The 288,358-nt window shown below is 40.2% G+C and overlaps 7 protein-coding genes and 1 non-coding gene across 13 annotated transcripts; 4 read left to right on the forward strand and 4 right to left on the reverse strand.

Annotated features, from left to right (window-relative positions):
- Nucleotides 1–8,753: 8,753 nt before the first annotated feature.
- Nucleotides 8,754–31,232, forward strand: dpt (dermatopontin). The gene is made up of 4 exons (XM_007891581.2): nucleotides 8,754–9,074; nucleotides 16,565–16,690; nucleotides 27,573–27,680; nucleotides 28,669–31,232. Exons 1-4 carry the CDS (start codon nucleotides 8,800–8,802, stop codon nucleotides 28,733–28,735), a joined length of 576 nt encoding a protein of 191 aa, XP_007889772.1. The 5' UTR covers nucleotides 8,754–8,799; the 3' UTR covers nucleotides 28,736–31,232.
- A 37,849-nt stretch (nucleotides 31,233–69,081) lies between these two features.
- LOC103177442 (sodium/potassium-transporting ATPase subunit beta-1) lies at nucleotides 69,082–82,963 on the forward strand. Its single transcript, XM_042333912.1, has 6 exons — nucleotides 69,082–70,023; nucleotides 72,839–72,967; nucleotides 74,248–74,403; nucleotides 77,093–77,277; nucleotides 79,542–79,625; nucleotides 81,735–82,963. Exons 1-6 carry the CDS (start codon nucleotides 69,924–69,926, stop codon nucleotides 81,996–81,998), a joined length of 918 nt encoding a protein of 305 aa, XP_042189846.1. The 5' UTR covers nucleotides 69,082–69,923; the 3' UTR covers nucleotides 81,999–82,963.
- Nucleotides 82,782–156,364, reverse strand: nme7 (NME/NM23 family member 7). Of its 3 annotated transcripts, none has more exons than XM_042333911.1 (12): nucleotides 156,174–156,364; nucleotides 146,934–146,939; nucleotides 136,689–136,796; nucleotides 131,588–131,754; nucleotides 129,097–129,207; nucleotides 126,595–126,802; nucleotides 126,115–126,220; nucleotides 109,676–109,740; nucleotides 103,614–103,682; nucleotides 101,328–101,432; nucleotides 84,521–84,628; nucleotides 82,782–83,070 (listed from the first exon to the last, which is right to left on the reverse strand). In XM_042333911.1, the coding sequence occupies exons 1-12, from the start codon at nucleotides 156,174–156,176 to the stop codon at nucleotides 83,038–83,040; spliced, it is 1,089 nt and encodes a 362-aa protein (XP_042189845.1). In that variant the 5' UTR covers nucleotides 156,177–156,364; the 3' UTR covers nucleotides 82,782–83,037. The 3 variants fall into 3 exon arrangements, with proteins under 3 accessions (XP_042189845.1, XP_007889773.1, XP_007889774.1); XM_007891582.2 differs by lacking the exon at nucleotides 156,174–156,364 and adding an exon at nucleotides 151,146–151,180; XM_007891583.2 differs by lacking the exons at nucleotides 82,782–83,070; nucleotides 84,521–84,628; nucleotides 156,174–156,364 and adding exons at nucleotides 91,063–91,337; nucleotides 151,146–151,180.
- A 436-nt stretch (nucleotides 156,365–156,800) lies between these two features.
- Nucleotides 156,801–165,683, forward strand: blzf1 (basic leucine zipper nuclear factor 1). Its single transcript, XM_007891587.2, has 7 exons — nucleotides 156,801–156,895; nucleotides 159,897–159,970; nucleotides 160,091–160,530; nucleotides 161,702–161,901; nucleotides 163,178–163,306; nucleotides 163,895–164,114; nucleotides 164,917–165,683. The coding sequence occupies exons 2-7, from the start codon at nucleotides 159,898–159,900 to the stop codon at nucleotides 165,100–165,102; spliced, it is 1,248 nt and encodes a 415-aa protein (XP_007889778.1). The 5' UTR covers nucleotides 156,801–156,895; nucleotide 159,897; the 3' UTR covers nucleotides 165,103–165,683.
- Nucleotides 165,684–166,287: 604 nt separating this feature from the next.
- ccdc181 (coiled-coil domain containing 181) lies at nucleotides 166,288–191,601 on the reverse strand. Of its 4 annotated transcripts, none has more exons than XM_042334268.1 (8): nucleotides 191,577–191,601; nucleotides 179,771–179,894; nucleotides 176,419–177,363; nucleotides 175,360–175,509; nucleotides 173,838–173,885; nucleotides 173,038–173,192; nucleotides 172,591–172,722; nucleotides 166,288–167,463 (listed from the first exon to the last, which is right to left on the reverse strand). In XM_042334268.1, exons 2-8 carry the CDS (start codon nucleotides 179,876–179,878, stop codon nucleotides 167,454–167,456), a joined length of 1,548 nt encoding a protein of 515 aa, XP_042190202.1. In that variant the 5' UTR covers nucleotides 179,879–179,894; nucleotides 191,577–191,601; the 3' UTR covers nucleotides 166,288–167,453. The 4 variants fall into 4 exon arrangements, with proteins under 4 accessions (XP_042190202.1, XP_042190203.1, XP_042190201.1 ...); XM_042334269.1 differs by lacking the exon at nucleotides 166,288–167,463 and adding an exon at nucleotides 168,382–168,412; XM_042334267.1 differs by lacking the exon at nucleotides 166,288–167,463 and having other exon boundaries at nucleotides 172,453–172,722.
- On the reverse strand, nucleotides 184,668–184,771 carry LOC121848966. The gene has a single exon (XR_006085102.1). It is a non-coding gene; the product is annotated as a U6 spliceosomal RNA (small nuclear RNA).
- Nucleotides 191,602–205,690: 14,089 nt separating the features above from the next.
- casq2 (calsequestrin 2) lies at nucleotides 205,691–225,617 on the forward strand. The gene is made up of 11 exons (XM_007891592.2): nucleotides 205,691–206,080; nucleotides 206,574–206,658; nucleotides 215,842–215,942; nucleotides 216,284–216,395; nucleotides 220,074–220,147; nucleotides 220,435–220,565; nucleotides 220,961–221,006; nucleotides 221,719–221,773; nucleotides 223,734–223,834; nucleotides 223,925–223,999; nucleotides 225,226–225,617. The coding sequence occupies exons 1-11, from the start codon at nucleotides 205,841–205,843 to the stop codon at nucleotides 225,454–225,456; spliced, it is 1,251 nt and encodes a 416-aa protein (XP_007889783.2). The 5' UTR covers nucleotides 205,691–205,840; the 3' UTR covers nucleotides 225,457–225,617.
- Nucleotides 225,618–235,051: 9,434 nt separating this feature from the next.
- On the reverse strand, nucleotides 235,052–257,472 carry LOC103177446 (vang-like protein 1). Its single transcript, XM_042334304.1, has 9 exons — nucleotides 257,408–257,472; nucleotides 255,382–255,428; nucleotides 247,409–247,679; nucleotides 245,350–245,482; nucleotides 243,624–244,228; nucleotides 239,207–239,340; nucleotides 237,697–237,829; nucleotides 236,590–236,824; nucleotides 235,052–235,665 (listed from the first exon to the last, which is right to left on the reverse strand). The coding sequence occupies exons 3-9, from the start codon at nucleotides 247,477–247,479 to the stop codon at nucleotides 235,405–235,407; spliced, it is 1,572 nt and encodes a 523-aa protein (XP_042190238.1). The 5' UTR covers nucleotides 247,480–247,679; nucleotides 255,382–255,428; nucleotides 257,408–257,472; the 3' UTR covers nucleotides 235,052–235,404.
- Between the last annotated feature and the right edge of the window lie 30,886 nt (nucleotides 257,473–288,358).

Consider the following 288,358-nt stretch of genomic DNA (forward strand, 5'->3'; position numbering starts at 1 on the left):
TTCCCTCCATAATAGCATCAAGCTGTTTCTAAAATGAGTGCACTGCCCTTTACTACCCTTACTTGTAGCCTTCTAATCTAGGGGGATTGATTGTTTTCAGGACAATTTAGACCAACTCAAGCAGATTCACAAAAGAATAGTTATGTCCTTTATATAATAATAATATTATTATTTAATACGACCAATACAAGGTTATGACCATTGGAATAAGAAACATGTTTACACAATGAACTGGTGTCCATTAATTAAAAGGAAATGGATTTGAAGATAGCTATGAATTGTTCACTGAAAGTAACTTCAGTAAATCAATATGAAGCTGTTATTAGTAAATCTGATGAAGAACAACTGGAAAGCATCTCAAGTGCTCTTGATTGTACATCAGAACAGGTTCAATTAACCCTGTCTACTTTAGTAGCAAGATTGGATTTAAAATAGATTATCAAATTTTGAGAAATCATTACCTTCAAATGGGATTAATGCATTGGTAAGATTTCCGTCAAGATTCACAAGGCTGATTCAGGGACAGGATTCTAAGAAAAAACGATAAATCAGGTTATACACATCACTCAACTATCTATAGTTTACCTCAGTATCGAGAGGATATGGACTCAAATAATAATTCTTGCATTTGATATAGCACCTTATCACGTCATTTGGACATCTCAAAGTGCTTCACAGAATATACCGTAAAGTGAATTGACTATGTATTTTGTGGGTGAAATGCAGCAGCTAATTGTGCACAGCAATTTCCCACATACAGCCATGCAGTGAGTTACCAATTTTTATTTGGGATATTGTTGGCCAGATCATTGGGAGAAGTAGGAACCCGGTTGTAAGTCGATTGGTGGATTTCTTTTCCAGCGGTAATAATTCCTTCAAAAAAAAATAACAAATCAGTCACTTCAATCCACGACTGTTTGTGGCAGACTGCTTTGTGCAATTGGCTGTTGCGTTTTCCCCACAAAATATACACAAAATATACTCTAGAGTATATTCTGGGAAGCACTTTGAGACGTCTCGAAGAAGTGATAAGGTACTATATCAAATGCAAGGATTATTATCATCATTAAACAGGCAGACAGGACCTCAGAAGATACGCTTGAGACAACACAGAATTAATTAATGTGCACACTTTGTGGTGATTATGTAAATAGACTAGCCAGCAAAGCCAATGCAGCTATGGTGGGTCAACAAATTCAACCGGGGTTCAAAGAGCTATTTGGCGAATAAATCAATTGAAATGTATGAGATGTAGAATGGTGTAGGATTATTTGTTTAGTTAACTTTGGAACTGGCATTATGATCTTTTCCAGCTTTGTGTCTTCAGAGCTCAATTCCATCCAGATCACATTCAACGTTTACTAACGCTTGAAAATGGATTCATGTCTGAAGTTCTGGAGGAGCAAAATGCCTGGGTATATTTTCTGATCTAGGAGATCACTGTTCTAGCATCCTTATACATAAATGAGCAGGTCTCAGCAACTGCTTAAGTAATTAAAGAGGTCCATTGGCTGGATTACTGTCTCATATATTATCAAAGAAACCAAGAAGCTTGTAATGAAAGAAGAAATCAACATCATGGTACTCTCCGGTACTCGAAACTGGAGATCAAAATCTACAAACCTATTCTCCTTTACAGTTGAACAAGTGTGTAGCAAAAACTGAAACGTAAAGTCATTTGAGAATTGATTTGCTGCATTTATGAAAAAAGGGACCTCTGAAGCTCACAATTTGCCATGGCTTTAGCTGTAAAATTTAAGATCTTGCAGAATTAAAAAAAATTCAATTGAAGCCGTTTTTCCAAAGTTGCTTATATTTTTATCTGAGGAACCACTATAGTTCCTTAAATTGCACGTGAAGAAAATGTTTAGGAATACTGGCACTAAATGCAGCCATTTTCTGCAAGGTTGACAAATGGGGCATGAAAAACCATTGTTAATATTGGCAACAGCAAATCGGTCTGTTCCCCATATCTCACTGAAATTCAATCCGCTGCGATACGCAAGTACAAAAATTAGTACCGTATCTCATTTTCAACCAATCCCACAGCCCTAATTCACATGCTGCTAAAAAAGGGATTTGATTGATGTTTGCTTTGTTGGACCTTTACATTCCATCAAGTACACCATGCCCTGCTTTGTACTGTACACGGAACACTGGAGAGTTTGCAACTGGCGTCCCACCAACAGGAAATTATTTCCATGAGCGCCCTAGCTGATGTATAGCACATGTTGCAGCATCATTGCAAGTCAGCAGCATCTGAACATCAATGCTTTCCAAAATACACTTTTGCAGACAAATGAGGAAACGCAAGATACTCCCAGCGGCATAACATGCTGTACAAAACAGAAAGTGTGGCCATTTTATAGAGGAGATTACAAGATAACATGTTTAGGCAGTGGCTACAATTTCATATTCATTGCTTAATCCCTTTTTTTAGGATAAATACAATGTGTTACTGTCTATGCATGTGCTGTTTAATGTATTCTGCAAATCTCCAACACTGAAGCTGCCATATTTTCATAGACTCAAATACATGAGCTGCACAGAGTTGGAGCTTTGCTCTCTTCTGCACTGGAGTTGGTCAGTGGAAAACTGAATGTTGGGAAATGGAACATGTAAGCTTTGGACAGGAAAATAAATGGTCACGAAAGATATGGTAAAAGTCGCATAAGTCTGCTCTGTATAAATCGTATAATCACCTAAGTCGCACATCTGCCCAAGACCTGTTGAATTTCTTATTTACTCATAACTCATACTTTGCAAAAGTCATATTAAATGTATGGTCCCATCTGATATGATTTATGCGAGATTTACTATATCTGAGCTAGAGCTCTGTTTTCCACAAGGTCCAACACAGAAATCTCACTTTCACACAGGCTTTTCACGATGTGCCGAATGGCCTCCTTCTGTGCTGTATAATTCTATGATTCTATGATTCTATCATATGTGAGCTGCAACACATGAAGCAGCACAAATGATTTCTTGGATCTCTGAAATAGTGATTGCGGACACCATTTTTTTTATTGTGTGTCTAAGTGTTTTTTCTTTAATTTAAGCCTTGTGGCTGCTGGGTCGCACACATGTCAAAGACTTGATATTTTTGTTGGTGGGCAGTAATGTGTTATCATTGGCATCAAAACCTCCACTCTGCTTAGAATTCAACAACAACAACAATTTGCACTTATATAGCGCCCTCCATGCAGGGTAGAGTCTCAGAGCGCTTAACCGTGGCGGAGCCTGACTCCAAGCCGGGGGGAGGTGGGAGGTGGCCGTAAGCACGGTCGAACAGGAAAGTCTTCAGGCAGGACTTGAAAGGAGAGAGAGGGTGTAAGGCAGAGGGATTGAGGAAGAGTGTTCCAGAGTATTGGGGTGCAGTGGCTGAAAAAGTTCATTGTAGCAATTTACAGCTTAAGGTATTCAAATGACAATTTAGTGGTGTCCTGTTGTTGTGCTAAGAAGCATGTCCACTCCCGAGGGTGATCAGAGGCTGGAAAGTCAGATCAGTTGACTGGGTTGTGGCTTTGTAAATTCATTTTGCACTTCCCACTTTACTCCCTTCCTCCCTCGCTCACAATACTTGAATTCACTGCATAGTTGAGAGTATTATCGTAAACAAGCACAAGAGATCATTCAACGTACGAGAACCTAAGCCAACTTTAACTCTACTTACATTGAAAAATGTGAAATGAATAATTCTGCACCCCACCCTTAACTACCCTATTCTAATCCAAATCAAAAGACAATCTGCATGCTATATAAATGTTAATTATTTGTTGCTGTTGGTTTGAAATCCTGAGATGAGTAGAAAGTGTTAACACTCAGGGTTTGATCTTGAGTGACTCCACTCGTTGGTAAACATACTGACCTTGGTGCTGTGAATTTATAAATGGGAAATTCTTATTATAAATTCCCTTTGCCAAATTTAGCAAGCGAGTAATTTTTGCAAGAGACTGTTTGAACGCAGAATGAATAGATAATTAACAAACTCAAGCAAGATTTGAGATTAAGATTCTCATTTTTTTTCAAGTCTTTTATTCAAGAATTGAAACAAGGATTCTTTCAATGCAAGCAAAGGGATTAGTTGATGTGGATGCGTGGAATAGACTCTCCGCCAAATGTTATGCCAATTAATTGATTTAAAAAAGAGTTGGATGAATATCAGAAATTAATTGAGGATTAGAAGGATCAGTACAAATAGAGATGATCAAATGGTGTCTGGAACAAATGGTGTCTTGCTCCCTCCCTTGCCTCCTTCAAGGCATGACTCAAGACCCTCCTTTTCAACTGTGTCTTCAGCCGCCCTCCTCCCTCTCTGCCCTCCCTCATCCCATCCCTGCCTCTCTCCACGCTAGGGTCCTGATTCCTGACTGTTCGGGACCCTGGAATGTCCTCCCGACGTGAAAGGTGCTTTACAAATGTAATTTTGTTGTTGTAATAGCTTTTGAACTGCTGGAATCACAGAGGTTCTTTATCAAGTGTGGCAGCCAGTCATGGATGTAGGTCAAAAAGACATTCCAGAATTTTGCTCCATTTACCTTGGGAGCAGGCGGCTGCGAGAATCTGCAAGGAACTATTGCTCAGGGGTTTAATAATCCTTCCATTATTTAGGTTTAATTTGCTGTGTTTCCTTCTTAATGAAAAGAAACCCATTAAAATTCTTGGGTGATGTGTTAATTAGCAAAACCATTGGAAAACAATAACTACAACAAATTACATTTGTAGAAGGCCTTTCACATTAGGAGGATGTCCCAAGACTGGCCATAGGGTATACTGGCCATACCACCACACCACCCCACATCCATACTTTTGTGAAAGACCCACGGCAGCCAGCTGCTCTTCTCTAACTTTTTTTGTTGAGTGAAATTAATATCTCTCTATGCCACACCTAAAACTATTGGCCTTCAGTGCAAATGACTCTGCTTTGTGCCAAACCATTTCAACAAAGGGGGTGGGGGGGGAAGGAATAACAAGTTCACACAGTTCTTGTCATTGATTGGCCTCATTTACCACTTTTATCAAGAACATAAAGAATGTCACCGGTGATAGTTAATATGTCACACCTAGCAATGTTTGCATAATTACGCACACACACACTAACAATTTCATGCACATATACATATTCCCAGCTCCTTTTTTGAAATGGATTACTTGAAAAAAANTTGCAGTGCATTTCTTCCCCTGTTTAATCTTTCCCTTAAGTGTACTTTGTTCCCCTTTCGCACAAAATAATCGCAGCAGAACGAAACACTTCCAACAGGCTTGCCCATGGAGATGGTAGAGCTGACAGGCACACACCTACATCCACAAAGGTACAGAAATGCTTAAATGCGAGCAAAGGAATTAGGAACTGGAAGAATGAACACTCCAGATTGTTATGTAAATCGTGCACACAAAGCTTCCCAGGCAACCTGAAATGAGCTGAAATTCACATCTTTACCGAAGAAAAGATTATATGAACCATCTGTTACTCCTATTGACACATTTTCTACAATAAACCGATTTACGGACAAAGAGAACAGAAAGAGTAGAGATGTCAAATCATTGCTTCTTATGCCTTATTATCAAGTCTATTTCCTTCCATTATTGCAATTTACCTCAATTCTTGCTGCACCCTGCCAGTAACATTATCATTCTTTTCATGTGTCCAATTAATTGAGATCAGTTCAGCCACTAGTAATAAGGTTGCCAAGACAGATTGGTTTTGTTAAATTGCAGGAAATTGACAGAAAGGTCATGGTGTGTGTAAAAAAACACAGTAACAGTAGCATTGGCATTCAGGATTTCTCCCTCTTTGTTCCCAAATCAGCTACTTGACATTTCACTGAAAAAAAACATTGATAGGTATCGGAAAGCAACTAACAATAATAATCCTTGCATTTGATATAGTACCTTATCACATTGTTTAGACGTCTCAAAGCACATCACAGAATATATTGCAAAGTGGATTGACTGTGTAATTTGTGGGTGAAACTACTCAAGATTGAACAAAAAACAACTTGGATTTATATAGCGCCCTCCACACCGGACGGCGTCTCAGAGCGCTTCACAGTAACAGATCCCGGGGCCAAGCCAGGGAGGAGGGGGAGGAAGGTGACCAAAGGCGTGGTCGAAAAGAAAGGTCTTCAGCTGAGACCTGAAAATAGGAAGAGAGGGAACGAGGCGAAGGGAGTGAGGAAGGGAGTTCCAAAGCCTCGGGGCATAGAGGCTGAAGGCATGGCTACTGAGGGTAGAGCAGAGAACTCAGGGGATGAGGAGGAGGCCATACAACAACAACAACAACAACAAGATTCCACTTATAGAGCGCCTTTCACGTCAGGAGGACGTCCCAAGGCGCTGCACAGTTGGGTCATGACCCGAGCAGGGGGGAAATGGTCAGGGTGAGGGGAGGGAAGGGAGGGAGAGAGGAGGGGGAAATGGTCAGGGTGAGGGGAGGGAAGGGAGGGAGCGAGGAGGAGGAAGAGAGTCGAGAGGGGAGCTGAAGGCACGGTCAAAGAGAAAGGTTTTGAGACCGGCCTTGAAGGAGGAAAGGGAGGAAGCAAGGCGAAGGCACTGGGGATGGAGTTCCAGAGCCTGGGGGCTGAGAGGCTGAAGGCCCGACCACCGATAGTAGGGCGGTTGGGGCGGGGGACGTGGAGCAGACCGGAGCCAGAGGAACGGAGGGTACGGGCAGGTAGGTAGGGGGATAGTAGGTTGGAGAGGTAGGAGGGAGCAAGGCCGTGAATGGCCTTGTAGGTGAGGATGAGGATCTTGAAATCAATCCTCTGGGGATGGGGAGCCAGTGGAGGCGAGCGAGGGTGGGAGTGATGTGATCGCGAAGCCTGGTGCGGGACAGTACACGAGCTGCAGAGTTCTGAATGACCTGCAGCTTGTGGAGGGAGGTGGCGGGAAGGCCGGCGAGGAAGAGAGTTCCCATAGTCCAGCCTTGAGGTGACAAAGGCGTGAACCAGGGTTTCAGCAGCGTGAGGGGTGAGGTAGTGCCGTAGTCTGGCGATGTTCCGGAGGTGATGGAAGGCGGTGCCAGTTGTGGTGCGGATGTGAGGGAGAAAGGACAGCTCAGGGTCGAACAAAACGCCGAGGTTCCTGACTGGCTTTGAGAGGTGGAGAGTGCAGCCTTGGATGCTGATGGTGTCAGCGCCTGAGGTGCGGAGGCGCTGACGTGAGCCAATCAGGAGGGCCTCGTACCTGGTGGAACGGAGGCAACGGGCACCGTTTTGAGGAGAGAGGAGGTCAGAGAGGTAGGGGGGTGCAGAGGAGTGGAGGGATTTGCAGACAAGAATGAGGATCTTGAAGTCGATCCTCTCTGGGACAGGCAGCCAGTGAAGTCTGGCAAGGATTGGGGTAATCGGGGAGCGGAGTTTGGTGCGGGTAAGAATGCGGGCGGCAGAGTTTTGCATGAGTTGAATTTTATGGATGGTAGTGGAGGGGAGACCGACGAGTAGGATATTTGAATAGTCCAGCCGAGAGGTAACAAAGGCATGGACCAGATTTCAGCGGCCATGGTCCAACAAGCAAAAGAAAAGGGAAACTGGGGAGGAGACATGTGGCTGTACCTTAAAAAGGATTTATAGAAAAACAGCTTTAAAATGAAAGACTATTTAGGCCATAATCTGCACACTCTGAAAATGTACGTTAATACGGTATATCTAGAACCAGGTAGGATTTCTAGGCACGTATCTTACTCTCCTGCTTCCTCCTTGTACCCTTTAATGTCTCTAGTTTTCAAGCATTTATCTAATTCCCTTTTAAATAGAATTGATGGTCTCTGCCTCTCAATGGTTTGGACAGAGATGTCAACATTTCAACCAAAATGGTGAACATTTCCTGAAATCTGCTTTAAGTGTGGGAGCCCAAGGTTCCAGGTCCTGATGAACTGTGGCCCACTTTGTCTGGGGGTTTAAGATCGCACAGAATGGGAAGCACCCTTGTTAAGTGTGTTTTAAGGAAGTGTGGATGTGGATCAGAGTACATCAGCACCATTAACATGCTTTGTAAATTCTAGAAAATTAACATTTTTTCATCAGAAGTAATACAATGCTTTTTTTATTATTGATATTGGCCTTAACCTGGGTCACAAGATTTGGGGTTCAAACCTCTCATTGGGTCTTGAGCTCATAGTTCAGACTAACATTTTGAGGCATTTCCGAAGGTACTGATCTTTGGATGAGGTGTTAAACTGAGGTTTCTCCCTGCCTGATCGTCAGGTAATTGTTGAAGATCCCATGACATTTTTGGAAAGAAAGGGAAAGCTTCTTTTTAATATATTGGCCTTTATCTGTGGTCCCTCTTTGCTGGCATTACATGGAATGCTCTGGAATGTCTCCAAGCTCATCTGTCACTGGTCTATTCTAGACAGGGTCTGTTTTCACGAAGGCCTCAGGGTAGAGGTAAAATGTATTGGTTATGATCAAACTTTCGCCTAAGAATATACAGTAAAAGTTATTTGAAGAGCCTTGTGATGTTTCGACTTTGTGATAAGGTGCTATATTGAATGCACGGACTATTTATTATTATTAAAAATGCTGCATTGAAGCTCTGGCTTTTCAATTGTATGTGAAAGTATGATTTATTTTCCTATATAGTATTTCAAGTGAAGCACCAATTCCACCTTAAAAAGAACACAACCAGTTTCACAATCTGGATATTGAGTTTGAGTTTTTTGGAAGCTTGTGCATTAGATCATAAAAGTCCTTGGATCCAGTTGTGGAGTCATGGAAACATCTGTTTGCCAAATGTTGCATCCCATATAAAATAGTGGACACAGCAAAACCTCTCAGAGAGTGTATCCAGGCTGCAGAAATGATTCTCAAACATGCCTATTTGCTTGTATTCCTGATTGCTGTAGTTTGTTGTCAAAATTATCCCCCGGATGATGTGCATTGGATCAATCTATACAGGCAGGGGTTCAATTTCCAGTGCCCTCCAGGGGAGGCTGTGGTAGCATTGAGGAGTTACTTCAACAAAGAGGAAGGTTCTGACAGACTTTGGAGCTTCGAATGCATGCCGACACCACTGAGTATGGGAGAGGCGACAGAATGCTGGTGGGATGAACTTAACCGAGCTGGTCTTGAATGGTAAGCCAAAGACCACATTAATTTGACCCCTCCGCTCCCCCTCCAAGTGAGCTAGATGTAGTCCTTACGGATGTATTTCTTACATATTGTTTCTTTTTAAAAATCAAGTGATCATTTTCAAATGACCATAATTGATAAGCAACCCCAGGGAAGCTATTCTAATGAGTGGAGCTATTGACCCGTCAATTGAACTTTGCCTTTGAACGTTGCGGGCAGCCACGAACGCTCCAGAAAACCTCAAACCAAGAGATGTTTATGCAGGAAGTGGTTCTACTCCAATCTCACGTTTACTGGCAGGTTTCCTCCTGTTTTGTGATCAGGAATTATACATGTGGAATGAGCATGACTTACATAACACATGGAAACCAGCCAGCACCGGAAGGGTTAGAACACATTATTTTTTTCTGACCTTGACATTTCAAGAATTTTTATTTTCTTTATTGAGAATTTCCACTTCTCTTTGAGGGCTTCAAGGTTAACTACTCTTAAGTGCAGTGTACGTGGAATCCTGTAGCTCAGTGGTCAGAGCACTAACCTTGCAAGCGAGATACCTGGGTTCAATTCCAGGCAGGGCGAAGCCTTGGGCAAGTTTCATTACTCCACACACCTAATAATAATCCCTCCAAAACAAAACAATAATAAATTGGTCATTTTCAATCCATGACTATTTGTGGGACACTGCTGTGCGCAATTGGCTGCCGCGTTTCGCCCACAAATATACAGTCAATTCATTCTACAGTCTATTCTGTGAAGAGCTTTGAGATGTCGAGAAGACGACATTATTATTATAATCCTGTAGCTCAGTGATAAGAGCACTCACCTTGCAAATGAGAGGACTTGTGTTCGATTCCAGACAGGGCGTAAGGACAGTTTCCTTACTCCCCATGCCTCTGTTTACCTAGCAGTAAATAAGAGTCCAGTTATTAGTCAATTGGCAGATCACTTTTCTAGAGATAATAATTCCTTCAAAATAAAAAAATAAAAATAATAATCTGGTCACTCAATCCACGACTGTTTGTGGGACACTGCTGTGCGCAATTGCCTGTATCGCCCACAAAAATATACAGTCAGTTGACTTTACAGTATATTCTGCGAAGCGCTGTGAGATGTCTCGAAGATGTGATTAGACACTGTATCAAATGCAAGGATTATTATTATTATGATGATACATTTTGCGTGTCCTTTTTTTGTTCCCTTTTGGCTTTCTTTCCTTTCTTCCCTCTTCTAAAGACTGCAATTGTTGCTGCTCTCAGCTACCTCAACCGTTCCTCCTGTGTAATCCTAGACTCTTCATGTATACTTTTATTTCTGGCAAGCTTGTACAGGATTATGTCCTGTACAACAATGTGCTGAAAATCTCAAAAGGGAGAAGATGGCTGCCAAAATTAAGGAATGCCGGTATCTTGGGAGATTGTGGTTCGCTTTGTGTGCAAGTCTTGCCGATTGCCGAAATACAAAAATAATAATAATTTGGACATGCAATCTGTAACTCTTTGTGGGACACTGCTCTGCACAATTGACTGGGCATTTTGCCCACAAAATATACAATCAATTCACTTAACAGTATATTCTATGAAGCGCTTTGAGATGTCTCGAAGATGTGATAAGGAGCTATATCACATGTAAGGATTATTATTACTATTGGCAGGGAGAAAGCCAGTCAGTAAGAAAGTAGGGGAAAGGAAAAAAATAGAAATAGAGAGTGAGAAAGAGAGGGAGAGTAAGAGACAAATAATTATACACACACACACTAAGCTGACAGGGCAGTCAAGATACAAGCCACAGAGGCAGAGATACAAAGATGCACTGACAGACCAAAAGAGAGTAAGAAAGACAACAACAACTTGGATTTATATAGCTCCCTCCATGCCGGACGGCGTCTCAGAGCGCTTCACAGTAACAAATCCCAGGGCTGAGCCAGGGGGAGGGGGAGGAAGGTGACCAAAGGCGCGGTTGAAAAGAAAGGTCTTCAGCCGAGACCTGAAAGTAGGAAGAGAGGGGGCGAGGCGAAGGGAATGAGGAAGGGAGTTCCAGAGCCTCGGGGCGTAGTGGCTGAAGGCCCGGCCGCCGATGGTGGAGCGGACAAGGAGGAGGCAGACCCAGTGGAGCGAAGGCAACGGCACTGTTGTAAGGAGAGAGGAGGTCAGAGAGATAGGGGGGTGCAGAGGAGTGGAGGGATTTGAAGACAAGAGTGAGGATCTTGAAGTCGATCCTCTCGGGGACAGGCAGCCAGTGCAGTCTGGCAAGGAATGGGGTAATCGGGGAGCGGAGTTTGGTGCGGGTAAGAATGCGGGCGGTAGAGTTTTGTAATACCTGGATTTTATGAAATGTTGTGGAGGGGAGACCAGCAAGGAGAGCATTTGAATAGACCAGCCGAGAGGTGACAAAGGCATGGACCAGGGTTTCAGCGGCTCTTGGAGTGAGGTATTGGCAGAGACGGGCGATGCATCGGAGGTGGAAGAAAGCGCTGCTGGTGAGGGACCAGATGTGGAGGAGAAAGAATAATTGGGGGTCGAACCTGACGCCTAGGTTGCATATGGGTTTGGAGAGTTTTTAGGGGGAGATCGGGTAGTGGAGGAGGTGAGAACCATGTGATTTTAGATGTTGATGAGAGCTAAAGAGTATGGCTTCCGTCTTGTCAACATTTAGCTGAAGGAAATTCACTCTCATCCAGTTCTTGATGTCTGACAGGCAGGATGACAGAACATCAGGGGACTGGGGGTCGCAAAGTGAGGTCGAAAAATAGAGTTGGGTGTTGTCCGTATACATGTGGAAGTGTACCCCATATCTGCGGATGACATCCCCAAGAGGGAGCATATAGATTAGGAAGAGGAGGGGGCCAAGGATGGATCCTTGGGATACCACACAGGTAACCAGGTGAGAGCAGGAGGAAAAGCCATTTGTGCAGATGTACTGCTGGCAGTTTGTGATATAGAGATCTCTCCACAGGGAGAATTAAAAAAAAGACTTGCAGAGACAGCAGCTCAATCAGAGAGATCCGGAGAGAGAGTGAATGAGAGCAAAATCAGAGGAGAATGAGATGAGCGTCAGAACACAGCACCTAGAACATACTGTGCAATCTTATAAATCCTTGGTAAGTTTGGGCTGTTGGAAAAGTGTTAAAAAGAGCATTTATATGATTAGAAAGAAAGTATAATTTATACATAATTGAAAACTTTTTTTAATCAAATACAAATGTAAAATGGAAGAGATGACTGGTATACTATAGATTTCATTTCACTGTAAGTTTTTCACTGGCACATGTAATTGAAATGGATTGAATGCCTCTTATTGAGAAATTAATTGCATTGGTGGCTTGACAGTGTTTTTTTAAAGGAGCCAGGATTGTCCTGTGGAATGTTTTGCAATACATCTATGGAGCCTGGAGAGTGAGGCTAAAGTGCAGATATCTGACAAACCTGGTTGTGCTCTCTGTACCTCCATTTACTTTGGGTCTGTGTCCATTCTCTGCAAAATTCCTATTGTAGGGATCTAGATTTACTCCATTATGTAGCATTTTAGAGCACCCATAATTTGGCAAATGATTAAATAAAGCCTTCATTTTGAAGCTGGTATTACAGAACTACAGAAGCTAAGGCTTAATTCAACAATTTGCCATAAACAGAATAAATCTCGAGCCTGGTGGTATTTCACCTAGTCATGCCCAACTTTGTCAAACATGGGATAACATCACACCTGACATAATTGCACTTGTGATTTCATTGTGCTTCCATACACATTGCAATCATGGGACATTACCTAATGAAGGCTGCAGGAAACTCCAGCAGTCTCTTATGCGCTATGTGTAAACTATGTGTAAACCTAGGTATGTTATGTATTATGTGTATTATGCACCATATTTTAATATTTTAATAGAGGTAATTACAGGTGCCCTTAATTAATTAACAATAATAATTAATAATAATAATTAATACATAATTTTCAATCAATGTTCAACATTGTACACACATGTTTAAACGTGGCATAATACTGCACTGTTTACACATAGTTTACACATGGTGTATAATGGGCCCCCAATGTTACAAAAACAAACAGTGCCATTGCCAGAAGCATAATTGGAATTCTCCTGTAATTGGATGCAGTGCTAAACGTTCATGAAAATGACACCACCATGTGTGGGAATCAACGCTTTGAATAATTTTTTCCAAAAGAGACATTGTAAATCGAATTTTGTGGTTTTCTCAGTAAAGCTTTCCAACTAGATTAAAATGTCAGAAAGTGGTGAATCATAGAGGTCAACAAATTTTCTCTTCAACCGTGCCTTCACCTTCCCTCTCGACTCTCTACCCCCTCCTCGCTCCCTCCCTTCCCTCCCCTCACCCTGACCATTTCCCCCCTGCTCGGGTCCCGACCCAACTGTTCAGCACCTTGGGACGTCCTCCCAATGTGAAAGACGCTCTATAAATGCAATCTTGTTGTTGTTGTTAAATTAAATCAAATATTGCCATTAATAGTTCATATATTAATCATTATCAGGTTGGCTCAGTAGTTACCTCACCTCTGAGTCAGGTTGTGAGTTCAAGCCCCACATTGGGACTCGGAATCAAAGTCTAAGCTGACACTCCAATGCAGCTCAGGGGAAGGTGCCCTCCTTCGGATGAGATGTTACACCGAGGTCCCGTCTGCCTGTTCAGGTGGACGTTAAAGATCCCATGGCACTATTTGAAAAAAGAAGGCACTTTCTCCCAATGTCCTGACCAACAATCCCCCCAAATAAAATTGGTCACTCACTCCAGGGCTGTTTGTGGGACATTGCTGTGCGCAAACCAGCTGCTGCATTTTGCCTACAAAATACACAGTGAATCCTCTTTACAGTATAACCTGTGAATCGCTTTGAGACGTTTCAATGATGTGATAAGGTTCTATATCAAATACAAGGATCATTCATATATTATTATTTCCTGCCACTGCTGACACACTGAGCCTTATGTCTTTGTATCACTTCATTGACTGAAAAGATTAATGTTGTAGCCAGCTTCCAGCCAAACCTAGAATTTATTTCCTCATCCAAAATGGATAGCAAGAAACAAAAATTCTTCTGATTCTAAAATTTTCAGAGCAGGCAAATTTGAGCCATTCAGAAATTCAGTCCCAATTTTTAAACCAGTTTTCCAGCTGGTTCTTAAGAACTACAGAAAACCCACTCCCAAATTAATACTGAATTTAACAATATGTGAACATTTACACGGCTCTGAAATATTAAGAAAATAGCATAAGGTTTGAGGCAGGCAGAATTTCTATCCCCAGGAAATGTATTAGAATCCATATGGCAGGTACATCTGGGTAAAACAAAATACTGAGTTAATTTGTGAAAGTAAGACAAGTAATACTCTAATTGGTAATGGAAATAAAGTTTTGTGTTTTTATTTTGTTTACTTTTAAACTATTTTAACTGAACATATTTAATGTTTAAACTGATGGTGAGGCTACAGAAAATCAAGCAGGGTTCCTACTCCTGGAGTAAGAGCGGGGGAGTTGGAGTAAGAGTGGGGGAGTGGGACGAGTTGGTAGCTCTTTCAAAGAGCTGGCGTGGGTACCATGGGCCAAATGCTGTAAAATTTAATGATTCTACAGTTACTATGTTATGACCATAGCTGGGGAATGCATTGAGTGGGTGTGAATGTCAGGTCTCAACAGAATTGGGCATGCTTGTGATGCCAAGTTATATCAATTTGATTCCTTTTTGCAGAAAGTATGTTATAGTCAGTCTGACTTGGTTTGGTAGCACTCTATGCTCTGTGGCAAAGGAGTGGGCTCAAGCCCCTACCAGTCTGATACTCCAATGCAGGACTCAGGCAGTTCGACACTGCTGGAAGTGCCATCCTTCAGATGAGACACTTAACCAAGGTCTGGCTGTCCGTTCAAGAATCGTGACACAACATGAAAGAGAAGGGAGTTTCGAACAGTGCCCTAACCAACAATCCTGTGGATAAATTGATCATTCACCCCCTGACTGTTTGTGGGATATTGCCCACATTGTGAGATCTGCGCAAATTGGCTGCTGTGTTCATGTACAAATACAGTCACTGTAAAACACTTTGAGACATTTCAGTGTTACAGATGGTATAATCAAATGCAAGGTCTATTATTATTATTGGAAGTGTTCTTTTTCCTTCAAATTACAACATAGTAATTATAGCCAGCACCTTGGGATGTCCTCCCGACCTGAAAGGCGCTATACAAATGTAATTTTGTACTGTAAAGTCTGTGACGAATAACCCGGAACTGCACAACTAAATTGGGTGAAAATCAAATGTCCGGATGAAGCAGCAACAGTATAAATTTGAATTAATGAATAGACAGAAGAATAAGTCAAATGTGCAGAATAAACCGAATAGATAATACACACTGATCTGTGGTGGCATCCTTAAGGCATAACTGAGGATGTTCCTAACTGAACACGCACACACATGATGTCGCACAGTATAGCACAAGTTTCCCTGACAAAGACAGCACTCATGATGTGCTAAGACCTTTGCTTAACAAATGTTGTGCTGGATACACAAGACACTTGTCAAGCCAGTGCAAACTGACAGACATGTGGAAATAACTGAAGCTGAGCTGTGGACGTGGGGCTCCTCTCAGCTGTTCATCTAACTTCTCATCTGTTCTGCATAATTCAGTGATCAACACACATGTATTCAGTGCCAAGATAGCTCTTGTATCAGTGTTATCCTCCAAACTAAACTGAACATCGGAGAAAATCGACAGCTCCCCTAACATATCAATTTAACAGTGGGAACCTCACTGTTTACACCTCACTGATCCTATTGGGGATATTGGGAGTTTTGTTCACCAGATTGTGAAATGTGAATTTTTCAGATCTGTAACTGGATTTTCACAGGTCTTTTACTTGGATGTTGTGTTGGTCAGAGTCACGTTCAGTATTGTGTAGTTCACAACGTTTAGCTTTTATATACTAGAAATTATGCAATAGGAGGAGAATTTCTCCCAACATTGTATTTGAGTGTTTACATCTGATTGATTCCATTGACACTCCAAAGCAGTGCTCGGGGTGGGGGTTGCAATGTCAGAGGTGCCCTCCTCCGAATGAGATGTTACATCGAAGTTCCATCTGCCTGTTCAGGTGGACGTTAAAAATCCCATGGCACTGTTCAAAAAGAGAAGGGAGTTTCTCACGGTGTCCTGGCCAACAATCCCCCAAATAAAAATTGGTCACTCCCTCCAAGGCTGTTTGTGGGATTTTGCTGTGCGCAATTGGATACTGCGTTTCACTGACAAAATATACAGTCAATCCACTTTTCATTATATCCTGTGAAGCGCTTTGAGACTTATCGCTGATGTGATAAGGTGCTATATCAAATATCATTATTATGAACATTAATAGTATATTACGGTATCTGTTAAAGCCTATCGGAAGTGTTCTTAACTTTATGCTGCCAAGAGATGCACAACATACCAAATGCTTTTAAGTGTTAATATCTGATCATTTTTATGTGTGCTTTCAGGTATCACACTTGTTCTGACAACGGCATTGTAGTGGGAATACAAAGTCAATATTTTGAGGCAGTTCTGGATCGAGAATGGCGGTTCTACTGCTGCAAATACGGCCGGAGATGTCCATATTCATGCTGGTTAGTACAAGTCGTTCCTTTCTAAACTATGCAAACCCTAGGTAGGTTCTTAACATCTGTATTTTCCCTCCTCCCACCCACAACATTCTTCTCAATGGGGAAATTGAAGAAATAGGGACTGTGGGATTGGACTTCCAGTTCACAGATCATGGCCTTTAGCTAGCCAGATATCAACTGTTACAGAAGACAAAAAAACTATATAAAAAAAAATGGCTCCACAAATCCGCATGATCTTAAATTTTAAGGCAAAAGACCCCACTCCACAGTCTGGAAAAGTTCAATTTCAAAAGTTCAAAACCCTAGAAACTACCTAGGGTTTACACAATGTTGTGGACCTGTGTCATCATTGAGAGTGGTTGGGAGGTGGGAGAGGGTCTGGGCTCAATCAATGTGATAAAAGGACCACATTAAGCTCAGCTCCATTGTTTCAATTTGCCTTGAAAGTTAAGGAATTCACAGCGAGATGTATATGGAACCTACAGAAATGAATGTGTCAAGAGGTGGCATGATTGTTCTTGAGGGGGAAGAGTACAAAACAATCATGTTTCACTACTGAATACTCCTCTATTGAAAAACACCAACATCTAGCCTCCAAGAGCCTAGGTATCTCATTACACTTGGACTTGGCAGATTTCACTTTTAGAATTCCTGGGGCTTGGAACTAGTCAAGTTTTAATGGCTATGTTCCTGTTTTGCTGGGAAGCAGGAAATTGCTGTTAATAAACTTTCACAACATGCTGACTTTGCTGCCAATAGACGAACCATATTCATTCAAAATAAATGTGTTGATTTTGTTTCTCCCTTGAGAATTTCCTCTTCCAATTTTCTCCCCTTTTACATTTTTCTGGGCTCTGATTTCACAAGCTCCTGTTGCCTCAGGTGTCCATTCTTCATGTGTGAACCTTGACAGTGAGTGTTGACAAGCTATCGTCCATGGAGTGTATCTCAGCCTTGTCCTCCATTGGGGACAACTGGATGAGAGAACTCTTCTTAACCCAGGAAAACTGTGATTAATCCTCGCTACTGGTCCATCTGAGAAAATTAGTGATTTTACCCCTCGGTGTTGTTTTAGAAGGACTGTATTTGCAGTTGATTGTGTTCAACCACAAAATGCACAATCACTACACTTTACAGTATATTCTGTGAAGCACTCTGGGATATTCTTCTGACATGAAAAGCGCTGTACCAAATGTAAGTATCATTATTATTATTATTATCATTGTCACACTCTCCTTCCACTTTGGGCTTTGAACTTTGAATCCAGCACAGATGGATGGGACAAAAGTCTTATCTCTGTCAGAGTTTGAGAGATTCTTCAGAGAATCTCAAACAGATAGTTGATCTCAGACATTGTATCCTCGACCTTCCAGTGACTGCTTCATTGGATGGTGTTACTAGATATCTGATCGTTCTCCTCTTACATGCTAGGCTTTGCTACCATACCTCGGCGCTGACAGCATCTCCCTCCATGGATGCACTCTACATCTCACGGAGCCAATACAGAACCTCCCCTCCCCGATCCCGACTCCTAGCTCAGGTCCGAAACATTGATTTTCCAGTACCTTGCGATGTCCTTCCGACATGAAAAGCACTCTACAAATGTAATTTTGTTGTTGTTGTTGCTTGCCCAAAAGAGAATGGTAAAGTCAACTGAGATCCCAGTGCTGACACTGTAAAGCAATGCTTCTTTGCACTTGGTTTGCCCATCACAGGGTGGTGACCAAATGGGTTACCTTTAACAGCAGCAGTTTTACAACATTGCAGCCAAAGACTGTTTATCAGCAAGAACTGGAAGAAAGAAACTCCTGACAGCACAACGCCTTAGAGAAGATTTATAAGTGTTACAAGTGTTCCAGGTGCCCCAGGGCAGGCAGGCAACTTGTCAGCACACAATGGAGCTGCAGTGGGGGTAGTTTGCGGTTGCTTCAGGTCACAGCCCTTAAGGATTCCTAAACTCACTATTATTATTACAGCATTAAGTAAAGAAAACCGTGGTCTAACCTTTCAGATTGTCACATCTGCATTAAATCAGTGTTCAGCAAACCAGGAAGTGCATAATAATATAGTTGGCAATAATATAGGGGCTGTTGTTGAAAGGACAATCTTGTGTAGGCTGAACTCCAACTCTCAGACATCGCATCCTACCTTATTCTGGACCACAACCCCACTACTGAACACCAAGCTATCATTGCCCAGACTGTCACTGACCTCATCTCCTCTGGAGATCTTCCCTCCACAGCCTCCAACTCATAGACTCCCAACCTCGCATAGCCCGCCTCTCCCTCATCCCCAAGATTCACAAACAGGACTGTCCGGGTAGACCTATCATTTCAGGCTGCTCCTGCCCCATGGAACATATTTCCTCTTATTTTTCCCCCTTATCCAGTCCCTACCAGCCTACATCCACGACTCTTCAGATGCTCTCCGCCACTTCAATCAATTCCAGTTTCCTAGCCCTAACCATATCCTTTTAAGATGGATATTCAGTACCTCTACATCTCCATTCCCCACCAGGATGGCCTGTGGACCCTCCACTTCTTCCTGGAATAGAGCCCAACCAGTTTCATCCACCAGCACCCTCCTCCACCTGGCTGAACTTGTTCTCACATTGAACAACTTTTCCTTAACTCCACTCACTTCCTCCAAATAAAAGATGTCGCTTTGGGAACCCAAATGGTTCCGAGCTATGCCTGGCTTTTTGTAGGATACATTGAACAATCTTTGTTCCAGTCCTATTCAGTTCCCCTCCCTGAACTATTTTTCCAGTACATTGATGACTGTGTTGGAGTTGCTTTCTTCTCTCGCCCTGAGCGAAAAAATCATTCATTTTGCTTCCAAATTCCTCCTTCCACCCCACCAGCATCCACGTTCAACAGATAATCCTCTGTCATTTCTGCCATCTTCAGCGTGATCCCACTACCAACACATTTTTCCATCCCCTCCACTCTCAGCCTTCTGAAGAGGCCGCTCCCTCCGTGACTCCCTGGTCCACTTGTCCATCACACTAACACCTGCTCTCCCTCCCCTGGCACCTACCCATGCCAGTGCAGGAGATGCAACACCTCCCTGTTCACCTCCTCCCATACCACTATCCAGAGCCCCAAACAGTGCTTCCTGGTGAGACAGTGATTTACATATACGTCCGCTATCCTAGTATACTGTATTCGTTGCTCACAATGTGGTCTCCTCTGTATTGCGGAGATCAAATACAGATTGGGTGATCCCTTTGTCGAATACCTCCATTCTGTCCGGAATTGCAACCCTGAGCTTCTGGTCGCTTGTCACTTTAATTCTCCTTCTCACTTCTCCTTCTGACCTCACTGCTCATGCAAAACGCAAACTTGAGGAACAGCACTTCATCTACCTCCTAGGCATGTTACAGCCCTCTGGCCTCAACATTGAGTTTAACCACTTCAGACCTTAACGCAGCTCCCAGCTTCCCTCAGCTGTGCCTCCTCTCATCCCCTCTTCTATAACCATTCACACATCCTTTGAGTCTCAGAAACATCTTTTCTTTCTATAATCTCCCACTATTGCCTTCTTTTGTCTTGCACCATCAACATCTCCCATCTCATCATCTACTGTCCTCCACCTTTGTCTTTCTTTCTCTACTTCTTCTCTGTTTGTCCTTATAAACTGCTCCCTTTCAGCATCCCCCAGTTCTGATGAAAGATCATCAATCTGAAACGTTAACTCATTTTCCTCTCTCCATAGATGCTGCCTGACCTGCTGAGTTTTTGCAGTTGGTATTTTAGTTGACAATATTAACAATTGTGACAAATGTTTGAAGAGGAACGCATTGGCTTTAGATAAATGAAACCCCAGCCAAACTCATTTATTTCTTGCATTGATGTTTCTATGCCCAAGCAGGATTCAGTTCTATGCCCAGTCATGCTAACACTACAATTTGTGACAGTAATTACTTGTGAAGGGATTTGAGAATTTTGACATGTTAACACACTACAATTATCAAAGCTTGTTCTTTAAATGTCTACAGGTTCAATGAGGGAGAGACACAGAGGAAGTTAGGCAGTTCTACAATACTGTGGTATTACTGTAGTGTCCACAATACTGTACTGATAGGATGAGGCAGAGAAAGCAAATATGGGAAGAGGGTGAGAGATATGTTTGTAATTAATAAATTTTCTGCTTCAATAGTTTCATGATATATTTTATGGTGCATATCATTTCATTACAGCAACAGCAATAACCAGCATTTATGTACAGAAACTCAGAACCATAGAAACAGGAACAAAACACAAAGTATTGCAGATGCTGGAAATCTGAAAGAAAAACAGAGCGAGCTGGGAAAACTGAGTTTTTCCAGCTCTCTCTATTTTTGCATGACCATAGAAACAGGAGTAGGTCATTCAACCCCTTGAGCATGTTCCTCCATTCGATAAGATCATGGCTGATCTGTACCTTAAGTCCAATTACCGTAGGATAATGTCTCCGAGTTCTTTACAGAGACAGTGTCAGATACTGAGCAAGAGTTCTGTAGTAGAATTCCTTTTATAACATGACCATTACATTAATTTCACTTTACAAACTGTTGCAGCAGAAAATATTATGTTACACTTTTCAATGGACAATTTCCATTCGAATGTATGCACATAAAGATAATCTTGCTCATTTGTTAACCATCATAACTACTGAATGCAGTTCAGTTAGATCCCCAGATCCTGTGGATCTAAACTCCTCAACCTCCAGGGCTCTCCCTCAGACTCATCGAACCAATGTACAATCTAGGCGTCTGGTTCGACCCCCAACTGTCCTTCCTCCCCCACATCTGGTCCCTGACCAGGCAGCCTTCTTCCACCTCCGCCACATTGCCCACCTCTGATGGTACCTTACTCCAAATGTAGCCAAAACCCTCGTGCATGCATTTGTTCCCTCCCGCTTGGATTACTCAAACACACTTCTCGCCGGTCTCCCCAGCTTCACTATTCAAAAGATCCAGCTCATTCAGACCTCTGCTGCCCACATACTGACCCAGATCAAACTCCATACCCACATCTCACCAGTTCTGGCCAGGCTCCACTGGCTCCCCATCACCAAACAGATCAACTTCAAGATCCTCACACTCGCGTTCAAATACCTTCACTCTCTGACTCCTCCCTAACTCTCCGACCTCCTCATTCCCCACTCCACCACCCGGTGCCTCCGCTTGACTAGAACCGGCCTTCTGCTTGTCCCTCGCACCCTCCGCCCCACCATCGGAGGTTGTGCTTTCAGCCACTATGCCCCGAAACTCTAGATCACTCTCCCTCAATCCCATGGCTTTGCCCCCTCTCTACCCTTTTTTAAGTCCCACCTAAAGAACTTCCTCTTTGACCGTGCTTACGGCCACCCCTTCCCACACCACCCCCCCAGCTTGGAGTCAGGCTCTGCCACAGTTAAGCGCTCTGAGCCACTACCCTGCATGGAGGGCGCTGTATAAGTGCAAGTTGTTGTTGTTCCATGTGACTCCGATGATGTGTTACTGAAGGCAGAAAGCCAAAAGATCCCTCTCACTGCCCCTGGCAGCGTTGCCCACCAAGTAGTTTCATGAGTACTGACTTCACAGAAGTGATCAGTGGATTTTACTCTGTTTGCAAGTTCAGAACGTAATGCAAACGTAAGTCACATCACAATTTACATTACAGCAACAACTTTAACAACAACAATTTGCATTTATAGAGCACCCTTCACTCGGGGCAGCATGGCAGAGCATTAGTTTAAGGTAGCACTGGTTAACAAACTGCTGTATCTGAAAATGGACCTGGAAATTCTCTACATAAATTATTTGATTAGTCTCAGCAGTCACCCGAAATAAATATAACTGTATATGTAAGCCTGTGTTGCATTCAGGAGTACTGATTGCAGGCTTGGTGGCACGGAGCAGAGCTATGCTGGATTCTCGCCCACACAGATGTGATGAAGGGTCTCCTCTCTAATGATTGTTTTGTCCCTGGTGAAGCTGTGTTCCTATGTTAGCAGTCCCTGCCTTAAGAGGTCCCACTGATACGACAGCACATTTCCTCATGTCTGTCTTCAATGTCTCCAACAAGTCTGGTACGATTTTACAATACAACGTGTGACAGAGTTTTAGCAGTGAAGACCATTGTGCATTTGCTGAAGCTGATTGCATCTGTCCCTCTGTGAAATTAGTTTGCAAGGTTTCAATTCAATTTCTGGTTGTGGATATGAATCCTCAACACAGAATTGCTGTCTTATTCAGCTTGAAACACCATGAATAGTGTACCATGCTCAAGAAGAATAGAGAGCGTGGGAAATGGAAGTGACACACTGAGTAGCTAATGTCACTTTTAGATTGCAGGGCTGAAGGCCAAATGAGTGGGAGGCACTGCCTCTAGAAGAACAGAGCGCTGTGTCAAGAGGTGGGTTCATCCCCAGCCTCTGGAAGGCACTGTTGCTGAAGGCAGAAAGCTAAAAGATCCCTCTCACAGCCCCTGGTAGAGTTGCCCACCAAGTAGTTTCATCAGTACTGGCTCTATCCTTGCAGAAGTGATCAATGCACTTTACTCTGTATGCAATTTCACAACGTAACGCAAACTTGAATCATATCAAAATGCATGGTTACATCATTTGGCCAAATACCCTTCCCATGAATGTCGATGTTCCTTCATATTGCATGGTTTCCCTTTCACTGAAGATGATTAGATCGGCTCAGGTTCCTTTGTCCAATGTAATTATCTTTACTGGAAGGTAAGCAATGACTGGAACAGGTTACGTGGAAAAGCCGGTTGAGGCCAGAGAACAGTCAGTCTTAAAAGCAGTCGCCGGTCTTAATTAGGAAGCTGATTTTCTACAGTTCATTTTTACGAACAGTTTTCAAATTTCAAGATAATGATCTAAAGCTTGAGAAACTGAGAATTTTAGGCTTGGCATCCAAATATGTCAATTAGAGCCTGTTGGCAAGAAGTGGAGAGAGAAGGTCAAGACTGAATGGTCGATCCTGTCTGTCTCTTCTGGCTGTTCCCATTCCCCTAAAAACTGCCATCATCACTCTCACTTTGAAAAAACCCTCCCTTGATGCGTCGCAGCTGTCAAGCTACCGGCCCATCTCCAACCTTCCCTTCCTGTCCAAGGTCCTTGAAAGAGTTGTCGTCTCCCAGCTGCGCTCTTTCTTCTCCAACCATTCATTATTCGAACCCCTTCAGTCGGGTTTCCGTGCTGCCCATAGCACAGAAACTGCCCTGGTCAAGGTCACCAATGACATCTTGACCATCTACGACCAGGGCTCCCTCTGCTTCCTCGTCCTCCACGACCTATCGGCAACATTCGATACGGTCGACCACGCTATCCTCCTCCACCGCTTGTCCTCCCACCTCAACCTTCAAGGCCCTGTCCTTGAGTGGTTTAGGTCGTACATCTCCCACCGTCTTCATTTTGTTTCCACAAACGGCTTTTCCTCCAGCCCCTGCACTGTCTCGTGCGGTGTCCCTCAGGGCTCTGTCCTCGGTCCCCTCCTCTTCACCCTCTATATGCTCCCCCTTGGTGACATCATCCGCAGACATGGGGTTAACTTCCACATGTATGCGGATGACACCCAACTCTACCTTTCCTCCTCTACCCTCAACTCCACGACCACCGATGTCCTGACAGCCTGTCTGTCCGACATCGAGTCCTGGACGAGAGACAACTTTCTTCAGCTCAACGTGCGAAAAACCGAGGCCCTCCTGATTGGCTCACGTCAGCGCCTCCGCACCTCAGGCGCTGACACCATCAGCATCCAAGGCTGCACTCTCCACCTCTCAAAGCCAGTCAGGAACCTCGGCGTTCTGTTCGACCCTGAGCTGTCCTTTCTTCCTCATATCCGCGCCACAACTGGCACCGCCTTCCATCACCTCCGGAACATCGCCAGACTACGGCACTACCTCACCCCTCACGCTGCTGAAACTCTGGTCCACGCCTTTATCACCTCAAGGCTGGACTATGGGAACTCTCTCCTCGCCGGCCTTCCCGGCACCTCCCTCCACAAGCTGCAGGTCATTCAGAACTCTGCAGCTCGTGTACTGTCCCGCACCAGGCTTCGGGACCACATCACTCCCACCCTCGCTCGCCTCCACTGGCTCCCCATCCCCCAGAGGATCGAATTCAAGATCCTCATCCTCACCTACAAGGCCATTCATGGCCTTGCTCCCTCCTACCTCTCCGACCTACTATCCCCCTACCTACCTGCCCGTACCCTCTGTTCCTCTGGCTCCAGTCTGCTCCACATCCCCGCCTCAACCGCCCTACCATCGGTGGCCGGGCCTTCAGCCTCTCAGCCCCTAGGCTCTGGAACTCCATCCCCCAGTGCCTTCGCCTTGCTTCCCCTCTTTCCTCCTTCAAGGCCGGTCTCAAGACCTTTCTCTTTGACCGTGCCTTCAGCTCCCCTCTCGACTCTCTACCCCCTCCTCGCTCCCTCCCTTCCCTCCCCTCACCCTGACCATTTCCCCCCTGCTCGGGTCCTGACCCAACTGTTCCACGCCTTTGGACCTCCTCCCGACGTGAAAGGCGCTCTATAAATGTAATCTTGTTGTTGTTGTTGCCCAGGTTTGAAACTACAAGAGTTGAAAACAAAGATAATTCCCTGCAGTTGTTTGATGCAATCCTCGGATACGCCCAAACACGAAGACCATTTTGACGTGTGTTTTATCAGTTTCACTGCTTTCTTCCTAATCTCTAGAGCAAGGGTTCCCAAACTTTCTGGGCTCAAGCTGCCCCCATGACATTAGCCATCCTGACTAAAGATCCCACACGATAAACCCATACAAATTGAGTACCTCACTTTAATTGCAAACAACATTTCAAAAGAATTAAAGAATATAAATATAAAGTAATGCTTACAATGCTAATGTGAATGCACTCCAGACCTTTTGCCTCATGCACTCAACAACAATTTCACGTGGGGCAGTGTCTTGAATACCTAGTGCACCTTGTAACCCCCCACCCACCCACCCCCCACCCCACCCCCAAAACCATCTCGTGGACCCCTAGGGATCCGTGGACCCAGTTTGGGAACCAATACCATAGTGAATGTCAAGATATTTTTAAGGGTTAAACTGAGTAGAACAATGCTCATTTTACCACATCCTCTTTGCCTTTCAGTTTATGATTATCTGTGTATTGAAGCAGCTATTAGTGTTGGTGATAGTAAAGAGCACTTATCAGTGAGCTGTATAGTCTGTGTCTGAGTTTGTTTCTTTGCTCACAAGGTCAGACAAGCTGGTCTTTGAGATTTTGTATTTTTGGAGAACAAAATACAATGGTCATCCATACACGCTGCTCTACCTGATGGCTCAGTGGTTAATTTCAGCCCCGCATGGCAAATTTAGCCACACATGATGCAAGCCCAGTTCCAGTCGGTTTCCGTGAGCACAAAGGTTGACAGTGGACCCCCACACAACGCTGGCCTATCACCAACTCTGGGTCTAAAACTCCACCTTGTCTCAGCCCCCAAACACTATTTTATCTTAAAGTTAACCACAGAGCAGAATTGTGGAAGATTCTCAAATCTAGCCTTAAATCTTTCTTTTGTAAGAACTGGAAAACCGGCTTCAAAACTAAACCTGAATTTAAAGAATTTTTGTGTGATTGGTAATTTTAATTCAAAATGGTCATATAGGCAAACGATGATAATAACAATAATAATTTACCTTGTATTTGATAGAACGCCTCTCTCATTGGGAGGGAATGTCTCAAAATGCTTCACAGCCTAAATTGTAAAGCATAGTGACTGTGTTTTGTGGGCGACTAAGTGGAAATTTCAGATCTTATGTCTCAATTCATACATTTGAAGAATGGTCACTTCAATGAATCTAAGAGGACTGCCCCAGCTGATTTGAACTCAGCCCAAATCAATGTCTTCAGTCAAAAATTGGAGAGAATTTTTTTTGTATTACTTTATAGTAACCTATTATATTATTTATGATATTGTGACTGCATTACTTTCTTGGGAGGAGACACATTTTGTGTTCACCAGGGCAAGATATGTTACGTTTTTTGGGTGTCCAACATGTGCAAAAAATTAACATCACCTTGCTTAAGAGTATCCAAACCAGACCTTTGTTCCCCTTAGAGAATGGAACTCATTGCAATTTCAGTAGCCCCAGTGTTGGCATCAAGCACTCCCAGTTCAATTATAGGCATAGAGTAAAGCTTGCTCGATTTACCCCTTCAATGTTTCACACACAAAATATACAGTCAAATCACTTTACAGTATATTCTGTGAAGTGCTTTGAGATGTCTCGAAGACGTGATAAAGCGCTATATCAAATACAAGGATTATTATTACAATGTGTCTTTGATTTACCTGGCTCGATTTACCTTAATTGTGTCTTCATAGCGATACCCTTTCCCACAACAGCCATCGTATGACTTCTGTAAGTGAATTGACAATTTGTGTCAATTTAACAGTAACTTTATACTGTGGGTTCAACCCACATTACGAATTGACAGTAACAAGCGTAGAATCAGATGCATTTACTGGTCAAGCTTGATAAAGTTACAGAAAACTATCCCTAGTACTGTACATACAATGGTTTGATGTATCAGCTGTGCTGCCAAGCCTAATACTGTAAATGCACTCCCAATGGTGTGTGTGTGTTATATATCTAATACAATGTATTTCTGTCTGGGCTCATATTGGAAGAATAGCTGCAGTTTGGGGGCGGGGTATCAGAGGACAGCAGACAGGAACTGGGAGAGGGAACAATCTTCTCTGTTCAGAATGGGATTAGATTTCACGTTCCTGGCTCAGCAGCGATTATACCTTATCGTTAACCCGAGGCTATTTGCTTATTTCCTGGTTACTCCAGCTCAAACTTTCCTTGACCACTTGTTTGTAATTGTTACGATCCACTAAACCTTTTCTCTTCTTCCCGTGGGAGTGAAGGATGACAAACGAGGTGCCTGAGCATTACAAAGAAGAGGGAGAACTGACGATTTACAATTACGGCTACTTCATCAGAGGAGCAAGTACCACCTTCAGCGGTGTTGATAGGTTGGTTTAGTCTCAGCAGATATTCCTGTTCATTCACTTTTTCTTCCCGACGTCTTCATCACATGCTAACGTTTTTAAAACAGATCAGTTTTCAATTTCCCCCCAAATAAAATGATAGTAAATAATTTAAAAAATCAATCACTCAATCCAGGACTGTTTGTGGGACGCTCCTGTGCGCAATTGGCTGCCACACTTTGCACACAAAATATACAGTCAATCCACTTTACAGTATATTCTGTGAAGTACTTTAAGACGTCTTTATGACATGATAATGCGCTATATCAAATGCAAGGATTATTATATAATAGAAGCTTAGAATGATAGAATGTTTCATCACAGGAGAAGACCTTCCTCTGGCACTTTGCAAGTTCTATCTTTCATACATTTTATTATATATTTTTTGAGATATTTGTCGTTTCCCTTTTAAAAGCTGTTGTGGATTCTCCTGCAATACAATACTATATATATATATATACATACATAAATATAAACTAGAGCTTGTTGGAGAACTGGGAAACTGGAGTTAGTGCATGTACATCAGGACCACAGTAAAGCCCTAGTTACTTTGAATTGCTCTGTAACCAATACAAGTTGACAAGATCGGACACTGTTAGATTCCAACACCAGCATAACATGCCCGGTATCAGTACCAGCCCAAACTTACAAACTTACCTTGTTGTGAGTTGGCTATTTTTCTCAACTCTGTATTGAGCAATTTCCTTAATCACTCTGAACTTACACATTTTGCTTGAAATCAAACTGTTGGCAGCATTGCTGAAGTTGACTAAATTAGTCAAGACCCTGCTGTTTAATTAAAAAGAATTGACTCTCAAAGCAACTGTTTACCTATTGATCTTGAGATAAATGTTTTTGCGATCTTACTTCCTCTTTTGTTCCACTCCGACATGTTTCACCCCTGTATGAGGGTGGCGACATTGAACCGCACAGACATCCCATTTCTAATACACTCTTTATGTGTTATTTCTAGGGACCGCCAGTGGAAATACATAATCTGCAGGATGACTGAATTTGACTGTGACTTCACCAATTTGTAGGAGCCATCACAACTTGAAATTGATCCAAAACAAAGACATGTTTAGCAAAACCATCTCCTGTTAAAAATTACTCCTTCTAACTCTCTATTCTATACGCAGTTTCTTTGGGGAATTTCTTTTTAATATGTGTGAGATGAGCCATTGCAGACTACTACCTATCTTCTAACACAAACATGTTTTTCATATTATCGTTGTTATTACTGTACACATATTGTAAGGAACAGCATGATATAATACAGCTAGAAGTCATAGGTATTCATTCCTTTGCTGAGTTTAAAGATCGAAATATTTTGGCATAATAGGCTTCTGTCATCAGAAATTTCTTGTTTCCAAGCCAGAAATTCATTTATAAACACATCACTCTGCGTGGAATATTTGATGACAAACTCACTACCTGTTCACTGTGAACCCTTCAACTAATGTGATCTTTCCAGAGTTTAAACAGTGTGATCTGCGTTTAGGATCTTCCATTATCAAGACCACACTATTTGAATTCTTCACAAATAGCATCACTGAAATGTATTATTGCTATTTGTAATAGTTTAGAACAGATTACGATTGCTCACCACCTTACTGAGATAAACATGATCTTTTAACGTCAGGCCAATCTCCCCAGCACATAATTGTTAAATCAACTGCAATGTGCAGGGATCTGAGCCATATGGAAGTTTGCAGGTTTGCAAGTTTTTACTGGGGTAGCAATTGGGGCACTATAGTTAACCCGATGCGATTTGGAATGGATGGAGTGTGAGCATGCAGGATTGGGTGAGGACAGGATTGGGCACAGCTGTGGTGCCCTCCACATTTTTCCAATGATCTGCTAACACTCTACACTCAGACATGAAGATTGATCACTTGGGGATTCAGCAAGGTGGCTGGCACTTGCAGAACTGTCCTCCAGGAGACATCAATGCCTTCAGGTGCAATGGGGAAAATAACAAATATAAAGATTTTCACAGTGTAGGCAAAGAGGGTTTTGATCAAAAAATGGCTATTTTTAAAGAAGATCTTAATTCTGACAGGAAGCTTAACCCTATCATCATTACTTATTTGTGTCTCATTGTGCAATTTGCTTTCGAAACATTTTCTCTGGACTTTTTCAAAGCACTTCCTCTATACTTTAGTTGATCTGTTCCCAACTACAAATCAAAATTGCACAATAGGTTTTCATTGTAAGGCTTGAAAGCGTTCGGGGTAATGCTTAACTCTTGTGAAAGGACACTTTGCTTTTCAGACTACTTGAAGTCTTGCAGCTTGACCTTTTAAAATCTTAGTAGTGCCCCTGATTGGAAAACAGGTTCCTACTTTGCATCTCATTATTACAGCTGAAGAAGCAGTCACTAGGCTGCATCCCAGCATATATTATTGTGCTTCTTTTATCAGGAACATTGCACTGTTGGATACAAACAGAGCTGACAACAGTGGTGTTTCAAAGTACCCATAATAATAAGGGACCCAATCACTTTATACATTAAAATGTATCTTTTGTAAACAAATCCGTAGGATAAGGTAAAAGAAAAACATATTTTTTAAATAGTTTTCTGTTTATTTGACAAATTAACTAAAAGAAAAGAAACTAATAATCAAGGCAATATTAATTATATAGCACATGGCAAAGTACAATGCTGTATGCATTCTGCCAAAAGATTAGAACATGAGGGAAATTAAGGGCACTAATCACTGATTATATTGTATCCAATTAATCTGCATCTCATAAGTATTTTCCTTTCATTAAATCTAAGATCGTTTCATCTTTTACTGAATTCCCAGTGTGATGTTCAAAACTGAACTTCTGTTGGCCACTCATAAATTAGGATTCTATGATAGTCTTACCATGATTTATTTTACTTTGTTTCAAATGCAAATTGTAGTCTGTATTGATGGGGTGAAACAAATGCAATGTTTCATAACAGATCCTGTAACACATACTATACATGCGGATTCTGTTATGAATCATCGCATTTTACACTGAATGTTCATTTCTTGGGATTAAATTGAATGTCAAAGAGTCTTAACAACTTGAGTAATCCAGACAGAAACCCAAATTTCAGTGTGGAAGAGAAGAGATTTCTGATAGCAATGGCATTTGTAATCATTTGTTGGCTAATTTAGTTCACAGTTTGACAAGCACAGAATGGAATTCATTCGAAGAATTTGGGTAATTGGCTAAAGCCATCTTAAACCCTGCTTACTAAACATAACAGATTTCAGATTCTGAATTATTAGTATTCACAGCATGAATTTACCACCTTACTCCATCTACACTGCAGTTCTGAACCTATGCATTCTCCCAGCTGATGCAAAAATCTATATATAATAGTTAGTCATGCAATATACTCATACATTTAGTTAAGCAAATGTTTGAACCAAGCAAGAAGATTTCAACGGTGTCAAAAGCTATTTTGTTTGACTGAGGTATGATAGCTTCTTACGTATATACCCTATAGATCTGTAAAATTTGCTTAATTCTGCTTAATTAAAACAAAATGAAATGGTATTCCATGCTCAGTGTGTACTTACTTTTTCTCGGAAAGCAAGACTAATTATAGTACATTGTACCAACTCCCATTCTCGCAGCCCATTCATTATCACATTCCGGCTGTGTTTTAGTTTTCAGGCCTGTGACTAAAGGGGAGGGAGAGGATTACTACCAGAGGGTAGTTTCATTCCAAAATTAAAGCCTTGAATTTGTTTTTATTTTCTCACGCCATTGTGTCCATATACTTGATGGGGGAAACCAGTGACTTGCCTCACTCCCTATGAACAGGTTATTTTTTAACACCTAGAAATGAAATGTTTCCTTGCTTTGTGGTTGCCATGGTAAACAATGGGGTATGGACTCCAAGGGCAATGTGATAACAAGACGTTTAATGAACATAACATTTTAATACTCCAGCACAACAGGACAAGAGCACACAGGTTCAATATTTGTTTAGATACAATGCAGTCAACAGTTGGAACAGATGATAGAAGCATTTACTTATTTAAGAAATAGCAGAATGAAATGCTGCATTGGGAAGATGGTGGGCTGGATATTCTGAGATCCATGAGTGGAAGGGCATTCTTTGCCCAGGTCTCTTTGAGATGAAATCTACAATTTGTGTCCCAATAATGGAGCTGGAATCAGCAGAACTAAACAGTAAAAGATGACCGCTTGGAACTTGATTGCACTTGTCTCTTGATCAAAAGGTTGTGTGTTCAAGATTTAGGCTGGGACTACGGTCGGTAACCTAGTCTGATGTACGACTGGGTGAGTGCTGCATTGTTGGAAGTACTGTCCTTCAGATGAGACATTAAAAAACAAGTTTCTGCTCAAAAAGAGAAGAGTTTCTCTTGGTATCCTGTCCAACTGCCTTCAGATAAATTGATCATTCATTTCATGATTGTTTGTGGGATCTTGCTGTGTGCAGCACTGTGTAATTTTTTTTCCCCCAGTGTTAATTTTCCGTAGTCCTTAAAAATATGGTTCCGACGTGGATTAACATCAATGGTCCTTCAAGGGTTAACACCATTTCCTACACCAGCTATCTTAAGCAAACAAGCAAGCAAACAAGGTCAGCCAGTGTCTCTGGTGCATGATATGAACAGGATAATTGCATGGGATGCAAGTGACCACCCAGAATCTGACAGCACCCACTCAGAACTGGGAGTGTTTGAAACTCGTTCAGTGTTAGGATCCTTCCAGCTGACTTCTTAGTGACCTCCCCACCTGGACTAAAAGGATAGCATTCATGCTCACCATAGTATCAAACCTGCAATAGTATCGTCATGCGGAAAAAGTTACAAGTGTTTTTCCCAAAAATGTTTTCACAAACTCTCATGAATTACAGAGAGCCAAAGAAAATAAATGAGGTAAAAGGAAATTGAAGAGCATGAAGCCACCCCGTCTGGGCTTCTACGTTTTTGTCTACATCTCCAAGGTGCAACTACAGCTTTGTAGCTTCTGTGTGCTTACACTAGGTTTGCGGGATTGATAGCATACGCTGCCTTCTTCTATACAGAATACACTTGACAGTGCTATAGGTTTAAGACCGAAGTTCGTCAGTACATGCCTCTTATTTAGTAGAATAAACCAAGAACAACAACTTGCATTTATACAGCCCTTCATTCATTTTATTATCTCAGAGCATTGTACAGTGGTGGGTTTGAATATCAAGCAAGGGAGAACGGGAGGTGGCCATGGGCACTGTTGAAGAGATACGTCTTACTGTGGCATTTAAAGATGGAACAAAGAATAGAGCGAGGCAAAGGGATTGAGTCTGGGATTTCAGAGGTTAGATACAACCACCAATAGAGGCATAGAGGAGTTGGGGGACGAACAGCAGGCCTGTGCCAGCTGAGTGAAGGGGGTGGGCAGAGGATTTTTATGGGTATGATCAGATCAGAAAAAAAAGCATTATCATAGGGCATTTTTTCCACATTGTTAAATGTGTCATATCTTAGACACTAAACTATGAGAGATGCAATCATGCATCCATGCGGGAAGAATCCTATAATCAATTGGGCAGATCAGGATTATTCACAAGAGTACTGTGTTCAACTTGTGGTCTAGATTCTATGTGAACTAGACAGGAAGAGTTAAATTTAACTTGGTGATGTTTTTAAACTGATGCCCATTATTTCTGGGTGAGGTACTATTTACCAAAAGGCCTGGTAGCTCAAGTAAAAGCAATAAATAAATCCAATGCACCATATCCAGTGGTTAAATGCATAATCACAGTTATTTAGGTTTAGAGGATTTTAACTCTGCTCCACATCCTACGTTGGTCGTTGTCCAAGAGTATCTCTTGAACTCTACAAGTTATTTAAGGTCTTATTTTACTCGTACTTTGAGCTGGTATAATGTCTATACACAAATGATGGGTGATTTATATATGGTCTCTGATTTATATTCGGTCTCCTTTTCTGGCACTTCTTATTTAACATGGAAAATGCTGTTGTGTTAATAACAGAAAGCACTCAAATGTGTCCATGTGCTTCACCCCCATACACGCCCATCAAAGGTGAAAGGAAGAGCCAAAAAAAACGACACAAGGCAGTGTTTTCACAATGCAGATGCTTCCTTACTGATCATAAAAGCTTGCAGGAGCAAGGGTGGTCTGTTTGCTATTAGCAGCAAAGACTCCAACCTTGTAGGCTATGAAAATACAGTGAAGGAAATTGCTGATGAGATGAGTGCCAGGTGTAAAGAGGTCACCACGTAAGTTGTTTTTAATGGTTTTCGAAAATGCCATCAACACTAAGCCAAGCATCAGATTTAGACAATATTAGAACCATAGAATTTTACAGCGTGAAAGAAAGCCATTTGGCCCATTGTATCTGTGTTAGCTCTTTTAAAGAGCAATCCTTGTTTTTTCCCCAACCACTTGCCCCTTTCCCGTGATGTTTACTTTAATTTCTACCTCATCTACCACACCATATTTTTAAAAATCCTTCCCTACAGTAGTAGTAATTCTCCCAACAGGGAGATTGGTCCCAGCCCTGCTCAGGTGTAGTCAGTCCATCCTATGGCATTTTCCACGGCATTGGTTCCCACAGTGGGGGAGGGGAAGGAGGTGGATGGGGTTAGTTTTGCTTGGAAACTTGGAACTCCATGATGCTGACCGGCAGGAAGACCTACCAACTCAATCTATACCCCGAATCAAATTCCCCCGCGTCAGACTGATAGGCATGATTTACTTCCAGTTACCAAACAAGTCTGTACATAATGCAACACTGACCACTTTTATTTGTAGACGGAAGGAGGAAACATTTTTGCAACGGATTGTGGAATTGTAAGAAACATATTATTTTGCCTTGTCTTCCATAATGTTTTTCGTTACTGTTTTACAGTCAGTTTTAAGACTAGAGCTATAAAAACAACATTCGTGCACATGATTTTAATTTCAAATTGCAGTTTCTTTTTTATTTCAACAGAACAGGTTGTCCTTGGAACATCCTCCCGACGTGAAAGACGCTATACAAATGTAATTTTGTTGTTGTTGTTGAAGTTCAGGGAACTCGGCACAATGGCAAATTAAGTCATTTCTGCAATGTGTCCTATTATAACTCATCCAAATGTACTGCAATGCTCCAATTGGGAGTTATGTAAGCTCAACATTCCTGTGAAGAATATAACAGAAGAAATTCTATTATGTGTTTCTCTAAGAATCAGGGGCCCATAAACAATGCTTGTTTTATTAATGGGCTTAGCATCAGGATGAGGGATTCAAACTGTAGTGCAGCAGTCATGCTTATAAACATTAATGTTCACAATGCTCTACCACAATGTTTATAAGTATTTTCTACTGTCATTTAAAATCAGAGACTTGCTTCATCAATGACAAGTTGCACCTGAAAACTGAAATTGTATGAATTCAACTAGCTTCGTCCTTAGTTGTGGATTGTGGGTTCAAGCTACACTTTGGGGCCTAAGCTAATGGTACAGGTTGATGCTCCAGTGCATTACTGGGGGAGCCATGCATAGTATTGATTTTTGGAACAGATGTTAAACCAAGGTCCTGTCCATCTCTTCAGGTGGCTGTTATAACAAAACAACAACAACTTGGATTTATATAGCGCCCTCCATGCCGGACGGCGTCTCAGAGCGCTTCACAGTTTAGGATCCCAGGACCGAGCCAGGGGGAGGGGTGGGAAGGTGACCAAAGGTGCGGTCGAAAAGAAAGGTCTTCAGCAGAGACCTGAAAATGGGAATGGAGGGAGCAAGACGAAGGGAGTGAGGAAGGCAGTTCCAGAGCCTCGGGGCATAGTGGCTGAAGGCATGGCTGCCGAGGGTGAAGCGGAGGACTTGGGGGACAAGGAGGAGGCCAGACCCGGAGGAATGAAGGCAACGGGTACTGTGCTGAGGAGAGAGGAGGTCAGAGAGGTAGGGGAGTGCAGAGGAGTGCAGGGATTTGAATATGAGGGTGAGGATCTTGAAATCGATCCTCTCTGGGATAGGCAGCCAGTGCAGTCTGGCAAGGACTGGGGTGATCGGGGAGCGGAGTTTCGTACGGGTGAGAATGCAGGCGGCAGAGTTCTGAATGAGTTAGATTTTATGGATGGTAGTGGATGGGAGACCAGCGAGGAGGGCATTTGAATAGTCCAGCTGGGAGGTGACAAAGGCATGGACCAGGGTTTCAGTGGCTTTTGGGGAGAGGTATTGGCGGCTGTAGGTAATTGTTATGCCACCACCAGTACCCTGACGAAGATCAATTAGTTCAGACCAGACCAGGGGATAATCCTTCCAAATTGTACATCTAGGCACCATGTCACACAGAGAAGTTACCCACTGGGCCATTAGTGGAGAAGCAATGATTTGTATTTCATGTGCACATCAAAATTAAGAAAGGAAATTTGAAGCAAACAATTATCCCTCTGCTTAAAATGATTTTAATTGTAAATAATGTACACGAATAACAAAAAGACTTGTTTTACAATTTAAAATATATCTGAAATACTGCTACCTAACAGCACTATGATTTCGGACAGAATATCAATGATAACTAGTGTAAAAAGCCATGTAAAAAAAATACTTTAAAACTCACTCCAGAGGTTAATGTACTTTGACGTTGCTGTGATCTTTGACAGTTTAAATCCTGGTGTGATATTTTTGTACGTGCACAAATGCTTTGAATTCGGGATACTGTTTCCAAGCAACCTACTGTATAATGTAAATGAGCCGATTTAAAGTTAATCCGGCTGGGATCTGGAGCAAATTCAAAAGCTTTTGGTCTAAACTGGCCCATATGGTGGGATTAATAGTATTTCCAGAACAACGAATCCCCTGATTTTCTCTCAATAATCCTCTCTCTCTTGAAATAAAACCTAATCCATTTAACTGGCTACTGATTGTAAATACGATACAATTACCAACAACTTTCTTAGCTGGTCATGATGTTGAATTGTGTACAATTCATTGCAAACTGTGGCACAATGATTATTAGGAAATATCTCATTTTCTCGGGTCTCGTTTCTGTCACTGCTGTTTACTGTTTTCCAAAATTATCTTTATTTCCAAATTCAAAACTCGTGGTTTCACAAATTAAAAAAAAATAACTTTAGCAAGATTATAGGACAAGGTGAACGATGTCTTTAACCTCCTGTATAATGTCCATTTTCGTCCACAAAATATGCAGTCAATTCAGTTTACAGTATGTTCTGTGAAACGTATTGAGATGTCTCGAAGACGTGATAAGGCACTATATAAAATGCAAGGATTGTTAAGATTATTATTATTATTTGTTTGCAACTACAGTGGATCTAAGACCTTTTATATCAGGATTTCCCCAATATTCAGTGGAAGATAATATGTTTGGGGATTTAATGAATTGGGCAGAACATAGGGTCTGTAATTTCATCTGCCTATCATTTTAATAGGAAGGGGATTAATCACACAGAAAACAAGGATTTTCATACTATAGATGACTGTCAGAGGGTACTGGGAGTAACAGTTTGCTTTGCTGATGAACTATGTGTATCTCCTTCGTTATCAGTGTGGCTCACTAGGTAACATTCTCACCTCTGAGTCACAGGGTTGTGAGTTCAAGCCGTGCTTCTGGGATTGAACTCGCACTGTCGAGGCTGATACTCACATTTCACCCACAAAATACAGTTACAACGCTTACAGTATATCCTGTGAAGCTCTTTGAGATGTCTCAACATAGTAATAAGGCACTAAATTAAATGCATTCCTGGGGGTTGAGATGCATTGGTACCATTATTTAGGCTGTGGGATCGGGGGATGGGGGGGAATGGTAAAGCTGTTGTGAGTGCTTTATATGTGAAGGCAAGTCTCTTCCCTGCCACTTTGGCATTGCTCATAGTGCAGTTGCAGGCACAATATAATACTACTAATAATAATAATACTTGCATTTGGGATAGTGCCTTTCGCACTGGGAAGACGTCCCAAAGCATTTTACAGAATATATTGTGATGTGGTGACTGCGTATTTGTGATGAATGTGACCAATTGCACACAGTAATATCCCATAAGTAGCCATGTAGTAAATGACCAAGTTTATTTGGGGATTGTTGGCCAGTACACCAGGAGAAACTCCTTTCTCTTTTCAAGGAGGTGTCATGGGGTCTTTAACGTCCACTTAAACGGGCAGCCATCCGAAGGACAGTACCTCCAACAAATGCAACAGACCTCCAGAACTTAATTGGAACATTACCTTAAACTATGAGAGTTCAAGTTCGACATGGGGTTTGAAGCCATAACCTTCTGACTAAGAGGCTGCAGCAAAGTTGTTACCAACTGATCCAGGCTGAGGACACAATATATACAATAATAGACACAAAAAAAACTCCAGCTAGGTGCAAATACAGTAACATGAAGCTAATATTTTAACAGTCCCAAACATTTACGCAATTGAATTTGCTTAGATTATAAATGACCATGTGACTAACAGTATGCACAGTCCCATGAGAACATTAACATGTGAACAGTATTGACTCCAATAATCCTTTAATCCTGTCTCGTGTTTTTGTTTTGTTAGTTCCATAACACTCTCTTTCTTATTTCATTTTACCTTCTTACCGTATGTATGCCCTTCCTTTTGTTGCTATGTTAACTGTAGCTTAAAGTTGCACACCATTATAACACTAGGATTAGAGCACCAGCCATTTGTCTGACAAATTGGATATTAGGGTGTTGCTGTGCCAATGTGCCCTCTGCATTGATTAACTACTGGTTATCGTTTTTATTGCCATTACACTGCCATAGAAAATCAAGCATTTCTTATTCAACTCTGTTAGCTGAACAATTTACCTACAAGTTAGCGAGCAAAAAGGTAATGTGACCCAAACAGAAAAGCAGGCACCTGTAAAATAAAGATCTATCTTTCTGAAGCTGACTGACCCCACTCTGTGTGCATCTCTAATGTTTTCTGGCTTTCTTTTCAGATTTCTGTTATTTGCTGCTTTACCTTTGAAAAATATTGCAAATTAATTCTGAATGATTTACTTTTTAAAGAAATCTACTCCGTTTTCGAGAAAAAAAAACCTTGCCAAATCAATCTACACAACCAGAGGTAATGATTAAAAATAACCATTTTAGTGTATAAAAAAATAAGTGTTCAAAATGAAAATCTAGATTGAGGGAAGCTGCCATCAACATTAAAGTTCTAACTGGGGATTAGCTCATAGTACAAGAAAGAGAAAAGTAATTATCAACTTACTTATTTACTCATGCATAAAGTCCTCATTATAAACCGATTAAGAGCTTCAGGCTTGAGCACAGTGCTGCTATTTGTGCAGCGCCTTATTAGTCAGTGAACTATATAATTTATCACCAAATGTAGGTTACAAGTTTGAAATACAATATTTCTTTGTGGTTTTGAGTGTAGGAAAAACCTAATCCAATGGACATGTTTCTGTATTCACACAAAGTCAATCTTTTAATGCAAACTTTTTTCTCTTTATTTTTCTTTTTCCTAGCAGTATAAATAATATACAGCAAGGCCAACAACTGGAGTTGGTAAGGACTGTGGATACAGCACACTTCAGTGTTTTCGGTTCTGAATGATAGTGTTCTTCTGGTTAATTGAATCTTATGTAGTCACAACAAGTGGTTCAGTTAAGCTTCCTCATCTTCACTTTTCATCCATTATCTCATCAGAAGAAAGAGTTTTGTCAATCAACCTTTCTCTCTGGAGAATATTTAAGAGTTCAGAGCCCCATATGGGCCCCATTTCCATTCCAGTTATGAAATTCTGTTCCATCTCAGTAGAAGGGTGTTGTTGTGAGGCTGTTGAAACCCTGATGATTTCTTTAAACCTACTTCCTGTTTGAGCCAGTTTGCAGAACAACAACAATAATAATAATCTTATGTTGTTCAGACGTCTCGAGTGCTTCACAGAAAGTGAAGCACTGTAAAGTGTAAATACTTTAAATACTGTAAAGTGAATGGACTGTATATTTTGTGGGCGAAACCCTACAGGCAATTAAGCACACAACACTCGTGGATTCAGTGACTAAATTATTACTATTTATTAATATATTCTTTGAAGGGATTATTATCCCAGGAAAGTGATCCGCCAGTGAATTAACAGCTGGTTTCCTACTTACTGCTAGGTAAACAGAGGTTTGTTGAGTAAGGAAACTTGCCTAGGATTTTGCCCTGCACAGAAATTAAACCTGGGTCCTCTCGCTTGCGAGGCGACTATGAAATATGCTACAGAACTCCACAATGAACTGCAGTACAGTATATTCACTGAAAGCTGGTTGATAAATATGTAGTTTTCCAATCATTCCAAAATCTTTCTTTCACAAAGACGAGTTCCTATCCAATTTGTTCTTTACCTTTGCTAAAGTCTCAAGAAATAACAAATAATATGAAATAATATAAATTCCACCTGATCTTATCCTGTCAGATCACTTTGTATTAACATTTAAGATGTGCAGAATTATTGAAAATTCTTAAGTCTAGCTTTAACGTGGAAGCCGTTTCTTTTCAAAATCTGCGGAAAATTGGCTACTAATTTAAGATTGAATTTAAGAATTTTCCACCATTCTGCCTCATCTTAAATTTTAAGGCAAAATTGCCTCACAGGCGAAAATTAGGTAAGATTTCATAATATTGTAAAATATTATTATTTTTTAGATACCGTGTTAAATCAATGGTAATTCAATGATAGTTTAGAGTAACCTCCGACTACATGCCCTTCTTATTCCAAATATTAGTGTCAGGTTAAATGGTCAATTATTTAGTTAATTGAACACTTCCAAGTTTGGTCTTTTACCAATAAATGACAACATTGTAACCATAATGTCTTCTCACATGTTCTTCCTCCTTAAATAATCTTCTGTTCAATTTTGACCTGATATCTTATTCATATTTGATTACTTTAATTTCTTCATAGTAATTTATATGCTGATCACTGGGATCAGGAAAATACATTAATCTTTTCTTGTTCATACTGATGATGATAATTCATTTGAATTCCAATAAGCAGTTAATTCTATGAATTGCTAGATTTGCCAATGATTTGGAAGTGAATAATGGAATGAGTCCTTTCTCTCTCTCTCTCTCTCTCTATCTCGCTCGCTCTCCCTTTCTCTCTCTGCAATGAACAGCTCACCTTCTCTCTCCCCCTCTTCTGTGACCATTATCATCTGGGTCCCAGACACACCTTTTCTCTCTCTGGTCTGCCTGTTTTGTTTCAATGCCTCCCCACCACCCCCACTTTGTTTTGCATTATTAACATCTCTATTCCCCCATTTTGTTGCAATCCCCCCTCTGTTTTGGATCGTTAACACCCCTTTAACCCATTATCCCCTATCCTCTACCCCATTTTCTCCTTTGTCTTCCTTGCCCTGCCTCTCCCCTCTCTGTTCGCCCTTAAAAGCCTCTCCCTCCAAACATGCCCCATTTCTAACGAAGGATCGTGGACTCGAAACGTTGACTCACTTTCCTTTCTTCATAGATGCTACCTGACCTGCTGAGTGGAACCAGCAACTTCTGTTTTTGATTCAGATTTCCAGCATCTGAGATATTTTGTGTTTTGTTTCAGGAAATTCTATTATCAGTCTCGAGATATTCTATCCAGCCTTTTACTGATGACTGAGCAAGTTATATTATTCAGTTGAAGTGTAAAGCTCCCCTGATATTCACCCGGCTAGAGCTGTTTGCTAACTTAAAAGCATGAGCCAAATTGCAGGAAAGGAAGAGTAATCAGTTTTCTCTAACATCTTATCAATTACTTTTCTTATATTCTTTCTCATTGGGTCTACTGTGCAATGCCTTCTCCCACTTCTATAAGTCCTGTAGCTGAGTGATTAGAGCACTCGCCTCGCAAGCCAGAGACCTGGGTTGGATTCCCGGCAGGGCAAAACCTTGGGCAAGTTTTCTTACTCCACATGCCTGATAATAATCCCTCAAGAAAAAAATAAAATAATAATTTGGTCACTCAATCCACGACTGTTTGTGGGACACTGCTGTGCATAATTGGCTGACGCGTTTCACCTACAAATATACAGTCAATTCACTTTACAGTGTGTTCTGTGAAGCGCTTTGGGACGTCCTCCTGACGTGAAAAGCGCTATATCAAATGCAAGGATTATTATTATTATTATTTGTGAAGTGCTTTGAGACGTCTAGAAGACATGAAAAGCGCTATATCAAATGCAAGGATTATTATAAATATATTAATATATATTATATATTAATTATTATCAATTATTTATATATTATATTGTATACATTATATTATTATTATAAAATAATAACCCTTATTATTCAGCTGTGTAGCCTTCAATGCACAACTGTATTCAAGGCTTCTCAATGTTCAGAGTTGGGATGGAGAGGGAAATATTTAGCAGTTGAGATAAAGCACCTTCAACCCTAATTATTAAATACACCTCTATATTTTGGTTTAAAATGGGAACAGTCATGTTCACAATGACTTCTGAATTAAATTCTCATCAATATAAAAAACAGCTTGCATTTTTGAATGAGAAAATGAACTTGCACATCAAAACGGCTCAAAGCAGTCAACACTGTCAAGCATAATGACTACTGTCGCAGTAAGGGCCCACTAACATCTATGAAGTGAATTATCACAATAGGAGGGGTGGGGAATTGAGTGGAGCGTAAACACTGGCATGGACTAGTTATTGTTCTAAGTAACCAATTTTTCTGGAGGGCAATAGGGTAGGACACTGGGAGAAATTCCAGTTATATAATTGACAGCTTACAATTCTTGAAGACAATATCATATTGAAATATTCTGGTCATGATAGCAATTTACATCCTACATCTTGAATAATGACTCATTTTGCATCTATTATAAATACAATTCACAAGATCACAAGGGAGGTTTGGATGAAAAAAGCCCTTTGCCCCATTTGAAATCTCATCCTTCCAGCACACCTTTCTGTCCGTCCCAGTTGATCCCTCAAATTGAGCATTACTTCTTTTTAAAAAAAAGGTTTTAACTCTAATGTACTCAGTTACTTTAGGTGTGCAGATCCGCTCAGTAATCACATTACACCTGAAAATTTAAAGTATGTAACCTTCAGACTTACCGAAAGTTATCTGATGTCTGTGAGGTTGATGGGTTTGACACTCAATCCGCTATCTTGGAATAGTAATACGTTTTCATATCAAAGCTTAACTAGAGTAGTTACTGCACATTTTTTGTATTATAAGATGCAAACACTGTGCAACATTACAACATTACCAGCATGCTGTAAGCTGAAATAAAACTTGAACTCGTATTTATATGAAGATAGACTCAGTGCTTAACTGTGAGTGGTATTTTTGTTTGTGAAGTGGATCAATTTATATTGGTAGCCAGTATTACTAAATTATAGTATTACTTGTTCTCCTTCTAAAAAATACTGAATTGTTCTGCTGGTCATGAGTTGCATGGTGAGTCAATAAACAGTGTATGTCAAGCAATGAGCGATACTCAATGGACAAGCACCAGGAATTTTGGGAGCAAGGAATGAATGCGCTCAGAAGGAATGTGTTGAGCATTCAGGGAATGATTTCCATTGCCAGTTGATATTGGCAGTTGTCCACATGTCCAAATTGGCACTGGGAGAGACCCAACACCAGATGAAGGTCACATTTCAGCCAGCATGAAACTGTGCAATGTACAACTATAAGATCAATATGGGTATTTTCACTCTTTGGTGAAATCAGGTGAAAATGCTTTCACATTTGGCATGAGTCCAGACTTAGGACAAACAATAGTTCTGTTGAAGTAGTTCAATCTGACGTCACGGTGTACAGTTTGTTCTGGATTTAATTTCAAAGGGGAAGTGCCTGGCTGGCTTCATGTGTAATCATAGACCTAAAAGAGCATCATGCTGTCATTAAGTTATTGATGCAGTTCCAATGGACAAAATGTAAGCCATCAATGAGTTTTGTATTTATAGTATATGGTATTGAACGGCGGGTCACATATTCGGTACTGCACAGGAATCCTGATAACATGCTGCACATTTCATCTGTGCAAAGAAAGTTGCTTTTTATAGCATCCATTAAATATCTGATTCAACGAGGGGATTATGTGTTATGTGTTGTTGCCTGAAATACGCTTCCTTTTAATAATGTATTGGACTCAAAAAGAGTCTACAAGACATATACTCCAGAATGCATTTACTATTAACTGTGAGTTCCACAAAAATGAGTTTTCTCACAAAAACGTATAAATTATGAAAAGTTACAACCCAAAAAAAGACCGTTCAGTTCATCGATTTTGCACCAGCTCTCAGAACAAACTGTACTTTCAATCCCAAGACCCTGCCTATTCCCATGCTGACTTGTTTTCATCAGGAATGTATGCTTTAGGGGAAAAATTCCACCTGGACTAGACTTAATCTATTTTCTTACCATTTCAGAGCATCTAGAATTCAATGAATTCACACTTAACTTTGACACAAGTTTCCAGTAGCTCTTAAAAGAACTTGCAGAAAAAATGGTTTCTGCATTAAGGCTGTGTTTAAGAAATTAAATGCTAAGAAAATAGAGTAAATCTAAAGTAAACCTTTCATTAAATAATATACAGTGTATTTCGGTTAGATTAAAAGTCCTGGATGAGAGCTAACTTTCTTCAGTTGAACGTCAACAAGACCAAAGCACTCCTGATTGACTCCCGTCAGTGCCTCCACACTTCAGGTGCTGACAGCATCACATCCAAGGATGCACACGCCACCTCACTGAGCCACTCCGGAAACTTGGCATCTTGTTTGACCCACAACTATCCTTTATACGTCACATTTGTGCCATGACCCGCTCTGCCATCCCCGACCTCCGCAACATCATCTGTCTCTGCCACTCTCTCAAATCGAAGGCCAACGAGACCCTCATACATGCATTCTCAACATGCAGGCTTGACAATGCAATCTCCATGCTTGTCTGCCTCCCCAACTCTTCCCTCTGTAGGCTGCAGATCATCCAGAACTCTGCAGCCCATGTCTACTCCCACACCAGGCTCCATGACCCTATCACCCCCATCCTCGCTCAACTCCACTGGCTTTCTAACACACAGAGTATACAGTTCAAGATCTTGGTCCTCACCTTCAAAGCCCTCCATGACCTTGCTCGCCCCTACTTCTGCAACCTCCTAACCCCCTACCAAGTTGCGTGTTCCCTCCACTCAGCGGGCTCCAGCTTGCTTCACGTCCCCCACCTCACCCGCACCACCATTGGTGGGTGGGTCTTCAGCCACTCTGCCGCCACCATCTGGAACTCCATCCCACAGTCCCTCTGTCTCACCCCCTCCCTTGCCTCCTTTAAGACCCATCTCAAGACCCTCTTCTTCGACTGTGCCTTTGATTACCCTCCTTCTCCTCCTGCCCTCCACCCTCCCCGATCTCAAACTCCAGCTCGGGGCCAAAACACTAATTGACCAGCATCTTCCGACGTCCTCCCGACTTAAAAGGAGCTATACAAATGTGATTTGCTTTTTTTTGGCAAAAGCGAAACATTTTGAAACCAGATTGTAAATTAAAATGATTTTGTTAAGAGTGAATGCTTTCTCCTCCACCTGCTAAAGGAGTATTGGTGACCTGTGAAACAGCTGAAATTCCTGAATACCTTGAAAGCTGCTTCGGGGAGAGGTTTTGCTCAAGGCCTTAAAGAGGAGAGCCCCATCAACATAACAAGGACATTATAGGACGCTATCTGCTTTTGTCAGAGCCCAGATCCTGTTAGACCTGGTGCTGGGGTGATGATATCTCTCCAGTGCAGAATCAACAACCATCCCTGTCCTTAAACTAGTTGTCTCTAAATTCACTAAAACCGCTTCAAACTAACTCAGGATAAGGCCTATGTCTTTTGCTTGAAAATTCAAACAACGTGATAATTTCAGGCATGACTAGTAATAGGAGGAAAATCGGAGCTTCAACAGTTGAGAAATTTTTGCAGATTAAAAATTGAAGTTGTAAATTTCCTCTTGGTTTAAGATGGATTATGAAGCAACAATGAGTCTATTATATGTCATGTGTAAACTCCGTATCAAAAGGGTTTAAAACTGGAGTGGGGGGGGATGAAGAGAGAGAGGGTAGATTCTTAAACCTGTGAGGCTAAGAAGCCATGTTTAAAAATTGCATGTTTTGTAAATGTTTCTTCTTTTCTGGGTTTATTTGAATAATTTCCAAAAGAAAACACTTATTGGCATCCAGTTTTTAGTCTGTCGGTGATATTTTAGAGTTCTGCTTTCTTTTCAGTTGCAACATAATGATATGTCATGCACAGCCTTGCCTTGGACAGCCTTCAGGACAGGCACATTTGCGGATAATTCATAATTTCTCTTAGTATTAATCCTGGAGCCTTTTCACTGGAGATGAAGGAACATTGAAGTTCTGCCCAAGGAACATAGGAGTTGAGTGTTCTCAAAACAGGTCAGCATGAGTGGCAACGCTCTTATATGGTTTAATCCTTTTTATATTGTTGACCTCAAAGGTGGGGTGGGGTGTATGTTTCAAGCTTGGGGGGAGAGCGGTTAACAGTGAGTTTTGATTTAACCATTTTATGTAGAATTTGGTGAATTTTGTAAAACAATTGACTGGGATGGCAGTAGGGCCAAATAATATTCACTAATTCAAACGAGAACTATAAATATGAACAATGGTGAGGAGGAAGCAATTGGAGGTGTGAGAAATGGTGTTTAGTATATGGGACAAGCCAGGTGGATCTTAATGGTCTTTTTGTCTTGCAAGTTCCTTTGTTCCTGGAAGAGACACCATCAAGGTACCAAAAAAGCAACATGAACATCTTCACTGCAATTAATGTGCAGTGTAGTTTCCCCATACACTCATTTAAAATGAGCCATTTTCCACTTTAAAAACTAGCAAAAAGTTTTGAAAGCAGCTATGGTATTAACCGCCGGGGTTTGCAAAACTAGCTGTGACTAAAGGGAAGGGTTTACCCTCCCATTTGAGATTCAAAACAGTAGAGATCTATTTCGAAACTGATAAATGAAGAGATGATAATGAATGGGATCTAGTGTATTTTCAGCATGGCTTTTGAAGGCTCAAATGATTTGGTAGCTAGTGATTGGATTGAATGACTCTATGCTCCTCCCTATTGTGTAGCTGCTGGGTGATGGATGATTGTTCATCTGTAATAATCTTTGCATTTGATATAGTGCCTTATCATGTTTCAGAGATGTCTCAAAGTGCTTCACAGAATATACAGTCTATTATGTATATTTTGTGGGAGAAACGCGGCAGCCAATTGCACACAGCAGTGTCCACAAACAGTCGTGGATTGAGTTAATAATTTCTTTTTTTAAGGAATTATTGCCCCCAGAAAAGCAATTCGCCAATCGACTAATGACCAGGTTCCTATCAGGTTCTCAGAGAGACCCTGAAATGCAAGGCTGTGATTGGCTGCGCCACTTCCCACTTGCTGCAAGTTTCTAAGTAAGATTTCCTTCTCCGTGGAATATTTTTGTGCTACTAAATCACAAACTGACATGAGCTCTTTCAGCCTTTAGTTCCTGGAATTTCAGGCTCCAGATCTATATGTTCCACTTTCATTCTAGGCAGTATCTTTACCAACTGAGTCGCCACTAAAGTTGAGTTTGATTTTTAAAACGACAACTTGCATTTCTACGGCACCCTTCACATTGGATAGTGTCTCAGATCACTGAATCTTTAGGAATCAGCAAGTCTCCTGGGCACGGGGACATTTCCTTTTATCGTAGGGGGCACAACTCAAAAAAAGCATTTTGAAGATGTTGGAATCTGAAACTCTGTAAGATCTGCTTTACAATATTATTCTTCCTGCCCCAGGGAACATCAGAAGACATTTTTGTGCTTCTGAGCCGTTTCAAATTTAAAAATGACTACTTATCTTATTTTTTTAATTTGCTAAGTAGGTCCAGTTGAACAGAAACTTCTCATTGGTTAGTTTCTCAGTCATTTTCCAGAACATTTCAACTACTTCTTATGCGGTAATGGAAATGATGCATTTCTTGCAGACTTCTGATACCCATTCAGTATTTAAATGAATTTCTCAAATGTTGCAAAAGCTGCAAGTGATCTGACAACATTGAAATATTGAAACAGTTGTGTGCATATTGCAGAAACCCCTCACAAAAAATGTACGTGTGGGTCATGGTTGCACTTGGAAAGTTTTAAAATCAGGTCACATATTCCTGTGTGTTTTCTCAAGTTAGTTTCTCAGGTTAGTTTGTACGGTATTCTGGAGATTCAAGATGTGACAGATAATGGTATTTGACAATTGTTGTCAGCAAGCATTGCCATGCCCAATGACATGAGTGTCAGTAAAAAGAGCTGGAGCAATAAGTATTGTTTGAACTGATTCAGTGGTATTTAATTGGAATGATCGCTGGTTGATTTCTGGACCCAACTCAAACCCGTGGCACATACATAATTGTAAGGGGTAGAAAATATTTGTCTTAAGATCATAAGATTAGTTTGCATGAAGAAGGCCCTTTGACCCATTTGACCTTTCAGAATACGCAGCTTCTTTCCTCCCATCACAGAAATAAAGGAAGCAAACCATTACTGTACAGATTTAAAAATAGAGGAACAGCATAAGTTCCTGTCCTCCTCACACAGTGTCCTGACCTAGACATACATCGGTGTTGCTTTATCAGCAGTGCATCAAAATCCTGGAACTCCATACCTAACGGCATTGTGTGTCAGCCTGACTCAGTTGGTAGCACTCTCGCCTCCGAGTCAGAAGGTTTCGGGTTCAAGTCCCATGTCAGAACTTGGAAGTCATATCGTCTAAGCTGATATTCCAATGCAGTGCTTGGGGTTATCTGCATTGCTGGAGGTTCTGTCCTTCAGATGAGACTTTAAACCATGGCATAGTCTGCCTGGTCAGGTGGACATTAAAGATCCCATAGCACTATTCGGAAAGAGAAGGGAGTTTCTCCTGGTGACCTGGCCAACATATACCCCAAATAAAGGAGCTCATTCACTTCATGGCTGTTTGTGATTGGGTGCAAATTGTCTGCCGCATTTACCACAGAACACACAGTCACAGTAAAACTCACTTGAAGCACTTTAGGACGTCTTCCTGACTCAAAGTGCTTTGCAGGATATTTCTGTAAATTGTAGTGCCCTGCACAAATCAACCCTAATCAAAATGAGAACAAATTTCTGAATCATTTGAACATGGCCATTCGCTTTGCACGCAGGTTCTATCAAAGCTGATTTTTAAAAAAATGCTTTGTATACTGAGTGGATACAGCACAGCAGTCTTTTTCCTGGTCCCAGCAGGCTTTTGTCTCCAACATGAAGTCTAGTAACTATGGTAATTGCAGTTCCTAATCATTCCTCATGAGAGGGGTTAGTTTCAGACCTCTGTTGGTTAATTTTGGTGTTTCCTCCTTCGTGTATGATTATGATAAATGAGTTTTAAAAGCTGGGATTGTTTTATATAAAGACCCGCTTTAAAGTGTTTAGGTGTTTAGGCAGGTCAGCCAGGAAAAATGTCACTCCTTTATGCAAGGTGATAAAGTCACTTGATGCACATTAGCTTGGTGCACCCCATAATGAAAATAGCCTGTAAGAGTGGAAGAACATGAAACCTATTCAAGAGTGAAGTTGTCTGACTTCCAACAGCAACTGTCAGCCTTCGCTATTATTATTTTGTTGTAGTCATTTCATTACAGGCATCATCAAGTTTTGGTGCGTACACGGGTAGCATGTTGTCAATGGGTTAAATAAACACAACAATAATAATCCTAATAATCCTTGCATTTGATATAGCGCTTTTCACGTCTTCTAGACAACAACACAACAACAAAATTACATTTGTATAGTGCCTTTCACGTTGGGAGGACATCCCAAGGAGCTGGACAATCAATGTTTCAGACCCGAGCTGGGGGTTGGGATCGGGGAGGGTGAAGCGCAGGGAGGGAACGAGGGTGTCCGAAGGCACGGTCAAAGAAGAGGGTCTTCAGACGGATCTTGAAGAAGGCAAGGGAGGAGGCGAGGTGGAGGGACTGCGGGATGGAGTTCTAGAGGGTGAGTGCAGGATGGCAGAAGGTTCACCCGCCAATAGTGGGCAGACGAGGTGGGTGACGTAAAGCAGGCCAAAGCCAGATTGTAACATATTTATATATAAACAATGATATAACTGGCTCTGCAGAACCCAGGCTACCTTTTCGCTTGTAAAACTTGGGAGTTGCGCAAGAAGCTGTCTGTCTGTCAACTTCTTCTCTGTGCAAGCCACAGAGACACTTTAAACCCACAACAAGCTGCCTGCTTCCCTGCTGAATAGACACTTATTGGGATTTGGAAGATCCAGTTAAAAAGCTTGTGGAGGTTCAGCACAATGGCACAACTCGAAAGTTGCTCCCAGTGTCCTCATCAATAATCCCTCAGATAAAATTGGTCATTCACTTCATGACTGCTTGTGGAACATTGCTGTTGCATTCACCTACAAAATACAGTCATTACTTTTTACAGTAAATCCTGTGAAGCGATTTGAAACGTCCTCTTGAAAACTGTAGAATTGACCTATTTATTTCTGCAACAGCTTCCATGTTTCCAGATCAATACCATTGATTTTTGAAGCATTACAGCAACTCAAAGATGCGTAGACATGCTCAACCTTGATGCCAATTATTCTGACTTCAGTGTTTTATTAGGAGCTAACTGACACCTTACATCAAAACTACTTTGAGTTAATATTTCATTTATGTGTCTTTTGACACTGTTCAATGTTCCCTGCCAAGCAATGCCTTAAAAGGCACCATTTTATTCAACAGGATAGAATCGCATTTCCTATTACCTATAAATATTAATAAGTCAATGCAAAACTATTTCCTGCTTTTAGATTGATGCACAGGAACATTGTTAGAGTGCAAATTTTTCATATAGCACATTATTTCAGGATTGAAATGGTAAATTTATTTAGTTTGTGTCTTAATGAAAATACATTTGCATTTTGCTTTGCTGTGAAGTTTTGTTTTGCTGCCACACAAAGCGAAAATTGTACCCACTACATTATAGAGTGATTTGAGTATAGAGTTAGCCCTGACATTTAATGCACTTTTAAGATAAAACCCCACGGAGGGTTGCTTTGAGCCTAGCCAAAGCACTATACGGTTTGAATTTGACCTTAAGAATATAAGAACAGAAGAATTAGCTAGGCAAAAGAAGACCAAGGTCCATCTAGCTCATGTGCATAATCTATACATTGCGACTTCCTCATTAGATCCTACAATCATGCGAGATGCTTCCACTGTCTACGTGTCTTTGTTGTATGTAGTGAGAGAAAGTGAAAGGAACCATCACCTTGGACTACTCTTATTCATCTTCAGTGGCTAGAGATAAAATGACATTAATAGACTGGACTGGATTAATAGACTGGATTAATAGACATTTTTCTCTATGTCTAACTCAAATTATTTCCTGACGCGATTCTTTAACAAGAAATTAGAGTTGCAGAAATGAGAAATCCTTTTGAAGACTGGAAATACATGATGATGATCTGCAGAAACAGGGCTCCAAGGATATCAAAATGTGATCCTTCAGACACCACAGGTTACAATTTGAGATGTTGCTTAACCCATTCCTTGTGTTAATTAGAGACACAATTAACACAAGGACTGGGTTAAACAACATTAATCCATTAATGTTAAGGAATAGCCACAAATGTATTCCTTAACTAATATTGGCATAGAGTCTCTCTCACTTATCTCTGTAATTATTATGCTGCTCTTAGCTTTTGATCCCATGCATCCACTCCTACAGACCAGTTATTGGCAACGGGATCAGGTGCAAGCAGCTTGGTGGGGACAAACAACACCGGAAAATCACTATAGAGAGGAATCTCAATGTTTATACTCCTTATCTGGAGTGAAAATTGGCATTCCAACTGCCTAGACCAGAAAAAATTGTTTATACTTGGTTTCCTGTGATTTCCTTCGCTGAGGCTGGTGGCTGATGTCAATGAATGGTTACATGGGATTAAAGGCTGGGTGTAGCACACTAGGCACTGAGATGAGCGAGGGAACAAATCTGTGGGTATTCCTTAATGTGTTTCTTGTGCTAAATAACACAGGAATGGATTAAGTGGTGCTGCAGATTTTATCCGAATAGATCCGGCAGTTGTATGTTATGATCCATAAACCACCAAACGGAAAATCATACGTATATGTCAGATGGCAATGGTACTCCATGAATGCAGAGTTGGCTGTACAAATTTACACACATTGTATAAATGTACTTACTGTTAAAACAAACAAAGTCCACAGTAAAAATGTGTGCATTGTTAAATGTACGCACACTGTAAAAATGTACATAAAATGTACTATAAAAATGTGCACAATCAATTTCAAGGTCAATCCACATAGTGAAGAACAACACAAAATAAATATATTAAACCTAGAACTTTGCCACTAAAAGTATTTAATATTTGGCTCCTGTGCATTTTTGTGTGGTCAGTTTTATATGGAAGAAAAAAAAAAAATCCACGCAGTAGATGTGTACAAATAGTTACAAGAACATTATTTAAGGTGAAATCTTTTTAGGGGCATTTGATAACAATAGTAATAATAATCCTTGCATTTAGTAGAACACTAAATTACATTGTAGAAACATTTCAAAGCGCTTCACAGCATTTACTGTTAAGTGTAATGATTGTGCAATTGTAGGCAAATGTGACAGCAAATTTGTGTAATGTCCCACAAACAGCCATGAAGTGAATGACCAGTTTTATCTGGGGGATGGTTGGCCAGGGAGAAATTCCCTTCACCTTTCAAATAGTGTCATAGGATCTTTAACACCTGCCTAAACAGACAGACAGGACTTCATTTTAATGTATCGTCCAAAGAATGGCACCTTGCCATTGGCTTGAACCCATAATCTTTGGCTCAGTGGGGCATGTTACCAACTGGGCCAAGCTGTCACATATGCAGGTGGCTATTGAATGGTCAGACATGATCTTGTGCCAGAAACTTTCCACCTACCGAGACAGCAGTCAGGTTCTACAATCGACTTATGCATCTCTGGGCTTGGGAGAAGCAAAATCAGTTAAATTTCCTACACGGTCGCTATCCAATGACCCTGCTGATCCCAGTGATCCGGTATTTGTGGACAACAGATGAGCTTAGGATCAGGCTCATCTGTGATACACCACAGTTGAATTGGCAGCTAACCCTTGAACACTGCTCAGTCAGTCAGTGCCTCAGGGAAAAAAGGAGAGAAAAATAGTTTTAAACAAAGTTGTTTAAAAATTAGTACATTTGATACAGATATCACCTATAATATCAAAATGTCTCAGAAACCCTTCACCGGTTGTCAAGTACAATGACTGTGCACAGTATTTGTATGCACATATAGTAGCCATATGATGCAGCCATGAAGTGCAGCTGCAGTCCTGTAGTTCAGTGGTTAGAGCACTCGCTTCGCAGGTAAGAGGATCTGGGTAAAACGTTGTTCCTTACTCCACAAATGCCTCTGTTTACCTAGCAGTAAGTAGGAACTCGGTTGGTAGTCGATCGGCTGGTCACTTTTCCGGAGGTAATAATTCCTTCAAAATAAATAATTTAGTCACTCAATCCACAACTTGTTTGTGGGACACTGCTGTGCGCAATTGGCGCCACATTTGGCCCACAAAATATACAGTCAATTCACTCTACAGTATAATCTATGAAGTGCTTTGAGATGTCTCGAAGATGTGATATGGCGCTACATCAAATGCAAGGATTATTATTATCGGTAAGATTGTTGGCCTGGTTATTTTTAAACCTGGACTATGAGGTCAGGTTATGACACAAAACCCACATCCTTCTGACCGGCTCGGAACATTGCTACCAAACTGTGTAAAACTTGTTCCTCCTGAAGGTCGTGTCAGCAGCAAAACTCTGTATCTGTGACCATTCTTCATTTGGGAGCCTGGCCAGTGAACTTCAGCGAGCCATCTGACCATACAGCCATCAGTGCACAGTCTGCTCCTGTACTAACCTGACATACAAGCACTTTCCACCAGAAGTCTCTGGGAGTGATCAGGAAGAGAATCTTCCAGTCTGTTTTTACTCTGTCTTGCAATGAAGAAAGTGAGGTCAATTGTGGTGTAATTCACATGACTCAGCACAGGCAAGGATGAAACTAGACGTTCTTGGTCTTTATGCTTCAACTTATCTTTGTTTTTCTTAAAACATCCTTCCCTCTATTAGGTCCTCCTTCTCCTGTGCAAACCACCATTCCTCAGTTGAGAGCAGTGACAGCTTGCTCTCGGCCCTTTTACCAATGTGATTCTGTAATTGGTCTCTAGGAGGAGCATGAGAGAGCCCAGAAGATATAATTTTTTCCCTTCATTTTTGTAAGAAAATGTCTCTCGCTAGGTTGACATCTTTCTTCCCCTCTTAGGCTATTCAAGTTCAAACTTAGGGGAATTGTAAACAAAAAAACTGTATACAGTATGCTGTTCCATGTTGCAGTACATCAGTATTTCAGTTAGCATTTATAATGGATAGATCTGATTTTCAACTTCTCTATTGAAAGTCACACATAGGCACAATTGACACAATGAGAAATTTGTAGAGTCACAGCTTTCCACCTCACTGCCTCACTTGAAGGAGCTGTAAATTAATTGGTATATTAATGATTTAAATGCAGTAGGTTCTTTCAATCAACACAGTCACAGGTGAAGAGAAATAATAATTATTGAATTTGGTATAATATCTCAAAGTGCTTCAAAGTATTTACTGTAAAGTGTAGTAACTGTATTTTTGTAGACAGCTAATTTTCACACAGTAATGTCCCATTAACAGCCATGAAATAAATGACCAATTTTAATTTGGGGATCATTGGCCAGGACACTAGGAGGAACTACCTTCTTTTTTGGAATAACGCCACAGTATCTTTAGCGTCCACCTGAACAGGAAGACAGGACCTCAGTTTCACGTCTCCTCTGAAAGGTGTTAGCTCTGACAATGCAGCACCTCCCCAGCACTGCACAAGAGTGTGAGCCTAGACTCTGAGTTCAAAGTCCCAACATAGAACTTGAATCCACAAGCTTCTGACTCAGAAGCAAGAGTGCTACCAAACTGAGCTGGGTTGACACCACCTGAGATGGGTCAACAAGTTGTGAAAGTCATAGCATCTCCCCTATTTTTGATAAAGAGTCGATACAAGACTACAAAGAGAAATGAAAATAATGGGATTTGTTGATTCCCTGGCCCATGTTCCGCTAATCGTCTATAACTCCTCAGCAAGACAGTTTGCAAAATCTTGCCTGACTGATTTGCAAAATAAACAATGCAAGGTACAAATGACCTTCTGCAATTAGACAGTCTTTTAAAAAAATTGGCATCTTTTTGTTTATTCATTAATTTGGCCCTAGATTTGAGGAAGCAGCTCCACTGACCTGTTGCTTTGATAAGGTTCAAATGGCCACATTAGCAGATAAGTGCTTTATGAAGATGATGGAACATGTGGCTGGTAAATAAAGATAACCATCAGCACAGGAATCTGTAATACTTCTCAGTCCAAAACTCTGCTGTGTTAGTAAGTTTCTTTATTAGAAACTGACAGAACTCCCATCCACTAATTACAACTACATCAACTTGTCCTATCCTAGTGTCATCTTGTACTTAATATTTGTACTTCCTATCTTTATTTTACTGGCTCTTCTTAATTACCTTTTACTTATTAAAGGGACATCCTGCAGTCTATTTATATGTAAATGCCCTTCAAAAGGCAGCTAATTTAGAAATGTGTTACATTATGGGGGAAACTGTGGTAAATATTTAGTGAACTGTGCATGCTTAGCATTGAGGTGCAAGAATACTATTATTAAAAGGAGCTACGCTTTCAACTGGCCTGCATCTCACCTGGATTTGATGGTAACACTGGATATGAAAAATAGAAAGCAAACTGCTCCAGTCCCGAGTATTGACATCCTTCATTCTGAGGAGCCCAAAAGCCAAAAAAGTTAATGTCTGTCATTTTTATCAGCTCGTTAAATAATGATAATAATAATCCTTGCATTTGATATAGCGCCTTATTACATTTTCGAGGCATCTTAAAGCGCTTCACAGAATATATTGTAAAGTGAATTGACTGTATATTTTGTGGGTGAAACAGGGCTTCCAATTGCTAAATATCACATTTGCAATTTTATTTATTTCATTAAAATCGTATAATCATAGAATCGTACAGCACAAAAAGAGGCCATTTGGCCCATCGAGTCTGTGCCAATACTGCAATACAAACCTATTTACATTCATATATTAATCTGAGAGACTATAATCTGGGACAGAATAAATCTTCACTTAGAAGAATATGGAGCGTTTAATATGGTTAATTAGGGACAGCCGGCATGCATTTGTTAAAGGCAAATCTTGTCTAACAAATCTAATAGAATTTTTCGATGAGGTAAGGGAGAGAGTGGATAAAGGTAGTGCAGTTGATGTAGTTTATATGGACTTTCAAAAGGCATTTAACAAAGTGCCACATGAAAGACTTGGAGTCCTGTAGCTCAGTGGTTAGAGCGCTCGCTTTGCAAGTGAGAGACCTGAGTTCAATTCCAGGCAGGGCGAAACCTTGGGCAAGTTTCCTTACTCCACACGACTAATAATAATCCCTTCCAAAAACAAAACAATAAATTGGTCATCTTCAATCCATGACTGTTTGTGGGACACTGCTGTGAGCAATTGGCTGCAGCGTTCGCCCACAGATATACAGTCAATTCACTTTACAGTATATTCTGTGAAGCGTTTTGGGATGTCTAGAAGACGTGAAAAGCGCTATATCAAATGCAAGGATTATTATTATTATTATTACTGCACTTCTGGTAACTGTGGGTCGAGAAAAGACCCATGTTTTAAGTAAAATTATGCTCCAAGTTTTAACGAAGCACTTCTCAAAGGGGTTTAACCCGTATTAAAGCCTGCAACAAATGTGATTTACAAAAATTAAGAATGTTTAGTCTGTTTATTTTGAGTCAAATTGTAAAATAAATGCTTGATTAGTGTTTGGGTCATCATTACACTGGTCCGTTACAACTTAAATACATAAAATTACATAAAATTACAAATTACATGTGTGATATTTCATGTCTAGTTGGAATTCTTGCCAACCCACAAGAACTTCTCTTCGGAAATAGATTGCATCAGAACTGTTGGGCTTACTTCTGGTTAACAACAGGAGTCCATATTTGAATGACTGATTGCTCATTGAGGAATTCTGTTAATACTGGAAATTTAGACTTGATTGCTATAAGAGTTGGGTAATCTTCTGTAGCAATGCACCACTCTCTGTGTTCTACAGCAATACCAATCGAAGGACAAACCCAACAGGAATTTGCCACAATGAGTTCTTTTAATTCGCTCACAAATAAGGCACAGCTACTGGCAATGCAATCACATACAATAATAGGGTGAACACTATTAGAATCTCCATAGCTCCTATATCATTTAGACATGCCACAGTTGTCCGAGGAAATACTGTAAAGCAATAGAAAACTGGAGAAACTGAACAAGACTAACCTCACTCTAAAAGGATGTGTACTTTCAGAATATTATTCTCCTACTCTCACTCCTCCCCCTGGTTCACCACCCACCTCCGCTCACTGAAAAGCCAGGTGCGGGCCGCTGAACGCACCTGCGTCAAATCTGGCCTAACGGTCCACAGACAAATCTGGCTGGACCTCCTTAAAATCTACTGCTCCACTCTAGCCTCGGCCAAGTCGTCCTTCCACTCCAGGATAACCCTGGAGTCGAAGAACAACCCCAGGCTACTGTTTTCTACCACATCCTGACTCCTCCGTCCCCCCCGCCACCCCGCGCAGGTCATCTCCTCCAACCTTCACTGCGAGGAGATGCTGGATTGCCTTGAATCCAAAATCAAGGGAATTCGCTCCGCGGTCACTTCCCCTCCAACATCCACCAAACCCCCACCCTACAACCCATCCTCCCCTACACACTTTCGTACCCTTTTCCCCACCCTCTGTCACCAAACTCATCCTATCCCTGAAACCCACCACCTGCTCCCTTGACCCCATCCCCACTCCACTCCTTATCTCCCAGCTCCACCTCCTTGGCCCACATATCACAGACATCGTCAACCTGTCCCTCTCCTCTGGCTCCGTTCCCATTCCCTTAAAAACTGCCACCATCACTCCCACCTTGAAAAAACCCTCCCTTGATGCGTCGCAGCTATCAAGCTACCGGCCCATCTCCAACCTCCCCTTTCTGTCCAAGGTCCTGGAACGAGTTGTCGCCTCCCAGCTGCGCTCTTTCCTCTCCACCCATTCACTATTTGAACCCCTTCAGTCGGGTTTCCGTGCTGCCCATAGCACAGAAACTGCCCTGGTCAAGGTCACCAATGACATCCTGACCATCTGTGACCAGGGCTCCCTCTGCCTCCTCGACCTATCGGCAGCATTCGATACGGTCGACCATGCTATCCTCCTCCACCGCTTGTCCTCTCACCTCAACCTTCAAGGCACTGTCCTTGAGTGGGTTAGGTCGTACCTCTCCCACCGTCTTCACTGTGTTTCCACGAATGGCTTTTCCTCCAGCCCCTGCACTGTCTCGTGCGGTGTCCCTTAGGGCTCTGTCCTCGGTCCCCTCCTCTTCACCCTCTATATGCTCCCCCTTGGTGACATCATCCGCAGACATGGGTTTAACTTCCACATGTATGCGGATGACACCCAACTCTACCTTTCCTCCTCTACCCTCAACTCCACGACCACCGATGTCCTGACAGCCTGCCTGTCCGACATCGAGTCCTGGACGAGAGACAACTTTCTTCAGCTCAACGTGCGAAAAACCGAGGCCCTCCTGATTGGCTCACGTCAGCGCCTCCGCACCTCAGGCGCTGACAGCATCAGCATCCAAGGCTGCACTCTCCACCTCTCAAAGCCAGTCAGGAACCTCGGTGTTCTGTTCGACCCTGAGCTGTCCTTTCTTCCTCATATCCGCGCCACAACTGGCACCGCCTTCCATCACCTCCGGAATATCGCCAGACTACGGCACTACCTCACCCCTCACGCTGCTGAAACCCTGGTCCACGCCTTTATCACCTCAAGGCTGGACTATGGGAACTCTCTCCTCGCCGGCCTTCCCGCCACCTCCCTCCACAAGCTGCAGGTCATTCAGAACTCTGCAGCTCGTGTACTGTCCCGCACCAGGCTTCGGGACCACATCACTCCCACCCTCGCTCGCCTCCACTGGCTCCCCATCCCCCAGAGGATAGATTTCAAGATCCTCATCCTCACCTACAAGGCCATTCACGGCCTTGCTCCCTCCTACCTCTCCAACCTACTATCCCCCTACCTACCTGCCCGTACCCTCCGTTCCTCTGGCTCCGGTCTGCTCCACGTCCCCCGCCCCAACCGCACTACCATCGGTGGTCGGGCCTTCAGCCTCTCAGCCCCCAGGCTCTGGAACTCTATCCCCCAGTGCCTTCGCCGCCTCCTCCCTTTCCTCCTTCAAGGCCAGTCTCAAGACCTTTCTCTTTGACCGAGCCTTCAGCTCCCCTCTCGACTCTCTTCCCCCTCCTCGCTCCCTCCCTTCCCTTCCCTCACCATTTCCCCCCTGCTCGGGTCCTGACCCAACTGTACAGTGCCTTGGGACGTCCTCCTGACGTGAAAGGCGCTCGCTAAATGGAATCTTGTTGTTGTTGTTGTTGTTGGAACAAAGCAAATTTCACTTCCAGCAAGTTCAGGTGACTACGAACAGGAAGCCTAATTTATACTGGCACAGGTCTGTCAAGGGGTTTGCAAGTCCCCAACGAAGCTCGTGGACAAGGCACCACCACAGATAAGTTTTGCCAATTGCTGTTATGTTATTAAAATCCACTGTGCAACTGTTTCTTTAATAATTTTTAAAATTCACAAGCAGTGATAACTCTCACCCATAATTTATTCTCTACGTTACTCACTATGATAGTGAGATAATTAATATATATCAGGATTCTAAGCATGTCATCTTAGCTAACTATGGTAGCTTTAACCTTTTCACATCACCCGCATAATCCTTGATATAGATTTGGGCAAGTTGCCTCTTGGACAGTAGAAGTCGATACTTACGTTTGAGCTGCTATTTTTAATTTTCATCAAATCAATAACACTTTACAACTGTGTGTCAATGTTTGAAACCAGAAAGCTTGGAGCAATTATTATGATAAAAGATTGACAAATGTGAAACCAGATTTGATTCTGTAATAACTTTTATATCAAACAGAATAGATTAATAACTCTTTCCACTGTTTGTACAGAGGGCAGATTAACTGCAAATATCCCTGTGACCTTTTCTGTTGAGAGATCTGCATCTCTTAGACACTGCCAAAGTCAATTAATCAATTGATCAAAACATTTTAAATGAAAATTAGGCGAATCCAATGACAACATTAGGTCAAATGTTTCTGGGTCAGCTTCCCTTACAATTTTACACATAAACTTGTTTTAATTTATTAAATCCCTGTGGAACTATGGTACTGAATTAGAATTCCCGAATGTAATGCTATATTCCTATTACAATTACTGCTCTGCCAGTATTAGCGTGCCCACTAAGAATTTTCTAATATACTGCAGTGTGTATGGAGGCCATTTATATCCATAATTCTTCAGGGAATGCTGATTCAGATCAAGATAAAGTAGCCCTTTCAAAGTCGCCTATGAGAGTCATACCAGTTTACACAGTAGCACAATAGGGCATCCATCTGTTTGCTGACAGTTTTCATTCAGGGAAGAGGAGGGTGAGGTTTATTTTCTTAAAGATCTTCCATCAGTCACGAGTAAAAATTGTGATTTTGTTTGCTCCCTTTGCAAGTGTTCTCTGTTTTATTTTTCACAAATGCTAGTTGCACATATTAGAAAATGCTAATTATTCACGAATTACGCACCAGTACCCAGCTTCTGAATTTTGTTGAGATCATTAGAACGAGTTAATTAATATTATCATTTTTGCATGTCCTGAAAATAAGTCAGTATTCCTCTACAAACTACCTAGTAACTTCCTAACTTTTAATTTCACTGCTTTATGTAGAGTTGAATTCCAGGAGTTTCATTGAATTATATAGATTGTACAGCTCCAAAACAGACCATTAAACCTAACTAGTTTATACTCCACATGAGGCTTAACTCCTAATCCCCTTTCCCTAACCCATACCCTTCTACATCATTCATGCATTGATTTTCCACTTAAATAAATTGGTGGTTTCTGCTTCAACCAACGGCTTGTCTCGTATTTTTGCTACTGATCTACCATAAGCATATGGCTCATTTTGCAGTGAACTCATCCATAAGGCTTTTATTACTATTATTATTAATGCTTATGTGTTCATCAAATGCCGCAACTGGATTGGAGCTCGGCTGCCCTAACTCTAAAAGATCACGCTAACCTGGGTTTTCATCCTGCCTCCAGATAACAACAAACAAGTAATGGGAGTGTAAACAATCCCTCCTACTGTATCCAACAGTATATAAGATTCAGATTGGCAAACTTACTTCTGTATTACTGCAGACACTGTGCATTCACATACTGTACACAGGACCAACAGCTTCACAGTTCTGCAGAGTTAATTATGTCTAATCTGCAGAATAAACATGGCAAAAAATAGCATATCAATACTTGGGATTAATCCTAATCTCCACTTTCACTTTCAGAGTATTCACTACCTTTTATTTTCCAATTTTCTTCTTTTTCTGAAGGTAAAGTGATTCAAGACAGAGATATGGTCTGTCAATCAGTCATTCTTCATGTGTGAACCCCAAATTGATTGTGGCATCATCATGGGAAGCATCCTATCTTTTCACAGCCACCAACCAACATTTTCCAGGAAGTGCCGCTGGATACCAGTCAGTATGAATTTTGGGATAATTTGACCCTCCTTAGCTCAGAGGCTATAGTGCTATGGTTGCTCTTGGATTCCATAAACTAAAACAAATGATAGCGTCTTCACCACTCCTCTGGCTGAGATAAACTAACTCAGCAAAGAGAAAGGATCAAATATGAACTTTCGTGATTTGAAACTATGTGGTATTGAGGGGGAACAAACATTTATTTTAAATGTCCCTGCGCTAATTTGTTGTCCTTAAATTAATACATTTTAATTAATTCCGGTGATTCATCTCTTAACAGTTTTTCATAAATCACTGCTGTGAAAGGTTGATCTTAATATGACTTAATCTAAGTTGATTTTAAGAAAATATACTCAACATTTTACAAGGTTAGAGTGAATATTGGGAAAAACATTGGAGTCAATCTGTAGCAATATTATGATATACTGTACTTGCACCGACAGGTTAGCAGATTATGTAATCAATCTGTAGAAAGCATGCTGAAGCATAACAAAAATAATTTATTTTTCAGCATTATGGATACTTTAAAGATTGTGCTATTCATGAAATTGTCAGCAATGTGCATGATTGACAGGCAGCTTTTAAAATCAGCCTGTGAAGGTAGGCTTTCTGATTTTAAATACATAAAACTGACCTGAATTGATGTGAACCAGCAGATTATTTGAAAAGGGAATCCTGCAGTTAATAGGATATCTTCACCTTGTAAAACAGATCTGTGTCAGTGGTCCTTAAAGGCTTTTCCCATGATTAACAAAATGATGTAAAGCTACAGTGAAATTAGGAACACCCCTCTCCTCCACGTCATACTGCAGAAAGATGGTGATCTTGTTCACACTGAATTCCACTGGAAGACCTCTTTGTCTTTGAAATGCAGTAAGCAAAAGACACAGACAAATTTAGCACAGCATATCTCATGCAACAATTGATAGATTGATCAGTCAGAAAAATACATGCGTTTTTCTAAAACACTGTTTATTGAACAATCTAGGATATAACTCACAATATATTTTATTTAGTGGACTGCAAGCTCTCACCTCGAATATAAAATACATATATTACCACTGCGCTGACACCTGTCTGGAATAAGAAATTAAATGTAGATTTCCTGGAAGAATTGTTTTTGTTTAATGTATTCCTTTTTTTTCCTCTCCTGAAACATTCATCTTCATTTGAACCGAAATTGAACTGGCTGTTTTCCCCACTATAACTTGGGGTGCTCAGGCAAATTATAACATTATTAGTGCCATCCAGGTTGACGTCGGAGACATTTCTCCAATAGACTTTGTGATACAAAGATTTTACTTCTTCGATTAAACATCCTACAAAAAANCAGCAGTCTACATCCTAATGGGGGGTAGAAGATAATAATAATCCTTGCATTTGAAAAAGTATCTCATCATGTTGTTGAGTTGTCCCCAAGTACTTCACAGAATATACAATAAAGTGGTGTGAGTGTGTGACACTGGGAGTAACTTCTTTCGAATGGTTCTAATGGGAGTAATTGTTGCTATTCTAACAATTTGATATTGGATTCACATTGAAGTCATGTGAATTTGGTATCTAATTCTAGCATAAGGACAAATCGTAAAAATGACAGAAATGAATCTTTACCGAAGGCTTATTATGTAATGAGACTCAATTAGCTAGATTAATATGTAATTATCTTGTAGATTTTCTATGAGGTGTCAGACAATTATGGAGAATTGTTTAAGTTATGCTCTTAGGAAACCTGGTGGCTTTATGATATGTGCTTATTTTATTGTACGACTACAATGGCATCTTGCTGGAAATATACATCTGTTCTATGATTGAAGCCTGCAACTATCAGGTTAGGCAATAGGTATTCCTTTAAAGAATTTGCCATTTTAAGAAAATGAGTGATTATATCTATGTGGAATTCATACAATAAATTAAGGTCAGCTTCGAACCCAACAAAAATAATTTAAAGAATTAAAAGAAAAGAACAGAATCATCATCATCTATCTAGCCCTTCTTCTCATTTTTTACATGAAATGAAAACCATTCTGTATTTTATAACCATTCGGTATTTTTTGAAGTTTCCAAAGTAACATCAAAGGCTGGAAATGTAAATGTAAATATTCCTTACATTTGATATAGATTATCATGTGTTCGAGAGGTCTCAAAGTGTTTCACAGAATATAATGCAGTGAATTAATTGTATATTTTGTGGGCGAATGCCTAGTCATAGCCATTTATTCTTAAAATGTAAGATCACAGAGAATTATGGGAAATTCTTCAATTCAATCTTAATTTAGAACGTGGTTTAGATCGGAGTCTTTAATGTTTTCCATGTTAGGACCAATCTAGTGGGTAATACCTGTGAAACTTGCCAGAATTCGCTCACCACCTGGGTGCTGCAGAATATCGTAGTTGAAAGTGGGAACAGATGTGAAAAGGACAGTCATGACCTCAGGGCCTGCAGAAGTATAGGATGGCCCTCTGGTTGACTTTGAAGATGGCATTAGGTTATTTCAGTTCATTTCACTCCCTGAAAAAGATACATAATTACGATTCAAATTCCATATTGATATATCCTATTTGACATGATATTTATAGAGGAGTTATATGGAGTATCATTTAACCATACTTATTTAGTTATCAACACAAGAAAACAAAACAAATAAGAAACAAGAAACTGAATAGGTACAACCCATATTTTCCATTTGTATAAAAACAAAACCATATTAATCTGTATATGCTAGATATGTTTATTTATCTTTGCCCTTTGGTATATGCTTATGTCAAAATGTAAGTGGCCTTTTTTGTTCACCAATTTTGTCTCTCGATGTTAGCTTTAAAGATTAATTTATCTTAAGATGAAATTAATACTTGTAGAGTGTCAATAGTTATATGGGTTTTAAGCCTGATAAAAATGTTGCCTGATGACCATTCAAGAACACCTTCTTCTCCAGGTTTCCACAATCAGTTTTTTTTTAGCACCTGCTCATGTCCATAAATAACTCCCATTTTAGGACATATTGCATGTATATGTTAGATCAGAGCCTGTTTCTACCACTCAGATTTACCTTATGCCAAAATGGTTGCAGGTGTGCTAAAACCACAATAAACACATACTCGTAAGTTTGTTATGGCCATTATACTGCAGAAGTGTGAAGACTCACCTGTGGCAGTCCAAATTTGAACACGTGCTCAGCTAACGTTTTGCCCTTGTCTATCCATTATGGGTACGTTTCAGTGGTACTAGTCATGCAAGGGTATTAAAAGAAATACTGTAGTGGCTACAATACAACATTACATTTGTATAGCGCCTTTCATGTCGCCTGGTTCTAGTCCAAGTTGTTCGCATACAAATACATAGTCAATACTCTACACTTTACAGACAAAACTCTATGAACAGCTTTGAGACATTTCTGATGGGTTCCCACCCACTGAACTCCCCGTCCCCTCACTGTTCACGAAACATCAACTGTTTGGTGATTCCTATTCCCACCCCTATAGAGACAGAATGTGTGTACGTGGAGAATGCTATATATGAAGAATAAAATTGTAGTCTTTTGTTTCTTCATTCAGCATCCTTCACACATTGCAGAGACTGATGAGGAAATAGTAGCTACAAATTGGAAAAGGGATGGTCCTTCCTTACAAAAAGGGAGGCGCAGTACCTGACCCAACTAACAATATCCCATCTACCAAAGATGACATTGTTGCCTTTTGTCAATTTGTTTCCAACGTTTCAACTTTCGGCTACCTTCGCTTCTTTGCTTTTTTTGCTTCTTGATACTGTACCTTTTAGGTATTAAGGGAAGCTAAAATGAGACACCTATGTACAGATTCCACAGCAAACCTGTGAGAAGAAGGTCATGGGAGATTGCATTGCCTCCACATTTACAAAAATAGAAGTTAACCTGAGTCACAAGTTGACCAGATGTTGAAGGTACAACAATATAAATTTACATCTAAATAGCTCCTTTCATATCAGGAGGATGTCCCAAGGTGCAGGTAAGTCAATAAAAATCATACCCTTCAAAAAAGAAATCTTCCGAGATGAAACTTTTACCCTAAGATGTTATGCTTTTTGTTTGTTGAAGGTTAATATTCAATTAATGTGTTTACTACAGCCAGCAGCAGATCTTTGTATTAAGACTCAATAACTTTCAGACGTTGTACAGTTAAGTGGACAGTTGATGGTTCTGAATAAATAATTTAACATCTGCACTGATGTGGTCACTGGTACAATATCTATGAGCCTCAGCTATTAAGGTATTGCTGGAACCTGTAAACAATACGACCTGACCAACAAGGAGTGTTTTTCCCTTTGGGTGCTGAACTAAAGATATCCTTGAACGTCTTTTGGTGGCACTTGAAGTCTTCTGACTTTCACATGCTCACAAAATAGTCAAGGATATTTCTTATGGCTTCTATTGCAATTCTGAAGGTGATGCCAAGTGGTACAACAGAGAAAGCTGATGAAGCAGAATTTTCCAGGGCAATATACATTGGTACTACTCCAAAGTTATGCATCATTGCTTCAGTGAAGTAATCTGTAAAATCTCCTACAGCTAAAGCAGAGATTCCTCCCTTATTGGAGCGAGCCACAGTTAAAATATCAGTATGCTGGTAGGAGAATCCTTCTCAGTAAATTTAGTGAGAATATTTTATCTATGTTAATCGCTGTCAGACAACAAACAGGTCATTCCAATTCAAATATTGATATAATTCGAGCTATCTGTGGACAATTATCTGCGGAAAAAAGTTATCTAAGTTTGCTTTAATTCTTCCAGAAGTCTCTTCAATGTAAACCCCCTAGATACTGAGTTACCAACAGCGAGATTCATCTTTTGCCATTTAACCAATTAAAACGAAAACCTTTCAGAATTTTGAAGGCCTTTACTAAATTCCCACTTAAGTTTCTTTGCCCTAGTCAAAATAGCCTCAATGTTTCAAGCCTATTATTGTAACTATAACTCCTCTTCCCTGGTATTATCCTTGCGAACCTATTTTGTACTCTTTCCGTGGCTCTAATGTAATGTTTATAATGGAACACTCAGTACTCCAACAGTGACCTAGCTAACATCTTGTATAAATTCAAACTATTTTCATATTTTGGAGTACAATAAACACACACACACAAACAGTTTCAATAAAACTCAGATCCCCATTTGCGTTTTTTTTTATGGCCTTTTCTACATGAATTCCCACCTTCAAAGATCTATATTTGCACCTCGATTTGACATCATTTATCAAGAACATACTCTTTCTCTCTGCAACCAGGGTCCCCTCTACCCAATACCCTCCAGAATCTGGTTAGCAGGGTATGCCCCTCCAGGAAGGGAGTGCACATTGCATTCAAGACACAGGTGTAGGTGGCATACATATGCAGCACTCTCAGTCTGGTTTCGATACTCTTAATGCATTGTGATGGGTTTCTGCATGTGACAGGCGCCTCTAGCTGACCTACAGCGAGAAAACATGAATGATATCCCCGATATTCTGACTTCAAGAAAACACCACTCTTGCCCACAAAATATACAGTCAATTAACTTGGCAGAATATTCTGTGAAGCGCTTTGAGGCGTCTCGAAGACGCGATAGGGCGCTAAGTCAAACGCAAGGATTATTATTATTATTATTATTATAAAATTACCTACTGGTACCAGAATCCAGGGATGTTTGGACGATTCTGAATGAAGCACCATGTTGTGGTTTCACCTCCAGAAAGAAAATCAGTCAAGAGTTTCTGCTGCACCATTGCAGTACCACCCCTGTTGGCCAATACAGCATTTTACCTCCACCACTGTCAGCTGCAGAAACGTCTGTACCAGACTGTGCTTATTATCTCAGTGTGAAGGTGGAAATGTTATAAAACGGAGGTATAAATGAATAAATCTTAAACGCTCAATGTTTTAAAGCCACATCGGAAATTCCAACATGTGCAGTCGGTGCCGCATCGCATTGAAACGAGCGAAAAGGCGACGTTGAACCGACCCACACTTAATATTAACCGTTTGGTGGAACCCGGGAGCAGAGCACAGATAGGATCCGACAGGGACAGTAATTCGCTTTGGGTGGGATTTTTTTTTATTCCTGGAGGCAGCGTCTGATCACGTGCTTTGTGGGTCTGTACTTTCTTGAAGGGCAAACACGAAAGGGCAAGAAATCCGCAGACAGAACTGCACCACCGCACGCAACGCGAGCGTCTCCCCTTCCCCTTCTCACGCGAGACGCTCACCTTTATCTCTGAAAGAATAATTCGAGAGCCGCAAAGAGAGCTGCACTGAGAGCGATGAAGCGCTGACACGGACGGCTGTCGTGGAAGGTCCCGGGCACCTGAGCAAATGTGTTGAGTTTCGTTTTTTGTTTTTTTTTAAAAAAAAAGAGCCGCACGTTACTGCCTTCCTGTCTTGCACCGCTCTTTTTCGTTTCAAATAATAGGACGTCCAAAGCGTGTGCCGGCGCACAGTGAACCAGGAGGGGGAAACGATCTGGGTTTGCAATTTAGACGTAAGCTTAAAATAATTAGACGGAATAATCTAGACCAGCATTTGCGTGGCTTTTAATAAGAATCTACGGTACCTGTACTCACTAGCAACCTGTCCACCCCCCCCCCCCCCCCCACACACACACACCCACCCCCCCCAACATGAAAAGCGTTTTTTTTAAAAAAAACATTTGCATGACACGTTTGTGCAACTGGAAATAAAAGAGACCTCAGCATCCGAGTAACTGGGATATTGTAAGATCGAAATACAGTCCTGACATGCACAGTGCTGCGGCACGGCTTACTACAGCCATGTTTAAAATACATGTGTACAGTACATACAATGCTCGTGTGTGTGTGCCGACACGTTAAAAATGGACTCGGGTGGTTTTTGCAGTCACCAAATGACCCTTTCGACCCCTTCTCGTCGAGTTTTGGAAAAAAAAAATCACCCGAGTTTAAAAATGCGAAACGGGTTCTCTCGGGTCACCCCCACCAACCCCACCACCACCAAAAGTCATCGCGTGAAAAGGGTATGTGTGGCGGTGGGGGCGGTGGGGGGGGGGAGGAAAGTACAGAGAGAGAGAGTGTGAGAGAGGAAGAGAGGAGTGGGTGGTGAGGGGGTGAGGGGTGGGGGGGGGAATGCAGTAAATCAGCACTATGTCGAAATGTCACCGCTGCTGAGTTAACGCAATCACGAGCGGCTGCGGCTTACACCGCGCCATCCTCCCTCCCTCCCTCTCGACCCTCCCTCCCTTCCTCCCTCTCGACCCTCCCTCCCTTCCTCGGTGCCCCCAGCGAGCGAGCGAGCGAGCGAGGGTGGAAGATGTGTGTGTGTGTGTGTGTGTAGGTGTGTGTGTGGGTGCGGTTTGCTGGTGAGGGTTATGGGTGGTGGGAGGAATCGGGAGTCAAGAGGAGGTGTCACTCATTGGTGCTAAGGGCGGCCCTGAGTGCTTCCCCTCCTCTCCTCTCCTTCCCTCCCTCCTCCTCCTCCTCCCTCCCTCCCTCCCCTCCCTCTCACGTCAGGCGCTCGGCTGCCACTCGCTCATTGGGCCGGCGCGGCGCCTCCCACTCCGAGCGGCCGGTTAACGAGCAGAGGCGGGGTTCGAGCCGATAAAATCCCGAGCCGGTAAAAACCTTATCTTTTTTACAGTGCCTGCCGGACGCCGGCAGCGAGTCGCTGTGCTCTCTCTCTCTCTCTCTCTCTCTGTTAGTGTGTGTGTGTGTGTCTCTCTTTTCCCCCCTCTTCAAGACGCCACACACCTGCTCCTCCTGCGGACCAGCGGTGCCTTTTTTTTTTCTCCCCTCCTCCCCCTCTGCTTCTTCCCTCCTCTTCCTCTCACGCTTTTTTTTCTCTCTGCCCCCCCCGTCCCCGTCCCCGTCCTCCCTCTTTTATCCCTCCTCCTCTTCCTTTTTAACCCTCCTTTCTCACCCCCTCCCCACCTCCCAACAGAGGAATAAAGGGGTGGAAAGTGAGTAGGAAAGAGTTCTCTCTCTCTCTCTCTCCCTCCCTCTCTCTCTCTCTCTCTCTCTCTCCCGCTCTCTCGCTCTGCTGTGGTGCGAGAGGAGCCCTCACCTCCCGCCTCACCCCGACCAACGGTCCCCGCTCCACGCGCCAACGTCCGCGCAGCTCGCGAGCGGCTTTTTAAACCGTCGACGAATTAACCGACGCCCAAGAAGAGCAGAGAGCGCGAGCCCGGAGGGCAGACCAGCCCCGACCGGACCAGAGACCAGACCCGATCCGACCCGACCCGAAGTGCTGCTCGCAAACCGCCAGGAAAACCACCCATCCTTCTTCCTACACTTTTCCTTTAATTTTTGTGAAAAAAGTCAGCGGATTCCTCCCCCCCCACCCACCCACCCAATCGTTTACATTCCTCCCCCACCCCACACACCCCACCCCACCACCACCTCTCTCTCTCTCTCTCTTTCTCTCTCTTCCCCCCTCTCCCTCCATCTTCTATTCATCCACCCACCCACCCACCCACACTAAACCATGGCACGAGGCAAGTCCAAGGATGGCGAGGGAGGCTGGAAGAAATTCATCTGGAATTCGGAGAAAGGGGAGGTTTTGGGCAGGACCGGGAGCAGCTGGTGTAAGTGATCGTGTCTTTTATATATATATTTTCTCTCTCTCTCTCTCTCTGTATGCATGTGTGTGTACATGTTTTTTTTTAAACCCCCCCCCCCCCCCCCCCTTCTTCCCTCTTTGTAAACCCGGCGATTCGTGTGTCTTTCTCTCTTCTCCCTCTCTCTCTCTCTCTCTCTCTCCCCTCTCTCTCCCTCTCCCCTCTCCACCACCTCTTCTCAGCGGTGTGTGTATGTGTCGTGTATTTCAGTAGAAGATGCTGTACTTTCCCTGAGTGTGTATTTTAATGCGAGAATAAACCAACACACACTCGCAGAGCTGGGGATCGGATATTCTCTCTCTCACTCCCCCCCTCCCCACCGAGAGCCGACGATCTGATATGCTTTTGGACTGATGGTTTGTGTGTGGGGTGTGTGTGTGTGTGGGTGGGGTGTGGGGGGTTGTTTTTTTTTAAAAAAAGAGGTATATTTCGATCAGGAAGGCTTGATTGTTTTTTTTTAAAAAAAGGAAGGGGAGAGAGAGAGAGAGACCCTTTTTTAACGCCAGTGAAAAAGAAACTTGTTCCTAAAATGGTGCACGGAGGAGAGCGATCGTGAGGAGCGGCGGATAAATGGCACCACTGGGGCTTCCGCCTTCCTGTAAAAATGTGCTCGAGTTTGATGGAGCCGCTCCTCTCGCCAATAGGTTTTTTCCCCCCCCCCACCCTTCCCCTTTCCACACATCCGCCTCATAAATAGTGTAAATAATTGAAAGGTCACGGTGAAGGACGCCGTTATCGTGCTGTGTCGGGGGTTGGATATATTGCCATTGCTTTTTCCTTTGCCTGAGGGTGGGGGGGGAGTGTGTGTGTGGGTGGGGGGGGGGGGAGAGTGTGTGTGTGTGGGTGGGGGGGGGGGGGGGGGGGGGGGGGGGGGTGGGGGTGGTGTGTGGTGGTGGGGGGGGGTTGTGTTTTTTTAAAACCAATCTCGGGTGTGAGTGTGTGTGTACACACATTTTTGTTCAAACAGTCCTCGGTAACTCGTGAGTGAGTTGAGAAAGAGTAGAGAGAAAGAGAGAGAGAGATGGCCCTGAAATGGATGTGGTAATAGAAAAAGAGAGAGAGAGAGAGAGGAGCAAAACGGGCGGGGTTGGGTTGGTTGGGTTGGTTGGTTGGTGTTGGTGGGGGATGGGGAATGGAGAGGTTTTTGAACGCATAATTTCCGCAGTGCCAAGGTTATTCAAGGTGGTCCGATATGTGGCGTGCGGCATCGTCCATCACCCGGACCCACTTTTGTCATCGCTTTGCGTGGCAGAGAATGGCAGCGGGTGGTTTTTCTTTTTATTTAAATGTGAGGTTTTAATACGACCTTTGTATACGAATGTGAGTAGGATGGAAGGGGGTCGGGGGGTGGGGGGTGGACTTGAGGAAGGAACTGGTTGCAGAGGTTTTTTAAATTCTTTTATTATTTTTTTAAAAAAAAAGAAAAACCAAAGGAAGGGGAAGCAGAGAAAGCTGTTTTGTTTTAATATCGGCGACGGAGAGAAAGGGAGCGAGTGGCAGGCAGCCAGAGCAAAGGAAAAGGGTTGCTTGCATCTCATTCAAGTCGAATAAAACGGTGCTGTCGTGTATGGTGCCCACAGAGAGCTCAGCTTCACATTTTGCATTTGTGCTCAGGGTTAGATCTTATGGGCTTCACTCAGCCATTGGAATATTTGAAATCAAATCCATCAATTACCCAGGCATATATTTTTTTCGAGGATGTGGTTATTAAAAGTACCCGATTGGGGTGTGTGTGTGTGTGTGTGTGTGTGGTGTGGTGTGGGGTGGGGTGTCGCATTCTATGTGCATGTTGTTTGCTTTTATCGCCAGCTCCAGCGCTCTCTTCTTAAAACAGTATTCTGCAAAAGCTCGGCACACGCCCGCCCCACTGGGTTTTCGCCTTGCAGTGAGCTATTTTTTCTCTCCCCCCCCCCCCCCGCCCCCCCCACCCGCTTTACAAAAGACATTGCATAACCTGTCGCAAGAGAGTAGTTTATTACGTATCTTTGTTCCTCGAGTGAACACTCCCTCTTCCCTGTCGTTGGAACGGAATTTTCCAATGGGTTCTTACGTCAGTGTCAATTGGTCCTCGCTGCTGGAAAAATAGTTCAGTGAATTTAACCCTTTAGATGCCTGGCATGGAATTTGCGAGTGGGGCATGAGAGATCCACTCACGTTCAATGTAACTGCTGCCTCTCCAGATTCCCTTTAAAATTGTTGTATTCCCTTAACATTGTATGCAATATGTAAGGGGTGGCCATATTGGAGTGGCCATCCCTTACATACATTAGTGGAGTCCTGTAGCTCAGTGGTTAGAGCACTCGCTTTGCAAGCGAGAGACCTGAGTTCAATTCCCGGCAGGTCAGGGCGAAACCTTGGGCAAGTTTCCTTACTCCACACAGAGCCTAATAATAATCCCTCCAAAAACAATAATTAAATTGGTCATTTTCAATCTACGACTGTTTGTGGGACATTGCTGTGCGCAATTGGCTGCCGCGTTCGCCCACAAATATACAGTCAATTCACTTTACAGTGTGTTCTGTGAAGCGCTTTGGGATGTCCTCCTGATGTGAAAAGCACTATATCAAATGCAAGGATTATTGATTATTATTATATTTACAGTAAGGTGTAGTCTAATAGTCAAATGTAGTTCCATTCGACCAGCGCCATAAATTCATATCTTCAACACTCTGTTTTTATTCATTTTTGCTGCAAATGATTTTTGTGCTTTTAATGATTCATTTTTAACATATTATTTAAACATAAAAGTAACATCCAGTTGGTTGTTTGTTTCCTTCTGTAGTCAAGATCCTCGTGTTCTACTTGGTCTTTTATGGCTTTCTTGCTGCTATCTTCATCGGAACCATTCAAGTATTGTTGCTCACCATCAGTGAATTTGAACCCAAATATCAAGACCGCGTTGCGCCTCCAGGTATTTCTATTTTTCAGTTCAATGTATTGTAAAGCTTCTGTTTGATTCTGGAGGTTGAGTGACTGATGTGCGGTGGTATGCCTTTAATAGGATAAATTGCTTTGTACTGAAGCTGCCTGTCATCCAGTGTTGCTGAGAATAGTGCAATGGAAAAGCTTGCGTGTCACTCAGCTCGCACCAATGCAGATGTACTCGCTGAAACAACCATGAAGGTCACCAATTAGTGCGCACATGCAGTGCCTGCCATTGGAGTCTAGTTTTGTATAGAAATATAGATTCCTTTAACAGTGAAGAGTAAATAGATTATTACAAAAGTTGTATGGAATTGACACTTCATCACGCTAATTTTTTTGATGTAGAGGTGACATTTTTTATAATAATGAAAGCATTCAACTGCACTTAAAATTAACAGGCAAGTGAGGATGTTCTAAACTGCATTAATCATTCAGATGTTGGGTACCGGTTGCTATTTGTAAGTTCTGGGCATGTACGGTATCATTTGTAATCGGCATATCTTGTTGCAGATTTTCTTTGAAATTACACTTGATAGCTAGAGTAATAAAGATGCTGCTTGATCAACCCATTTGTGGCTAAGTGATACATTTGTATTTATGTTCCCATCTTTTATTGTGTATTTGTATTTTATAAAAAAAGCTATCACCGTTTGAAATTTGAGTATAATTCATTGCAATTGGGGACACTCTAAATTGTATTTTCATGAAATAAAAGTGACGAGAAAAATATCTGCTACAGGCAGAAAAAATGGTTTGATCAGTAAGTAACATCAGTTATTAATGTTAGAACACAATAGGTTTATTGTGCGGCCGTGCCTTCAGCCACTATGCCCTGAGGCTCTGGAACTGCCTTCCTCACTCCCTTCGTCTCGCTCCCTCCCTTCCCATTTTCAGGTCTCTGCTGAAGTTCTTTCTTTTCGACCGTGCCTTCAGTCACCTTACCCCCCCCCCCCCCCCCCCCGGCTTGGTCCCGTCGTCCGGAACTGTAAAGCGCTCTGAGACGCCGTCTGGCATGGAGGACGCTATGTATATCCAAGTTGTTGTTTAATTTCATAAAGTGGATTAGTTATGAATTCCATTACTAAAGGCCCTTGTGTGGAAATAGCCTAAATTCCTGGAATTCAGTTAGGTTGACTGTTTAGGTAAATTTCAGTTATTTATTAATTTTTGTAATAGAGAAGTCAAGTAGAATTGATTTTTGTATTTAATAACTTGTATACAATTTTCTAAATCCAACTCTTCACCTCATTTCTTCCCCCTCCCTAGGACTCTCAACTTCACCGATTACAATTAAGACCGAGCTTAAATTTCAACCATCGGTACAGAAATCTTATGAAGTATTTGTGAAACATTTGGACAACCTCCTCTCAGAGTATTCTTTAGAGAAACAAGAAGAAAAATCTTTGTTTGAGACCTGCGGAGGTATGTTTTTGCTGTGCATGGCCACTAGGCTTGAAATGGTTATTTCAAGGTTATCGTCATCTAGTGTAGGTTTTAGTTGAAGTGGGTAGTAAAATGTTGATAGGAGGAGAAATAGACCATTGGGTCCTAATAAAACTCAGCAGCCTGACATTTTGATTGGAAGTCTGCTGCAGTCTTTGATGTTTTTCTGGCTCAACTTGCATTTAGGTCCACACCATTTCTTGTTTTGTCAATGACTTCTTTGGCTACCATTAGCTGCAGCTGAGGGACTTTGAATCTTCAGAATCCAGAGAGCTCAGGGAATGATAGACCAGATTATGGCAGCTAGAATTACCTTGGATAATTCTTCAGATGAGAACATCCTTCTTTGAAATGTCAAGTATATTTGGTGTTGCCTCCATGGCCTTGTTTTTTCCTTCCAGCTTCTTTAGTTATTTATAGATCTAGCCTAGCTTTCCTTAGCCTCACTGCATACTGTGAATACCTGTGGGATTACAAGTAGTATTGTAAATTGAGGGTTGGGATGAAACATCGTGCTTCCATTAAGAATGAAGTGTAATTTGGGACATTTGAGAATGATTGTTCTTTTCGAGAAACTGGTGATTAGTGCCGCTTGATTTCTTGACACCCTGTTTTATCCACTTCACTCAAATTTGAAAATTAACATCAATTGATCCTGAAGGGGTTAAGTCCTCTGCCAAGTCAATTTCTTGCCTCTACTTGGAGTGGGGTATTCAATTAAGAGCTAGGTAATGTGCTCCCCTTTATGTATACCAACCTAACAAATTATATATCCTGTCAACACTGCTAGTTTTACAGAATGTCATTGAAATGAATTATTAATCAGTCTTTGGGTCCTGAAATTGGAACTCTGGGAGGGTAATATTAATTATATCTGAACAACCGTTGAATTTTTCACATGTTCTTGCATGGCCATGCAAATCCTGAGGGGAAACGTGTCAGCAAAATTGACAGTTCCCCTCAGGATTTACACAGGTGTTCATGACCCTTCAGCAGAGGTCTTTAGGTTCCAATTAGTTTTCCTTTCAGTTCATGTAATGACCAATGCAGGTAATGAACAGAGAAGATATTTTTAATAATCCTTGCGTTTGATATAGCGCTTTTCATATCGGTAGGAAGTCTCAATGTGCCTCACATAATTTTATTGTAAAGTGTAGTGACTGTATTTTGTTGGCAATTTAGCAGTCAACCTGTGCACAGCAATGTTTCACAAACTATTAAATGAATGAAATTTTTTTATTGAATGATTGTTGGCCAGGACACTGGGAGAAACTCTCCTTTTTTCAAATAATGCCATGGGATCTTTTAACATCCACCTGAACAGGCAGATGGGATCTCGGTTTAACGTCTCATCTGAAGGACAGTACCTCCTGATAATGCAACGCACCCCCAGCACTGCATTGGAGTGTCACCTTAGAATATGTGATTCCAAGTCCTGACGAGAGGCTTGAACGCACAACCTTCTGACAAGGAGGCAAGAGCGCTACCGCTGTGCCAGATGAACACAATCCTTGGGAGTATAAACAAAATGCAAAATACTGCAGATGTTGGAAATCTGAAACAAAAACAGAGGTCACTGGGAACACTCAGCAGATCAGGCAGCATCTATGGAGAAAGGAAAGTGAGTCAATGTTTTGGGTCCACGACCCTTCATCAGAACACTCAAGAGAATAAATTTGGAGATTAAATAATTGGAATCTCAAGTTGCGTGTAAACACTTACACTGCACACTGTTCTCAGAAAGGCAGCTTGGTGGCATTTATACAGTATTAAAGAAAAATGCCAATTTGTTTACAGATTAGACAATTTGTAAAGGGTGCCTCTCCACTGAGTCCTGGTGCACAATTAGGCCTATGTGAGGAGGCTATGGCATATTCAAAGAGTGAAGAAGACTTGAGGTAGATTCATGTATTACATCAGTGCATTACATCAGTGCATTACATGTGCAGTAGTATGTGCCAGTTGCAAAATTTCACATCTGCATCACTCAAAACTTAATTTGTGTATTTCCAGTACATATATGGATGATCAATTAGGATAATAGTTTCTACTATAAATTGAGTTAATCGGTGAAACTGAACTTGCCCACCAAAAGCATTGGTAATATTTGCATACATTATTTTCCATATAAAGTTAAGCCAGGTCAAGCAACCACCTACCTCCATTCAGCATACGTGTTTTAACTTGTGCTTGAGTTGAATTTTTTGTGGACATTTTGACTGTCTCAGATTTATGGCTTCTTATGTGCACTGTGTTTTTCTATACACTTAGAAATTTCACACACCAATGAACCCTTACTCAGAGGCCACACTTGTCTAAAGGCCACTTTGGCCCAGTCCCTGGAGAGATTGTTGAAGACTGGTTTGACTAGTTATTTCTGGAGCCAACTATGGGAGGGAGGGGATTGTGGTGTTGGTCACAAGGGTTATCCTATTCGCAGTTGGATTCCAGAGACCTCTTGATAGAAACTTCTACCGGAGTACCCTTGTCTGTCAGCAAGAATAGCTAATTGTGGAAAAATTCAAGTGAGAATGAACATATCTTAAATTTCTGTAATTGAAATGAAATACTCAACTTATTATACAGCCTTCCCCAGTTTTGATTTTAATTGTACTCTTGCTTGTTGGAAATATTTGTACTGACCTTCAAAATAAATTTTACCTTACAGAAATTCCTCTAACGTATACACAGAGAGGAAATTTTGATGAATCGAATGGCCAGAAGGGAGCATGCAAGTTTGACCGTCGTTGGCTTGCTAACTGTTCTGGAATTGATGATACAACTTATGGCTATTCAACTGGGAAGCCGTGCATCATTGCAAAACTGAACAGGATTTTTAAGTTTCTCCCTCAGGTGAGAATCCTTAAAGTTTATAGCATATCTGATTAACTCAGTTTATCGCACTCGCCTCTACAGAAGTTTGTAGGTTCAAGCCCCATGTTTTGACTTTGAGTTCACAGTCATTCTGAATTCTAATTCAAGCTGTCCCAATTGCCCATCTACCTATTTAGGTGGATGTTAAAGATTCTATGATCTTGAAAAAGAGAAAGGAGTGGCTCCCACTGATTTGGCCCATCATCCTCTTATTCAGGGATGGCTAACTTGAGACCCACAACAACAACATTACATTTATATAGCGCCTTTCACGTCGGGAGAACATCTCAAGGCACTGGATAGTGTACAGTGTTTCAAACCCGAGCTGGAGTCGGGGGTGGGGGGGAAGGAAGAGAAGGGAGGGGAAGGGGGTTGGCCAATGGTCGAAGAGGAGGGTCTTGAGGCCTGGGTGACTATTTTAATTTTTTAATGCTTATTAATTTCAGTACCGACAATGGCAGTAACATGAAGTGTTTTGAGATTTTACAGTTATAGGCTCTTATTTAAAATGCAAGGATTATCATTAGAGTTTGGTTGTTTTTTTTGTGTGGGTGGCCAACTGGTTGTCTGACTCGTTCAGAAACCCAGCACCACCCTGAAGAGTATTCAAACCAAGAGAATTCTATGAATCCCATCTATACATGGAAATTCCAGAGATGTTTATCCGAATAGAATGTGAACGGTCTCCCTGGAGGGACGCACACTGTTTACCTAATACCGGAGAGTATTAAGTGCAGGTTGGCAAGAGGAAAGGCTTGGTGAACTGCTGGAGCTAAAACTGCATAGCCTGCCATTGAAAGCCCTGTCTGGCAAGCTTGTTCAGCTAGGACCACTCTACTGTTAGGGCTTTGCCTTGCAGGGTTGACAGGACCGGAAAGTATAACCCAGCAAAGCCTTAACAGTGGTCTGGCCCCAACAACTGATCTGCTCTTCCAAGTTTAGCTTTCTGGAAACCATCAAGGTGGATTCCAAGTGCTGGCTACATGGAAGTGTGTTCATGAACGCACACTCTAGTTAATACCTTCCAACGGTTGTTGCCCCAAGCCTCAGTGTTTCCTCATCAGTTATCTGACAGACATCTGCCTTCAGCATGGTGGGAGACCCTTAACAGGACACCTTGTTGGTCTTGAGGTCCAAGTCTAATGCTGTTTATCAGGCTTACTGAGCACCAGCTGCTAAGTCCATTTCCTCATGTGAGCTTTGGCAAATGTATGTGCCTGCTGTGAAGCCCATTCTGCCTCCAGTGTGCTCAACGACAGATCAGTGTGGGCTCTCTACCATCACTTCATGGGTTTGCCAAAGATCTACCGTCTGCTTGATCCTGGACTTTGCAAATGAGTCGAATATAGCTTTTTCTGCATCCCAGGAGCTCAGATCCATGAGGGCGAATTGTTTGCACCCAGGTCTTGTATGCCACAAGCATGACTGACCTGCATGGCTGCCCTTGATGAGGAATGAGCACAACCAGAAGTATAATCTTCATCAATCGTTTTGTGGAACATAGTTTCCCTGTTAGGATGTGCCTTGCCTTGGTTTGATGTTGCTTCAAACTTTTAGATGTTGACTGAATTTAATTAGTCATAATTTCATAGTTAACATCTCTACAATGTAGTTTGATGTATGATAATGTTGGAAGACTGATTAATTGCATTATGCTTTAGGTAAAATTAAGCAAAGGTATTTATCCAAAGGTATTCAGCCATACAGTCCTAAATTCTAACATTAATTTTGTGAACCCACTCTGACCTGTAACGATCAATACCCTGGCATTTACTGATCTGTTATATTAAATTTTTTTTCTTAATACGTGGTATGTCACTGCCTTGCTTTGTGGATTCAAATGTCAGTTTCTCAAATCACGATACGCCTCAATAAAACCCTAACTGTCACTGTAAGATATATCCAATCCATTTTGATCAAAACGTTTTGCTTGAGGGAAGCTCACCCTAGATTAGTTTCTGTACTTTAAATGACATTTATTTTGCTCGGCTAAAGTGTCTGACAAGCATGGACACTCGTAATCATGCTTGAGTATTGAAAATAGAAAGCTCAATGTATGCCACCTACACATAGAAATTCCTGTGAGAGTAATCATAAATCAAACAGCAAAGTACTCCTTTATTCTTGAATGCCAAATTTATTTTGAATACTGTTATGTGCAAATTCAAATTTAAATATGAATTGAACATGAAAATGCAATTAACATTACATGTGTATAATCAACTGAATTTCCTTTCTCTTAGCCTCCAGATAATGGTACAGAAATTCCAGAAGACTTGAGCCTTAAATACAATCAATATATTATTCCCATTCACTGCCATGTAAAGGTAAGCATTGAGGAGTGGTTTTCTTTGGCCTGTTACAGTAATTGGTTTTATTTTTACAATCCCTGTAGAATAGAAACAAAACTTGGTCCTCTCCTGATCTTCACACAATGTTTCCAATTGTCTGCTTTTAGCTGAAAGAGCCCATTCTGGTGCAGGGAGTGCGTGTGGTTGTTTGTTTCCCCCTCCCTCAGCTTCATTTCATCATTAATAACTGCCGAGTTAAGCTGTAGACTAACATAACTAGCATCACAGGTAATGACTAGTCAAAGTGCTTTACAAAACTTTAATTTGAAACTACATCAGTTAAGCAGGTCAACAGTTATTCAACTATTATTGATGCTGCTTTTACATTAGTGCTGGCAGCATTCAAATGCAGATATTTGAGCATTACTCAAAACCATTGCAATGTTTACATTTAACAGTCCTTGCGTCCACATTTTTTTTGTTCTACGTAGGGGTAAAACTGATGTAATTGTTATGTCATAGCCTTTGTGCACGCACAAGGTCTTTGGAATTTTTTTCCAGATTTACCTACTGAAATGTTCATTGTTAAAATATTTTCAGTTTAGACATTAAATTTTTCGCTGGAGCAGTGAAATATGTTTACAGGAATAGTTTCCATTGTTAATTCCATTATTTTCTTCTGTTAGTCAGTATATTAGAAGGGAGTGCTTGCCACAAAACATAACTAGAACAGAAATAATCATAGTTGTCTACTTTTGGAGGGTTTTCTTTGACAGCACAATAGGAAATACTGCAAAGTGAGCTTTGTTTTTTGGTCACTTGGGTGTCTTTGACACTACACATGTGGAAACGCATCACCATGCTTAAGAGTATCCAAACCAGAGTTCCACGCATCCTAAGTATACATGGAAATTTCAGAGATGTTTATTGGGATTATATCTGCACTCACTGGAGAGACACATATTGCTTACCCAGTTCCAGAAAGTATTAAGTACATGTTGGTAGGAGCCAATGCTTGGGGAGCTGCTTGTCCAGCTAGAATCGTCTGGCTTCAAAGGTTAACGGGAGTTGGGTAGGAAGAGTCCCTGATCCCAGTGTCTGGTGTACCCTTTCAAGTCCTGCTGATAAGCCAGGCTGTCATCAGCAGTGCCCTGGAGCACTGCAGACCCGCCAGGCTCAGGAACTGCACTGTTGAGACCATTGTAGAGGATGGACTTGATTCTGACATTCTGTTGCAAAACATGTCATCTTTTAGCAAGTTCAGCTCCAAGGAAACCCCGCTTACCTTACCTCAAAGTTAGCTAAAATGGTCTTTTATGGAGCAAACTGGGCATTTCTAGTTGCTTCCCATTAAATATAATTCTCTTGCACGAGGAAAATAGTCTGCTCAATGTGATTTGAAAGAATAACGCTAAACGTCTAAGCAGAGAAAATTAAGTTATGTAGGTTTTCTATCTCACTGACTGAGGGATTTCTTGAGAGTATTTGTTAGGTGATATTGAATTGCATTCAAGGCTATGTTCTGTTCATCTGTGGACTGAAAATGGTACTGTAAGATATCTAAAGGTTGCTACTTATTTAAGTTTGTTTCTGGAGATGGACTCAAAACCAATTAAGGTAACTGTCAGCTACCCTAATTCTTTTGCCAATTTTAATGTTACACAAATCCCCATTGAAATGCAACAAACCACCACTAAAGTTTCTGTGATGAACAGTTGGAACCTTTTCCACACATTTCTTGACCTTGTCCAGTCTTAATTTGTTTTAGATGAAAATAGTGGTGCTACTTTGCAGTCTGCTGGTTCTGCCACATTATTGGGTCTCAGCCATTCTTACCTCCCACAGTGGAGCAGTGTGATTGCAATTAGTAAGTATAGTGGAAGGGAGTGTTTCCCACACCAGCTGTCCTATGGCCCATCTGAGTGAAATTGATAAAATATTTTTTTTTGCTCTGACAACGAGAAATGGTATAATTGCATTTAGGGGGAATACTTCCAACCAAAGAAAGCATTTAATTGGATCAATTTAAGTTAAATTTACATCCTGGTTCATTAATTGAAAGGACAGTGCATTTAACTCTCTATGCCTTTGTTTGTTTTCAAAAAAATTTAAGTGGATTGAACTAAGTGTGTTTTTATTTTCCAGAGAGAAGAGGACAAAGATAAATTAGGACCTGTGGAATATTATGGCATGGGAGGATTTGGTGGTTTTCCTCTGCATTACTATCCATATTATGGCAAGCGTCTGCATTCCAATTACCTCCAGCCCTTGGTTGCTATTCAGTTTACCAACGTCACAATGAATGAGCCAGTGCGCATAGAGTGCAAGGCATATGGTAAAAATATTGGTTACAGTGAGAAAGATCGCTTCCAGGGACGCTTTGATGTGAAAATAGAGATGAATAGCTGATAACTGCGAATTAGAACTTGCACCTCATTTCAAAAATTATAGTCTTGAACAAACTGTCATACATACGGGACCGACACTTAATCTATATGCTTTACACTAGCTTTCTGCATTTATCTAAGTAGAATGTAAAAAGTAGCAATAGCAGTACATATTTATTCTACTGTAAATGATACTACTTGAGCCATGGGGTGTGCCCATTACTGTAAATTATAATTCCACTACTGATGTGTAGCGAGCAGTGTTTCTGTCCCCTGAGTATTGCTGCCTTGTGCCTCTTGTGGGTTTGAGTGTACAGTACTGTAGTGCATTCACTTGGTCCTTCAATCCATGTTGCAGTTTTTTTAAGTGAGCAAGCTTTGCTTTCCAAGTTGTAAATACTCAATAATGAAAATTGGCGTAGTACTTAATCTTTTATGCCCATGTGTATGAACATACTGCACTCCAGGGAGTTTGATTATGTTTTTTTTGGGGGGGTGGGGGGGAGAAATTCATCACTTTTTTTTCTTTCAGCAACTTTAGTGTAGGTGATGGGTTTATTATGCTTTCTCTTTAGATCTGTTTAACCTCCAGTATGTTGAAGCTGTATGTGAGATTTGAGTCTGGCTATTGCAGCTGTTGTGAGTTATTAAAACAATTTGTTCTCTGGAGGCATCACATGTGGTGATGTGTCTTTATGAATGTTTTAACCATTTTCATGGTGGAAGAATTTTATATTTATGCAGTTGTACAATTTTATTTTTCTGCAAATGAAGTGTAATGTATAAAAGATACCAAAGTCACTGGTAAAATTGTATAATCTTTATTTGATGCAGTAATGCAGTATCCCATGCAGTAGGATGGTGTTCATGGTGTAAAAGTGCAAATGCAATGTAACATCTGTAAACTTATCAAGAGTCCAGGACTCTTGGTAAGTGCATATTTAATCTGGTTTTAAAGCATCAGAAAAATAAAACGTATGAACTTGATTGTCTTGAAAAACAATTCTTGAAATGGATGCACACTTTCTGCAATTTTAGGTACTGTTTGATCTGCCACTCCTTTAACTGTCCAGAATCTTGAAAAAATACTGCACCTAAGAAATGATTGAAAAATGTTAATAATGCAAGGTATTGTTTATGTAAACCTTGACTTCTGAAGTCTAAAATTCAGAAAATCTGGAGTTTAAAAAAATTAATCAAGTGATTCAAATTAAATCAGATAGGCTAAAGCTCTGATATTGATTGGAACCTTGAATGTACCCAAGTATTTCTGTAATGTAGTCATTGAAATGGTTTTTAGAACCTGAATGTAGTTTCTCTTCCTCCACTACCATAAAATCACTGGTTTACTACTGCATTGCAGGTATATGAATGGCATTGTGCATGATTAATGGGAATCATGGAATTTAAAATTGAATGCTGCAGGTAATTGGATGTCATGGGGCTGTTTGGAAGTCAGTTTAAACATTGATGCCCTTTGGTACATACTTATCTTGTTTATCTAATCTTTAACGTAATGATTTTGTCTTCCTTGGATAAAGCCAAATTAAAACTTTGCCTCCAGTTTTATTGGTCCAATTGATGTGAATCAATGCAAGAATTTACTGCCAAGTAAAAGTTTGAATGTGTAACCTGATTTGTCAGCTTTTGCAGATGTTTAAATCTGAATGCAAATAAAAATTGGCTACAAAAAAGCACAGCTAAAAGCTGATTGTTCTGAAGTCAAGGCCTTTGGTCGGTGTTTGTATGGGGTTAGAAAATGTAATTTTGGCAGTAGCCCCACTAAATGTGTGTGTGCCTGCAAACGTCACTCCACAGATATCCTGTGAAGTACTTTAGGATGTTTTCCTAATGTGAATTCGTTTTGATAAGGCAATTCTCAATGTAGTACAGTTAAATTCTGAGAACTTTGAACATGTCCAGCTGTGAAGTTGAGCAAGCCTGGATGTTGTGTAACTGCAGCACATTTAGCAAAGTACTTCTTCCTTTTACCGTAATTTTCACCACCCCTTGAGAGCACATGATTGTTGATAACATTACTTGCAAGAGGTCTGAATTACTTTATAATTCAACATTAAAAAAAAACTTGGGACAATGATTACCATTTACAAATTAGCAATCAGTGAACAAATAATTTAGGTGAAGATCAAAACCCCCCAACAGAGATTCTTTCAAATCTATTGAACTTTATAATTATTCATTTTCACCACCCTAAACCTGTGGCCTCTTGTCCTGCTGCGTTGGGGTTTCTGAAAATATTGTGTGAATCTTTTTAAATCATTTTAGCAATTTGTATACCTCAACTCTCTCTGGAGACATCTTTGAAAGGCTGAAGAACCCTGGCTTATTCTAGTTATTCCTCATAGCTCATCCCTTTAACATAGAGAATCATCTTTATTCTCTGTAGCACCTCCAGTGCTTATGTTGTGGTGACCAGAACTATATACAAAAATCAAAAGTGAGACCTAATTTCCACAAGAGTTTGACCATGACTTGTACCAGATATAAACTACCCTCAATATCTCCACAGTAATGTCTTCTTACCTCTAGAACTCCATCTTCAGGAAGATCAGTACAATGGACTGCATTCTGAATCTTGTTTTTTCCATAAAGAGCACGTAGACTGTTAGGTCGTAAATGGCGAGCAATTTCCTGGCAAGTAATTCAAAGTTTACGTAAACAACTGTCTCCAAGTCATAACAACATATAAAGAAATTTTCAGTTTGCTTTTGTCAAGATGAAATATTTATAAGACAGTTCAACCCTAGAGCTTTAAATATTTTCTCACAAAGTGAAACCTTGGTATCAGGTAGTGTGCCAAGATGATTGTTGGAAGCACTCTCACCTGAGTCAATGTTGTGGGTTCAAGCTCCATATCAGGACTTTGAACTTGGTCTAAGTTGAATGACACTTCAGCAACGACAACAAAATTACTTTTGTATAGTGCCTTTCACATCAGGAGAACGTCCCAAATTACTCAGCCTAATTTCTTGATTTGAGTTTTCATAATTGGCCAGACACCCCTTATACAGAAGCAATGGAAGATGCAATTTATTTGAGTCCAAAACTGGGAAAAGCAGCCATTTTACTCTACTAATTGTGTCTTGAAGTAAACTAGAGGTGTAAAGTAGTATAACCACTTATTGTGTGGGATGTTGCTGAGCACAATCATAGGTTTTTACGTGAAACATTCAAGGTACGGATATCTGGAAGTAAAATAATTCACTAATTTAATGTACAACTTCCACAAAAGAACTACTCATAATATTGCAGGAAATACTTTTCACAATATTAATTAATATGTCACAGGTTAAGATTCTCAATTTACAACATGATAAAGTGACAATTTTTATCTTTAAGAACATTAAACTGAAAGTTTGTTGTGAATGATAACTAATTTCCCAATTATACCCAGCTATATTTGAACTTTCTTAATTAGGCCCACATATACAATATATACTCCATTAAATAATACTTATTAATAATGACTGCATTTAATCTAGCACCTTTCAAATTCTGAAGCATGTCTCAAAACACTTTACAGGACTCCCAGTAAAGTGTTGTAACTATTTTTGTAAGCAAACATGGTAACCAATTTGCACACAAAATGTCACTCAGCCTTGAATGAATGATCTGTTCTATTTGAGGGATTATTGGCCAGGACACCAGGAGAAGCACTCTTTTCGAATAGTGCCATTAGATCTTTTAATGTCCATCTGGACAAGATGGAAGGGAACAAAAACAGAAGTCGCTGGGAACACTCAGCATGTCAGGCAGCATCATGTTTTGAGTTGACTCACTTTCCTTTCTCCATAGATTCTGTAAGATAGAAGGGACCCTGATTTCTATTGCGTAAGAAAAATACCTCCAAAAATGGAGCACTCTACTGCACTAAACTGAGAGTTCAAAGTCTCAGTGAGGGGCTGGAACTCGCATTCTTTTGACTCAGGCTAACACCTTTAAAGAGACATAAGCAGGAATGATTGAGTAATAGCCCAATTATAAATCCTAGGTAAGTTAGGGGGAAAAATACATTTAAAACAAAAGATCCTTTTGTGGCTCATTTCTTGAATTAATTTTGGTGCCATTGATGTAGGTCATCTAACATTGCTGTAAATAATCTGTTTATTTTCAGATTGATGAGCTTCTTCATTGAGTACATGAAAAAATGGCAAATATGAAATAATAAATTGGTCATTTTCAATCCACGATTGTTTGTGGGACGCTGCTGTGCACAATTGGCTGCCGCGTTTCGCCCACAAATATAGTCAATTCACTTTACAGTCTATTCTGTGAAGCGCTTTGAGACGTCGAAGACGTGGAAAGCACTTTATCCAATGCAAGGATTATTATTAATTAATTTTCATCAAAACTGAATGCAAGACAAAAGCAAATTACCTATGGGAATTTGAAAGCGTGCAATTAACAATTTAGAAGGGGGGTGGGGAGAAAAATACAGTTGAATTCATATCCAGTGTTAAAAGTTAAGGGCTGATCGTTTTCCAAGTAAAGTTCAAAGACAGAAGAGGAAATTAAAGCAGCAGTAAAGTACTCGGGGGGGGGGGGGGGTAGGGGTGGGGGAGTGCATTACAGTTTTGTTCCCTGGGTCTTCTTTAACTGTAGAATTAAAATAGCCATGTACATGTGAATGAATGATATGATGCTTCTGGTTTCAATTTTCTCTTAACTTTCTTCATCAATAAATAAATGACGGTGTAGGTATCCCTGAAACTGGAGTTGCGTTGGTGAGTATAGGGTAACAGTGGATAACTTACTGTTCCACAAGCCATTAAAGTTACAAGTTGGGACTCTGATAACACATGTGATAAGTTGAAATGTTACTACAGGATAGACATTGAAAGTCAAGGCAACCAAATACTATAAAGTACATTGTTTTTAGTAAAATTCTAGTATTTCTACTTTTTTGTCACATGATGCTCCTAAATGCCAGGTCTAACATCAAATTTGCTACAATACCCTCTTCTTATATTACATGGTGCCACAGTCTTTCCTAGTCATGTGATGTTACTGTGTCAATTCCCAATCCAGGGACTCACAAAGTCAACAGACAGATAGGAAATAAGAATTCAGGCGAATATCAAATTAGTGATTTTGTTACAGGTTTGGAACATTTCCTGTCACAGGCTTTTCTCAATTAAGATATACAAAATATAACACTCCTCCAATATAGGGCAATTAAAAAAAATACACAAAAATGGAATTAATATGTAAATGGAACATTTTAAGCACACCAGACAGGCAGATTGTGTGAACAGCTGATATGTCACTGATACAGTACACAAGTGTTTTATGTTACTTTCAGGTTGCACCTGAGGCACAATAAGACCAATGCCACGACAGATTACCAAATTATCTCTTAGGTTTTGTTTTTGGAAACCTGGATGAAGGACCAAGGCTAACATTGTAACACATCACATTTACCACGTTCTAATATTTCAAACAAATAAGATAATTCAGGGATTTCTACAGGAAACTGAGAATGTCTTTTTTTCATTATTCTTTAATTGAAACACATTAAATTTACCTGCAGTGTTTGTTTTGCTGTTAATTTGACATGTAATACTAATTATCTATTTTTTAAAAAATGCAAATCTTTGTTTTGCTGTTCTTCAAGACTGAAAATGAAATGCTAATAAACTGTGCTTGTCCATCCACTTGCAACAGTGTCTGTAATAATTTAAGAAACTCCAATAATGATTTGAAAATTTACCTTGGTATGTGATACTAAAATTATATTATAGCATTTACTTTGCTTACAAGTCACTTCAGATATGTTAGAACATTGATGCGACTTCTATTGTAGTAGCTACAGCTGCAGGAGGTATACAGTACACATAATCTGTTGATGAACTAACCCACAACAAAAGGTCAAGGAGATATAGCTAGAGAATCATGGGTCAGAATCAGGAGGTGGAGAAGGAATAAATGGGATGATACAATAGAGCTATCCTGGACAGTGAATGTGTAAAGCAGGCTGTTCACGTGTGTGAATGTTAGATCTTTGGCTAGTAATTTACCAAAAAAAACCTTTCTAGTCATTTCTTGTGTCAGTCAAACATTCACCAGCTGAAGCATGTAGGAATTATTATTAATATTGGGGAAAAAACAACATACCCAAACATGGCCTCCCAGGTTATGTGCATCGGTCATCCTGGGCTGAATTTCAAACTCCACAAGTGATGCATTGTCACAATCTCCTTCCACCTTTGGAACATTGCCCACTTATCTCCCTAGTTCACGAACACTTCTGCTGAAACAATTATTTATGGCTTCAAAACATCTAGAGCAGATTTCTTCTGCACTCTCCTCACTGGCTTCACCCTTCACAAATTCAATTCATCCAGAACCCCATAGTCCGATACCACAAAAAGGTCCCACATTCCCATCACGCCTGTGCTCAAAAGATGCTCAATAAATAAACATTGTCGCCCTTATTAAGCTCCACTAAGTTCCCCTCTGGGGTTCAAATTCCTTCATGGTCTCTCTACCCTAATATGGGTAATCTCTAGCCCCACAGACAGCTTGTATTCTCTGCTCTTCTCATTTGGATTTACTGCTCATGCTCCACTTACCATCATAATACAATGCAAAATTACATTTGTATAGCATCTTTCACGTTGAGAGGATGTCCCAAGGCGCTGAACAGTCAGGGATTTGGACCTGAGCAGGGGCATGAGGGTCAGGGAGAGTAGGAGGGTCACTGAAGGTGCAGTTGAAGAAGAGGGTCTTGAGATGTGCCTTGAAGGAGGCAAGGTATGAACCTTCATCATCTCTGGAATCAACTAGCAAAACATTACTCCCTACTTTCAGAAATCAAAAGGCCTCCTATCTCTCTTTATAACCTCTCTCAGAGGTTGGTTTGGTTACTTCTGAATTCTCCATTTCTCATTAAGTACTGAGATGTTCCTTTATTTAATTGGTGTTGAATCAATAAACGTTGCACTGCAGAAACAATGAGAGCGTAACTGTGCCAGCATGCAAACTAAAATTCCTTAATTCAAAAAAATACAATTGATTTACTTAAAACCCATTGAAAATGATGAAGGTATTTTATAATATTGTACACTTATTAAGAGATGCACAACTGATACAGTACCACTACTAAATTCTTGAGTAGGTCTAGAAACGTAAGATAATGAAGTCTGAATGTAAAAATAATTTACAAACAGAAATAGCCCTTCACCAGCATTTGGTTAATAATCAACCTTTACACAAGCAAACTATGCCTCTAACCTGTGTATATGGCTGCAAGGAAAAAGAAAATGGTATTCCCAAATCAATTTCCAGAAAAGGAAGTTATCAATTCAGGCCATCACCTGCTATGGTTGTTTTGTCAGCATCTGCATGATGCATGGTGTTAGTTTGCAATAAACAAGATACATCCAACACAACATTATTTGATTTAGAGTCAAGCAGATGGTCAATTAAAAGCTAAGCTTGCTTATTTTTATTTATACTTCACATTCACCAGGCCTATTTGTTGGAACAAGGTCTTAACTAAATAAAGGAAAGGTTTCACACAAACAGATCAAAACTGCCTGCAACCAGAGAAGCAAACATAGATAGGTCTCTTCATTTTCTGAAAAGTTGGGTGTACAACATGCTTCACATTAACTTTTAAAATGCTAAATTAAAATATTTTCTTAGAAATTATATGGTTTATAATAATGTCCAGATTAACCCTAGCACTAGTCATGATATCATTTAAGGTGAGCCACACAGAGGGTCCAACTATTTAGGAGTGAATGGCTTATATGGTTACATATATATATATGGAATAAAACAGCACAGAAACAGTCCATGCCAGTGTTTATTCTGCACACAAGCCTCCACCCCTCCCAAAAAAGAAAAAGTATGTTTTTTGTTGATGTAAAAGTCTCACTTTTAAAAGTAGCAAAAGTTTTAAGGAAACATAACTATTGTATCTGTTTTCAAAAATATACAGTCAATCCACTTTTGGAGTCCTGTAGCTCAGTGGTTAGAGCACTTGCCTTGCAAGGAGACACTTGGGTTCAATTCCAGGCAGGGCAAAACCTTGGGCAAGTTTCCTTACTCCAACGCTTAATAATAATCCCTCCAAAACAAAACAATAATAAATTGGTCATTTTCAATCCACGACTGTTTGTGGGACACTGCTGTGCCCAATTGGCTGCCGTGTTTCGCCCACAAATATACAGTCAATTCACTCGACAGCATATTCTATGAAGCGCTTTGAGATGAAAAACTAGAAGACGTGAAAAGTGCTATATCAAATGCAAGGATTGTTATTATTATTATATCCTGTGAAGCTTTGATGTCTCAGTGACACGTTAAGGCGCTATATCAAATGCAAGGATTATTATTATTAATATATTTTTTTGAGTCTCCCAAAGTCACCAATTTGCTGGTGAATTGACTGAGCCGAGTAGGGTTGACATTTCTCCCCATCTGAACCAAGGGCCCAATGTCTCAGGCAACCAGCCACCACTTGTCCAGCATGATCTACAAATAAAGCAAAGGTTTTGTTTTATAAAAAAATGAGGATGTATTTGATATATAGAATATATTTCATCTTTAGAATCCCGACAGCTCGAGCAAATGTTCAGGACCCCTAGCCATGTCTTTTTAATACAAAGCTTTCAGTTCATATGACAACACTGAGCCAACCCTAATATAACAGTAATAAAGCTGCCAAAAGGCCAAGAGCAGCTTTTATTACGGTAATTAGCTCTATATGACAAAAACACCAATAACATCATTTTTCAAAACGCTGCGTCTACTTGCTTTCTACCGTTCTCACTTCTTCGTTCTAGTTCTCTTATTCTAACTATATTTTACATTTCAACGTAAATGTAATACACCTTTCCTACACTTCTTTTCCTCAAAAAGTGTTCCTTGCACAATTTCTTCTGAGCTTCAATAGTTTTTCAGCTACTCCCATGCATCTACAGAGGGAATCTCTACATTTTGTCTCTTCCCTCGCCTCCTTTAGCGTTTGTCTCAAGACCTTTTGCTTTGACCACGCCTTCAGTGATATTTACCCCCCTCCCCTCAATCCCTTTACAGTAAATCCTGGAACGTCCTCCAGACGTGAAAAACTCTATATAAAACGTAAGGATTCCAACTATTATTAAAACAGCTTAACAAGATGGTAACCAACCACCTTGGATCCTGCCAATGTCTCCTCACATTGACTGTGATCTCCTCAACTTCTTTGGCCTCTCTCTCAAACTCACTGATCCAGGTCGTAACCTCAATACTCCGGTTTGATTCCCTACCTCTTCAACCGTGCATATGGTCATCTCCCCCTTCTTTGCTCAGCGTCCAACCCTGCCACTGTATAGCACTCCGAACCCCTGTCCTGCATGAAAGGCGCTACATAAATGTTATTGTTTTTTTTAATATTCAAAATAATGAGCCAAATTAAAATTCAACCTGCATGCAAAGCTATTCAAGTTCTAAATCAATGCTTACTTTAAAGTAGTCCAAAAGATCAATCATAATGTTGTTATATTAAACACTGTTTGCAAGTTAAATAGAAATGTTATATAGCACTAATTACAGGCTCCTATGGTTTAGGAAAAGAAAAAGCTTTTGAGGGTGTTAAATCAATTATATAGGAATTATATACAAATTTGTTTTGGATAGTATCGGATACAGTTTCTCAGGATTGAGGGAAAGAACCAATATTACCTTCAACAAAAAAGGAACATTCTGTAAGTACACAGCATGTTCATTGACCAGTTGTATGTTTACAACACATTCTGGGTTTATTTTAGATATCCAACATTTTTTCCTTAAATACAATTTTTAAATTTCTGCTGTAAAAACAATGGCGTGTGAACAATCCTTTCTGAAAAGACACATCAGCACATTAAAATAGTTAGCAATTGATTAACCCCAATCACTTCAGTTTCATGAATAAATATCATTTTGTATATTTACTGTAGAATTGTGGGCAAAAAGATTTGTTTTCTGCTCTTGTTAATGGTAAGTAAATCGGTAAGTAGTATCTTCCAATATTCAATTAGTCAAGCTCCTGTTCAGTGTGAAACTAAGCTAATTAGAACTAGAAAGACCTAGGTATGAGCTCTCCCTCCCCACCATCCCTTCTGTGATGAGTTAATTCATCTCAGTTTGTGTTGCTATGACGGTACTACAATCGGGGAGAAATTCCATCTAGGGCTACATTTACTTTCTCATGTAGATTAAATATTACTCAGCATACAGAATTGGGAAATTCTAAAATTCAGCTTTAAAGCTGGTTTCCTTTTAAGAAGTACAGAAAACAAACTTAAAAGTTAAGACCGAATTCAACAATTTGCCAAATTGTGGACGCTGTAAAATGCTAGGTAAATAATGTATATTGATATCCAGGTGAAATTTCTCCCCAATTGGGCCTTATCACCCTTCGGCAAAAGAGCAGTCAAATGTCGGGTCTTTGCTTCCAATCAGTCTAGTGACTGCTCCTGGAAAGTGCACCTAGGTAAACATTGGGTGAGAACAGAATCAGGCCTAGGTATTATGGAGTTGTACCCTACAGTCGTCAAAGAGGATATGATAAAAGTGGGCTGAGAGAGAGAATTATCTATTAAAGCATCAGCTAGGACATGTGCACGCAAGTATTTAATCACAGATATATGGCCTTTCAGAAAAATAGATTTGACACAAAGTCTATGTTTATCCACCTTCAGTTCTAACACCTGTTGCTGAAACTGCCTATTTGTGCTGCAGGGCACTTTGAATAACAGAAGGTAACAAAAGCTGGTAACAATAGACACCAAAGAATGAGTAACACCAGCCTGTCTACCTCCCACTATCCATTTATGCTAGTTGTCCTTCAAGTGTGTTTCATGAGACCTACTTGACACAACTCCAAAAAGGAGCAAAGGAAAAGGAATGAAAAAAACTGAACAAGCATGCACGTGCAAGCATGCAGTATTTCTGGATGTCAGTTATTTTTTATACAAAATAAGTAGTTCCCATTACTTATTCTTAGAAGCATTGCACAAGGAGCCTTGTCATGGGTAGCCCACACAAAGGCCCTAAAAGGGACAGAGGAGGAAGTGGGTAAAGCAACAACAACAAATTACATTTGTTCAGCATCTTTCACGTCAGGAGGACATGCCAAGGCGCTGGACAGTCAGGGATCTGTATCCGAGCTGGTGGTTGGGATCAGGAGGGGTGGATGGTGGGGGGTAGGAGTAAGAGAGTAACCGAAGGCACGGTTGAAGAGGAAGGTCTTGGGACGGGTCTTGAAGGAGGCAAGGGAGAGTGCAAGGCAGAGGGACTGAGATGGAGTTCCAGAAGCAGATGAGTTGGTAATGGTCATGTTAATTTGCTTCTGGAAACCTGTCCGCAGAGCCATGAAACGTTTAGTGATAGAATTGCTGACTTTCATAGAGAATCCAATGCAGTAAAAACTCAAACAAAAATATCAGGTTTGTTTACTTAGTGAAACTGAATGACAATGAAAGTTCACTAGGTTAAAACATAACCCAGGAACTAGATTTTAAAAAAATCCACAGTACATCTATTGGGTGTCAAAGAGACAATAATTTAATGTGTCAGGAATAACCCTTTCATGAGAATCGCTTTCTGAAAGGCCATTTGCAATGTTTACTTCAGATTTGTAACATCTGCAATTTTTCTTTTATCTTTTACAAAAAAAAACTAATTTAGTTAACGCATCTTGAATCAATTCATTTACATGGATAAAATGCATTACTGATTGTGCAAAAAAGAAGGAATTGATGCTATTGCTACCTGGAAATCACTTTGCAAGTACTGTATACATGTGAGTTCAGGCCTGGACTTTATAGCTTAGTGGAGTCCTGTAGCTTAGTGATTAGAGCGCTTGCCTTGCAAGAGAGGACCTGGGTTTGATTCTCAAGGAGGGCGAAACATTGGGCAAGTTTCCTTAATTCACACACATCTGTTTACCTAGAGGTAAGTAGGAACCTGGTTGTTAGTTGATTGGTGGATTGCTTTTCTGAGGCTAATAATCCTTCCAAAAAATAATAATAATTTGGTTATTCAGTCTACGACAGTTTGTTGGACACTGATGTGCGCAATTGGCTGCTGTGTTTCCCCAACAAAAAACAAAGTCAATCCACTTTACAGTATATTCCCTGAAGTGCTTTGCGATGTCTTGACGAAATGATAAAGTGCTCTATCAAATGCAATAATATTATTTTTATTTACATTAGTTGTTGGGTGCTTAAGCTTATTGTAGTTTTGGATATCAAATAACTTACATTTTTCTTAAAGATGGAAAGGCTAACAGTGTAGCTTTACAGGATAGTACACTGAAGTTATTTTAGGCCCATGTTGAAGAATAGGATTGTGCAGATCCAAGGTGCACATGGTGCACATTTTTAAAAAAGCTCTCAAACCAGATTTTCTTTTGGTCAGTTGGGTGTGTGACAGATACAGAAAACCGCCATCATGCTTAAGAATATCCAAAACAGGCTGTCTATCTTAGATGGAAATGAAAACATCAGATAAACCTCTCTCTTTGCTGGAATTGTACCACACAAAACCACAAGACTGGAAGTGAAGAACTGTGAATATTAAAGTGGATTTGTCACACAATTGTCTATTGTATCTTAAAAAGAGTTTATTTAGAAATTACAATTTAGAGTCATCCAGGCATGTGATATGGTTACTACACAACATAAAAACATTGTTAATTGTAATGGCTCATTCTGCACCCACCTTTACAAGCTAACAATTATTCCTTTGAAAAATCAATCCTTGCGCACTTTTATGGCAATAGATAAACACAAACACCTACTATTTATCCAGCATATTGTTACAGTATCACGAGAAAAAATTCCTTGCGTGGTGAATATTTGCTGAAATTAAGAAAAGTATTTTTATGGGGGCTAGTTTGAGAAAAAGTATCAGAAATTGAATTTACAAATACCAGGCAGAGCAAGTTATAAAACCGATTTCTCTTAAAGCCTTAAAACTTATCCCTTGAACGTGTCTACAGTGATGTCCCTACCCACTGCACCCTCTTCTCTCCACTTAAGTTTTGGTACATTTGTAAAGCTCTCCGAGACATCACACTACCTGAAGAGCACTAAATGCTGTGTGAGTCTGGTTCAGCTGGTGGCACTCTCGCTTTTAAGTCAGATGGTTGTGGTTTCAAGCTCCACGTTGGGAGTTTAAGATTATAGTCTATGATGAGGCTCCAGTTCAATGCTGGAGGAGTGCTGCACTGTCGGAGGTGCCATCTTTTGAAGATGTTAAACGTGCATGCTAAGAGATATGTTAAAGATCCCATGACCCCATTTCAAAAAAGAAGGGAGTCCTAGCCCACATTCCCTCAGATAAAAATTGGTCATAAAACATTTAAAAATGCTATGATGAACTATTACATGAAATGCTTTGTTTAGTAATCAACATGATATCATGGATGATCAGGATAAGCTGGATCTCACTTGTATATACAGATACTGTCTTGTAGGAGAACAAATATATTATAACCTTCATGATAAGTAAAATTTAAAAAATTTCTTCTGGCTATCATCATGGATTTAGTGGATCTTCTACTATTCTGGCTCTCTCTTGGTTCCACTAAGGCAATGAACCACGTAACAAATAACATTCTTAACCACCTAGACCCCCTTTCTGTTTTGCCAGGTTTCATAAGTTAAAATAGAAATCCTCCATCCTATTTTCACACACACAAAATCTTAACAGAGTGTCAATAGCTAGTAGCGTACTGTAATACTGTCTTATCGACATGGATTAGGAAGGGACGACTTCTTTTAAGGGAAAGGCAAATTGACAATATACACTGCAATTTTCCAAACGTATTTGGGGATTATTTTTGAATTATTAGGATGGGATTAATTGAATGACACCTAGTACCATTTTATCTAGGTGATATCTGTAGAACATTTATATGAACTTTACAAGCTTTAGTAGTTGAATTATGCCATGGCAATCAGGTTTTATGTCCAAATAACAGCTGGATGCTGTACAATGTTTAGGTCACGGAAGTTGCCCCTGTTACAGCCAGTCACTGTATGGGAGTGCACAGCACTGTAAGTCGCATTCCTCTTCTGCACTATGGTCTTTGGCTTTCTGTGTAGTGCTTTAGCAATAGTACTTCTCTACGATTTGGTTTCCAGATTCTGTTGTCCTGCTGGGAAATATCTAAAACTATATTTCAAGACATTGAACTCACATACTGTCAGCCAATATCCTTTATACCATAAAGGATTATAACATTTTGTGAAAGGACTAGAATGGGTATGAACGAATTATGAGCTTGTTCCTATTGATAATAATAATCCTTACATTTTCAAACAGTGCTTTATCACATTGCCAAAATGTTTCAAAGCACTTGACAACATTTTTATTACGGTGTAGTGACTTGAGTATTTATTTGTAGGCAAGATCTTGCAAAGCTGAAATTCTCAGGAACTGAAGCAACTTTTGTGTTTTTTGAAAGAGGAAATGGTGAATACAAATTAAATGTATTTAAATATTCATCTTTGTTCAAATATGCTTATATTAGCAACCGCGCATGAAGAGCGTCATATAAATAATAATAATAATCCTTGCATTTGATATAGCGCCTTATCACGCCTTCAAGATGTCTCAAAGCGCTTCACCAAATATATTGTAAAGTGAATTGATTGTATATTTTTTGGGCGAAACACAGCAATTAGTTCACACTTGCTGTCCCTGTTGACCATGCAAGATGGGAAGTATGATTTTTCATTCATGAAACATAAACAGTAAGGTAGGTGAAACAGAGTAACTTTCTATGTAATAGAATGAGTGCTTAATTTCTGACTTGAAGAGTGTGTTACAAAGCAAAACCATTATCAAAGGTTCAAGTGACACCATGAATCACGGGACAAAAGCTCGAGTGGTTTAAATAAGTCATCTGAAGCCTGAGACTTAGTCCTGTAACACATGATTCAAGACAGCTGTTATTTATACAATATGCAACTTGTTTTGACACAATATTATTCTGACACAATGATTAATTTAACTTCCTTTATGTAGTTATTGTTACATACCATAACTAATATTATAGCAGAATGCATTCATTTTATTTCAATTTCAACATAATAGAATAATTTTGCCAAAAGCTTTAAATGTCAAATAAATAAATAGAAATGTAATAGATATATCTAAAGTTGTATTTCACATGAAATATTTCCAAAGAATGCAGATCAAACATGGTTTTCCTAGTGTATTTGAAATCTAGAAATTTTAGGCCTTTTAAGTAGCTTCCTTTACTTTAATCATGACTAAAAAAACATATAGTAATAAGAAATTTAGATTTCCTATGAAACAACTGTTGTGGCTCTGCATTAATCAATTAACACAAGTCATGCAATAGGAATCTGCTCTTTTCCCCATCTCATACATTGAATTATGAAACTAACAATGCAGTTCAAAACATTCATGTTATTACAATTCAATGACACAGACAAGAAATATAAAAGTAACATTTTATAGATTAAAATAATGCCACTGTCAGCAGCGGGTCGAGGCATGATCCACATTATCTATCAATAATCTTTGATAGATATATAAAAGGAACAATTTGCAGGAGTAAGGGAAAAAGGCAGGTAAATGGGACTGAATGTATTGCTGTTTTAAAGAGAAAGCACAGACACAATGGCTCTCTATAAATACTGGATAAAGAGTTTCCATAGAGGTTCATGCATATACTGATTAAAGTAAGTAATGGAACAGACCTAACCGCGAGCTTAAAATGTTACTTTTCCATAAGTGAGTTAACTTAACAATCAAGAAATTTCACACTTGGAGGTGGAGGTAAAGTTTTCTGCGTGTTAGTAAATTTGTTGACTCACAGTGCTCACAGCCATTCAGCCCAACTAGCCTACATGAGCCTCTACTACTACAAATCTACTCTTCCATTCTCTTCTATTCCCTTCTTCATGTATGCATTGATCAACAATAGTTTAGTGTATATCTGTGGTTAGCTACTCATGGATAAATGTTGAATGTTGCACTTTGTGTACACAATATATTTTGTAAAAAAAATTATTTAAAAAANTTATATTCCTGAAATACGACTAGCAATCAATTCTGTTTCATGAATGATAACTGTATCAGTTCTGATGAAGGGTCGTGGACCCAAAACGTTGACTCACTTTCTTTTCTTCATAGATGCTGCCTAACCTGCTGAGTGTTCTTAGAAACTTCTGTTTTTGTTTCAGATTTCCAGCATCTGCAGAATATTGCGTTAAGTAATTCTGTAAAGCCCCCACTTTTCTCCCCAGAGGCTAGGTTAGACCTTTTTTCGCTAGAGAAGCAATGCTTGCGTGGGGACCTAATAGAGATAATAATAATTACATTTTCAAAGGGTTCGAAAGAGCTGGCATAAAAAGGCTGTTCCCACTGGTTGGGGAGTCTGTAACCAGGGACACAAACACAAATAGCACCCATACAATCTAAAAGACGATTTAGGAGGAACTACTCCATGCCGGGGGTAGTGAGAGAGTAGACTGTGAAACTCGCTGCCTGCCTGAAACAGTAGTTGAATCAGATAATACGGATGTATTTAAGACAAAGTTAAGAGTTTCACATGAGGAAGAAATGAACAGAAGGGTATAGAAAGAAGTAAGCAGTGGGTGGAAACTTATACGGACTATAAACACTGGTTAGGCCGAATGGTCTGTTTCCTTGCTGTATACAATTGGTAAATCTCTGTACCCTGCTTACCTAATCATAGAGAATTTAGCTGTAAGTTGGCAAGAGACAAGATTTAGGGACCCCAAAGTCTTTTTGGGGTACTCTTGGAATTTAACCAGCTAAAACTATGTTGTCTACCTTTGTAGAGCTCCACCTTTCCTTGTTCAGCTAGGACCACCCTATCTAGTCCAATAGCAATGAAGAATAATAACTGCATTAGGAAATTAAGAACAAGGGTTCAGAACTAGGATAAAAAAATCAAGATACTATCCAATACTTCCCAGTAAGCCATCAGTTCCTCTAAATGAAACTGCTGAGCTGTTGATGCTCAGCAAGATTGAAGTTCAAGGTTCAGGTGTCCAGAATTGTAATTCTATCTTTTGGCTGTTTGCGACTCATGGCAACACTGATCTGATTGGCCAGTATGACAAACAACAAGATGAATGGCTAATATAATCTTTTTATGGTGCATTTAGATGAGTGAGGAATATTGGCTAAAACACCAGATAGACTCTGTGGTAGATGATGTTATTAATTATTAAACTATTGATGGCATGTAATATTAAGTTTCACTTCCACAGAGGGCAAATGGCTAATTGGATGCAAGGACAGTAACAAATAATTCTCCATTGCAATTCTCCTAAGTATCTCTCTCTAGGTTAGGTTAGTGATTAAATTGATGCCGAAGAAGGTACATAAAATGCTGCCCAAATTGAGCATATAATAACCATCTCCACACCATCAAAGCCTTTACATTTAAAAGTCACTGCTCTGATCCAGCTTTGGCTCATCACAAATTTGATGGCAGTGATGCCATCAGAAGTATAATGCAATGATTTCCAATACACTTTACAGTCTTCGTAGAACTAAACCAATTCAGTTAATAAATATTGATAGTGGTGTCTAACAATTGTACCTGAATTTGAGGCATTTAAAAATCATCTAAGATAAATTAGATGATTTTCTATAGGTTAACAGAGGCACTGTACACAACAGAGCTAATTTAGAATTGGTTTGGATTAATGTAAAGATGTTTTTGTTCAACTTATTCCTTACTACGACAAACGCATAAATTTGTTGCAAGATCAGCAATATTCTCACTTTGTACCAGTGGAGTGCATCTGATATTGGGCGGTTCTCGAGCGCTCTGAGACCCCATCCGGCATAAAGGGCACCATATAAATGCAAATTGTTGTGGTGGTGGTGGAGGTGGTGGTGCATGGCTAGGCACAAGTCTAAAAATCCTTGATTTCAAAGTGAACACATTGCAACTGAACACTTTTATCAATACCACCAAATCAGCAGCTTGCATAAATTAATCTTTTTGATTCCAAAGTACACTGACACATGAGCAACTTTGGTTCCATAGTATAAAGAACATACTGCTGGGAAAATGCTTACTGGTTGGTATTAAAAGTTGTATTAATCTCATATTTGGAAATACTGCTGCTACCAGGAACTGCTAGAGGCTGATATCTTAAACATTGTGGAGTGACGGTTGCGATATACACTTTTACATTGACTAAGATTGTGATTAAACTGGTAAATTACTGTCAACTGTGCCATCTTAGTGCCACTTAATGGAAAGCCCATGATTAGGCCCTCTGCAGTACTTGGTAACAGAATTGATGGTCTCTAATGGTCCAGCAACATTAATGGAATTCATGAATACGTTTGGGTCGCACTTGCGTCCAACCATTGTGCCAAAGTAAGCGGCTGGAATTCACCCCTGAAACTAGTAGATAATTATCAACTGGCTTGATTGCAATTTTAGTTTATGTTATACAGTATTTATCACCAGATATGACTATCACATCAAATGTCAGATTTTTCACTCTTAACATAGTTAAGAGAACCAACAATTCTAGAACAATCATTTCCTTCCTGTAGATATTCATTTTGAAAAATGATTGGTTTACAGTGTTCAAAAGAAGGCTGTAAAACGTACACCCTGAAATTTCTGACCTTAACAGTTGATAATACTAGGTTACTAACACTAGGTATTCATAGTAAAAAAAAAGGTCCTTTAATCTTTAATCTCTGTGAGCCTCAATGAGATAGCTTCCATGCATTATTGCTAATGTGCAGAACACGTCAGGAAAAATATCTACACAACTGTTCAAATTGTCAAAGGTTACTGCAAAAGGTTAAAGGATAACCTAGTACAATATTACATTGACTTTGCTTTACACAAAGTACAAAAGGAAATGGGCTGAAGTAACACAGATTTAATTTGCAGTTTTTCCTTATTTGGTAGTTTGGGCAAGCTACCAAAAATTAGCAAAGCAGCCACAAAACTTTTTTACGATATCTGTGTTCTCCACAAAATGACTCATTTATAGTGAGCTTTCATTAACATTACCCAATAATTTCTTACATATACAGAAGAAATGTGTCTGACAGAAATCTTGAAACAAATGGTGTCTTGTCTAGAAAGTGTGTTGCTATGACAGTAACAATGAATGATAGAGAACAAATACTGACAATGGAGTTTCCTATAAAATGAAAGATAAAGCATTATTATAACATTAAAGATAAAGCAGTTTCCTATTTAATATTAAATATGTCACTTTGTTAAAATAGTCTTCCACAACATTCAGTAGCTATAGTATTAACTGCTAACCCTCTTAACATCTTTAGTAATGTAACATGAACTTACAGGGTCAGCTGGTCCACAGCATGCTCTAAATGTTTTTGTTACATCAGGTCCTTGTAGGATTTCTAAGGCAATACAAGGCCCAGTGGAGAGTTCCATCACCATACCCTAGTGTAAAAAAAGAAACATTAATCAGCCTAGGCAAAAATACCCTATGAAAATAGTATCTTACAAATTTCTATGTAAACTTTGAGTGTTTGCATTGACATCACAGTGTAACATTGATAGAAAAACAAATTTGGGATTAAGAGATTCTGGGGATGAGTCCCAACAAGCGCACTCTTTTGAGTTAAATAAAAAGAGCAAAATGTCTAAATAAGTGGTTGCTTCCTGAAATAAAACTGGCTTTGAGGAAAACTCACCTGGCAAAGCCAGGCAGGTGCACAGAAATCCAAGGTATTATTGAAGGCTGATCAGCCTATCTGACTCTATGTATCATCTAGGGATAACACGAGACATATGTCAGCCAAACAGATGTCTCTTATTGCTTACTTAGACATTTTACTCCTTGGTAGGAGATTTGTCAGTGTAGATATGTGTTCAGCTGTGAAGCTTGTAATTAATGTGGCAATCCTAACCGAAAAAGCATCATCAAGCTTACAACAGAAGTCTGTCTGCATGGCTAATGGTCAAGCTACACAATGAGTTCTGGTCAGGCTGTTCCTTGAATACTGTGCATAATTCTGGTCACTACAAATTAACGGGATTGCTCATGCACGTGAGGCTGAGCAGTGCAGAGTACTAAGGCTGATTCCCAACATTAGAGTGACGAACTATGAGAAACAACTGGATAACCTAGTGATTCACCCTCTAAAAGAGATTTTGCAAAAGTAACCTGATAGAGCTACATAAAATAAAAATTATTAAAAAAAACTTACACTTGATATACTGCTTTATTACATCGTCAAAACGTCTTAAACCGCTTCACAGAATCTTATTATTAAGTGTAGTGATGTGTAGGCAAACTCTGCAGCCAATTTGCAATGTCTCTCAAACAGCCCTGAAATGAATGACCAATTTTATCCTGCTGGTTTATCGCACCTAGAAGTATTTGCCCACAAAATATACAGTCAATTCACTTTACAATATATTCTTTGAAGCGCTTTGAGACATCGCGAAGACGTGATGAGGCGCTATATCAAATGCAAGGATTATTATTTTATTATTATTATTTTTGTTGACTTATCAAGTATAGAACATTCAGATTAAAATACTTTCAGACAGCAGTGCAAGATGCCACAAGCTTAGAGTTATGAAGAGCAGGTTTAGGTTAGACACCGAGAAACATTTATTACCATTACAGATGGTAATCAATACCTAAAATAAGTTACAGAAAGGGTCGTTGAGGCCAGGACACTAAACATATTTAAGAAACAAGTTAATGTTCTTTTGGGTAGATGGTTTAAGTTAGTGTCTGGAAGATGGTTAAATTAGTGTTCTGTTAGAGATCAAGTCAGCCCAAGGGCCTTTTTTATTCTAACCTCTCTTGTGGTATCCAGAGCTTTTAATGCATATTGAACATCGTTCCAAACACTAAACATATATGTGCAGTTCCTCGATTGCTTATCTACATGGAATTATGAAGAAATTTCTACCCAATAAAATAATAATGATGGCCTTAAAACCTTAATGATGGTTTGGAATTCAATCATTTTTCTTCTAATCAGAAAAACTATTTTGTCAATGACTAGCTGCACTCAGAGATTGGTATAACAGCAATACAATAACAATTTAAAGGATTATATATGCTGCCAAAGTACTGACTAGTAGTGTACCTAACACTAACAAGGTAAAGATTGTGTAAGCTGAAGAATGCTTTTTTTTCTTTTTGCACACTTCATGATAAAAGTCCAAGGATTGCCCTTGCCATATGACTTCAATTCAAACAGTGAAACATCCAGGGATGAAACAGCCATTTTGTGTATCTTTATATGCAACAAAGTTGTTTGTTCAATGGAGTTTTTTTTGTTAAGGAGTTTGACACTGATGCTAAAGTGGTTTATGGACTGTTTACACTAAACCAGGAAAAGCTCAAAGTCTGCAGCTTTGCAGCAAGTACAGAACCCAGATGCCAATGTGATGGTATTTCATTCAAGTGGACTTTAACAATCCCATGGAATATTTTGAAAAGAGAATGGAGTTTGTCCCAGCTTCTTGTCTGAAAATCCCCCAGATTAAATTGGTCATTCGCTTCATGGCTGGTGCTGGGGCATTTGTGTGTGCAAATTGGCTGCCACTGAGTTGAATACTTTCAACTGCTCTGTAATACTTTAAATACTTCCTACTTACATTGTGTTCAGGTACAACTCCTTTGTATACCTCGTAGAACTCTGATGCATTCATTGGGTCCACATTAAACTGAAGATAGAAGAGAGGGAAGAAAAAGATGTGTTAAATTGGTCTCAGCATTCCTGGATTAGAGAGAGAGAGAGAAAAAAATCAGCCACTCTCCTGGTTACTATTTTACCGACAATCATCCTGATTCGTCTTAGTGAATCATGTAGGCAAAATGCAAATAGCAAAACTATTTAACACAAACATTGGAAAGGTGAAACATTCTACAACAAAAATATTTTTCTAAATACAGAAATGTCTACAATATCAGCAATGAGTGCTAGAAATTTTGAATGCAACTTTTGTTCCAAGATGATTTTAATTTAGGAAGAACCACAAAAGCATTTTTTAAAAAAAGCTTTCTTTTATAATCAGCATATTTATTCTACATATTAAAAAATGCGGTTAGTATTTAGTATTTGCCGCAACATTGCCAGACTCCACCACTGCCTCACCCCTCAGGCTGCCGAAACCCTCACCCCTGCCCCCTCCTACCTCTCTGACCTGCTGACTCCCTACCAACCTGCCCGCTCCCTCCGCTCAGCGGGCGCCGGTCTGCTCCATGTCTCCCGCCCAACCCACTCTACCATCCGTGGCCGGGCTTTCAACTTCTCTGCCCCCACACTCTGGAACTCTATCCAACGGTCCCTTCGCCTCGCTTCCTCCCTCCTCTTCGATTGTGCCTTTGGTCTCTCTCCCACCTCTCTGCCTTCCCTCACCCATACACTACCCCTCCCCCATGCTCGGACCCCGACATTTGACTGTTCAGCGCTTTGGAACGTCCTCCCGACGTGAAAGGCGCTCTATAAATGTAATTTTATTGTTGGTGTTGTTGAGTGCACATTAAAGAACACACCTGGAACTAATGTAAAAAGAATGTATTAGAACTCGGCCAATCAAACCTATTTTCAGCAATCATTCAGAGGATTGAACCAAAGTGGCCTTTATGTAATGGTGGCCTCTGAGAATAGGTTAATTGATTCTTGGCCAGGCCCGAATTATTTTGTAATTGGTAAATTTTGTAGTTGGTAAATGCGTTAGGAGTCTAGCGGGCTTGCGGAAATTGGTTATGCATTTAAGTACATTTAAATTCACTGGCTGCTGAAAAGGGTGTCTGTACACTGACAGAGTTAAAAATAAAGAATCACTACTGGTTGTGTTAGATAGGTGGTTGCTGAATTTATTATGGAAAATAGTTCAGGATTGTTTCTGGGTGGTTGTTGCTGAATAGAGGTGGTTGCTTTAATGGTTGTTGCTGAATAGAGGTGGTTGCTTTAACGGGTATTTTTGCCATTCCTTTCACAAAGCTACTTTCTACTTCAAAAACTCATTGCTATCACAATATACTTTTGTAACAAATGATTTTACTATTTCTTTATAAATTATCATACCCAAAATAAGACAAAAGTTTGTAGATCCAATATCATTTTAATGTCTCCAACTCAATGTTCTGTGATGTCCTTCTTCAACAGCGGTAGTAAAGGGCAAAAAATATTTTGACACAGAAAAAAATATGGAAGTGAATCAGGGAAGTGAATCCATCTCAGAATTCAGATGGTTAACAAAATAATCAGACTGCACCCTTGTGGCTTATGATGTCATCTGAATGCTTCAACAGAATGACTCCATATTCTCATCACGCAAAACCCTATTTCATGTTTGTGACGTAATATTCATGCAAATAATCATTACTGACTATGATGTCTGAAACAAGAGAGCAGATTACGACACTTGTAAAATCCTTGCAGTTTTGATTAAGTTGAAAAGAAAGATATTCCTTTACTTTAAAATGATGAAGAAATATATAGGTTGAAAACTCATTTCACAGCAAATCAAGGAAAGCTAATGTAGAGTTTTCCTTAATGAACTTGACTGAAATCAACCCAAGTAATTTATTCGGGCGGAAAGGATGACTAGCACTTCAATTTTGTTGGGAAGGCCATCTCTCTCAGGAAATGTTGTACGTTTTGTGGATAATCTCATGTTATGTTTATGACAGCTAGTACTACTTAAGGACTCTTTTATAAATATACATAATGTTATCATGTAGCTGGTTTCTCATGCACAGTGTAATGCCATATTTATAACTGCTTCTCCCTCTTATAGTTCAGCAAGTTTGTTCAGTGAGTATTTTTTGAGCCATTCAGACCAAACATGTAAAACATAAAATGCTCTCATTCTGCATCGGGGTTAGCTGATCTCATCCAAAACAGTCTGGTTTGGGATGAATTAGCACCCTGGGTTACCAGGAGCGCAAAATCAGCAAGTTTTCCCACTCCAGCTTACTATGACCTAGAAAATACACAATCACTGCACTTCACAGTAAATCCTGAGATGCCCCACCGACGTGAAAGCTGCTATATCAAATGTAAAGATTATCATTAAGCCTGCTCTCCAGTGGAATATTCTGGATGTGCACATGCGTACATGGGTTGAGGAGAAGAACTTGGAACTTGGCTCTAATGTCCCTAGTCAAAGCACACACAAAAGTAATGGCCACTTGGGCAAGTGAAGACATCTGGCTCCCTTGGAACTATGCCCCAGCAAAGAGATACTGTTCCGAAGAGAAGAAAAAAGAATGGAAGAAGAGGTAGAAAACGAAGGCACTGGTGAATCCCAACATAGTATTTTAACGACAGACTTCACGGATGAGTCAGTGTGAAGCTTGTCGGGTTATAAACACATTCAGCTCAAAATAGCAGTAAAATTACAGGCTCCACTAGTCAATTTAAATGTTTATAGAATCTATGCTTGCAAAGTGTGGGAAGAACTGTTCAGAATTCTTTTTTACTAATGCTTTATACTAACAATTCAAAGTGGGAGACTTGTTCTGATAATAATGATTAACTTTTACATTCATTTTAAGATTAAAATAAATTCTTCCAAACTGGTACTGCTAAAACCATTATTGTTATCCTTTTGGACTACATTTAATAAAAATAAGCATCTCAACATTAAAATGATTAAGGCATATGTGTAATATGGCTCCCTTGGTGTACCGGGATTAATTAAAACTACCATTTATGTATGTCATCTATATATTGAAGAACACTGTATAAATTGAAGTTGGTCTGTACAAAAATACAATTTAAAAAACAATAATAAATATGAAAGGTTTCATAAATAGACCTGTAGTTATTCAGTACGTATACTTATGATAATAGAAAAGTAGATATCTTCCAAAACAAGTGTACTTTGACTAAACTAAAGTAAGTTCAGATGCTGTGAGGCTATCAATGAAAATCCCTTGGATAAATTGTTGCCCAGATTCAGTCATATCCAATGGATATGATGGATTACTAATGGATTATAAATACTTTATACAGACATGTGAACACATTCATTCAGCTCAAAAAAACTCAAGCAGCCTGATATTAAAATATTGAAGGTTGATATTAAAAGGTTGATAAAAGGTTGATATTAAAATATACCTTTTCTTTTTTTTAAAAATGCTTCTACTAGTATATTACTTGACTGATAAAATCATTCCTCAGCAAAAAACAAAGTTGATCGTCATTGAAATTGCAATTTGGAATAATTATTATATTACAATAGTTAATCTTAGCAGAAGCATCAACAAGGTCATAACAAGGTCGTATCTTGGGATAGAGAAGCACAACAAATGCCAGGGTTCCTGCTCTTTATCACTATACAATAGGTTCTGCTGGAAATAATTTGTGCATACACCAGGTTACGACAGTTTTGGTCTTGACTGCGATGCCCCATCCACAGTTAAACAGCCCACCAACAGCCATGTACAGACTCGCAATTAAAGAATGCTTACTTAGATAACGTATGTCTCAAAGAACAGACAATAACATGGAACCCCACCAGTAACCTCATCAACTTCAAGAGAGAAAATTTGAGGGTGAAACAAATAGCAATAGGGAAAGATGATTGAACTTTAGGTAATAATAAAGTTAATAATAAAAAAACATTGGTTTAAATAACTTTCTTGCAAAATGTGCAATTTTTAGACATAAACCAGTGACAGCTGGTTGCTTGCATAAAATCAGTTGATAGGTTAATGCTAGTCTTTCCCCTCACAGTGAGTTCACACTCTCAGGCAATCCATTAATCCAATTCCATGTTCTGCCTGAGAATATATGGCATTAAATGATTCCATGGGATAAAATGGTGGGAAAGTAGAATTAAGAGCAAAAGTGGATTAGAGAGTAAATATTTATTTACAATCTATGTTATCGCTGTTCCCGTAAAGAAATCTTTCTAAGGTAATACTTTAATCCATCTGACCACAACCAAACTAGCCGTTCTCAAGGATGTTCTTACGCACACATATGAGATACTAATCTGAGTGTAATCCAGATCCTTTGCTTTGGGAAAATTCTTCCCTCCAGACAATTACCAATCTCATTTATAAAACTGATGTTTTGCTGTGTACTACAGACAGGATTATATAAATGGGGAATGGACAAAACTGGGAATAATACACTGGTTAGCAATGTATCAATCTTTGATGGGAATTACACATTATTCTTTGCCCATGAGTAAATGTACTTATCTTTGGCAGTGCTTCCTTTTAAGTGATTTTATACAAACATAAAAATCATAATGCTTTCCACAACAGATCTGAACTTGGAATAACTATTATAACCGTATATTAATTTCAATGCTGCACTTAATCCTTCATTCATCAACATGATTGGCCTACTATATCCTCTGATTTCTAATGGAATTCTTACATCTCAGCCAAAACCATAGTAACATACACAAGGCTTGATTTTCTCTTCCTTGATAGCCATTTATTTTCCCCTTGGCAACACTTAACTCTTTTATATAGTCTGTTTGTCCAGAGCTTCAGTGCCACTCTAATATCTGTGGAAGTTCTCCATCAGGTAAGAAGAATCTCCTAACTTTCTTCTGTTTCACTATTTTTAATAATAATAATAATCTTTGCATTTGATATAACGCTTTTTCACATCTTCTAGACGTCTCAAAGCGCTTCACAAAATATACTGTAAAGTGAATTGACTGTATATTTGTGGGTGAAACGCGGCAACCAATTGTGCACAGCAGTGTCCTACGAACAGTTGTGGATTGAAATGACCAATTTATTATTGTTTTTTTTCTTGAGGGATTATTATTAGGTGTGTGGAGTAAGGAAACTTGCCCAAGATTTCGCCCTGCCGGGAATCAAACCCAGGTCTCTCGCTTGCGAGGCAAGTGATCTAACCACTGAGCTACAGAACTCCACCAAATATATGGAGAGAAATTCCATAAAGTCTAGATTTACTCTATTTTTCTTAACATTTCAAACCGTTAAGAATTTGGCATTCTTTAAAGAAGTATAGAAAAGCAGCTGCAAAGTTAAGACTGAATTCAACAATTTGCCAAATTTTATATGCTCGGAAATGTTAAGATAATTAGAGTAAATCTAAAACCGGGTGGAACTTATCCTAATAGATTCCTTATGCTGTACCTCAGCCTTCCTATTGAATCTTTTGTTAAGGGACAGCTAATAAGGGCTGACTTGCTCCATGGATTTTCCTCTTGGCGAGGCAAAAGAATACGCTTCTTCTTGCTGCCTTTCCAGATTATCCCAACTAAGTGTAGATGTTATGAAAACAGTTGGTGCTGTTCTTTTCTGACAGGGAACCTTTTTTCTCCAATTATAACTTGGCAAAAATAATTATCAAGAAGTCAGAAAAGTACAGTCTACTTTGCTTCCTTGCGATACAGATCTGACCTGGTATAGGAAATCCCACTGCCTTTCCTTTTTCTTTTTGCACCACTTTAATATAAACATGTCTGTGGACAGTTATGTGATATTTCATGGGGGAGCAGGTACAAACAGGTGAATAGATTCTAGAGCACAGTGAAATTACTAATCAAGCACATTAAATAATGAGCTTTATTGTGGAAGGTAGTAACTAAAATTTAACATTTTCCAATTCGTCCTTGTGCAATGGAACATAGCAATTTTAAGAACAATTCTAACGCCATATTTGCATGATATGCATTTTTCAAGCTAAATGTTGAAAATATTGTTATCTTACCATTTGAAGCGCATTGATGTTAAATCCTGATTCCTCAATGGTATTCATAATCTTTCCAGTCAGCTCTGTGAATAGAGAAAAAAAATTAAAGACAGATTATCAGAATTTCTCAAATTACTCAAGAGCCACAAATCACTAAATTACCAGGCCCCCCCCAACAACCTATGAGCTAATCCATCAGAGAAATATATTTGATTAGAGTTTAGGCTTTAAGGTGTCTCCCTAACTAGTTGTGTCTACTCTTGTAAAGCAGTACCCAAACTGATCATTCTTCACCTGTGACATTTGCTCGACAGCAAGTGTTGGTAGATTATTTGAAGAGGGAAATTAGTTATAGCCATTCCTGTTCCTACCCAATATGTGGGGAAATGTTTTGAGCCATTTTGATAAAACTCAAGAATGCAACATATTTTCACACTTTGTAAACAGAATAAAAAATAATAAATAATTTTTACATTTGGTACAGTGCCTTTCACGTCAGGGGGATGTTTCAAAGTCCTTCCCAAGATTTTCTGTAAAGTGACTATTTTGTCAGTGAATATGGCAGCCAATTTGCATACAGCAATGTTCCACAAACAACCATGGAGTAAGTGACCAATCTTATTTGGGGATTGTTGACCTGGACACCATCTCTTTTCAAATAGTGCTGTGGCATCTTTAATGTCTGGCTGAATAAGGCCAGACATTAAAGAGGTCTTCGGATTAACTTTTCATCCGAAGAACCGCACCTCTGATAATGCAGCACATCCACAGTTCTGCATTGGATTGTCATCTTAGACTATATGAGTTCCCAGTCCCCATGTGATGCTTGAAGCCAGAATCCTCTGACTCAGAGACTGGAGTGCTATCAGCAGAGACAGACTTCATATAATCAGGATTAAGTGCTAAATGAGAATATTTACCATATACTGCATGGGAGTGAGAACAAAGCACTTTAACCTCAATCTCAGCTGACAGCCACTCTCCACCCCCACATCATTTCCACTATGCACACCAGCTGTTCTTATGAATTCTCTTTGTAAAACTGCCAGTAAAGTGGCAATATTTGCCAAATTTTAAGGATTGCACTTATTCCTGTTATTAGTGGGCTTGTGGCCATTAATTACTCAACAGAGTACCTCAAACCCCTTTCACTTAAAATTGTGTTTTGCTGTAAGAAAAAGGTTTCCATTCCAATTATCTGGGTTAGATTTAAACCCAGAACCAATAAGTGAAACAACAACAACAAAATTACATTTGTAATGCGCCTTTCACATTGGGAGGACATCTCAAGGCGCTGGACAGAGTTACGGACCCGATTTGGGGTAGGGATGGGGGTAGGCAGGGGGGGAAGCAGAGTGATCGAAAGCACAGTCGAAGAGGAGGGTCTTGAGATGGGTCCTGAAGATGACAAGGGAGGGAGTGAGACGGAGGGACTGCGGGATGGAGTTCCAGAGGGCGGAAGACCCGTCCGCCAATAGTGGGGAGAGCAAGGCAGGGGATGTGAAGCAGGCTGGAGCCGCTGAGCGGAGGGAGCGAACAGGATGGTTGGGGGTTAGGAGGTCACAGAGGTAGGGGGGAGCGAGACCATGGAGGGCTTTGAATGTGAGGACCAGGATCTTGAACTGTATCCTGTGTGATGGGAAGCCATTGGTTTGGGCAAGGATAGGGGTGATAGGGTCGCGGAGGCTAATGCGGGAGAGGACACAGGCTGCAGAGTTCTGGATGATCTCCAGCCTATGGAGGGAGGAGTTGGGGAGGCCGACAAGCAGTGAGTTTGCATAGTCAAGCCTCGATGTAATGAAGGCGTGTATGAGGGTTTCGGTGGCCTGCGGTGTGAGACAGTGGCGGATCCGGGCAATGTTATGGAGGTGGGGTAAGGCAGAGCGGGTCATGGCGCAGATGTGGGGTAGAAAGGATAGCTGAGTGTCAAACAAGACCCCAAGGTTCCAGACTGGCTTAGCAAGGTGGAGTGTGCAACCATGGATGGTGATGCTGTCAGCGCCTAAGGTGAGGAGACACTGACGAGAGCCAACAGGAGAGCCCCGGTCTTGTTGACGTTCAACTGAAGAATGTTAGCTCTCATCCAAGACTTGATGGTGATGCTGTCAGCGCCTTAGGGAGTCCTCCCGACGTGAAAGGTGCCATACAATTGTAATCTTGTTGTTGATGTCTGCCAGACATTCTGTCAGGACGGCAGTGGTCCTGGAGTCAAGGGTGGAGGCAGAGAGGTAGAGTTGGGTGTCATCCACATATATGGAGTCCTGTAGCTCAGTGGTCAGAGCACTCACTTTCCAAGTGAGAGACCTGAGTTCAATTCCAGGCAGGTCAGGGCGAAACCTTGGGCAAGTTTCCTTACTCCACACGCCTAATAATAATCCCTCCAAAAAACCAAAAACAATAATTAAATTGGTCATTTTCAATCTACGACTGTTTGTGGGACATTGCTGTGCGCAATTGGCTGCCGCGTTCGCCCACAAATATACAGTCAATTCACTTTACAGTGTGTTCTGTGAAGCGCTTTGGGACGTCCTCCCGACGTGAAAAGCGCTATATCAAATGCAAGGATTATTATTAAGGATTATTATTATATGTGGAAATTGACCCCACGTCTGCGGATGATGTCACCAAAAGGGAGCATATAGATGTTGAAGAGGGAGGGGACCAAGGAGCCCTGAGGGACGCCGCACGAGACGGTCCGGGGTTAGAGGAGAAGCTGTTTGAGGAGATGAAGTGCAGGAATTGTGAGAGGTACGATCTGAACCAGTCAAGGACAGCGCCGTGGAGGTTGAGGTGAGGGGAGAGGCGGTGAATGAGGATAGAGTGGTTGATGATGTCGAAAGCAACCGAGGTCAAGTAGGATGAGGAGGCAGAGGAAGCCCTGGTCGCAGACGGAGAGAGTGTCACTTGTCACGTTGACCAGGGCTGTTTCTGTGCTGTAGGCGGCACGGAAACCTGAATGGAGGGTTTCGAGAAGGGAGTGGCAGGAGAGGAAGGAGTGAAGCTGAGAAGCAACAACTCGTTCCAGGACCTTGGAGAGGAAGGGGAGGTTGGAGATGGGGCGGTAGTTAGGGAGTAGAGAAGGGCCGAGGGAGGGTTTTTTAACAATAGGAGTGAAACAATAACCTACCCGTTTAGAGATCTAAATCCAGAGACTGAGGAAGTGTTAAAATTACTAAATTGGAGAAAAGTTCTCAAAACCGTCCTGAAATATGCCCACACTTTACAAGTTTGTTCTGTTTTGATTTTGGAGTACAAAGAGTACTATAGTGCTGGAAAGATTAGACAATTGTCAATCTACATAACTCAACATTTTTATTGTTGTGAAGTTAAGATAACATTATATTTTACCGGCACTCATGCTCATGATTAAGTATACAAAATGCAGATGGCATTTAATACAAAGAATGCAGCAATTCATGCAAAAATTGACATTTTAAAATAAATTATTAGTTCACTTTTTGTCCAGTGAACAAAAAGAGGTATCTAATGCATTCTGAATAGCCACAAGGCCTGCCTAAACTTAATGTGAATGAAGTACAGTCAAACCTGTTAAATAACCACCATTCAGCAACCAACCATCAAACTCAACCAGTGGCCATTCTTTTTAGCGCTGTCGGTTTCTAGACATCCTTTTTTGCGGACAGTTTTAAGTGTATTTAAGTGTAATGCATTACCAATTTCCACAGGCCCGTGTAGAGTCTTGCTAGATAGACTGTGAGCTCATTTACCAATGCTGCACTGAGAAGCCAACATGACACACACAGCTTCCTGCCTCAACACTGAGGTGGCGTTGGTAAATGCGCTTGTAGTGTAGCAGGAGTCTACATGAGGGCATGCAGAAATTTTAAAAAAAGTTCAGACCCAGTCATGAACCAACAAACACTTACTCAGAAAGCCACCCTTAGATAAAGCCACTCCCTGAGTGGTTGCTGAAACAGGTTTGAATGTATTGCAAGATTTAAAAAAAAGATTTGAAATCATTATGTGACTGTTCAAACATATACATGTACATGTTCTGCCATATATGAAGCAAACCAATACCAATACTTTTTTGAAGGTTCAACCCCTTACAGTTAATAGGAAGACCACAAACCAGATGTATTTTCCACAATGACAAACTAATTGAGGATTTAATACATTGTTTTTAGTGTATAGAGTTAAACTAAAATGCAAACAAAGTTGCATAATGTAAGAATATTGTTCTGTCAATGCTCTACTGCTGGATTTATTCTACATTAGACTGATATCATAATTGATTGTGTGAATTAATATGTATTTCATCCAAACACAATAAAAGCCAAGAATATCACAGACCCACTTACAACATTATCTCACATTCCAGCCTCAGAAACAACAAGAGGATGGTAGCTTTGGGGGAGGGGGAAGAACAAGAATTGACTTAGGATGTTTCAAATAAATATATAGCCTAAGAGTATTTTGTATATTATATATGGGAGAAAGCAAGGAGATTATAGCCCAACTAGTAGTATTTAAAACATTAATACACTTAGATATCAAATTCAATTCCAAATCAATAAATTCATATTGCAGTCAACCAGACCATACTGTAAATGGAAAGGTTTCATTTCACTTGACTGCAGGGAAGCTACAGGAGCTGTGCTTTGCAGCAGTGTCTGTGCAGCAAAAGCTTTTTTTAAAAAAAACACTTCTCTTACGTAGCTAGAATTTTGTACGCACACTGACTGATTAGGAACCCAAATGTCCCATGCTTGTACAATTTTACAATTTAATGAATTACTTCTAGAAAGCCAAAAAAATGCATCAGCTTCTTTGACAGTGACATTTGAATCTGCAAAGCTCCAAATACAAAGATGGATACACGTAAGGGGCAATTTTTTGCTAAGATTACATATATGCCAATGATAATGAGGTGCAGGACTTTAAATAGGATATTTAACAGATATAAATACAGTGCTAGGTCTGCAGTAGTGAATGTGCTGGTTGTAGCAACGTACTGCAGTACAGACGGGAGGGAGGGGAGCATGTTAAAGTTGTACTGCAGTACTAAAGCAGTGACTGCATCTACCTCTCTCTCAATTTTTACTGCACTGTAGTACTAGAGCTATACCACTGGGTTCAGTAAAAAGCTGGTCCGATGCCAAATTACAGTAAAATCTCAAAAGATGCTATGTACTGAGCATAGATAAGCAGACTGGATGCTTGAACATCAATAAAATTACAAGAAGCCTGGAATATAAGATAATTTTAACTTTTATGGTAATATTCAACAATACTTCCACCAGGCAATTACCATGTCACCACCTGCCCTCTAGCTGGTGTATTTTGTCATTTTGGCAGCAACAGCTTCTGGTACCTAATCTGTGTGGCCATGTTTCTAGCATAATGAGTTTTGGCAGGTTACACCAACAACAAAATTACGTTTACAGAGCTCCTTTCACGTCAGGAGGACATCCCAAGGAGCTGGACAGTCAGGGGTCAGGTCCAGAGCATGAGGGGGTGGGGTGGGATGGGGTGAGGGAAGGCAGAGAAGTGGGAGGGAGACCAAAGGCACGATCGAAGAGGAGGGTCTTGCGACTGGCCTTGAAGGAGGCAAGGGAGGAAGCGAGGCGAAGGGACTGTGGGATGGAGTTCCAGAGTGTGAGGGCAAAGAAGTTGAAAGCCCGGCCACGGATGGTAGGGCGGGTTGGGCGGGAGACATGGAGCAGGCCGGAGCCCGCTGAACGGAGGGAGCGGGCACTTTGGTAGGGAGTCAGCAGGTCAGAGAGGTAGGAGGGGGCAAAGCCATGGATGGCTTTGAAAGTGAGAACAAGGATCTTGAATTTGATCCTCTGGGGGATGGGAAACCAGTGGAGTCGGGTGAGGGCGGGAGTGATGGGGTCACGGAGCTTGGTGCGCGAGAGTGTGGGGGATAAAGGACAGTTCAGGGTCAAACAAGACACCCAGCTTCCTGACTGGTTCAGTGAGGTTGAGTGTGCAGCTGTGGAGGCTGATGCTGCCAGCTCCCGAGGTGCACAGGCGCTGGCGCAAGCCAATAATAATAATCCTTGCATTTGATATAGCGCTTTTCACGTCAGGAGGACGTCCCAAAGCGCTTCACAGAATATACTGTAAAGTGAATTGACTGTATATTTGTGGGCGAACGCGGCAGCCAATTGCGCACAGCAATGTCCGACAAACAGTCGTAGATTGAAAATGACCAATTTATTATTGTTTTTGGTTTTGGAGGGATTATTATTAGGCTCTGTGTGGAGTAAGGAAACTTGCCCAAGGTTTCGCCCTGCCGGGAATTGAACTCAGGTCTCTCACTTGTAAAGCGAGTGGTCTAACCACTACAGGACACTTTCCATACACTCACCGTACACAGTTATTGAACAGGAGAAGAAACCTGGCTGATTTTATTTCCGTCCTTGGACCAGGTACAATATTGTCAATTGTGGTTCCTGCATTGTTCTGTTCAAAAGTCAAATGATTCAGCACAAATCAGAGATTAAATTTGGGATTTTCCTGATCTAATATTATGAATTACTAGCTGTACCTGTTGCAGCTTCGCTTGCAACCAAAGCATCCAATATGGAATGTAGATTGACAAACGGACAGACACACAGACAGACATTTCATCTTTATCTATACTCATCTGGGAGAATTCCTGTGGGAGGACTTCTTTTGTGAGGACTCAGTGGGAGGACTCAGCGCTTTAAAAATGTAATTTTGTTGACGTTGCTGTGGCTTAGCTTCGTCTGCGTTCTTTATTTTGTTCATGCAGCTTGGCTACGTGCGTGCTCTGTGACGCAGAATGCCACAGCACCACGGTCAGCCGGCGCGTCTACTAGATATAACTGCAGTGCGTGTGTACATACATAGTTGCTCTGTGATGCACGATGCCACAGTGCCACTTTGACTCGGCGGCCACCAGGTGTAACTGCAGCAAAAAACGCGAAACTGAAAATAACTCATGAACGATAGGAGACATCTGAAAACAAATATGCCCATGTCTCTCCTAGATGCAAGACATTTCTGATGAAGTATAAATCATGTCTCTACGTCAATCGGTTATTGAGATCCTTCTTGAAGCGCAGACAGATATTGTTGTTTTATTAGTATATAAATATATAGTTATGCATATATAATAAAGAAGATTACTTCATGTGTAGAAAAGTGGAACTTTTAATGCAACCTTTTTTGTGATGTGAAGGCAGTAAAGACGCGTAGTCAGTATTCCACTCAGCTCTCCACATTCAAGTGTGACTACAGAACAATACTTTCAGATATTCCTAGGCAGCAATACATGCTTTCAAGGTTGTGAAGACTACTTTTAGGCGAAACATCAGAATTATTTCTTTGGAAACACATTTTGAAAATAATATACAGATAGACATCGCTTATTCATTGAATATCAAAGTTTATGTAAAATCATAGGCCAATGGAGTTTAATTCTCTGGACTTCTAAAATCAGGTACAATCATGTTTTAGGATGAGGATTTGAACAACAACTTTTATGGTATTTTGAGTTCTATATATAGAATCACAGGACATTTATTTGCATGCTTTTTTAACCACAATAGTAATTGCAAACTAAAAAATGTTGTTATGTAAAACCTGGTATGGGCACACCGCATTGGGTCTTTCAAATGAGATTTTAAACTGAGTTCCCATCTGTTTGTTCAGGTGCACAGTAAACATCAAATTACTCACTAAAAACAGAAGCCAGTTTCTCCATGTGTTCTGACTGATAATCCTTCAAATTAATTGGTCATTTACCTCATGGCTCATTGTGAGTCACTGTTGAGTCAAATGACTGCTGCATTTGCATTTAACAATAATAATAATCTTTGCATTTGACATAGCACTCTATCACATCTTTGAGGCATCTCAAAAAGCTTCACAGAATATGCTGTAAAGTGAATTGACTGTACATTGTGTGGGCGAAACGCAGCAGTCAATTGCACACAGCAGTGTCCTACAAACAGTCATGGATTGAGTGACTAATTTTTTTTAATAGAATTATTACCCCCGAAAAAGCAATCCGTCAATTGACTAACATCCGGGTTCCTACTTACTGCTTGGTAACAGAGGCTTGTGAAGTAAGGACACTTGCTCAACGTTTTGACCTACTTAAAGGTTTTAAGATATTTTATGTGATTAAGCATTATAAAAATGTAAGCCCCTTTCTTTGTATACCTTAACATGCTGACATATAAATGCTTATTCTTTAATTCTTTAATTTCCGAATCCTCCAACGAATAAGTAGATTCTAATGCTGGGTTTAGTTGACATCCTCAACCCGAATGGTGGAGATGCTGCTCATACTTTGTAAAGCAAATGAGGCAGCTTACCTTTATTTGCATATTGTGCTGCTTCTTTTTCAATTAATTGATCAAATATTTTACTGTGAGTCTACCCTTTATTGAATACCACAATAAACCAACATAAGGTTTGGCTTGAAAGGACCATCAACAATTATTGGTTAAGTATGTCTGCATTATTTTGTGTTCTATCATGTCATGAGTAACATTGTCAGTACTGGATTTCAATATTTGCTTCAATAATAAAAATGAAGCATTCTGATGAAGTTTTAACTTTTGCAGCATATAAGTAAACTCAGCTAGCATTTTCTCATTATCATTGAATGTTTGTTTTGTGTAGGGTATCTGAATGTGAATGATAATCTTCATCTTGTGCTCGCTTCAGTGAGCTAGCAGTCTGAGACATACAATTACAATGCACTTGTCTGAAACAATATTCATTTAGTTTAATTATTTGGCTATTTTTACCTCACAGGTTGAAAGAGTGTAATCTAACAGTGACACTGATTCTGTATCGGAAATGGAGTTTATAACAGCTTTAACCTTTTGCAGAACTGTGGAAGCAATTGTGCATCATGATACATCAATATCGTCACACCATCCAGTTTACCAAAAATGTCACTGTTTGCCTGAATCTTGTGTGAAAACAATGAACAGAATGCACCTTGATTGAGCAAATTAATTAAAAAAGAATATGGACAACAGCGATAAGACTAAGATTTGTGAAAAAATTAATGAGCACAATAGCTGAAATGTTTTCTGTTATTAAAGGTTAATGCTTTTGTGGTATTTTAAGTTACGCAAATGTTTATTTTGACATACACTTGCATAGGACAGTAGTTTAATAGAGGTTCCACATAAGTCACAATTTTCTATAATATCTAGCCAAGATGAAGCTGTTCATTTATTGGAAAATTATTTGTTCAATTGATCTTAAATATTCATCTATAAATATAGTCACAAATGTTATGGTAAAATCTAGGAGAAAAGCTCTGCGATGTTTTAACAACTTATAAAGGCACAATATGAAATGGAAGCATTATTGTTATTATCTTCCATGCAACAACAACAAATTACATTTGTATAACACCTTTCACATCGGGAGGACGTCCTAAGGTGCTGGAGAGTCAAGGATTTGGATCCGAGCAGGGATTTGGGATCAGGGGTAGTGAAGGGTAGGGGTAGGAGGGTAGGGGTAGGAAGGTGGCCGAATGCGAGGTCAAAGAGTATGGGTCTTGAGATGTGCCTTGAAGGATGCAAGGTAGGGAGAAGACAAAGCGACAGTGGGTGCCAAAGGGTGGACACAGAGAAGCTGGAGGCCTGACTGCCAATGGTAGGGTGGGCCAGAGGGGGGATGGAGCCAGCCGGAGCATGCTGAACGGAGGGAGTGGACAGGTTAGTATGGAGTATGTTTCCTCAATACCACAACTGATAGCAATCTGGTAAGACAACATAGTGATAGTAGCATACAATTTCACACCTAGGCTGATGCTCCAAACCATGTTTGGCCTCTCACAAACTATAGAAACTATTTTCACAATTTAAAAAACATATGACAAATGAGACATTTCACAAACATTAACTGAATATTATGCTGGTCCTCAATGCAATTCATGCCTTATCCCCAAACAGGAGGACAATCCATTGGGATCTTCTAATACTCGAGCAGCTAGAGTTTTGCACATTATTTCATTACATGGGTGGAGAATCATTTAATTAAAACATAAATGCTGTGTGATAAACACACTGGAAAATAATTTTTTTTCTGGAGAAAAGCGATTAGATGCGATCAATAGCAATCTTTTCTAGAATCTTCACACATCAGACACAATTAAGAGGAAACTTGACCAGGGAGAAGGGAATAGGATTCGTACTCTGGGAGAGTGGATTAGGCTCTGGAGTGGAAAAGCTACGAATTATAAACACTGGCATGAACTAGCATAACCAAACGATGTCTTTCCATGCAGTAATGCTCTCATGAAAAATCTCTTCATATAAAGTACAAAGAATGGACAGCAAAGAAACAAGCCACTCAGCCAAACCAATCCATGACGGTGTTTGTACTCCAGACGAACCTCCACCAATTCCTTGCTCCCTCCCATACACTTCTATTCCTCTCTTCCTCATGTGAAGGTCTAGCTTCCTCTTGATTGCAACTGAGACAAGTACAGGTACTGCATTTCTAAATAGACTTTGGTAATGCATAGTTGCGAGTGGCTCCGCGGCCCCATCACTCCCACCCTCGCCCGACTCCACTGGCTCCTCATCCCCCAGAGGATCGAGTTCAAGATCCTCATCCTCACCTTTAAGGCTATCCATGCCTTGCCCCCTCCTACCTCTCTGACCTGCTGACTCCCTACCACGCTCCCTCCGCTCATCAGGCTCCAGCCTGCTCTATGTCTCCCACCCAACCTACCATCGGTGGCCGGGCTTTCAGCCTCTCTGTCCCCACTCTGGAACTCCATCCCACGGTCCCTTCGCCTCGCTTCTTCCCTTGCCTCCTTCAAGGCTGGCGGTCTCAAGACCCTTCTCTTCGACCGCGCTTTTGGTCTCCCTCCCACCTCTCTGCCTTCCCTCACCCCTACACCACCCCTCCCCCATGCTCGGGCCCTGACACCTGACTGTTCAGCGCTTTGGGACGTCCTCCCGACGTGAAAGGCGCTAAATAAATGTAATTTTGTTGTTGTTGTTGTTGCTTTGGTATTTTCTTCTCCTTCATCCTTTGCATTCCCCACTTAACAAAAGCCTCAGCAGCAACACCAGACACAAGCCGGAGATCACTTCACGTTTCTCGTGTTTCTATTGTAGGTATGCCCGTTGCCAGGATACATTGCTCTCAATGCCTGGCAACAGCTGTTCCTTTATTCCAGTCAGGGGTTGATCAGCATACCCAGGCTGCCAGAGATAAAGGGTGCTGTGATTTTCCATTGCAGTGTTAATGGATAGGGAATCTGTAAATGATCTACTGCAATAAAAAACAAAATCTCCTTGGAAAGGACTATGACCTAGAACTCAGGCATACAAAGAAGCTTAATATTAGGACTTTGGTGTCCGTGTGAAAAGCTATTGAAATGAATCAGTATACATATACCATATATTTTTTTTAATTAACAAAGAGACTCACAAACTTGTAGCCAAACAAAAAACTGCAAACTAAAAACTTGATTTTTTTTTGTCACTGAGTAAAATATGCCATGCAGGAATACACTAGACGGAGATAAGCTGAATAATTGACTGTATGAAACTTTCTCACTCTTCATGTTGAACTAAAAGAGTCTGGCACATCTTCAATGCTGTAAGTTGCTTTGAATTGCTGAGGTTAATTACAGACTAATTGCAGAGAGCATATGTATGAAAATTATTCTTGCAAAAATCCACTCACACAAAGAAAAGCAGTCACGTATCAGTTTAAAATATATGTGTCAGTTTTTTTGGCTCCTCCAAATTGGTCACCTTTTTTTCACGGGACAGAGAGAAATCTAGGATCACTTGAACTGATGTTGTGACCTCTGATGCACTTGGAATCATTTTTAACTTTCCACTGCAGACAAATTGGTTTAGCTATCTTTTTGCATCTCAGAGAAGTCTGAGGGCTAATTTCCATGACATAATGATGAGAATGCAATTAGCTTACATTAGGGAGAAGGCAATTAGAGGGATATGTGGGGAGGGAATGTTAGGGAAAGGGATTTAGGATGGATGGAGGCTCATGTGCAGTATGTGCACGGGCGAGTTGGGCCAAATTGTCTGCTTTGGTGCTTTAGATTCTAATCCATTTGATTTTCAAAAATATATTTTAGTTATTTTCATTCCATGGCCCTTAAGGACAGGTAAATTAGTACATTATATTTGTTGCAATGGTTCTGCATATTATCTGGAACAGTACATGTAAAGATTGAAACAATTCCTTCAGTCTAGGGCTGAAGTTGGTTTGGGGTGGAGGGAGGGGGTAGAGGCAAGAAAGACAAGGTCCTCCTGCATCCGTTAACTTACTGTCTGTCTTACTAGTTTGACACACTCAATCCTGGCTGCAGAGGATGACTACACATACTTTGGAAATTTCCCCAGTGCAACTTACTAGACTAATACTTTGCAAATATCGAGTCTGATATCTTGCAGCTATTTACTGTTTCTTGAGATTCCTGTGAGAGATTTCCCTCAGATCTGATACAGATCACCTTCTTGGTCTTGCATTCTTTTGCGACATACAGCTTCATGTCACTCAGGTGGGCAAACCTGTGGCTAGATAGTTAAGAACATTGTTCAGTCCAAGAAAATTACATATAATCTTCAAAAACCAAACTTCCCTGAGTCTCTCTTTGTCTTACTGATCACAGAATAGCTGGAACACTGATTGTGAGATACCAATGGGAATTATTTTTTATTCTCTGTTGGGATTTTAGCATCAGAGATTGGGGAGTACTCCAACCAGTGCATTGATAAAACAACCACCTATAATCCGAACCAAACACTCAACACTGAACTGTAACATGTGTAGAGGGCACACACACTTGAGATGTGTATCCTCAAACTGTTATTATTTTCTTTATTCCTGAACATGGGAATGCCTTTTACACCGCTTAGACCCTAGGCCCTAAATGGGTCCTCACACTAGGAGCTGCACTGGTCTACCTTGTAAGCTGTCTGACCCCCCCACCCCCCCAGCTGCATTAGAATACTAATTTTATTAGGAATTCAATATTGTTTGATTTATTACACACAACATTTTCAAACAGATTCTCTTGCCCACCAAGAATTTACGAGCTTTCATGATTGTTCAATTGACACCCAAGAACAAAGTTCTGAACTAGAACATCAAAATAAAAGGTTTGAATGAAGAAGTTCCTTGAAGCCATTTGATCTCATCCTTCCAGAATACCAACCTACTGTCTTTTAATTATTGCATCAAGCCATTTCTTAAATAAGTAGTGTCCTAGCTTTGGCTACTTTTTCTGATAACCTATTACAATTGTTGATTAAGCTTTGTGTAAAATACTTCTTGCTGACTATCCTAAAATGGCACTTCACAACCCAGTGTTGTGCTACACTATTCTGGATTTACTCTCTGTAAACCATTTGAAGCACCCAATGTATCTCGACTTACTGCAAAGCTCAGTCCTCAACCCTGGATTCAGCCCGGTTACTCTCTTATGCAATTCCAATTATCTATAGACTGGGCAGCTCCTTTATGTGATGGCAACCGTACATGCCAACAGAATGTCAGATGGGGCCTGACCAGGGAATTGTACAATTTGATTATAGCTTCAGTAAATCAAAACTGCACTAATTTGGCAAAGTCGCCCAGCATCCTGTTTGCCTTGTCTATTGCTGCCATATATTATTTGAAAAACCAGGCAGTTATCTGTGCCAGCAAAGTCCACTAACAGCCATGCGATGAATGACCAAATCTGGTTGGCCAAGATACTCACTTGACAGAACAAACTGTACAACACTGAAACAAGCTTATCGGCTCAACTCAGCTATATTTTAATTCTCTATAATTATCTGTGCAGTGCTTTGATATATTTTCAACACGGAAAGACACAAAATTAACAACCAAAAATTGTCAACTGCAAATGTAACAGCTTTGTAAGAGTACCTGCCCTGTATTTTGGAAAACCCAAAATTGGGAAACCGTAAAACTAGTTTAAAGTGCAGACACTAAGATAATGTATTGCTGAAAAGTGTATACTGAATATGCCATTGAAAAAATGTGCACCAGGGTTTCAATAAAATCTAAAAGTAGCATAATTGTAGATAGAATGGCTGTTTTTGTTACCTCAGATTGTTTTGGTATTTATTATTTAGTACATAAGGTCATTGCTTACCAGCTTGTAGAAGCAGAAAGACTTGGTTATCAACTCCCACGCTGATACTGACAGTTATTCAAAAGCACTGGTCTAGCATAACTATTAGTAAAGTGTCACTGACTGATAAAAAATCCATTACCATGATATGTATCAGGACCATTTAATCCATCACTGTTAAAAACTAAAACATCTACACTTGACACCATGAGATAGTAATTGTAATAAATTAATGTGGATAATGTTGTTACTATTCAGAGGTATGCTTGTTCAATACCACAATCGATTACAAGAATTTAGATTTACATAGCTTTATGGTAAATATGCGGGTCACTTACTTGATCTTTTAATATTTAAAGGATTTAGGGCTCAATTTTATTTTATTTGATGAATTGGGATCCAAAATTATATTTATATGTGCACCATGACTTTAAAATGGATATTTTCCCTTAGGGCATTCCTGCACTTGAATTATCTCGTAGTGGAGGTCCAGGCATGCTGTGTTACATCCTAATTGGATGCCATTTGAAACCTCGTACAGTCAAGGCTCTCTGTTGACCAGCCTGGAACATTTAGATTCTACGCCTCATGCTTGCTCAAGGTCATTTTCTCAAACTTTGTGTTAGCGTGTTAAATGTCTTAGAATCACCACTCTTTGTGCTCAATCACAGTATACTATAAACATGGGGATCTTCTTGTGCCTATTCCCATGTATAGTAATCTCCTTAATTCAAGCATTTGTGTATAGAGTTTATGCTTTGCTACACTGGAATACTTTGTTGTAAATAATAAGTAACTATTAGCTGCTAACTTTGTAAAATATTAATCTCACAAAGATTCATAAAGAGGTGGGAATATGGCAGAAGTGAAGAAAAGTAGTCTTTAAAGAAGGTTGTGAGTTGAAGCCCAACATCAGGGTTTTGAACTCATGGTCTAGTCTGACACTCCAATGCAATGCTGGGGGTGCACTGCATTGTTGGAGGTGCTGCCCTTCGGATGAGATGTTAAAACCAAGGTCCGTATTCCTGTTTAGGTTGATGTTAAAGATATTGTGGCACTGTTTGTAAAGATAATGGAACACTCCCACTGTTCTGGTCAAAAATCCCCCAAATAAAATTGGTTTCTTACTTCAATAGTGTTTGTGGGACATTACTATGTGAATATTGGCTTCCGCATTCACCTACAAATACAATTGGCTTCCGCATTCACCACACTTCATAGTAAAATTCTGAGAAGCACTTTGAGATGTCTCAACAAGACGATAAGCAGCTATATCAAATGCAAGAATAATTATTATTATCATAACTTGTAGGCTCTTATAATTTATTCCAAATTCATCAATACTATAATCCCCTATTGTAAAGATAAGGGAAGTTCTCACCCGTCTCTCCAGCTCCACTATTCAAAAGATCCTGCTTATTCAGCGCTCTGCCGCCTGCATCCTTATCCGGACCAAACTCCGTACCCACATCTCATCAGTTCTGGCCAGGCTCCACTGGCTCCCCATCAGTGAACGGATCGACTTCAAGATCCTCACTCTTGTGTTCAAATCTCTTCACTCTCTGGCTCCTCCCTACCTCTCTGACCTCCTCAGTCCCCAATCCACCAACCGGTGCCTCCGCTCGACTGGCTCGACTGGCCTGCTCTCCCTCGCACCCCGCCATCGGAGGTTGCACTTTCAACCACTACGCCCCGAAACTCTGTAACACTCTCCCTCAATCCCTCCGCCTTGCCCTATCTCTCCCCTTTTTTGAAGTCCAGTCTGAAAACCTTCCTTTTCGACGGTGCTTAGGGTCATTTCCCCCCATCTCCCCTCTCCACTGGCTCGGAGTCAGGCTCCGCCACTGTTAAGCGCTAACTCCTGCGTGGAGGGCGCTATACAATGCAAGTTGTTCCTAAGTGACAAACCTTTGGAAATAACGAAAATTCTTTAATTTAAAAAATGAAGAAGTGCACGAGAAAATGACCCATTGCTTGTGAGTAAATAGCCCTTCATCTAGGCACTGAAAGCAAAATAGGTGTTTCTTTGTGCCAATGACTCAAATTATTATTTGCGTAAGTGCATGCACTTCTTCACCTTTGTTACAATGATTATTAACTAGCATTTTCATTTCCTATCACAATCCTGGTGCGGCCTGTAGTGAGATCATGCTGATCTACATAAAATGATCAAATAAACTCCACAGGATTCTGAGAGGCTGCAATGAAAATACTACCAGTGCACAGAGCCAATTCTATGAAAGCATTCAAGTAAGTGATCAGAGATTTTTCTTGGTTAATTCTCTAGGCAGAGTTAATTTTTCTCAGCTTGCAACAGAGCAGCACTTTGCAGAGCTTTGCCTGCTGCACTAAATTGCACACTTACCTTCAGCAACAGCATGGGGCTTAATAATGCATAAAGTGCAGTCAATACACTTTGCTGTATTTGATGGTCCTAAACCGAAGCCTGATGGGAAGAAAATCTCCAACTCCTATAAAAAATAGAAAACGAATGATGAGTGAATCACCAAAATACTCCATGAGAAGTTGCACCATTTTCTATGCCCCATTTTCTGAGTATTCAGTATCTCAAAACCAATACTGTCACTAACTATACGGTTAAAACTAAGAGACTAATCATATAGCTCTTTCAGAGAGCCAATTGATCGAATGCCTCTTCTGTGTTGCAAAATTCTTAAAATATTTGACCATTTCTCTTCTGGAACAAATGCAGGTAAAGTTCCCCAGCCTTCTTGTATGTATAAAAATCAGATTGCTGCCTTATACCAAGTATTAAATACCATAGCCAGTTCAAGCCAATTTTCTATTGAACCCTCCCCTCCCCCAAAAATATGTAGACACTTACTCGAGCTGCAGACGAAACACAATTAGAAGCATGAACAGCATTTCTAATATCACTGATGCCATAAAGCTTTTGGATGGTTTCTGTTGATTCACTTGAAGGTTTGTTTTCATCAACAATTCCAAGTAGCTTCTTCCAGCTAGTTATAGCTTGATCTCCCATAATTTCCAATGCAATGCCAGGGCCACAGATAAAATATTGCAGAAGATCGCTAAAATTAATAAAGAGACTAAATACGTTGGAATGCTCTGTCAAAATCATTGCATCTACAAACATAACAACTAAACATTCCCTTACATCCTACCATAAAACCTGGCGTTAACTTTTTGGAATATCTGAAATATCTCAGCACAGATTTTTAAGCAGCTAACTAGTGATGTGCTTTGTGGAAGCATACAATTCATTGCACGTTTTTGTTATGGCAGGTTCAGGGTGCAAATTGGCCATCACTTGCACAACCAGAACTACTTTTACAGCCTGCATTCTTCTAATGGAACCCACAATGAAACTGGCTCTGCCATCGTATAGCAGTAGCAAATAGCAGAAAACATTCATACACAGCTCTTATTCCAAATTATCTAGTTACATGCCTCATTTGTTATAGAGTCTATCAGATCTGACCTATTCAAAAACAAAGGTTTATTTTCTTTGATTGCACATCTAACCCCAGCATTAGTTTAGTTACTGAATGAGAATATTAATTTTGTAACTATATGATTCTATAAATATTTATCCAAATGGAGCTTTTATTTCTGTTCCTCAGACTGAGCTGCTGTCTTCCAACTTCACATCTACAATCTATTCATCCAGACCTTCATTCTAAAATAAATAATAATCCTTGCATTTGATATAATGCCAATATCATCAAGAACTTCTTCATGCACTTCAAAGTTACTGTGAATTGTACTGATTTACAGTGACTGTGATTTCTAGGCAAAATGCTTTACTTTAACCTCCTTATGTAACAATAAACAAAGTTTAAATCCTTAAAATACAGAATCTTAAAATTACACATTTTAAGCATCTTTCTACCCCTCCTTTAAAAATATTAATAAAATATACTATATTGAGTATTTTAAAATGGGAAATTAAATTTAGTTATCTGAAAAATAATTAAAAGTAAAATGAGGAAAACAAAAACATATCTGCAGCATCAAGTTATCTTTTGCTGACATTTTTCTTTGTAGATTAAGCCTTATGTTTGGGAAAAACCGACTTTGTTAAATTGCACCTTTTAACTGAATGTTTCTAAAACTATGTATTAATTTTACTTCCCTCCTCCACAGTTAAATGTTACTTAGGATCTCACTAACATCTCCAGTCATTCGCACTGCAGTGTTCCAGTAACTCAAGCACCTCAACTGCATTTTTTTTTGCAACAGCAGTAAAAAACCTCTGCCCACTGATGCCACAAAGCTATAGTAAGTCCATTGTTAATCAAACTGCTGCACACAAAATGGTACTGTTAGCGCCAATGACATAAATGTATAATTAAATAAGTAGTGACTACGCTTTGCCAGTAACTATGCTAAGAAGAAATACAACATTTCTCTTTCACCAACTGATCTGATGACTGGGTGCACACAGTGCAGACTGCGAATTGTAGATCTTTGTGAATCAATCCATATAATAACCAAATTTAACAGGTTCAATGCCTGCAATACATCAAAAACTCACTGCAATGGCCCATTCAGTACCTCAGCACATATTCAATGACCTAAATTAATTAAAGTGAACATGAAAACAATATATGAATTTGGCAATTATTTATTTTTTGTCTTTCACAAGGTTGTTTTGAACTGGTTAATAACAATTTCAAAATAGAAATTTTAACGGTTCATTCACTGACTTGTCATCAAGGCAGTTGACATCCGCATGATAGAGGATTACAAGATACGATTGATCATCTGATCACCTTTAGAAGGATAGTGGCACCAAATGTATTTTCACTTTTAATTTATTTTTACACTACATAATCACCAAATCTACATTCAACAAGAATGCATTACATTAATCACAAATTAATTTAATTCACACAAATATTTCAGTAATGAAAACAAATTATGATGATAATTGGTTCCCATAAACTAAATATTGCCCACCCCCACCAAACATAAAGCAAGTTTGATGAAATCAAGTATGATGCATTCCACTCTTGTGTGAAGTTAGAAGGTAAATATTTTGAATGATGAATCAGATCAAGTTACTGCCTAACGTTAGACTTTAATAGAAAGTCTCACCAATATGGATCAATAGCAAACTAAACAGTCTGGTCCAGAAGCAAAATACGATGCTGGAAGTACCAAATCAAATAATTAATTTGAAATTCCATTTCCTGAGGCAGACAATTCATTTTTCTTTGGAAGAAAGTTACAGTGTAGTTCATCACTTTATTAATATTGTTAACCAGTTTTCCATGTAACAGGTTTTAAAATGTAATATATTTTTAAAAGATATCATTATCTTTTATCTGGTATTAGTTTAAAGCAACGCAAAACTACTTACCGTGTTATGTTTGTCATTTTTGCCTTTGTTATTGTCAGACCTGATCTGTAAATCATGTCAATTATTTTTCCTACTTTGGCCTCATAATTTGGTTTTATTATACCCAGGGTTCTGAAACAAAACAGAAACAAAAAAATTAATTGTTGCAAATTTTAAGAATGTTTAAAAAAAAATCCAAAATGGATAAAAAACAAGATATTACAAGTTAGAAGAAACTGCAGTTCCTAGACATAAATCACAAAATATACAATAACAGATTTTGATCCAATATTTAATTTTATGGAACAGAAAGCAAGGCAAATCTAGCTTTGTCAAAACTAAATGAGCTCCTATAATGGCAGTTAGTTGCAAACCTTTAATTATAGCCTATACATATATGAATTAACATCTAGTTAAAAGCTAAAACATTCTAACAAAGGTGCTGTAAATGCACTAATGAGGAGTCCTGTAGCTCAGTGGTTAGAGCACTCGCCTCGCAAGCGAGAAGACCTGGGTTTGATTACCGGGCAGGGCAAAATGTTGGGCAAGTTTCCTTATTCCCAACACCTCTGTTCAATTAGCAGTAAGGAGGAACCTGGTTGTTAGTCGACTGATGGATCGCTTTTCCAGGGGTCATAATCCCTTCAAAAAAAATTAACAAAATTTTTGATAACTCAATCCACGAGTGTTTGTGGGATGCTGCTGTGCGCAATTGGCTGCTGTGTTTTGCCCACAAAATATACAGTCAATTCACTTTACAGTATATTCTGTGAAGCGCTTTGAGACGTCTCAAAGAAGTGATAAGGCGCTATATCAAATGCAAGGATTATTATTATTATTAAATGAAATTCAAACACAACTTTCAATAAACAATATATAAGTTATGATAGTCATTAAATAAAATGAACTCTTCAAAGGTTGGTCAATAAATTCATTTTGAAGACTTCAACAACACATTTATAAATTATATCTCTTCTCGGCTGAATGTAAAACCCCATCTAAGTTACTGAAGTCACATTTGTCAGACATTAGATCTACGGAAACACAGGCACATCAATTGCAATTGCAGGCAAGACCAAATTGATCCCTTGGATGAAAAATAATATAATAATAGACCAGTGTTATCATGAGGGAAATTGTGTTGCCCAGTTTGATCACTGGTTTGTTCTCGTTTTCCAGATACAAAATTGGCAAATAGGCAAAACTTGGACCACCTTCATCCACTAAGAGGCAAAAGAAAACAATGTAGTTTTGCTTGCCATTGTATTTTTGCTGTTCATCGTCAGCTCTAAAAGGAACATACAGTAAAGTAGAAACCTTAAGTACATTAATGTGGTTCACAGCAAACATATTGAAAGTTCTAAACTATCAAATTTAGAGAAACAAGTTGGTTAACTTGGGAAAAGGGATATATTAACAAGCAAACTAGTTTCACTGTTTCTTACTAGTTTTATCCTCTTTTTATCCTTTTCGACCATGCCATTGGCCACCCCCCTTCCCCTCCCCTCCTTTCTTCCCCCCTTGACCCCAGCTCAGGTCTGAACTGCTGTACACTGTCCAGTGCCTTGGGACATCCTCCCGACGTGAAAGGTGCTATACAAATGTAATCTTGCTGTTGTTGTTATAATACTTTACCAACTGTCTAGAAGCAGCTGTACATAATCGGTGTATTATATTCTTCTTTTAAGTGAATAGTGGATTTCCTACAATCTTTACAGATTTATAATAAGTTCACCTAAAAGTATTTTGCAGTATAAAAATAACAAGGTGGATTACTTTGAATGCTAGATTGTCTACCAATAATGAAAGGACATACATTTAAGATAATCACAAAGGAATAAAAGGGGAGGTTAGACAATATTTATTTGCACAGAAGATGGAATTCTCTGCCACAAAATTGTTGAAGCCAAGTCCATAAATTATTTTAAAAGGTAATTGAATACAAGTTTGAAATAGAGAAACATTAAAGGGTATGGGGAAAGAGTATGAGATTATGTGACTGATGGGGGCGGAGGGGCGGAGGGGAGGGGGGAGGAATACCAGCATAGATTTGATTGTCTCTATCTGTATCTATGCTAGCACATTCTATCAGAATAGATCTAATGTAATATTCAGCAACCATTTTCATAGCCAATGGCAAGTTTGGGACTGCACAATAAAACAGGGAGTGTGCAACTGGTTTGCATAAAAGGTAGTGAGGAGTCAAAGTTTAATGTTTGCTAATTTCTGGAGTTCAGGTATTAAATTGGGAGTGAATCTTTTAAAATCCAAATAAGTTTGGTATCTTGGTTGGAAAGGCAATTATTTGGGGACCTGCAAGTATTATTAAATACGAACGTATCCCCAGTGGTGAAAAATATTCCTTGTCAGATGTCATCCTTCAAATGACAAGTTAAATTGAGGTGTCGTCCTATACTTACTAACCACACTTGATGATAATTACCTGTGCAATAATTTGAGACATTTCCAGTGTAAAATTAAATAATACTGCAAATAATAGCTAAGTTCTCACCTTTGTTTCCTAGTACTCAGTATGCGAGCAGTATATTGGTCCCCATAATCTGCCAATAAAAGAAGACGGCCATAGACTTTAAGTTTGTTCCCAAGGAATAAGTCATCCTCATGCACATCCTCGTACTTGGTTCGTTTCAGAAAAAGACGATGGCTCTTCATATCATACTGTAAGTGATTTGGGAATAGTAGACACACTTAGTACATTTACTTATAATAATAATCCTTGCAATTCACATCAAGAGGATATCTTACAACAACTTGGATTTATATAGCGCCCTCCAGGCTGGACGGCATCTCAGAGCGCTTTGCATTAACGAATCCCGGGACCGAGCCAGGGGAAGGGGGAGGAAGGTGACCAAAGGCGCGGTCGAAAAGAAAGGTCTTCAGCAGAGACCTGAAAATAGGGAGGAGATGGAAGAAAGCGGTGCTGGAGAAGGACCGGATCTGGGGGAGGAAGGATAATTGACACCTAGGTTGCGTACGGGTTCGGAGAGTTTTAGGGGGAGGTCGGGTAGGTGGAGGAGGTGAGAGCCGTGCGATTTTAGAAGTTGATGAGAGCCAAAGAGTATGGCTTCCGTCTTGTCAACGTTCAGCTGAAGGAAGTCTGTGCTCATCCAGCCCCTGAGATCTGACAGGCAGGCTGCTAGAACATCAGGGGACTGGGGGTCACAAAGAGAGGTGGAAAAATAGAGTTGGGTGTCATCTGCATACATGTGGAAGTGTACCCCATGTCTGCGGATGACATCCCCAAGAGGGAGCATGTAGATCAGAAAGAGGAGGGGGCCAAGGATGGATCCTTGGGGTACCCCACAGGGGACCGGGTGAGAGCGGGAGGAGAAGCCGTTTATGCAGATGTACTGCTGGCGGTTTGTGAGGTAGGACTCGAACCAGGCGAGTGCGGTCCCACTGAGGTGGATGACGGAGGAAAGGCATTGGAGGAGGATGGTGTGATCGACTGTGTTGAACGCGGCGGAGAGGTCCAGGAGGACAAGGAGGCAGAGGGAGCCCTGGTCACAGATAGAGAGGATGTCGTTTGTGACTTTCACAAGCACAGTCTCTGTACTGTGGGCAGAGCGGAAACCGGATTGGAGAGGTTTGAAGAGGGAGTGGGAGGATAGGTGAGCGCGAAGTTGGTTGGCAACAACGTGTTCTAGAACTTTTGAGAGGAAGGGCATCTTAAAGTGCTTTGTAGGATTTAACATAAAGTGTAATGACTGTATTTTGTACAAAACACAGCAGACAATTTGCGCACGGCAATATTCTACAAATAGCCATGAATTGAAAGACCAATTTTATTCAGGGGATTTGTTGGCTAGGACACCATGCTAGCCAACAGGATAATTTGAACATAGTAAGTTTTTAATCTTAGTTGAATTCATTTGAGAGAAGGAGTGAAAACAAGTTACATCAAGTGAAAAATACAACAGAAGGAAAACATCTCATGAAAAGAGACCATGGTTCAACTTATCAATCATAGTTGGGGATTATGACATGAAAAACGTAAGGAAAGAAAAACATACCAACACAGATTCGTGTAGTCAAAGTCTGAGCCAAAGAAAGAAAACAGTACATAAAATAGATAAGATTAGACAATTCTTCTGAGAGTGTTCCACCTTTACTTTCTGTAAAGAGGCAAAAAAGATCACCTAAATAATAATTGCATTTAGGTTGAAAGATTACACCCTGTTAGCCTGTTTTTGTTCAATTAAATAACACTGCTATAAACAGCATAACGCATATTTTCCTTCTTGCAGACTAGATCTTTTAATTCTTTCTTTTCTCATTTTATGCTCTTTGTCCTCTACTATTTTTATCTCACAACTAGCAGGGTAAGTAGCTGACTAGTTTTCCACCCTCCAATTATTGCCACTGTTAATTTGGTTGAGAGGAAGTACAAGAAAAAGCACTGATTGACTCTGTCTGAATGTTCTCAGTTTAGAAGTGGCCTATTGTGCTTTTATAAACCTCCCACCCAACACTCCTCAGTTTTAAATACTGCTGCTCATTCTTGACCTCACATCAAAAATCAAGAAACACTGCTGTAAAGTAGAACTGCCCTAGTTCTTCAATCAATTAATAAGATGTCTTCATCTAAACCTACATAATAACATAGATAATTTCAAAGGTACAGATGCATTTCAGAATATAAAAAAACTCAATTGGGCTTTTTTGTGAAACGTAGCAACAAAAGCAGAAACTTCAAGATCAATCAACTTTTCTTCCCCCCACCCCGCGGACTCTTTAACTGGGGTCTCAATAAAAGCATGAAGTCTGCTGCAAAAGCTGTGACTTAATACTGATTTTGATGACCTGTACATATGAATTTTTAGCCAAGTGCAAATAATACACTGGATTTTACATAAGCCATCTCTGTTTCTAAAAATACATCATGAATATTTTAGCGCAGTTAGTATGTCGTCACATTTAAATGTGAATAACAATGAAAGGCACCAACTGTTCCAGCTTGATATAAGAATATTCTGCAACATCTGTTTTGGCTGATGATCATGGTGTATTGAAATGATTAGTAGTGAAAATCCGATTTCAAAGCCTATTTGTTTCATCCTATTTTCCAGGGATTCAGAAAGATCAGCTGTTCTATCCTTCTTGTACCAGTTATTTTAAGCTCCTCATCTTATCAGTAAATAAGAGCAACATATCATCAGAATGGTCTAATTCACTCCCAGAACAGAATATAAGCAATAGAAAAATTGTCAGGCACTGAAAATAAACAGCTGATATTTAAATGATCAGAATTATGGGGGCAAAGCTATTTAGGGTGAACACATTTAGGACACTTCCTGCAATATCCACAGATTTCTTGTTATCAAAGTGCACTTAACCTCCCACTAAACCAAGCATAAGCTTTAATCTCTTCCACAACAGAATTCCTAAGGCCATCGACTCCTAAAGTGACATCTTTACATTCAAAATTAAATAATGGTTTCCTTGAGGTTTTTTTACAGCAGAAATGTTTTGGAAAGGACGGTGTCTTCCATGAATATAAAATAGCATTCACTAGCATCTTCTATGCTATTCCACTATATCTCTTACCAAATTAAGAACAAATTTCAGCTTTAAAAAGAGAAATTATACTGTACATTATTTCTTTTTATTTCATGCTAATTCCCAACTGGAGCCATTTCATTTAATCCTATTTCTACATTCTTCCCCCCGTAACCTTGGGTTCAATTACATATTTCTGGGAACCAGTTTCACATCCAATTAATTCTGGATGTTAAAAATGTTTAGCCTCTCCTTTTTGATTAAAACTAAATATCAATAATAATCTTTAGTTTATGCCCGCTATTCTAACCAACCTATGGGAACTGATTTTTTTTTTTACCATTTATGGTCTTGAATTCTTTCATAATTTTGAACATGTCTATCAATGTTCTTACATTGTTCATTTTCTGTTCTAGCAAATGGATCGTCAGTTTTTTAAGCCTTTATTGAACATCTATCCTCTCACTCCATTATCAATTCCATTCGTAGTTCTTCTTATCCAGGTGGAATTTAGTTTCCTCCATATCTGACCATATCTGAACTGTTATCGATTTGTAATCTCCAGAATTATTCGTCAATTTGCCATGCTCCCTTATTTGGTATTATCTGCAAATTCTGATTGAATTCTTCTTGTGCCGAATTCCATATAAAAGATACATATATGGATTATGAACTGGAGAATGGGAAGTCCTGAATTATGACTTCAATTGACTGTTAATTTGAGGAAATATTCATTTATTCCTAATCTGCTATTATTCTGTTCCTCCATCAATCATCTATTCATGTCAACAGTTTCCCTTTAATACTTTGGCCCTTAATCTTTACAAATTTCCTCGGTGGCATCACATTGAATGTCTTTGTTCGGAGGTCATCATATTTTCAGCATAGTCAAAACAGGGGGCATATTTTGTTATAAAGCAAATCACCAACAAACAAATAAAAACATTTCCTTTACAATAGAAATTTTGTTACTTTCTGTAGTTTCCTTCCATGGATGTTTAGAGTTCAGAGATTATTTACTTCTTAAGAGAATTAGGGCCATCAATAGATTTAGCAATATGAATTAGATAATTATCCAAGTTATGAAACAATTAAAATGGAATCCATTTTAGAGGATAAAGAAAATAGCATTTCAAATTTAGAAACAGAATCTTTCTTTGACTAAACTGAGATTGGGTGGCAATAAATTTAAGGAACTTTTTTTTAGCAGAAACTGTTTAAAATATCTCACTGTGAGAAGCTTTACACATTTAATTTTCCTGCGCAGAGTTGTCAAAAATAAAACGCACTTTAAAAATCTATTGTACAAACCACTCCTTAAATTACAGAAAGATTCACCGAGTCGTTAACAATGGTGGAAAGATTTTTTTCAGTTGCAGTGAGTCATGCTACTTGGACATTCAGGCATTGCATTATCATCTGCTGGTTACTGTTTCAGGTCTTGAGAGATTTACCCCAGCATTGCATCTTGTCACTCTGATTACTGTTTCTATTAATAACACTTGCTCTGAATGTTACCCTTTCTGCTGAATCATTTGCACCCTGTCAACAAATTAAAGTGTTTCAGAATAGTGGATTCCTTTCCATTTTTAGGATGGAAAAGAACATGTATCTCCCTCATCAATTTTGTCCCTTTCATTCCTCTTCTGAAAAATTTGATTATTTTCTGTTGTACTGGAATATACAGCCCCCTAATATACCCCACAAAGAGACGATTGAGGAATGAGGAATGGGAAATGCTGAGGTCAATTGTGGAGACTCTCAGCTAATACAATATCGATTAGTGATCGAAATCGGACCTCTCCAGATTGGATTCTTCACATAATAAACCTGTTAAGCGATAGAGGGAACAGCTCGAGGAGGGACTGAAATCATACTATTGGAACAACAGTTCCCCCACAATCAGGCACAGGAACACCGATCAGTTTTTCCCACTGACCAAGGGATATTTAGACCAATTCTCATGTCCCAATGAAATTCAGTCAAGAATGTTGAGTTCATCGCAGGGAGCATTTAAGCCACCAAACTAAAAGACACATTTTTTTTACAATCATGGATTCACCCTTTTTTAATTAAACTAAAAAATTGCTTACCATTTCAATAGATCCATCTTTTAGATAATAAAGAAGTTGGTAACGCCGAATTATAGATGCAATTGTATCGTACCATTCTACTAGAAATGAATATTTCTCTTCTAGATTCTAAAGAGGGAATAAACAAAGAAACCACATTAACGCAAAATATTTTCAATATTTACTATAAATTTTTAACATGTTATTTATTTACACAGATCACAGATCTCTTAATATACTAACAAAACTCAACAAAGTATGGAAAGACCTTTAACAAAATAACCATCCAGTACAAAAACGCATGACATTAGTACAGAAGGATTATAGTTTTGACTACAAACAATTTCAACATATTAAATACCTATTTAAAAATAATTAAAGTCTAGATTTTAGATAGAGAGGAAGGTTTTTAAAATCTCAAATGAAATTTTATGCTTCCAGATGCATTTTATTTCCCCATCCAAAGAATCTGGGTACATATCGCATTAACTTTGTAAACTGCCACTTGTAGCTCTAATCTCCCTTTTACCTAATTTACCTCCTGCTGAGATAATACACAACAACTATAATAGTAGGATATGGCATTCCTAAATACAGTACAGACTTCTCAGCACTCTGCCAAAACCTGTAGTACTCTGGCTGACTGCTGCTCAGAACATGATTAAATACCTCTGATGTTCAATAAGCCTCAGAGGAAGAGAAAAATCGGTAGATTTCCTGACCAGCGTCAAGAGGGCCATAATTGCAGTTTCAAATCACATATGCTACTAGCCGCTTAAAATGTACAGTGCTATTTTCAAAACAAGGTGGCCAAACTGCAGAAACTCACATTTTTCTCCAATCACTAGACATACCTAAATGTTACATAATCTTACCAACAGGAGGAAAATATCTTCTAGTTTCTACTCCAAATCTGAAGATTTGCAGTGAGTCATCTAACTTTCATCAGTAAAAAGTAAATGTGATCATGCTGTTTAACCAGTGCTATTATAGATTAAAAAGCTCCTATACATTAGCCATAGTTATAACTACAGTGCTGTTGTTGCTGAACAAAAGCAACACAAAAAGTTATAATAATACTTGCATTTGATATAGCGCCTTATCACATCACTAGATGTCTCAAAGCGCTTCATAGAATTTACTGAAAAATGAATTGATTTAATATTTTGTGGGCAAAACGTGGCAGCCAATTGTGCACAGCAGTGTCCCACAAACAGTGGTGGATTGAGTGACCAAATTATTATTTATTTTGTCCGCAGCCATTTAATTTTGAGAACCAAAAATAGGTTCAGGTTGACATTTGCAATCTCAGGCAAAGGAGTTGCAAAAGTTCAACGTAAAGATAGCATAGTACCAAAGCCAGCATACAACAAAAACTTGTATTTATATAGCACTCTTTATTTGTAGTTATATAGCAACGCGGATTGCTTAAAAGTAGCAGAGTCCGACGCTGACCTGGGGGAACAGAGGAGGTGATCGTAAACCCAGTTGAAGAGGAAGGTCTTCTGTCATAATCTATGAGGGGAAGGAAGGGGCAAGACGTGGGAATTGAGGGAGAGAGTTCAAAAGCTTCAGGGCATTGTGGCTGAAAAAGCGACCACGTATGGTGAAGCAGAGGGGATGACGGATCAGCAGGAGGCCAGTCAGCCAAGCAGAGGCAGCGGGTAATGGAGTGGGGTGAGAGAAGGTCTAAAAGGTAGAGAGGTGCCAGGGTGTGAAGGGATTTGTAGATGACTTGTGAACCCAATCTCACATGATGATTCATGAACAGTGTCACTGTGACCCTTGGCTTGCTGATGACAGTGATAGCTAGGAAGGAACTGATTCATAGAATTTAATATAATTTAATGTCACATGCACTACATTTGTAGAATAAAATGTAGAATCAAACAAAATGCACCATACACTGCTCTCAATAAGAACCCACGGAATACACAATTTAAAAATGTACTATTAAATATGCAATTCATAAACACTTGTGTAAAGATCTGCAATAAAAACATTACTGTGGTAATATGCTGAAGCATGTGCGATTTAAATTTTTTCTGATCAATTTTATTAGGAGGCAATAAAATGTGCTAAAGTATTCTACTATGTTACTTGAGAATAAAGTACATTGCCAATGACCTTCTGGTTACCTTGAACTGTAAAATATTAACTCTAATAGTATTGAACTTCTACTTGGTTAAATCAGCAATAACTGCTATTCCCTCAATCGAATTTGGGTACATTGTAAACCTTTCAGATTTAATGACTAGCTAGTGTTGAAAATGGTTAACCATTGAACATGTAAAATGCCAAATATTACTTCCTCAGTTGCTATTGGAATCTATGGCCTGATTGTTTTACCATGAAAGGATGATCCTTGTGATGGCTGAAAGTCAAAGGAGACCTTGCTACCAGGAACTAGCCAAACTAGATTATAAATTATTTTTCTTCCTTTCTTAATTGAGTACATTAATTGATTATGCTTTCTTTCTTCTGATGGGAGGCATGTGAACTTGAAACCTTTGCCTCTTTCTCATTTTATGTTTCACAAATACTTTCAATGGAACGCGAATGCAGTTAGAAAACTTAAACTGTTATTATTTGAAACACTATATAGAAAGTACTTGAGTATCAAAAGCATGTTAAAATGTTAATATTTTAAAAAATTACCAAACTTGTTTTGAATAATTATATCGCACCATATACTTTTTCATTTGCATTTGTTTGATGGGGATCCAAATAGAACTATAAGTAGTTCATAATAATAATAATAATCCTTGCATTTGATATAGCTCCGCAAAACGCTTCATAGAATATCCTGTATAGTGAATTGGCTGTATATTTTGTGGGCGAAACGTGGCAGCCAGTTTCACACAGCAGCATCCCACAAACAGTTGTGGATTGAGTGACCAATTTACTATTATTTTTTTGAAGGAATTATTACCCCCGGAAAAGCGATCCGCCAATCGACCAACAACCGGGTACCTATTTACTGCTAGGTAAACAGGGGCGTGTGGAGTTAAGAAACTTGGCCAATGTTTCGCCCTGCCGAGGGTTGAACGCAGGTCTTCTCACTTGCGAAACAGGTGCTCTAACCACTGAGCTACAGGACTCCACCCACTGAGCTAGTCATTTCATTTCTTCTGTGAGATTAAATATCAAATATGCTATTAATTTTTTAGCACCAAATCTTTAGCTTTGACATCACTGGAGTTCCAACATCTTATAGATTATAGCAAACATTTCTGTGTGCTACAATTTCAGTGTATGTAGTTTTCAAGGAAATTATTTTATTATTACAGAAATAGTGCAAACATTGAACATTTCAATTCAGGCATGAATCTGTTTTTTTAGAAATCAAATTCTTCTATTAATTGTTATTCTAACTGAGATACAGATTTGACTTGTATATGCCATAGAGCTCAGCTCAATACACCTCAATTACAACAACAAAATTACATTTGTATAGCGCCTTTCATTTCTGGAAGTCGTCCCAGAGAGCTGAACAGACAGAGTTATGGACCTGAGCTGAGAGTCGGGGTGGGGGAGGATGGAGGACGGGGAGTGGAGGGGGAAGCAGGGAGATCAAAAGCACGGTCGAAGAAGAGGGTCTTGTCATGGGTCTTGAAGGTGGTGAGGGAGAGGGCGAGACGGAGGGACTGCGGGATAGAGTTCCAGAGGGTGGGTGCAGAGTGGCGGAAGTGGGGAGCAAGACTGTGGAGGGCTTTGAAGGTGAGGACCAGGATCTTGAATTGTATGCTCTGTGTGATGGGAAGCCAGTAGAGTTGGGCAAGGATATGGGTGATTGGGTCGTGGAGCTTAGTGCGGGAGAGGACACAAGCTGCAGAGTTCTGGATGATCTGCAGCCTGTGGAGGGAGGAGTTGGGGAGGCCGACAAGCAGTGAGTTTGCATGGTCAAGCCTCGATGTAATGAAGGTGTGTATGAGGGTTTCGGCGACCTGCGGTGTGAGACAGTGGCGGAGTTGGGCAACATTGCGGAGGTGGGGAAAGGCAGAGCGGGTCATGGGGCAGATGTGAAGTAGAAAGCATAGTTGAGGGTCAAACAAGAAACCAAGGCTCCAGACTGGCTTAGCAAGGTGGAGTGTGCAACCATGGATGGTGATGCTGTCAGCGCCTGAGGTGAGTAGGCGCTGACGGGAGCCAAACAGGAGAGCCTCGGTCTTGTTGACGTTCAACTGAATGAAGTTAGCTCTCATCCAGGACATGATGCCTGTCAGGACAGCAGTGGTCCTGGGATCAAGGTTGGAGGCAGAGAGGTAGAGGTAGGTGTCATCCGCATACATGTGGAAGTTGACTCCATGTCTGCAGATGATGTCACCAAGAGGGAGCATATAGATGTTGAAGAGGAATGAACCAAGGACAAAGCCCTGAGGAACACTGCAAGAGACGGTGCAGGGCTAGAGGAGAAGCCACTTGAGGAGATGAAGTGCAAGCGGTCTGAGAGGTACGATCTGAACCAATCAAGGACAGCGCCGTGGAGGTTGAGGTGAGAGGAGGCGGTGGATGAGGATAGAGTGGTCGACGGTGATTTGCGTGAGTAGGAGACGGTTCGGGAAGAGAGGGGAGCGAGGGAATCAAGAGTGGAGGAGAGGGAGTTGTGGAAAAGGGTGACCGAGGAGGATGGGTCACTGCGGGAGGATGCCCAGAGGGGAAGGATTTCAGATGACTCCAAGACAGAGGGAGAGGAGAGAGATTTTTTTCCAGGGGCAGTATGAGATGGAGGTGAGTTGAGTGGCGGTGGGGAGAAGGGATTGAGGAGTTAAGGTAGATGAAGTGATGGTCCGAGATCTTTTTGTCGATGGTGGTGAGGTCCAAGACGGTGAGGCCCCGAGTGATTAGGTGGAAATCAAACCAAACTGGGCAATATTTTCAAAAACTGAAAATTAAGATTGTGTATATTCAGACCATTTTGCTATAAATCAGAAAGAATAGAACTTAAATTATTGAATATCCAGTGTGTTGACATACGTACAACATGAAAGGTATTGTATAAGTGTAAGTTATTTGCATTCCATCTTCCTATTTGTGGAAGTCCTGGAGATAAGACTTGAAATTACCAAATTAGGTCTAGAGAAATATTTATCTGGGAGGGAATTAAAACATAAATTGAAATTACGAGTTCTGATGACACCACAGGAGATTTGAAAGTGAACTAAGATTGAATTAAAAATAAATTAAATAAACTATTTGACAAGGTAACTAAAAGAAAACCTGGAAAACCAATTTCCATCAAATTGTCTGATGGGCAGCCATCGGTAATACATTTATGTGTTTAGTTTCTCAGTCAGTTCACCCCTTTCAGAAGGGCATTACGAGTGCACATTGCTCAAAAAAAGCACAGATGAAGGACACTATTTGAGTAATAGCAGCATTGGCATGGTTTTACAATATTATATACTACAGTATTTACAATTATTTGGCTACTGTAGAATACAGTATATTTGTGCCACCGTTGTCCCACAATCAGCAATTAAGTAAATAACCAATTCATCTGGGGAATTATTATTTGAAATCTTCAAAAGACAGGCCCTTTTCTTTTTGGATTCATGGATCATTAACATCTAACTGAACAGGACCTTGGTTTAATGTTTCTCCAAAAGATGGCAATTCTACCAAAGCAACTTTCAACTAGAATTCCCATTAGGCAAACCTGCCTGCAATTAACAATCCTGAGTTGCAGTGCACCCTACTGATCTACTTCAAGTTCTTGTACCTATTACTCCTACAATACAAATATTGAAAACTGACAAAGCCTCTAAATGTTGCTAGCACCATACTTGAAATTCAGTCAATACGTGACTGACTCCCTCTGCAGGAGATATGAAATCATTTTTGACAGTGTCAACCCAGTTTCTAGAGACATGAATCTATAGAATAAAACTGCTTGTAGTTCCGCAAAAGGAAAATTAAAAACCCATGGACATGTGGGAAATAAAAAAATACAATGTTGGAGTCCCTTCTGAGGCTCACGCATATAGTTGCTGCACATTCAAAGGAAGCTTTCCTCTGAATTTCCTGTCCTGGGAATGCTGGATTCCAATGAAGTGTAAAATTGTTCCATCCCCTGCAGGAACATGACTCATCTTGATAAGTAACAAAAAAAACTTATACTGATTTGGCACAGAAACAAATACATATTGTTTGCTGAACAAAATAAATGTATTTTTGGTCCATGGGGCAGAGAACAGCAACTTATATTATCATCAACATTGATTTATATCACCAGATTAAAATTCAGCCACGTTTTAATTAATGTTTTTAAAAAATGGCTCCAAGCAGGTGGGAGCCTGGCCCATGCTGTTTTTGGATGAGACTTTAAGCCGAGGTCTCATCTTCTGTTCAGATAGACATTAAAGATCTCATGGCACTATTCAAAAAGAGAAGTGAGCTTCTTCTGGTGTGCTGGCCAACAATCACCCAAATAAAAATTGGTCATTCATTTCATGACTGTTTGTGGGATGCTGCTGCGTGCGAATTAGCTGCCAAATTAGAAAAAANCTTATAAAATACTCAGTCACTGCAATTCAAAATATATCCTGTGAAATAGACACCCTCCCAATGTAAAAGGTGCTGTATCAAAAGTAAGGATTATTTTTACTCAGTCATAATGTATTAAGACAAATGAATTATGACAGCTTTTTTTCCTTTTTTGATGGCATGATTTTTCCCTTTCCCCATTATTCGGAGTACAAACAAGAAAAACCTAGACCAACATTGTTTCATGTATCCCTATGATGCAATTTCAAAATAATAAAATCAAACTTAAATTTCATATCAATTAATATTTGGAAAATAGTAAGAATTTGTTGCACTGTTAGAATATAGTGGTACTCATCGATGATAAGCACAGCAATTTTTTAATGAAAAATCCATAACTCAGTGCCAATTTAATCAATATCAGTAATTAATAGCAAAGCAGCAGAACATTAGATGAACTATGGATTCAATATACTTTTACGGTATCAATAATATCTAATAAATTTGCTGTCCAAGCACAAGTCATTATTGCAACCTTGTATATTATCAACAGGATATTTTTGCTACTACAACATAATAATTTCTGCATTTTCAATCAATGTAATTTCATTCTTCAATCGTTGCAACTGAAACACGACTTTTAACTGTATTCAGCAATGTTGATGCTATGCTTAAAAAAAAATACTGTACTTTGCGTTAAACTAGCAAGATAAAGAACTTGTAAATCTGGATTTTCATCTTTATATTCATCATAAACCACTTGTTGATAGCTTAAACTACTTGTGCTTTTGGTATTCTGGTTTATATTGTCATCATCTGAACTCTGAAGCACGGCCTTATTATTCACTCTCAACTATCTATAATTATGTATCCAATGAAGATGTGGAACAAAATATAAATTAGTCCAGGAACCAAGCTAATCCAAAACATTCACTAAATTAATACATGGCATGAAGCAGTTTAGCTATGATGAGGTGATGACTAAATGTAGGTTGTGATGCTCAGAAAATGATGAGGTTAACTTGTGATCTAATTGAGGCATTGACAAGCTGGATAGGGACAAGTCTTCCCACTGATAGAGAAATCCAAAACAAGGGACCAAAGCTTTAAAATGAAAGCTAAGTTCAATTAGAAGTGAGATCAGAGAACAGAAATTAGAACACATTTCTTGACCCAAAGAGTTGTGAAAATATGGAATGCACAGCACCAGATGGATGTAGAATAGATGGGAATGAATAATTGTGAAGTAAGGATTTTAAGGGTTATGGAGAAAAGACAAGGAAATAGGATTTAAGGCAAATAAAATAGCAGAACAGGCTTGGTGGGCTGAATGCCTATTCTTATTCCCATGTTCCCATGCATGAGTTGTAAGGTTCCAGGGAAACCAGTAAGAGCAGAAAGTTAATCTTTTTACTTATATTTGCCAAAAGCAAGCCTAGTGCATAAGAGTTATATTTATGAACAATAATAATACTAGTCCTTGCATGTGATATAGCGCCTTATCACAACTTCACAGAATACACTGTAATACACTGTAAAGTGAATTGATTGTATATTTTGTGGGTGAAATGCGGCAGCCAATTGCACACAGCAGTGTCCCACAAACAGTCGTGGATTGAGTGACCAAATTAGTTTAACTTATTTTGAAGACATTATTATTCGTAGAAAAGCGATCCACTAATTGACTAAAAACCGGGTTCCTACTTACTGCTAGGTAAACAGAGGTGTGTGGAGTAATGAAACTTGCCCAAAGTTTCGCCTTGCCAGGAATTGAACCCAGGATTTCTCACTTGTGATTTGAGTGCTCTAACCACTAAGCTACAGGACTCCGCAATAGCAATGTCTTAGGCAAAATATAATAATGCATAAAAAGTAATACTCCAACACTTTTACAGGGTCAAATAAACTTTTAATCTATTTTTCCATTTTCTTTCCCTCAATCTTTTCTGTATTTGTTAATATTAAATGGTTCCAATGCACCCTAATTCAACCAGATTAGGTTTCCAGACAAGGCCAGTAATCTACTGACCTATTTTTCAAATAAATTATAAAATCAGATCTAAGAGCAAAAGCACTTCATGCTGGAAAATGACTTCAAATTGTGCCAAGGGGTGGTGCTGAAAATAAAACAGCATTTTCATAATACTGTTAGGTCTATAGCAATCAATCCTCCTTTCACTCACATACACGTTATCCCACTGATCGATGCACAGCCCTGAAGCCATAGTATTTCAAGTTTCCGGTGACATCATAAACAGTTTTAATAATTCATTTACATGAAGAATACTAATAAATGCTTAGAGCAACATACAGCTCGAAAAGGAGGAATCCTTTATACAGCTCAGTAAAAATAATATTGTGCTACAATCTTAAAACACACTAGAAGACTGTGCTGTGCAATAAGAACCTTATTTGTATTACTATTATCATTATTTGGGATCAGTTGGTTTATCATTCATTTAAAGCTTGTTGATTTGCACTTTGAAGCGTAAGAATGTTTTTTTCCCCCATTTCAAACAAATATAGGAAACTGCCAAACACACTTGGTGATTTGTGGTAAACATGTATTCCAATATTAATTTCTTGTCTCTTGAAATGTAATAGATTTTAATGCTTTACCATCTAAGCTATTGGTCTTTCAGGTTCCTGCTTCCAGTTCATCAGCAATACTATGAAGAAATGATGAGATGTGCGAAACTACTCTAACATATCTTAAAATATCATGTGCTGTATGGATCACAAGTTCAAGACAATTTTATGAACAGCAGCAACTGGGGACATACCAGTTTCAGAAGCAGAAGAGATCACAGAGCAAGGAAAACAAATTACTGCTGCATACAAGAACGATAAAGGTTTGATGGATGACAGTAAATAAAATGCAGGCTTTGCTCATAGTTTCCCATGTAGTGAGTTTCCAACTTCAATCACAGCGTTAAGGGAAACACTTTGCAATAGGATCGAGAATATCAGTGAATGAAAAGCTGGTTTAAACTTCTTAGCAATCAGTTGGCAGCTTTGTAAATTGTATGTGTGAAGAGGAATTTAGGCACAGAAAAACAAATCTAACTCAAAATTGAACATCAAAATATCCTTTCTTATAGAGAGCTATATCCCAATGATATTTCCTAATATACATAATTTACAACTACATTTTTTATTCATGATTGATAAATAATATGAGCTATACAAATCCTGGCATCATACTGCTTTAAACGTAATAAATAAAGTTTAAACAATTCTTAATCAAACAATAAAAAGTACAGGAACCAACAAAAATGGCTTTATTAAAATGAATGAAAATAAGATTAAGACTAAATGACAACTGAATTCATCTTTTTTCTTATAATAAAATTGGTGTTAGCCTGTAAGACTATTTTCTCTTAAATTTACTGAAAATTTGGAAAATAATTGTACTTGATCTTTATATGCAAGCTGGTTCTTTTTAAGAACTGTGGAATTCTGACTTTTAAGTTCAGACTGAAATGAATGCAAGAATGTTCTACAATTCTGAACTATCATAAACTTTAAGACAAAATGATCTTACAAATTATACAGGTAGAATTTAAGCCTCAGGAGGATTCTCTTATCTTTTCTACTAGCCACTTTTTGGCTAGCCAACCTGAATATCAACTTTAACATCTCAAACCTTATCAGGATCCTCCATTTTTAATTTTACATCTAAAATATGAATACTGAAATTCCAGCAAGCATCTGTGTGTGCACCAAACACATATACCAGAGCTACTATTTTACACTAATCTATTTTTCAGTTATACTCACGGGATCCTGAAAAAATGAGTGCAAATCAATTTGTATGATTTCAGCATCAATGAGAACATGAAAGACAAAAACAAACAAATAGGTTAGTTGGTACTGATCATCATAAGATATCAGTTCAAAATACAATCTCCATTATAAGTAACCAAACACATGAAAATAATATTGTCTTTCGGCTCATTAAGTTTGTCCCTTAAACAGATAAATAATTTGCATTAATCCCCAATTTAATTCTCAAAAGAAATGACACTATGTGATAATACCCACTCATTTAGGAGAGGTCTAGCTAGATTTCTCAGGGAAAAGCATATTAGAAGCTACAGAGATGATGCCTAACTGTGCCACTCTAACATTGCTAACAATTCTGTGGCTCAGTATAGGGGTCAAATAAGATAGGCTCTTATGTTCTTCATGTCTCAGCCTTCTTTTGGAGCTTGCAGCATATAAACTCTGAAGAATAATCAGAATACCCTTTGTTACTTTTTTAACAATACTAATTGTAACAAAAAAGGTTTTAAAAGTACAGGGTTTTATTAGCAGAATAAATGGTAAATGTTAAAATAACGTTATCATTACAGTGTAGGTGATTGGTCTGCCCAATCCACAAGACGACTGTGGAATTCTAGTCATCTATCTAATGGGAGGATATTATTAGCCTTGAAAGGGTTTAGAGATAAGTGACCAAGATCATATGAACTCTGTTTTTATGAAACGTTAGACAGTGAATGCCATCAGACTATTTGCCAGTGGACTTTCCTCATCAAGCATCCTTTTGCTTAACTCATCCTTCTCTGTCCTATGTACCAATAGCATCTGTCCTATGAACCAGTAACCACTGGGTTTCTAACCCAATGTTTCAGTTCTGATGAAACGTTTTGCTGAAACATTAAAAAAAACTCTTTAATTTGTTAATCGACAGAGAGTATTTCTGTTTCAGTCTGTTTATGCTATTATTAAGTTGTGTTTTTTGTAGGTAATTATTTCTGAATATTAATTTCTACTTTCCACCACATTGTTCCTAAAGCTGAAATACTGTACCACACATGGAAGTTATAGGGGAGAAAAATGGTTATATTTTTACGGAATATATAGGGCAAGAGTCTGATGTTCCAAGATGGTAAAATATTTCAAGCTTGAGACAACCTTGTTAATGACTTATGATTTGCTCTTGTGCTTTTTTTGGATCATATACCGGTTTTAATATTACAATACAATATAAATTTACATTTATACAGCATGTTTCATATCAGGAGGACATCACAAAGCACTATTCAACCACTGCTACAATAACTAACGGGTATATGAAACAACTATTCTCACTTACTTGGAGTCTAGCACGTAGTAATGTATGTGTGAACAATGTCAACTTCTGTGCCTATCAACTGAGGTCAAGTTCATTCATTAGAGGTACATTATGAATAGTAATTTTTTTGAAGTTGTCAGCCTCTCTTCAGTTGGTTATTTGACCCATTAATAAAAGATTTCAAACAAAGGGCAGTTGGCAGTGGCTGTTGCACTGGTTCCATTGTTTGCAGACACTTTTTAATGCGTGATTAAACATATCAAGGACTTTCTTATGTAGTTAACCCAGTAACACAATGCATGAATAATCAATTCTGAAAACAAAAACAAAGTTATAAATCCGATCAATCACCAATGACGCTCTTGACCAGCTAAGCATTTAGTAAGTTCTGTAGTTCATTGCAGTACGTTAAAAATTGATCCCAAACTTACGGAATATATAATGAAAATGATGGTTCTCGTTTATAATTTGAGAAATGTAGTGAACAAGAAGGCATTTTGTAGAATACAAATATCAGTCCTACTCTGTATTAATCCCACTCCCCCGCCTGCTGCCTCCGCTCGGCTGCCTCTGGCCTCCTGTTTGTCCCTCGTCCCCTCCACCATCGGTGGCCTTCAGCCTCAAAACTCCAGAACTCTCTCCCTCAATCCCTCCGCCTTGACCCCTCCGTCCCCACTTTCGAATCCTGCCTAAAGACTTTCCTTTTTGATCGTGCTTACGGTCAACTCCCCCCCTGGCTCGGGGTCAGACTCCACCACTGTCAAGCGCTCCAGAATGCTACCTCGCTTGAAGGCGCTATAAAAATGCAAGTTGTTGTTGTTGAAGTTGTTGTTGAAGTTTTTGTGCAACCAATTATTAAGGAAGTATAGGCTCAATCTCCAAATTGTTTTTTTCAATCTTGCAAATCAAAATTCACACCCAGAATGTAATCAATTCTTCAGACACGAGAAACAATTTTTGTAGGCAAACTAATTACCCTAACTTTCAGTGGAACAGAACATTTTTCAGCGAGAGAACACACCCTGTGAGTGTGAGAGTCAGGGGGAGAGCACACACAGGGTGTGAGTGTGAGAGTCAGGGGGAGGGCACACACAGGGTGTGAGTGTGAGAGTCAGGGGGAGGGCACACACAGGGTGTGAGTGTGAGAGTCAGGGGGAGGGCACACACAGGGTGTGAGTGTGAGAGTCAGGGGGAGGGCACACACAGGGTGTGAGTGTGAGAGTCAGGGGGAGGGCACACACAGGGTGTGAGTGTGAGAGTCACGGGGAGGGCACACACAGGGTGTGAGTGTGAGAGTCAGGGGGAGGGCACACACAGGGTGTGAGTGTGAGAGTCAGGGGGAGGGCACACACAGGGTGTGAGTGTGAGAGTCAGGGGGAGGGCACACACAGGGTGTGAGTGTGAGAGTCAGGGGGAGGGCACACACAGGGTGTGAGTGTGAGAGTCACGGGGAGGGCACACACAGGGTGTGAGTGTGAGAGTCACGGGGAGGGCACACACAGGGTGTGAGTGTGAGAGTCACGGGGAGGGCACACACAGGGTGTGAGTGTGAGAGTCAGGGGGAGAGCACGCACAGGGTGTGAGTGTGAGAGACAGGGGGAGGGCACACACAGGGTGTGAGTGTGAGAGTCACGGGGAGGGCACACACAGGGTGTGAGTGTGAGAGTCAGGGGAGGGCACACACAGGGTGTGAGTGTGAGAGTCAGGGGGAGGGCACACACAGGGTGTGAGTGTGAGAGTCAGGGGGAGGGCACACACAGGGTGTGAGTGTGAGAGTCACGGGGAGGGCACACACAGGGTGTGAGTGTGAGAGTCAGGGCAGAGTAACATTTGGGTTGTTGGCTTCCATTTCTCAATGACACCCTCAATTCCAGGTCTGGTGCTGAAATCTGGTCGCTTGAATCCTTTAATCAGAAAGGTCACCTGTACTGAAGTGCCATCAGTACAGGTGACAGTATAGCATCTAAATGAACTATGTGTTTTGTGGATGATATTACTAATCTTTGTCACTCATTTTCCCTGCACACTGCTGCTTTTGTCTTAACGTTTGTACTGTAATTGATCTGTTTCGATTTCCTTTCTCTAAAATCTCCACTTTGACTCAACCCTAAAATTTGGAGATGGAGGACACTTTTTTTTGTGACCGCTAGCCTATATTCATGCTGGCAAAACACAGCAAGGACATACATACATATCACAGAAAGAGCAGCAAGCAGACCAAGGAGACAATTTATTTCCTCTACAACTATAGAGAATTTGGATAGATTACGGTACTATGCATTACAATCAGTTAAACTAATTTTAAATAAGCTTCCAAAAAAATCCTATGATGTAGTAGTTTACTGTAATTAATGCTTCAATTTTCTTTAGTGTTAATTTGACTGAATTCTTAGTTTGTATTTTGCTCTGTGCAGATAGTACACTAAATCAATGATATACTTGTGAGATAAATCTGCTATACTCTTGTTTTCAGACTTTCATCCCACAGCCTCAGTTTAAATTATTGTAGCAAACTGTAATGTATACATTTGAGTAGTCAGCCATTTTCAAATGACCTTCAAGCTGAAACACAATGCAGAGTACTGTGTAAACACTATGAACTAGTAAATACTGCCATCTAATGGCATGAAAATTCACAAGCTTAATGTACCATAGATTGGGAGAACCTGTTTGGACTATAAGCAAACTTTCACGTGATCCCAATGTTAAAGAAAAAAAAGTTTCACGGCAGGCACATGCTCAGAAACTTTATTTGGGGTTATAAACCTTCAATGAAACGTGGGGACTAGTTGTTAAATGAAATGTTTTGCTCCTAAGCCTCCAACATTTTCATTAAATGTTCTTCTATCTACTCCTGATGTCTCAAGCTGAAATAAGATTACGTGGTCACCAGTAGCCATCGTGTAACTCACCAAAAAAGCCATTTTCCACATGTTTATCCTGCTCCTGGTCAATCAGCATTAGTAGGCATTCAACAACAACAACAACAATTTGAATTTATATAGTGCCCTTCACATGGGGTAGCGTCCCAGAGTGCTCGACAGTGGCGGAGTCTGACCCCAAGCCAGGGGGAGAGGGAGGGAGGATGTGATCGTAAGCACAAAAAGGAAGGTCTTTAGGTGGGATTTGAAAGTGGAGAGCGAGGGGACAAGGCGGAGGGATTGAGGGAGGGAGTTCCAGAGCTTCGGGGCATAGTGTCTGAAAGCCCAGTCACCGATGGTGAGCGGAGGGGGCGAGGGATAAACAGGAGGCCTGAGTCGGCCGAGTGGAGGCAGCAGATGGTGGAGTGGGGGGGGGGTAAAGAAATCGGATAGAGGGGTGCGAGGGAATGAAGGGTTTCAGTTGTATATGTGAGGGTGGAGCAACACAGCTGAATCTGATTCTGTCTACATGAGCACACTTTCCAGCATTGGCCACTGAATAACAACAATTTACATTTAGTATAAATCCCAGTTTAGCAAATTCCAGGTATCCGAAAGTGAACCAAGCTGGACTGTGCCCAAAACTGAAAATGTTTTTAAAATGTTCGCGGTTCATGGAAGAAGTAATGGTGTAGACAGACAATGTTCTGAAGATTGAGGGAAGGTAGAACCATTGAAGCACGGTCGTAAGGTTTGAAGGATAGATGGAGTCAAACGAGACAATGGGGTTCCGCCCCGGGAAAATTATTTTAGTAATAAATTCAAGACTTCTCAAATCTATGCAGCTAACCGCAGAGGAGACTTTCCTTTTATCAATCTGAACTGGATTCAAATCTAGATCCCAGAGTTGAAAGTAGAGTGTGAGGCCCACTGCATTGCTCAGTTCCCCAACATTGCTGGTACTTTTGCCAATCCTCATCTCAAAACATCTTTTTTATCCTTCTTGCAATGGCTTAATAGTTAAAGGAGTGTAAGGTTATTTTACTATAAATCAATCGCTACTGCAAGTACATTTTATTCGATTTCAAGATCTTCTCACTTGTTTTCAAATCCCTTCATGCCCTTGCACCTCCCTAACTATGCCTTTGCTCAGCTGGCTCCGGCCTCCTGTTTGCCCCTCGTGCAATCTGTTCCACCATCGATGCCTGTGCCTTCAGCCATTACGGTCCGAAACTCTGGAACTGTCTTTGTCAGATTCCGCCACTGTGAAGACCTCTAGGACTTTATCCCACTGTATAAATGCAAGTTGTTGTTGTTTGTTGTCGTCGTCTCCCTCTAATTACAGTCTACTAAGATGCTGTTTTTAAAGCGCATGGAAAACAATAAAATGCACATTCAACTATCATCATAAAAACCTCTGGTACATTGCATAATCAATGCAGAGAATGAAATTCTCCCCCGTTCATAGAATAATAATTTAGAACACTTATTAAATTCTGCACTACACTGCTGTATTTCTAACAGTGGTGGCATTCAAAAGTTTCAACCACATGATTCAATCTGAAATCCAGAATATATTAGTTTTAATCAAGAGTTGTCACATACAAGGGAATCTTTATGTAGGTTCACGGGTTAGAAAACATAATGGCTCGTGACAACTGCGAACTGTGGGCATCAGTTTCTCTAGCTCACCTCATTCCACCAATGAGTAAAACAGTAAATTCAGATGCTCAATGGCTTTGCAATATTAGAGTGACACAAAGTGACACTGGAACTCTAAATCAATCTTTGCAAAAATTGAAGTTCCTTATGAACAGTTAACAAACATAATCCTCAATTAATCTATGTTGGTGAAGATTTGACTAACTTTTGCCAAGGAGGTTGCCACAGCGATGTGAAACATTGTTGTGTCAATGGGTGGTAGCCCAGTGATAGCCACAATTCTGCTTGTGTAATCTCACCACGCTATGCACCAGCTGTGCACGAGAGGGAGCAGGCCATTGATCTCACAGTCTAAAGTGACACTCCATTGCAGTGCCGGAGGTGTACTGCATTGTCAGTTTGATGATGACATAAGGCACTGTAACAAATGCAAGATTATTATTATTATTATTTTAGGAATTAACTTTGCCAGTTCTGTATCGCGACTTTTCTAGCATCTCAGTAGTAAACAAATCCACAAATTACAGGGACAAGTGGGAAGAAATATTACCACAAGCCACATGATGTCAAGTGTTTGCACTAATATTTAAATCTACAAGCTGAACAGAGACAAACGTTATGTGAAAGGCATCATACAAATGTAATGTGTTGTTGTTGTTGTCAGATTTGCGAAGCAACCCCAAAATAGATGACACTCAGCTCTGTAAGGACGGGCTACAAAGTGAATGAATCATTTGAAACAAAATCTGAAAAAGCACTAAACATATCTTTTACCATAATTTGATCGACCACTTTTCTGGAATGTGCCCACAACTGAATGTCTATCATAAAACATTGCCTTTTTAACAAGGATAGCAAAATAAATACAGTATAATATTTTTCCATAAAACATTATTCCCCATTTCAGAGACAATGCTGGTCCCACAACTCCTCAGCTACAAAGTTGCACATTCTCATACTAACAAAAACAATATTTTGTGTTAGGTAGCTAGTATTTTATTAACACAGTGTAACAATTCAGTTTAATCTGACCAATACACACAAAACTAACTTGCATTTATATAGCACCCCTCACACAGGGTAGCATCCCAGAGCACTTAAACAATTACTGTTAACAGGTTAAATGTAAACAAACAAATTCCCTGAGTTCTGAGGTGTTTTTCTGCAGATATATATATAAAAGAACTTGAGAGAGGATACTCGCATGACAGCCTGGCTCAGTTGGTAGTACTTGAACACACAGGCTGACATTCCAGTGCAGTGTTGGGAAAATGCTAGAGACGCTATCCTTTGGATGAGATGTTAAACTGAGGTCCCATCTGCCTGTTCAGGTTGAATTAAAGATGCAATGGCGCTATTCAAAAAGGGTTCCCTGGCCAACAATCCCCCAGATAAAATTGGTCATTCACTTCATGGATGTTTGTCACACATTGCTGTGCACAAATGGCTGCCGTGTCGGTCTACAAATATACAGTCTCTGTGAAGCGCTTTCAGATAAGGCATTCTATTGAATACAAGGATTATTACTAAAATAAAATGACTCCTCAGAATGTGTTCCTGTAATAAAACAACACTTAATACAGTTCAGGTTTAACATTAACTTTCTCTCAGCCCCCAGGGAGGAAATGTACCAGATAAGGTCACATAGAGGAGTGATAAGGTCACATACAGTGATTCGTCATTTGTCAAATACAGTCTACAGTAAATCCTGTGAGGCATTTTGAGATGTTTTGATGATGTGGTATGGCACTATATAAAGCTTTGGGGAGTCTAACCTATGCGAAACCCATCAACATAATCAATAATAAAATAATCCTTGCATTTGATATAGTTATTACGTCTTCGAGACACCTCACTGCCCTTCATAGAATAAACTGTAAAGTTAATTGACTGTATGGGGACATACCCATACAGGGGTCAACTTTCACATGGATGCGGATGACACCCAACTGTATTTCTAAATCTCCACCCTCAAATCCAGGACCACTGCCGTCCTGACAGAATGTCTGTCAGACATCAAGTCCTGGATGGGAGCGAACTTTCTTCAGTTGAACGTTAACAAGACCGAGGCTCTCCTGATTGGCTCCTGTCAGCGCCTCCTCACCTCAGACGCTGGCAGCATCTCCATTCATAGATCCACACTCCACCTGACTGAACCAGTCCAGAACTCTGGCTTCTTGTTTGACCCTCAACTGTCCTTTCTATCCCACATCAGTGACATGAGCCGCTCTGCCTTGCCCCACCTCCACCACAGCCTCTTCCCTCAGGCCTCGGAAACCCTCAATCACACATTTATTACATCGAGGCTCGACTACTACTACTACTGTCTGCTTGTCGGCGTTCCTTCCGCAAGCAGCAGATCATCCAGAACTCTGCAGCTCATGTACTCTTCCGCACCAAGCTCTGTGACCCCATCAACCCATCCTCGCCCAGCTCCACTGGTTCCCCATCCCCAGAGGACAGATTTCAAAATCCTCATCCTCACCTTCAAGGTCCTCCACGGCCTTGCTCCTTCTTACCTCTGTAACCTGCTAACCCCATATCAACCTGTTCTCTCCCTCCGCTCAGCAGGCTCCGCTTGCTCCAATTACCCTGCCTGACCCACCATTGGCGGTCGGGCCTTCAGCTTCTCTGTCCCAATCTTCTGAAACTCCATCCCCAAGTCCCTTCATCTTGCTCCCTCCCTTGCCTACTTCAAAACATGTCTCAAGACCCTCCTCTTCGACCGCGCATTCAGCCAATCTCCTACCCTCCCTGCCCTCTACCGCCTTGATCGCAACCCCTGCTTGGGTCCAAATCCCTGACTGTCCAGTGCCTTGGAACGTCCTTCCGACTTGAATGCACTTTACAAATGTAACCTGTTGTATATTTTGTGGGCAAAATATGGCAGCCAATTGCACACAGAAGTGTCCCACTAACAGTCGTGGATTGAGTGATGAAGTTATTATCATTATTTTATTTTGAACGGAATATTACCCCCGAAAAAGCAATCTGCCAATCGACTAACAACCGGGTACCTACTTACTGCTAAGTAAACTGAGGCGTGTGGAGTGCCCAACATTATGCCCTGCCGGGAATCGAACCCAGACCTCTCGCTTGCGAGGCGAGTGTTCTAACCATCGAGCGGCAGGACTCCACGTGCCGGCGGGATGCACGGAGACCTCAGCTTGGTTTGGATACGCCTAAGGCACGGTGATCGGGCTTCCGCAGGCGGCAAGGCACCCGGCGGAGCAAAAAAAAAAAGAGTTGAGAAGCCCTGAGCAAAAAAAAAAGCTCAACGGTTTGTAACCACAAGACAAGGCAGGAACTCACTCAACTCACTCTTGTTTGGATGCAATTTGAGCCTGGCCTCAGATTCCTCTCCTCCCTCCCTGGTCATGTCTGGATGCAGTCTGAGCCCTTTCCTCTCTCACTCACCATGCTGGGCTGACTCTGAGCCGCTCCTGTCCTCACTCACTGTGTTTGGCCTGGCTTGGGACCGGCCTCGCTCGTCTCTCCTCTCCTCTCCTCTCCTCGCTGTGTTGGGGACGGTCAACTGTGTCTCCCTCCTAACTCACCACTCTATATGTGTGTGTGTGTGTGTGTGTGTGAGTGTGTGTGTGTGTGGAGCTCGGCTTCACTCACTCGCACACTCACTCACTCACTCCCTCACTCACTCTCTTGGGCCCTGGACGTGCGCCTCGTCCCTTAGCAACCGACGCGCAGCTCCTGGGATTTTTTTCCCCCGGGGAGGGGGGGGGGTGGGGGGCAGTGATGGGGGGGGGGGGGGGTGGTGTGTGTGTGTGAGAGATGACGGTTTAAAACCGAACCCCGTTACCGTTTACCCTGAGACCTGTCGCACTTCGCTTCGCACTTTGTTGTTATTGTTTCTCGCTCCGCGTTTACAAACAAACAACACAAACAAACAAACAGACGAGTGAAATGACCAAAACAATGGGCTTTCTCTGACGTCGACGACGGCGGCGGCGGCGGCGGGCGGGCGGGGGCGGGGCTTGTGTGTGTGTGTGCGCGCGCGCGCGCGCGCGGAGAGGGTCAAAGGTGAGCGGGGAGAGCCACCGGAAGTGAGCGGCGCGGCTGCCGGAAGCTGCTCGCGGCCCTGACTGGCCACGGAGCCGGCGGCCGAGTGAGTGAGTGAGCGAGTGAGTATCAGCGGCTCCAACCAAGTCCTGTGCTTCAGTGTGTTATCCATTGAGTCATATTATTTATTAATATTCACAGAAATAACATCTAATATCCCCCACTCCTCCCTCCTCCTCCTCCTCTCTCTGGTCAAGTATCTTCAAATTGATCTTGGACGAGCGAATGGCCCGGGCAGCTCCCTCCTGTCATTAACAACAACAACAACAACAATAATAATAATCCTTGCATTTGATAGATCTGTTTCCATCTTAATGCACTCGCTTTGCGAGCGAGAGACCTGGGTTCAATTCCCGGCAGGTCAGGGCGAAACCTTGGGCAAGTTTCCTCACTCCACGCAGAGCCCTAATAATAATCCCTCCCCCCCCCCCCCCAAAAAAAAAAAACCAATAATAAATTGGTCATTTTCAACCCACGACTGTTGGTGGGACATTGCTGTGGGCAATTGGCTGCCGCGTTCGCCCACAAATATACAGTCGATTCACTTTACAGTGTGTTCTGTGAAGCGCTTTGGGACGTCCTCCCGACGTGAAAAACGCTATATCAAATGCAAGGATTATTATTATTATTATCTTCCTATATAGAGGGGAAAAACCTATGCAGACCCTTTGTTGTTCGCTTGGCGTCGGGAAAGATTGTGTTTTTTCTCTCGTGAGTGTGTGCGAGAGAGAGAAAGAGATGTGGGGGTGAGTCAGTTCGCAGCCCTCGTTAAACAACCTGGAGCTGTGCTTGTTTTTGACATGTTACACCTCCTAACAACTGACAGGATTACTCTCTGTGTACAACCTACATTGTTTTATACAATACTCCTATTATCTCTGTGAAACCACCCCACACCCCCTTTGCTCTCTTGTTAATTATGTTGAGTCAATGCTGTCTAGTTACTGACTCACCCACCAGTGAAGATGATTCCCTTTTTCTACTCTTGTCAAATACCCCTCTTAATTTTAGAGACCTCTGTCCTCTGTTTCATTGAAAATAAGCCTATTTCCTCAATTTCTCCATCATAGGTCAATAGCCTGTAGACTATTAATATTTAAGTATTTTTGAGTAAAAACTACCCATGATAACAAGATGCAGCAAATTCTTGAAGTATAATATTTAGGTGCAATATTTAGTTAAGTGGTTGCAGTATTCAAATGTTTTATAAAAAANCTATGGGTGAAGAAAGTAAAACTTCACTTTGCACACTGGAGTTTCTATGTATGAATGTAGTATTTATACAATCCTTCTATGATCTTAAATTATCTGTGATGAAATTGAATTTTAAAGAAAAGTACAAAATATTTGACATAATGTATTATAAAACTACTAAAATCTAAGTTTGAAACTTTGGCATTAGACCCATTATTTTCAAAATATTAGTCTCAAAATTACATACTGTTAGTAATATTCTACCAATTTTATTCATTCAGAAGTAGGCCATTCAGCCCCTCGAGTCTATTCCACCATTTTATAAAATCATGGCTGATCTGTACTTCAAATCCAATTACCCACCCTTGCCCCGTATCCCATCATACCCCAGCCTAATAAATATCTATCCACCTCAGTCTTGTAAATGTAAATGGATCCAGCATCCACATCCTTTTGGGAGAGAGAGTTCAAGATTTCCACTACAACTTTGGGTGAAAAACTGCCTCCTAATTTCACTGCCAAATGGCCTAGCTCTAATATTAACATTATGCCCCCTTATTCTGGATTACTCAACCAGAGGAACAACAACAACAAAATTACATTTGTAAAGTGCCTTTCACGTCGGGAGGATGTCCCAAGGCACTGGATAGACAGGGTTACAGACCTGAGCTGGGGGTCGGGGTTGGGGAGGGTAGAGGGCAGGGGGGGGGAGCAGGGAGATCGAAAGCACAGTCGAAGAGTAGGATCTTGAGACAGGTCTTGAAAGTGGCAAGGAAGGGGGCGAGGTGCAGGGATGGAGTTCCAGAGGGTGGGGGCAGAGTGGCGGAAGGCCCGCCTGCCAATAGTGGGGTGAGCAAGGCGGGGGACGTGAAGCAGACCAGAGCCCGCTGAGCCGAGAGAGCGAACAGGATGGTAGGGGGTTGAGGAAGTCACAGAGGTAGCATGTATGAGGTTTTGATGGCCTGCGGTGTGAGACAGTGGCAGAGCTGGGCAACATTGCGGAGATGGGGGAAGGCAGAGTGGGTCATGATGCAGATGTGGGGTAGAAAGGATAGTTGAGGGTGAAACAAGGTTCTAGACTGGCTTAGTAAGATGGAGTGTGCAACCACGGATGGTGATGCTGTCAAGAAATATATCTACCCTCTGTATCTACCCTTTGTATCTACCCTATCGATTTCCTTTATTATTTTAAAAACCTCAATCAGATCACCCCTCAACCTTCTAAACTCAAGGGAATAGAGACCAAGTTTATGCAACCTGCCCTTTAAAATTCCATGAAGAAGTTGTTAAATTTCTTTATTTAATATTCACCGAGTTAGCATTATGATGTACCTAATTTTGCAACTTTTACCAAATTGATCCTTCCAGCACAAAACAATTTCTTGTACGCTATCAAAAGCAGAAACCCTCCAAAATTACTGTAGAAACCTTGGTATAATAATAATCCTTGCATTTAATATAGCATCTTATCACGTCATTGAGATGTTTCAAAGTCTCACAGAATATACTGTATAGTGAATATATAGTTCACTTTATTTTGTGGCCATTTGTGGTTTATTGTAAATAGCCAATCTATATCAAGTTTTGTGTAAATAGTTATCTGCTATTCATAGTTATTTACCTAGGTATTTGTAGTTTAAAAGTCCGTATCCTGATGCATTTTGTGAAACTAATTGGGTTTTTTGTTGGTTTTTATTGCATGTATCTGAATTATGACAAGCTATTAAATTTCAAAAGTATTTCCAGCAAAATACTGTGCCACTTCAGGTGCTCTGGTTTATAATGCATGAGATGTAATAATCTATCTTTAATGTTCCAAATTTTATTTTAAGAAAGATGGAAAATCCTCTCCAACTTTTTTTCCCCCAGAATGAAAACTGAGAATTACAATTTCAACAGCTTCTTTGGGAAAATTGCACCATTTGTGAAAATGGAGGATAAAGGTATTTCCGTTTGTATCTATTAATGCTGGAATTTAATTGTGCTTTTAGTTTACTTGTAGAGTTATTTATTAAGTATCTAAATAATAATCTAAAGGTTATTCCTTTCTTTTGTGCAATTAGTTCAAACAGTTCATCCTGTTCGGAGACCTGGAGATGGAATGGAAACAGAAAAAAATGCAAAATCTATGGAAAAAACCAAAGGGATAAATAACAAAAGTCATTACAGTCCACAAATTCATGTAGTCTCCAATTCTTCCCAAATTGTCACGAAGCCCGGCGTTCTTCAGCTTGGGAAGATTCAAGCTGGACAAGCAGTTGAGGTGGAAGCTATTAGAATTTTAGTTCCCAAAGCTGCTATAATTCATGATGTTCCAGCAAAGAGTACAACCGACTTTGCAGCTTCTCACAAAGGAGAGGCCTTGAGTCACCTGGAGAGCACAAACGATCTCAAGAGAGAACTGACCGAATTGAAAGCTTCTTTTGAAAAACTACAAAATTCTGAGAGAAAACTACTGCAAGATAAAGAAGGGCTTGCCAATCAAATCCGGGTTCAGACTGAGGTGAGATAACACGTACTTAAAACTCCACGTGGAATCCTGTAGCTCAGTGGTCAGAGCGCTCGCCTCACAAGCGAGAGACCTGCGTTCGATCCTCGGCAGGGCTAAATGTTGGACGAGTTTCCTTACTCCACACGCCTCTGTTTACCTAGCAGTAAGTAGGAACCCAGTTGTTAGTCGATTGGCGGAATGCTTTTCCGAGGATAATAATTCCTTCAAAAAAGGAAATTTTATTTTGCCCACAAAATAGACAGTTAATTCACTTTACAGTTTATTCTGTGAAGCGTTTTGAGACTCTGAAAAGACATAACAACAACAAAATTACATTTGTAAAGCGCCTTTCACTTCGGAAGGATATCCCAAGGCACTGGATAGACAGTTACGCTACAAGGCGCTATATCAAATCCAAGGATTATTATTATTATCCCTGCTGCTTAGATGGTGCTTTGACCCGGTGTAGTGCATCTGTATACCTTGAAGCATTTATTTTCTCCTTCCTTAGTTTCTAACGCACTATAAAATTAAAAATCCTGGTCTTTTTTATTGAAGAGTATTCATTTTAGTTTGGAGAGGTTAAGATGTGTTAACCACATCCATCATTCTAGGATTACATTCCTTTTGCCTCGCTCCCTCCTTTGCCTCCCTCAGGGCACGTCTCAAGACCCTTCTCTTCGACCGTGCCTTCGGCCACCCCCTACTCCTACCCCCCATTGGTGGAAGCCTAACTTGTTTGAATTAGGGGTTATTAAGAATGCACCAGGTATGGCGAATAAAGCGTACAAAATAACCTCTGCAAATTCACTTTGGAAAGATTATATACAGTCTATTAGCTCAGAATTTTGGAGACGTTATTTCCCAATAAAAAAAGATTTAGCTGTTGAAAGTTTTATTGACTGTACAGCCAGATAGCCCAATGAGTTTAAAACGATACGTCTGTCTCAAATAGTTCTTACAGTTTATATAAAACAACATTTTTCCTGTTTCAATTCTGTTTTTCTCCATCCATCACATAAGATATAAAAACCTATTCTTGCAGGTGTTGTATCTTTCTGTCTGATAAATTTCTGTAGTTATAGAAACATATTCTGTATAAACACATTTCTTTTAATTTCAGGTTATCTTAAACAGATTTAATTATTTAAGGCCTTGAAAGATGTATTCTTATTGTGTTTAGGTGAATCGTGAGCTGAAGAAACTGCTCATAGCTTCTGTTGGCAATGATCTTCAATATCAGTTTGAACGCATGGCTCGTGAAAAAAATCAACTAATCCTGGAAAATGAGACATTGAGTCGAAACCTTGCTCAGCTCTCAGAACAGTTTGAACGGATGACCATCCAGTGCGATGTGTGGCGGAGCAAGTTCCTTGCAAGCAGGTTGTTCTATGGTGATTTATATCAAAATTGCTTACAAGCTGGACTAAAATAAACCAGCACTCACACTGCTTTATTTACAAAGTTCTCCAAACCTCCCACACCACCTATTACTATGCATTTTATGTTAATTGGACAGGGATGACTGTAAGGCACAATGTGGTTTACTCCCCAAGTGTGGAAGAGCCAATACTAGTTTGTCATTCCCATCGTAGAATGCTTTGTCTTTACTAGTTATCTTTCCTAATACCAACTATTAATCATCCAGTATTTTTTAAGGTGCACAGCTATTTGGTCAAATGCTATGAGCTGTGTACATTATTGCTACTTTGTGTGCGATAGTAAAATAGTGATTTACTAACCAGAAGATGGGATGTGCTCACTTAGAACCATAGAAATTTACAGTACGGAAAGAAGTCCATTCGGCATATTGTGTCTGTGCTGGTCCTTTTAAGAGCAGTCTTTTCAGTCCTATGAACCTGCCCTTTCCTCACAATGCTGTAGCTGACTTACCTAGGTGGGTACATCTTAGAGACAATCCACATAATCCCCGTCATATGCATATTGTGTACATCAAATGCAATGTTAAATGTACTGTCCAAATTCTTGAAGGTGATTGTATTTTTTGAAGAATAGAATTTCATGGTCTTGAATGTTAAGTGAGAATAGAAAACGGTTTAGAAAAAGAATATTGAATTTAATAAGCTTAACGTCTCCATGCAACAAGAACCTAACCCGGTGATGTGGTATCACAATTTGATTTCATTCTAAAGAGAAGAAAAAATTTGGAGAGGAAATTTCCCTTCACCCTTTATTCTGAACAGTACATATTTAAATTTGCATTTCTCAGAGGAAAACATTTGTTTAAATCATTTCGAAATGTTATACTCAAAAATTGTAGTCTATGGTTGTTAAAATAATGCAGTCAGTTTGATTCTGTTTCAAAAATTGAATAAATCTTAAATTGCTTTATTTTAAGCAATCTAAGGCCCAGCGCCCTGGGACATGTTTCTGATGTGAAGGGCACTATGTAAGTGTAATTTGTTGTTGTTGCTTAGAAGAAATGGTTTCCTGTAATTTCCAAGTTTTAAAGTTCTGCATCCAATGTTAAGTTTGGCTCATGGTTAATGATTCTGTTAACTGTTTGCTTACTTTCCATGTCTTAAGTAGGGACAGCTTATAAATCTACTAATTACATATTTGTTCTAAACTTTTAATAGTCAGTAATTTAAAAAATATATATTTTCCTTTTCCTCTCTCTTTCCCTCCCCAATTCAAGAGTGATGGCAGATGAGCTGACCAATGCCAGGACATCTCTCCAACGTCACAATAGAGAAGCCCAAAGTGCAATCCATGATCTTCTTAGTGAACGGGAGCAGTTTCGTCAGGAGATGGTTGCCTCACACGGGTTTGTTTTTTGCTTTCTCTGCTCTGATCATAGTTATAGTATTGAACTCTGAAACTGGAAAAATTCTGAAAACAATTCTTTCAATAAATTTAAATGACTGCAACTGATTAAGATTTTTCAATCGCCTATAAACTCAGCAAGAAAACTTCAGTAAATAAATTACTGCAAATATTCATCAAATATTGCTCCCCATAAAGTTCATTTAATTGAAGGGCAACTGAAGTCCGAAGGAATGTTTTTAATTTAATTTAGCCAAACTAAAAATAGTGCTCTTTTAATTCAATCCATTCCCAAAGATGTATTGCTTCAGTAACATATTTGGGATCTATTCCTCCTGAGGGAAACCATTATATGCTCTGCGAGGAGGAGCAGCTTCTTTGAGTTTAGCAAGAATGGGAGCTTTGGATAATACTGAATCCAAAGCTCTCTTTCAGAACTTGCTGCCCCTCCAAGAAGACTATGTTTCACTATCGATCACTACTACTGTAGTACTGTGCTGGAATAGACATTGGGATAGCTCAAAGAAAATGATCAAGTTGAACAGATTCATTTAGTGCAGATATATTAACAAAATAATCTATTGTGCAGGTTACTCGAAAAGCTGTTGGTATCTCTGCAGTGGGGGCGTCAGCAAACCTACTACCCTAATGCACAAGCAAACACGACAGCAGAGCTTGCCTCTGCGAATCACAAATTAGCAGAGGCTGTTAATTCTCACCTTCTCGGAAAAGTGGACTCAACTAATGCACGACAAATGAACCAAGCAGTGGAGTTCAGCAACACACCTGCTGAAAAAATGGCTGAAAAGGTATGATTTTTGTTTTGGTTGGTGATTCGTAACCATACATTTCACAAAGTTACCGTAAAAATGATTGTTGGTGAAACAGGATAGGATTTCATATTTCTATCCCCTGCACTGATTCTTGGGTCTCAAACGCCCCACTGTGCAGCAGCACCTGTAGTGGTCCAGGTGCAGTGCTCTAAGTGTAGCCTTACCAGAGCATTTAGATTCAACATCTAAATTGTATGATATTACACACTTGTCAATTTGGCATGTTTTTTTTTAAATGTTGTCCAGAGCAGACAATGTACACAACTTCCGAAGTCATGTTGGCTATTATTATTGGGTTATTTTCATTGTGGGATATTTGAACTCAATAATTTGGCATGCTTTTCTTTATTATTCAATCAGCTGTTTATCCTAAGTTAGTTTCAACTTTCCGCTTGTTCATTTTTTGCTTCCAAATTACAAGAACTTTGCTTCCATTTGTCCATATTAAACTTTGTTTGCCAATGATACTTTGTCAAATGCCTTTTTGGAGTCTACATTATATGATTCTTGCCAGTTAAATTGGGATATCCTCAACTTGTGTTTTTAAAAGTTTTATTTTAAAAGAAATGCAAGGTCCATTCCTTCTGAAGCCACGTTGCTCTCATTAGGTTATTTTCATATAGGTACTCTTCTAGTTTCCTTCTGATTGATTCCATTAATTTTTCAATTATTGCCTAAGTAGCGGGTTCTCAAAGAATAATGACAGTGGACTTAGTAACATAATTGTTTTTACTATATTTTAATATTCAAATTCACTAAATTTGTGTATTTTCTTCAGGTTTTAAAGATGTTGGACCCTACCACGTTCAGTACAGGAACTGTAGACTTGTCATTCTGTGAAACATCACCAACTTCTTTTCTGTCTAACAAGAAAAGCATTGGACGATTTCATCCATATACTAGATATGAAAATATCACCTTTAATTGTTGTAACCAATGCAATGGAGAATTGATAGTCTTGTGAAAGTTTTCAATTGGATGCCGATTGGCAGCAGGACTTGTGTAATCACTACCTTTCCTGCTTACAGGTTGAATAAAACGAGCAGTATTTGGAAGCTCTATACATTTAATATATACAGTGTAGCACATGAGTTTTCTTACACATTTCAAAGACTATTTTTTTAGGGAAGCTCTTAAATGTGTGTGTGTGTGTATATGTATCTTTGTATCTTGTGTACATTATTTTTCCTCTCTTCCCCACCTATTTTCTTTCTCCCTCCCCCATCACACACACCCTAGTTCCTCACTTTTGCTAGTATCTAAATATTTACCTCAGAAAAAGGGTTCCTCTAATCATGATATTTCCTCATTTTGCATTTGGGTTGCTGTTTTGTGGTTCAGAAACCTTCCTTTAATTTTCTTTTGAGAACAGAGTCCGTCTGCTGAAGGTGCAAGCATTACTTTTTCTGCCACATTTACAGTGATTTGGAGCAAAGATCTTGAACCAACCATGTAAACTGTTACAAAATGTTCAGTCAAGTTATTTTGGTCTTCAATTAAGTGAAAATTTGGAAGTGATTCCAATAATAAATATTAAATTTGCAATGATGTCTGTGTATTTTGATCAACAGTATCACCTTAAAGGAATCTTGGGGATGTTTTTTTTGTTTTTTAATAGGATGTATGTGTATTATGTATGTACTGTACAAAAATTAGATTTCGTAAATTTCATAGATTGGCTGAAAATTTGTGTTTTTCGAATCTTTAGTGTAAGGTGAACAGATTTTTTTTGTGATTGTGGATCTTATGTAAATTGTTTGAATGACTGTCAAAACAATCCAATGAAGAATTTTGCCTCTGGGACACTTCTTCAATTTCCCAATGATTATTATTCACAACTCTTTAACCAGCGATTCTCTGAGCAGTGCTGTACTTAAGAGTATTCAAACCAGATGCAGTTGACATGCTATTTAACATTGGGACATGTACGTCTCATCTGAAATCCACCCAATTATACCCCCAAAACAGACTGTTCAGTCCTTAATCCTCCCTGAATTCTCTCCTGCACGTTGTGACACTGAGATCAATTTTTAGTATGTCCAACTGCAATCAGGTAACCTGCAACCTTTCAGTCTGCATAGCTTTGTGTTTGTACCAGTCAATGCTTTTCGGGCTTATGCCCTCAGAGCAGCCCGAGTATTCCCTTTTTGAATACAATGTAAACTCAATTTCCAATTGATTTAATAATAATCTTTACATTTGATCACGTCAAGAAAGTCCCAAAGCACTTCACAGGATATATTGTAAAATGGAGTGACTGTATTTTGGTGAACACAGCAGCCAATTTGCACACAGCAAAGTCCCACAAACAGCCATGAAGCGAATTATTTTTTATTTGGGGGATTGTTAGCCAGGACACTGACAGAAACTCCTTCATCTTTTCAAATAGTCCTATGGAATCCTTAATGTTTACCTGTTAAAGGTAAGAGTAGATGGAACCTCTGTTTAGCATCTCACCCAAAATTAAATTTGAATTTCGTTCAATTTTAAGTTTTGTTATTTTGATCATTATTGCCTTAGATATGTTTTCCCTAGATTTCATATCCACCTTAACTTAACAGAAATTTAAATACCTAGCAGCATTTTGTTTTAAGTATAAAATAAGTTTCCATACGGTTATTAAGTCAAAGTATTTATTTAACAGATTATATATGTGTTCAACCAGATACATGTTTTTAATGAAATACATTTATGAACATATTCATTCCAAATGGGAAATATAGTACAATCACTTTAAATATTAAGTCTTTGAATATTTAATAATGAATGTACATTTATTTTTATTAAAACAGAAGAAAGCAAAGTGATAGAAATAAGCAAATGCTTATGTTTTTTTNCAAAAATCTGCAATAGTTCTATTTGTTCTGCAATTATTTGACAGTATTTTACATCATTTTATTGTGCAAGTTTCATGGGATAGCAAAGAAATCTCCACATAGCTATGGATTTTTTTTTAAAACATAGCTGCTTTTCCATTTAAATATTTGTGAAGAAACCGAGTATTGTTTTCCATTTGTTGGTAAATTTACAGACGTTAATGTGATTTATCACATTGTTAATGTCTGCCTCTGTTTGACAAATGTACCAACAAGTGGTCTTTCTTGAACACTGAAGGCCAGGATTCAATATTCGATATGTGACAATGACTGAATATTCTTTAATTTTGCCTTGACTCTGGGGATCAGTAAATATTTGCCCACAAAGTCCCCCAAGAAATTACGAGGGTGGCATGAGTTCTTGTCAGTAGATTTTGCAAGAAGGATTCTGTGGAAGCAGTGGTCTCTCGGTACCCAAAGATTTCTGTTATATGTTTTCTTATGTACTCCTGTAATTACATATACTATCATTTTAAATTTAGACAGTCAAATGCCTCAGATTTTCACTTAAAATAATCTGAATTTAAAAAAGAACAAATACAGAAACCCCCGCTTACCAGACTTCAGATATCTAGAATTTGTACTGAAACATTTAAAAATGTTGCGGGGTCCTATCCATGTAGACTCCCGCCCAGCCAACTCCAACTTACCGTCCTTGTTGGCCCTCAGCGGCCAGGGCGGTCGGCTTTCATTCAGTTTGAATCCTGTAAGCAGATAGCTTATTCTCTGCTGCTTGCGGGATTCAAATAATTACACTGCAGAACTGGCATTTTTTGGCACTGAAAAAAGCCGGTGAATGCCAGTACTGTAATTACACAACTGAAAATTCCAGCTTGTTGAACTAGATTTTCTCTACTCCCCTCACCCCGCATTAGTCCTACTAACGGTTTTAGTATATCTTAAAAGGAGTTGACTACAGGAGTGTTGGGAATCAAAGTATTGCTCTTAAAATCAGCGCAGACACAATTGGCCTAGTGGTTGCCTTCTGTGCTGTAAATTTCTATTTAAATATGCAATTAAGTTCAGTTAATCCTATTACCTCTCATAACACTTAAGCTGAAAGCAAGTTAGTAGCTGTCTTCTATCACTCAAGATGTTGCCCTGGCTTCCGGAAACTAATTTGTATTTAGGGTTTCCAAGAAAATGTGAGATCTGTGAGGATTTTGCATGCTGTTAAATAATTCAATTACAATGATAACTTTTTCACATCAATTAGCAATTTGTGCAGTAAAATAGCACTTTAATTATAAAAATAAGTTATCTAAATACAATAGGATATACAGTGAGCGAGTTTACAAAGACTTACAAAGAACATACAGCACAGAAACAAGCCGCTCAGCTCAACCAATCCATGCCAGTGTTTATCTTTCACATGAGTTTTCACCCATTCCTTATTCCCTGTAAGGAAGTAAGGAATGAGTGAATATTTGCCTTTGTGTTTATACAAATCATTACAGTATCTGTTGATTACTAGAAAATGTTCAAAGTGCTAAAGTCAGTCTACTTACAGTACAGAAAGATAAACCTGGTGTGGATCATTATCAATATTACATTTATGCAATTTAATGTTCCCTTTGAAAGTTTCATTATGCAAAATCACTCAACACTAACTACTTAAAATGCTCCAAATTATTTGTTATTCAAGTTAATCAATCCAAACAGAAAGTCGAGGAAATCCTGTCCCTTTGTTTAAAAAAAAATCACCTACTTCCCACACTAAATAAACATCACCAGGAAATGAATGTTAGAGCACATAAGGCTTGGGTGTATCAGAAACTACCATCCAGACATAACTGATCATTTTGTTTTTTAGCCAATTGGTTGTCGCTGATTTAGTAGGCATTTGGTCTCAACTTGACCTCAATGACCTACAATCCTGATAATGTTTGCCTGTGAATTAATGTTATTGCCACTTCTTGATAATTGCATGAAGGATGCCTGGGAAAATCAGTTCAGCACAATCAGCGACTCAATGCCTTGAAAGTTCAAGAAGTTTTAATTAAATAACATAATCGTTGGCCACAGTCTCAGACCCGGTCATTAGTTAGTGATTACCATAACCAAGTAGAGAATGAGTTTACCGAGGCAGATAATCCATGTGATTTGGGGCCCAAATTGTACAATTGAGTTTCTGCCTCGTCAATAATGATACTTGCATTTGATATAGCACCTTATCGTGTCTTCAATACTTAAAAATTCTTAAGAGGCACTAATTGCAAGGCTGTTCTGTACATGAGGCAACCCATAATGACTAGCAAAGAAAATGCAGACCCCGAAAATGCCTACACATCAAAGATAAAACAACAGAGGCAGTGTACTTGGAATAATCTGCGGCAAATGGCAGTAGAGAAAAGGTTTCTACAATCAATGTCAAAATTAAATTCGGATATCAAGAAGTTAAAGCAGTTCAAATGCTTTAGTTCAAACAAATTTGTATTGTACAAATTAGCAGAATGTGGCGTATCACAGAGAAATGGGCTTCCTATGTGACATTTCAAACATAATCCAATAGATGCCAACAATAGGAGAAAAAAAAGAACATGCTGGATTTATGTGGAACTTCTATGTTTCACACGAACACAGGGTGTGTGATTCCACATGACTGCAGGGTGCTATAAAAATACAAAGGAATAAATATCCAGTGATTTCTTCCATGGGACGCATATTACGTTAGGTGGAACAAATACTGAATAATGCATTCAGACATTCATAAATTCCTTTACTAAAGAACATTATACATCAATTCTATTACTGCTTGTGCAGGCTAATAGTTCATTTTGAAGATATATTCAACTGGTAATGTAAATACTATAGATAGCGCACTTATGTAATCAATCTTTATCAGTAGGAGTCGGTGTATTAGTAGATGGAGCTTTAGTTTACATTGCAGAGCTGGAAGCACCTCATCACTCACAAGTGTTCCTAGCCAATTATTTGTTTATTTTGAACACAAATATTCCATGCAGAGTACTTCTGTCCCTCGTTTTGCCATAGTTGCAAGAATGTGTATTTTTGGAATTGAATGCGAATTGCAAATAAATCAGCTGAAGTGTAAATGATGAAGTCTGAAAATAGTCAAAACTATTATAAAGATTTTTTCCACCATGGCAATTCTGTTTATTTACTGTTTATTTACTAGGGCATTTGTATACCTTAAACATAATTAAGGTTAACAAATTGAGATATACAGAACCTAATTGTTGGTCTGTGCAGAGGTACATTAGAGCGCATTTTAAAGAATCCAGCCTGATTATTCATTGCCATGTTTCGTCACGGCATTAGGTCTGTTTACAAGCGAGACACCTGGGTTCAATTTCAGGCAGAGCAAAACCTTGGGCAAGTTTTCTTACTCTATACGCCTAATAATAATCCCTCCAAAACAAAAATAAATTGGTCATTTTCAATCCACGACTGTTTGTGGGATACTGCTGACATAACATGTAGGAGCAGGAGCAGTCCATTCAGCCCTTCGAGCCTGCCCTGCCATTTAATCATGGCTGATCTTCTAATCTAACTCCAGCTAATAACCTGACCCTGCCTTATCCCTATATCCCTTAATCCCTTTTGCAATTAGAAGTTGGCTGCCACGTTGCGCCTACAAATACACAGTCAATTCACTTTACAGTCTATTCTGTGAAGCGCTCTGAGACGTCGTGAAGACGTGAAAAGCGCTATATTAAATGCAAGGATTATTATTATTATACAATGAAAATATTTTGTACCTTACTGACATTAATCACGCTGTACTGATATCCTCAGGATTCTATGTTACCAGTCATTCTTTAAATAGCCAAGAATAGCAAAATACCCTTAAAATATCCTTATTTTTCTCCCCATAAATTCCCACGTTTTACTTAATAAAACACATTTTTTTAAAAAATGAAAATGATGCTAATAAGCCTTCAGCCAGCCCGAACCAGAATCCTTTAATATCAAATTTTGGATAACAAATTAAAACGTAATAAGCCAATTTAACAAAAAATGTTATAATCATAATCATTATCATCCTTGTATTTGACATATAGCATCTTATTACGTCGTTGCGACACCCCAAAGTGCTTCACAGAATATATTGTAAAGTGGATTGACTGTATTTTGTGGCCAAAATTAAAAAGGGAAGAATTAATGGAATAAATACTAAATAAATAATATCAAGTCTCTGTTTGTCCTGAAAAAGCATTTATACCAATAACATCTTTTTGTTATGAAATTAAAATACAAAATATACAATATCAAAATACAGTATATTTTTATGTAAATACAACAATACCACTGCAACACCACAACCCACTGACTGAACAATAAACTTTTCTGCTACTTTTCCTGAAAGTAAATATATTCTCTGTGTATAGCTCTCATTTTAATATCTGTATAGTGAAGTCTAATAGATGACATTTATGAGGTTTCAAATAAATTTCACTTTTACTATCGCAGTATTATTGTTTGTCTACAGTAAATTGATTTGGTTCAATTTAGTATTATAGTTGAATAAATAATATTTTAAATAAATGGAGAAATGAAAAGATACAATTTTTAAAAGGGAAGAATTAATGGTATTAATTACCATTATTTAATTATCTCTAAAATATATGGAAAATATATCAGTTTGCTTTAGAGTTTCAAATAGTTAATATAAATAGTATAAATGGGGAAGGGTGTAGGTGGAGCACATTGGTATTACCAAATTCAAAAGGGAATTAGATAGCAATTTGGCTTGGGGGAAAAAAAATCAATAACGGGATATAAGAGATAAAGTGTACCGAACAATATTTTTAACTTCGGAACCACCTAGTTTTTTCCAGTCCTAGACATTATGATTTTCCTTTGTATATAGGGTTGAGCCTTGGATCAATGCAAGGCAAATCCCAATTTTAACCTAAGGAAGTCACTTTGTGGAGCTTAGGCACCTTCCAAATAGGAGGGAGAAAATCTGAGAATGGGGGAAGAGGGAGGAAGAGAATAAAAAAATCATACAAGGCAATTCTTGTTCACCTAATACTTCTACGTTGAGGTATGATAGAGGTCAAGGAGGATACCTGTCCATCATCACAATTTGGAAATGGTACAACTTTTAAATATATATTTACTTATTATAGTAGTGAAGCCTAAAACACTATCATTAGAACTCTGATGTTATCAGTCTGCATGCACGCCAAATAGGTACACTGAGTTGTTTATTTGAAGTCAATTGCTATTAAGCTTCTTGTCCAACTTCAGAGTGACAAAACTTCTTTGACATTAGTTGACCTGATAAGGCTGGCGTGAAGCTTTTAAATTCAAAAAGGATTTTTTTCCACTAGAGAAGAAAAGATATGGTGAACAACAGAAGGTCTTGTGTAGGTATTTATTACACCCTAACAGTGTTTTATGCAATGCTACCTGCAAATTCTGAAATTAAAGTACAGATGAAACATCATGAAAAGGTAGCATTGCCGTAATCACTTCAGAAGTGCTCACACCTTAAGGTTTCAGCCCTAGTAGAAACCTATCTGCATTGAGGCATTTCAGCTGGAAAGAGAAATAGAACATCTCCAGAATTTCACTAGAATCTGCAACTATCGTCAAATTGTAATGACCTGTCTCCGTTAATGCTGTATAGTATGTCCTGCATTCTTCTTGCTTCTCTAGCTTCCATCACATACCTCCGAGACCGTTCTTTTGCAGCCAACTGCTCTGCACGTTTCTGAATCTTTTTTCTTTTTAGCCACCTGGGAAGATTTATAGATGAAAGAAAAATAACACTTTGAATCAAAGTGAATTATGAATTTAACGGCTAGCAGATTAAAAATATGCAGGTCCCCTTTTCCCGTGTGTAACAGTAGAGGAGTAAAATGATAAATGATACTTTAACAGAAATAAATAAATATTCCAACCCACTTCTGCAAAACAATGTCATAGTGCCCCTGTATCCCTCCTCATTCTGTGACCACACACACTTCTTATCCTCACTTTAAATTACAAATCCAGATCAGTACAGTACATAATTAAATAAGCTATGGCAACTAGTGCCAAAATGTGCTTACTGTTTAAAAGCCTTTTCAGAATCTTCTTTTGCGTGGGCTTTTAAATTGTATTCTTGTTCCTGCTTTCTCATTGCTTCCATTTGCTTTTCTCTGATTTGTTGTTCCCGTTTTCTCTTCAGCCAGAGGGCGAATGCTTCGTTTGGGTCCTGATGGTCCTATGAAAATAACACATGCAGTTTCCATTAGTAGGCGTCATCCCACTGACCTTCAAACAAAAAGCAAATGAGAATATCTGCAAAGTACGCACAATTCTAAGGCATATCCCTAACTTAAGACTAAAACCATTTGATGGACTATCAAGGCCTCATTTTTTTTTGCATGCTGTGTTCCATAAATAATTTTTTTATATTCATATTGCACTGTTATGTCTTTAAATTACAAGCCAATCCTCAAAAAACGAGACTCTTAAAAAGTCAGTACTTATATTTAAGCAAACAATAAAAAAAATGGGAGAATGCTAATGTGCACAAATTGCTACATGGAACAACTGAAAGAGCAAAAGGAGCTTCTTAATTTAGTTGTGAAAATGTTACAGTAACATTTTCATTAGTACACTGTGTCATTATAATTTAGAAAAGAGTGGCTGCCAAAGAAAGGAAAATCATTTTTTCACTTAAATCCCTGACTGTCCAGTGCCATGGGATGTCCTCCCGACGTGAAAGGCTGTACAAATGTAATTTGTTGTTGTTAAGCAAAGCGTCCAAAGAAATGAAAACCACTGTAGTACATGTTAGTGATGTAGCAATCACCACCACAACCCCATTACAATAAAGAAAATCTCATGCAAAAATGCAACGTACATCTGGTGAGGAACCAATGAAATAAGAATCCTTTTTGCCACTGCAAGCCTGTGAAATACAATTTAAATATATTTAAACCTACAACATAATTAGTGTCAAACAAACTTGATGCCTTCAAGATTACTCAGCAATAAAACACCACAATTAAAAATATTGAATGCATCAAATATGCATACATAGTATTTGTTTTTGAATTAACAATCCTGAATTTAACTCATTCAGAACTGTAGCAATTAAAACCACATACAGGACTAATGAATGGGATAAGCATAAAATCAGAAATAAGATACCTCCATTCTAAAGGCACTGCCCCAGAAACTGCTGGTATACAAAATAGTTATTCTTTAAGCCTTAAAGACTTTTTGAAAAATACACTATTTTGTCTGAACTCCCTTACACACAAAAAAAACCTAATAAACTGAATAGGAATATTTACATTGTGATAAAACTAGATCAACATAATAGATACACCTGTGCACAATTTGGCTGTTGTGTTCTCCCAGAAAATACACACAGTCATACCACGTCACACTATATTCTTGAGACTTCTCAATGTCACAAGGCTATTGGAGTCCTGTAGCTCAGTGGTTAGAGCACTCGCTTTGCAAGTGAGAGACCTGAGTTCAATTCCCGGCAGGTCAGGGCGAAACCTTGGGCAAGTTTCCTTACTCCACACAGAGCCTAATAATAATCCCTCCAAAACCAAAAACAATAATAAATTGGTCATTTTCAATCTACGACTGTTTGTGGGACATTGCTGTGCGCAATTGGCTGCCGCGTTCGCCCACAAATATACAGTCAATTCACTTTACAGTGTGTTCTGTGAAGCGCTTTGGGAAGTCCTCCCGACGTGAAAAGCGCTATATCAAATGCAAGGATTATTATTATTATTATTATTATAAGGCTATGATATATCAAATCCAAAGATTATTTTTTATTACTCTCTCCTTCAACAGTACACATTTAGGTATATGATAGGTAACTGAGGTTGAACCAATTGGTAACACTCATCTCTGGGTCGTAGTTCTGGATTTAAGTTCCTCATCAGGACTTCAGCAAACAGTCTACCTCGTCCAGTGCAGTATTTGGCGGATCCTACATTGCCAGAAATGGCAATTTTTGAAATGAGATGTTAAATTGTTGTCCCTTTTGCCTGTTCAGGCAGACATTATTTGGAAACAGAATGGACCTTCCAAATGTCCTCACCAACAATCTTCCAGGTGAATTGGTGGGACCTTACTGGTGCAAATGGTGATAAAAGCAGTCACTACACCAGTCAGTAGTCAACTGTGAAAATTATTTAGATGTTTAAAATAAGGCTCTATAATAATAATCCTTGCGTTTGATATAGTGCCTTATCTCAAAGCTCTTCACAGGATATACTGTAAAGTGGATTGACTGTGTTTGCACATAGCAATGTACCACAAGCAGCCACATAAGAATGAAAGTTCTCTTCTTGTTTAGATTTTCCTGCACTACGGATAATTTACTTGCAAGAGAAAAGGTATAGCATTTTAAATACCTTCATATTCTTTCTTTCCATTTCCTTTGCACACTGGATTCTCCTTTCCTCTAGCTTCTGCTGTCTCTTTTTTAGAAGCCAGGCATTAAACGCCATCTTATTTTCCTCTCTCTTTCGTTCCTCTTCCTCAGTTCTTCTTATTTCTTGTTTCTTCACAAATTGAAAATGACACTCGAATAAGCCAAAAGTAAAAGAAAATCTCACCATCTAATCCACCCACCATAAACAGCTACTATATCCAATCTTCGTATAAAACCATTTTGCTTAATGCTGTGCCAATTTTGACAATGGTTGTCAAATGCTCAAAATCATCTCAATGCACATTTTCTTCACAGATTATATTATTTTCACGATGACCTAATCAAATGTTTAGAATTATTTCAATAGGTATGTTCAGCATCCAATCTAAGAAACACATTATTTTATTATCAATCTCACAAACAATATCTTCTTGTGATATTTGACTTTTACTCATTCAATATTCCCAACCCTGAAGGCAATTTTGTACAATATATCATCTCCATTCCAAATGACTTTTTCAGAAAAGTTGCGAGTTCAATAGTGTATATTATATATTATAAAAATACATATTTATGGAATATTCTTAATGTATCTTACTTCAACAGCCAGTCATCTACATGAAGGGTGCTATTTAAAGGCAGGTTGTCATTGTTGTAGTGGTTGACCAACACAAATGTAGTATCATAGATCAGATGCCATATTATAATGGGCCTGCACTATAAAAGTGGCCATAGGTCAGTTCTTCCGGATAATCAGGTTGCAACTGATGCCATTAACTGCGCTGCACATTAGGATAGAAAATTGGCCAGTCAACGGCAGCCATTCTCACAAGTGTTTCCTCTCTACTCGTAAATGATTGCTGAGGGGCACCGCTGACATCAAGAGGCTTCTTGTGCTACACCCTATATGCAGGAAGCCGGACAGTCATTGCCAGCAGCTTCTTCCCCTCCCTGTGTACTTGGGTTCTTGATCAAGTAGTTAAAGTAGTACTTACTACAACAGGATATAGTACAAAGAGTTTTAAGAAATCAAGTCTACCTCATTCTTAAACTGCTCCTTCTTTTGTTGACTTTTCCAATTCAGACCCTTTTGTTGTGGAGTAATTAAAAGGGGATAACGCCTTGAGACAAAGTTTGCAGATTGCACCCTTCGAGGTAAAGTATTTTGAATTTTTTGTATATCCGTTGCAGAAGTTGATCGATCCTTAGGTGGTGGTTTAGGTGAATGAAGAAATTCAACCAATGGAGATGATAAACCTTCACCATTTGTCCCTGAAAGATCATTTCCTTTAGAATTAATTGAACTAAAACCACTGGAGCTTGATCGAGGAGAATCCTGTTTACAATCTAGCTCACTGAATGCAACAGCAATTTGAGGTAATAAACCTTGACTTTCTAAATCCCACAAACTCACGAGTTCAAATTTTCCATCTTTTTCAATCAATACTCTTTTGTCTTTGGGACTGTTCTCATTCTTATTATTGAAACTAATGTCCTCTTGTACGTTATTAGAAATGCACATTTCAGACATTCGACCAGTGACATCTTCATTATCTTTTTCAGTCTCACTAAATTCCAGAGGCGGTACCTCCAAGTCAACTAACTTCTCCTTAAACTTCAGTCTACGTTCTCGATTTTGATCCACAGGATCTTCATTCTGAAGTTGCTTGTTGGCTTGTTCAATCTTTTCCATTATATAGCGTTTTATTTCCTCATTAAGCTCTTCATCTTCCCGCTGGCACTCCTGCTTGAATTCTTCAATTAAACTGTCACTACTCTTTTCCACATTAGATTGATTATCATCACCATCCGTTTCTGCCTTAGTTGGCTTTACAACCTTGTTCAAATCCTCATTCAATACACATGGGCTTTTTGAAGAATTTCCACATTGTTTTTTAGCTTTCGAGTTGTCCTTTTCCTTCGTTTCGTCATCTTCTAGCTCCTTATCAATTTTTGTTTCAAAATTTTCATCTTCCTCATCTGCCTATGAAGAAACAAGATACAATTGTCATGACAGTCCTGAAAAATCTTAAAATGAAATGGCCATCTGGGAAATAGAGGTTAAGGTGCCAAGATGTTTTTATCTTAAACAGCTGATATGTAACTGTAACTGCAGAAAATCATTCCAAAAAATATAGATATATAATCTATGTAGCTGGGCCCAGGAGCTAGGAAGAAGGAATGGGGTAGTCAAGGAAACATTTTCAAAAGACAATCAATAATATGCAAGACGAAAGGATCAAAGTACTGGTGTACCTTGCATATCAGCTCACAAAATCTGGAAAGTAACATTAATACTTCTTACAAATGGAGTCTTTTAATTGTTCACTCACATTCACTTATAGCATTATTTTAATCTTCTTTCATTTTCACTATGTTTTAAAATATTAGGTTGCAATAAAAGGTGAAATAAAATAGGAAGTAGATTATACAAATTATAAAATTTGCAACGTATCTATAAAAAAATTATTAATTTTTCCATAATACATGAAACCATAACGGTGTTGGGGTAACATATTTATTGTTCCAATCCAATTCAAAAAGGCTCCATTCTGTATATTATTTCAGAGAAAAAAGTGAATAATTTCAATTCTAAATTGTATGATTGAATTATTTCCACAGCATTCTGTTTTCAACATGAATTTGAAATGAAAAAATGAATGAAACTAACAAAACATAATTTAAATTGATCATAATTGATGAGATTTAGATCATTTTATAACATATCCGATTTGGGTTTATTATCTTTTCAACAAGAAGAAGATGACATTTGTTATAGCGCCTTTCACGTTGGGAGGACTTCCCAAGGCGCTGGACAGTGTACAGCATTTCAGACCCGAGCTGGGGTCAGGGGATCGATGGCATGGTCGAAGAGGAGGGTTTTGAGGCGGGACTTGAAGGAGGCGGCGAGGTGGAGTGATTGGGGGATGGAATTTCAGAGGTTGGGGGCAGAGTGGCTGGGGGCGGGTGGGTCGGGGGATGTGGAGCAGGCCAGATCCGGCTGAGCAGAGGGACCGGGCGGGTTGGTAGGGGTTAGGAGGTCACAGAGGTAGGGTGGGGCGAAGCTATGGAGGGCTTTGTATGTGAGGACCAGGATCTTGAACTGGATCCTCTGAAGGATAGGGAGCCAAAGGAGTCGGGCGAGAATGGGGGAGATGTGGTCACGGAGTTTGGTGCAGGAGAGGACACGGGCTGCAGAGTTCTGCATTACCTGCAGCCTGTGGAGGAAGGAGTTGGGAAGGCCGACAAGCAGGGCATTTACATAGTCGAGCCTGGAGCTGATGAAGGCATGAACAAGAGTTTCACCGGCCTGATGGGTGAGGTAGTGGCAGAGTTGGGTGATGTTACGGAGGTGAGGGAAGGCAGAACGGGTTATGCCTTGGATGTGGGGAAGAAAAGACAGTTGAGGGTCGAACAAGATGCCTAGGTTCCTGACTGGCTTAGTGAGTTGTAGTGTGCAACCATGGAGATTGATGCTGCCAGAGCCTGAGGTGCAGAGGTGCTGGCGCGAGCCAATCAGGATGGCCTCAGTCTTGTTCACATTCAACTGTAGGAAATTTGCCCTCATCCAGGACTTGATGTCCAACAGGTAGTCTGTCAGGACAGCAGTGGTCCTGGAATTGAGGGTGGAGGCAGAAAGATAAAATTAGGTGTCATTCGCATACATATGTAAGTTGACCCCATGTCTGCGGATGGTGTCACCAAGGGGGAGCACGTAGATATTAAAGAGGAGAGGGCCAAGGATAGAGTCCTGGGGGACCCCAGGCATGACAGTGTGGGGGCTGGAGGAGAAACCGTCAGAGGCAACAAAGTGGAGACGGTGAAAGAAATAGGAATCAAACCTAGCAATGGCAGATCCGTGAAGATTGAGTAAAGAGGAGAGGTGGTGTGTGAGGATGGAGTGGTCGACAGTGTCGAAGGCGACAGAGAGGTCAAGTAGGACAAGGAGGCAGAGGGAGCCCTGATCACAGATGTTTAGAATGTCATTAGTGACTTTGACCAGGGCTGTTTCCGTGTTGTGGGCAGCAGCGAAGCCGGGTTGGAGGGGTTCAAAGAGGAAAGAAAGGAGCGGAGCTGGGATGCGACGACTCGTTCCAGGACCTTGGCGAGGAATGGGAGGTTAGAGATGGGGCGGTAGCTGGAGAGGAGGGATGGGTCCAGGGAAGGTTTTTTCAGGATGGGGGTGATGACGGCTGTTTTTAGGGGGGTGGGAACCGGTTGACAAGGAGAGGTTTCAAATGTATAAAAGAAAAATAAGCTACCTGATAGCTTAGTTAAGACAGTAGTGATGGAACCTTAGCTTCAAAAGCAAGTTTCACTCCTAGAAAAGTAACTTTTCTCACAAATATCAATGCACATACTTAGAATACCTAGTTCTTTCTATTCATTACCTCCAGATTTCCATTACTAGCTTCTTCATTGATTAACCAGTCAAGATCTTTCTCAAAGTCATCTTCATATTCTTCAGCTTGTGAAGAATCGCTATTCTCTTCACTCATTTTATCTTAACAAGTCCTTTAAGACAGACAACAAAAGAAAATAAGGAAGCTACTGATTTATATCATTAACACTTCAATTTCAAGATAATTTAATGTAATCATTGGAACACATTAAAGAATGGGGCACTCACTGTACTTGAAACACGCTGACGTGTTTTACAACAACTTAAATCAAGCACTTTAAAATCTAGTGCATAAGAAACATCGTCATGCTCTGCTGGGACATACCAGTGAAATTAATCAGTTACCCAGCAGAAGCACAGGTACACTTTAATGTTATAATAATAATAATCCTTGCATTTGATATAGGGCCTTATCACGTCTTCGACATGTCTCAAAGCACTTCACAGAATATGCTGTAAAGTGAATTGACTGTATATTTTGTGGGCGAATCTAGTCTTATGAGGCTTTATTTAAGGCATTACGGTAAAAAACAACATTCTCACCAGCACAAAATTTTCAGTTTCAATTTAACTTTTTCTCATTCGTTCTATTTTTACTTACAGAATATACATTTTGACACAAATGACCTCGTCAAGAACCGAATTAAGCTTCTTATCAAAGGACCTATAATCTTTCAGCTTCCTGTTTGCGACTTACTGCTTTACCTACAATCAGCATTAAAGCTTCTCTCAGCAGGTCTTATAATGAAAAAATGAACTCCAATAGCCCTCCAGGAGAATTTTTCCTGTGATATGGAGATTGATTTAGTATTTACTTTAGATACCTGTTGGCTGTCTGATTTCTTTTTGCAATGTTTAAACTATTTTTTAAATACTGTATATTTAAAATCTCCAGAATAATATGATCAATGACACAATAACATTCTGTGATGCAGTAATAATAATAATAATAATCCTTGCATTTGATATAGCGCTTTTCACATCTTCTAGATGTCTCAAAGTGCTTCACTTAACAGACTGTAAAGTGAATTGACTGTATATTTGTGGGCGAAAAGCGGCAGCCAATTGCGCACAGTAGTGTCCCACAAACAGTCGTGGATTGAAATGACCAATTTATTATTGATTTTTTTTTGAGGGATTATTATCAGGTATGTGGAGTAAGGAAACTTGCCCAACGTTTTGCCCTGCCGGGAATTGAACCCAGGTCTCTCACTTGCAAAGCAAGTGCTCTAACCACTGAGCTACAGGGCTCCACGTAGTAGATTACCATACTGCCATTTCACTTCTGAAACTTTAGCTCAGTTACTCTGCATATAGTGTTCTAGACCTGAGCTGGGAACACTTGATGTTGGGTTTTCAAAATGGTCAGTGTACCATTTCCTCAGCAATTAATAATCTCTCAAATATTGACCAACACCCCACCCCAACAATTTAAATGTATTTTTTGAAGAATTCTAAGACTGTGGAGGAGCAGAAATAACATTTTATATCTTGTGAGCACCAAGACAGGCTGGTCACTAAATAATAATAATTTAATTCTTGCATTTCTCATACAGCACTTATAAAGTTTAAACACCTCAAAGCACGTTTAATTAAGTTAATTAATGTTAAATGTATACTTAATAGGCAAACAGTGGCCCACGGTGGATTTCTATTTGTGAGCACTTTAAATATCAATCTTTTCATTGAATTCATCATATTATAACAACTTACATTTACATGTTACACTTATTTAGCACCTTTCACATGGGCGAACATCTTAAAGTGTTTCACACAGCTGGGGGGAGGGGGTGCGGAGCTGAGGAGAAAGGTAGGTAAAGGGGGAAGATGAACGAAAGTGCAGTTGAAGAGAAAGGTCTTTTACAGTGGGCTTTTAAAAGTGGGGAGAGAGAGGGTGAGACAGAGGGATTCTAGGGTGGGGTTCCCAAGAGGGACAGAGTGGCTAAAAGCTCGTCCACCGAGGGTGGGGGAGATGGGTGGGGAACATGGAGTAGGATTTTGTTAGCTGGTATTACAAAGACATAACAATGATTGCTATTTTACCAAACATTATTACATCAGTGGCATCATTATGACAGCATTATTGCAGTTTCCATGTTTCAGGATCTTAACATACACAAAACATCACAATGGAATGATAATCCACCTTCGAAATAAGAATTACAATCTTCTTTATACATAACTGAGTGACCTTCTCAAGTAAGTTTTAAAAACATGCAACTACAACCAAAATAACCCTAAGTGTAATAGATTTTAACAGTATTGCTTAATGCTTTAGTGCTTTTGCTTGAAATGTTTGCGCAGAGTATTAACCTGGAAATTAGTGGAGCATGTAGCAAAGGAAATACACCAATAGTAGGTGATTTTAATCTTCATATAGATTGGGCAAACCAAATTGGCAAAAGTAAGTTAGAGGGGGAGTTTATTAAAAAGCATTAGAGATAGTTTTCTAGATCAGTCTGCTGAGGAACCAACCAGGGAACAGGCGATCCTAGATCTTGTTTTATGTAATGAAATAGGGCTAATCAGCAGTCTGGAAGTTAAGGCTCTTCCAGGGCAGAGTGACCATAACATGATGGAATTTAGCATTAAGTTAGAGTGTGATGTAGTTAAGTCCGATGCAAGGATCTTAAATTTAAATAGAGCCAACTCTGCAGGTATGAGAGAGGATTTAGCTAAAATAGACTGGGGAATTAGATTAAAGGATATGACAGTAGATCAACTATGGCAAACCTGTAAAGATATAGTACATAATTCCCAGAAATCACATATTCCCTGGAGGAATAAAAATACCACAGGAAAAGTGGTTCAACCATGGCTAACTAGAGCAGTTAGGGAAAGTATAAAATTAAAAGAAGAGATCTATAATACTGCCAAAAAGGGCAGTAAACCCGAGGATTGGGAGGGCTTCAGAGACCAACAAAAAAAACTAAGAAACTGATTAGGAGGGAGAAAATGGATTATGAGGGCAAACTAGCTAGGAACATAAAGACAGACTGCAATAGTTTTTACAAATACATAAAGGGGAAGAGACTATCAAAAGTGAATGTGGGTCCATTACTGGCAGAGACAGGAGGAATTATAACAGGGGATAAAGATATGGCAGAGTCATTAACCAAATACTTTGCTTCTATCTTCATGTTAGAAGACACGGAAAACTTATCAAAAATAGAAGGGAACCAAAAAGCTAATGTTAGTGAGCAACTTAGGGAAATTAACATCAGTAAAGAATTAGTACCAGGGAAACTGTTAGGATTGAAAAGTGACAAATCCCCTGGACCTGATGGCCTGCATCCTAGGGTTTTAAAAGAGGCGGCTGCTGAGATAGTGGATGCCTTGTTTTTGATCTTCCAAAATTCTCTGGATTCTGGAACGGTTCCCATTGATTGGAAGATCGCAAACGTCACACCACTATTTAAGAAGGGTGGGAGAGAGAAGATGGGGATCTATAGACCAGTCAATCTGACATCGGTGGTAGGGAAAATTCTAGAATCCTTAATTAGGGATGTCGTAGTGGGGTACTCAGAAGACCATAACAAGATTAGACAAAGTAAACATGGCTTTACAAAAGGGAAGTCATGGTTAACAAATCTTTTAGAGTTTTTTTGAGGATGTAACTAGCAGGTTAGATAGGGGGGAACCAGTAGATGTAGTATATTTAGATTTTCAGAAGGCATTCAACAATGTGCCACGTAAAAGGCTGCTACACAAGATTAGGGCCCATGGAATTAAAGGCAATATATTAGCATGGCTCAAAGAGTGGCTAACGGGAAGAAAACAGAGAGTAGGGATAAACGGGTCCTTCTCAGATTGGCAGGATGTGACCAGTGGAGTGCCACAAGGATCAGTGCTTGGGCCTCAGCTATTTACAATCTATATCAATGATCTAGATAAGGGCATAGAACTTAAAATATCTAAATTCAAGGATGATACTAAGCTAGGTGGGACAGTAAACTCTGAGGATGACACAAAAAAGATTGCAAAGGGATATAGATGGGCTAGGTGAGTGGGCAACAAGGTGGCAGATGGAATATAATGTGGGGAAGTCTGAAGTTATTCACCTAGGTAATAAAAACAGAAAAGCAGATTATTTTCTAGAGTGGGAGAGACTAGATAGTGTTAGTGTTCAGAGGGATTTGGGTGTCCTTGTACACGAGTCACAAAAAGTTAGTATGCAGGTACAGCAAGCAACTAGGAAGGCTAATGGCATGTTGGAGTTTATTGCAAAAGAGTTAGAATACAAGAGTAGGGAAGTCTTGCTGCAACTGTATAGGGCCTTGGTGAGACCGGACCTAGAATATTGTGTGCAGTTTTGGTCTCCTTATTTAAGAAAGGACATACTCGCCTTAGAGGGGGTGCAGCGTAGATTCACTAGGTTAGTTCCTGGGACGAGGGGGTTGACCTATGAGGATAGGTTGAGTAAACTAGGCCTATATTCTCTAGAATATAGAAGACTTAGGGTGATCTTATAGAAACATATAAGATTCTTATGGGGCTTGACAGAGTAGAGAGGGTGAGTGTTTCCCCCTGCTAGGAGAATCTAGAACCAGTCTTAAGATTAAGGGACAGCCCTTTCGAACAGAGTTGAGGAAACCCTTCTTCACTCAGAGGGTAGTGAATTTATGGAATTATCTACCCCAGAAAGCCGTAGATGCTCAGTCCTTGAACATATTCAAGACTGAGATTGATAGATTTCTAAAGGATAGAGGGATTAAGGGATATGGGGATAAGGAGGGCAGATGGATTTAGGTTAGAAGATCAGCCATGATATTATTGAATGGCGGGGCAGGTTTGAGGAGCCCAATGGCCTACTCCTGCTCCTAATTCCTATGTTCCTATTTATAATAGCACCCTTCACACAGGGTAGCATCCCCGAGTGCTTGAAAAAAAATGTGGAAAGCTTCACAAATTTGCATGTCATCCTTGCGCAGCGTTCATGCTAAACTTCTCTGTATCGTTCCAATGTTAGTATATGTGCCAAAGCGAGCACAAAGACATGTGAACGTTGGCAAGCTACTCACAGCCAAGCCCAATTTTGTTTTCACTCAGTGCATTTTCTGACAAGGATCACTCAAAAGCAATCAGGAACAGGAACTCAAACTGATTTTTCCGTCCCTTTCTCAAAGTACTAAGTCAATTATAGCACCTCAGCTTCTTTCTGGCTGAAATCAGCTAACTTGACAAGTGTGACTGTTTGCTCTGTTTGGCTTAATGTTACAACAGCAATGTCTTCACTCACTAGGCATTCAGGACAGCTCCTTCATAAATCCTGCATATAAAAAAAACAATTAAATTTGACAAAACTTGTGCCAGATTGGCAGTAAATTATAATATAACCTCACATTTATAATCAATTTACCGGGGGGGGGGGGTTAAGGGCAATACATTTTTCAGCACAACATGCATACCATTTGGCTCACTGTATCCGAATCACTGCTACCTGTTTTTCCAAGATGTTCTTTTTAATTAATCCCACCAATTACCCCTTTTTTTTTTGCTTCTAAGGTGCTTATCCCTGGTTCCTTTTGAATAATTTCATTGAACTAGTCTCAATAATTATGCATTGTAATGAATTCACACTGATTCTTTAATTAAAGGAAATAGTTTTCCCTATTTATTTTAAGATTTCTATCAATCTCCTCTCAATCCTCCCCTGTTCCAGTGGAACAACCAACCTCACCAGACAAAGGGTCTGGTATCACAGCATCTATGCACTGAAGAAATTAAGTTCATATGGAATGTTTATGCTGCAAATTTAGTTCACCACAGCGCAGGTTTCACTCCACATTGTTTAGATGTTCACAATCTTTTGAAAAAAAAGTAAACTTGAAAAGTTAGTTAAATCATATGGATTGATGTCCAATGGGTATTATTAGCCACATTGCGCACCTCAAACCTCTGGTCTAATCTCTAATTCTGCATCTTTGTTATTTTGTAAATTCTCCACAATTTTGCTAACGTTCCAAGTTCCATCCACCGTATTACATCCTCATATGGAGCCTCTTTTACACTTTACATCACATCTTCTTTTGTAATTAGCGTGGGAGCTGCAGCTGACAATGTCCTACTAAACCCGCCACCGCCTCTTGTCCCAACGTGCACATCTTGGCAGCTGCCCCTGACCCGAGCTGGCCCTCCCTCAAAATGTCCCACTCCCTGCAACTCTCCCGCTCTGTCCTGCTCTCTCTCTCTCTCTCTCTCTGCCCTCCCCGCCTCCTCTCTCTGCTTGACCCCCTTCACTGCCTCCCTCTTCTCAAGCCTGGGAATCCTCTGCCGGGCTCATCATGGCACTCAGCCTTGGCTGTCCTGCAGCAGCCACACCGACTGCCCCATCCGCACTACCGCCACAAGCCAACCCGGGCCCTGACCCCGGGGGCTAACCTCTCCTCTCTCATCTGCATCCTCCCCTCCCTCCCAACCATTCCAATACCCCCTCCCATCCCACACATCCGCCTGCCACCTGTCCACTCCGCATTGGACTTCAAAATGTCCACTCCATCTCCAACAAGACCCTGGCCATCAATGAACTCATCCTCGATGAGAACATTGACGTCATGGCACTAACAGAAACCTGGATCACCTCAGGTGACACCTTCCCCCTCACCGAGGCCACACCACCCGGCTACCCATACCACCGTATCCCACGCCCTAACCGTCGTAGCGGTGGTGTGGCCCTCATATCCAGGGCATCACTTGCCCTATTCCCCTACTCCACCGGGTCGTTCCCCTCCTTTGAACACCTTACCCTCTGCCATCCCTCCCGCCTCTGATAATTCTCTTACTCTACCCCCCCAAAAAATCCTCTCCCACCTTCATCTCTGACATCTCCACTCTCTTTGCTTCCCTCTGCCTCTGCTCCAACCGCCTCATCATCCTAGGCAACTTCAACCTCCACTTCACCCCCTCCTGCTCCATCTCCTCAGACTTCTTCTCTCTCAACCTCTCCCTCCACATCCACTCTGCTACCCACACCCACGGTCACCCGCTCGACCTGGTGATCACCCGGGGCCTCAGCATCTCGGATGTCACCATCACTGACAAGGCCATCTCTGACCATCATTTCATCTCCCTCAACTTCCATATCCCTCTCCCCGCTGCCTCCAAACCTACCACCATCTTCTATCACCCGTGGAAGAAGATCTCCCCGCAATCCCTCTCTACTGCCCTGGAGTCCTCTGATCTCCTCCCCTCTCTGGCCCACCTCTCGCAACAATTCACTCACTGCACTCACTCTTCTCCACAGCACCCTCTCCACCACATTCGATGTCCTTGCCCCCCTCACCTCCCGAACTGCCTCCTATTCCCAATCCTCACCCTGGTTCACCAGCAACCGCCGCTTGCTTAAGGGCCAGGTGCGGTCTGCCGAGCGCACTTGGCTCAAATCTGGCCTAATGGTCCACCGCCACATCTGATCGGACCTCATCAAGAACTACCGCTCTGCTCTCATCTCTGCCAAATCACCCTTCTATTCCAGGTTAATCCTGGAGGCGAAAGGTAATCCCAGGGTCCTGTTCTCCACCACTAACCAGCTCCTCCGCCCTCCATGACATGCCTCGTAGATACTTTCCTCCGATTCTCACTGCAAAAAAATGCTGGACTTCCTCGAGATCCAAATCGAGGGATTCTGCTCATCTGCAACTGTCCTCCCAACTTCCAACCCCTCCCTACCCCCATCCCACACAATTACCCATCCCTCCTTCCGCACCTTTGAACCTGTCACCTCCTCCTCTATCTTCAACACGGTAACCTCCATGAAGTCCACCACCTACTCCCTCGACCCCATCCCCACCCCTCTCCTTATATCCCAGCTCCACCCCCTTGCCCCACTACTCGTCGATCATTAACCTCTCCATGTCATCTGGCACTGTTCCTTCCTCCCTCAAAACAGCCACTATTGCCCCCACCTTAAAAAAACCTTCCCTCGACCCATCACAGTTATCTAGCTACCGGCCCATCTCAAATCTCCCTTTCCTATCCAAGGTCCTTGAGAGCGCTATTGCCTCCCAGCTTCGCTCTTTCCTCTCCTCTCACTCCCTCCATGAACCCCTCCAATTGGGTTTCCGTGTTGCCCACAGCACAGAAACTGCTCCGGTCAAGGTCATAAATGACATCCTGACCCTGTGTGACCAGGGCTCCCTCTGCCTCCTCGTCCTCCTCGATCTCTCTGCCGCCTTTGACACCGTGGACCACTCAATCCTCCTCCACCGCCTCTCCTCCCACCTCAGCCTTCAAGGTTCTGTCCTTGACTGGTTCAGGTCCTACCTTTCACACCGCCTCCACTTCGTTGTGGTAATCGGCTTCTCTTCCAGCCCCCGCACCGCCTCGTCTGTCCTCAGTCCCCTCCTCTTCACCCTCTACCCTTGGTGACGTCATCCACAGACATGGGATAAATTTCCACATGTATGCGGATGACACCCAACTCTACCTCTCTGCCTCCACCCTGAACACCAGGACTCCTGAGGTCCTGACCGACTGCCTGTCCGGCATCAAGACCTTTCTCCACTCAACGTCAGCAAGACCGAGGCCGTCCTGATTGGCTCGCGCCAGCGCCTCCGCATCTCGAGCGCTGGCAGCATCAGCCTCCACGGCTGCACACTCGACCTCACTAAGCCAATCAGGAACCTGGGTGTCTTGTTTGACCCTGAACTGTCCTTTCTCCCCCACATCCGCGCCATGACTGGCACTGCCTACCACCACCACCGCAACATTGCCAGACTCTGCCACTGCCTCACCCCTCAGGCTGCCGAAACCCTCACCCACGTATTCATCACCTCAAGGGCTTGATTACGGGAACTCCCTCCTCATCGGCCTTCCCAACTCTTCCCTTCACAAGCTGCAGATCATCCAAAACTCTGCATCTTGTGTACTCTCACGCACCAGGCTCCGCGACCCCATCACGCCCACCCTCGCCCGACTCCACTGGCTCCCCATCCCCCAGAGGATTGAGTTCAAGATCCTCGTCCTCACCTTTAAGGCCATCCATGGCCTAGCCCCCTCCTACCTCTCTGACCTGCTGACTCCCTACCAACTTGCCCACTCCCTTCGCTCATCAGGCTTTAGCCTGCTCCATGTCTCCCGCCCGACCCGCCCTCCTATTGGTGGCCGGGCTTTCAGCCTCTCTGCCCCCACACTCTGGAACTCCATCCCACGGTCCCTTCGCCTCGCTTCCTCCCTTGCCTCCTTCAAGTCCGGTCTCAAGACCCTTCTCTTCGACCGTGCCTTTGGTCTCCCTCCCACCTCTCTGCCTTCCCTCACCCGTACACCACCCCTCCCCCATGCTCGGGCCCCGACATCTGACTGTTCAGCGCTTTGGTACGGCCTCCCAACGTGAAAGGCGCTCTATAAATGTAATTTTGTTGTTGTTGATGATGCTGAATCCAAATGGTAAACCTGAATTTTCAATTTCTCAATTTGATCAGTTCGTAAGACTGGTATATCTATAGGCTTTATATCATCTGCCCAATGCAGGGCTTTTCTTCCCACACCCCTCCCACTTTATTTCATGGAGAAGAACTTGATTGTTTACAAAAATACTGTTAGGGTTCGAGTTACATATATCATATATACATATCATATATATGTATCATATTATATATATTGTACTAGTTATTTCACCTTTTTAAAAAATCAGCCATCAAATTACTGAATGGGAAAATGTGAGTCTTTACAGTATGTTCTGTGAAGTCCTTTGAGATGTCTCAATGACGTGAAAAGGCATTGTATCAACTGCAAGGATTATTATTATAATTATTATTATTAAGGGTATTGTCACCAGTTTGCTATATCAAAATCCATCCAGCAGATAACTAAAGAGGCCCTGATAGAAGCAGGCAAGTTCCAATGTGACCCAGAGACAAAGGGAAGAAAATTAAAAGGAAACACCCTTCATTAAATGGTATGTACAGATTTTCAGAGTAAATATCACACAAATTTTTAATTGCAGCTTTCAAATGGTGTCATACAACAACAAATATTTATAATTTACATCAGGAGGATGTACACAGCTAAAGTTACACAAATCTGATCACCTAGTCCTTTTCTATCATTTCCCGTTCAAAGATTACTACTGTTACAACTGCAAACCTATTCTGAGGATGCCACTACACAATTATCTTGAGGGCATAAAATAATAAGCATCCTTGCATTTGATATAGCATTTTCGCATCTTCGAGATGTCTCAAAGCGCTTCACAGAATATACTGTAACGTGAATTGACTGTATATTTTGAGGGCGAAACGCGGCAGCCAATTGCGCACAGAAGCGTCCCACAAACAGTCGTGGATTGAGTGCCCAAATTATTATTATTTGGAGAAATTATTACTCCTGGAAAGCAATTCGCCAAATGACTAACAGGCAGATTGCTACTTACTGATAGGTAAACAGAGGCGCTTGTGTGGAGTAAGGAAACTTGCCTAAGGAATCGAACCCGGATCTCCTCACTTGTGAAGCAAGCGCTCTAACCACTATGCTATAAACTCCACTATGGATGGATATGTTGAAACCTGCTACAAACAGCATAATGAAATCACAGTGGAATCCTCCAGGTAAATTTGTTTTTTTGAGGGGGAAGTCAACCAGGTGTCTTGACACATGCAGAAACCCATCACCATGCTAAAGAGTATCCAAACCAGACCAAGAATTCCATGCTTCCCACCTACACATGAAAATTCCCTGGAGGGAGAGAGTGCGCATTGCATTCCAACTCATTTGATACAGCGCCTCATCACGTATTTGAGACGTCTCAAAGTGCTTCACAGAATGAACTGTAAGGTGAATGGACTGTATATTTTGTGGGCAAAGCCGCACAGCTTGCCATTGATATTGCTGCCCGGCGAGCGGCTTTCCGCGCTGCTTGTCCAGCTGGGACCACGTAACCCGTGAGGGCTTTGGCTTGCGGGGTTAACAGGAGCTGAATGGGATGACTCCCTGCCCCCCCCCCATCCCCCAGTGAGACTGGTCTGCCCCTCCAGGACCTGCCGACGAGCCGGGCCACGCTGCGGACCCGCCTGGCTCCGGCGGGACCAGCGAGACCATCGGAGAGGGCCGGCTCGATCCCGACATTCGAATGTCAGGCAAGTCACCCGGGAGACCGCACACCCACCCACCCACCGCACACCCCCACCCACCCACCGCACACCCCCCACCCCACCCCACCGCACACCCCCCACCCACCCACCGCACACCCCCCCCACCCACCCCGCACACCCCCACCCACCCACCGCACACCCCCACCCACCCACCGCACACCCCCCCACCCCCACCCCACCGCACACCCCCCACCCACCCCACCCCCACCGCACACCCCCACACACCCACCGCACACCCCCACCCACCCTCCGCACACCCCACCCACCCTCCGCACACCCCCACCCTCCGCACACACCCACCCTCCGCACACACCCACCCTCCGCACACACCCACCCTCCGCACACACCCACCCTCCGCACACACAGACACCCACACATACACAGACACCCACCACACACACAGACACCCACCCACCACACACACAGACACACACACACAGACACACACACACACCACAACACACACACACACACACACACACACACACACCCACCACACACACAGACACACACACACAGACACACACACACCACAGACACACACACACCACAGACACACACACACACCCACCCACCACACACACACCAGTTAGGATAGTCACGAGTCGGTCAACCGAATGACAGGACAGCCACAGCACAATCAACGAGCACGAAGCGGGACAATGTGTGTGTGTGTCTATGTGAACTCCTGCGGTCTGTGACACTTACCGGTTCATGGCGCTGCTGCTGCTGCTGCACACACTGTGTGTGGGGGAGAGGGAGGGAGGGGGGGGGGAGGGGGTGGTGGGGGAGGAGCGGCTGTATGCGCTCCGCTCCGCGCCGCCCGTTACCCGGTGCTCGAGACCAGCCGCTCGAACGTCGCCCGCCTTTCAAACCCAGCTCTCGCCTCAACCGCCACCGTGCGCGTGCGCGCAGACCCGAGCGCCGGCCGCCACCCCTGGCAACCGGGACAACCGCGGGCTCACGTGACGCGCCGGTTGCTAGGCTACCGCTGTGCCGGCTCCGCATGCGCCGCGGGCGGATCAATCAACGGGCGCGAACGGCGCGGCTTCCCCGTCTGTTTCAGTTGCCCGTCCATCAGTCAAGTCAGTCAGCCCCGATGGCCCCGGGGGGCTTGTGCCAGGCGCTGGGCCTGGCGTGGGGCACGAGTGGGAATTCGCTCTTTTGGTGTGGGTTGGTAAACCGTTGATCTGAGCCGCACAGACCAGTCCAGCCCTGTCCAACCCAGTCCAGTCCAGCCCTGTCCAACCCAGTCCAGTCCAGTCCAACCCAGTCCAGTCCAGCCCTGTCCAACCCAGTCCAGTCCAGTCCAACCCAGCCCAGTCCAGCCCTGTCCAACCCAGTCCAGTCCAGTCCAGCCCTGTCCAACCCAGCCAGCCCAGTCCAGCCCTGTCCAACCCAGCCAGCCCAGTCCAGCCAGCCCTGTCCAGTCCAGCCCTGTCCAACCCAGCCCAGTCCAGCCCTGTCCAGTCCAGCCCTGTCCACCCAGCCCAGTCCAGCCCTGTCCAACCCAGCCAGCCCAGTCCAGCCCTGTCCAACCCAGCCAGCCCAGTCCAGCCAGCCCTGTCCAGTCCAGCCCTGTCCAACCCAGCCCAGTCCAGCCAGTCCAGCCCTGTCCAGCCAGTCCAGCCTAGCCCAGCCTAGTGTAGCCCAGCCTAGCATAGCCCAGTCTAGCCAGCCTAGCGTAGCCCAGCTCAGTCCAGCCCAGCCTAGCGTAGCCCAGTCCAGCCTAGCCCAGCCCAGTGGGCAGCACTCGCCTCCCAGGCAGAAGGTTGTGGGTTCAAGCCTCACATTAGGGACGTGGATCTCAGACCGTTTATCTTGACGCTCCCAATGCAGCCCTGGGGGATGAGTGCGGCTTGGGACATCCCAGCCCCCCACCCCGCCCGGAAAGGAGCTATGCAACCGTCGTTTGTGGTTGTTGAGTGGAGCTGCATTGTACGACTCTCCTCGGTTGACGATCTAAGACACTTTGGCGAATCTGGCGGAAATTGCAGCTTTTTTTTGTTTTATTAAAAAAAAGTGAATGCATGAAAATTAATTCCCCTCCCCTCGCCTCGCCTTCAAGGTTTGTCTCAAGACCTTCCTCTTTGAAACGCCTTCGGTCATATTCAACCCCCGTCCCCATCCTTTGCCTGCTCCCTACTCCTGAATCCAACTCCCAGCTCGGGAGCAATCCCCCCCACCCCCAAACTGTCCATCACCTTGAGACATACTCCCAACATGAAAGGTGCTATATAAATGTAATTTGTTGTTAATTAAAATGTAACCTGTATAATCTCATTTGGGGAATTAAACGACACAGTAAAACATCACAATTGTGGTTTAGGCATCATCTCAATTTTATTTTGTTAACAATTATTCTCTAAGCAATTGCCTAGAATTGGGTGTGAATTACTTTTTTCTGCACGGTTAGTATGATTTAAAAAAAATATTTATTCTAATGTGTTTTAAATCACAAAACATTTAAGAATGAATGAACCTGAAACCCTAAAGTTTGCCAAAACACCGTTTACTAATTGGTAATTAATCATCAGCATCTATTTTTAATTTTTCAATTAATTAAAACCTAGAATGGTAATCTTTCTTCCTATTACAGCGCCATCCAGGGGCTTTCATTTATGCTCTTATAAATAGCTAAGAAAGCTGAAACTATAATATACTGTGCACACTGTTTTCAAGAGACCACATTATCCATCTGGCATCTCAACTGGGGATATCTCAATATATAGGGAGACAATAGAACATAGGAATTATATTTATTTGAAATAGAAAGACTAGATTATACAAATAAAATTGGTCACCTATGGCTGTTTGTGGATATTGTGTGCACAACTGGTTGCCAATGCTTCACCCAAAAAATGCAGTCAATCCAATTTACAGTATGACCTGTCAAGCACTTTGACACGTCTCAATCATGTGATAAGACATTATCAAATGCAAGGATTACTATTATCATTATTATCATCTCTACATTGGAGAGGATCACAAGTAGTTTATATATAAGTCAATATCTGGAAAAGGATCAAGCTTCTTCAACTGCCAGACTGTGACCAGCAGTAGAAGGAGCATAATAAGTGCAGTATAATAAGTGCATAATAACAATAACAATAAGTAGATAGGTTTTGAGGTTTTGTGTGTGTAGGAAACAGATAGCCTCCTGTCCACAATTATGTAACGATACCTCACTATGATGGGTATTGTGTCCACATTAGCAAGGCCACTGTTCTGTGCCATTGTCCTGCACTGTTTGAATTCAATTAATTCAATTAATTACTATTGCCTATAGCATATAAAGCTGTTTCTTTGCAGTAAGGAAACTTACTCCCTGTCTAAATGAAAATTCATATCATTCGGTCTTGTAGGACCATGTATGCGGCATTATCCTACCATTGATACTGTGTATAGAGTAGATGGTTCAGCTATTGTATTTCAAAATCTAAGCTTCCTGAACGGGTAGGGCAGTTCCAGTGGGTAGGGCAGTCCTCGCTGAACAAAAACTTAGAAACTAACTGTGGTTACAAACCTAAACCAAGTAAAAGAGGAAAAGCATTGGAGTTATTCAAAATGTAATTACACACCATGATAGGGAGAATTATCACACTGAAGGGATGAGTTATAGGTACCTGAATATTTTTTTCTCATCTCTCAAACGCGTGACTTTTTTTATATGCATTTACATGTTATCTTCAATCTATTTACAAACACAAACATTACAAACGATCATTGAGTAAAGAATGAGAACCTCAGAATCTTATAGAAAAAGTTATTTTTAAAAGAGAAGCACACTATATAAAAAAATGCTGGGGAGACTGATTAGCCGAACCTAAACAATTGGCATTATGGGTTCAGACAAATCAGAATGATTTCTATGTCTTATAAATATTTTCTTATTTATTCCTACACTTACCTTTGATAACTGTTTTACGGAGTCCTGTAGCTCAGTGGTTAGAGCACTCGCTTTGCAAGTGAGAGACCTGAGTTCAATTCCAGGCAGAGGGCGAAACCTTGGGCAAGTTTCCTTACTTCACACACCTAATAATAATCCCTCCAAAACAAAACAATAATAAATTGGTCATTTTCAATCTACGGCTGTTTGTGGGACACTGCTGTGCGCAATTGGCTGCCGCGTTCGCCCACAAATATACAGTCAATTCACTTTACAGTATATTCTGTGAAGCGCTTTGAGATGTCTAGAAGACGTGAAAAGCACTATATCAAATGCAAGGATTATTATTATTATTATTATGAGCACCAAAGCAGAGAGGGACCCAATCTGTCCAGTCTTCATTGTAAAGGTGAGTACATTTCTGCAAAATGTTCCTGCTCTTCAAATAGTAGTATTATAATTGTTACCTGAAATATAACATTTGCATTTGACATGTTGCCTTATCTGGTTGAAACATCTCTTGTTGTTTCCTCAATGATACAAAGTATTTTGAAATGTTGTGACTGTTGTTATGTAATTAAGTGGCTAATCCTCGCCAGCGACAAACCGCAACAAGATGAATGATCACAGGAAACAGTTTCAAGCATTTATGAATGGATTATTATGTACTCTGTAAATTTTCTTTTATTGGATTATTTTTATTTCCATTTTACCCCTTACTTGGCCTTTTCCAAAGGCAATGATTCATGGTGGAGACTGGTTCGGTATGTGCCAGGAGCCATCCTGTATTTCATTCAAGTGACCTTTCTTCATTTGTGAACTTGGACAGTGGGTCAAAAGCTATTCTAACTCAAGTGGCCACAACAGCTCAGCTTGCCCAGTGCACACCTAGTGCTTCTGGAAGGGATCAATAGATAGCAATTGAGAGGAGTATGATTATTTTTTCTCTTTCCCATTCAGCCAGTGAATATTAATGCCAAACTTTAAATTACTGATTTTCTCTGGCTTTCCTATTTGGTTGACCCTGTTGCCCCCTGTCCCCTCTACCCCCAATCCACATGCTCTCATGAGCAGGCAATGTACTTCTGCTTGGACAAGACCAGCTTTCTGAGTGGCAGTGGCAGCTTCCCACTTCCTAAATAAAGAAGGTTTGTCACATTGGTGAAAGAGTAAGAGTAAAATATTCATTTCCATCAAATAATGTTGGTCCATTCTATGAAACTCATGATTGTTATCTCTGAAAATTAACTCTTGGACTTTATCACAAATCATTGGTCTGGCTTGTACCTCGAACACAATCAATCTGTGTAAGTTATGTTAATGCCTCCTGCATTGTATAAAATATTTTATTATGCTCCATTAACAATGGTGTTTACAGTTGTCTCCCTGGTGATTGTATTTGTGCTGTGGGAGTTCTATTGTGTAGCTGTATAATCAGGTTGCATATTGAAATTAATAAAAAGGTAATGCTGGAAATCCACAGTGGGTGAATTGACATTTGAGAAAGAATGTTAGATTAATGTTTCAGGTGTGCGACCTGAAATGCTAACTTGTCTTTTGCTTTCAGATGCATGTCTACTTGCTTTTATTTCCAGATTGTTTTGTTTGTCATTTCAGATTTGCAGCGTCTGCATGGGTTTTTGTGTTAAGTAAAAGTCTACGGTGTTTCTTTTCCACAACAGAACCCAAAGAGCACTGGCATCAAATATAAATACATCAGAAATGGTCATTTAAAAAAAAAATACTTTCTAAACCCATTTTGGCAAAGCCAAAATGACCATTTGGTTTATTTTATCTCTTCCTTCTGGAAGATCTGTTTTACCTTCTGATATGCTGTCTTTTAGGATACTGTGTCTTGGATAATTTTTCTGGTTCCAACGTTCTTTTTGAAGAAAATCCTAGTGACGCTGCGAGAAATCTATGAGATCTCAGGATGGTTAGAAGATTCTGCAAGAGAATCCAGCCACTCACAGCTTCTCAAAGATTTTATAGTCACCAACTCCTGCACACTGAGGGGTTCTCTATGTTTTCTTTTTGTGTTCGAATCTGCTGTGACTTCCAAAAAAATACTGCAGGAATCAGGCTCCTAATGGTGAGCAGGAGACTCAGGCAACACATAACAAGAAGGTGTAGGGTCTTTTGGAGGAAGGCACATGGAAGGATTATTGAACGATAACCACATAATATAGAGAAGGAAAAATGGCCTCGAAAAATGAGGGAAAAACGGAAAGACAGAAAACTAGGCAGGAAAAAAAGCAAGGAGTTGGCTTTTGACTGCAATGAAAAACAATTATTTTAATTCTGCATAGGGCACTTGGTACAATTTTAGGCACACCACTGTTAAATGATATTGAGGTGTTGAAGAGGGTGGGAGAAAAGTGACTGGGATGATTCTGAGATCTAAAATCAAGAAATATTAACAGCACAGGACTTCTCCTGAAAGTGCACATTAGTTGAGGGGAAGAGGATCAGGGGTTTCTTTGTGTGGGTGGGGGGGAAGAGAGGGGCGTAAACATTATAGATACTTATACAGCCAAATAGCCTGAGACATTCCCTGTCTAATTGCACATACGAAGCATAAGTAGCCACTTCATTAGATGGTTAGGTGGGTGAGAAAGGGGACCAACAGCTGTGTGACCTCAGCAAATGTCAGCGCTTTCAGGAGGATGGGGAGAAAAAAGGTCCGTGTGAAAAAAACTAGCAATATATCTGCAGAAATAAGCATGTAAACGTGTTAAGTAACAGGTTCAGGGCTTAAGAGCTCAGTGGACTGATGAAACGCGACTGACATAGACTACAGGGTTTTTAAGCTTTCGGACTCTTCATGTTCTAGTGGCCAGTGACCTGGTATGTTTGTTCAGTTTTGATTGTTTTCGTAGTGTTTTAGAGCCCACTGTTGAAACATAAACACAGAAGGATTTTACTGTTTTCATTTCCCAGACACAGTCATCACAGATAATCATGAGAAACATGGGTAAGGACCAAGTGTGCAGACTGGAAGGGTGCCAGTGATAGCATAGTGCTGTGTTCAGCACATTACAGTGGCACTTTTTGACCTTTCCAGTCTCCTTCTGTATGAACCAAAGACACCAAAAGTAAAACACTGTATAAAAGAGTTATAAAGAGAGAATTATAATACATTTTACAATATATTCTGAGAAACGCTTTGAGACGTCTGAATGTGCGTAATATGCTGCTATACCCAGGGCAAGGATTACTATTATTACTTTGGATTTAAATAAAACTCAACTGATTACTTAATGTCTGACATTGCTTATTAAAATGCATTTTTGTCTATCTCTCTAACCAACATGCATCTCTCACGTTCATTCATATGATAGACTCATTCATTATCTCTTATCATCCTGACCAACACTTCCCCAGATGATTCATCATTCACTTCATGACTGTTGCTGTGCGAATTGGCAGTGTGTCATGTCTGCCTACAAATGCACAACTACTACACTTAACAGTAGGCAGTGTGACCACCCTTCGAGGTGCCAAACATTTATTTTCCTTTTAACAACTGATTTTCTACAAAGCCAAAATTCACCCAAGACTCGGATGCTGCTCTCACATCTGGCTGGCTCCTCCAGTACTTCTCTTGAATTTGCACACAAATTACACAGTCACTACACTTTGCAGTATATTCTGTGAAGTGCTTTGAGACATCTCGAAGATGCGATAAGGCGCTACATAAAATGCAAGGATTATTATATTATATTATTGTTGAACTTGCTGTTTTAGCCTGCCTTCCCTCTGTCTCACCCTAACAACTGTTCCCACTTTCTTCATTTTGTTGATATTACCACTCCCTCTTTTCTTTTGTCGCTCCCCAACTCCAAATAATCAATCCACCATATTCTACCTCTTCCTTGCATCCGCATTATGCAGCAATCAAAATTCATCAAACTTCCTTTTCTCCCGGGTACTCAAGATTGTGGAACTCTTCACTGTCCCCCAATCTTCCCTTGCTCGCACAGTCTTCAGACTCTGTAGAACCCAAGCTTGGTATCGCTAAACTGTATCTTCTTGACTCATCTTGTTTTCTCTGCTCCATTTTTCAATCCAGTTGGTGGATTTCTACAGCTACACTATGGAAGTCACGATGGCAGTCAACATTGCTGGCGAGAAAGGGACCGAAAAGTCAGACAAAAAGGTCAGAAGGTAAAACGGTCTATACCAGCCTCCAGGATTGGGGTTTCAACATCCCCCACCCGCCTCCCACCATTATGTTACAATCAATTTTTGTACCAAATGACTCAGTTTCATTCACAAACTAAAAGTTACTATCAGCGCAGAGATGTTGATGCGGCTTGCTGCTAACAGTGGGTGAAGTGAAATGGGTGGCCAACATAGTACATAATTCACAGTGAATCCTGGTACCATAAGGGTTAAACTGCAGACTGTACGCTGCAGAGTACGGTACACTGCAGAGTACACGAGTACACAGAGTTAAACTGTACACCGCAGAGTACACAAACTCTGCAGCGCGTGTACTTTCATGCACCAGGTTCAGCGAACCCATCACCCCCACCCTCGCCCGTCTCCACTGGCTCCCCACGCCCCAGAGGATCGAATTCAAGATCCTCATCCTCACTTTCAAGGCCATCCATGGCCTTGCCACCTCCTACCTCTCTGACCTGCTGACTCCCTACCAACCTGCCTGCTCCCTCCGTTTAGCAGGCTGCGGTCTGCTCCATGTCTCCTGCCTGATCCGCTCTACCATCGGTGGCCGGGCTTTCAGCCTCTCTGCCCCTATACTCTGGAACTCCATCCCATGGTCCCTTCGCCTCGCTTCCTCCCTCGCCTCCTTCAAGGCCGATCTCAAGACCCTTCCCTTCAATCGTGCCTTTGGTTGCCCTCCCACCTCTCTACCTTTCCTCACCTCTACACCATCCCTCCCCCATGCTTGGGCCCCGACACCTGACTCTTCAGCACTTTGGGATCTCCCGAAGTGAAAGGTGATCTATAAATGTAATTTTGTTGTTGTTGTTGTAAATCAATGAGTGGACAATAAGTCAAGCTCTTGTCCCCTCAAATACTCCAGAGCAACAATTACAGGTATCTGCACTAAAGGAACATAAAAAGGGAAACAGAAAAATTGTTAGAGGAGGAAAGCTTGTTCACATTCTAATTTTACAGATTTTTTATATGGTTTTGCTTTTTTATTTTATATTTCTAATTCCATTGTTTTTTAATTAACTGGTCTTCCTAAGCCTTATGAAACCTTAGCAACCTCAAGTCACGATAGATGTAAGAAACTGTTCCTAGTGCATCAAATGCACAGTTAGTTCATATATTATGTAGCATCTGGGCAGCGTGGGATTCTATACAGGTTTGCATAATTCATAATATCAATAACGTATGCCCATGAAAGCATAGCAAAATGTTATCATATAAGCCTCAGTTTCGGTTTATTTGAGGAGAGGAGAAATTACATACAAAATATAACATGCAGAGCTGACATGTAATTTGAGGAAAATACAAAATAAAATGATGGACATTAGGCTTCTAGGATTCAACTCCCTGGCACAAGGTGGCATTGCAGGAAACATTAAGGGAGACAGCAAATCCTATGTATATTTTAATGATTTTTGTTGCATATTCCCACTTATTGTAATTCCCCAGCCAATTATCAAATGGTGATAATTAATAATAAGAATAATAATCCTTACATTTGGTATAGCACCTTTCATGTCAGGAGGATGTCTCAAAACACTTCACAGAATATATTGTAAAGTGTAAACTGTGTAATTGTAGGCAAACATAATAACAATAATAATCCTTGCATTTGATATAGCGCCTTATCACATCTTCGAGACATCTCAAAGCACTTCACAGAATATACTGTAAAGTGAATTGACTGTGTATTTTGTGGGCAAAATGTGGCAGCCAATTGGGCAAAATGGTGTCCCATAAATAGTCAATAACCATTGAATTTGACAAATGTAAAAAGCAAAATAAAGCAACATATTCAGTATGAATACATTGCTTCTGGAGGTGTTTGACAAGATCGCTACAGTCGATATTTGATGAATAATCAAGTGGATATTTCAGCATATCTGATGTTGTTTCATTGACATGATCCAGATCTAAAATGCTGAGAGATATAGATGATGTAAATGATGCAAGCCTTAGACCATGAGAGAAGAACTAGAGGGCATCGGTTTAAAAGTAAGAGGTCTCAAATGACTTTAGGATTAGAAGATTTATTTCCCCACAGAGTTGTGGATATCTGGAGTAGATGTCCAACAAAACTGTGTCAATTACTTCCTTCAATCAAAACTGGATACTGTAATTATCTAGTTTTGGAACAATATTAAAAAAAACTTGCGTTTGATATAGCGTCTTATCGCATTGTTGAAATGTCGCAAAGGGCTTCACAGGATTTACTGTGGAGTGTAACGGTTGTGAAAAAAATAGCAATAATAATTTGATCACTTCAATCCACGACTGTGGGACACTGCTATGGCCAATTGGTTGCCACGTTTTGCCCACAAAATGTATTCAGTCAATTCACTTTACAGGGGATTCTGTGAAGCGCTTTGAGACACCTCGAATACATGATAAGGTGCTATATCAAAGGCAAAGATTATTATTATGATAATTGCGCATTTTGTAGGCGAATGTGGCAGCCTATTGACAGCAACTGATGCACAGGGCACCAGCATTCTAAGTGAACCCGATGGATGTATCACAACACACATTATAACGGGGCTCTACTGTATTAATACTTTTGAGCATCTAGCAATCTGAACCCTATTACGTCTTTTTTCCTGGTATCAGAATGCCAGCAGCATTATTTTTAAGTTCCTACTATTCTATATGTAGAAAGAGATGATATCTACTGCCATCTAATGGCTTTTCTGAACTACTGCTGCTCCACACAGATTACCGTTCTGCAAATGCTTATTCTTTGAGTGATTTTCAGAAAGTTAAAGAATTGATCAAAAGATTTAGCACCAAGAGCCTGGGACAGCTGAGTTTACTGATATTTCTGCTTTTCAAATTCACTTACGCTCAACATGACATGAGCATCATTAATCTTAAGGGGCTCACAAGTTTGATTTGGTCTGCTGTCTGTAACAGTACTTATTAGAGTACAGCCTGTTTTAAGAGCAAATCTCTTTAAACTGCAATGCATATAGTGTAATTTTATCATTTCCAGTGTAACTTTGAGTCATGCCTTTGCAATCAAATGCATCCTGGTTATTCTTGAGTTTAATCTTTGAAGAAAAAGAATATTTTATGCTTCGAATTTCTCAGTACATTTGAACACTGTTTAATTGGGGAGGTTGGAATCAACGTCTCAAAATATACAGTCACTATATTCTACAGTAATTAATGTGAAGTGCTTTGAGACCCTTTCAATGTCTTGATAGGGCGCTATATTAATTGCAAGGATTATTAGACACAGTAGAGTTCTCACAGGTCAATCTAACAACCTTTTGGTTATCAGAAGGAATCTCCACTTGTGCTATTCAGATTCCTTATTAAGGATCCCATAGCTCTTATTGTATGAATTGTATTACATGATAGAAGAGCATATCTGCATTCCATTGAACGTACACAAGCCCAACTAAGTTGTGTGAGGGTACCATAACAGCACATTTACATAAATGGATGTGTCAATTCTAACATACACTAACCCAATGGATATGTGTACATCTGTACTTCTGCAAACAAAAAAGTGAATGCACCACCTGGCTTCAGAACATCTCTTTTGAGAAAGCTGTCTGTCACCCACATCTCCAAGCATCCATTCAAATTTAATAATTAAAGATTCTCCTGATTTGACTTCAATATTGAGCTTGTGCACTGGTTATATTGCCCAACTCCACCATTTTTACTCATTTCATTAAATATTGCATTAAAGTGTGCCATTTTTTAAACGTGCTTAAAGTAAGGGTTCTAGACCAAGAACAACAAAGATTTGTGGTAGGCAAAAAATATATAAATGGAGATAAGAGTTCAATGAGTGTAAATATGTCTATTTGAAAGCACTGGTGTCAATGTGCAGTGTTACCTGAAATAACCAACCAATGAGACCAGTGGCACCCATCTCCCAGTCCGCAGTGACTGGTCTGCCTGCCGCTGTAGTTGATCAGGCTCCTGTAGTGAGATCACTCCAGTACAGTCCTTCAGTTGCCTCCATCATTAATTCATTTTACAAAAACACTATACAGAAAAAGAAGAGTGGGATTAGACCAGATGACCCATGCAGAAAAAATACATCACCAGAGACGTGATTGCCTGAAAAAGAGGGAGTGTGAGAGGAGGTTTGGAGAAACAGTTCCAAAGAGCGAGGGCATAGTGGCCTAAAGCTGATCAGCTGTGGTGGGTCAGAGGGTACAGAGAGCACTTTGAAAGGATAGAAATGCCAGGGAAGATCATTCTCCATTATTTAGCACACCGCTACTCACCATAGCATGATCACTAACATCAGCGACCAGAGCAAGTCATAGCTGAAACTCATAAAAAGAACTGCAGAATACTGAATTTTTATTAAGTTCTAAACTTTCTTAAATTTTAAGACTATGGCTTCAGAATTAAGGCCCTCTGTAAAACCTAAACAGGTGGTAGGTAGAACTAAGCTGATTTATTGCCTTGGGTCAAATTGTACAACAGGTTGAAATACCAGCCCACCACAACCACATGTAGAAAAATCTAGGTCAGTCTTATTAGTATGTGGATGACTTCCATCTTAGAAATGCTCCAGCGTATTTGAGTGCAAAGGATGAGGACCTTTGAGACATGATTTACAACCCATGAAAAGGCTGATTTCAGCAAGTGAAATCTGGCCAGTGCTATGAGTGGGAGATACAGAATATCTCTTCTTCATGTATTCTACTTTTTATCACACATTAAGTAACAATAATCCTTGCATTTGATATAGTGCCTCATCATGTCTTTGAGATGTTTCAAAACGCTTCACAGAATATACTGTGAAGTGGAATTTTACTTATATTTTGTGGCGGCAGCCAAATTTGCACACAGCAATGTCCCACAAACAGTCGTGGATTGAGGGATCAAATTATGTTTTTAAAAAAATTTTCTTGAAGAGATTATTACCCCAGGAAAAGAGATCTGCCAATCGACTAACAATCGGGTTCCTACTTGCTGCTAGGTACTGGAGGCTGGAAATCCACAGAAGGCAATCAGCAGCGAAAAGAGTTATGATTTTGGACATGACCTTTGATCAGAACTGGAACAGTGGATGGACAAGACTCGATATAAGACACAGGAGGGGGAAGAAGACAAAGAAAATGCAAAGCACACCAGAAGAGGTTAAATGAAAGAGACAGGTGATGGTTTAGTAACAGTTTGTGGAATGCTGTTAATAAGAGGTCAAGGGAAAAAGCCAAAGGAGTGACAATAGGAAGAGTGTGAAATTCCAGTAAGGTTTAGAGAAAACAAAAAGCATAAAGAATAGCAAAGAAACTCCGGATCATCTGAGGTCTGAAAATATTTTTTTCTAAAAGAAACAAATTCTATCTAAAATTTTTTTATAAATTCCTAATGGAAAAGAGACTATTTCTGCGTTTATTGGATCCTATGTCCCATTTTTGCTAGTATGCATTTCTTTCCTGATGACAGTAAAAAATAAATTAAATTTTTTTTCTTAAAAATTGAAATTGTATTTTTTTTCTAGACTAATTTAACAAATCCCTGAATGCCTAATAGGGGCTTGAATCTGATGGACAATTAGTCTAGGGTTTGAATTCCTTATTTACTATTACTTTTTTTAAAAAAAATCAATTTAAGATTGGGTTAATTTCCCTTCTGACCTTTATAACATTTTAAACACAATTAGATTTGTAAATAAAGGTATAGGTAAGACACAACAGCTGAGTCTTTTCATGTTCACATCATCTTCCCTTGAGTGTAAAACTAATCTCTTACAATATTACTAATTTCAGAGGCAAACCCTTAATGTGATACTAATAATTATAATAATAATAATCCTTGCATTTGATATAGTGCCTTGTCACGACTTCGAGTCGTCTCAAAATGCTTCACAGAATATATTGTAAAGTGAATTGACTATATATGCAGCAGCCAATTGTGCACAGCAATATCCGACAAATGTGGATTCAGAGACCAAATTATTATTATTACTTGTTTTTGAGGGGATTATTAGTGAGCAAGTGAAGCAATAGAAATTATATTTGTATGTCCTATTTTAAACTGCTGTGCATTCAATTAAAATACACAGCACTTCGCTTAAATGCTTTGGAGGAGATTTGCATGGAATGATATTAATACAACTCTCGAGAGAGCAGGCTTGAAATAAAATGACTTTCCATGATAAACTGCATGCTATTTTATTGATGGTTAATTAAAATGATTAAAATGGTAATTCTGTTTTATATGATGGTGGAAAAAGAAAGTATTTTAACAAATAAAAAGGCACAATACTTTTCAGGCCAGATCGCTTTGGGGTCATTATTATTTATTATTTATCCTAGTCCCAGTCCCTGGCTGGAGTCCCAACGATCTATATATAAAACAAATATTGTATAATAATTCATTCTGCCTACTTGTGAAAATTTTCCTCTCTTGACCTTTTCTAAACAGCGTCAATATGGCAAGGTGGAAACGTAATCTGTGCTGGAGAACGATTGTTCAGTTGGAGGATAGAAGCTAAAATTAATGTCAAAGCGAGTGACGTGTGGTCTTAAACAATTTAGAACTGCTGCTGGCATCAAGGAATAGTTTACAGTCTCTCTCCCCCCACCCCCTGACATCCACCCTCCCAATGGAAAGCCCATCATAATGAGGATGGTGAATCCCCTCTCAGATCGTGCGTTTGCTCTCCCAATTCAGTGTATTTTTAGCTGGAAACAACTGGTTTCTTAAAATGGAGTTTGAAATGGCAGGGGAGCAACAGAGAGATATGCCAAGTATCTGGGCTCTGCCTACATCTATTCTCTCCCAGGACTGTTCTGACTCTGCTTTCTGTCGCTGACTAGCAGCAGTGATCAGTGCTGAAAGAGAAGCGCAAGAGTACTTGTCTGATCTCTCTACTGGCTCTTCTGTCATCTTTTAAGAAAAGAACAATAATAATCTAACTCTTGCCATGAGTGTTGGCTGGCTCTATTTGGTGACCTTTTGTCTCACTTGCACCTGCTGTCGTGCAGAGAAAGGATTAGAAATCCCAAGGTACGATGGGAAGGACAGAGTTATCGATATCGACATGAAAAACTACCAGAAGGTTATGAAAAAGTTTGATGTATTATGCCTCTTGTATCATGAGGCCATCCCTGCTGGAGACAAAGTTGCTCAGAAACGGTTTGACCTGGTGGAACTCGTATTAGAGGTGAGGGACACTCAGTTTCAGACAGTCACAGTATAACCAGAGACTGCATTCAGTAATGTAAAAGATGACAGCTCGATGGAAATTAGACATGCAAAACGTTGTTTCGAGAGATTAAATGTAAATTCATATATTCAGTGATATATTGACTGGTAATAATTCAACAAAAAATTAACAGGGTGCAAATAAAAGCACAACAATATGTAATTTACAGTTGTTAGTCGATTGGTGGTCACTTTCCATGGTAATAAAAAGTAATAATAATTTAGTAACTCTATCCAACCATTACTTTACAATATATACTGTGAAGCACTTTGAGATGTCTGAATGACGTGATAAGGCAATATATCATATGCAAGAATTCTTATTATTATCATTGGTGGCAGACTCATTCAGACTACTGCAGTGTTTGTGTTGTAGTTTCCAGAGGCATTTGTCTGACCACTTGTTAAAGGGATGAATGCTAACCATCCTTTCTCTTTCACCTTGAATGCAGATGGCAGCTCAAGTCTTGCAGGAAAAAGACGTTGGATTTGGTCTCGTAGATGAGAAGAAAGATGCAAAATTAGCCAAGAAATTGGGTGAGAAATCATTTGCATTCTGGAATTGTTAAAGCATTGGAGAATTCCGGAGACATTCACTTATCTCTCTCATTGTCATTGGTGATAAACCCAATAGATTTGTGGCAAGTGAAGTGAACAATAAATTGTGAATTGATCACTCAATCCATGACTGTTTGTGGGACACTGCTGTGCACAATTGGCTGCCGCATTTTGCCCACAAAACGTATAGTCAATTAACTTTACATACATTCTGTGATTTGCTTTGAGGCATCTCGAAGACGTGATAAGGTGCTATATCAGATGCAAGGATTATTATTATTATATTAAAACAATGGTGCTTTGGGATTATAGAGGTAAAATTTGGGATTACAGAAGTATTGTTGGAATTATTCAGACATAGTTTAAGAAAGGGGGATTCATAAAATCTTGCAAATACAAAACTAGAATCATTAAATGCATCCATACCAACAACAAACAACAAATTACATTTGTATAGTGCCTCTCACATCGGGAGGACATCCCAAATCGCATACCACATTGACAATTAATTACTTTCACAATTGTAAGGATGTTTTTGTGTCATTAGCCGACATCTAGACTTTATACCACAAATTCTACAGAACGTATGACTAATTTAGATGTTTTGTAATTCAAAGATCCTTGGATTGAGTCTGTAGATTGTCAAAAAATCCTTCATCTAGCAAATTAATACCGTAGAGAATGGAACCAGTTTTTACAAAGATATATGCAAACTAAATCATCAGGGATGAGAGGTCGAATTCTTTTCGTGATAAGCTATATATAAAGTAAGTAATTTTAGTCTTACAAGAATAGGTCAACTGCATGAAGTCATTTCCAAATGATTGCTTTCACAATTGTTTGATGATCATTAGCCCACATCCAGATTTCATTGCAAAGAGTCTTGGCTCTGCATGTCTAAGGATTTATTTAATTGTCTCCTTTCCCCATGTTCACACACTTTAAAGATGGAAGCTTGCCCCAGTGTTGAGTGGGAAACAACAATGTAACATAAAGCCATAGAGTGCAAGTAGGGTGCAGGATCAAATGCTGTTCTGTGCTAAGTTAGCTGATCTCAGTCAGGCCAGGAGTTGAGACACTACAGTTAACCCATCATCTTGAGAGGAAAAATAAGCCATGGTTTCCACTCCTGATCATTATCCAGGGATTTGCTGGAAGATGAGTGTGATGAGTGTGTGTGGAATTTGGATGAGGTCAGCATTGGGCTAGGTTGTTGCCCTCTACTAATACGTTGCTTGGTACCATTCACTGTCACACATTAATAATGGCCACACAGATGAGGTACTGAAAGGTACCCAGTGTCTGCAGAACTGTATCTCAATTAAAAGGAATTAAATGTCTTCAAGAGAGGAGGAATGGGAGGATAAAATGGACAGAAAAAAAAAGAGGTAGAGCAACAATGGTGTTCTTCAGGCTTGAGGAAAACTATACTTTCACTTAAAACTAAGTTAAATATGGAGTTATGTATTATTTTTAATATATGATTATAATAATTTTCCCGTATAAATGATAGTCTAAAATTGATATTAGAATAGAAAACATTATGTTTTGGTTAACTCTCAGTTTTGCTACCTGTGGTTGTTCCATAGTTTCCATCTCCTGGTTTCTGAAGAAGTTCCATTTTCACCCCATAAGTTTCCTTCATGATTTTAAATATAGATCATTCACATTCACTTTACCACATTTTTAACAGTCAAAACAGATATAACTCCTTCATTAGCTCTTTCTGGCTAAATTTAACTCCTTCACTCTCTCTCTTTCTAGTTGAAGCCATTAAAACTTGGACAGTGCTCTCCATTTATAGCAGACATTGTTTGTCTGGAAAATTGTGTAAATCAGAAATCCCTATCTTCCCAAACCAAACTAACTGAAACAAGATCCATTGTTTTGCACAAAGCCTCCCAAACCACAACCCTCCATTTTGTAATCATATAATCCTTGCATTTGATATAGCACCTTATTACATTATCAAGACATCTCAAAGCACTTCACAAGATTTTACTGGGTGTAGTGACTGTTATTTGTAAGTGATCTTCTCCAATGGGAATAAAAGGATCTTCATGTTCCACTACTTTTTCCTAGAAGTTTAATGCTCTAAATTGAATTTCCAGTTTCCGCAACTGAACTTTTCAAATGTCCTGATGAAAACAATCAGCACTATTATTAGTGATAGATCTGTTGTTATGGAGCAGGACATCAGAGATTAGAGAGCAAGAAGAAGGTTTCTGCCATGCCACCTATTGTTTGTTTGTAGCAACCAGATCAGGCACACCAACAAATTCACTATAAGTGGCTTACATCCTCCTCACTGTTCTTTGGAATGTTTGTATTGCCTCTGCCTTATTTTGTAACTATGGCTGCAAAAAACTGAACACTGCAGAATGTCAGTATCACTTCCTTGTATTTAACCTTCAGAAATCTATTTGAACATTGTGTTTGCCTTGGAAATGCTATGATAGAAATATGATTTTTTTTATTAATCGGTAACTAGTATGCTAATATCTACTTCATGTTGGTTTTGTATTCTTAATGACGTTGCGCCATTACACTTACTGTTTTTAGTACTTATTTAGCACTTTATTTTTTGATATTAAATGGCATTTGCCATTCCTCTACCCAACTGGTAAGGGTTTGTAGATCTCTAAACAATACCCCATTTTTCAGAACATTCTGCTTTCCTACAAATTGCAATATTTGACTGATACTAATTTAGATGAGATTAAGAAAAATATTCTGGAGGTTGGAGACCCAGGACCAATCCCTGTCTGATTTCTCTGGTAGATGCAGTTTCACTGGAACTATTACCATTAATAACTGCCCTGTTTCCTTGAACTTGGCAATTAATTATACAACTTACAATTTCATCTTGGATTCCATCAGTTAAAATTTTAGCATAAGGGTCATTACCAATTTATTTCTGAGAGTTAAGTTACAGCACTTAGCTCCCTACAGTAAATTTATTGGTTCAGACAGGTTGACAAAAATAAAGTTCTACCCTTTCTCCAAGTAAGAAGATAAGGAAACTTTATTTTGAATTTGCAGCAGATGAATTGGAGTTCCAGGGATGCAGAGATAATAATAATTACAATAAACCTTGCATTTGATACAGTGTCTACAATATCAAAATGTGTCAAAGCACTTGACTGTAATTGCTGTTAAGTGTAGTGACTGTGTACTTGTTGGCAAACGTGGCTCCCAATTTGCACACAGTTTGCACTACAAAGAACCAGCAGGTGAATGATTGTTGGCTAGTACACCCGAAGAAACTCCCTTCTCTTTTTGAAAAGTCCTTTAACATCAACCTGAACAGTCAGCCTAGGGCTTTGGTTTAATATCTCGTTAGGTTAGGTTATTAGCTGGAGTTAGATTAGAAGATCAGCCATGATTGAATGGCAGGGCAGGCTTGAGGGGCCGAATAGCCTACTCCTGCTCCTACATGTTATGTTATGTTATGAAGGACAAGATAGTAAACCAAAGTCTATTCACTTTCACACAACGAGCCCTAACCTTTATGCTGCGTGTGTCTCTCCTCTTAAAATGCTTGTGAAAGGGCATAGTTAAACCAATGCAGGAGATGATGCCATTTGTCTAGATTTGTCTTCGGTATGGATTCATTGATTCACTTGCTGAGTGTCTCCACACTATTTGGAGAGTCAGAGAAAGAGTGTGAGACCCTCTATGGCCACTTTCCATTGATCGATGAAAGTATTGTCTACACCGAATTCTGAGTGTGCAGATTGATAAAAATAACATTGACCGAAACAGGTGACATCATCCATGGAAACACTGGACCCACAGAGTAATTGGCCAGTCAGCAGCAGTTTCCTACAAGCACATCTGACATCTCTAAATCAGTCACACCTAATTACAGTGTTTCCCTCCAGAAGCATATCTATGGGTGACTTTTCCTTTCACAGTACTCAATGCATTTTCAGGGTACGGTCTTGATGTAGTTGAGCTTGGTACTGCAAACATGAAGGTCAAAGCTCTCATTACACCCCTTTCATTGCAATGATTGTATACTTGTTAGCAAACACAACCGGGTCTCAGTTTATTGTCTCATCTGGGAACTCCGACACTGGAGTGTTAGACTAGACAAAGACCTAAAGAGTCCCAAGTTAGGACTTGAACCCACAACATTCTGGCTCAGAGACAGGAGTGCTACCAACTGGGCTTGGCTGACAAATGTTTGCTATGTTAATATGATTTGAACTCTACAGGGGGAAAATTCTCCTGGGTTGTTTGAATATGTTAGTCTTGAGTATGAAGCAAAGCATAGTTGTACTGCACTGATTGAAGACGTGTTGGATAAAACTAATCTGGAAATGCCACTAAAGACATCAGAGATCTTAAAATAGTCTGTGGATATAATGAGGTTAAAGCTGTTAGGTCACAGCAAGTGATGGTAGGTTGTGACCCTCACTCATAGTTAAGAGACTGTACCAGTGCCTCCCCTGCAGCCTGAATCCATCACTACATGAGCAAGCACTACTTTACACCCAATACTTTAGGCCATGTTCACTATTTCTGTCCCAACTTGTCAGTCCAATCCAAGTAAGAAGAATTTCAGCACATTTACTACTAGCAATTTGAATTTGCCTCTTATGAAGGGATACACAAGCAACAAAACCTGCATTATATTGTGAGGCTGTGGGGAGACATACTCAGTTTGAATGGACAGGTAAGGTTTGTACTTAGCTGTACTTTCCTTACACTCACCAAAGTGATAATTATAAAGCTGTCCTATGGAGATACCAATTAAATGAAATATTATTGTCTTGAAGTCACCTACAGTCACTACACTTCACAGTAGAATCCTGCAGAGCACTCTGATACCTTTTGATGATGTGGTAAGGCACTAAATCAAATGCAATGACTATTATCATTATTATTAAGTTTGTTGGTATGTATCCTGCCTGCTCCTCCTAGATTATCGTACAATTAAATATTGTTTACAAATATGCTCCCACCTAAAATGGGCAATGCACAGCTCTGTCGATGTAAACATTTCCATAGGCATTTATCCTTCCGATATTTAATAATAATAATAATCCTTGCATTAATATAGTCTTATCATGTGGTTAAGATGTCTCAAAGCACTTCACAGGATACAGTATAAGGTGAATTGACGGTATATTTTGCAGGCGAAACGCAGCAGCCAATGATTGTCCCACAAACAATCATAATCTTTTTTTGTCACTGGAATAATGGCTCAAGATTCAGTCCCTATGAATGTAATATTCGCCACATTTAAATTTAAATTAAATGTTAAATTAAATGTTGGTCAAATCATGACATACAATGCAGTGTAAAACCATTGCCCAATAATGTGCACAGAAATACAAGCAACATGATATCAATACTACAGTACATACAGTCTACAGAAATAAATCAATCACAATTGTTGCTGGCCACCATTCTGGTGCAGTTCACTCCCAGAACACAACAGAAGTAAGAAGACACTCTTGCTAAAGTAGATCATATTAAACTTGCACCTAGTTTTTACCTGATACAGAATCATCATCAGGTAATTTCACACATTTATACCAGTGAAACAAAGTAATTATTTTACTCTATGAAGTGATAATTTATCCAATTATACTATAGGTGCAAATTTAAGCAGATCTGCTTCTTGAGAACGTAATGAATTTAAGACCTTGCTGAGAGCAGGTTCATTTCTGGCTGTGGGCAGTTGAGCATTCAACTTGCTCATTCAATTCCTCGCTTGTTGGTCGACACTCAGCCTTCCCCAGACTTTGGCCAAATTTCGATGAAGGGAAAAGAAAATTGAGAATGTAATTTTCAATCAACTTAGCTTCAGCACCTGCAGTTGTCTGTACGTCGTTTTCCCCTGAGCTGTGGTATCAATTCCACAATGGGAATACCATGAGCCCAGAATATTACAAGCCGCTTCCATCAAATAAACGATAAAACAATATTTAATAAGTAAGGCTTCAAGAATTTATGGACATTTCCTACTTTTACAGCATTATGCACATTAAGATGGATCCTTATAGGGGAACAAAAAAAAAGATGAGGTGTGAACAGATGGCTCTCAGACCATACTGCCGAGATGCACTAGCTGAATGGGTGTGTGAGGAAGTGATGACAGTAACAGTAGTGCTTGCATGATGTGAAAAGTGTCTTACTGTCAAGATTAAGTGAGAGGAGCATAGTCTTACGCTGGCATGGTGGGGACAAGGGAAACAGGACGTGACATTGTTCTAATAAAACTTAATGATCATTACTTTGAATTATAGTCATATTGCTACAAGGGTTGATATTGATTGAAAACTGAAATTAATCAGGGAATGGAACTCGAAAGAAGGCCACTGGGAATAGGATGTTCTAATAAGTAGCCCTCATTATGTTGTACATTTAACAGTATTTTGACATTTGCACAGGCAAGATATTCTGCTTGTCACAAGGTCTAGTGATTTAGATGAATAATAATCTTTGCAATTATAATATAGACCTATAATGTCTCAAAGATGCTTCACAAAGTTCCCGTAAAGCATTTGTAGGCAAAACCAACAGCCAATTTGCACACAGGTTATGCACTATAAATAACTATGAAGTTATCAATTCTCTCTGGAGGATTGTTGGCCAGGACACCAGGAAAAAATAACTTTTCGAGTAACGCTTAAGTTCTTAATGTCCGCCTGAGCAGGTAGACATGCCCACAGTTTAATGTCTCAATTGAAGGACAGCACTTCTGACAATGAAGCGCTCCCTTAGCACTGCATTAGAGTGTCAGCTTAGACTTAGTTCAACTTGCTGACATGGGGCTTGAACCTGTTCTAGAAATGAGCATGCTACCAACTGATCCAGGTTGACACGTGCGTATGATAGAAAAATACATTGTATGCACACCATTAAAATCTCCATACTCAGGGTAATGGATTGTCGGTGAATATATTGACCTTGGGGGTCAAGTGAATTTTATTCTCTGGTGGTTGGTACATTTACCAATGATTATAATATCATCCTCACAGAGAACACACATTAAATATGCAGTATTCCTTGTGATGATTATCACAGAGTCATAAAGGCCTGCAAATTTCACCCTCAATATTTTATTTTCAAAGCTTGGATTTAAATTGTATCTGCTGAGAAATTATTAAATGTTGTATTTTTAAAAGGTTTACTCCTCGTTCCTCTTCATCTCTTGAAGGTTTCTGCTTCCCTTCTTCGACTGAGGTTAAGTCCTGTATATGCTGGGCACCCTCCATAGTAACTTGCCCGAGATGCGATTACGCATGTGTGAGCCTTCAGTGTGATATCAGACCATTTAAGAATTCCAAGTGGGGGTGGGCTGGGGAAAGGGAGCTCAGCCAGTCGTGTGCTCACAAATGTCTACACATGAACACCTTCTGGCAAAGTCTCCAGAAAGCAATCTGCACCCCAAAATTGTGCATGGTCTTAGCCTTAAATCCATTGGTTTACTGTTTCCGAAAATTACACACCACCTTAAGAGAAATGATCTTAAAGCTAAGAGCATACAAGATTTTGGCCTGAGGAATGGGAAGCTTGGCTGACTTTCCTCATGCTCTAATAGGGATGCTGAGGCCAATTGTTATACTTCTTATAATAATCCTTGCACTTGATACAGTGCCTTATCACGTTGTTGAGCCATCTCAAAGCGCTTCACAGGATATACTGTAAAGTGTGTGAGTTTGGAAAAGTCCAAAAAGCCTGTAAACTATATTAAGCAACAAATTTACAAGCTCAGTGCTCGGTTTCAAGCGTAGACCAACTCAGTCATGTTTCATATTGCAGGCTCCCCGAGAGCTGCTTCATACACAACTGGTTCTGGAGCAACCTGAGGCCCCTACCTGTTTACACTGTACTGCTGGGCAACACACCAACACACAGGGCAAGTACAGACTGGTGTGACTGACATTTCTTCAAGATACCAACCTAGACAGGGCATATCGAAGCCGAACCTGAACCTTACTCCTTGCTCAATGTTCTCACACACATGGGTGGTTGCTGGATAGCCTTGAGAAGCTGATCACGTTCTTCTTCCTAGCCCATTAACACCTTTATCACTGCCCCAGGTGAGATCACCTATCGCTGTGCTGACTGAGAAAGCAAACTTAGAACCATTTGTATATGGCTCAGTTTAACACTGGGACCCAGTCCTTACCAGTTGAGTGATCGGTGTTGATTCTCTTCATAATGAACCAAACACGTTGGAGTAAATATTTCATTCAGCATTTTGTGTCTTGCCTTTAGGGTATGTCAGCATGTAATGGGATTTCTCATTATAGTCACACATCACCAATGTGTAATGCTGAACAGATTTTTTTCTAACTGAAATCAAAATGCTGGTATTTGCACTGTTTCCTTCCTTTAGTAATTCTCCCCCTCAGTCCTCCACCATAGCAAATGAGCAGATAGATGGGACTTGAAGGGGTATGGGGAAAAAAAGGCAGATGGGCAAAGAGCCTTCACAGATACAAGGCTGTATCTGCCTTGTAGATAAATGGCCTTTTTCTGTGCTGTTCTAACACCTGTTACCGCATAGGGCTGTGAGTTCACACCCTTTCCCCTTCCCACAATTCTAAGTTCGTGATTTTTAATACACTGCGTAGGAAGATGCCGAGAAGAGGGGAGACAGAAAATCCACAGAATTAGCATTGATGTGTCCCTACTAACAGAGTACTTACCTTGCAAAGAGAGATATGTGGGATCCAAGGGATGAATCTGTAAGTGTAGAAGAATGGAATCAAGTGATGGATAGGAAAGTACAAAATAAACCTTGCAATATTACAGGGCGAAAACTAATCTATCATTGTGGGGGAAAAGGGGGGCATGGTTTTTATTGCTCAAAGAAACCATCATTAGTATTGAGTACAGTTACTTCCTGATAACTTGATCCTGACTTAATTTATCACGACCACTGTATTTATACATATGCCTAACTCACCATTCTGGATAATTTGCCACTGAGCCCTTTCTCCTTAGCATGATGATTTATCAGGAGTTTGCTGCATTATGAATCAAGTACATCTGAAACTTTTGGTACTACAGTACTCAAAGTGGAAAGGCAGAAGACCCTTTGGGAGGGCAATGCTTGTGACATTTAAACATGTATCTTTTCTGTGTTCAATTCCTTTGCTGTGGCTGTCTTACTTACAGTTATACGTTTCTCCACAGGTCTGATAGAAACTGGGAGTTTGTACATCTTTAAGGAGGATAATCTTATTGAGTACGATGGAGAGCTCTCTGCTGATGTGCTGGTGGAATTTCTTCTGGACGTAAGTACAGTATAAGACTTTTCTGTGCATGGTATTTTCGAGTGTTGACCTCTCACAGGGCTTATCTACACCTTCCACATTATCAAGTGGGAGCACTGCCATTCTATATATCAAGTGGAGACACATCACATTTTCTGTCATTTTATATCAGGGATTTAGTGTAAGTGTTTCCTGCAACATTGCACTGGTGTCAGCCTGGCTCAGTTGGTAGCACTTTGGCCTATGAGTCAGAGGTTGTGGGTTTTCTCTGTATCTTCATCATCCTTCAAACGATGTACTCAATGCTGAAATCAAGCCTGGAGTTTTAACGTCTTTTCTCTCTGTGTTCTTTTTGGCAACAGCTGGCAGAAGAACCAGTGGAGATCATTGAAGTGGACGTAGAGATTCAGAGTTTTCTTAGGATTGAAGATGAGATCAAACTGATCGGATATTTTAAAAGCGAAGATTCTGAACGTGAGTGACCATTGATCAGAAACCCCAAAGATAAAAGCCGCTCTGTTACTTTTATCTGTAAAGAAGTTTGACAATGCACTGCTTCACACATATTCTGTAGCTCTAAATGTGATAGAGTTTAGTTCTTTGGGAGCTGAATTTGGTAAAAACAATTGCTCAGCCATGAAGAGTGGAGAGGTCCCTGGTCCGATCTGTGTTATGTATTGAGCTATCTGATTCTCAGGTGAGGTGGAAGTACAGTTACAGTGATTGACTTTGATGTCAATGAGTCAAAGACAGGAAAAATCATCCAGATTCTTGCTGTTCAGCGCAATGTAGCAATGTTTAAAATTGTTTAAAAGTCCCTCCTTCCTCACCCTTCCTTCTTATCTAGTTAATGTGGGTTGAACTTTGAGCTTCTGTTACAAAGTGTGCATTTGTCCATCTTCAGCTGTTTCTGCCTCAGTTTCCATTTCCATGCTCAGTTCAGTGTTCCACTCTGACTCAAAACTGTGGTTGCTGCTAAATTCCTGTGAATATATATCTCAACACAGAAGGCAATCAGTTACCAAGGAGGGAACCAGGATGTAACATCAGAGAGGAGAAACAAGGAACATAGTGGACTGGGAGAGACAAATAATTTTGGAATAAAGTGTAGTCCAGAGATAGGAGGGATCAGACGAGGGAGAAATGCAAAGCAGACAAAGGCAGTTTTAGAGTGCATGTGCGTAAATCCATGCAGTGTGATGAATAAGGTTGGTGAGCTGCAGGCGCAAGTTCCTGCATGGGATTATGATGCAGAGGCAATAACGGAGTCCAAGCTCAAACAAGGGCAGGAATGGGAACTGTTACGCTGCTGGGTGTACACTATAGACCACCAAATAGTGGGAAGAGGTTAGAGGAGCAAATCTGCAAGCAAATTTCAAAAAGATGTAAAAACAATAGAGTAGTAATAATGGGGGACTTCAATTATCCAAACATAGACTGGGAAGAGAACACGAAAGGGCACGGAGGGGGAAGAATTCCTAAAATATGTAAAGGAGAACTTTCTTGATCAGTATGTTTCTAGCCCAACAAAGAAGGAAGCAGTGCTAGATCTAGTCTTGGGGAATGAAGTGGGGCAAGTGGAGCGGGTGCCAGTGGGAGAGCATTTGGATAACAGTGATCACAATATCATTAGGTTTAGAGGAGTTATGGAAAGGGACAAGGAACAATCCAAGGTGAAGATACTCAATTGGAAGAGGCTAATTTCAATGAGTTGAAAAGGGATCTGGCCCAGGTGGATTGGAAACAAAGATTGATGGGTAAAAGGGTAAATGAGTATTGGGAGCCCACCTTCAAAGACGAGACAGTTAGGGTATGGACCAAATACATCCCCATGAGGGGGGAAATATAGGGCATCCAAAGCTAGAGCTCTTTGGATGACTAAGGAATTGGGCTTAAAATGAAACAGGAAAAGGAGGCTTATGATAAATGTTATGTTCAAAATACATTAGAGAATCAAGCAGAATAAAGAAAATGCAGAGGAGAACTGAAAAAGGAAATAAGAGGGACAAAGAGTATGAGAAAAGAAGTCCTTCTTTCAACATATAAAGAGTAAATGAATGATCAAAAGAAGGGTGGGGCCTACTAGGGACCTAAAAGGAAAACTTCTTGTGGAGGCAGAGGGCATGGCTGAGGTAATAATAATAATAATCCTTGCATTTGATATAGCGCTTTTCACGTCTTCTAGACATCTCAAAGCGTTTCACAGAATATGCTGTAAAGTGAATTGACTGTATATTTGAGGGTGAACGCGGCAGCCAATTGAGCACAGCAGCGTCCCACAAACAGTTGTGGATTGAAAATGACCAATTTATTATTGTTTGTTTTGGAGGGATTAGTATTAGGCGTGTGGAGTAAGGAAACTTGCCCAAGGTTTTGCCCTGCCTGGAATTGAACCCAGGTGTCTCGCTTGCAAGGCGAGTGCTCTAACCACTGAGGACTCCACAGGTACTGAATGAGTACTTTGCATCTGTCTTCACAAAGGAGGTACAGGAATTCGATAGGATAAAAATAGATAGAGAGGAGGTACTTAAAAGGTTAGCAGCGTTCAAAATAGAAAAGTCACCTGGTCCAGATGGGATGAATTCTAGATTGCTGAGGGAAGTTAGGGTGGAAATAACAGAGCCTCCAGCCACAATTTTTCAATCTCTTTGGATATGAGAATAGCCTGAGGACTGGAGGGTTGCAATTGTTACACCCCTGTTCAAAAAATGGGAGCGGGATAAACCTGGTAACTTCAGGCCAGTCAGCCTAACGTCGGTGGTTGGAAAACTTCTAGACACCATAATCCGGGACCAAATTAATTTTCATCTAGAAAAACATAAGTTAATTAATGACATTCAACCAGATTTGTTAAAGGCAATCAATCATGTCTGACAAACTTAATTCAGTTCTTTAGTGATATAATGGAGAGGACTGATGAAGGTAGTGCCGTTGAAGGCATTTCATAAGGTACTACATAATAGACTAGTTAACAAAATCGAAGCCTATGGGATAAAAGGGACAGTGGCAATTGAGAAATAAATTGATTAAGAAATTGTTTGGGAGACAGAAAATAGAGGGTAGTGGTGAATGGTTGCTTTTCAGACTGGAGGGAAGTATGCAAGTGGTATCCCCCAAGGGTCGGTATTAGGTGCACTGCTCTTTTTGATATATGGTACATAAATGACTTGGACTTGGGCATAGTGAGCAAAATTTTAAAGTTTGCAGATGATACAAAACTTGGGAACGTAATAAACAGTGAGGAGAATGACAGCAGACTACAGGTGGACATAGACAGACTGGTGAAATGGGCAGACATATGGCAAATGAAGTTTAATGCAGAGAAATGTGAGGTGATGCATTTTGGGAGGAAGAATGAGGAGAGGCAATATGCAATAAATGGTATAGTTTTAAAGGGAGTTCAGAAGCAGAGAGACCTGGGGGTTCATATACACAGGTCATTGAAGGTGACAGGACAGATTGATAAAGGTGTTACAAAACCATATGGGATCCTTGGCTTTATAAATAGAGTACAAAAGCGAGGAAGTTCTGCTTCACCTTTACAAGTCACTGATTAGGCCTCAGCTGGAGTATTGCATCCAATTCTGGGCACCACACTTTAGGAAGCATCTCAAGGCCTTGAGGGAGAGTATTCCAGTGTTTTGGGCATAGTGGCTGAAAGCGCGACCTCTAATGGTGGGGCGGAGGGTGCGAGGGACAAGCAGGCGGCCGGTGCCAGTCGAGCAGAAGCGCCAGGTTGTGGACTGGGGAGTGAGGAGGTCGGAGAAGTAGGGAGGTGCCAAGGAGTGAATGAATTTGAATATGAGTGTGAGGATCTACATCAAAACATCTCCTGTACTCAAATCAACCCTTTCCCAGCACCACTGGTGAACAAAAGTCACAAATTTATGGTTTATGTACTTTATATCTTAAGCAAGAAAAGTTTCTACCTGACTGTCTTGTAAGTTCTCTTTATTATTAAGGTAAATTCTCTATTTTCAGACGCTATATCAAAAGTAGACATTACGAAAGTGCAGAGAATAATAGATTATCTAGTTACATTGTGTATAATATTCCTGCACAATCTTTTAAAGAATGCACATCATTTCAATCTAATTGCTTATTATAATTTCTTTCATCTCTGACCCGCTTTCTCTCCTCTGCCTGATCCAGATTACAAAGCATTTGAGGGAGCAGCTGAGCACTTTCACCCTTACATTCATTTTTTTGCTACGTTTGATAAAGGGGTGAGTAATGACATTAACGACAAGTTCTTCCTTTGCTTCCAACATGTGCACATTCTTTGTCTGTACAGTTACTTGTGTATCGTGGGGCACTTCAATGAGACAAGAAGGATATTAAAAGGTAATGGGTAGTGAGGAAGGTTAGTTGGCTTAGATGGGCTCAAAATACCAGTGTTGACTTGATTGCCAGATGGGATGTTTCTGTGCTGTGATTCAATGCAATGCATTATAAAAAAATTCTTTCATTAAGTTTGTCACTGCGTATTAGCACTTTATTTGTTCATGGGCAGGTCGCGAAGAAGCTTTCCATGAAGATGAATGAGGTGGATTTTTATGAACCTTTCATGGATGAACCGATCACCATTCCTGACAAGCCACACTCAGAGGAAGAAATCGTAGAGTTCATTCAGGAGCAAAAGAGGTACACCACAGAGTGAATATTTCATACAGCCCAGTCAACTCCATTAGTTAACGTTTCTGGAAGATAAAATGCTGATGATCTGGTGGAGTAGGCCAGAGTCTGCCAAGTGGAGGGACAGATAGGCTGGTATGGCGATAGCAAGTCACAGAGGTAGGTAGGAGCAAGGCCGTGGAGGGCTTCGATCATGTCAACTTATAATTGGACATTAGAATGCACGCATTAAATGCATTGAGGGAGTAATACGCCTCAGCACTAAACAGTGGCAAATTGACGGGACAAATGGAGAACAATCTTGAGTGTGGACAAAGATGACCTTTGCTGAGTACAAGCAGGGGAAGAAAAATCTACATGAGTTTTTAAATATTTACAAAGCTTTGTCTGCGTTGGCTTTTCAGGTCAACTCTCAGAAAACTGCGTCCAGAGAACATGTTTGAGACGTGGGTAAGACAAACCTCTTCACACCATATGTATAATATTTCTTATGATTCTTGGAATGAGAGAAACTCCAATGCAGAGTTCACTTCAGCTTCACTTAACATCAGTAGAGAGGAGGAGTATGGGATTCTCTGCCTGCCACAATACATTGTTAAGGTAGAAGCAATCAATTTTTTACAACATCTTGGATTTATATGACATGCTTCACTTAGAATAACACCTCAGAGCACTTTACAGGACACAGAGCAAAAGAGAAGTGGAAGGAGGACTGACCATAGGCGTGACCAAAGAAGTTGGTTTCAATGTGGAATTTAAAGGTAGATAGAGGGGGCAAAACAGAAGGATAAAGACAATGACTTCCTATTAAAAGGGAATTTGACAGATGCATAAATAGAAAGAATATTAAAGGGTAAATGGAAGAGATTAAGTGAGTGGGATTATGCTAGGAGGCTCACGTGGAGGAAAAACATGACTGTTTCCTGAATGGGCCAAATGGCTTGCTTCTATGCTGTAAAGTTCTATGATTCTAAGAGGGACATAGACAAAGTGCGAGAAGGCAGTACAGAGGGACTATACAAGGCAGATGAAGAAAAATGGAAAGATACTCATATAACCTCCGTGTAATTTCTTATGAAGATACAGAAAACAAATGCAAAGGTGTTATTTAAATTGCCCTCTCACAATATAACTTGATGTTGTAACCATTATTTCTGCACAGGAAGATGATATGGATGGGATCCACATAGTGGCTTTTGCTGAAGAAGAAGATCCCGGTAACTCATTACAATTTGTATTTATTTATATGTTTATATTAGATCAAACGCAATGTGTGTGCAATGTCTGCTGTACTGGGAACATGAGGGAGTTCATCAAATGTGAGCAGATGAAAATCCTTTCACAAACTGCATAATATATTTGTAGTATTTCCTGGTAGATTAATTTTTTTTATAGCGTTAGCTGCAAAATGATATTTTTTAAAAAATGTATATGTAATGTTCACTTGCGACTTTTTTTATTTGCTGGGAGGATGTTTTAATGAGTTATGTTTCACCTTCTTGAACTGCTGGGGGGGTAGTTGAAGGCTGCCTTTGACCCTTGAAATATTCTGGAAAGCATTGACTTTCAAGAGATAGTCTTGGCTTTCCCAGTGATACAGTTAGGCTGTTTGCTTGAGAACATTATAACCTAAATGACATATTGAGTAAAATTTTTATTATTTCTTAATACTTTTCTTAATACGGAATGTGCAACTGTCGAGTTTCTAATAATTTGAGATGGGGTGTAAAGTGTAATGAATGATTTGATAATTATTGATGGTGGTACATTTTCTTTAGTTTACGTTTCTCTAGTTTCACCCACAAAACACACAGTTACTACACTTTACAGTATATCCTTGAAGCACTTTCAGACATCTCAATAACATGATAAGGTGCTATATCATATGGATTAATATTAATATTAATTAATACATGCGTTAATGTATTTGTGGAAAATAGACAGTAGAGTATTTCTTAATGAGATTCTTTAATAAGGAATCCCATTAGAATTCCCATCGACCTGTGCAATGTCTTGAAGGATATCCCGATCAAGTGACTTCCAGTTACTGGAAGAAATCTCCATTTATGTGACTTATTAAGAAATAGCACATCATTAGCTTATTTGCTACTTCCTAATTGTTTTCACTTCTCAGACACTTGGGGTGGAATTGCTTTATCTGTGGTATTGTTTGTATTCAGTCAGTGCTTATTTCAGGATTATATTTTAGTAATAAAGTTCCTTCGAGTTATTGTTGTTCAGCTGCTTTTCATGCTGTTAATCACGGCTGTAGAACAGTTGATAACAGTTAAAGTAACTTTTAATTGGCAGAAGAGATTAAATTGGAACCGATTACCAGAACATTTGCACTGTGTGTTACGATTGGCATTGGATTAAGTACCACTTACACACATAGGATTTTATAACCATTTTATAGAGCGACTATCAACAATTTCACATTTAATGGGATCTTAATTTTGGCAATAGCTGCCTTATGGCAGCATTGGAATCTCACTGTTGTATACCATCCATTGCAGACAAAACCAATACTAGGTCTGTGATCACAGCTGCTTCACCTGTAGCAGTGAAAGCCACTAGTACTGTGCCCTTTCATACTTCTGACATTTCTCAGACTCCACAAAGGATATAGGATAAAGTAAAAAAATAATACAAGGCATTCATAAAACAGAATGAAATGCAACTGAACAATAATAACACAAAGGAACTTTAATACTAAAATATAATCCTGCAATAAGTACTGACTCAATGCAAACAATACCAGAGGCAAAATGATTCCACCCCATGTGTCTAAATAGCAAGAGGACCCGGGTTTGATTCCCAGCATAGCAAAACCTTAGGCAAATTTCCTTACTCCACATGCCTCCGTTTACCTAGTAGTAAGTAGGAACTCGGTTGTTAGTTGATTGGAGAATTACTTTATGGGGGTAATAATCCCTTTTAAAAAAAAAAAAATAATAATAACTTCATCACTCAATCCACGACTGTTTGTGGGACACTGCTGTGTTTCACCCAAAATATATACAGTCAATTCACTTTACAGTATACTATATTCTGTGAAGCGCTTTGAGACATATCAGCAAAGTGATAAGGTACTATGTCAAATGCAACGATTGTTATTATTATTATTAGCATTTCTGAAGTTTTTATGATAGCTGAAAGATTTCTGTTGCCTTTCAGATGGTTATGAATTTTTAGCGATTTTAAAAGAAGTAGCAAAAGATAACACCGACAATCCAGAACTCAGCATTATATGGATCGACCCCGATGACTTCCCCCTGGTGAGGGCACTTCACATGAGCGACAGGAATTATATTACAGGCATTTTCTCACAGTAATTTAATCTTTCATTCCTTTCACGACTATTTCAGTTGTTTACATACTGGGAAAAAGTGTTCAAGATTGACCTTCACAAACCTCAGATTGGAGTCGTGAATGTCACTGATGTGAGTAGAATAGAAACATCCAGTTCAGCCAAGGGTTACTGAATTATACTTAATTGTGCATGTGCTTTGCCCGAATGTGGAATTGTTGATAAGCACACATGGAGGTTTATACATGTGTGTCCAGTTTTGTTGTATGCATGGATGATGTATCGATGCATAGAAGCATGCCTGTATGTTATGTATGTGAACTCCAGCTGGCATCATCAGCAATACTTGGAGTAGCAGATCAGTCACTTGAGGTTGGGATTCTTCCCATTAAGCTCCCGTTAAACCTGAAAGTTAAATCCTAATTGGGTATGATGGTTCAAGACAATCACAGATTATCCCAAAATCAGTTTGGGTGAAGGAGACCCTTTGGCCCAATCAATCCTATCCCCCCATATCCATCCCACCATCTTCCCATCACAGAGTAAAGTGTTTTTTTTTAAATGTCGATGTTCTGGCCTCAACCATTCTTCCTGACAACCTGTTCCTGTCATTAATTATCTTCAAGGTAAACAAATACTTCCTGATGTCTGTCCTGAAATTGCCCTTTGGAACTCCAAGCATATATCCTCTTATTCTAGTGTCTTGGTGCATCCAAAACTATTGTTCTGGATTTGCTTCTTCAATCCTATTTAAAATTTTATACAGCTCTATAAGGTCTATCTGAGGCCCAGCTTGTTTAATCATTGTTCATAGTTCATTCCTCTAATACTTGGGATCATTTTGTTGCCTTTCTCTGCACTGCCTCGAGAGCTTGGGCAAGCAACGTATATTGTAGTGACCAGATTATTACGCAGTACATACTTTTAAGTGACGCTGCATAAAGCACTATGTAGCTTGAGAACAATGTCTCAGTGTGCAAAATATTCGTATCAACAGGATTTAAAGCAAGTTGCTCTCTATAAAGGAATCTGGAATTATGTCATGCCAGCCCAAAGGAAGCTCTTTTTTGGTGTGCTCTACTTTCAGAGTGCAGTTCCCACAAATTGCCATGACTTTGTGGCGTTACCATCTGGATTCCTTCATTAAGGACTTCCATTTGAGGTCACTCTGTATTTCTTTGTATGGGATTGAATGTTATACTTGCATGCAAATGTGCGAGAATGGGTCTATTTATATATATATGTATGTGTGTGTATATATATATATATATTGTCTCTCTGGAGCTATATAGTGTTTCTCATGACCTGTGCATCACTTATATTGCACTTTACCTGTGTGTGTGTGTGTGAATCCCTCAGGCTGACAGTGTCTGGATGGATATTAAAGATGAAGATGAATTGCCATCGGTTGATGAGCTGGAAGATTGGATCCATGACGTGCTCTCAGGAAAGGTTAATACAGAAGATGATGACGACGGTGATGATGACGATGATGATGACGACGATGATGATGAAGATGACGATGATGCTGATGACGACGATGATGATGATGACGACGACGATGATGACGATGATGACGACGACGATTAACTACTTAGTATAGCAATTCGCTGTCTGCAATGTGAATAAATGATTGTATCATTCTCAACATATTTAAGTGGCTCGTAATTCTCATGATGCATAACTGGAGGTCACGGAATTAAAGTCAAATCTCAGTCACTCAGAATAAAAAGTAACGGATTTAAAAACTCTCACTCTCCGAGTTCGTTTTTATTTCTCTTTAGCTTTCCTGATTTTCCCTCCCCACTTTCCACAGTGAAGCTTCTTCTTCAGTTTGGTAAGACGAGATTCTCTGGGAACTGATTCATCAGATGCACTCAGTTAATAACATTCAACCAATATATTCTATACTCAGCAAATATAGACCACCCAATACTGTTCTACATTCAGCTAATATAGATCACCCAATGTTGTTCTACACTCAGATAATATAGAACACATCCTACTGTTTTGCACTCTCTTAATAGGCACTGTTTTAAACAGTTGACAGTCAGTGACTAATGGTCCTTTATATAGTTGGCAAGATTATATGTCACTGTTAGATAGTATACTTGCTTATGAGCAAGATTTATAAGTTGTCATGGTTTAACCATTTTTGGAATAATTCCCTTTCATTCCCTGACAATGCAAAAATGGCTGGATTTCTAATAAGGAATCAAACGAGTGATAAAAGTTATCAATCTTACAAAAGTGTAACACATGCCACAAATAAATAACTAACAGTTTGGTCAAATAGTAGAAACAAATGAAATTAAGATATTAAATACTTTCTCTGTTTTAGCCAAATGTGCAAATTTACCTGGTGATTTTTCCCATAATGTATAAAAAAAAGTTTTTTTTAACATTGATTAAAAAAATTTAGAGAATTTTTCCCATTCACTGGTGTGGAGTTAGCAGACAATTATAAAAGTCATCTACAAGTCTCCAGGGGTTGATGATCCATTTAATTACTTGAGGAAGATTTATGAACTCATATCCATCACATTCATCTTCCCACCCCCATCAGCTCCCACCCCTCAGCCCAGGAGTCAAGTCAGTATAATTAAATGTCTTTGGCCATCCTCCAGACATGAAAGGCGCTATATGGAATCCCCTAGCTTAGTGGTTAGAGTGCTCACCTCGCAATCAAGAGGACCTGGGTTTGATTCCCGGGCAGGGTGAAACCATAGGCAAGTTTCCTTACTTCAGACGCCTCTGCTTTCCTAGCAGTAAGTAGGAACCCAGTTGTTAGTCGATTGGCGGAACACTTCTCCAGGGATAATAAGCCCTTTAAAAAGATAATAATAATAATGTAGTCACTCAATCCATGATTGTTTGTGAGACACTGCTGTGTTCAATTAGCTGCCGCATTTCATTTACTAAATTTAGAGCCAATTCACTTCACAGTATATTCTGTGAAGCACTGAGATGTCTTGAAGACATGATAAGGTGCTATATCAAATGCAAGGATTGTTATCATTGTTCTATAAATGTAAATTTGCAGTGCATTGAATGTTATCCATATTTCAAAGAATTGTTGGAGATACTGTGGAAAAACTAGGAATTTACCATGCTATATTTCTCCATGAGAAGTGGAGGCCTGTAGCTCAGTGGTTAGAGCACTCGTCTTGCAAGCAAGGCACATGGGTTCAATTCCAAGCAGGGCGAAACCTTGGGCAAGTTTCCTTACTCCACACGCCTAATAATAATCCCTCCAAAACAAAAACAATAATTAATTGGCCATTTTCAATCCACAACTGTTTGTGGGACACTGCTGTGTGCAATTGGCTGCCGCATTTCGCCCACAAATATACGGTCAATTCAGTGTATTCTTTACAGTCTATTCTGTGAAGCGCTTTGAGACGTCGAGAAAGTTGTGAAAAGCGCTATATCAAATGCAAGGATTACTATTATTTTTATTATTATGAGGAATAAGGAATCTAGTTAAAATGCCTGTCAACACCAGAACTCTATTCCGGGAAGAGAATGAACTAAAGTGGAGTTACTGCACAGGATGCTGTAACACGCACTCCTCTTTTGAATGACTCGAGAGGAATTCTGTTAAAAATACCACAAATTAGACCCCACCATGTATTCCATACGTTAAGTAACAATTAATGGGATTAACTCCAAAAACAGTTTTAAATCCGTTCAAACGTTTTGCAACTGGATACCCATTTCATGACTGCACACAGATTATAAAATGTTACATGATTTGAATTTAGAGGCTAGAGAGTCTGTCTGTTTGCCAGAGTCTCAAGGCCAGGTGGATTTTTCAGCCACACTCTCTGATTGTCATTGACAGACAGGAAACAGGCGGAGAGATACTGTTTATAGCCAGAAAAAATCCTTCCCATAGATGGAGTTAAAGAATAGCCTGAGAGAAAGGGTGGAGGCAACGTCTTGCTTCAGAATGTGCTGAGAAAGATGTGTCTGTATGTTTTTAAACTTAATTTCCTTATAACTGACTTAACTCACACTTCTATTCAGAATTCTATTTCACTTCTTTTTATACTTATTGATCATGTAGGTATCATTTGTATTTCTTTTCAGTATAGCTTACACTTTGAATAACACTTAGAGATCCACATGGGCAATTTTCTTGGAACTTCTAAAGTGTAAGACATGTATTGTAACAAAATAAAAATAGAAGTCACTGGAAACAGTCGGCAGGTCAGGCAGCATCTATGGGAGAGGAAAGTGAGTTAATGTTTCAGATCCTTGCTATATTTCTCCATGAGAAACAAACAGTCTGTTCTGACAAAAAGTCCTCGACCTGAAACGTTAACTCACTTTCCTCTCTCCATAGATGCTGCCTGACCTGCTGAGTGTTCCCAGCAACTTCTGTTTTTAATTCAGATTTCTGGCATCTGCAGGATTTTACCTTTTATGCATTGCAACAATGCTACTTTCATGAGAGATGTGTATAAACTGTGGGATTAACTTCACAGAGAGGGAGGGAAAGTTAAATGGCATGTTATACCTATAACATCCAGGCCGCTGTTAGCTTCAACTGTTAGCTCAGGTGTCACATTGTCCTAGTCAGAAATGTCTCATTCTGAAAAGTGTAAAAGACAGTGAAGAAAATAAAGAAAAATGTAGCTTTTTGCATCCATTTTGTTTGTAAAGTTTTAGGAAGAAATTATCTTGAGTTATTTTTGGAAATCTTTTTAATTTAATTAACATTGTTGATTTAGGGAAGGTATGCCAATTAGGCATGGAAATGTCTGCAATGGAGTACATACTCTCCCTGGTGGGACAATCTCGACTGACCTAATTCTGTAAAGTATTAGATGCAAGATGGCAAGAACCTTTCCAGTGGCAAGCTATGCCAGTCAAACTCCCAACCCAAACTCTGAAGCCCCAAGCCTTGGCTTTTGCCAACCTTCACTTGATATTCTGGAGTCCTGTAGCTCAGTGGTTAGAGCATTTGCCTTGCAAGTGAGAGACCTGGGTTCGAGTCCCAGCAGGGCAAAACATTGGGCAAATTTCCTTACTTGACCTGCCTCTGTTTACCTAGCAGTAAGTAGGAACTCAGTCATTAGTCGATTGTTGAGTGTAATAATTCCTTCAAAAAAATAATAAATTGGTCACTCAATCCACAACTGTTCATGGGACACTGCTCTACACAATTGGTTGCCGTGTTTCGCCGATAAAATACAGTCAATTAATTTTACTGTAAATTCTGCGAAATGCTGAGACGTCTCGAAGACATGATGAGGCACTATATTAAATGGAAGGATTATTATTATTCTGTGAAATTTGGAAAGCAGAATGTATCCCTCCAGTGAGAGCACGTGATCAGTTGCAGACATGGGAAAATGTCCATGTGTAGATGGCATGCATATATAGAACTGAGTCTGGTTTGCATACTCTTAAGCATGGTGATGGGTTTCTACCTATGTCAGACACCCGGCCAAAAAATAAACAACTGTCCCACTCTTCCATGATCAATGTTGTTCTTTTAAAAACTGCTTTTAAGTGTATTTGTAATTTAGCTAATTTGCACATCAGATTTGTAGGTATTAAAGCTGATTCCCATTACCAAGAGAATGGCCTCAAAGATCCCATATAAATTCTTGTCAACTTCCCTTCATTGCTGCTTCCTCGCTAAACCCATGCTATGTGAAGATCACATAATAAAAATGGCTATTTTTGGACCCAAGATGATGGCAAGCCTGCGAGTGTGGATAAAGTGCAGTTTTAAGATTTGATTGCACTGGAACCTAAGTTTACTAGAACAGATCCCCTGCTATTAGAATACACACCATCAGACGTCCTCAATATAATTTACATCGGCTTATGCAAGAAACTGGACCATGAACAGTTTCAATTGGAGAGGATTAATTATTCAGAAGATAATGACCAATCTCCGTCAAGATGGTGGTGTCAGATCCAGAGAGACTGACGGAAAGGATTAACCTCCTTTTTAGCTTAAACACCATTTATTCCTTGGTTATTCCCCAGGACCACGTCTTTCTATTCTTATTTTTGGGTCGATAATAAAGAAGATGACTTAAAACTTTTAGCTGTTAATCTAAGCAATGACTTATGAAGCAAAACAGGATCTCAAGCCATAGTTATGATGGCCTATTAAAAGACAGATGGATAGGCTTACAAAAGGAATTTGATCAGCTTGGATTCCAATCCTGCTCTACTCTAAAGCTCTATTTGAACAAAAGCCTTGAACATGGATTCAATCCAAATTTATGTTCCAAATCGACCATATGCACAGACAATAAGAATAAAAACGAGCAAACGCATCAACTCCGATTGAACCTTCAGAGGGCTCGGCTTTCATTTAGCATACTGTTGCTGGGTTACATATAATTTAATTTAAAAATATCTTGATTGGTTGACCCTATTTATTTTCAGACAAGTTTATATACACAGGTCCACTTTATGCTCTTGGATATTCCTACATAGTGAGGAAGATGTTCTAGTTTACAGTTAGTACAGAAAATTATTTGAATTGGTATCGCAAGCTTAGGAAAGCGGGAGACTTACATACTTTCGACGAATTTGAGCTGCTCATTTGAAACACAAGACCTTATTACAGTGCTAGTCCTTAGCTCTCAATGAAGCAGCAAAGAGTATCAAACTTCAGTTCTATTGCAGAAAGCATTTGGCTCCTGTAGTGTGAGGGGCATTCCTCACAAGGCAAAATGATCATGAATTTCCATCCTGATGTGCAGTAACTTCCTTCTGTAGTGAAAGGTGTACACCTCACCATTTTCTTTGCATAATTTAGGATTCAGCCTAAATAATGGTATCATTTTAGCAGGAATTAACTGTTTCCATTCAAGGTATTAACATACATTCAAATTACAATTTTAAAATGTGAGCTAATCCTTTATGACCTACCTCAGCTCAGCTTTCCACTAGAAATTAACTGAAAATAATTGGCTATAAATATTTCTCTGAGCTGATTTGATTACTATTAATCTGTAATCACTCATAGATTTTTTAAAACAAAAAGATTATAGCAAGAACCATGGCAGCCATTGGAGGGATTTAATGTTTCAAAATATTCAGGCCATTGCAAGTTCATTGCATCTTAGGGATTGCCTCCCCTTAATTAAAAAAGTGGGGGAAGGAAGAAAGTGCTCCACTTCTTCACCACCATTTAATGAGTCCTGCTGGAAATTTAGGATATGAATTGGATCAGGCTCAGCTCATAAATGGTCAGATGGTGGTTTGCTGACCTCAGCAATAACCAGTTTGCATTTATTGAGCGCCTTTCACGCATGGTAACATCTCCGAGTGCTTAACAATGGTAGTTTTGACAGCGAGCCGGGAGAGATTCGAGAAGCAACTACAGTCGAAAAGGAGTCTTCAGATGCGTTCTGAAGATAATAACCCTTGCATTTGGTACAGCACCTTATCACGTCTTCGAGACATCTCAAAGCGCTTCACGGTATATATAGTAAAGCGTAGTAACTGTATATTTTGTGGGCGAAATGCAGCAGCCAAATGGACAAAAAGAGGGCAAGGTAGAGGGATTCCAGAGGCAGGGAATTCCAGAGGGTCAGAGGGCTAATGGATAGAAGTACAGCCTTCAATGATGAAATAGAGGGGTCGAGGGACATGTTAAAAGACCTAAGCCGCCTGAGCAAAGGGTGGTGGGGGCAGGGAGGGGAAACGAATGAGGTGTAAACATCTAAGTGTGCATATGAAAAATGGCCAGTTGGGCAACGTAACAGAGAGGCTGCTCTGACACCTTATGGAACTTTACTCCTGCAAAGGTCATCAACTTGAGGGGAGCTGATGAACTAATCCAATATGATTGGCATGTTCTAAAGCACCTTGAGCCATTAAGAGCATTATACTGACAAATGGACACAGTTCAGCTCTAGTTTTGTCTTTATTTTTAGGAGACTCCATGTACAAAATCTGATGTGGAAAAAACATTTTGCAGTTTGTTACAAAAATGTAAAATTTAGAGAATGATTCCAAAAACAAAGAAATAAATTACTAAGGCTACACACACACACATGTACACAATTGTTAGTGTCTATCATGCACCTATTCAATTGAAGATTAAAAATCAGTAAATCCACAAATTTGTTTTCAATACAAGGTGCAGAAGCTGGTGGTTAGAAGTCCTTGGCTCTGTTACAAGAGTTTTTGTTAGAAATCATTTAAAAATCTTCCTGTATAAAATTATGTGTGTACAGTAGTTACATAGTGACGTAGTTTAACACTTTCACAAGACTGAAAAGCTCACAAACAAGTTAACCAATTGATCTTACAGCAGTGACCTTTGGTTGCCAGAATTCAACAGTATTTTATTTAAAACAAACCCATCTTTGCCCTATGGTGCTCGTAATCGTATACATTAATGCCATTTTACATTCATACTGAGACCACAATGGAATCAGGTTGCTCGACACAAATGGACTCTTGGATTGTATGGTAATGATATTTATGTTGGTCAAGGAAGCTCAGTTTTGGAGCTCTAGGAACATTCTGTCGCTGGCAGATTAGAAGCAGAATACAGCACAGTAATGCTAACAGAAACTAGCAGCTTTGCAAGTTATATCCAGGGTACAGAATGCAACGCCCAGCTATCTTAGTCATTCCCATAAATTCCTACTGAAAATAAGAGCACTCTAAAGAAAAATACCACATACGATCCCCATCATATTGGAGTTATAAAGGTGAATATTCTAACAAATGGCATTTTCTCAAAAAAGTTTATTCACACTACCTGTTTAAAATATAGTCATGGGTAGGGAAGAATTGCAGAACTCTCTTTGGCAAAAGGTAGAATATCTTTATATCAAGTGGTGTCCGAAAATCTTTAGCAGTTAACAAAGTAACAAAGCAAGATACTGTAGAAGGACAAAATGATCAATGTGGAGGACATTATTTAGGGAATAGAATGTCTTAGCTTCAGGCGTTTGCAGAATCAGAAAGGACCTGGTTTTGAATAAGGTTATCTGAGGCCTGAATACTTCCAGCACAACTATAAGTCAGTCTGAAATTACAAAGAATTTCAGATACACAACATTTCTTTCAAATGAAGCAATTTAGACCGGTTTCAAAAATTTTAAAAAATACATTTAAGCATTTAAAGCCAGTATTTTTTTCTTTTTCATCGATATGGCTGGATTTCAAGCAGGGTTAACTATTAACTGCAAGGTCAGAGTAGTAATCAACAATATGCTTTGAGGAATGCTACATAACACTTGAGGTAGTGGTGGCAGGGAGATGGGAATGGAAATTAGTTTCCTTATTTCCCTGGTAACAGATGGCTGCTCCAGAATGACAGAGATTACGCAACTATTTAAAACACTTGTTAAAAATCTGCAAGCTCAGATTTTGTTCCAGTCACAAACACTACATATTCCACGCAAGTAACCATAAGCATTTTCAACTTTTTTTAAAGCTGCAATTGATAGACAAGTCCTCTTCCTTATACTGTAAGTGATTACATGTGCTAACCTCATTATGCTTAGCTCCGAGAACCTTTGGTTCCATGTAGCACACATTCTGATAGAGTGATGCGCCATTGCATCTCCCTTGCAAGTTACATTCCAGGTTTTCTCCCTATCATTTTCCCAAAAGTTATGCAAACTGGGACTCCAATATTGACTAGTTCATGCTTCTCCCCATTGGTATCATTGACTTCTTCACTGGCAATCGTCAACGGTATACTGTGACTAGATAGCAGAAAGGCACAAAACAGTCTGCAATGCCCCTCACCCCCAACCAAATAGGGAGAATCTATTCTGACAATTTAGCTCAGAGTTGCCATAACTCCAAACAAACAGGCTACTTAGAACGACAAGCAGCCCCTGGGACTCGAATATCTAGGAATCAAGTCAAGACCCCTGGAGCTGCCGGGTTGATATCTTTGTGAACGTCACTCTTCCACATGGCTACTCTGCTGCTGCATTGTCAATTCCACTGCAATTATAAAAATAACTGTAAGAAAACTGAATGAGGCTAAAGATGTCCTGACATATTCCATCAATTTAGATCCCTCAAATGTGCTGGTTGCCTTCAGGACAAAGTCACAAGATACTCGAATTAAACAACAAAATCAATCTTGCTGTAAGACCAATTGATAAATTCATCACCATAGAACATTTGACCAAAGTCATCTCTTGTTACATTTGACAAACTCCTAGAAGCCTGCTGCTCAGCTTAGTCTGATACACTTATTGGACAAATACTGTACTCTGCTCCTGATCTGATAAAAAGTCTTTATACAAGAAACGCGTCAATTTAAAAGAAATGCTTAAACAAAAGTTATCTGTTAAAAAATAAAATAGAAGATTCAAAGGCCACAACCATGTTTTTTTTTAAAAAATGACAAAACAAATATTTTCTTGAACAGAATTCTTACAACAAATATTTCTGTATAAAAAGACCTTAAGTGGCATGTAGTGTGGTGTGGGTATGAGATGAGCCAGCCAGGCACAATCTGTGTTCCACTGAGAGGTAAAAGTGTGAAGGAAGCCAATTAGAGATCTCAGGCAGAGTGCAGTTCCTACTGGGCAGACCCAAGATATTAAACAAAATGAAACAACATTTATCACATGCCTTCAACCTTTCGGAGGTACACACTTCACTGATTTTAGTGTGCATAATCATTTAGAATAAAACCACAAAAGCACTAGGCCAATCTTCTGTCATTGCTGTACAAATGTGCTCTTGATTCGTTCCAATCCATCGGCTTTCAAGTTTACCTTAGTGTTTTTTTTCCTATTCAAGCACTTCTAAAGCCCCTTCAAAGTGATGTACCTCAAAAGGATTTCCAATTCAGTGTTTGCTTGGAAAAGACAATACAAAGTTCTTCCCTTATCTTTACATTACCTGCCTCTAAGGTAATACATCTACATAAACTCCACACATTTGGATAATACACTACCTACTCTGTAACAATGCTTACACTGTGCAAGTCTACATTCGTGAATCAGATTTTCCGAGCACGTTATCTGGGAAAAGCTGGTTCTCTAGAACACTAGTAATGGAAAGATGGGAGCTATCTACATCTTCATTTGTTGAGAGGTTTTCTAGAAAAATTGCCATCGGCAGCCAGTATCACCAGTCTTCTCAAAGGAAGGTCCAGATCTCGAGAAACAAACCTCTCTGTGGATTAGGGTTTCCAAAGAGCGTTTTCCAGAGGGTGAGATCTTGGTAAATCTACATGCAAAAGAATAAGGTCTCTAGAGACAAGTAGAAAGACAGTGTACTTCTCTCAATACAGGAAATGCTTAAGGTTCCTAGAGGTCCGTTATGGTCATGCTGGTATCTGGAAGCAGGCTGGGATCTACTGTATCAGTCCATACCAAGCGGAGTAAGATGGAGAAGCCCATATGGTAGGTATACATGTTCTTAATGTTTTAGACCAGGAATCAGGTCTCCAGTATTACCGTTTGAAAAAAAAATCTAAAGATGGTCAAAAGATAACAACCCTCCCTTCCAAAGTGCAGTTGGATTATCTGACTGTTTTTGACATCTGCCACCTGGGTCAATGGCATGAACATCTTACACTGATGTCTCGGATTGAAGGCGCAACACAAACTTATGAGATTTGGGGTCGATGAACTCTTCTGACAGCTTAATGAAAGGAATCTTCTTCACTACCACAATCAGGCTGAAGTCAAGGCATTTCAATGTGAAAACCATGCCATCCTTCAGCCCATTGGTCACAGCCTCTTCACTGGTCAGTGTCCACTGGCTGGCCAGCCATCTGTTCTTATCGTATTGAAGAGTGGGCCCTGGGTTCAGGTAACGTTCCAGAAAGGCCTGAAAATGTAAACAAGAGGTGAGGGAGAAAATCATGGAGAAATTCAAAAGGGAGAGAAAACAAGGAACTGAAATTTGAGGGAAAAAAAGACCCCAGATTTGGTAAAGAGCGGAAACTCATAACAGAACACACAAAAAATTGAGTTTTGTGCATCAGATCTCAGTTTAAATCAATTCTAAAACAATCAATCTGAGAAGTAGATTTCAAACTCAATAATAAAAAAAGTAGTCTCACTCTATTTGGAAGAATTTGAATTTGAAAAGTGGTTTGTACAACAACCAGCATTAGCAGATAAAAGGTTTCCTATTTTGAGTTCTACTCTTAGTTCCAAAGTTATAACAAGAGCCATCACCATTTGTAACTATTAGACTTTGCTACATATTTCTGTACTGTGCTGGAGGTTATACGTTTTATGTTTTTCACATGTTAGAAGTAATTGAAGTTTCAATTAGATTCAATTATTATAGATTAAATTAACTACAGTGGAATGATGAATTTGTAATAATAATAAAAATAACAATAATGATTGCATTTGATATTGCGCTTTATCACATCTTCGAGGTGTCTCAAAGCGCTTCACAGAATATACTGTAAAGTGAATTGACTGTCTATTTTGTGGGCAAAACACAGCAGCCAATTGCGCACAGCAGTGTCCCACAAACACTCGTGGATTGAATGACAATTTTTTATTTGAAGGGATTATTACCGCCAGAAAAGCAATCCGCCAATAGGTAAACAGAGGCATGTGAAACTTGTCCAACATTTCACCCTGCCCAAGAATCGAATCATTATTTAATTAATAATGCAAGGGCTTTTTTCTGGGCAGATTTCATGCGTTTCACTTGAAAAAAACAGAAACTGACCACATCACAGAAGGGTTGGGGGGGTGGGGGTGGGAGAGATGGGATCAGATTTGGGAATACCTTTGGGGTCATGTTGTTGGTGACGCAGAATGCCAGGTGCTGCAGGATGCTCTCCATCGTGTGGTAATGCTGCTGTCTGGTAGTACGAAGATATTTCTGCAGCGCTCTCGCCATTGATGGAAAGATGGACTGTGCTGCATTCAGAGGGTCCATCACCTCTCCTGGAGCTTTCTGCTGCTCATCATCCTGAAGGCGCCTGATGTGAGTAAAAGCCTCTTCAACTGCTACCACCAACCTGCAGGAATGAGAGAAATGAAGAAAATCAGCATCAGCAGATATTTTCCTCCCTTCTGAAGTTGTCTTTCTGCTTTATTCATCCAAAACGACAGACTAAACATTAATGTCAACTTATAAATACAGCAGAGAATTAGAAGCAAGGTTTAATCACTGGAGTGGAATGTGTGTGAGGATAAACAATTACTGTACATCATGTAAGAACATGTGCTATGTGGAATGAGTGAGGTTATGTCTAAAGCGATTCTGGGTAGGTGCTGCGTACACTCCCTGTGATGAGAGAATGCTGTATAGTTCAGGACTTGCAGGTCTATTTGATCGATTACTCCAATCTCACAATGATAATTGGCTATTTATGAAACTTACAAAAATAGTAATTTGACTTGCCAGCAATTACCTCTGATGTAATTTGAGAAGTTGACACAATTAGGCACAATAAAAATACAAGTTATTTCTCTACATTCCCAAAACTATGCTACATCATACCCATAATAATACAATAGCCAAGTTTCGGAAACCACCAGGTAAACTACTGCCCTCTCAGGCATGGCTAATCTCTTCTCTTTCATGTCCAGCCAAGATGCGTCCATTTTGTGCCTGTCCTGTTTCAAGAGCTGAATGTCTGAACAACGGGTACCATTATAGTGGATAACATTTCTGATATCTACAATAGTACGCACCCAATGCCACCATGCGTTAGGTACCTTCAAATCAAATTGTGCAAAGCTAAAACACCTAGCATTCGGCCCTTGCAATAACTATTCACCACTGAGTTATTGAAATCTGAAACCAGCCTTCACGTTCTGTTTCCATGCATCACCTCCCTGAGATGGAAGAACTTCACAACACCACATGTTCAGTTAGGACCATTACCTTGCACGTCTCTTTTTTACTCGACGATCATGTTCTGCTTCCTCATAGTACAACTCATTGTGACTCGAATCACGCCTTCTTGCTGCTGCGGCAATCATAGCCCGAGACTGGCCAGCAGCATTGTTCCCAGGACCTGCGGAGACGGAAATTGGAGGAGATGGAAGATTTTTGCATTTCACAATAATTTCTGAATAAACAGGTGATCTGGCTTGGCTCACTTGTGGGCCCATATCACACAACCTTCTGACCCAGATGTAAAAAGGGTTTAAGATCACAAGTTTGACACTCTAGTGGCGTGCTGGGAGATGTCTGCATTGTTAAGTATATGCATTATCTTTTGGATGAGATGTTAAATCTGTTAGCGCTATTGAAAACAGAAGGGAACTTCTCCTGGGGCTACAACAAGATATCAAGTGGCTCAAGTTAAGCAGCTTTATAACAGATACTATTGGAATGGAGAGCTTCTTGCATAATATAGCAAACCTAATTAACAGAGCAGAAGTAGAAAGGAAGAGGTGGTAGAGGAAGGAGAATTCAAAAGGTCCAGGTTCAGTAGTTTTATAAATTGGATCACACAATGTTCGAATGGAGAGTCTCTTGGGTAGCACCTGATACCGAGGCTCATTAACCATTTTACACTTTCTGCATAAATAAAAACACCATGAAACAACCAGACGCAGGTGCTTTGTATTCTGTTTCACTAGCTGATTTATTCTCAAGAGTTTAACCGTCTGTTTTACTAGTGTACATAGTGCAATAATCACTTAAGTGTGGGTATTTTATCTCCCTCTCAATGGGCTAACAGTGAACCTGTATATGTCCTGCTTGTTGTAGGACAGTCACTGAAATCTTGCTGAGAGACAATATCGTTGCAGTTTGTGGGACTTGTGTGTGCAATTGGCTGCTTCCTGCTCTTGCTTACAAGTGCAGTCACCATACTTGACAGCAATTGCATGTGAAACAGTTTAAGCTGTTTCTAGGTTATACGTTTCAAATGCAAGCAGTATTATATAACGAAGCTGGCAAGAAGACAGGAGATGAAAGTCAATTCAGAACAAAAATCTAAATAAGTTATTCTATCATTATCCAGATGAGGGAGTAATGCGTCACAATTATTCCTTTAAGTAATTCGGTGCTCAATATTTGTACTGCCTGCAAACCCAAAGGCATACAAATAAAAACAATACCCATCCTCAGAGCTTTGCAAAGTTGATTCTGAAAAACCTGTAGCTGCCAGTTCATATTTTCATTAGATTTTAATTTAGTTGGAGGGTGGGACAAAACAATATTTTCAAATCTGCTGCAGAACTTGGGGGTTCAAAACTAAAAAAGCAGAACCACCAAAAAACTAATTTATAGCATCAATTAAAAACATTCAGCCAATTAACATTTTTACAAGTATTTTCTTTAAATAAGTTTTTTTTACATTTCTTTTTAAACAAAACCTTCATCATTAAAGAGCAGGGAAACAAATTTTGAAGGCCATACCCCAACATGGGGCATTACTTACCATCCACACTATAGACCTTCAGTCCAGCCATGTGTTTGGCTGCACGGGATTTTGCAGCAGTTAACAGTGCGGGGTTGTACACAGTGAAATCCTTGTAATAATTCTCTAGAACGACGAGCGCAGCCCGCTGGATACTGGAACACAAAAAGGAAGAAAAAGACTTTGATACAAAGCAAGCACTCATCAACTAAGCAATTTGCCTAATCCTCACTTGGGCCAAACAACCATCCTGTAGACAAGTATTATGCAAAAATTAATTTCTAAATGGGAAAATTGTTAAGCTACCTTTTGTGTGCAAAATAATTTTCCACCTCGCTCTCGGGAAGAGCCAAGAAGTGGATCAATAGGAACAAATAAACATGCGAGAACAAACACAGCAAGGTGGAGCTGTTTAGATTGGAGATTTGTATTCAAAACTTTGGGAAGCAACAAGCTGGTTAGCTGTGGATTTTTATGCTGTGTACGTAGCAGCAAAGTATCTCAGAGCTATTACAATTAAACTGAAACAAGTGATCATTTTAATCATAAATTTGGGAATAAGGATGTTTTTCAAATTATTTTATAATTTTCTGTCCAGCCTTTCCAGTAACATTTCCATCTTTGTTTCCAGAGGTGGTTAAGCACACAAGTCCACTCAGCCTACACATGTTCAAAATAATAGCCCTGCCAGAATAATAATAGGACTACAACTTGCATCCGGAAACCAGTCTTGCACATTCCTGGAACCATCTTACCCAGCTATGCAAAGTAATGCTACCTGCAGTCTGCTCACCTGCAAATGCATTGCACCTGAGCTCTTGCAACTGGCAGTGCAGCCTGAAAGGCTGGTGGTGGAAGCAGATTCCTTCAACGATGACTTTCAAAAGGGAATTGTATATATACTTGAAAAGAAAAAAAATTGCAAGGCTATGGGGAAAGAGTGGGGGAGTGGGACTAATTGAATATCTCTTTCAAAGCGCTGGCACAACCAAGATGGGCCGAATGGCCTCCTTCTGCGCTATAAGATTCCATGATTCTGTTCTAGTTTTAGGATGAGTGTACCCCATCACAATTAAAACCAGCAAATTCATTTTTTTTAAAAAATGAGATTTGGGTTAAAATCTTTTCTTACTGATCGACTTTCACTTTCACTCCCTCCCCCCGGTGAAAATTGGTGAAATAAAAATAATTTAAATGGTCTTTACAAATATTTACCAGGTACATCTAGCAGTGTAATGTCAAATTACTGCCACAAGAGATCCTCAGTGAACTTCATGATCACTCATATCTGTCTTAGCTCTAATTTCCATCCATTGGAAAACCGTTGCATACTCCACTAGAATTTTCAAATGAAATTTATCATTAACAATCCTCATATTTTTATGCCTGTAGTAGTCTACATTTAACAGAAGAATCCAATTATAAACCAGCTGATCTGTACTTCAGCAAGACTCGGCATCCCTGGGGCTTTGAGGAGGTGTACCAACCGAAGATGGCCTAGCATCCCAGAAACGAGTGTCATGTGGTCACAATAAATACAGACAGTCTTTATCCACTCAACTTGAGTGGCACTGTAAGTTCACAGGCACGGTCACACTCACACGCCGTATTTTTGTGCATTGCTCTGGGTTTTAGAGGAACCTGGAGGGCCATCAGAGTTTTGAATGCAGAAGAATGCAGAAAACTGCTGATTTGATCTCATACCCACCCTACCTTCAAGTTACAGTATCAATGGTCTCTTATACGAGGACAGTGTCCCAGATAATGTAAAGAAATATTTCTGCTGCCCGTCCTAAACCTGCACTTAAAAACACAACTGGAGTATGCTGCTGTCCTGCTGAGTCTGAAAATATTTCTTGAAGTTTATTGTCTCCATCCATATATTTTCTTTCTCCATGCACCCCATGTACACATGGAAATTCCCGAGACTTTGAAAATATATTTGAGCACCTTATATACCTCTAAGATTCCCTCAGAGATGTCTCTTTTTGAGGTTGAACGGACCTAGCCTATCTCTTAATTTCGAAAAACTCATCTTTCCAACATTGGAGATAGGCCTTGTTACAACAGTGTGTTCTATCCTTGGCAGTCCTTTCATGAGAAGAAACATTTAGACAGACCCATAAAAACCACACAAGAGGCTGAAAATGTGGGGTCAGAGCTTCTCCTCTTAGAAATGCAACAGAAGTATAGGATATAGTAGAAACCCTGGGAGAATACTCTTCTCGTTTGACCATGAATGCAAAATAGTTTCAAAGAGGCTCATTACCATAAGCACACAGCAGCCATGATAGCTAGGAATCTAGAGTAGAACTCAGAGAAATCTCCATCTCTCAACATAGTTTTGATATCAAGCCACAAGGCTTGAAATGGTCTAGGAACATTGCCAACATTGTCCATTTGGGTGTAATGTTTCCTCAAGGGGGAAAAAAAAGGTCACTCAATCCATGACTTTGTGGGACACTGCTGTGCGCAATTGGCTGCCACCTTTTGCCCACAAAATACAGTCAACTTCACAATATATCCTGTGAAGTGCTTTGAGACGTCTCAAAGAAGTGATAAGTTACTATATCAAACGCAAGGATTACTATTATTATTTGATAGGTCCCAAAGTACAAAAACATACACTATTACATTAATCATCGTTTCAATTAATCGCTAAATAGCTTTCTAATTCCCTCTGACAATTGTAAGAATTACACCAACCAATTTAATCTTTTTCTCTTTAGAGAAACTGGATAAAGTACATTCCATACACAAATTTAGTTACATCTCCAACATTCCTTTTACAATTGTGAAATAAAAGCCATTGCCCTTTGGTCTGAATATTAAATGACATGAACACATCTTTGAATGGAAAGCATTCAAAAGAAGTTCCCAAATAATAAGGACAGGCTTGAAAAGGTTAAGTAGGAATCAAATAGACATCTTCAAAATGATGAAAGCTTTGGAATACATAACTATGGAACACTTTGTCACAAGTAGTTACCGAGGCTGAGACTATTACATGCAAAAGGGAATTTAATAAATATTTGAAGAGAAGCAACATCGCATGTAGAGAGAAGGCAGAGAACGAGGAGAGTAGTTAACTACAGTGGAAGAGCTGGCTCGATGGGCTGAACTGCACTTTTTCCAATACTGCTATACTTCATTCCATTTCTCAGGTTTCAAATAGAAATCCACATTTGAGCTGCTAAACCAATTAACTAGGTACTCATTTATTCTCTGCAGAGATTGAACGGATGAGTACTGGGAACTCAAGATTGCTTTGGGATAGTACTGTTTCTTGGTTGCACCTTTCTTTCATTCCAGTGGGAACAAGTAGAAGCAGCAATTTCTGCCAGCCTTAGGCATCACTTTCTCTTTTCTCTCTCACCTCCCCACAAAAAAACAGCGAAAGGATTTGTAATGAGACAAAGCAGTACTATTCAGTCCAGTAATATTTTTTGAAATCAAAAATAACTGCTCTCCAGAGAATAATGAGAATGCTCTTTCAACCGTGTGCTGACTTATTGATGTTGTGACATGTAACTGGAAATGGCCTCTCTCTCCATTGCTGACCATTAATCTCTGAATGATGAAATGCCGATTATGCCTCAGGATCCATCCAAGACTTGCTGATCTGAATGGAGTTGGGATGCCTCAAGTGAGCCATATTGGACCCAATTCAGACACAACAGTCTTGATCCTCTTTCCGCGACTCTTACTTTTACCTCTGAGCAATGAGTGTTATCATTTCAGAATCCAAGATTTACCATTTCTGCAAATAACCCGAATAAGTATCAGGCAGTCAGTGAAGTACAAGAGACCTTCAGAAATTAAAGGATCTTTGTCTCAATTTAAATGATTGACCACAAAAGGACTCTCAGTTGCAAATACAAGTCAACTCCATAATCACAGCTCTGTAATGAATCTTAAGCACAGAACTCTTGAGATTGAATTAGTGTCAGCAGCCACTTACTTCATTTCAAGGAGGTGGGAAAAAAAAGAGTTTACAGTACTCAGCAATGCAACTTAGTTAATGATCTGAAATAATGTTTCAACACAGCATACAAATACAGGTCAACTGCAAATAGCAGGAGCTGTGGTGTTCATCACAGCAAGCGGCCATTGACAGCAGCTGCTCAACGGCAAGCATACACCACAGTTCCCTTCTTGCTTTCTTTTATTACCTCATTATAATAGAAGTCCTTACACACATACAAATAAGAACCTCAGTTTCGCCCTACAGAGAAATCAACAAACAAAATAAGTTCATCCATCCATTTCATCCATCACAAACAATATTTTAGAAGTGATTCTCTCCCTCCCACCCTCACTGGATTTTGTCCCTCGAGAATGATCACAAACCTCATCTCATGCACATTTCTCAATTTACAATCTCAGACAGATTAGAAACCTCACTAACTGCTCCTGGTGGAGTCGGTGTACCACATACCTCAGTAAGCCCAGGCTGTAGAAACGGGATTCTCCATCAGTTGACCGAATCACTTTCACAGTGAAGAGGGGCTGCAGCTGACGAAGTTCCAACAGCACAATTGCCAGGTAGTGGATGAACAAGAGGGCATCGACCAGGGAAACCGCATACTGAACAATTCCGTGATAATTGGGATCCCTGGAGTCCAGAATGCGCACTCCGTAGAACAGCCAATAGGACACCACAAACACGAAGATCAGCACCATCAGGAGTGCCCGGAACACAAAAACTCGAGGCATTTGCGCCTTTGGTTTGCGGAAAAAGAGTGCCCAGGTCCCAATGAGAAGGATGAGGAGCTTGAAGGCAACAGAGATGAAGAGTCCTTCACAAACAGTGCCACAGGGGTCCAGTGTGTCCCGCCACAGGATTTGAGGCAACAGCACGAATGCAATGGGGGTTAGAAATGCCAACAGTCCGAGCACAGCGGCAACCGTCATCCCGAAGTACCGAGTGCAGTTCAGCTCACTGTCGTCCGCATCCTTAGTGATTCTCGCTATGTCATCCTGTGATATACTGTGCTCTGAGGTGCCAGTGATGGCAGTTGTGGTTTCCCCCCAGTTATCATCCTGCAAGGCGCAAATGAGGGATCAGAATTGGATCTCACAAATCACTTGCAAAGATTAACACTTATTATGCTGTGAGGGGTCCAAAATGATTTTCTAAAAATCTTTTAACATGCCCATACAGAAGGTTTTGACACATACCATATGGTTTTGGATAATAATTACCCACAATATGCAACTGAGACATACAAGTGCTATCTATCCGCCTGTGCTTTATCTGCCAATTCAAGAGGTCAGATTTGTACTAATGGGAATACAGCTCCAAAGCATGTTAACACAGTAATTGATTGGTCTCTGGGCTACTGTAGTGGTTCGGGTTATGCTGGTAACACATTACTGCACCAGCAGAGCACTAGCTTCAGTAGGTCTCAACGGAACTAATGTCACCAGACAAATTAAAACTTGGCGTCTCGAATTTTTGGACAGCAAGGCCTAAGAATACAATAATAAACTCGCATTTGATATAGCGCCTTATGTCGTTGAGACGTCGCAAAGCGCTTCACAGCATATACTGTAAAGTGAATTGACTGTATATTTTGTGGGCAAAAAATAATTAAAAAAATAATAAAACAATAACAACAACAAATAAGGTAAAATAGGCAACCAAAAACCCATTAACTAGAGAATATGGGCTTTGGATGCTACTAGATCTATTATCTACTCAAGTTCTTGCGCTCAATGATGAAATGCGTTCCATTTGCACGCAAAGTTGGAACACTGTGTTTGGGCAACGCAATGTGCTGTGCCACTGTGCTAAGATGATGCGCATGCCAAGCGTTCCCAGGCAAATTCATAACAACAACACACTGTTAGGGAGGTACCAAGAGGAGAATATACATTTCCCCATGGCTGGAGTCTGTCTGAACTCAGCTGAAATAACTGAGGAGAAAATGACACAATTTTCCTCCGAATGAACGTTTGTCTAGAAAAGGCAAAACAACATAAGGTTCAATTTTAGAATTCTCCAGATACCGAGTATCTTTTGGACTGGCAAAATGTGTGATAGTTCAACAAAACACATATTTGTCAGAAATAAGCAAGTTACAGTTACAGTAAAATCTCTGTTAGGCAGCGGCAACCTCCAGCTTAGTCTTCAAGATGACAAAACAATCCCAAACTCTCACCTGCACTGTATCATCTCCACGAGTCGATTCATTGCCAAGCAGCGGCTCTGCTGGTGGTGTTTGGATGGTAACAGATTTCTCAGACCGACTCCCATCTTTGTGCCTTGATTTTTGCCGATCCCGACTCCTCTCACTGTGGGGGGGAAAAGGAGGGATGTGAAGGAGGAAAGATCGAACCAGGAATTTATTTCCTCTCAAATGATTCAACCGTAATATTCAGCTTCGATAAATTCTAATATCTTTTTCTTTAGAAGTGCAAATTACTGCCTTCGGGAAAGAAATGTGTTAAAGAGTGAAATGTGGCAAAGAGAATCCTTAGAACTCTCTTTCTTTCAGTCAGATGATACTGTACAGCACCAACGTGGAGTCCTGTAGCTCAGTGGTTAGAGCACTCGCTTTGCAAGCGAGAGACCTGAGTTCAATTCCAGGCAGGTCAGGGCGAAACCTTGGGCAAGTTTCCTTACTCCACACGCCTAATAATAATCCCTCCAAAACCAAAAACAATAATAAATTGGTCATTTTCAATCTACGACTGTTTGTGGGACATTGCTGTGCGCAATTGGCTGCCGCGTTCACCCTCAAATATACAGTCAATTCACTTTACAGTATATTCTGTGAAGCGCTTTGGGACGTCCTCCCGACGTGAAAAGCGCTATATCAAATGCAAGGATTATTATTATTATTATAACACCTTTCACAAAATCACACTCTCCTGGTACAGCAAGGATTCATCAGTTCTAAGTTACTAAAGAAAGTTCAAATTATCCAACCCATTAAAAGATTACAAAATAAACATCTGTTCTTTAGTTATTAATGTTATGAGTGTGTTCTTTTCATTTAGGAACCACTCTATCAAACTTGATTTGAAGCATTGTGACAATTGCAAACGTTTTATTGATCCTTATAACTGAAAGCAGAATCAATCGGCATTTTTTCTGGAGCGTAGTACTTACAGATTCATACTCTTTCCACAATTTGGGGGCCATATTCCAACACATGGCAGTCTTTAAATTCAGAGATACATAGACTACAGACTTTTTATTGAAAACCAACATTCAATCAATGAACAATTTGGGTGACCTTGGGGACCGCAATTCTCTCTTACAGTCATGGATTTTCCTCATTGGTGCTTTCAGAGTGTTAAAGCACAAGCTCACAACATTCAGTATGCTGATTTTCCTATTTAATGTGACCTTCCAGCAGCTCTTGACTTTATTTGGTTGGGCACTGTCATTTAATTTACTGCTGTCAGCTCCAATACCCCAAAATAATAATAATTTTAATTACAATTCCAATGGATTCAAACCAAAGTTATACTGGACTAATATAAAATGTGATTAAAAGGATGCACACCATTTTGTTGAATTGACAGTAAACAGTAGAGTATTTATTACACAAGTGAATTCACATACGTTTGCTACCCAAGGCCCCACATAGTCTGAAAATTTGAGGATTGGGGGCTCAAAATGATTCCTGGCTGTGAGAGCAGTAATTTAACCATGCTTCAACAGATACCGGATTCAATTTAACTCAACACAGGTTAGCATGAACATTCATTTCCTCACCCCCTAGTGTGAGCAACTGGGAAGGTGAAATCATTCTATGCCAATCGCTCGTGTTGCAAGAAAGATGGGGAGGGGGGGCATATGCCAGCCTCAACCGTATATTAGATAGATAGCTATTTACTTTGGGATGAAGGTGCCGGCACGACTTTAACCATAACTATTCTAATACATTTTTATCAATTTTACGACAAAAGTCTATGTTTAGCATAATAATACGAATAATAGTTGCGTTTAATATAGCTCTTAACACGTCAAGATGTCTCAAAGCGCTTCAAAGAATATATTGTAAGGTGAATTGACTGTATTTTGTGGGCAAATGTGGCAGCCAATTGCGCACAGCAATGTCCCACAAACGTTTAATTTTAACTTGCGTAATTTAACTTGTGGCTGAATCTTTAACAGACAAAAGTTCAGAAAAGCATTTGACAAGCAAGTGTGCTTCAGGATCATTTCTATCACCAGTTACAAAACTGTCCTGATGAAGCAATACCTACCCATGTCTGTGGGAGCTCTTGGATCGGCCAGAATAGTAGGAGTATCCAGAGTATGTGGATTCAGTGTCCATCGTTCCAGATTCCTTGGTGACCGGATGATAGATCGATTTCCCAAAGTTAACAGTTTTTGGTCTGGCTTTCTGGGGGCCAAACACTGGTTTAGGAATGGTCTTATCCGAACCAGGTGGTATGGTCAATAGCTTGATAGCATGGTTCTTTAGCTGGTCTATTTTGAAAGCAGGTCGGGGGACTTCTATGTAGAAACATTAACCTGAAAGAAAAGCAGGGCAGTGAGTGTGACACATTTACAAGCTTTTCAAATCGAGCGTAAGGTTTTGCAAAGATGCATTTACAAAGCAGTGCATTGGACACAGAGCTCAGCTAGTGTGATTACTGCTTTGGAGGCAGATAACCTATAGATGTGGAGCACAAGCAAATATTTACTAAATAAACGCAGACAATTGTATTTTGTAATTGAATTTTTTTTAACAAGTGGATATTGAACATGCCACAACAGTTCAGTCTCAAAGTACATCAGAAATACTTCTTAATAGTTTAAGGACATATTTATCAGAATGTAGGGAGGGGATTTAGTTATACATAAGATGAACCTAGCTACAGATATCTGTAACATTGTTCTCTAGGTTTCGGCTCTCTCTCTAGTCCACCATAGCAGGTTTGGTGCCGAATCTTGCGTTCAGTCATTTACTAGGTTTTTTTCCTTAGGTTTGAAGGAAAAAAATGGAATTCCAAGGAAGGTGCTATTCAATACACAAGTTATCCATAAAACATTGGATAACCCCAGTAGCACGCACACCACAGCGAGGGTTAAGAGTCTATCGAACACATAAATCCAATGATGTTCTAGAGTAGAAAATTATATTGGAAATAAATTTCAGTGTATTTTTAAAAAATTAAGCATTAAATGCATAAGATCGCTCGTTAATTTGTCAAAAAACCTTCATACAGCAAGAAAACCTCCTGTACCTTGTGCAACTAAATGCTTACCTAAACCTTAACTAAATGCAACAAAGAATGGGTAGGGTGTGTTCAACAAACCGATGTACTCAGTAAGTAAACAAAAGGAAAACGGTGTAAACCCTGCCTGCAGTTCTCAGAGTAAAAGTACTCTAATTTCAGGCAATTAAATTTGCTCTAATCTTACACTTTATTGGAAATAATTACTGGGAGTTTTCTTGAGCTCCGAGATGCTAGCCCACATGAAAGGCACCGACATGTTGTTGTTGTTTGTGTCATCACAGGACCCATTTGAAACTTGCTTGTTGACTAAAAACAGTGAAATCTGTGTTGGAAGCTTCTCCTAGCCTTAATAATAGGAGAGCTAATGAAATCTGTACAACACTGGATAATAAGGGTAACAGACTGAAATGTACATTGATGATAATTTCCTAATAATCATCCACGATTTTGTTTCTCCCTCCTGCAGTCAAGTCAGCTTGACTCAGTTGGTAACCCTCTCTCACCTTGGTTTGTAGAACCAAGACCTCTATCAGGACTTTAAGTTCCCAGTCCACGCTGGCACTCCAACGCAATGCTATGGGGGAGTGTTCAATTGTTGGAGGTGCTGTTCATCCAATGAGCGGTCTCAACTGCCTGTTCAGATGGATGTTAAAGATCCCATGACACTATTTGAAAAGAGACCCTTTCTCCCGTTGTCTGACCAACAATTCCCCAGATAAATTTTATCCTATACCTCATGCCCATTTGAGGGACATCATAGTGCATAAATTGGCTACCGTATTTGCATACAAATGCAGCAAAATCCCTTTGAAGCACTGAGATTTTTCAAGGCGTTTTGTCAAATGCAAGGATTTTTGTAAGTCTTCCCTCGTTTCATTTTTTCCCCCTACTACCCCAATTACCAATCCTCAAATTTTCGATCATTGAAGGCAGGATTGAGATTTGAAGCTGTACAGATAAATGGTGCATCCTATCACTTTGTGGTCCAGATTCCACATCTGAAACACCTCTGTCACCCAAATGCTAAAGTTTATTTTCGATCTAAAACATTTGTTTTGGTGCATTTTCATTTTAAAAAGTTTTAAGGCAACTTCCTAACAACCTACCAACCTGCCTCCACCCTCAGTTCAGTGGGCTCCGGCCTGCTTCACGTCCTCCGCCTCACCATTGGTGGGCGGGCCTTCAGCCACTCTGCCCCCACCCTCTGGAACTCTATCCTGCAGTCCCTCCTCCTCTCCACACTTGCCTCCTTCAAGATCCATCTAAAGACCCTCCTCTTCGACCATGCCTTCAATCACCCTCCTTCCCCCCCTGCCCCCCATCCTCCCCGATCCCGACCCCTAGCTCAGGTCCGAAACACTGATTGTCCAGTACCCTGGGACGTCCTCCCGACGTGAAAGGTCCTAAACAAATGTAACTTTGTTGTTATTCATTGGACAGTGCTAAGAATTGCATTTGTTCCTCCTCTCCAATTCGAGTATCCAATCATTTCCTTGTGTGTCACCTCACTTTGAATGGCAATGGCAAACAAAGAGGAAAGTTTGGTGTTGACCAAAAGCATGGTCAAAGAGATGTATTTTTAGAGGCTTTGGAAGGCAGAGAGTGGTGCAAACTTAAATGATTTTAGCAGAGTTCCAGAGAATCAGGGTAGAGTGACTGAAGACTTTACAGTGGACTGGAGGGTGGGAGGAATGAACAGTAGACCAGCAATGGGAGAGTGAAAGGTGCAGGCAGAACACAGCTAGGAGATCATAGAGACAGGGATGAGCAAGATTATGAAAGGCCACAACAAGACTCTAGATGTTGAAGTACAAGACACTGAGGTACTTGTTCCTTGGAAAACAATTGTACAGAAAATTGGTCATTCACTTCATCGCTGTCCTCGAGACATTGCTATGTTTGGCTCATTTGCCTTGGATGACTCATTGGACTGGACAGTAATTACCAAAAAGCATTTGGAGACTTTTGACAGCATAAAGCTTCATAAAAATACAAGTTATTTCCTGTTTTTATTTCCAGCCAATAATATCTGTACCTAACAGTCTTTGAATAATTGCATGTTTGATTCAATATACACCATCCAAGGATACACAAAAACACATATTTAATTATTTGTGCCAATCCTGATACAACATGCTAAAATGTAATAATGAAAGTCTGTGCATTTGTTATAGCACCTTTCACAGCAGGAAGATGTCTCAAAGCATTTCACAGGATGTACTCTTGAACTGGCAGAGGAATACAATGCTATGGCATATATTCAGTTGCAAATATTGCAATGCAAAATTAATCAAAGGGAATTAAACAGGTTTGACAACTTTTACAGACTTGAGCAAAAGTAATCTTTGCACTCTCAATGAATAAAAGAAATTGCCTTCCTTCATCCAAGAAAAATACATTAGGACAAAGAGTACAGAGGAGAGAACTATAGGGAGTCCTGTAGCTCAGTGGTTAAGAGAACTCGCCTTGCAAGTTCGATTCCCGGCAAGGTGAAACCTTGGGTAAGTTTCCTTACTCCACACGCTTGATAATAATCCCTCAAGAAAGAAAAATTGGTTACTTCAATCTACGACTGTTTGTGGGACAACGCTGTGTGCAATTGGCTTCCACGTTTCATCCACAAATATACAGTCAATTCAATTTACAGTACATCCTGTGAAGCGCTTTGAGACATCTAGAAGACATGAAAAGCGCTATATCAAATGCAAGGATTACTATATTATTATAACAATTGTGTCAGACGTTTTGTTTTAGCAGTGAGTGAGCTCTGAACTGAAGATGGAAGACAATACCATGTAAATGGATTAACACTGGTAAGACCTTCACTGCACATTTGCTGAGATAAAAGAATATCTGCACTTGACTGCAAGAAGTATTAGTGCCTTACAGTGCTTGTAAAGGGTACATGTATAGCAGAGCAGACAGTCCAGAAAGACTGCACCAAGAAAGCCATCTGCTCAATTACTTCCCACACTGAACACAGGCAGCTGCTAATATATGGCATCAAACAGTTTCCATCTAGTTCCAACAAGTGTTCTGCATCCACGTTCTACGGAGGCACTTTTTATCAAAGTCGCTGTATGTTAAATACAACCGTCTACTGCGACAAGCTCCCCAGTGAAACCGCGGTTAATAAATCAGTACCCATTGCTGCCAAATGTTATTTCTATTCAAGACTTCGTAACATTAGCAACCACCTCATTTAGCACATTCTCTCCAATCTCATCCATTCTCACTGTCGCTGGGTAACTTAGGGAGTAGAGGAAGGTTAGACTGAGTTCAATGAGGCTTTTGTCCTCCATTTCATAACCATTGTATTTCCAACCACAGAAAGTATTAGCAAGGTTTCCGTTAACAAAGCACATAATAAAAACAGCATTTGAATTTGTGGACAACTTTCCCCCCCCCCAAAGTATTGCCTGTTATTTCTGTGAACCCCAATACTGGCCTTGGGCCTCCTGAGGCAGGTCATGTATCAGGAAATCAATCAGTTTGTAGTACAGAAACTGAACGGTTGCAGGATCCACTACTGAATTGTGGGTTTTACAGCTGGCCCTATCTTCAGCCACAGCCTTGAAATCAAAATGATATTTCAATTGCCTCAAAATCCATACACTTTGGTAAATCATTGAACAAATGCATGTTTAATGCTCCCACAATGTAAAGGGGTTGTGAAAAGACATACCGAGCAGCAGGATTCAGGTTGTGTCTAGAGTTAGCGTTCAGACAGCATAAACCAAGATGAGGTGGTAAACCTGATCAGGACATCTTTTGATGCAAGAATATTACCGTTGTAAAACACACACCAGTTTTCTTAATAGAAACCACATCAGGTTCCACTGGATTTACAAGGGTTTTATATCTTAATGGCAGAACAGCATCTAAATTAATGCTAATGGCAAGATAACACTGTGCCAAGGTATCATATTCCATGCGATTACCTGAATGTGTGAAATAATGCATTATTCTATGATAACGGCATTAGTAATTCAATTCTGTTCAGTGTGACATTAGAGAGCAACATTACTGTGGGAATTCTTTCTCAAAGCTCTAGCCAAGACAACCAAACTGGTGTGATCCTCATTATTAACATGGATTGTTTTAGATTTAGCCAGTATGTGTAATGCCGCTCCATTTTCTATTAACATATATTTTGAATCAATGAATATACACCTTACCTCCACTACCAAACATGTTGGGCAGCCAATGATACTTAACTACACGGATTATTAAATCAGGTGAGATGAGAAAAGGAAGCAATTTGGCTTGAACTTCTTGTTTACCAAGCTGCGCAAGAAGATACAGAGGCGCCATAGATTTTTGAATGATCTGCTTATAAACCCTAAACCATAAAAGTGCAATAGAACAATCTTCACCTTCCCAATGGGATAAAAAGATTGTAAACATCAGTCTTGATAAAGCGCTTTGAGACGTTCTCCCTACATAAAGAACTATACAAGTGCAAATTGTTTTTTTATTGTGAAACTTGCCATAAACTACAACAATTATGTTACAAATATGGTGAAGCTCTAAATTGGACCAAACTTTGTAGTATTGTATTTGATAAATTTCTATGGATCTGATGGTGCCACACGATTTACAAAATGAACTTCTGCTTTTTTGTTAACAGGATTCAATATCCATTAGGGTAAAACAAGGTTATTTTGTAGGGATAGCATGTAAAATAATAGATGATCAGCAGTGAGGCATGAATAATGCATGATTTTAGATGACACTACAAGATAGAGAAATACAGCTCAAATATGTTAGAGGTCATCCAAATTCAGGATTAAATCACATATTTGAAGTTACTACTTATTATGCATTTTTTTTTCCTAAATGCATAATGGTCTGAAAACCCCCCAATAGTTACTGATAAAACAGAACTGACGTCACACTGAACATCAATTAATGGAAAACAATGGATACCCAGAAATAATCCCTTCCAAGAGATTCAGAGGACGTCAAACCATGACAGCAGATTGAGCATTCTGTTTGTCGCATAAACCCAGAGATGAGCTTTCATCCAAACAGCAACACTGCTTATGTCCAACTATCGCTTACCAATGAGAATGATAACATGGGCAAAATAGCACTCATTCCCTTCCACACGTTGCACTATAAACATTAAAAGCCCTGAATAAAGCATCTCATAAACTAAATATCCCTCTGGACGCTGTCTAATAAGAGCAATACTAATTATTGGTGGGGCCACTCTTTATGCTAAATCTAAATAAACACACTGAGGATATATTGAACAAACCACATTAATTATTTGACTGACTCAAAAATCGTACCTGGCTCACGCCCATGCTCCTTATTAGGCACATATAAGTGCCTTGAGACCTCCTCCCGATGTGAAAGGTGCTCTACAAATGTAATTTTGTCTTGTAGATACCTCACACCAGGAAAAAATTACAACAAATAGTAAGGCAGGAAAAGCATAACATACACATGCATGAGCAGTAACTTTGAGTGAGATTTACAGGAGCTTCAATCCTTTTACCTTCCAACTCAAGGAAACATGATAGACTGGGTTAACAGCCTCAAAGAGGTTGGCATGTCACTTGCATATGTGAAGTTCAAACTTACGAACAGTCATGTGGTCACTGCTCCAACTGAGACCTTCAACAAAAACAAATAGGGCAAGAAGCACAAACTGGAGCTTACTTAAGTCCAATTACTTCAGATTTGATAATGCTACAGAATTCAATACTCAGAGCTCAAAAAAATTACAATTAAGATTAAAGTGTAGTTTGCAACTTGCACGAGCGTGCTCATGTTTTTAATAAATGAGCTTAAAAGGGCCACAATTTCAGCAGCAAAGTCTCAAGTTTCATCCATTGTGATCCTGTAGTGCACACTCACAAGCTTGAGCAGCAGCAAACCTCAACACAATCAAGAATGAGGCGAACTGAGAACAACTATAAGCGAATAATCCAATCGAGAAATTTAGATGGCATCACAAACTAGGAGAGGATAAAGCTCGAGTGGTTTACAATCATCTGAATGTGGAGATGAAATTCCTGAGCGCTGGTATCTTAAAATTGCTCCCATTATTCAGATGTGCTTTGAAGTCTGCTTTAAGATAAAATTATCTGCTGCCAGTTGCCTCTAAAAGAACAGATTGCACATGTAGAAGCACTCCATGTCTGCAAGTCCACATCTACATCTACCCAAGCGTCACCATGCGAGTACTGCAGGTTCAACAGGGAAATAAGATAAAAGTTGATCACCAGGAAGTTCAGGACACATTGTGTGCTAAGCAGATATTGGGGATACAAGACAGTGATACCATCAACCAGTTGAAACATCATTTGAAAATGAAATGAGTAGTTATCTGAATCACAGAATGAGATTACTGCCCTGTAACCTCATACAAGATTTTTGGAATATATATTAAGAGAATTCATCACTACAGTTTTAAACCATTTGGGGACTTTTTTGGTGTTGAGGCAGGTAGCAAAAACCATCAAACGTGCTCTGTAGCTGCACGTTTGATGGTTTTTGCTACCTGCCTCAACACCAAAAAAGTCCCCAAATGGTTTAAATACCAAAGGTTAGGGAGTTTAAGGGATTTTTTTTGCTGACAACTATTAGTAATATCTTGATTTCCAGCTAGGTAGGGCCGAGTGACAGCTCTGCTATTATAACCACTCCCATTCTGTAAACCATCTCATTCATTAAAGCAAGTAGCTAGCTCAACTCTACTCTTTAGCAAAAGAAAGCAAAAGGATACTGTTACTGTCACCGACTCATTTCCACACCCAGCTCCCATTACTCTCCCGCCCTAGTACTTCAGCTCTGTTATCCTCTCTCAATGGCTCTGACTTCAAGTTGACCATTTTTTTTCTCTTTTAAAAAAATCATTGTTTAAGTATTCTTTCAAAAAAATCCATAACAATTTCTTCTCCCGTCCTCTGTTGGAATGAAACAATCTAGTAAATATACCTTATTTAAATCATGATAGCTCAAAATTAGTAATCACTAACCTGCTTGTCCCTTCCTTACAGTGGGGTGGACGAGATCGGGAATTCAGCTTTGTGGAGGGGAAAAAAACATTAAAAAAAATTATTTGTACGATCAATATTATCCAATTCTGTTTTATGAAGCAACACTGATTTGCAAAAATGGCTTTACAAAAATGCAAATCAGTATTTCTCCAGCTTTGGGCATAGTCACAGGTTCCAAGACTCACTGATGAGCCAGATAGGCTGGAAGCATCAACAGTGTCTTGGATTTCTGCAATCCTTCAAACTCTTGCTTACGTCTCCTTCCCCAAGAAGATATTTTATGCAAGGTACTCATTTTCTCAACAGTAAAAGGTTGAGTAGATCTAGATGTACTGATCCCGAGAATATAAGATTGCACAACGTTTACATTTGCTCTGTTGCAAAAACTACACGACGACATGAACAGGTGACAAAAACACATTGATGTAGGGTTCTATGATATCATTGCAGCACGCATAATGCTTTCGCAGAAAAACGTCCTCCCGACGTGAAAGGCGCTACACAAATGTCATGCTTTTTAAAGTTGCTTGATCGTGTAAAGTTCCGTTCGCTCAATGAATTTGCTTATTTTTCCCAAGGCGCGCCAAAATTCATTTCTCAGCAGTTAGGTCACAATGAACCAAATCCGAAAATAACGTAGTTAATCAAGTTCCCAGGATGCAGAATTGGTTAACGATGCACTTTTGTGATGAACCAGAGCAGCTCCGGTGTCTTCCCCACCCTCCCCCCACCCCCCCCCCCGCCAAGGCAGCACATTCCGAATCACCAAAGTTTGGTCGCGAGGCAGGACAAAAGGAAAATCCATTCAGTTTGTGGCACAACCGTAGCCTGGTACCGCTCGGCGGAGGTCGGGAGGGGGAGAAACTGTTGTTTCCCCCACGGGGTACAATGCCCATTGCTCAAGTGCATTCCAAGGGAAGTTCACCAAAAGCCTTTCAGGACAACTTGCAGTCATGCAGCGACGTTGGCAGAAGGGCGAGTCGGAAGGAGCGTCTGGAGGTGGGGGGAGGGGGAGGGGTGGAGGGGAGAGAGAGAGATGTTGGGGGGGGGAAAAAATATAGATTTTCCCCACAAAAAAAATCTGGTGTGTGTGTGTGTGGGGGGGGGGGGGGAAGAGAATAAAAAAAACTCCCTCAAAAAAATCTGCAAGTGGAAGACGAAACTGGGGGTAAAGCCCAATGGGGGGAGGGAGAGGGGGTGGGGGGGGAGAGGGGGGGCAAAACCCCAGAGACATCAAACCACTCTTCCTGACCCTGGATCCCAGGAGCAATCCGTGGCCGAGGTGAACGACGGCAGCCGATAATCTGGGGAAGAGGGGGGGGAGGGGAGAGGGGGGAGGGGGAGAGGGGGGGGAGGGGAGAGGGGGAGAGGGGGGGGAGGGGGAGAGGGGGGGAAGAGTGGGGGGGGGAGAGGGAGAGCTGCGGGGACTGGGCCTGAATCCCGAGCCCCGCGGCAGACGGTCGGGCACTCTGTGCATGTGATGAACAGGATTGTTTTACTGGAACAATTCCCCACCCCTTCCCCCCCCCGCCCCCCCCCCCGCCCGCGGCGCAGCGGGGCCCCAGCCGCCTGGTCCCCGGGGTAACCACACCACAACCCCCCCTCCCCCCGCCCCGCCCCCGCCCTGAGGCTCATCTCCTTCCCTCCCTCCCTCCCTCTCTCTCTACCCCCGGGAGACCGACCGACCCGCTCCTGGGAGGTAAATCCCCCCCCTCCCTCCCCCCCCAAAAAAAAACACCTCGGGGCGGTTTGGGAGTCGGGAGGCAGCGCGCAGCCTGAGCGCTAGGCCGCGTCCTCCCCCGACCCGGACAGAGAGGCCGAGGCCGTGCAGATTTCCCGAGGCCCCCCCCAAAAAAAAACCCAGGCCTTCCTCCCGCTCTCGGCCCCGGACACCCCCTTCCTTTCCCTTCCCTCGGGGGAGGGGAGGGGGAGCGCACGTTACATTACCCGGGGAGGGGGGGCTGGAGAGAGAGAGAGAGAGAGAGAAGCCGCCGCTCGCACTGACCTGGGGACCGGGATCCAACCGAAGCGCTCGGGGCTCGCGATCGGAAAACACCCGGATCCAACGAGAGAGGAGGAGGGGGAGGGGAGGTGGGGGGTGTGGGGGGGGGGGGGCGAGACCGAGGCCGAGGCCGGGAACGATTCAATGGGAGGAAAAAAAAAGTCACTCCCGTAAATCCCACGCTGACCCCGTCTGCTTGCCGTACGTCGCATGCGCAAAGGGTCACTGCTTCCCCTCCCTTGTCACGTGACGTGGGGGTTGGCCGCGCTTCTCTCACCTCTCCCCTGTGCTCTGCGTGTGTGTGTGTGTGTGTGGTTTACTTGTCCGCACAGCGCCCCCTCTGTTAAGAGACGGGGATAATTTTTTTTGCGGTTGTGGGGGGGGGGGGTTTCACTGAGAATTCCCAACTGAGCTTGTGACAAGAAACACAGCAAAAAAAACATCAAAACCACTTGCAATGCCACGCAAGGCAATACACGGTATAATGTAACAATCCTGGCATTTGATATGGCGCCTTAATAATAATAATAATAATAATCCTTGCATTTGATATAGCGCTTTTCACGTCGGGAGGACGTCCCAAAGCGCTTCACAGAACACACTGTAAAGTGAAGTGACTGTATATTTGTGGGCGAACACGGCAGCCAATTGCGCACAGCAATGTCCCACAAACAGTCGTAGATTGAAAATGACCAATTTATTATTGGTTTTTTTTGGAGGGATTATTATTAGGCTCTGTGTGGAGTAAGGAAACTTGCCCAAGGTTTCACCCTCTGCCTGGAATTGAACTCAGGTCTCTCGCTTGCAAAGCGAGTGCGCTAATCACTGAGCTACAGGACTCCACGTCTTCACGTCTTCGCGACGTCTCCAAGCGCTTCACAGAATATACTGTAAAATGAATTGACTGTATGTTTTGTGGACGAAACATAGAGTAATAGTAGTACAAAACTAATAATAGTGATGATCGCATTTCATCTATTGTGCCTCAGCACGTCGTCGCAATGTCTCAAAGCGCTTCACAGGATTTCACTGTTGCAGGGCTGACTATAAACGTTGCGGGTGAAAGAGGCAACCAATTTGAGCACTGCAATGTCCCAGGGACGGTCGTTCAAGGAATGACAAATTTCATCTGAGAGACTGTTGGTCAGAAAGTTTACATCCACCTGAACAGGGAGACGGGATCTCAGTTTGATAATAATAGCAATCGTTGCATTTGATATAGCGCCTTATCACGTCTTCAAGGCGTCTCAAAGCGCTTCACAGAATATGCTGTAAAGTGAATTGACTGTATACTTGGTGGGCGAAATGCAGCAGCCAATTGATCACAGCAGTGTTCTACAAACAGTCGTGGATTGAGTGACCAATTTCTTCTTATTTTTTTTAAGGAATTATTACCCCAGGAAAAGCGATCACTAAATGACTAGACAACTGGGTTCCTACTTACTGCGAGGTGAACAGAGGTGTATGGCGTAAGGAAACTTGCCCATTGTTTCGCCATGCCCAACAATCGAACCCAGGTCATCTCGCTTGCGAGGCAAGTGTTCTAACCACTGAGCTACAGGACTCCATACTAACCTTCAGGACTCCACAATGAGGGGTTTGCACCCACGCTGCGGGTTGGAATCTGAAAGGAATGGAAGGGAAGGTGGGTGGAGGAGGGTAGATGACCAAAGGTACAGTCGAAAAAGAAGACACTATATCACATACAATATTATTATTTTATATCTTTATCAAAAGCACTATGCGGTAATTATTGTCAAGTGTAATAACTGTTTTTCTAGGAACTATCACCAGTAAGGTCCTACAAATAGCCATCAGTTCAATGACCAAATAATCTGGAAGTAGGTCACCAGAAGAAAGTCTTTTCTCTTTTCAAATATTGGCATGGGATTGTTCACATTAATTGCATATCAGAACAGGACAGAAAAGGTATGTGTGCAGAAGGAATGTGTGTGGTATTAGCAGAAGTGGAAATAAAAGATTTGAGTGAACACCAAGTACACCAAAATTAGGTAGTTAGTCGTAGGAAAACACCTAACTCTGTGTTGTGTGAAATCAATCTAAACCAAAATGTAAAGGGTGCTATCGCAATCTGGGCTTCATAATGTTTCAATTTATCCTTCTCGAGGTAATAGTCTGCAGGATCACATACTGGTCATATTTTTAGACTTTGATGTTGCAATGATTTATTCTGCAATGCTTAAGCGCTTTAAACTGTGCCACGTGTTCCTTATCCATCATTAAAGTTACAAATTGCACTTAGAGTACAGATTCAGTTAATTTTTAATCAGTTTACAATACAAATAGTTTTGTGCTTACTTGAAATATTTTCTGTGCTATTTGGAAAAGGGTCACTGTGGCCCTTTGGAGTGCAAGAATGCATTACGTATGTGTAAACATGACATGTGGGTGGGGTGATATGCTTCACTTTACTCAATCCATAAAAGATTTTCAAGATATTGGGTTAAAAATTGGGTTATTCCTAAACAGGTTCTGTTTCCAGGACCATGGGCTGTTTTGGCCGACTGCCTATAAAACATCTAATCATGGATGAGCTCTAACATTCCACAGTTCCATATCAACAAGATCTCCTGTTTTGCTCCTCCTGTGATCTTACTACCGAAGGTATGCCTTCCACACAGCCACCAACAGCCCCCAGCCACTCTGCCCCTCCATCACTAGACAAGCCTTCAGCCATTCTGCGCCACGCTTTCAAAAACTCCATTCCCTTCACCTTGCCCCCTCCCTCCCTGCCTTCAAAATCGACCTAAGACTTGTCTCTTTGACAGTGCAGTTAGCCATCTTTCCCCTCCCCTCCCTTTCTCAGCGCACTCTCACACACAAAATTATACAATCAAATTGTTTTATGTAATAATAATCCTTGCATTTGATATAACGCTTTTCACGTCTTCTCAACGTCTCAAAGCGCTTCACAGAATAGACTAAAGTGAATTGACCGTATATTTGTGGGCGAAACGCGGCAGCCAATTGCGCACAGCAGTGTCCCACAAACAGTTCTAGATTGAAAATGACCAGTTTATTATTGTTTTGGAGGAATTATTATTAGGCATGTGGAGTAAGGAAACTTGCCCATGGTTTCACCCTGTCTGGAATTGAACCCAGGTGTCTCGCTTGCAAGGCGCGTGATCTAACCACTGAGCTACAGGACTCCACAGTAGTTTTACAATATGTTCTGTGAAGTATTTTGAGACATCTCAATGACTTGATAAGGAGCTATATCAAATACAAGGAAATGCAAGGACTATTATACTTAGATCAGCTAAACTTGTTCAGAATGAACTGCTCTCTGACGTTTGTGATCTGCCTTGACACTACATGACTGGACAGTGTCAGCATCAGGAATATTTTATTTTTACTGTAACTGGAGGCTTAACTTCAGAAAGCAATGTTGAGTGTGCAGGAAAATGATTACAGTATATACGTTCTCTGGTTTGTGTTCCAAATGATCAGAAATATCGTTTTTAAGAGGATAGGGACTTTTGGAGTGTCATTGTACAGTATATAATCTAGCTCTGGTTCACTGAAGGAGTCAACAGCCAAATCTACAAGGCATACCCACAGTCCCTCCACCCGCAACCTAGTTTCCTTTGATATAGTTCCAATGAGGTGCATCTGCCATCATTTAGCAAAGTACACGAGTCATCTCAAGCACTGGAGAATTTGGCAGAGTGGCCAACATGAGACTTAGGATATTCACTGTGTGACAACTTTTCTGGGTTCAGTAAACGTTCTATTTCTAGACTGTGCCCCACCCATCTATACACATACCCCACCACATTAATTTTCATGTTACCGGGATAGTGGGGATTTGAGTCACCACCGGAAACTTCTATTTGACCTGCTGTTACTATGGCTGAGATTCTGGAAAGCAGATGTGGTGCACTGACCATGACAGCAATAATTTGACTGACACGTTTGGATATTGGAGGAATGGCATATTTCAGATACATTACTAGTTCCTATCAGAAAGCTGCATGTGCCAAAAAATAACACGGGAACAGCTTGAGTGCCACAGGTTATGTTGGCTCCTGGCTGAAGGACTGCACTTGGAGATACATATCAGCTATTGTCTGATTGTCAGGATGATATCCATACAAGATTTATGTTACAGATCAGTCCAGAGACATTGCCCTTGGGTGACATGTCCTGGACGCATGAAAATCTCCTGCTGTTTATCATTTTCAATATCTTCAGTGTTAACATTTTGCAACCAATCTATGCAGAAAAAAAGATTAAGTAGAACAATATACAAGGTATTGTGGAGTCCTGTAGCTCAGTGGTTAGAGCACTCGTCTCGCAAGCGAGAGACCTGAGTTCGAGTCCCGGCAGGGCAAAATGTTGGGCAAGTTTCCTTACTCCATATGCCTCTGTTTACCTAGCAGTAAGTAGGAACCCAGTTGTTAGTCGATTGGCAGATCTCTTTTCCGGGGGTAATAATTCCTTCAAAAAAAATAATAATAATAAATTGGTCACTCAATCCATGACTGTTTTTGGGACAATGTTGTGAGCAATTGGCTGCCGCATTTCACCCACAAAAAATACAGTCAATTCACTTTACAGTATATTCTGTGAAGAGCTTTGAAACGTTTCGAAGATGTGATAAGGCACTGTATCAAATCCAAGGGTTATTATTATTATTGTGGGGCATTGCTGTGTATAAATTGGCTGGTGCGTCCACCTACAATTTATTATAAAAATCCTGTGAAGCGCTTTGAGATATCCCCTGATGTGAAAGGCATGGTATCAAATGTAAGGATTATTATTATTATTATTATGCTGACATGAGTTTCCTACTTGTGGAATTCTTTACTTTAACAGATGGAATGAGAGGTGGAACAGATTCAGGAAGAAACACCTTCTGACATGTGCAAAACATATTGTGCAAGATCCAGAGTAACCTACGTTGGAGACAGCAAACTGGAAGGAGTGGTTAAAAAACATATGTCAGAAGTTGTACCTGAGGAAGTGTTTGTGTTATTTCTGCTTTTGTTTTGCTTGCTGACTAGATTATTACTAAACTAAAATTGTGTGACAAGCTGGCTAAGTTGATAGTACGTTCGCCTTTGAGTCAGAGGGTTATGGGTCAAAACCCCAAATTGGAATTCAATTAGTTTATCTGACACTCCAATGCAATGCTGATGGTGTGTTGCATTACTGTTCTTCTGATGAGATGTTAAACGGAAGTCCCATCTGCCTGTTCAGGTGGACATTAAAGATCCCTTTGCATCCCTCGAAAACAGAAGGGAGTTTCTCCTTGTGTCCTGGCCACCAATAACCCCTCCCCCCACCCAAAAAATAAAATATTGGTGATTCATTTCATGGCTGTTTGACTGCCATGTTTGCCTACAAATTCACAGTCACTCCACTTTACAGTGTATTGCTTTGGGACATTCGTCTGAAGTGAAAGGCGCTATACCAAATGTGAGGATTATTGTTATATTTTAATACACCTTTATCACTGAATCATAACTTCTTATACTTTAGTTGTGTCTTTCCTATCATAATCCAATGGATACACATATTACATGGAGAAATTTGTTTTAGGGCCTTAGAGCAGTTATTTAAAATGAAATTTGGAAAACAAAAGTATACCTTATTTTCATGTCATGTGATCTTGTGTAGCAATTACTTGCTAATTCTGCAATGCGTCCTTTAAATCTCATTAACCAGTCAATCTCATATCTTTGCATATAAAGTCCAGCCCATAGGTGGCACTTGTTGATTTATTGAAAGACTGTTATGTAAAGTATAGACACTTCATTGTGGAACAAAATAGGCAGTGAAATCAATTTACCAATATCCTCATTCCTGCAAAGTCTGCTGTAACTTGTGACAGATGGTAATTGAGTATTTCCTGCAATTTAGCCTAAATAGGGAAAAGCAACGACCTTGAAGTTCATTCACTGGGGTTACTCAACATTTCTTCTACATTTCCCGAGTTAAATACATTATAGCATCCAAAGCTACCTCTGAACCGTCAACAGGAAGAAGTGAGCAAGTTTCACATAGCTATTAGTCTGGCAAAAAATGTTAACATATTAAGAAACAAAATAACATATTTATTGTAATAATAACAATACTTCTGTGGAGTCCTGTAGCTCAGTGGTTAGAGCACTCGCTTTGCAAGCGAGAGACCTGAGTTCAATTCCAGGCAGGTCAGGGCGAAACCTTGGACAAGTTTCCTACTCCACACGCCTAATAATAATCCCTCCTAAAAAACAAAAAAACAATAATAAATTGGTCATTTTCAATCTACGACTGTTCGTGGGACATTGCTGTGCACAATTGGCTGCTGCGTTTGCCCACAAATATACAGTCAATTCACTTTACAGTGTGTTCTGTGAAGCGCTTTGGGACGTCCTCCTGACGTGAAAAGCGCTATATCAAATGCAAGGATTATTATTATTATTATTATTATTTGATCCTTGCCTTATCACGTCTTCAAGATGAAACAAAGCGCTTCACAGAATATACTGTAAAGTGAATTGACTGTATATTTTGTGGGTGAAACCTCTATATATATATAAACTCTCCTGTTGCTGTACTTTTAAAGAGACTCTAGGGTAAATGAAGCGTTCTTAGCAGCTGCGACTTATTTGCTCAAGTATAGTTAATATAGTAGTACGTGTGCACAGAAAAGAAAGCTGTTTACTCGCAAACAGACGGAAAAGAGTCATTCATTTGTGCATCCACGGTGGCACATCTGCGATTTTTCTGGCACTCGGCTTTTTAGCCGCTCCTCTGCCTGACTTGCTCGCAGATGCAGCTGCTGTGCATAGGCAGCCTTGGACTCTATTTCTGTCCGGGCCATGTGGCACAAGATAGGCTAAGATTTGTGCTTGGGGGTTGTGGTGTGTGGTGAGGGAGGGGATGGGGTGGGGGTGGGGGGGCAAACGTTTCCATAACATCGTCAGTTTTGCCATTATTATCAGTGATTCTATTGATGGGTACGCAGAATTTCGTCAGTGGAAACGCTCAAACTCGGTGCAAGTGGAGCCAGTCTCACTTTGTGGAGGGTTCAGTACACAGGCTTGGGGAAGGGGGCACGGAATTAGAGTGAAGTGACCACCTTCACAATCAACAACTTGCATTTATCTAGCGCCTTTCACATCTCGGTAGCGTCTTGGAGCCCATTCAAGTCCATGCAGTTTATAAGTTCAACCTCACTTGAAAGGCATGAAACTTAGAGCAAATAGAGCTATGCCCATAATAATAGTGTCAATTCTTCAACTTATTATAATGCTTGTAACATCGGAAAGTACTTCTCAAAGAATTGCTGTCATCTGTCAGGAACTGTGTATTTACAGGCAAACACAGAAGCCATTTTGTGCCCAGCAAGAGATACACAAACAGCCACAAAGTGAATGATCAATTTATCTGAACGATTGCTGACCAAGAGAGGGGATCTTTAACATACACCTGAACAGGCAGACGGAGCTTCAGCAGGTTTAATGTCTCACCTGGAAAACATGAGTGATGCTTGGGTATTGCACTGGATGAAGAGCTTGTCCCAATGTGGGTGTTAAACCTTCAACCTTCTGACCCAGAGGCGAGAGTGGTTTGAGCAGCCAAGCCGACGGCGCATTGAGGCATACACAAAGAGATTGAAGCCTGAGTGAGCATCATGCTTTGCCTCGTAATGGGGAAATGCTTTGCATGCAGGCAACGGGGTCAAGTCAGAGCACACAACACCCATGCAAGCTTAGAATGGAATGTAAAAGGATTCTGCTTCCTGACAGAACTCTGTGTGACCCATTCACAGATCAATAACGTTGTCAGCGTAATGCAAAACTGATGAAGTTCTCTCTGCACATGCTTTATAATAATAATCCTCGAATTTGATATAGGGCCTCTAATGTCGGGAGGACATTCTCAAAGCACTTCACAGAATATAACTGTAAAGTCTTATTTGTAGATGAAATGCAGCAGCTAATTTGCACACAGTAACAGTCAGTGAGTGAACACCTTTACAATCAACAATTTGCATTTATATAGCACCCTTCATGCCAGGTAGTGTCTTGTAGCCCTTATTTTGTTTGATGTCGGGCTCTGTTACGCACTCCAAGATGCTGCCCCACTTGAAGGGCACTATATAAATGCAAGTTATTGTTGTATTTACAGTTTAAAGTCCCAACTTGGTGGAACAATATCCACGCAAGCTTAGAATAAAATGTAAGAGGATTCTGCTTGGGTATTGCACTGTGACCTTAAAATCCCAATTTGGTGGATGGGATCTCGGTTTAACAAAACGTGTGAAAAAAGGCAACAGGAAATGGAAACGCTGCACTACTGATGCTGATTCCTGTCTGTCATTTCGACACGTGGTGAGTTACAGATCTGTTACTCCTCCTAGGGATCTCCCAAGCAGATGCGAGACTTTCTCCTACAGGAGGCAGAGAAATGTAGAGGTCAAGACACATTGCCAGAGGCTTGGGAGCAGTCGAACTTCCTACATTCACAGTCAGAGAATAGTGTGTGGGTCTTCGTAATGTGGAGGTAATAACAAGTTAAAGATAACTGAAAAGCTAATATATAAAAGAAACACAGAAAATCAATATCCTTCAAAGTTTTTCCCATGATTTAACTATGCAAATGACTTAGATTAGAGAAGATCTAAAGCAATCAGATTTTTTTTTGGTCTGCACAATTCAGACTGAATTTAACTGTTGATTTATCAAAGAACAAAGAATTGAAAGGCAACAGCCCTAAATTGCCTGCAGCACAAAAACACACACAGGGAATGGCATTAGGACATAATGTCAGAGGAAGCAACATATGATGGGGACATATTGCATATGCAGGGGAATCATTGTGAGCTGTGGTACCTTTGTTGTGTGATGTGCACACAGTACATATGGAGAGAGGAGTGTGAAGCCAGATTGCGTTTTGGTATTGCCACATAAAAAGGCTCAGACTCCCATATGTCCACTTATGACTGCACGCGAGAACTGTAGCACTATAACAGAAGACAGACCTTAAATGTGCGGACAGCTCACTTTAATCAAAGTATTAATAATAGTAATTATTTGGGAGGACCAGATAACTGAAGTGGAAATAAAGATGCGAAAATAAAGCAACCCACAAAAGTGCTTCTTGTGAGCTGCATCCCTATTGTTATTAAAATCGTGATGTGACTGGCATTGTGTATGGTACTACCTGTTTGTAGCCAGCAGGTGGGGCACTGACAGAAAGGATGATTTGTGAGGCTACAATTTGGGGGTAGGCACAGACACAGCTGCTGTTCAGCTGAAAGGATAATAGATGATGGAGAGTGTGATCCCAATTTTTCCCCAATTAGTGAGAAAGATTGCATAAGTTACGCGAACGCCAGGAACAAATATGGTGTGCAAATCCTGATCAGGAGTGAACTTTAAATTAATGCCAAACTTGACATTGTCATCTGCACTGTTTGCTCTACCTGTGTGATTCCCCAAGACAAAGATACGAACCAGTGACCGGGCATCACAACTGTGCCTTCACAAGTGAAAATAAATCTTTTGAAGCTCAGATGCACTTACAACGCAAGTGAAACACCATCAATCTCATATTCGGGTGTTACTTTGGCCCAGAATCATTATTGGAACATTATTCCGTGATGTGGCAGGCAGTGTGGGCATCACCACAGCAAACAAATATTTTATAATACATTCTGACTCTGCTTAATCGGCCTGTGCGGCAATTAAATAATTTGTCAGTTCTAATTTCTCAACGTTGTAAAGGACAAAGACCCTATGAATACTGTAACATCAAACATCCTTTGACAACCTCTAACAGCTAACTAGTGGTGCTGAACACAGAACCAAACTTGCTCAAACAAATAAAGCCTTTATATTTAGTTTATGTGCACAAACACACACACACATATATATGTATAAATAGCAGATGCCAGGACTTGACTTCATGGCTGTTGCTACAGCACATGACTGATATTTTAATACCTCCTCAAGATATGACTTGATGCCAGACTGGGGCTTTTTCTCAGTCTGTAAAATGAAGTCCTAAAACAGTCAGAGTAAAAAGAGAAGCAGTTTCTGTAACATGAAGGTCACATGTTAAAATATTGCCAACATTTCAATTACTGGCTAGAACATTTTGACTTTATTTATTGTCCAAATGAGAAGGCTGGGAGGAATAAAACACATGTAACGATGTTGCATTTACGTGAGTTTTGGTCCCAATAGAGGTGTGCTGAAGGAACTCCTGTGTCATTCAGCACTGGCAGATGGAGGATCCTGAAAATCTATTGTTAAAAATGTACATCAGCATATGTTGGAGGGGTAACAAAAGGCAATGTGACGCATCCATTACAAATCTTATGTTTATTCCCCCAACTTGAAACAAATATATATATATAAAGTAAAAGCTGATACTCTCTGTGCATTGCAAGATTTTGATCACTTTTACTTTACGTCCTAGCAGATGTCTTGCACCATTCCTTTCCTAAGAGTTCAGGTTAGTAATGTTTTCTAGGCATAAGTCATTGCCACTGTGTACAACAGTGACCGTGGCTGACTTGCCCCCTGACCCCTCTCCTTTCCTATGGGAAGCTCATCTCCAATCACAGCCTCCTTGAAGCATTGTATGAAATTTGGAACTCTCCATGTGAGAAATTACTGTGTCCAATCTCGTCATGGGGCATACATTGGTAAATTAGTGCACCGTACAAGCAAGCCCCCATTATAATGAATGAAGAGTTAGTGCTCCTGGCCATTGTTGAGACTTGACTATTCAATCTCCAAACCTAGAAAATTGACGTCACTGGGGTGTTATTTGCAATATTCATGAAACGGGAAAGGGGAAGCTTTAATTGAGATTTTTGTTTTATTTTGCAATATTTCCAATATATGGTAACAGTGCAAAATGTGAGGACTTCTACAGTTTGCAATTAGCCCTTTTGTGGATGTCACAGATTAAATGGCTTTCAGAAAAGCAAACTAGAATTTGCAATTAATGCATCAAATCTAGTTGCAAATATCACAAATTAAACCCCATTGTCTCTAATGCACAATTTAATTTGGCTCCATCAAAGGATACTTCAGTGTAATAGCTTTCCGTCTCATAGAGAATGCAGTATACTTCACTTCAAAGGTCTGCCAAAGATTCTTAGACTATATTGTGCACTGAATGACCAAAGATACTTTCAAGTGTCAAAAAGTTCTTTGATCACAGATGGAGTAGAACGATAATAATAATAATAATAATCCTTGCATTTGATATAGCGCTTTATCACGTCTTCCAGATGTCTCAAAGCTTTTCACAGAATATACTGTAAACTGAATTGACTGTACATTTTGTGGGTGAAACATGGCAGACAATTATGCACAGCAGCGTCCCACAAACAGTCGTGGATTGAAGTGACCAATTTATTATTTTTTTAAGGAATTATTACCACCGGAAAAGTGATCTGCCAACTGACTAACAACTGTGTCCCTACTTACTGCTAGGTAAACAGAGGCATGGGGAGTAAGGAAAGTTGCCCAACATTTCGCCCTGCCGGGAACCCAGGTCTCTCGCTTGTGAAGCGAGTGCTCTTACCACTGAGCTACAGGACTCCACAATTATTGTATAATACATGATCCTAATAGTATGTTTCAGAGTTACCAATGGGGAAACTGACAATGCATCACGGCCGTTGCTGGTGTATATATACTGATTAACATCAACATGTGGAGTCCTGTAACTCAATGGTTAGAGCACTCACTTTGCAAGTGAGAGACCTGGGTTCGATTCCCGGCAGGGCGAAACCTTGGGCAAGTTTCCTTACTCCACAAGCCTGATAATAATCCCTCAAAAAAAAACATTAAAAATTGGTCATTTCAATCCACGACTGTTTGTGGGACACTGCTGTGCACAATTGATTGCTGCATTTTGCCCACAAATATACAGTCAATTCACTTTACAGTCTATTCTGTGAAGCGCTTTGAGACGTCTAGAAGACGTGAAGAGCGCTATATCAAATGCAAGGATTATTATTATTATCAGACAGGTATGTATATATATAGATACAGTTTACATATGTTCATGTTAATCATATATATCTGATATATATACAGGATACATTACCATATGCATGTCACTGGAAACATTGTGCTGTTCTATTGACTATTGCGGCTAGCGCCTCACTAACACACATATGTTGGGAAAGACGGTTGTTTCCGGAGATGTCAGCTGTTGAGTTGAACGTTCTCAACTGTGGGGGCAGCAAGGATTTGGAAGGCTAACCCACCAAGAACATACAGATCATGGCTCCTGCCTGTGGTGCTCCAAAGATTTCTCTTTAAAATCTCATACAAGTCTGAATTGGGGTAGAAAGAGCAGCAGCAGTTTGAAATGGGATTCGCCAATAGCAATAATCTCTAATAGAGGCAAGTCATGGGAACCCTACAATCTACTTTCAACAGTAAGGAGCAGTCACTCTGCATTGGCCATGATGTACAATCAGTTTCGCCATTGGTGACTCTGGAACATAGGAACATGGGAATTGCTAGACAAAAAAAGACCAAGGTCCATCTAGTTTGCCTTCCACCATCGTAGTAGTCATATGCTGCTATAATGGAGATGTTGATAGCAATTAATTTTGTGTGGATTAGTCTACAATGGAGTGGAAAGCTTTGGGAACCTTAAATCCACAGTTGCCTGGTTCTTCCAAGCATATTACACTTACTATAAGCCATGTCTCAAATTACTCATATTGTGTATCCCAAAATATTATTTTCTGAACAAAACCTATCTAATTTGTATTTGAATGAACTCTGAAACATACTATTAGTGGATCTTGACAAAATATTTGACACAGTGCCACATAAGAGACTTATAAACAAAATAGAAGCCCATGGCATTAAAGGGACTGTGGCAACATGGATCCAGAACTGGCTGGGAGACAGAGAGCAGAGAGTGGTAGTAAATGGTTGCTTCTCTGACTGGAGGGAGGTGTGAAGTGGTGTCCCTCAGGGATTGGTATTGGGATCACTGATCTTTCTGATCTATATTAATGAGCTGGATCTGGATATAGGGAGCACAATTTCCAAATTTGCAGACGATACTAAGCTAGGAAAAGTAAATAATGAGGAGGATAGCACCAGACTCCAAGAGGACTTAGACAGATTGGTAAAATGGGCAGAAATTGTGGCAGTTGAGATTTAATGTGGAGAAATGAGAAGTGTAGCATTTTGGTAGGAAGAATGAGGAGAGGCAGTATAAGCTGATGGTATAATCTTAAAGGGGGCAAATGAACAGAGAGACCTGGATGTCCACATAAGCAAATCTCTGAAGGTGGCAGGACAGGTCGCTGTTAAAAAAGCACATGGGATACGAGGTTTTATAAATAGGGGCACAGAATTCAAAAGTCAGGAGGTTATGTTGAATATTTATAAATGCTGATTAGGCCTCAGTTGGAGTACTGTGTTCACTTCTAGGCACCGCACTTTTGGAAAGATGTTAGGACATTGGAGAGGGTGCAAAAGAGGTTTACCAGGATGGTACCAGGAATTAAGGACCTTAGTTATGAGGAGAGGTTAGTGAAACTAGGATTATTCTCCCTAGAGCAGAGAAGATTAAGAGGGGATTTAATAGAGGTTTTCAAGATCATGAGAGAATTTGATAGGTTGAACCAGAAAAAAATGTTTCCACTGGCATGTGGGTCAGTGAACCTGAGGACACCGATTTAAGATAATTTTTAAAAGAAACAGAGGGGAAGTTAGGAAAATTTTTTTCACCCAGCGAGTTGTTCGGATCTGGAATGCATTAACTGAAAGGGTAGTGGAAGCTGATTCAATAAGAGAAAAGTAGATGGGTATTTGGGGAGGACAGCATTGCAGGGCTATGGAGAGAAAGCGGGCTAGTGGGATTGAGTTGGATTGCTCTTTTAGGAGCTGGCACAGACGCGATGGGCCGAATGCCCTCGTTCTGTGCTGTATGATTCTATGATTCTAGTTGCATTCCGTTACTTTTTTGACCTCAATGTTTACTGGACAGACGTCCATTCTGACGTGAAAGGCCTCTATAAATGTAATTTGTTGTTGTTGTGCTTAGCGGAATGGCAATGATACAAGCTTATCCCTTCGAATGGACTACAAATGTCACCCTTGGTGACGGATGACGTCGTCTGTGTAGGTCTGTGGTTTCCTCCTTCTGGGTGGTAGGTAGGACCTCTTCCTACTCAGATCCTGACCTTTTATTTGCATTGCACCTGATTAACATTAACATCAGACAGGGATAAGTCACTTACTGCAAATGGCCATATTAAGAAAAGGAAACTACTTGATGATGGCTTGCTAGTAGAGCTTCCAGAAATGGTTGGAAGATTATTTGGAAGCAATCGACACACTAGACTGAACTCCTGGATTACAGAACCGTATACCACTTGTTTATGGAATTAACTTCTAGAAGTTTCAGATCAGTTTTTTTTATTGTAAAGTTGATTCAGGAGAGATTTATTTCCTAAAAAAAAATCATCCTGGTACACCGAGCAGCGCACAGATGTTTAAAATATTTACACAAACCAATACAAATGATGCTAGGGAAATGCCAAAAAAAAAGAAAGCGGAGGGTAACATTTATTCATTCATTCAGGAATATGTTTCTAGCACAGCAATACTGTAAGGAAGAGTAATAATAATAATAACCCTTGGATTTGATATAGTGCCTTATCACATCGTTGAGACATCTCAAAGTGCTTCACAGAATATACTGTAAAGTGAATTGACTGTATTTTTTGGACAAACCGCAGCAGTCAAAAAACAATGACCTGTCTGACAGAGCTGTGATAACTGATTGACAAGCCTGCGGTAACTCAGGCATCCTACAATGATTTTCCTGTTTGGTTCTACACAGAGTTAAACTTGTTATGCACACACTGCACAGCATTTCACCTGATTAGATGAAATGTCACTGCTACGCTCCCCTCAATCTTCTATGTGACAGAGGTTAACTTAAGGTCAGCCCAAATTAATGTTTAATTTCTCAGGCAGAACTAATGGAATGATGGGCAGGGCAGTTTCCTATATTTATTTAAGTGCTCCAGCACTTAGATTAGTTTCCTTACCCAACACTAGAGATTGAAGCCGAATTGTCAACCCTATGACAGTGTCAATAAAGGGAGTGCCGAACACTATTATAATGCGGCCTCTCTCACACCCAGCTTCAATCTGAATGCTTAATCTGACTACTGCTCACAAGGGTGAACCACCATCTTCTATCATGTTATGGCATCTGTGTGATGTGACACCTTATTAGCCATAGCGGTGGGGCAGTCCAGATGTAAAATCTACCCATATTAAGCAAATTGCTGCTGCCAGATTAACGCCCAGCTTCCCCACTCCAGATCGTATTCCAGAGATCACTGCTGGAAGGTGCAAGAGTGTGGGGATGAAGACAGAATAGTGATTGTGATGCACTCAAACCCGCAGCCGACTAAAACTAGGAACAACCACTGTAAAGGCTCCTACATGAATAGTCACTTGGGCAAAATAAAGCGGGCAAAGCAAGGTAGGGTACAGGTCCCAAGTCATCTAATTTGTGACATTCCAAATGAAGGAGAAATGAGTCAAATATTTTCAGAAGAGGAGGAAGAGGGGATAAAATTGGAAGAGATGAACACAAATAGCATTTTAGAATAAACAATCAGCTGATGCCAAGCAAGCAATCACTCGTGGACAGTTGTAGGTTGACATTCTGTCAACATCCTGCTTACAGTGCTGTTCAGATACCATCGGCATCCTACAAGTACATTGGTCTGAGAGGTGCAGTTCTTAAAGCAATGGGCTGATTCCATTCAAGCTGTTATTAGTTGCTCAGTGTTTTCAGCAACTTTCCATTCTTTCAAGGAATACTTTGAAATTGCGAATATGAGGGTTTATTCAAAGAACCCAAATTCAGAGAAACTTTTCTAAACATTTTGTGCAAGGATGTAGAATGAAGTGCAGTAAACTTACTTACAACCTAAAAAGAATGCCTTCTCTTCGCTGGTTACTCTTTGAAAAGAAGGACAAGCGGTACACCCTGAACATTCAGCTCATTGTAAACAATGTTTGCACACGAGTAAGGAAAAATCAAACCTCTGGAGTTTAATAGCAGTTTATTAACATTCAACATTAGAACTGTAATTTACACCAGACTGCCTAGCTAGGATGTGGAATTCATAAGAGATCTCGGCTTCCCACCTCTACTAAATTAATATTTAAAAGCAGAACCTTTTTGCCCTTCACCAAACAAACCCTGTCTGTGTCTGCTTTTCTGAGTTGATTTAACCTTCTCTTGCCTAGCAAAGCACTGCCGGTAATAGTTACGTATCGAAGTCTAACAGGCATAAATCATTCAATTTGTGACATTTACATACCAGTTGCTGATTCATCACAACGTCTGATAAATGACATCCATTCGTAGCTGCCTCAAAGTTCTTAGAGTTTTCAATGGTTATACATCAGAGCATGGCAAAATCCCCATGTGGACTCATACTGAGCCTGAATACACCTACGTATTGTTAAAACAAAATCATTAAACAAAGAGCCCAGAGCTAGGCAACAAAGAAATGGGTTCAGACTTCATCTTAAGAAAATCCCTCCAACACATTTCCCTTCACCATGGAATCAAGAAAGAACTTGCATTTTTTTTTTAGCAGTTTATAATAATTATAATAATAATTATTTCATTTGATATAGATCCTTATCACATCGTTGAGACGTTATAACATTTGAAGTTTCTCACAGAGCTTTTCACATTGCGGTAATCAAATGCATTGACTGTTTCTGGAGGCAAAAATTGTGATATTTGTGGATAGAGTTTGCTTTCCATTATGACAGTTGTGTATTTCACTCAGATTAACTCTAGCATATGTAATGATGTCTGTTCGAAGCAGGCTTTCTGAGTCACTTTTGATTCTTTTCAGCAAAATCTCAAGGAGCACCAAATTATAAACATGCAATGCTGGCAAGGCTACCAGTTAGTGCTGACGCCTAGCCAACCACCAATTAAATCAGTTGTGGACGAGATGCAAATTAATAATAATAATTCTTGCATTTGATAGAGTGCCTTATCAAATCTTTGAGACGTCTCAAAGCGCTTCACAGAATACTGTAGAATGAATTGACTGTATATTTTGTGGATGAAACGCAGCAGCCAATTGTGCATAACAGTGTCCTGCAAACAGTCGTAATTTTTTTTAAAAGTATTATTATCCCCGGTCCACCAACCGACCCGGGTTTCTACTTACTGCTAGGTAAACACCAGCATGTGGAGTAAGGAAACTTGGCTAACGTTTCGCCCTGCTGGGAATCGAACCCGGGTCCTCTCCCTGGTGAGAGAAAATGTAATGATGCTCTGAGCTTCTTCACTGGCCTGACTTTACCAGGGATCGTGATGGTACCTGTTAATGCATGTAACATTTCCCTGCATCCCACCTATTGCCCCATCACTTCCTGCCCCAGGACTCCCTGCAAACACTTGCTCATCATATTATCATGACGTGTCTTTGCCTCCCCAGGACTAATGTGCAATTTCACCCCCCGCCCCCCACCCTTTATGGCTGGAGTCAGTCACATTGTCGACTGTGATGCACAGATCAAGATTGCATCCGACAGGACATCAAAATCCTAGGGGTTGCTGGAGATAGATCACTTCTCTCATACACACCAGGGCAGCCCAGGTCATCTTTTCAATCAACTTGACGCTGCGTGTATTGCAGCAGTCACGTTCATAGATAAGCACAAAAATGCATAGACGCAATTTCATTTTCTTAAAACTCTGAGCCCAAGAGCCCAGTAATTAACGTGGTCAAATTAATTAATTTTTTTTAGTGCCTCTTTGCTTGCTGACAAAACGCGGGTTAGGTCTCTTCAGCTCTCGTGTTTGGTTTGGTGCTTCTACTAGTTGGTATTCTGTAGTTTCAAAACAAAAACCTGCTGCTGACTCCAAACATATGCAAGAACAGACTCTTTCAATAATAAATTCAAATTTATGCACACATCCATGCCAAGACCGCAGACAGGAAAGTTGTTTTCGGAACTGAAGGGTTGAGATCTTGCTGTGAAAGGGTTTTTTTAGACAGAAAAAAATAGATCTTCGTTGCCAGTTTGACACAAAAGCTAAACAAATTCAAACAAAAAATTGCTCAAAATACTCACCAAGCAAGAATAAAATACCTGCTTGGAGCTCACTATGTTGGAATCACTGTACACTAGGGAACACTTCAGCTTGCAGTGATCATAATGTCATTAAATTCAATATTGTAACTAGGGAGAGTAAAATTAATATACAGTACTTACAGGCGAGCTGATTTTAAGGTCAAGGGGTCATAAGAGGAGACAGGCAGCAGAATGGGAAACATTGAAAGTGCAGAACAACTGAAAAAAATGAAATGCTTTCAAGTATACAGTACAAAGCAGCGTAAGGTAAATGTGTCGTACGGAGAAGTACAGCAGAAGGTTAATATCAATGCATCAACCTAAATGCTTAATGAAGTAGTTGAAACAGAATCAAGGAAAATGAAAATGATCCAAAAGATAAGGTAACAATCAGAAAAATTAAATTGTGGAACTGTAGATGATGTTGGGAAATAGAATTGTTTTATTTTGGTGGATAATAATAATCCTCGCATTTGATATAGCACCTTATCATGTCGTTGAGATGTCTCAAAGCGCTTCACAGAATATACTGTAAAATGAATTGACTGTATATTTTGTGTGTGAAAAGCAGCAGCCAATTGAGCACAGCAGCATCCCACAAACAGTCGTGAAATGAGTGACAAAATTGTTTATTTATATTGAAGGGATTATTACCGGAAAGCGATCTGCCAATCGACTAATAACCAGGTTCCTACTTGCTGCTTGGTAAACCAAAATGTGAAATGAAACTTGCCTAAGGTTTCGTGCTGCCCGGGAATCAATTCCAGGTCCTTTTGCCTGCAAGGTGTGAGCTCTAACTACTAAGCTACAGGACTCCACATGGATCTGAAAAACTATAACTCCGTAATTAAAGATCATAGATAAAAACTCATGCACTCAAATATGTTTAAGGTACAAACATGAAATAATAATTTGACAGGTACTTAGATACTTATAGCGTTCCAAGATGCTATTCTGAATCTCAGAAGCGAGAGTGATACACAAAATCACTGATCACACTGAATGGGGAAGATGCAGACCTCCAATATGTCCAGGTACACTTGTGCAGCAAGCCAGGAGTTCAAGGTTGTGAAAAACATGTTTTGGACAGATACTAGGAAGTGGTGTGGTTGAGATCAGAATACTGAAACTATTGAAAGAACAGCTTCATGCTGTAAATGTTGTAAAGGTTTGGTATTCCTCATGCACAGGAGGATTTTTAATTTATCTATATGACAGTCTTGTCATAATGTCATTGAATTTAACATCAAGTCCAGTATGACATTCACTGAGAAAGGTAACAGTACTGGTGCCTGTTTTACCCATACTGAGTCCTATCCAGTACCAATACATGCACCATTACATGCCTGGCTCAGTTGATAGCCCTCTTATCTTCGAGGGTCAGAATGTTGTGGGGTCAAGGCCCATGCAGAATCTTTGAGCTCACAGTCCAGGCTGACACTCCAGTGCAGTGTTAGGAGAGCATTGCAGTGTCAGAGGTGCCGTCCTTTGCATGAAACATTAACCTGAGGTCCCATCTGCCAATTCAGGTGGACATCAAAAATCCTGTGACACTTCAAAAAATATTCATATCCATATTCAAAAATACGAATAACATTTCTCCCAGTTTCCTGGCCAACAATCCTCTAGATAAATAATAATAATAAATTGGTTCCTCAATCCACGACTGCTTGTGGGACACTGTTGCGTGCAATTGGCTGATGCGTTTCGACCCAAATTTTACACCGTACATTATTTTCTGCGAAGCGCTTTGAGACGTCCTGAAAATGTGATAAGGCACTATATCAAATGCAAGGATTATTATTATTATTATAAAATTGATAATTCACTCCATGGCTGTTTGTAGGACATTGCAGTGCACAAATTCTCTGCCACATTCACCTATACAGAAAGTTACTACAGTTTACAGAAAGGTTGTAAAGTGTTTTAAAACATGATGGGTGCTTAGTCAAATGAAAGGATTATTATTTTATGATTATACAACATCTGACTGACACAAGGTTCATGTTTGTGCATAGCACTGAACTATTATATCACATGTTTCACCATTTCTGTTACGTAACTCAGCCTGAGGACACGTTTAGTATTTTACATGAAGGTTTTGCAAATTAGCTTTTGGGTTTAATAGTGCAACTTCTGAAAATAAGTCTAGAAGATAGGAATAAACAAAAATTTGTTCAGCCAAGTTCTGACATGAGTGGAAACCCATCACTGGGCTTAAAAGTATCTAATTCAGACTGAAGGTTTGGCATATGTACGTGAACCCACATGTGGAAATTTCCCTGTGTCTGGAAAGGAATGCACACTCCCACTGTTCAGGTGATATTAAAGATCCCATGGCATAGTTAAAACGAGAAAGGAGTTTCTCCAAGTGTCCAGGTCAACAATTCCCCTGGAAAAAAGTGGTCATTCACTTCATGGCTGTTTGTGGGTCACTGCTGTGTGCAAATTGATTGCAGAGTTTGCCTACAAAATAGACAGTTACTGCAGCACAATAAATTAAAATAAATAATATTAATAATAATCCTTGCATTTGATATAGCACCTTATTGCCCCTTCGAGACATCTCAAAGTGCTTCACAGAATATACTGTAAAGTTGATTGACCGTATATATTTTGTCAGCGAAACATGGCAGCAATGTCCCAAAATCAGTCATGGATTGAGTGACCAATTTTTTTATTTTTGAAATGTTTTTTGAATTTTTTTGAAATGTTTTTGGAATTATTATTATCCCTGTAAATGCGATTCCCCAATCGACTAACAACCGGGTTCCTACTTACTGCTAAACAGAGGCGTGGGGAGTAAGGAAACTTGCCCAGGTTTCATTCTGCCCGGGAATCGAACACAGGTCTCTTGCTTGCAAGGCGAGTGTTCAAACCACTGAGCTACAAGGACTCCACAAGTCCTCTGAAGTGCTTTACGACATCCTCCTGATGTGAAGGGCGGGTGCCTAATTTTGCTCTTTGTCCCGTTCTCTCTTGCATTCTGTCCTAATGCACGTTCAGTGCAGAATATGAGACTGAGAGAGAGAAAGACCTAAAGAAGGGTCTCTGTGACTCTGCACCCTTACCTCAGGCAGACTGTGCAGATGGCATGTCTATGTATTGATTGTCTGACTGAGACCAAATAAAAGGTGCTTTGGATATTAATTTGAAACTCTTGTGACTAAAATGTTGTGCTTTGCTCTCTGTACCATTTAACTTTGTACTTGAAGAGAAGGGAGAAATAATTGCAATCCATATTTCTGTTAGTTTGAAGCTCCATTTTGTTCTACCTGAAATTAAGTGAACGGTTGTGCAAATCTCTCTCTCTCTCCCTCCAGTTGCCTTCAATTTCTCGCATCTGTGACCTTCTTTGTATTTCTTCCTTGTGTATCTGTGTTGATCCCTCAGTTTTTTGTCTCTCGCTCTCTACCACCGTCTCTTTCATATTCCCTGTCTCTCTCTCCTCTTACCTTCTCGCATTCTGTTCTCTCCTGCTCTCAGTATGTCTGTTGATCTGTCCGCCTGTGACTCTCTGTAGGTTGGGTACAGATGGCCACATATCCCTGCATTCACTGTCTGATAGAGAGCGCATGAGAAGAGACTGACTCTTTTTTTCTCCATTAACCGGCAGCATCTGTGCAAACAAAAGGCTGAGAGTGACAGAGGGCCGGGTCCCTGCTGCTCGAGAGGCGATTTCTAATGAACTCCATCCTGGACCAGCATTTCACCACACCCCACTAACAGAGAACAGAAAGTGAAAAGCCAATAGACTCCATTCACATCAATACACAGCTATAGACATCAATGCCTATTAATATACAGCCATACACAGTGATATTCAGCCACACACAGTCACTGCCTGGGATTACAGGGCACTTAATGGACTTTCAGTCTCAGTGCCTAAAATGGACCCTGGATAATGTGTAGGGCAGAATACTGTATGAGACTGAGCGAGAAAAAGACTGAGAAACAAAAGCACAGAACTAGGAACGAAGCAGGGAAGAAAAGTAAAGATATTTGCTGAACTGTCAGATATGAAATGATTGAGACACAATGTGGGACAGTCCAAGATCAGTCACATAGACAGACCAACAGACCGACAGACAGACAGGTACATAATATTAATTGTCTGTGAAGTAATATCACTACTACTGGGGCAACATCATGGGGTATAACAATGTGCATCCATGACTAATTATTCTCAAATATTTTAAGGTAATGTTGTTATAAATGCACAACAAAAAAATCACAGGTTGGAAGTAATTCATAAAATAATCCTTATATGTTTGATATGCGGGATTTATTATACACAGGTTCAGTTATTTAAAAAAAATTACCTGGGATTTTTTTGTGATAACTTACCACCTATAGCCAGTATCTCCCAAAACTCCAACACAGGCAGGTGATGATTTAGCTAATTTTTTTATTTTACCTAATTTTAGGGTTCACTAACCAAAACGCTGTTGGCGAACTTTAATCAGTGGAATTGAAAGTTAACGAAATAGCTAATAATGTGTACCTCTGTGTCAAAAGCATTCCCAAACTGTAATCCCAGCTGCAATCAGCAGTAATTTTCCAGTTCTAAAGTTATATGAATTGATGGATGTCTAATATAACTAGATGGGTACATTGGGCATGGATAGATGGAAGGAACACGATTGAAAAGAAAACTCAGAGTTAAGACTTTATTACTACGGGGTTAATGTGCACTACTTCAACTTTCAATACGTTGATAGAAAAATAATTATTTTTAGATCAGAAAAGAATTAAGGAAAATGCCAATGTAGGAAAATTGATCTGATGTTAAACATGCAATAGATACTGGGGGAGAAATTACACCTGGTCTAGATTTACTCTCCCATCTCGGGGGCCACATTAAGATTATTGATAACAACAACAACAGCAACTTGCAAGATAGCGCCCTTCAAGCAGGGTAGCGACTCAGAGAGCTCAATGGTGGCGGAACCTGACTCCAAGCTGGGTGTGGGGTGGGAGGTGGCTGTAAGCACGGTCGAGGAGGAAGGTTTTCAGGCAAAACTTGAAACAGGGGAGAGAGGGGGCAAAGCGGAGGGATTGAGGGAGAGTGTTCCAGAGTTTCGGGGCTGTGGCTGACAGCCCGACTTCCGATGGTGGGGCGGAGGACACGAGGGACGAGCAGGACGCCAGGGCCAGGTGGTGGATTGGGGAGTGAGGAGGTCGGAGAGGTAGGGAGGTGCTAGAGAGTGAAGGGATTTGAACACAAGTGTGAGGATCTTGAAGCACCTCAGGACATGAACAGTGCTTAAAAAATGTAAATTTGCATTATATTTTCTTAACATTTTTACAGTGTCTAGAATTCGGCAATTTTTTTAAGGATAGACTTAATTTTGAGGCTGGTATTATAATAATCTTTGCATTTGACATAGCGTCTTCGAGGCATCTCAAAGCGCTTCACAGAATATACTGTAAAGTGAATTGACTGTATATTTTGTGGATGAAATGGTCACAAAGTTCTGTAAATTCTTTGAAAAACTGCAAATACTTTCTCTCCCTCTGCCTTACATTGTGGCAGAAAGTCATGTTGTGACTATCCGTTTTATGAGGGTCGGTAAATTGCATATTAATTTTTTTCTATGCATCTGCCACAACAAGTTCTTTTCTCCCTGCGATTTGATTCAAAACCTCTCCTTCTGCCCTATCATGAAAATAAATAATGTAATAGTCAGCTGCAGTAGCTGTTTTTTAAGTTACAGAAGCGCGTACCTCTACTATGGTAGAGTCAGAAGACTTCCATAATATTAATAAAAAATAATACTGACATTTGCTACATAAAGTATCTTATCACATTATCGAAACACCTCAAAGTGTTTCACAGGATTTGTACATTGTAAAGTGAAGTGACCATGTATTTGGAAGAGATTTGGCCACATGGTCACCAAAATATCTAGAACTGTTTCTTGTGAGCACTTATTTAGACTTCTGTTTACCAGGTCCAAGATTCCACAAAGCCACATTGTGTAGGAAGGTGTTCCACAGGTATCAACACAAAGTGTAATGTTTCGTAGCTGATGTTCCGTGTTTCCGTTTTGAGGATTGATATAGAGTGTTGACATTTCTCATGCGTTACTGCTACTGTCTACCACACGTTTTATTAATACAACATTTTAAATGTTAGTTTCAAAATTTAAACTGAATGTATCTTCTGAAAACTTGTGTGACAAACAAAAAATGCTATTCTCGGGTTGAATCTGACCAAATATTGCCCTACTGAAGGCAGAGACCCCATCCGCCCTCCTTAATAGTCTTAGCGATCCTGTGGAGATATTGGTGAGGGCTGGATCAAGCTCAGCTGTGATTCCCCTGCACTGTAATAGCTCGCCAACAGCCACTGTCCAAGCTCGCACATGAAGAATGGCCATGTGGGCAAGTTACTAGAGCATAGCCGATGAATGTCAAGCCACATTGCAGAATAAATCAGTGTCTTTAGAAGAGACAACTGGAGTACTCTCAGTATCTGAGAATGAATCTGTGAAGCAAATTTATATCAATAATTCTCTAATAATGCTTGTAATTGATATAGCACCTTGAGACGCTTTGAATGCCTCAAAGCGCATCACATATATACTGTAAAATGTAATGACTGTACTTTGCAGGCAAATGCAGCAGCCAATTTTGTGCACAGCAGTTGCACTTACAGCCATGAAGTGAAAACCAGCTTTTTATTTGGGGCAATGTGGGAGAGGACATCAAGAGAAACACCTTCCTCTTTTTATATAGTGCCGTGGGATCTTTAACGTCCACCTGGACAGGCAAAGAGGATCTCAGTTTAACATTCCATCCGAATGATGACAATGCACCATTCCTCCAGTACTACACTCGGGTCAGCCTAGACTGCCCGAGTTCATAGTAAATTTATGAAAAGATGCTGTGATTTTAGCGGGGGAATATCAGGCATATTCAATTTAATCCAAAGCTACTGTATTGCGATAATATATGTTGACTGACCAGGAGCACACATACAGCATTAATGTGTGAGGGAAGATAGATTAACTGCGTGCTGTGTATGTCGGATAGTGTGCGGGAGTGAACCAATTGTCACAAAACAGTGACGAATTTTGTTATAAAAACTGGTATGAAATTTCCACAGCCTGTTCCTCCCAATCCAGCCAACTCAAATCAAAATATTGTGCAGAGAGAAAAGTATGGAACTTCGGGCTTCCTATTCTGAATATATTATATCCTTCCAGAAAGTTTGTGCTGTAAGCGTTCCTTTATTGATGAATATGGACTTACTCTGAAGTGTTTTACAATAATGATTTAATTTAGGGTTAAGAAACATCAATGGGAGAAATTCCGTCTCTTTAAGAACTCCAGAAAACCAACTTCAATGTTAAGACTAAACTCAACCAAATTCTGCACACTTCTGCAAAGCTCGGAAAATAGAGTAAATCTATACCCAGGTGGCATTTCTCTTCTTCCCTCCCCTCTATTATACAGTATTTATTTTTCTTTGACCAGCTGGATGTCTGACACATGCAGAGACCCATCACCATACTTAAGAGTATGTAAACCAGATGGAAATTTCCACATATGTATGCTACCTAGGCATGGAAATTTCCCTGTGTCAGAATGAAATGTGCACTCTCTCTCCCTAGAGGGATGAATCCCGCTTATCTAATTATGGAGAATATTAGGCGCAGGTTGGCAAGAGCCAAGGCTTGGAGACCCTAGACTTGTGCTGGAGTACTGGTTGAACTGTTTAACCAGCTAAACAGTCTTAATTCAGGAGTTGCTTCTCTGAGGTTCTTAAAAACAACTGGTTTCCAAATTAAGACAGGATTTAAGAATTTTACATAATTCTAATCAAGCTTGAATTTCAAGACAAGAAGATCCTGCAGACTAAGATGAGGTTGTATTTGGTGCCTTACATGGGTTCATTGCAACATCCTCCACCAGCTCAGCTCTAAAGGAATGATGTAAAAGGACAATGGTTTATGATTGTAAATAGATTATAGTTGTCTGGTTCCTACCAACCCAGCAGTCTCTTCACCCCAGGAGAACATGCTGAGCTCTGCTTTCCTCATTGCCAGGATCTGTCGGGAACATAATGTTTGAACGCAGATTTCCCGCAAAAGGTTTGGAGAAGAACGCCATCATGGGGCTTCACTTTGGCTGCTGCTGGATAGCAGGGCAGTCATTTTTTCCTTCTATGTGATCCCTTTGCTGGGCGAGTTGTGCTGAATTTCTTAGGGCTGTGTTTTCCTGATTTCACGTTCCCTCTCTCCCAGAGGAGATGACAGACGGCGTGTAATTTAGTTACATTCGCTCGGATGGAGAAACACCTGGCTCCCTCCCCCAGGACAGGAAAAAAATCTGACAAAAAGATTAAAAACTACCCCAGACCTCAGCTTGCAAACACAACACAGATATAACACTACAGACCCTATAAATTAGCCTTCAAGTATATTTACTTTAAATTAATCTATTCTATTGATTATTTATCTGTTTGTCTGTTTATATTATTCTGTCTTTCTCTCTGTGTATTCTCTCTGTATTTGTATGTATGTATGTATGTATGTATGTATGTATGTATGTATGTATGTATGTATGTATGTGTGTATGTATGTATGTATGTATGTCTGTGTGTATGTATGTATATATGTATGTATGTATGCATGTATGTATGTATGTATGTACACGTGTGTGTGCATGTATGTATGTATGTACATGTGTGTGCATGCATGCATGCATGCATGCATGCATGCGCATGCATGCATGCATGTATGTATGTATGTATGTATGTATGTATGTATGTATGTATGTATGCATATTTAATTAATATTTATGTAGCTATCCTGATACCTATATCATATTAAAGACCATTAGAGATCATATTGTGAAGTATACAAACAAAGCAAAAAAATACTTGCAATACAGTTTGTAAAGACAAAGTCACTCCACTTTACAATAAATCCTGTGGAGTCGTTTGAGACATTTTTCTGACGTGAAAGACCCTGTAAAAAATGTAAGGCTTATTATGATTACTATTAAAGTAAAGACATAACTACACTAACCAGACCGGGTGTGAAATCGAAGTAAAGAGATAGCGTGAGTGTCAAGTATCAACATTTTGCTCCTAATGTCACATAAGATTATAAAATTATCCACAAACTTCTGATATTTATAAAATGTAAAGCATGATTATTACTTTACAATATACGATCAGTGGTTATCAAGGATACCACATAGATGCTGATTTGTAATAGGAGAAAGGAAAGGAAGGATTGTAAGGAAAGATGGATTAAAATGGGAGAGATATTGAATGTAGTAACTAAGAGGTCCATGCTGGAAGCTCTCCTTTTCCCTGTAAACATACACAACTTTGTTTTGCTTACTCAGAATGAGGTAGTTTACAAATTGCAGTTGACAACAAATGAGGGGAAACTGTGGAATTAAAAGTTTTACATGATTTTACAAAGAGAGCGTGGAAACATCTGGGCAGATCACTGGCAAATGAAGTTCAATAAAGGTAAGTGCAAGGTACTGTGTATTGGAAATAAAAAAATAAGAGGCACAAGTACTTAATAGATGGTGTAGAATTTGCCAAGGGGAAACATAAAATAGACCTTGGGGTGTTACTTGACTCATTGCTCAATCATGTCCAAAATGTGTGCAGCAGCAATAAACAAGGCAAACAGAATTCTGGGCTACATTGCCAAATCAATTGAATTCAGATTCCCAGAAGTCATGCTGAAGCTGTCCACTGATCTGTTCAGGCTGCACCTGGAATACTGTAAAGAGTTCTGGTTGCTGTGACTTAAGGGGACAGCCCTAAAGGCAGTATAGAAGAGGTTGATCTCTAGCAGTGATAGAGGATAAGCTACAAGAGATGATTAGATATGTTAGGGATCTTTAGAAATGAAACAAGATTTCTTATACAGTGACTTTATATCAGAATACATATATATATATTAGAAATGGGATAGAGAAATTAAACCCAGAACAATTTTGGTTAAACCAATGCGACCGACAGGACAAAAACATACACACACACACAGGTTCAGAGCGGTGAAGGGCTGTGAAGGGCAAAATAGGATAGACATCAATAAATATATTTTACATAAGGAAGAGAGGTTGAGGCCAAGACACCAGATTCATTTAAAGAGTTGATATTCTGAAGAGATGAAATTAAGTGAGCGAAATAGCCTTCTTGATCTGAACCTCTTTTGTCATCTTCTGATCTCTGAATATTGCTTTTTAGCTGTTAATAATGATAGAGTCTGGTATAGTGATCCTGCTGGTATAAATATTATTGTGACTTCTACACTGATCGAGCAAGTGACAAACAGAATGTCCACCTACTGCTACATAACTCACACTACAGAAAGTTTGTAGGCCTTAAAAGCATGCATGAGAAGGTTGTGGGTTCAAGCCCCGTCAGGACTTTAAAAAGAAGGGAGTTTCTCCCAACCTGGTCAACAATCCTTCAAATAAAATTGTATATTCACTTCATGGCTGTTTGATGAACATTGCTGTTCAGCAAATGCCTACAAATACAGTCACTACACTGTATAGAATGTCCTGTGAAGCAATTTGAGGCATCCTCCTGAAAGGAAAACACTATACCAAATGCAAGGATTATTATTATTACTATATTGCACACACAGGAGGATTTACAAGTTGTCTGTATTTCCATTTTGCTAAAACATTTGATCAGTTCAAATCAAATTTAATAATGATCTTTACCTTCATATACTGTGAATTACATTGAAATCTTTCAGATTTAGCAACAACAATAACAAAATTACATTTGTACAGCGCCTTTCACATCAGGAGGATGTCCCAAGGTGCTGGACAGACAGAGTTATGGGCCCGAGCTGAGGGTCGGGGTGGGGGAAGCAGGGCGATCGAAAGCACTGTTGAAGAGGAGGGTTTTGAGGTGGGCCTGGAAAGCAGGCCAGAGCCCGCTGAGCGGAGGGAGCGAAAGGGTGGTAGGGGGTTAGGAGGTCAGAAAGGTAGGGGTTAGCAAGACCATGGAGGGCTTTGAAGGTGAGGACCAGGATCTTGAACTGTATCCTCTGTTTGGTTGGGAAGCCAACGGAATTGGGCAAGGATGGGGGTGATAGGGTCGCGGAGCCAATTGTGGGAGTGGACATGAGCTGCAGAGTTCTGAATGATCTGTAACCTGTGGAGGGAGGAATTAGGGAGGCCAACAAGCTTGCATAGTCGAGCCTCAATGTAATTTTGCACTCAGTAAGACCCCGCAAACAGCCACAACAAACAAACACCAAAAGGATCAACTTGTTTGCTGAATTGTTGGCCAGAATATCAAAAGAATGTATCAAGACTTCAGGAACTCAGGTTGATGTTTCTTCCAAAGCACTCTACCTCCAAAATATAGCACTCCTATTGCCTAGACTGCAAGTTCAAAGTTCTGTTGTGAGCCCGTGAAACCACAAATTTCTGACTCAGAGGCGAAAGTCCTACCAACTGATGAAAGCTGACATTTAGGTGGGATTGAGGACGATTTATGTGTTAGCATATACTGCCCTTTTACTTCTGGTTCCTGGTTTTACATCCAATCCGTATTTAGAACATACATCTTCTAAATTCAAAGAGATTTAAATGGAATTCAAAGTAACTAAATGTCGTGAGAATCTAGCAGGAAGAACCTCTGTAAACTCCAAGGAAGCTGAATCTCAGAGGGATAGTATCTCAGACCTCCAGGAACAGATACATAGACCACCAGTGTAATATTCAGCTGAGGCAGAAGGCCCACAGTACTGCAAGGGAATAAAGATACAACAATGCAGAGGATCCTCATAGAAATGAATGCTTTGCTGCCTCCAATGGTTCTTTTGTGAAGTCAGTGGCACTCAGCGCTCAACTGAACTACAGTATACGGATCCAGGTGATTCCAGGTTTGATGACTGTCCTGTATTCAATTAGAAGATCTCAGTATGGTGAGATCTTAGTGCAGTGAGTGTTACAATTGACATCCACAACCTTAGGCTAGGGTGGGGAAAATAATGCTGGGTATCCTGCTCTTCATTGCTTTCCAGTGATGGCTGCTGGAAGTTGTATGCTTGTGGGTATTGAGAATAGGACTGGGGGTGGCTGAAATGTATGTAAGACTTAACACTTGAACCTTCCTGAATGGTGAGCATTTTATTTGAATTGAGGAAAATTCTTAAATTCAGTGTCAGTTTATAAGCCAGTTTTTGCAATTCTTAGAAAACAGAACCCTATTTTTTCATAATTCAGCGCCATCTTAAATGGGAAGACTAAAATCATCTTAAATCCAAGACTAGGTGAAATTTCGAACCTCTGGCATCGGAATCAGTCACAATCAAGTCTCTGGGCAATGACATTGAAAACGATACATTTTCTGTCACTCTTAATCTACATTCAGAATGAGACGAGATATGTTCTGCAGAAATCTGGTTTGAACGCCCAATTATAATTCCTCTTCCTGTACAATGACGCAATGTGTAGCTATAAAATTATCATCTTTACAGCTGAAAACTGTGTGACAACAGCTTTCTCAGAACTCCAGGTAGATTTGATGTAAAGCAGAATGGAGAACCAGATAAAAAAAAAGTTTGGCTTCTCTAAACGCCAGACTGAAACTTATTCAAATAAGGATTCTAAACATAGTTTGTTATACCCTCGTCTGACTCCTGCATATGGAGTGCCTTCTCAATTGCATCTGGTGGAGGCACAGGGAGTCTATGAAGAAACTCCTCCGCATATGTTGTGGGAGAACACCAGGGTTACACAGTTATGAAATAAAGTCTTTGATTATATAAAAAGAAGAAACGTGAACAGAATTACCCGAGATGTGAATACA

Source organism: Callorhinchus milii, unplaced genomic scaffold, assembly GCF_018977255.1.
Source record: "Callorhinchus milii isolate IMCB2004 unplaced genomic scaffold, IMCB_Cmil_1.0 Scaffold4, whole genome shotgun sequence".
NCBI classification, from domain to species: domain Eukaryota; kingdom Metazoa; phylum Chordata; class Chondrichthyes; order Chimaeriformes; family Callorhinchidae; genus Callorhinchus; species Callorhinchus milii.

Bases quoted from the DNA above. Each gene is read 5' to 3' on its own strand.
- dpt (XM_007891581.2), top strand. From the start codon at position 8,800: ATGATTCTCAAACATGCCTATTTGCTTGTATTCCTGATTGCTGTAGTT. The intron at 9,075-16,564 runs GTAAGCCAAAGA...GTGTGCTTTCAG, and splicing joins AACCGAGCTGGTCTTGAATG to GTATCACACTTGTTCTGACA. The intron at 27,681-28,668 runs GTTGGTTTAGTC...TGTTATTTCTAG, and splicing joins ACCTTCAGCGGTGTTGATAG to GGACCGCCAGTGGAAATACA.
- LOC103177442 (XM_042333912.1), top strand. From the start codon at position 69,924: ATGGCACGAGGCAAGTCCAAGGATGGCGAGGGAGGCTGGAAGAAATTC. The intron at 70,024-72,838 runs GTAAGTGATCGT...TTCCTTCTGTAG, and splicing joins CAGGACCGGGAGCAGCTGGT to TCAAGATCCTCGTGTTCTAC. The intron at 77,278-79,541 runs GTGAGAATCCTT...CCTTTCTCTTAG, and splicing joins TTTTTAAGTTTCTCCCTCAG to CCTCCAGATAATGGTACAGA.
- nme7 (XM_007891582.2), bottom strand. From the start codon at position 151,166: ATGTGGAAAATGGCTTTTTTG. The intron at 84,629-101,327 runs GTAAGTTCATGT...ATTACTTGCCAG, and splicing joins GCTGTGGACCAGCTGACCCT to GAAATTGCTCGCCATTTACG. The intron at 83,071-84,520 runs GTAAGAAGACAT...ATCATTTCTTAG, and splicing joins CTGAAGATGGAGTTCTAGAG to GTGCAGTATTTTTTCAAGAT.
- blzf1 (XM_007891587.2), top strand. From the start codon at position 159,898: ATGAAAACTGAGAATTACAATTTCAACAGCTTCTTTGGGAAAATTGCA. The intron at 159,971-160,090 runs GTATTTCCGTTT...TTGTGCAATTAG, and splicing joins TGTGAAAATGGAGGATAAAG to TTCAAACAGTTCATCCTGTT. The intron at 163,307-163,894 runs GTTTGTTTTTTG...TCTATTGTGCAG, and splicing joins GAGATGGTTGCCTCACACGG to GTTACTCGAAAAGCTGTTGG.
- ccdc181 (XM_042334267.1), bottom strand. From the start codon at position 179,878: ATGAGTGAAGAGAATAGCGATTCTTCACAAGCTGAAGAATATGAAGAT. The intron at 177,364-179,770 runs GTAATGAATAGA...GTTTCTTCATAG, and splicing joins CTAGTAATGGAAATCTGGAG to GCAGATGAGGAAGATGAAAA. The intron at 172,723-173,037 runs GTAAGCACATTT...AAATCTTCCCAG, and splicing joins TCTGAAAAGGCTTTTAAACA to GTGGCTAAAAAGAAAAAAGA.
- casq2 (XM_007891592.2), top strand. From the start codon at position 205,841: ATGAGTGTTGGCTGGCTCTATTTGGTGACCTTTTGTCTCACTTGCACC. The intron at 206,659-215,841 runs GTGAGAAATCAT...GTTTCTCCACAG, and splicing joins AAAATTAGCCAAGAAATTGG to GTCTGATAGAAACTGGGAGT. The intron at 221,774-223,733 runs GTAACTCATTAC...GTTGCCTTTCAG, and splicing joins TGCTGAAGAAGAAGATCCCG to ATGGTTATGAATTTTTAGCG.
- LOC103177446 (XM_042334304.1), bottom strand. From the start codon at position 247,479: ATGGACACTGAATCCACATACTCTGGATACTCCTACTATTCTGGCCGA. The intron at 239,341-243,623 runs GTATGTGGTACA...TTTGTGTTCCAG, and splicing joins TACAGCCTGGGCTTACTGAG to TATCCAGCGGGCTGCGCTCG. The intron at 235,666-236,589 runs GTATTCCCAAAT...TTACATTTTCAG, and splicing joins CCAACAACATGACCCCAAAG to GCCTTTCTGGAACGTTACCT.